Genomic DNA, 288,358 nt, shown 5'->3' on the forward strand with positions numbered 1-288,358 from the left:
AAAAACACCATACACGGAGGTCCGGTATAGTTCTTCCCACGGGGAGTAACTGCGCGCTTTATTGCAGATTACATGCTGTTTTATAACCCTTGCTGTGTCACTAGGAATGCGTGACTGTCTTATTGTCTTATTGTCCTATTGGCTCAAATCCACCGCATATCCATATATGTAATGTCCGCAGTTCCGCCTGAGGCAGGGTTAATCATTTAGGCAATTAAGTTAATCATTATCCAGGTAAGACACTTCCAGTTTCCAGTCTTTTTGCAAGGAGTTACGTAGTCAGGCATCCTGTCCTTCTTGTTAGCTTCAGATTTCATCTCTCTGTTCTTGCAAAACACTGGTGTAATATCTACTCAATTATCATTAAGGTCCATATAAAGTTTTTTTCATTATAGTATTGCATAGTATTAGCACACGTATAAAAAAGGAAGGACATATAGCAATATATATATCTTCTACCTACATACACATATATTTCCCTCTCAAACTCCCCCTAAAAACTTAATATGGAGATCAAGCACCAAGCCTCGCACTCTCTCTCGGTCACTCCTCCTTTCCGTCAGGGCTTCCCCACTGCCCGCAAGGCCCTACACCTAGGTGGGGAGTTTCCTACCTCACTCAGAAGGAGGCCATGGATTCCCTGGGCTTGTCTTCTGGGCATCCATACCCTTCATCTGTACAAGTTGACACACCGCAGAGTGCCCTTTCGCCAGAACCTATGGCCTTCTATACTGTCCCTGGGCAGATGGGAATCCGCTGACAATCCATCTAGGAGACCAAGGCAGGTGCAGTCCTAGTCCATCTCTCCATTTCTTTCGTAACGTACTGTAGTTGGCATTATCGGGACTGGCTGTTCATCTCGTTCAAATAAGGGAAACGTTGGTGTCACATTGTCCAGTCCCTTACTCATACTCTTTTTGGTCAAAGGGATAACACAAGCACAGGAAATCAGCAGAACTAACAAAACGATGCCCAGTATTATACCCACTTGGATCACGACTTTCTGCCATCCCTTCAGCCATGAAAAGTATTGGTCCCAGGGGTCTGTGATCCCTGAATTCCTCTAGTTCTTCAGACAGGCTGGTCAATTTTTTTTTTATGGCGATAGTCACTTTACCTGTCGGTCCGGTGTTGTCAGGAATGTAGATGCAGCAAGTTTCACCAATCATCTTACATACTCCACCTTATTCTGCTAAAATCATATCCAGGGCCATTCTATTCTGGAATGTCATAGATGCGGTGGGCCCTAACTGGTCAGCTAACCCTTGTAAAGCATCCCTGATGTAATTTACTAACCTCTGCTGATTGTAATAGATATAATTTATCCAGTCTACATTCTTGTTAACAGAGACAATAGCAAATAGGGATTCAAAACCCGCCTTAACCTGATTTCTGGCCTTGAATTCATCTGGCACCCCCTCTTGACCCTGTGTTACAGCTACTTGCGTTCCTGAGCCCCTTATAGTGTTTTGTGAGGAGGGTTCTCCTTTCTTCAGCAACCCCCCTAAAAAGAAAAGGATACGCAGGATCATTGGTCCTTGGTGTTGGCTGTGGAGGCCTGTTTGCAGTGCGAGGCGTGGATCCACGTGGGCTTTCCTTCAAGCTTGACTGCAGTTGGGGTGGTGAGCAACACATGGTAGGGACCTTCAAATCGAGGCTCCAATCCTTCTTCTCTCGAACATTTTCACGTAAACAAAAGGCCTGGGATATACCCAAAGCAGACATGATGTGTTGCATTATTTCACCTGTGAAGTGTGTACCTTTGTTTGACTCAATCACTTCCGGTGCCCTGTATCTGCAAATTACCTAGTTTATGAGCTTCTGTGTGGTTACCTGCTCCTTTACTTTGGTAACAGGGTAGGCTTACAACCCCTGAAAAGACATCAACAACAACAAGCACATATTCATATTTCTCAACAAGTGGGAGCTGAATGTAGTCAATTTGCAATCCCTGAAATGGGTAGAGTGGCCCGGCAAGTGTTATGTGGCAAATTTACTTCTGCCCTGTTGCTTAGGACACAGATCATGCCAGATTGGACAAATGATGCAGCAGCTGAAGAGAACCCAGGAGCCACCCATCCTCGTTCAAGCACCAACATCATTACTGCTTTGATAGGTGCGTCTTTACGTGCATCTGCTGGGCCATCATGGGGCACAGGGACCGTGGTAGGCAAGTTCTGTTGACTGTTTGCCATACACCGTCCTGTTCTGCTGCTCCCATTTTAGTCCATTTTTTTCGTTTTCTTCCTTGCTAGCTTGTAACTGTAAAGTCCTTAGCATATCAATGTCCAAGTTTTTATCAATGTTCAAAGTTTTGTCAATGTTCAAAATTTAGTCAATGTCCAAAGTTTTTGTCAATGTCTTCTTTTCTTCCACGGCTTGAGGGCTGCTGCCTTTGCTGTGCTTTCTACGATGGTGTTGCCTCTTACTTCTCCAGTGTAGGAATTAATGTGAGCTCTCAACTTTGTCAGGTAGAAGTAGGGCCTCCATGAGACTCTGCACCACTGCACCATTCTTAATTGGCTGTCCTGCTGAGGTAAGAAACTGTCTGGCCTTCCATATTGGGCCCTAATCATAAGCTATGCCAAATGCATACAGTGTAAATGTTTGCCGTCTTACTTTCTGCCACTCTACACACCTCAGTGAGGGCCTTCAGTTCCGCTTCTTGTGCTGAGACATGCGAAGGTAGAGCTTCTGCTTTTAGGACATCTTGTTGTGTGACCACTGCATATCCGGTGTGGAGCTGTCAATCCTCACCCTGGTACTATCTACAAAAAGCTCAAAATATGCATTGTCAACAGGGGTTCCAGTAACTGTTTTTAAAACTTAAATTTTCTTATTGCATCAATGCTAGACAATCATACTGATATTCTATATCAAATAGATCAGAATCTTGTTGCAAAAAATTTAAAAATAGCTGATCTGCAATACCTAGATCACCTATGCCTTCTCCTTCCCCCTTTGAACCAGGATACTTAATTGGAAGAAGAGTAGCCAGGGTCAAAGTAGTACAACATTGGAAAAAGATGCTTTGAGGCATGAAGAGGGCTGGATCTGACAGGCCAGAGATTAAGTGCTTGGGTTGCACTTGTGTACATATGCTCTGGATGTCATGAGGGGTGAGGAGCACTAGTGGGTAGTCCAGAACAGTAACCTTGTTCCCCTCACAGAGGTCATGGGCCATGCGGTAGGTGTCCACATGGACACCTCTTTGTGTCTTTTCTTGACTGAAAAAGAGGGGTGTTTGCTGGAGGACGTATCTCGCGCTAAACCCCATTGGAACCAAGTCTTCCACAAATCTCCAACACTTCTTGAGGGAAACTAAAGGGATACTGTTCGACCCAAGGGTGCGTACCCTGGTTTTTAAACACATCATCATAGGGGGTACATTCAATTTCCCTATGTCTGTCTTGGAGGTGGCCAACAATTTGTCAAGACCTGCAGAAAAACTGAGTTTCTGCAGCGGGTGACAGGACAAACACATGAGCCGGATCCACCAAGAGAACAATTAGTTTACAAAATTCTTCTGAAATGGCACCTGAGGGCTCAACCCATATCGATCCATCGGTGAGAATTTGATGGATTTGTGGATAAGGCTTGTAAGATGTCAGTGCCAATAACAGAGACATGAGTTACAGCAAGGCAGAATAATCTACAAACATCTATCTATATTTGAAATGTGATATCCTTTAAGCAAATTCACTATTAATCTGATCCTGCCTGCAATGTCTCATCAAATTAGAAAAAAAACTGTTCCTGACGGCTGAAGATTCGCAACCCCCCCCCCCTTTCCTTCTCTATCTGTGATCCTGAGCAAAGAGTGAAATCCGAGAATGACAGCCCACACCTTTGCAAAATAACTGCCTGCTATCTCTCTGTGAATATGAAACACAGACTGAACAAAGTTGTTTTAGTTTAACTATTCCCTGCATTTAAACGAATAAAGAATACATATGCTGGGAGCTTCTGACAACGCAGCAGGTTCTGCATTTTCAACCCCTGTATTCTTAAAAGCCCCTACAGGATGTGAGTGGGGTATAACTTTCTTATACTTGTATGAAAAAGACCAAGACGTGTCCATTTGTGACCTCAGACCACAGCAAGAATGCACCTTAAAATACCTATCTTTTCTGCCTTCTAAGACAGTATAATTTATTAGATTCATTACAAGCTTCTATTCCATTAAAGCAAACAAAGCTACTTTCCAAGGTTGGTATCACATTCTCTCTCTGTTCTTATCTCATGGCCTTGAGAAGTTAGACAAAGGCAAAAGCCTCTACAGCTTCAAGTAAACAATCTTTCACTAAAAGCAAGCTCAGTTAACCATTTGTGTGTGTGTGTGTATGTATATATATGTGTATATATATATATATATATATATATATATATACATCCATATCTATCTATCTAGTATTACACACCTTTTCCTATATATCTATAGGTGACACAATCACATATTGATCCTCTCTCTCTGCCAACAAATCACATGTCTTTTAACCATTCTCAGGGCTATGCTTGTTTCCCATATTTCTTCATTACCTGACCGTCAATCTAACGTTCAGTAGACACTCTCCCGATGCTGGGCACAATATATCACATACTGTACTTTTCACATTTCACCTATAGATACTTTCTTAGGCAAAATAATACATGTATATACTTGACTTTTCTTGTCTGGGGTCGAGGAGTGAGTTGTCAGAGAGAAAGCGTGTAAGTCGGGAGTAGACCAGGCGTTCTAGTAATTTGGAGAGGAAGGGGAGGTTTGAGATGGGTCGGTAGTTGGCAGCCTCAGTTGGGTCATTAATGTTTTACGTAACAGTTTTTTTTTCTGTTTGTCGTTTTCCTGATTGCTCCTTACTTCTAGTGTCTCGTTTATGCTATTTTCAATGTGCCCCCCCAGCTTAGCTGAGGAAGGGGTTGCTTTTACACCGAAATGCATCCTTTACTGAATTATTCATAATAAAAGAGGAGTTTGGACTAATCACGTTTTAGCCTATCATCTGTTTGGGAGTTTGTGCCACTACCAGAACTGCTTTTTTCCTTTTTGGTATGTTCACAAGCCTCCCTGAAGAAAAAGGCACTTCGTCTGGACTCAACATTTTGAGGAACACTTTGTTTTTCTACACCAAGCCAAGATTGGAAAGGCTCATAGGTGTCAGAATGATAGATACCCTCACAAATGACCCCATTTTAAAAACTACACCCCGTAATTTATTCACTGAGGAGGGGTCATGAGTATTTTAAATGCACATTTTTTTTTCAGCATTTACTGCAATTTAGAAGAGAAAAAATAAAATTTTATATTTTTGTAAATATGTCATTTTACAGACATATTTTTTTCTATAGTGCACAAGAAAATGAGTATGTGCACCCCAAAATGGATGCCCCTGTTTATCCTGTGTTCAGAAACATACCCATTGTGGCCCCAATCTTATGTCTGCATGCATAAGGGGGCCCAAAATGAAAGGAGCAGTCAGTGGCTTTCAGAACAGAAATTTTGCTTGAAGGTGTCTTAAGCCTCATAGCACACTTGTAGAGCCCGAGAGCGGCCAAAACGATGGACGATCCCCACAAATGACCCAATTTTTTTAAAAAAACAAGACCCCTTAATGAATTCATCTATGGGGTGTACTGTGTATTTTGACCCCACAGTTTTTGAATGAATCTAGTAAAGCAGAAAGAAGAAATTAAGATTTTCATTTTTTGGCAATTGTCATTTTAAAAACAGGTTTTTTTTGTACAGCACACATATAAATGAATGCATTCACCCCAAAATGGATACCTTTGTTTGTCCTGTGTTCAGAAACATACCCATTGTGGCCCTAATCTTATGTCTGCATGCACAATGGGGCCCAAAATAAAAGGAGCAGCCGGTGGTTTTCAGAACGGGAATTTTGCTTGAAGGCGTTTTAGGCCTCATAGCACACTTGTAGAGCCCTTGATGATGGAGAAACCCCACAAGTGACCCCATTTTGAAAACTAGAGCAATTACCAAATTCATCTAGGGGTGTATTGCATATTTTAACCTCACAGTTTTTGAATGAATCTATATGGCACAAGGTTTTTTTTTGCTGTTATCTCAATCCTCTCAAAAATCTCTCCAAGTGAGGGGAGAGAGATACCCAGGACTAACTGTGTGCCATATTTCTTAAACAAATGACATGGGTGGCTGTGATGGGTATATCACAGTCACCCATGTCAGCAGGGACCAATCACTTTGGTCCCTGCAGGTTACCGAGCTAAAAGCTATCTGGCACATGCTACTACTGCGCATGCGCAGATCAGCCATTATGCCCAGTACTTTTGGGGGCTTTGGGGTATTTTAGGGGAGTATTTTTATCTCCCCTCAAACTTTTACTTTTCTTAACTTTTTTTTTTAAACTTTTCACGAGGCCGGGGACCGCTCACCACGGCTCCCGGTGACATCTTCTGTCTCCTGGCTACCTTCAGTACCCGGCTACCTTCTGTCTATCGACTACCTTCAGTACCCGGCTACCTTCAGTAGCCGGGAGTCAGGAAATTTTAAATGTCCCGAGCCAATCTGGTCTTTTGCCCATGTGTCCTTTTCCTTTGATGTGCATGCACAGAAGACGGCAGAGGGTCTGTTTAGGGCATGAGGGAAGCTGAAACTCTAACTTTTAAAAACTTTTTATTTACTTTAATGCAATTACCGGTATCCAGTGGATACTGATGATCACGTTACCGGGAGGGGCTCTCTGTGACCCGGGATGATGGCTCCATGTTGTCAGCTACCTCCGGCAGCATGGAGCGGTCACATCCATAGCCTACGTGGCTTTAATCCCCAGAGGATGCATGTTTCTACGTCCTCTGGGATTAAAGCCCACTAAAGCCGGACATAAAAACACTATGGGCTTGTCACTGAGGGGTTAATGAACTTGTTGCTAGCTATGGCTAACAAGATCCTAGGAATAATGTGAAATAACAGCAGTACCTGAATAAAAATGTTGTTTTGCGAAGGACAGTTCTGTTGCACAGAAACAGAGATCACGTAACACACACTTTATATAGTGAACGTCTTCCTTGGCCTCCACATTCCCTGGACCGTATGCCTTGTGATTCTTTTCTCTGAAGGAGTGTTAAAGGTGGAGTCTACATGACACCCTTACCGGCCACCATATATGATCTGCAAGGACGCATCCCAGAAGCCATTGCATTAGTCAATCGTGATACTCTACAACGTGTATGGCAGTAACTTGACTACAGGCTGCATGTGTGTCGAGTGACAACGGAGGCTCATACTGAACACCTCTGATGTGGAAAACATTATTGATGCTGTGCTACAACGTTTTGAGTTTCTTTCCATTGGTATCAAATTATGTATCTGAGTGTCCTTAAATGTGAGTTATGAGGATGTCTAAGTGAGAAGATCATTTGTAATATCGTAGATCATAAAATGTTACTAAAGACAATAATGAAGTGCAACCAAACAAACTTGTAATTCCTGTAGTCCTGCAGAATAGTGGAAAGTCCACTTTCAAGTGAAACTTAGTAAGGCGGGGTTTAAACAAAGCATTTTGATGTCTTCAGGCATTTTTTTTAAGGGGAATAAATGTACAACAGGTCAAACCTGGTAAATGTGAGTCTGGCCTAATTCCTTGATTAGATCTGATTCAAGCTCTGGCATATAATACATGCTACATGCTTCCCATGTTCTCTCATTAGTGTCACTGTGGCATTTATATGTGGATCATCAGCATTTAAATTGAGGATCCTGACACTTTCTGATCAGCACTTTAACAGGGGTTTCACAGGATAGGGGAAAACTTGCCAACCATGAGGTCCAACAGCTGGGACCCCTAAAAGCCATAGAAATCACCGCCAGCAGGTCGTGAAATTTTGACAGTGGTGGTTGTGCATGCGTGCCACTGCGCCATTTGTAACTGCCGGAGATAACCGAGTTCAAGTGCTTCGCAATCTCCAGCAGTCCCTATTGAAGTGAAAGCTGAGCTTGAGCTTAGGCAGCTGTCAGCTCCCACTGTAGTGAATGGCGCATTGGTGCTCATGTGCAACCACCACTGTCAATTTCGAGACCTGCTGGCGGTGATTTCTGTGGATAAGTGGGGCTCCCAGTGATCGGACCCCACCGATCAGCAAGGTTGCTCAGATAGGCATCTGGAAGACCAGGCGCCAGCACCCGGCAAACCAGAACAGGTGCTGTGGCCCACCATGCCTGGAGGCCCCTTGCTACAGGTTGGAGAGCAGACAGGAGGAATGATGGACAGGTGGAGCTGTGAAGAAAATCTGGACCTTGGATGATGTCACAAGGGGTGCAGCTCAGCAATGGAGAGTAGACTAAATTCTAGTTCTGAAGGACCTGCAATGATGTCAGGAGTAGTGTGGATCAGTGAAGGTCCTGTAATTATGGATTTTTGGGTGAGATATTCTATCTAGAAGGAAACCTTTTTCCTTTTAACAGAGGAAATAAAAGGGGGAGAATAGAAGAGGTGGAACCACAAGACCCAGTATGCTGTAATATGTTATTAAAAAACATTACATGGAGGGAATATTGGGTCATATATATCAGATGAAGGAATAATTGGGTATGCCTTTGGTGGTCTTGCTCAGGGAAATCTGGCTTAGCCCAGCGTCCATGTCTCAGTCTTTCTTTCATTCTCTCTCTTTCATTATAAATGAGAGTAATGCAGCATTGCAGCCACTGGAGGTCACTAGCGACCTACATTATGAATAGATCAATACAATGGTAATAATAAAAAGCAGCAAACTCAACAAGCTTTCAACAATGGAGGGTCAGCAACAAGGTGTCAGTTTAACAGCCCTGCACTCTATTGTACTGTGTTGCATTAGTAGTTTGATCGCATATATAAGGTCCACAGTAGAGATGAGCGAGCGTACTCGGCCACGCCCCTTTTTCGCCCTAGCACCGCGATTTTCGAGTACTTCCGTACTCGGCCGAAAAGATTCGGGGGGGGGGGGGGCGCCGTGGGTGAGTGGGGGGTTGCAGCAGGGAGTTGGGGGGAGAGGGAGAGAGAGGACTCCCCCCTGTTCCCCGCTGCTACCCCCCTCTCGGCCATGCCTTCCCCCGCCCCCCGAATCTTTTCACCCGAGTACGGAAGTACTCGAAAATCGCGGTGCTCGATCGAGTAATTACTCAATAGGTTCGCTCATCTCTAGTCCACAGTATTCTGGCTTGTGAAATTACAACTCTCAGCACATCAGTACCATTGTTCAGGTCATACTGGAAGTTGCAGATTCACATAATAGGAACCTCTATAGCACACAGTGGGTTGCCAATAATGCTTTGTTATATCAAGTATACCAGTGATCCCCAGGTACAGTGCACCAAGTTATCACAATCATAGTAATTGATTTAAAGGGGTTGTCTCGCGGCAGCAAGTGGGGTTATACACTTCTGTATGGCCATATCAATGCACTTTGTAATGTACATCGTGCATTAAATATGAGCCATACAGAAGTTATTCACTTACCTGCTCCGTTGCTAGCGTCCACGTCTCCATGGTTCCGTCTAATTTCGCTGGCGGCTTGCTTTTTAAGACGCGCTTGCGCAGTCCGGTCTTCTGCTCTGAGCACGAGCCGCTTCAGCGTGCTCGCCGCTACAGCTCTTCTGCGCATGCGCAGACGAGCTGTAGCTTCTCGGGAGCGCGCTGGAGCGGCCATTCTGCTACCATCCTCTCTTAGAGAGGGGTGCAGAAACTTCAGCAGCCCAGCCCAGCAGCCCTGCCGTGAAGCCGCCCAGCAGCCCTGCCATGAAGCCGCCCAGCCGCCCATGTAAGTGAGGAGTCGGGGGTGATGTGTGCGCAGGGGGGACTGTACCGCTGTGGCCCCGGAGCCTACCGCTGTGGCCCTGGAGCCTACTGCTGTGGCCCCGGGGCCTACCGCTGGGGAGCCGGGGCCTAGCGCGGGGGAGCCGGGGCCTAGCACGGGGGAGCCGGGGCCTAGCACCGGTTACCTGCTGCCTGGCGGTGGGTGACTGTGGCCCAAGAGCGTGTGCTGTGGTCGACCGCGTTCAATCCCAAGGCCCGGTCGGTGACTGTGGGGTCCGGTCGGCGGCTGCGGGGCGTCTGGTTGTCAGGGAGACACAGCTGGTAGCATCTCGGGAGCGCGCACGTCGGGCTACAGCAAGCGCGGTGCACCATGGGAAAAGAACCGGCGGCCATCTTTGGGAACCGTTTTATAAGTTGATGAAACACCAGAACTGTGAGTAGAAACCGGCCTTAACCCTTTCCAATCCACTGTCTGATGTCTAAAGACATTATGATTTAAAGCTGTACAGCTCTGATGTTGGAAGACGTCTGTTGGGGTTCTCTTAATGAATATTGCCAGCCTGTCTGCTGTCAGAGTCTATCCAATGTGTCACCTCATGCAGTACTGGCTTTAGCCAGCATATAGCGCCATTGTATAACAGCAGAAAAAGAGTAAGTCCCCTAGGAAAACTAGAATACAAATTGGATTGAAAAGGGTTAAAAGCCGTTTACACTGCTACATAGTAATGTATGCTTAAGAAGGGGGACTGGGCAATAAAAAAATTACTGTTGCCTCGAGACAACTCCTTTAAGAAAAGAAAAAATGGAGCCCACATAGACCTGGTGCCTGACTTGGTCTCCGGCAGTAGCTTATACAGTAGTGAATGGCTTTAGCAAGGTGTTAATGACATGGTTGTTGTACTCTCTAAACTGCTCTCCCTATCTGTTTGGTGCAACAATCACAAATCCTCATTAAGCTAAGTGAATAATTGGCACCGTCCCTGCATATGAATCGGATAGTAGAGAGTACTGTAATCTCTTTAAATATGGTGGACTCACTTTTATGGTGCCCCTGTGTAGCTTTACAGGCTACACATATGATGTCTGCTTCTAATTTTTGTTATTGATATAGTGTGTAAATACTTGGACATAAAAGGTTTCTCTCTCCCTCTCCTTGTGGTTTTTGTTTGCTATTCCCCTGTCTATAAGTGCTTAGTCTTATTTTATACTTCAGCTCTGCTCAGTTTGGCTCTTTTGTCTCTGGGTCTTAGTGCCCTCTCATTGTTAGTCAGGATCAGTGTTTCAGATAGTTTCCAATAGAGAGATGTTTAGAGGTACTCAGCGACATTGGTGTCTAATGTTAGGGTCAACTTTGGCGATTGATTAGGGAATGCTAAAGGTGGGTTATTGTCAGTTTGTTATAATCTGTTCACCATCACCTATCTGCCTGTCATCATTCTCATCCGATCACCATACTGTTCTTGTCCTCTGTTGCTGAGTTCCTAATCTTGCATTTGTGCTATCTATTGTTATTGATTCATGCTACATATGTTTTTTCATTCAACTGTGCAGCTGTTGCATAATGAATACTGGGAAAGGCAACTGCTATAGGTGAAGCCAGGTTCTGTCATGCAGTGTCCAGCATTGTTACAATACCAAGTTTGATTTAGTATTTTTAGAAGCCACACCTGCAAATATGCAGGGAACATAAAGGGGGAAGGCTAGCATATCCCAAGTTAGATTGGCTGTACCAACTTTACATTTATGGTTCATTGCCCCAACATTAAAAATCATTATTCTTTGCAATTACACTTGTTTTTCAACAGTGAGGCACTCACAAGTTCTCACCCCTGTAGAAACCCTGTCCACCAAGACCATTTTCTACTTGGTGCCCATGAACAGTTCCTGCTGCGGTTTCCTATCAAAGCAGTTGAGCATGCATGAATAATCCGCCTTCAAAATGCAAGGGTTTGACAACCCTGACTATTACTATAAAAATAACTAGGGGTTCTTGCTTGGGAGCTAAGCACTGGCATGTTCAGTTATTGTCCATAGAAGTGAATGGGGACCTGCATCAGTGTTCTTGGCACTGGTGGAGATTACATCTGTGTTGTGACTTCACTGTGTATCTAAATTATTCTTCTTATGATGCTGTGTATACAGCGGCCCAGCGCAGGCCTTTCTGGGGAGACAGTGGGGAATAAGCTGGTTATGTCACAGGTGGCTCTGCTGCTCCTTATAACTCGTGACGCCAGTGCCCCAGGATAAGTGACTTATCCCCTACCCAGAATAAAGAGTAGACTACTACAGAAAGACTTTTCCAAACCGGGGGCACACGGTTTCTCTTTACTCACATTCAACGTTGAAAATATAACAGCACAAACAGTTCCAGATTACAGCACTCAGTGCTTCAGAATACACTCTCTAGACATTACATTTTCTTGTTTCAGTTCTTTACACTTATATAGTTCCAGTTTTTCCCAAGGCACATATATCCTCAGTCTCAGTTATCTGATGGATTTCCTTCTTGGGTCGGTCACTCACTCAACTGCATGGCTTCTCTTAACACATTCACACTTGTGTCTGGTGTTAGGCAGTTGTTTAGTAGTCTCGCTGTAGCTGCGAGGCGTGCCGAGCACATTCTCCGGGCCGAACAAAAGAAGATCCGGCCACGACTGAGGGGAGACCCGCACCGTCCAGGACAGGTGAGTTTATTTTTATTTTCAGCCTCATGTCCGCAGGGCAGGAGGGACCCACTGCGGATTCTCCATGTAGAATCCGCAGCGGGCCTAATTTTCCCCGTGGACATGAGGCCCAAGAGCTGGGAAGTGTGCAGGGGGGGGGGGGGGGACAAGGGAATATGGATTGGAAAGGGTTAAGGGAAACCTTCTTGGGATACCTTATATTCACATACAGGAGACTGAAGTCCCTGCCAAGTAAAAACTGTTCTGTACACTGCAGCTTGTGAACCATCTCTTAATCTACCTGCCACAAACCACTTGTATCTATACAACTAGTATTGAGGTGAAAGGAAACTGTATAAATGTGTATGCATAGATGAATGACAGCCTGTTTACATGGTAAGATGCAGCAGCAGACCATCAATGACATTTTTAGGTCTGCGTGATGGATCCGATTAGCAATTTATCGCTGATCATTGTTTTACTGCATGTGTTCACAATTATCCTGCAACCCACACCAGCAATTTGTATGATAATCTTCCAGTGTAAGGGTGCATTCACATGGGCGTGTGCATACATAGGTGCACACCCACTTACGTGCACAAAAGCATGAATGTAGGTCCATGCAGCATTGCTTTCAATGGGGCTGTGGCTGCTGAGTAAAGAATGCCGGCACCCCAGCAGTGATTTTCCGGGAAGGGCTTTAAATATAAGCCCTTCCCTGAAAATCATTCCTATCTGGCGTTAAAAATAAATAAATACTCACCTTTCCGCTGCTGCCGGGTCTCCGGCGCGTCTAATGGCCATGACCTATGTTTTCCAGGTACGTGCGTTTGCATGCCTGTAAAATGCGAACATGTGAACACACCATAGGAAACCAATAGTTTTAATAGACGTGTGGTTTTGTGTGCACCTATATACGTACATGCCCGTCTGAAAGCACCTTAAAAGGGGCTTTATATATCAAACTAAGACAAGAACTTTCTATGTTATTATGGGTCCCCCTAACCTCTTCAAACAGGAACTTGGTGTTCGTTTTCCTTGCCTTAAGCGCCATCTGTATCCAGGCAGATTTGTGCATTAATTTGACATTTATTTCTGGCTACAAGTCATGCTTGATAAAGGGCATTAGCTTGAAACGTTAACGTTGCATTTAGTTGCGGCTGCCTGGTGTATCCTTATAAGGGTTCATTCAGATGACCGTATATCGTCTGGGTTTTCACGCCCAGCCGACATACGGCGTCTCTCTCTGCAGTGGGAGGAGGCTGGAAGAGCCGGGAGCAGTGCTCTGAGCTCCCGCCCGCTCTCTGCCTCTTCTCCTGCCCCCGGCACGATTTTCAATGAGGAGAGGCGGGATGGGGCGAAGCTAATTCCAGGAACTTAGCCCCGCCCCCCATTCCGCCTCCTCTCATTGCAAATAGTGCAGAGGGATGGAGAGGGGGCGGGAGCTCAGAGCACTGCTCCCGGCTCTTCCAGCCTCCTCCCCCTGCAGAGAGAGACGCCGTATATCTGCTCGGTGTGAAAACCCGGCCGATATATGGTCATGTAAATGCACCCTAAAGCTTATGAGCGTCATTAAATAGGATCCTTCGTGTATGCTATCCATTGGTTGTAGTATTGACACGCATACAAGACACAGGATAGTGGGATGAAGGGAGGGGTGGATGATCTTCTAGGAAGCACATAGAAAACTTGATTGCAATATGAGATATTAGTGTTTCTTTAAGTCTCTAGATACAAACTATAATGTAACATTTCCTTGACAACAAAAAGAGCTTGAAAATAATGAGGAAGTGAAACACATTAAAGTTGCATATTTTTATTATACAATTATTTGACTTACGTTGCATAAAACTGGTAAAACCCTGAAGTGTGTCATTTACTATAATTGGTGGTATAAGGCTTATGGCTTTCTAACAACCAGATCTTTCAGACTGTTTAAAAGACTTGATATCTTCTGGTCCGCACAAAGACAAGGTGTACTGTAGCTATTACAGCCACATGAGCGATTTATAACTTTTGCGCGTTTGAATGATTTTCGAACGATAATCGCAGCATTTACTTTGTGATATCTGCTGAGAATCTGATGTACGTGGTGTATACACAAATACAATTAACAGCAGGAATCTGCTAATGATCTGCAGAGAAATATGGCCAGCTTTAAAGGGAAGCTGTCAGGTCTGTACGGGATCCAGCCTGCGGGATCACTTTACTATAGTGGCCATAGCCTGAAAACAATTAGCGACCCTACAGGTTCCTTTTAGTTTCTGTAGATATTTTTACACAAAAGTAATAGTTTTCTGATTATGTTTAGAACATGTGTTAAGGCCCTTTTACACGCAAAGATAATCTTTTAAATGGCTGAAAGATTGAAAGATTTTGCTATGTATTTACATAAACTATTGATGGCTTTAATGGCCATTACTACTTTATCGTCTTCATTTGCATGTAAAGGACCTCTAGGGGTTGTTTGCAGAGCCCAGCTTGTGTTTAAACACACTCCCAGCTGTGCAAACAGCTGCCAAAACATTCCATTGTTCTCCTTCCAGCTAGTGTAAACATACCCTGGGGAGAACATCCTGCAGTCATTTGAAAGATGAGCAAAATAAGTTCAAATTAAATGTATTTGCTGTCTTTCAGCGGCTGAACGATGGATTTATGTGAAGTAAAATCCATTGTTCAAAGTAAAACTGCACGATACCCATGTGACATTGTGGCTTGTCGCTGAGTCATGTAAGCTGCATTAGCTTCATGGCAGCGTTGAACCCTCTGTGGTGACATGTTTGCAAAGCAGCGACAGTTTGTTTCAACACTGGACAACGGTTGACTATTAGATGAAGGCTGGACTGGTGTTGGCGGCATCAGCACTTGAGATGACATAATATCATGTCCAGGAGATGTGAAGATAGTGGGGAAGGACTATGCTTCAATGTTGTTGGTTAATATACACTGACGGCTATGTATGTGGGCGTTTGTGAGGTGTCATTTATTGGAGTCTCCACACAGGTGTCCAGCTGTCTCGCAACATACAAACTGCCAGACTGAGCACTGCTGTGTCCATAGCAGCTGAGGCAGCAGGGGTTTGTGGGGGATGTAGTCTGCACATAATCCCTTATTCAGTACACAAAGACGATGTGATCAGGGGGCGGAGCTAAGGGATGGTAACTGACATTCACAGGTGCTGTCAGACTCTGCATTCAACTCACACACACACAGACTGACAAGTGGTCATTAGTACTTTGATGGTAAGCACCATATAGTGTACGCCTTCACACTGCTCCTTTTCTCCAATGGGACATGGAATCTTGTTTCTATTTTTTAGTGGCAAAAATACCCTCTCATGATATCAGAAAAAGTTAGAGCCTCGGTTTCTTAAAGCAGATCTATCATTATACGGTAGAATGCAAAGGCAACGTGGATCTGATTTAATACCCTTATTATCTATCCCCTATCTCTTATTTATCCTCATTCCCCTTTTTTTCCCTCCCCTCACACTCTGATCTCTACCGTTAAGTCCCATTTACATGCAAAGATAATCATTCAAAAGATTTTGAGTGATTGTTTTGCATAAACTGCTAATGGACACTAATGCCCGTTAGCAGCTTAACACCTTTCTTTGCATGTAAATGAGCCTCCAGGAGTTGTATGCAGAGAACAGCAGGTGGTCTTTTCCCTGCATTCACCTCCTTAGTTCTGCTGTGGGGCTGCAAGCTGAATACAATGTAATCAGCACTCCCGTGCAGAATTCAGTACCATGGACAGCAAACATAGAATGCTGTCTGTCATCTTCTTTCCGGCTGAACAATGGATTTTATGCTCACCTAAAAATCATTGTGCAGCTGAAGAGTGAAAGATGGGAGCATTTACACAGAATGATTATCGCTCAAACGATGGCTTTTAAGCGATAATCATTGCGTGTAAATGCGCCTTTACTCATATATGCATTTTATTCACGTATGATCTGGCAAAAGATCCTGAGTCCTCCCAAATCTTCTCAATGACCTCTTTTCCCATATCAAGGAGAGTCATCAGACGCCCCCATCCAGTTTTCGCGGTTATCATAAGATATTCCTCATTTTCTGGGCAATGTAGGACAGTGTATCTTGCCATTACCAGAGACTGGGCAAACCTGCAGCACACTAGAGCGAACAGGGCCTCCTTTTCCTCTTTTGTCAGTGGAATCACACTCTCATATCCTGCTAGAACATATCCACCTATAGGGAGAGGGTCAGTACTTTCAATCATCATGTACATTATTATGATTGCAACCTCAAAAACATAATAACCAGAGCTCATATCGCCAAAATCCAGAATTCCTGAGACTCTGTACTGGTCTGGGTTATTTCCATTGGATATGCTGATCTTTTCCAATAAAATATTGTGATCATTCAAGTCTCCATGATTTATGCCTACAAGAGGGAGCAGAAACAACATGGATTTTAATTTAGAAAGGTGCATCTTATCATTTCATCTGCTCTGACCTTACAAAAACAAAATCCTTATTCCTCAGTACAATGTACACACTTAGGGTGAATGCAGACAGCCGGGTCGGATTCCAACTGCGAGATTCTCACAGCGGGATGTGACCCGTGCCCCTGCATTGACCTCTCGCTTACACGGCCGGCGTCTTCCCTCTCTGCTCTGCGACGTGCCGGCTGGCGTACAGCCGCACATGTGCAGTGCAGAGACGGAGCGTCAGCAACTATGCGGTAGTGCGAGTGAAATAGGAGATGCCACAATTCTGTTACCGCGCGAGCTTTCATGCGGTCAAATCGCGGCTGTCTGGATAGGATTGCATAAACTAATGCAATCCTATGGCGGCATGCAACGGCGGAAATTCTGTGTGAATCCTCGTCATGAAATTCCCGCTCCTGGAATTCAGGCTCTTTCATGCGACCGTAAAAATGCGTGAACGGGCGCACAAATCTAACATTTGTGCACCCGTTCAGCTGGCACGGGCCCCGGCGCATACACTCTGAGACCGCAATGCCATTGGGCCTCCCCTCCCTCCCCCTTGCCGGCTCACCTCCTCTCTCCTCCCGTCCAGCTGTTTGCAATGTGAGGGGTCGGAGCTGAACTCCAGCCCCCTCCCCATCCCTTTTCCACAGCCAGCAATGGGAGGGGCGGGGCGGAGCTAATCTCCGTCACGTCCCCTCCCATTGCAAACAGCCAGAGGGGAGGAAAGAAGAGGCAGGGAGTTTAGCAGTCATGCTGCTAAACTCCCTCCCTCCTCCTTCCACTGTTATTGACTCCCATAGAAGCTCATGCAGCGGCCGACGTATTCTGGCTCGAAAGATAGTTATAGGACCATCTTTTTGGGCCGGCATGAAAGAGTTCAGCGCTATATTGGCCCAGTCGGGTGCTTTCATGACGCAGAAATATGGAATCCAATGTATCAGATCGTGGCCTATATCGGCAGGCCATGAAAACAGCGGCTGATATACGCTTGTGTGAAAGAGGTCTTAGGAAAAAGGAAAGAACCGAATAACTACAATCACTATACAGCTATGAACATATAACTTGCATCCTACTAAATGTACCGGCCCTGCTGAACGGCAGCTCTGTTTTGCAATCGTCAATATATTTTATATTTGTAAATAATGACATCCATAATAGCAGATTTTAACTTTGTATTTTAAAACATGCTAATCTTTTCTGCAGACTGCCCACTGCAATTGCTACAACGTTTTATCAACACTTTCTGATCTAACTGTATTAGGGCTCCTGTCCACGGGCGATTCCGACCTCGCATGTGGATTCCCACAGCGGAGTTCATCCTGGTGCCCGGCCGGTGACCCAGGTTACCTGTCCGGCATCTCTTCTCTGTGCTGTGGATGTGCCGGCCTGCACTCCGGCACGCATGCGCAGTACAGAGGATGCCGCGCCATTGCTATGGTGATGACGTGGCTCGTGCAACAATTCTGCAATGATGATTGCTAATGGCCGTGGGGCGGATGGCTTCCACTGACTTCAATGGAAGCTGTTAGTGCGTAGCCTGCACAATACCGTGGCATGCTGCGATTTCTTCTCCGCCAGTGGAAAATCTCTATCGATTTACGTTCATGGGCAGGAAACCACGATTTTACATTGCATGCTGGGACGGAATCCCACTCCGTACTCCACAATGCAAATCTGTCCGTGGACAGGAGCCCTTAGACCACTTTCGCACAGGCTTTTTTTAACAGCATTTTAGCAAGCGTTTGAAATGCCAGCTAAATATGCTTTACTGAGCCTCCATTGATTTCAATGGGGCTTCTCAGATGAGCGTTTTAGCGCAGTGCTAATGGAATGCTGTATGCTCTATTTTAGTGCATTGCAGCACTTATTAATGCACTGCATCACACATTGCAATGATGGGGTGCGTTAAAATCGCATTCAAACTCCTCTGAAGATGCTGTAAAACCTTTTAGTAACGCCTGTGTGAGACTGGCCTTAGTCTATTGGCTACTTTGTTGAAACTTTTCATTTTTTCTACATATTTATTTTCATACTATTAACTTGTAATAAATGACCTAATTAAATTAGTTGGAGTGGTTTTCCACTGCACATAGACCTTTACCTGCTTCATATTACATCACTACTCAGTATTCCAGAGCGTGGAACTAAGCTCTATAGCATGAGGCTACTGCCACCTAGTGGTTATAGCTGTTTAGCATGAGAATGGAAATTCTAAGACCAGAGTGCTATGGACAGAGGTCTGGCAATTAAATTTGCCATTAAAACAGCAATTACCGAGTTTCCACTTATATTTTTTTCTTAGGCAGTATTTACATGGCTGATTATCTTCTGCAAGTTCTGTCAGAAAATTAACCCATTCATTTACAAGAGTGATTTTTTTTTTTACTTTGACCTGTGGTCCAAGCTCCCGCCCCTTGTCCGCAGCCAGCAATGGGAGGGCTCTGCCCTCCACCCCCTCCCATTGCAAACAGCTGGAGGGGAGGAGAGGGGCAGAGAGCCGGTGAGGGGATGGAAGTTCAAATGGTAGCGTATATCGACCGGCTGTGAAAATGGCGGCCAATATACGCTCCCGTGAATAAGCCCTCAAAATGTGATTTTTCATACTTGCTCTCGACTTTGTCCCCTCACTGTGCACTTGCAAAGCCATCGTTCTTTGCATGCTCACAATGAGGGGACTAGTTCTTATGTGCATATGCTAGTACTTGTCATTATGTGAGCATGCTCAAGGAGTCCGCTGCATTTAACGAGCAGCAGCTTTGCAGGCACACAATGTGCCAACAGGAGGAAAATAATTAAAACGCACTCCTGACTTTCTGCTATGTGCACATAATTTTAGTTAATGGGTCTCCGAGAAAAAGATTCTCTTTAAACATTTCTGCCAGGTTCCTCTACAGATCACAGCTGATTGCTGGGGATCCCAAGTTTTGGGAGCCTTCCACCAAAAAAGCAGTACCCAAAGCAGAGAATTCCTTTACAGGAATCCCAGAGTCCCCCTTCTCATGTCATGGCGCATGAGCAGTATAGAATCCCTGTAAAAAAGCGAACATGGATAACATCTTTTATAATAGATTGAAATGGCTTACATTGGCGAAACCGTCTTAGATTTTGCTTCACAGAGTTCTCATATTCAGCGATGACTCTCTCTATCGTCTGATGTAAATTCTCATCTTTAATAGCATACATATACTTTCTCAACAATGGAGTGTTTGACAAGTTCCAGATAAACTCGCCACGATCAAAACTTTTCTTATATGAATGCTGGAATTTCTGTAATATAAAAACATAGTTAAAGTAGAAACAACAATTATTCTGATCATGAGATTACATTGCAGAAGTAACGGCATAGTTATCTGATGTCCCTAGTCTACAGAGAACTGTCTCTTGAAATATTCTGGCAGATTTATGAATGTACAGTAGTTATACTCATTTTCTGGCATAAATACACTAATAATATGGCATTCAAGCTGAGCATCATGTTTATGAAGCCCCTATGTCAGGTTTTCCAAAAGTAGGTGGAGCTGTTCTCTGTTCCTTCTATTCCAGCAATGATATGTTGCCACAACATATGATCTGTGCAGCTAATCGCTGGCCACAGCTGGTGATTGATGTATACACATCACCGTTGGGCTGCAACCGTCACATGTTGGCATGTGATTAATGGAGCAAGAAGAACATAGACAGGTGGGGGACCAAGCAAAAGAGTAAAAAGAGCAGTAAAAAGATTTTGTCTGCTAGGGCTTATTCAGATGGGTGTATATTGGTTGGGTTATCACACCCAGCCAATATACGCTGCCCCTCTCTGCAAGGGGAGGAGGCTGGACGGGAGCTGGTGCACTGATTTCCCGGCCCCTCTCTGCCCCTTGCCACTGTTTGCAATGGGAGGGGGGCTGGATGGGGCGATCCCGCCTCCTCCCCTTGCAGAGAGGGGCAGCGTATATCGGTCAGGCGTGAAAACCCCACCGATATATGCCTGTCTGAATAAGACCTTATTTTGTACTTCTGTAAGCAGTCTTTAAAAAAAATGTAATAGGGTTGGACAGCGCCTTTAACACTTTACATTTAGGCACTGGAATAAAAATTATCTTTTTTTTCCCTATGTCATATATGGTTAAAAAGCACTAGACACATCACACATCAGTGAGACATTTTTTTTATTCTTTGGGCTAAATAGTGAGAATAGTTCAGTAGAATTTGATTTTTTTTTTCAAGGTCACAATATTTCATATATAAAATACCTTTGTTAAGGTTTCATCAAGAGTAGCTGCCATTTTTCCTATTTCAAAGGCAATTTCAGGAGTTGTTTCAATTTCAGCTGCTGGCTTCCCAGGAAGGTAGGTTAGAAGCCTCACCATATGCTTTGTTATGACACCTCCACAGTCTATAAACCAAGTGTAAATTATAGCATGTTACTATATTACAATGTGTTATCTTTCAAGGAAGCAATGAAGACAACATGAATTATGATTTCATATTTTGTTTCCTCTTGAAGGTACAACCACATCCGCTTGACATGCCAATTTGGTGCCTTAGTTTTCCTGTCATTTGAAACCTACACTATCCAACCAAAAGTAATTGTACGCCTAAGCAAGAATCAGATGTAGAATTTATCTCCATGTGTGTTAATACTTATTGGGGCTTCATTTGACCCTAATGGCATTGGATACTCTCCGTGTCATACCGTACTTTCCACTAACTTCTTATATAATTAAGCTAGTATTTCGCTCCATTCCTCCTGCAAACATCTGGCCAGTTCTTTTATAGAAGATGGACACTGTTCATATTTCCTAACCTCATGTTCCAGTTTGTCTAAAAGGTAGTCCTTAGAATTCAGGTTGGAACTGTGTAGGACAGTCCACCTGTGGAACATCCATATCTTCAAAGCAACATAAAACAGAATTGCATTTGTGACAAGGCCTGTTGTCTTGTTGGAAGTATTGCTGACCATTCCCAGAGTGCTGCCACACTGGTGGCAGCACATTGTCTAGAATGTCAAGGTAAACCTCTGTGTTCATGCGTCTTGCCACTACAATCAATTGACCAAGATCATGCAATGTAACGCATCACCTGACTATAAGAAACATCCACTGTACTTAACTGTTGGCACACCATACTCAGGCAAAAGGTGTTCCCCAGGCTCCTCCACACCCAGGTATCTGATTTAAAGATGGGGTAGAGTGATTCTTCACTCCACAGAACGTTCTTCTATTGCTTAGCTGTCTAAGCAATGGTAGTGATTGATCCCTTAGGGGTGTTGCTACAGTGGGTGTAGAGGACGCAGTTGTAGTCAGGCTCTGGTGGCTGAGAGGACCCAGGTGTTATGCCCTATATTTACTCCTTTTTAATATACAGTAAAATTATTTACACCCAAGTGATCATCTCATTGTATCTTAGTGGGTGTTCACGCAATGTCTGGGTGCATATCCCCAGGTTCTGTATAAATTCATGATTAGGTGAATCGGACAGAAACCTGGGTGGTATCATAGGCTACCATTGTTCAAACAAAGACCCATAAGGTCTCCATTCGAGCATTGTAACATTGATATAAGTAAATGATTACAATATCAGAGCAAAAGAATAATTTATTGCGAAAAACTGAACACTAGAAGGGAGGCTCTAGTACCCTGTTGTACCACCTCTAGCTTGGATACAAGATGTGATATGGGCGGCATGGAGGCTCTAGTACCCTGTTGTACCGCCTCTAGCTTGGATACAAGATGTGATATGGGTGGGTATGGAGGCTCCAGTACCCTGTTGGGCCGCCTCTGGCTTGGATACAAGATGTGATACGGGCAGGCATGGAGACATACTGGTTGTGTGGTATTCCATGGCATATCGGTTTATATTTGCTGTAAATGAGCTTCTAGATCATGCAAACTCATAGAATGTCGAAATTGGCATCACAGATGGTCCCAAACATGTTCCACTGGCAATAAATCTGCCAACTAGGCAGACCACGGACGTGTGACAATGTTGTGGAGGCATTCCTGTGACCCCTTTGTGTGTGCAGCTTAGCATTATCCTGGTGGAAGATGCCTCTTGGAAGCCACCATGAGAGGAACACATGTGTCTGCAGTATGTCCTGAAGATATTGCTGGGCTGTCAATTTCCCTCATACCACTATTAGGGGTGACCGACTGTCATATGCGATGACCCCCTAGACCATCACACCAACAGTGGGGGCAGTGTGTTGCTCCACAGCAAAAGCAGGATTGACGCGCTCACTCTTAGGTCTCCAGACATGAACAAAGCCATCGTCGGTGCCCAAACTAAACCTACATTTGTCGCTGAAGACAACCTGGTTCCACTTCGTAGCAGTCCAGTTTTGTCATTAATGAGACACCTGCAAATGGAGGTGATGGTAGGTGGATGTCAAAGTCAGTACACGTTATTGGCGCTGTGATACAAAATGTCCTTCAGCCAAGCACCTGGAAATGGTTCTGACAGACACAGGGGCCTGTAATGATGGTGCCACCCATCTCTGGATGGCGAACAAGGAAACAGTTGGAACTGCTTGTGCTCGTCAGACAATACACTCTACTGGTGGTCTGTCAAGGATGTCCTAAGCACAGTCACCTTGTGTGCATACCCTCACAAATCCACTGACCTAACACCTCCTAATAGTCTGGCTGGGATGGACCAGGTGGCAAGCAAATCGTCAATACGACCATACAAGCTTCTCACATTCCAATAATGCGCTCCGTCTCAAATTCTGTTAATTGGGTGAAAGCTTTTCATTTTGCATCGTAGAGACATATCTAGTGGTCAAAAAGCTCTACACAAGCGGAAAAAGTGGTCCACTACACATAAGTAGCCTCAGAGATTTTTTCTAGGCCAGAGTGGAACCACTTTTAGGGCCTCAGGTGGCAAGACCGTTCATCTAATCATGCCACAACTTGAACCATTTGCATAACTGCATGCTGAATTTTGCTGCAAAATGACAACTCCTCCTAGGTGCTCATCTTTTTTGACAGTGTATTATACTGTGATTTGCATCTGTTTAAATAAAATTATCTGAACTTTGTTTGCACAGTTTTGGAACACTCATTACTTTTACGTTCTTACCAATAGGCTCCAGAGACATGATTGCTCCAGTTTTTGTGAGCTGAGGATTTGGTGTAGGAAGACCTTCATCATACAGGAACTTCATAGCGCACGTCTGCACTTCAATTAACTCGGTGTTCTTACTGTCTTCACCATTCATGATCTTCAGAACATACTCTTTTTGTGTATTATTCCCATCATCCCTCGTCTGAATGTAGAAATTCTGATCATCATAACTTGGTAGAGGCTTTACTTTGGATACTAGTAAGCCAAAAAGTTTCTCTGCCAACTCAATGACCCGTGCTTCATTGACCGCTGGTTTGCTGGTGATTTGTGAATTTTCAGTCTCCTTTTCAGAAGTCATCTTCTAGAAAAATAAATTGTATACTGTGTTGTTATGGTTTAACAGAATGGCTGTGATTTAGCTAATTCTGATGTATATATTACATGATCAGGAAATGTATGATTAAGGTAAGCCACTTTTACTAGTAATATTCTATATGTAAGATATTGCATCAAAACCTGTTTAACCAATCTCACATTGATAGTAATCTGCAGTTCATGAGTATCTTTGTTGGGCTGGCTATTAATGTCATATTACTTTTGGTATGTCATGACATTATTCCCTTTAGAGATTTTGATGTATTTTGAGTGTTACCGATTAAATGTTATACTTTGCTTAATGAAAGGTTGTACCCATGACTAGCACAGGTTTTTATTGCCTAGAAGTAAACAATGAAGGTTCCTATTGAGTAACCGACTGCAGAGATCTTGAAAAATGTGATGAATACATGTATACTGGAAAATTGCCTAAAGCAACCCCCTGGTTTCAGGACAAAATTCTGACTCTGGACCAGAGGGGGCAGGTGATACATTGCCTACATTTGTTCTTCTGTGTCGTCCATCTGATCTCCTGACTTCAGATCTCCATTTTTGGCCATCCAAGATGACTAATGCAATCCTCAGACTAACCAATACCCCAAAATAGATTGCAAATGGACTACACCTGCTCTGATTGGTCAGCATTGTTCATGTGATCAGCACTGGGCAATCAGAGCAGTGCAAACTGAGCATTAGCTAGATAGAAAATTGTAGCAGTGTTTTTGGATGGCAAGAAAACTAAAAGAGACCTCTCCAGTTCCCACAAAATGCTGTTGGTTCACTTCTTATGACAGTCCAGGGCCTGACACTGGCAGCAAAAAGCAGTGATGTCATTGCACCACCTGACATTCTCTGTGTGCTCAGAATTATGGCAGGCCACAGGTTTAAAGCAGTATGCAGCCTTCCAGTGTGAGTGGCGGACAGGAAGCCAATGACTGTGTCCTGCCATAGTTGTCTACTCTACCCCCTTATCAGAGAACATACTCTGTCATATTTGGGTGGTCTTTTTGCCAGGAAAAAAGTGATTACATGAGCCTTTGCTCTCTTCATCCTCTGAGCCTCATTCTTATTGGCTCTATGACCCCGTTGTTTAAATCCTCAGATGCCATGATCAATGCTGACTACTGCACTTGAGTGGTTTTACAGAGAAAAAATAACTAAAACTTTTTTCCTGTATTTTTGTAATATTTTATTGGTGAAGAAAAAAAAATTACACGAATTATCTCTGTATTCATAATGACCTGTACTATGAAATTAACAGAAAGCACCATTGAAAAAAACAGAATCGCTGTTTTCCGTTTATCCTGCCTCCCAAACACGTAATCATGGTCTTAATCCAAAATGCTAGCAAAAAAAAAAGGCCTTATTTAGCCATATGAGCGGAGAAGTAAAAATGCTATATGTGTGGGTTTTGGAAAGTGGCAACACAGAAACAAATGCTATGGTAAAATTAAGTGTTCTCATATTGCACTAGTTGTAAAACTTAAACTGTTTAAACTTGGTATCCGCGTAATTGTAACAACGTAACCTTATTTCTGTTAGACACTGAGCACTATAAAAATAAATTCCAAGACAAAATTGCAGGGTTTTTTTCTGCATCCCACCCTCCCTTCCCCAATGAAGAGAGAAAAAATATTCAGTATATTATATGTACCCCAAAATGGTTCCTCTAAAATCTACAGCGTGTAATACAGTTGCATCAAATTAAAGATAATTATGAGCACTGGAACACAGAAGGTGGAAATTTTTTTAATGGTCCAGAAGACTAAAATTAGTCACTAAGGTGTTAAAATGCATTTAGGGTAGCTGAGTTATGTGCTAATTGCATTTACTTGAGACGTAAATTAAAAATGTACACTGCAGTAGGGTTTTTCCACTTTTATTATGACTAGAGATGAGCGAGCACCAAAATGCTCGGGTGCAGTTGCAACTCCGTGTGGACCGACAGCATGGGTGGCTCCCTGGAACCCACCGGCGGTAAATAAACAAATCCCATTGCAGTGCCCAGCACAGCTGAGGTAACGTCAGGTTTAATGCAGGTGGGCTTCGGCCCACACTGCATGCCCCAGTCAGACTGGGGTTCTTTATAAGTAGACACATGCAGTTACAACTCCGTGTGGACCGACAGCATGGGTGGCTCCCTGGAACCCACTGGCGGTAAATAAACAAATCCCATTGCAGTGCCCAGCACAGCTGAGGTAACGTCAGGTTTAATGCAGGTGGGCTTCGGCCCACACTGCATGCCCCAGTCAGACTGGGGTTCTTTATAAGTAGACACATGCAGTTACAACTCCGTGTGGACCGACAGCATGGGTGGCTCCCTGGAACCCACTGGCGGTAAATAAACAAATCCCATTGCAGTGCCCAGCACAGCTGAGGTAACGTCAGGTTTAATGCAGGTGGGCTTCGGCCCACACTGCATGCTCCAGTCAGACTGGGTTTCTTTATAAGTAGACACATGCAGTTACAACTCCGTGTGGACCGACAGCATAGGTGGGTCTCAGGAAGCCACTGGCGGTACATAAATATATCCCATTGCAGTGCCCTGGACAGCAAAGCTAACGTCAGATTAAATGCAGGTGGGCTTCGGCCCACACTGCATGCCCCAGTCAGACCGGGGTTTTTTATAAATAGTCACAGGCAGGTACAACTCCGCAATGGGAATTCCGTGTGCACCGACAGCATGGGTGGCTCCCTGGAACCCACCGGCGGTACATAAACAAATCTCATTGCAGTGCCCAGCACAGCTGAGGTAGCGTCAGGTTTAATGCAGGTGGGCTTCGGTCCACACTGCATGCCCCAGTCAGACTGGGTCTCTTTATAAGCAGACACATGCAGTTACAACTCCGTGTGGACCGACAGCATAGGTGGGTCCCAGGAAGCCACCGGCGGTACATAAATATATCCCATTGCAGTGCCCTGGACAGCAAAGCTAACGTCTGATTAAATGCAGGTGGGCTTCGGCCCACACTGCATGCCCCAGTCAGACTGGGCTTTTTTATAAGTAGACACAGGCAGGTACAACTCCCTATTGTGAAGTCCGTGTGGACCGACAGCATGGGCGGCTCCCTGAAACCCACCGGCGGTACATATATAAATCCTATTGCAGTGCCAGGCACAGCTGAGGTAGCGTCAGGTTTAATGCAGGTGGGCTTCGGCCCACACTGCTTGCCCCAGTCAGACTGGGATTCTTTATAAGTAAACACATGCAGTTACAACTCCGTGTGGACCGACAGCATGGGTGGCTCCCTGGAACCCACCGGCGGTACATAAACAAATCCCATTGCAGTGCCCAGCACAGCTGAGGTAACGTCAGATTAAATGCAGGTGGGCTTCAGCCCACACTGCATGCCCCAGTCTGACCGGGGTTTTTTATAAATAGTCACAGGCAGGTACAAGTCCGCAATGGGAATTCCGTGTGGACCGACAGCATGGGTGGCTCCCTGGAACCCACCGGCGGTACATATATAAATCCCATTGCAGTGCCCAGCACAGCTGAGGTAATGTCAGGTTTAATGCAGGTGGGCTTCGGCCCACACTGCATGCCCCAGTCAGACTGGGGTTCTTTATAAGTAGACACATGCAGTTACAACTCCGTGTGGACCGACAGCATGGGTGGCTCCCTGGAACCCACCGGCGGTACATAAACAAATCCCATTGCAGTGCCCAGCACAGCTGAGGTAATGTCAGGTTTAATGCAGGTGGGCTTCGGCCCACACTGCATGCCCCAGTCAGACTGGGGTTCTTTATAAGTAGACACATGCAGTTACAACTCCGTGTGGACCAACAGCATAGGTGGGTCCCAGGAAGCCACTGGCGGTACATAAATATATCCCATTGCAGTGCCCTGGACAGCAAAGCTAACGTCAGATTAAATGCAGGTGGGCTTCGGCCCACACTGCATACCCCGGTCAGACTGGGGTTTTTTATAAGTAGACACAGGCAGGTACAACTCCCTATTGTGAAGTCCGTGTGGACTGACAGCATGGGTGGCTCCCTGGAACCCACCGGCGGTACATAAATAAATCCCATTGCAGTGCCCAGCACAGCTGAGGTAACGTCCGATTAAACGCAGGTGGTCTTCGGCCCACACTGCATGCCCCAGTCTGACCGGGGTTTTTAATACATAGAAATTGGCAGGTACAAATCCCTAATGTGAAGTCCCTGTGGACCCACAGCATGGGTGGCTCCCTGGAACCCATCGGCGGTACATAAATATATTCCATTGCAGTGCCCTGCTCAGCAGAGCTAACGTCACATACAATACAGGTGTGCTTCGGCCCACAGTGCATGCCCCAGTCAGAGTGGTAATATGTACCTTAACAGTAACCGTGTTGGTGGGAATGTGGTGGCGACTGCGGACCTAGTAGCGCGCTTTATTTAGTTGGTTTTCGGAATGTGGCCAGGATTAAGTGGGCCGTGGCAGGGAGATGGTGGGGGGGCTCTCTTGTTGTGTCGGTAAAGGTGAAATTCTTGGACTGCCACCAGATGGACCAATGCAAAGGTATTTGGCAAGAATGTTTTCATTGTTGGAGGAGGAGGGGGATGTTTTTGAGGCACTACGTGTCCTCTCCACGTGTCCGTGGTTATATGCACCTTAACAGTAACCGCGTTGGTGGGAAATGGCCTCGCCACCATCATGTCTTTGGGAAGCCTCCGTTTCCACACCCCAGTGACATAGCATTAGCAGCGGTATAGGCAGAGCCCAGAATTAGTAACATTTCAGCGGTAGCATTAGGGACAGGCCCCAGTAACATATCACTAGCAGCATTATAGGGGGAGCACAGTATTAGTTCCATTTCAGTAGTAGTAGCAGTCCAGACAGGCCCCAGTAACAATTCCGAAGCAGCAGTATAGGGGGAGCACAGTATTAGTTCCATTTCAGTAGTAGTAGCAGTCAAGACAGGCCACAGTAACAATTCCGAAGCAGCAGTATAGGGGGAGCACAGTATTAGTTCCATTTCAGTAGTAGTAGCAGTCAAGACAGGCCACAGTAACATTACCGTTGCAGCAGTTTAGGGAGATAACAGTCTCTTTCACATTTCAGTAGTTGCAGTATAGACAAGGCCCCAGTTACCTTTATGTAGCAAAAGTGTGGGCCAACCCCACACACCTTGCTGTAGCATGAGTGCAGGCGAAGCCCATAAAGATTACTAGGATTACACTGTAGGCGAGGGCCCAAAAAAATTGGTGTACCAACAGTACTAATGTACCTCAGAAAAACTGCCCATGCCCAACCAAGAGGGCACGTGAAACCCATTAATCGCTTTGGTTAATGTGGCTTAATTTGTAACTAGGCCTGTAGGCAGCCCAGTTAAAATAAAAATTGGTTCAGGTGCAAGTTTCAACGCTTTAATGAGAATTGAAACGTATAAACATTGTTTACAAAAGTAATATGACTGAGCCTTGTGGGCCTAAGAAAAATTGCCCGTTCGGCGTGATTACGTGAGGTTTCAGGAGGAGGAGCAGAAGGAGGAGGATGAATATAATACACAGATTGATGAAGCTAAAAGGTCCCCGTTTTTTATGGTGATAGAGAACGATGCTTCCATCCGCGGGTGCAGCCTACGTATTGTTTAGGTACCGCTGCTGTCCGCTGGTGGAGAAGAGAAGTCTGGGGAAATCCAGGCTTTGTTCATCTTTATGAGTGTAAGCCTGTCGGCACTGTCAGTTGACAGGCAGGTATGCTTATCCGTGATGATTCCCCCAGCTGCACTAAACACCCTCTCTGACAAGTCGCTAGCCGCAGGACAAGCAAGAACCTCCAGGGCATACAGTGCGAGTTCAGGCCACGTGTCCAGCTTCGACACCCAGTAGTTGTAGGGAGCAGAGGTGTCACGGAGGACGGTCGTGTGATCGGCTACGTACACCCTCATCATCCTTTTACAGTGCTCCCACCGACTCAGCCTTGACTGGGGACCGCTGACACAGTCTTGCTGGGGAGCCATAAAGCTGGCAAAGGCCTTGGAGAGTGTTCCCCTGCCTGCGCTGTACATGCTGCCTGATCTCCGCGCCTCACCTGCTACCTGGCCCTCGGAACTGCGCCTTCTGCCACTAGCGCTGTCGGATGGCAATTTTACCACCAGTTTGTCCGCCAGGGTCCTGTGGTATAGCACCTTTCCGTTTCGGGTATGAGAGTGGAAAGGTTCTCCTTGTACCGTGGGTCGAGCAGTGTGTACACCCAGTAATCCGTAGTGGCCAGAATGTGTGTAACGCGAGGGTCACGAGAAAGGCATCCTAACATGAAGTCCGCCATGTGTGCCAGGGTACCTGTACGCAACACATGGCTGTCCTCACTAGGAAGATCACTTTCAGGATCCTCCTCCTCCTCAGGCCATACACGCTGAAAGGATGACAGGCAAGCAGCATGGGTACCCTCAGCAGTGGGCCAAGCTGTCTCTTCCCCCTCCTCCTCATGCTCCTCCCCCTTCTCCTCCTCCGCCTCAACGCGCTGAGATATAGACAGGAGGGTGCTCTCACTATCCAGCGACATACTGTCTTCCCCCGCCTCCGTTTCCGAGCGCAAAGCGTCTGCCTTTATGCTTTGCAGAGAACTTCTCAAGAGGCATAGCAGAGGAACGGTGATGCTAATGATTGCAGCATCGCCACTCACCATCTGGGTAGACTCCTCAAAGTTTCCAAGGACCTGGCAGATGTCTGCCAACCAGGCCCACTCTTCCGTAAAGAATTGAGGAGGCTGACTCCCACTACGCCGCCCATGTTGGAGTTGGTATTCCACTATAGCTCTACGCTGCTCATAGAGCCTGGCCAACATGTGGAGCGTAGAGTTCCACCGTGTGGGCACGTCGCACAGCAGTCGGTGCATTGGCAGATTAAACCGATGTTGCAGGGTCCGCAGGGTGGCAGCGTCCGTGTTGGACTTGCGGAAATGTGCGCTGAGCCGGCGCACCTTTCCGAGCAGGTCTGACAAGCGTGGGTAGCTTTTCAGAAACCGCTGAACCACCAAATTAAAGACGTGGGCCAGGCATGGCACGTGCGTGAGGCTGCCGAGCTGCAGAGCCACCACCAGGTTACGGCCGTTGTCACACACGACCATGCCCGGTTGGAGGCTCAGCGGCGAAAGCCAGCGGTTGGTCTGCTCTGTCAGACCCTGCAGCAGTTCGTGGGCTGTGTGCCTCTTCTCTCCTAAGCTGAGTAGTTTCAGCACAGCCTGCTGACACTTGCCCACCTCTGTGCTGCCACCCCGCACGACACCGACTGCTGGCGACGTGCTGCTGCTGACACATCTTGATTGCGAGACAGAGGTTGCGTAGGAGGAGGAGGAGGGTGGTTTAGTGGAGGAAGCATACACCGCCGCAGATACCACCACCGAGCTGGGGCCCGCAATTCTGGGGGTGGGTAGGACGTGAGCGGTCCCAGCCTCCATTAAATTCACCCAATGTGCCGTCAGGGAGATATAGTGGCCCTTCCCGCCTGTGCTTGTCCACGTGTCCGTTGTTAAGTGGACCTTGGCAGTAACTGCGTTGGTGAGGGCGCGTACAATGTTGCGGGAGACGTGGTCATGCAGGGCTGGGACGGCACATCGGGAAAAGTAGTGGCGACTGGGAACCGAGTAGCGCCGGGCCGCCGCCGCCATCATGTTTTTGAAAGCCTCCGTTTCCACAAGCCTATACGGCAGCATCTCCAGGCTGATCAATTTGGCTATGTGCACGTTTAACGCTTGAGCGTGCGGGTGCGTGGCGGCGTACTTGCGCTTGCGCTCAAACAGTTGCGCTAGTGACGGCTGGATGCTGCACTGAGAGACATTGCTGAATGGGGCCGAGCACAGCGGAGGTGAGCGTGTGGGTGCAGGCCGGGAGACGGTTGTGCCTGTGTCCTGTGAGGGGGGTTGGATCTCAGTGGCAGGTTGGGGCACAGGGGGAGAGGCAGTGGTGCAAACCGGAGGCGGTGAATGGCCTTCGTTCCACCTTGTGGGGTGCTTGGCCATCATATGCCTGCGCATGCTGGTGTTGGTGAGGCTGGTGGTGGTGGCTCCCCGGCTGATCTTGGCGCGACAAACCTTGCACACCACAGTTCGTCGGTCGTCTGCACTCTCAGTGAAAAACTGCCACACCTTTGAGCACCTCGGCCTCTGCAGGGTGGCATGGCACGAGGGGGCGCTTTGGGAAACAGTTGGTAGATTATTCGGTCTGGCCCTGCCTCTACCCCTGGCCACCGCACTGCCTCTTCCAACCTGCCCTGCTGCTGCACTTGCCTCCCCCTCTGAAGACCTGTCCTCAGTAGGCGTAGCAAACCAGGTGGGGTCAGTCACCTCATCGTCCTGCTGCTCTTCCTCCGAATCCTCTGTGCGCTCCTCCCTCGGACTTACTCCAATTGCTACTACCTGAGTGATAGACAACTGTGTCTCATTGTCATCGTCCTCCTCACCCACTGAAAGCTCTTGAGACAGTTGCCGGAAGTCCCCAGCCTCATCCCCCGGACCCCGGGAACTTTCCAAAGGTTGGGCATCGGTCACGATAAACTCCTCTGGTGGGAGAGGAACCATTGCTGCCCATTCTGGGCAGGGGCCCGAGAACAGTTCCTGGGAGTCTGCCTGCTCCTCAGAATGTGTCATTTTCATGGAGTGAGGAGGCTGGGAGGAAGGAGGAGCAGCAGCCAGAGGATTAAGAGTTGCAGCTGTGGACGGCGTAGAATATTGGGTGGTCGATCGTTTGCTGGATGCACTTTCTGCCATCCACGACAGGACCTGCTTACACTGCTCATTTTCTAATAAAGGTCTACCGCGTGGACCCATTAATTGTGAGATGAATCTGGGGACCCCAGAAACTTGCCTCTCTCCTAATCCTGCAGCAGTCGACTGCGATACACCGGGACCAGGAGCTCGGCCTGTGCCCACACCCTGACTTGGGCCTCCGTGTCCTCGCCCCCGTCCACGTCCTCTAGGCCTACCCCTACCCCTCAGCATGGTGTATTACGAGATTAGCAGAAACAGAACGCTGTAATTAAATGTGCCGCTTATTGGCCTGTGGTTGGAGGCTGACTTCGCGTACGTAACGCACTGCAGAGGCAGGAAACAATTATGCGCAAGGCTGGGTATTAATTCACCAACTACTACCCCCAGCAGAGACGCTGTAAACGGAAGGCACTGACAGGCAGGCCAGATCTTGTATATTTTTAAACTTTGTGGGAACAACCACACTGCCTGTGATATGCACTGTATTTCGATTGCCCTGTTGGAGGCTGACTTCGCGTACGTAACGCACTGCAGAGGCAGGCAAAAATTATGCGCAAGGCTGGGTATTAATTCAACAACTACTACCCCCAGCAGAGACGCTGTAAACGGAAGGCACTGAAAGGCAGGCCAAATCTTGTATATTTTTTAACTTGGTGGGAACAACCACACTGCCTGTGTTATACACTGTATTTCGATTGCCCTGTTGGAGGCTTACTTCGCGTACGTAACGCACTACAGAGGCAGGCAACAATTATGCGCAAGGCTGGGTATTAATTCACCAACTACTACCCCCAGCAGAGACGCTGTAAACTGAAGGCAGTGACAGGCAGGCCAAATCTTGTACATTTTTAAACTTTGTGGGAACAACCACACTGCCTGTGATATGCACTGTATTTCGATTGCCCTGTTGGAGGCTGACTTCGCGTATGTAACGCACTACAGAGGCAGACAACAATTATGCGCAAGGCTGGGTATTAATTCAACAACTACTACCCCCAGCAGAGACACAGTAAACTGAAGGCAGTGACAGGCAGGCCTAATATTGTATTTTTTGGAAGTTTTTGGGAAAAAGCCCACTGCCTATATAGCCAGTATACCTCTTTCCCTGCCTCACCAGTACTGCCCCTATACTGAGTAAAATGACTGCAGACTAAGGACGCTATGGTCTGCACGCCCGATATACAAAAAAATAAAATTAATTGTGCAACACTGCTAAAAGCAGCCTCAACAGTACTGCACACGGTCAGATGTGGCCCAAAGAAGGACCGTTGGGGTTCTTGAAGACTAAAATAACACCTAACACTCTACCTATAGCAGCAGCAGCATCAGCAGCACTGTCCCTGATCTATGTCACCATGCATCTGTGGCGAGCCGCGGGCGGGGCAGATTTAAATACTCGGGTGTCATCTGATCTCCCCAGCCACTCACTGCAGAGGGGTGGTATAGGGCTGGAACGTCACAGGAGGAAGTTATAATGCCTTCCATGTCTTTCTATTGGCCAGAAAAGCGCTCAAATTTCTCAGAGATGAAAGTGAAGGTAACTCGAACATCGCATGGTGCTCGTCTAGAGTAACGAGCATCTCGAACACCCTAATACTTGAACGAGTATCAAGCTCGGACGAGTATGCTTGCTCATCCCAAATTATGACCCATGGAGGTTAATGGGGTATTTCGGGGTTTTACAACTGATTGCCTATCCTCTGGATAGGTCCTCACTAGTTGATTAGCATGGATCTGCTCTTCAGGATTCCCACCGATCAGCTGATCATATGGCCCACTGTCAGTGCAGTGGGGCCAGACGTCCTCATCTCTGGTCAGGTCTGGAAGTGTCATAGTGGCTTCATTCCCATGGACATGTCTGATCCTGACCATAATTAGGAGCAGGACGTTTAATAGAAGCACAGCACTCCCTTGATTTCAGTTGTACTGAAGCCCCTATGACGCTTCCAGCCCTCACCAGCAATATCTAGTGCCGATGCAGCAGGGCCAGATGATCAACTGATTTGCTTTGGATCCAACTGGCGGATCCAAGCTGATCAAACTAGTGATGACCTATCCAGAGGATAGGTCATCACAGTTGTGAAAGCTCAGAAAAACCAACTCAAGGCTCAAAATAGGCTGGCCTTTATGGGGTTAAACTACCACAATGCAATAGCAATGCCAATTTGCTTTACTGACCTGTGCTTATTGACAAATAATGTATACATCAACGCCAACATTGCTGATCTCTCACCACTACCATATGAGGGTTGCAAAGCCACGATTCCGTATAGTGCCAGTGATATGTTGCAGATTTCAAACTGCGATACCAGGAAATTCAGCATCTTTTATGCAGTTTCTACAATACCTAAGGATATTGTAAGATGTGTGGGATATTGACCCTATAAAGCCGAGTCCCACAGAACCTTTGGAGGGACCCTAATTTATATATGACAGACACATTGCAGTAGAATTCTGTAAGTTAACAGATTCAAAAAGTAGTGCAAAAAATGCTGCACTGACTAAAATACCAGTATAGTAGAAACACATCCCAGGTGTTGACTAGAGGACATGTCTATTTCATACAGTAAAATGTATCTTTTAATGGGACTTTTTTTCTCAGTGATTCTTTGTTTTATTATTGTTCTATGCTAGACCAATTGTATTGGAATTTTTTGTAGTATAATGGGCACATTTGTGTTCAGAGACACAGACCTAAGGGTGCCTACCCACTTGCGATTTTTTTTCCTGTGATGTTTTGCGTTTTTTCTCAAGAGCAATTAGTATAGAATGTGTTCTTGTCCATCTGGGTTTTTTTTCCGTTTCGTGGGGTTTTTTCACATAGGAACTGTCAGTTGCATATGTCTCCTTATTTTTCTCTTAATGCACCCATGATTGTCAATGGAGAGCTGCAAAAAACGCCACGAAAAACTCGCATAAAACGCCGCGTTTTTCACACGCAAAAATCGGCAACGCAAGTGGGTAGGCGCCCTAATACTTCTCACGTCTCAAATTTTGCAATCATCTTTTTATCAGGACAGGTGGGAAATTTGTGCTGCCATTGTATTTATCTTAAAGTATCAGTGAGGGTAAAATGTATAAATTCAGTGAGTATTGCTCACACTACATACACTGTAACAGGCATGCAGCAGGCCAGCTCTGTGGCCAGGTTTGGGTTTCCTATCACTAATGATTGACAATAAGCACTGGAATTAGTTATTGAATTTTCTGACCAAAAGACACATTTTTTGATCAAAATAAAACTTGCTAAAGTGTCCCTGCGCCAAATAGTGTAGTCTCCCCCCTTCCCTGTGTGTTCCATGTCCAGCCAAGCGCAGAGCAGCGGTAACATGGCTCCTCCGCCTTGGACCCCGCAGAGCAGCGGTAACATGGCTCCTCCGCCTTGGACCCCGCAGAGCAGCGGTAACCTAGCTCCTCCTGCCCTAGAGTAGCAGAAACATGGCTTCTCCCTCCTATACCATGGCAGCCCAACCGAACTGCCCCTTTTATCCTAGTCTACCAAGCTGCAAGTATTGCCTAAGCTTCTCTCCAGTTCACTGAATGGTGTCTCCATGCCCCAGCACACAGGCAATCTGCCACAGTGAGATGAGGCTGAACTTATAGACAGAGTATTTAAGTCATGGGAAGAAGGCATGCTGTCTAATAATGTTCAGTTATTGGAGCTGAAGTATTACTGAGGAGGGGGTTAAGCACTGAGAGGATGTGCAAGTCCACCGAGAGGAAGTGGGCATCACTGCTACAATATGTCAGGAATGCAGGTTTCCAGTTTCACAGTATGTTTTCCTTGAGCATCCTTGAAGGAGCATCGTAACATCCCACCTCTGTTGTGCCCCTCACAACCCCTTTATTATTGCAGATTATAATACTGTGATCATAAAATATTAACCACTTCTCTACCATACAACACCAAAAAAACTGACATGTCTCAGAAAAAAATGATTTTATACTAATATCACTAACTTATCCAATTTTCTGTTGTCTAAAGCCTGGATGCGTGCTATAGTCCGGAAAATATGTAACTACATGCTACCAGTATTGAGCACATAAACCTATCTAACCACTAAGAAAGCTAATTGTTATTACACTCTATTAGTCAGTGTGCTCCTTATTCTGTAAATAACGCAATAAATGCCTTGGCATAAGTCTGTTTTACTGAAGGACAAGGCAATGAAGACCGGTTTATGTATTATATCTGTCTTAATGAGTTCAAAGATAAGCATATACTATAAACTATATTATAAAGTCCTCAAGTTACTTTACCTTAAGAGCCTTGCTTGTGAATACTTTCTGGCTCCTGGACTGCTTCTGCCAGCACTTTGTATGTGTGATGAATATTTATATCCGTGTCCGCTGCCATAAATTTCTCCCTGTAATTACTGATTATGAATAAGGGCAGGCTCACATGAGCGCTATTTAATAGCACATTACGCTGTAAAGGGAGTCATTGAAAGTACATTGATTTTCATTGATCCATTCACACTTATGTATATATATTGCATATAATGCGCACGAAATAAAGAACGCAGCATGTTCTATTTCCTGTATTATGTGCAATAGAGCCCTATTTTCTATTGGCATGTAATAAACGCTATATATACATAATTACATTACGTATATGCGCCGCAAATATGTAATGTCGCTAAGCAACAGAGTGGAAAATTTAAAAGAAAAAGAAGGAAGACTGCGCATGACATTGTGCGTCAGATACGCTATCATGCGCAGTCCAAAATTGCGACAATAGGCTGGGCTCACACTGTGGTAGAATGCCGCATTATGCACGCAGCATTTTACCACACGCTTATTTTCTGCTTCCAGTGAAGCCTTACGGCTCTCACACAAGCGCATTTTACCGCATTTTGCTGGTTTTGTGCGAGGCACATTGCTTTCAATTGTGCCTCTCACACACAGCACAAAATAAATTGCAGCATGCACTATTTTGGAGCGTATTACGCATGCATACAAGTCAAGATAGTGTATGGGGATTGTCGGTACATAATGCATTGTGTACTGCAGCATGTTCCATGCAGTAGATACGCACCTGGTGCGCTGTGGTAAAACGCTCGTGAGAGAGCCCTTAAGATGTGCATATATCAGTAAATAGGCCCCAAACAGGTCTGACCCACGCTCCACTATATTAATGTTTCAATTCCAAATAAATTACAGTATATTACCTTCAAGGGGTTTTGCAGTGAAATATTATTGATGACCTATCACCAGTATAGGCCATCAATAGTTGGTCGGCCAGGGTCCAACGCTCTGAACCCTGACCGATCAGCTGGGCGCGTGCATGCTGTCAGCGCCGCAAATACACAGAGGTCAGAGTGGAAGCGACCGCACCGACCTCCGTGTAGTGGCCGGCGCTTTTATCTACAGGCACAGTTCTCATTGAAATTAACGCGAGTTGTGCGTGCAGTTACAAGTGCCAGCCATTACACGGGAGGTCGGCGTGAAGGTTTCCACTCCGACCTCTGTGTATTTGGAGCGAAAGTCTCCCATATAGTGGCCGGAAATTGTAACTGCTTCCACTCTAACTTCTGTGTTATTGCAGTGCTGAGCAGTTGGTATTTCACTGAAAAACCCCTTTAAAGTATTAACTAGCCTAAGAAGGTTTAGTCTATTACATCATCACTATCCCTTTCTATTGCTCAAGCAGAAGTGCTTAATCCAGCATATGCTAAGGCGACCAGACGTCCAGATTTAGACAGGACAGTCCCGCCCCACTTTGAGACCCTGTGTCCCGCCTTCCGCCGGGCCCCCGGCAGGACAGCCATTTGTCCCGTTTTCTGATGACGTCTGGTCACCATTATAGTGATTACTGGCCAAGGTGCTGCAGCTTCCCGGCCAGTAATCACTGTGCAGCGCCGCGGCTGGATGCACACACTGCCGACTGTGTGCATCCGGGACCTTTTTCCACTCCTCCCCTCACCTCTCCCCTTTGGTTCCGCAGGACAGGAAATGGGAGGAGACGCTGCTGCGGGTGCACACAGTTAGCAGCTGAGAGAAGCATTGGCACTGTGAAGACTAGGAGGAGGGTAAGTATATGGGTCACTGTGGGGGGGGGGGTCACTATTATTGCAGGGCTGGTAGAGGGGAGCACTAATACTATGCGGCTACTGTCGGGAGCACTATTATTGCTGGGGCTAATATAGGGGAGGGCTAATACTATGGGGTTACTGTGGAGGGCACTATTGCTGGGGCTGATATAGGGGAGCACTAATACTGTGGGGGGCACTATTATTGTTGGGCTGGTATAGGGGAGCATTAATACTATGGGGCTACTGTGGGGGGCACTATTATTGCTGGGCTGGTGTAGGGGAGTATTAATACTATGGGGCTACTGTGGGGGTCACTATTATTGATGGGCTGGTATAGAGGAGCACTATTACTACTGGGGCCACTGTGGGGGTCACTATTACTACTGGGGCCAATATAGGGAGCACTATTACTACTGAGGCCGCTCTGCACATGGCAGCATACCTCAAGCTGACTTAGGAGATGTTTACATGTGGTGGAAATGATGTGGAATATCCACAGCAAATTCCGCATCTAAAAAGATAGTCAAAATCTGTTCCATTGGTGTGTATTTTGACTGGAAATCAGCTGCATATCTGCAGCTGATATCATACTATGCGGCGCTCCCCCTCACCTCCTCAGTAGAGTTGCTTCAGTCAGCGCTCCCTGGCTTCTGGTTCCCAGCAGCCTGGTCAGGTGCGGTGCCTCAGGTCAGGTGATGCTGGTCAGGTGATGCCACTACAGGTTGCTGGGAGCCGGAAGCTGGGGAGTGCAGACCATGGGAAGCCTTTGGAGGAGGTGTGGGGGAGCGCCACATTGTATGCAATCAGCTGCGGATATGCGGCTGATTTTCAGTCAAAATCCGCACTAATGGTATGTATTTTGACTGTTTTTTTGGATGCAGAAATGCTGCGGAATTCGCTCCCTGTCTTTTTTGAACCGGCCCTTTTACTTTTTATAACGACTGAGGTAAAATTACAATGTTGTGATAAGCGCTGCCGCTGACCACACCCCTTTGTCTCGCTTTGACCCTGGGAAAATCCGGCCACCTTACGTATGCCGATGTAGGAGAAGGGGAGTATGGTTTTCTGTTGAGTATATGTTGCTGCTGTGTTTTTCTGCAGAAAAGAATGCATCTGATACTGTGGCTTTAAAGGGGCAGGAAGGGACCGGAAGTGGGTCAGTCTGTGCAGCTATGCTGCTGCGTGAGGAGCTGTAGATGCACCCCAGTGTGTGAAGTTGCAGTGTGCAGCACCAGCCCTCCGGCCATTGACTCCTCAGAGAGAAAGACTGCTACAGACAGAGTTTGAACCGGGTCCATGCTTCAAGACAGAGATTGCTAAACTGAGTTTCAGCTGCAGTAAGCCTGTTTCCTCCTTGTTCTCCCCTCCCAGCTGCCAACAACATTAGAACCTACGGATCCTGGTACCCAGGTAAGACTACGCATTTGATCTGGTTGACTGAACCCTGGACTTATAACATCTGACAAACCTCTAGAGACAATTTGGACCAAATACCCAGTAATTGGGTGAAACCTTTTTTTTTCCAATCAAGTATTTTTTATTAGAAATTATTTTAATAACAATTACCCCTTGATTCATATATACAGTAATTATATGTGTAGACATAAATATGCCGTATTTCCTCGAAAATAAGACACTGTCTTATATTAATTTATTGCCCCAAAAGAGGCACAGTGTCTTATTTTCAGAGGGATCTTATACTCACAGGACCCGCGGCATCTGGGTCCCTCGCACTGGCCACCGTCATTGTAGCTGGCTGCAGTGTAATCTTCAGCATTGACACAGCACTCTCTTTTTGGTGACGCGGCTTTAAATACCCCTCCTCCGACAAGCGAGTGCGGTGATTGGATCACAAGCACTGCTGGCTCAGCCAATCACAGCCATTCAGTGATGTCATTCATGTGAATGGCTGTGAATGATCGAGCCACATAACTTCCCATCCCCAGCAATACCTTAATTTTTTTTTTTTTTTAAAAAAGGAAAACCGTTAACCATTTCCCCTTTCTCTGGACAGGTAAGAAAATGTATTTTCCTGTCCATGTCTGCGGGCACGGCTGGATTCCCCTGCGGGATTCAGCGGTGTAATCCATGTGTGCCCGTGGATATGCAGCCTACGAAAGGTCCAGTTGTGTAGCTGAAATCGGCCTGAGGGTGCATTTACACGAACGTATATCGGCTCGGTTTTCACGCGGAGCCGATATACGTTGTCCTCGTGTGCAAGGGGGGAGGATGAAAGAGCCAGAAGCAGGAACTGAGGCTCCCGCCCCCTCTCTGCCTCCTCTCCGCCCCTCTGCACTATTTGCAATGAGAGGAGGCAGGACGGGGGCATGGCTAAGGTCCGGGAATTAGCCACACCCCTGTCCCGCCTCTCCCCATTGCAAATAGTGCAGAGAGGCGGAGAGGAGGCAGAGAGGGGGCGGGAGCACAGTTCCTGGCCCTGGCTCTTCCATCCTCCCCCCTCTGCACACGAGGACAACGTATATCGGCTCAGCGTGAGAACCGAGCCGATATACGTTCGTGTGAATGCACCCTGAAACAGTAATGAAAATCACAGAAAGGGAAATATACCAGACAAAAAAAAATCACAGAAAGTGGGCATATACTTACTGATATACTGATACAAGAGGGCAGGTATATACACCCCTTATCTCTCAATACAGGGTGTATTTAATATATAAACCAATACCTCATATTTATCAGTAATATGCAGTGCGGCTTTGAGCACTGCGGGAGCCCAGGGTGTCGGGTGCCGGTGTGGTTCACCTGTGTGGTGCAGGTCAACCTGCTAGATTCAAATATGGCGTCATTAATAGCTTGTAAGCCTGCATGATGCACTACATGTAATATATGGCCTGACACCCTGTATTTACTTTTTTGTGCAGCAATAATCACTAAGCAGCCATCTCCCTCAATATAAGGATGGTTTGTGAGTGGCTGCATTGATTTCAATGAGAGCAGTGCTTGCACTTACAACCCACTACATGGGAGGTCGACGCGCAGACTTCTGATCCGACCCCCTGTTATTGCGGCACGGACAACATGCGCCCGCTCAGTTGATCAGTCAGGGTCCCGAGCGATGGACCCCAGCTGATCAACTATTGATGACCTATCCTGAGGATAGGTCATCAAAAGTAGTTCCACGATAAACCCCTATAACAATGTGTCTCTACGCCTAGTATGACATCGACATAACATTTAACACTGAATTTAACATCCATACTTGTGCCTAGACAATCCAAAATGTAGCAAGCCAGCCATAGCATCATGTTCATTTTTCTCTAAAGTTGCGCACTCCTTTGCTTAAAGTCTCTAAAACCTAATAGTAATGCAAGGGCCTCACCAGAACACGTGTAAAGCAGGCATTGAATGGGAACAGTCTGGGAACAGTCCTACAGAACTAATTCTTAAGGCATACTTTAAAATCCTAGAATAGTAATAAAACCCGATACCTGGAATTTCCTGTGCTTAATGTAAATCACTTAAAGTGACGAAGCTTTTCATTCAAAACAGTTTTCCAAGCGCTTATAAAGGGAACATTCAGAGGGTCTGCAGCAGCTCAGTCTGTAGCTGGGTGGGGAGGCTGGGGCCCTCCGTGCATCCAATAACAAGAGAGTGTTCCTGGCCAGAAAAGGCTGCAACTAGAGCAGCTGCAGATTTCCTTACAAGCAACAGGGTGGAATTGAACTTTTGTATTCTGGTTACAGAATGGGGCACTACTATGCTTTCACCTTACGTAACCTGCTGTGAGAGCATTAGATATGCAGCCGTTCTGCACATTCCTCTGCCTGCCATAAACACACTAAGCTGCCAGGCATTCTGCCTATGCATTCTACATAGCCATTTTTCTATGAAACAAATGAAAAATGTTTCCAAAAATATCAGTGAGGGGAATTTGCACTCCATTTTTTACCAGTATTCTGGCATTTTAAAAAGTCACAAATGTTTGCACAAGCCCTACTTGCACGAACATTTGCAACTTTTGTGCATTTTTGACTTTGCTTGACGCTTTACTAAGGCGGACAGGACTTAACAAAAAAAAGTGACCTCACAGGCTATCACATTTACTATAATTTATGGCAGAAACTGGTGTAAATTATAGCTGAAATCTATACCAGCTCGTAGCTGATATAGATTCCAATCCGGTCCATGGACTGACCAGACATGCTCCAAGTCTTATTAAGAGGTGTGCAATGCTTCACTTTAGATCCATCTTTACTTAGGCTGCAGTATAAAATGCCTATCTAAGAAAATTCCCTTTTCAGTGTATTTTGCTGTTTTTCCAAAAGATATATAGATGGGATTAGATATGGAACATTTCCAAAAGATCACCTCTTTGAGAGGACCACCCCCATGACTGATTTTTCAGGAGTAATGATCTTTTCTAAAATGCATGGATGAGAACTCTATTTATTTGCATTTTATTTTATATTACTATGGAGTGTGTATAGGCAGAGAATGTAGTAGTTATAAGTCCATGGCATCCTGTACCCCTGAAGTAATAGCGATGAAGCAAGTTAGGACGGCTCACACAAGTAAACGCTGCATAAAAATCGCTTGTGTGAGCCCGGCCTTAGGTGGAACATGTCATGTTTTAATATCAATACTACTAAGCCCATTATAAGTTCCTTAAAGATCATATTGGTACATATTGGTTACTATATTTTATTATTTAGTGTTGGCATTTTAAAATGTTTTTCTAAACCTTTTTAAAGAATTCTGAAAATTGCCATATACTTACTGATACAGCAGGGCAAATATGTGCACCACCTCATTTGGTAGTTTGGCAGCCTGCATGCTGAGGTTGGTGCACATGTTTGCCCCCCTGTGTCCGTAAGTATATGGCTGTTTTCAGTATTTGTTTTTTATATTTCACTTCCTGTGATACATTTAGATTAGTGTAGGGACTCACAAAACGTGAGGAGCCTTGACGATTGGCTTGTGAGCTCAAGTATTTTGGTCAAAATCCAACTAACACCTACGCATTTATTATGTATTATTCACATGCAGTGCAGGTTTTAAATGCCAGGGAAACCCAGGGGGACAGTACTAATGTGGTTCCTTTCTTGGGGTGCATGACAGCCCGCCGAACTATTATGGCATCATTAATAGGTTGCTAGTCTGCATGGTGCACTATAAGTATCAGAAGGTCTGGCACTTTGTATCTACTCTGTGCAGGAGTATACACCAAGCAGCCACCCCCTCTATATTAGGAGGTTGTGTGAGTGGCTGTCTCATCGGTGTCCTCCACAGGTGTAATTGGCTCCCTCATTTGGTAGCTTGGCAGCCTGCATGTTGAGATGGTGCACATAGTTGCCTTCCTGTATCAGTAAGTATATGTACGTTTTCAGTGATTGTTTGTTTTTATATTTCACTTTCTGTGATACATTTTTAAAGAATTATTAGTAAACTTACGTCCTGCCGTTGCAGGATGTGTATGGAGGGAAATGGCGCTGCCATCTCCCTCCATACATCACGTAGATCAGCTGTTTTTTACAGTTGACACCCGCAGGTAACAGCTCCGATGAGCTGCGCGGCCAATTGGCCCTGTTAACCCTTTAAATCCCCTGACCAATGCTCGGGGGTCCTATATGGCTCCCCGCTATGAGATCTATCTTAGAAGTGTCGGGTACTTTTCTATATCTTGTTATTGATTGCACACAGGACAGAACAACATTATATTATCAGTTTTGAAGAAGCTACTTAAAAAGTGTCTTTGCAGTTGTCACTTTTGCAACAATGAGTGCCACAACAAGAAAAAGGCTAAAAGATAATTACTGAACACAGACTACTGCTGTAAAGGCCCTTTTACACTGAATGATTATCGTTTGAAAAATTGTTTAAACAAGCAAAAATGAACAATAACAGTGTGCAACACAATTTTTGTAATCGATAAGCAGATAGGCGGCTTCTAGTCACTTTAGTGTGCTGAATTCAAACATGATATCCGTTTTTTTCAGCCATGTAAGGTTTTCCAGTTTTGGGGCAAAATGTAATCCAATTGCCATCGTATTATATTTTTTTAAAATATGCCTGTACAATTAATCTCGTAGGCTTGCCATTAACCTTGCTTAATAAAAAGAATAACAAAAGTGATTGCACAACTATTTCACATCACTGTTACACACCGCGCACTGACTGAACACTATAAGGGTAGGTTTATGTAACATATAGGGCAGTGAGGGCAAACCTTTTAGAGACTGAGTGCCCAAACTGCAACCCAAAACCCACATATTTATTGCAAAGTGCCAACAAATGATTTTTACTTCCATTGTTTTAAAAAGGACAGGGCCACTTCAAAATAGGAAGGGTGCAGATTTTAACTGCTTTTTGGATGCAGAAATGCTGCAGAATTTGCCACAGAAATTTCCGCTTAGGACAATTCTGCAGTATTTCCGCCACATACCCTAGCGGTAAAAGTGACATCTCACAGAGGCCGCAGTGGTAATAGTGACATCCCACAGCAGCCACAGTGGTAATAGTGACGTCCTACAGCGGCTCCAGTAGTAACAGTGACATCCCACAGCGGCTCCCTGTAGTAATAGTGACATCCCACAGCGGCTCCCAGTAGCAATAGTGATATCCGACAGCGGCTCCAGTAGTGATAGTGACATCCCGCAGTGGCCCCAGTAGTGATAGTGACATCCCGCAGTGGCCCCAGTAGTAATAGTGACATCCCGCAGCAGCCCCAGTAGTAATAGTGACATCCCGTAGCGGCCACAGTGGTGATAGTGACATCCCGTAGCGGCCACAGTGGTGATAGTGACATCCCGCAGCGGCCCCAGTGGTGATAGTGACATCCCGCAGTGGCCCCAGTGGTGATAGTGACATCCCGCAGCGGCCCCAGTGGTGATAGTGACATCCCGCAGCGGCCCCAGTGGTGATAGTAACATCCCGCAGCGACCCCAGTGGTGATAGTGAGACCCTGCAGCGGCCCCAGTGGTGATAGTGACACCCCACAGCGGCCCCAGAGGTAATAGTGACACCCAGCAGTGGCCCCAGTGGTAATAGTGACACCCTGCAGCGGCCCCAGTGGTAATAGTGACACCCCGCAGCGGCCCTAGTAGTAATAGTGACACCCCACAGTGGCCCCAGAAGTAATAGTGACCCCCCACAGTGGCCCCAGTAGTTATAGTGACCCCTTTAAACCCATATATTTACCCCCTTCTCCTCATGGAACCGCCGCTGCTCCTCTGCTTGGCACTGCTGCTAGCGCTGATCCCAGGTGCACACTAACGTCAATGTGCTGCCGGACGCCTCTTCTCCCTGCTCTCGTGGAATCTAAGAGGAGACGTCAAGGGAGGGGGGAGAAGGATCCCAGCTGCACACTGACATCACACTGTTCACTGGGATCAGCGCAGCTGAGTGAATACTGGCAGGCGAACTGCGCCCCCTGATGGTATTCACTAACATGGTGAGCCGCCAACATGGTGGCACATGCCATAGGTTCGCTACCACTGATATAGGGTATGTTTCAGCGTGGCGTAAACACTGCGGATCATCCACCAGTAAGTTGTAATTAATGAACTGTGTTTTTACAGGTCATTGGTTAGACTAAATAAAAGAATCAAAATCATAAAACAAAAATACATGTTTAGTATCACTGCATCCATAAAGGTCTGATCTATCAAAGTAATGCATTATTTACTCCACACGGTGAACGCCGTCCAAAAACAAAAAGATTAAGAACACCAGAAATGAGCTTCTTGAGTCATTCTGTTTCCAAGAAAAAAATGCAATTAAAAGCAATCAATAAGTCGCATGTACTGTATATACCGGCGTATAAGGCGACAGGGCGTATAAGACGACCCCCCAACTTTCACCTTATACACCGGGAATACAGCGGAGCAAAAAAAAAAAATCATTACTCACCTCCCCCAGCGTTCTGCGGCGCTGCTGCAGGATGTCGCTCCCTCCTGGTCCCCGGCAGAGCATTGCTTTCTGGACGCAGGGCTTGAAATCCACGCCTCCAGAAAACACACGTGCCTTCAGCCAATCACATCCATTCAATGATGTCATTGAATGGCTGTGATTGGCTGACGGCGTGTGTTAGCTAATCACAGTATTAGCTTTCTGGAGGCGGGGATTTCAAGCCCTGCGTCCAGAAAGCAATGCTCTGCCAGGGACCAGGAGGGAGTGACAGCCTGCAGCAGCGCCGCAGAACGCCGGGGGAGGTGAGTAATGATTTTTTTTTTTTGACACTTTCTTTTTTTTGTATTACCGGCGTATAAGACGACCCCTGACTTCAGAGCAGATTTTTTGGGATTCAAAAGTCGTCTTATACGCCAGTATATACGGTATTCCAAAATGGTACTATCACAAACTACAGGATGTCCCATAAGAAATGAGCCCTTGAACAACTTTGTGGATGGAAAAATAAAAAAAGTTATTGTGTGCAAAAGATGGCAGCAGAAAATAATTTTAAACAAATTAAATGCTTTTGAAAAAAAATAAAAGTAGTACAGCAATAAAAAAAACGACATAAGTTTGGTATCGCAGTAATCGTACTGACCCATAGAATAAGGTTATTATGTCATTTTTGTTGCAGTTTGTGCGCCGTTGAAACAAAACGCACCAAAAGATGGCGGAATTTCGTTTTTAATTTTTTTTTTATTTTTCTCCACTTAGAACTTTTTAAAAGTTTTTCAGTACATTATATGATACATTAAATGGCACCACTAAAAAATATAACTTGTCCAATATGTCCAACAAAAAACAAGCTCTTATACAGCTACATTGATGCATAAATAAAGGAGTTACGATTTTTCTAAATAATAAAAAGCCACTAAGGGGTTAATAACTTGAAAATGAGACGTGCTGCTATTATTCACTTTTACCAGTGAAATCAGCAGGTTTTAATTTTACATAAATATATCAATTACTTTCGTTTTATGAAAATTAAAAAAAAATTAGTTGCACAGTGTAATCCTTCAGTGTGAACACGGCCAACAATGAACAATAATTTGCTCACTTATCATTCATTTCTTGTAGGCATAAAAATCATTGTTGGCTCGTTTGTTAATTGTTCAGTTTAAGAACTAAACAATTTATCTTTGTGTCTGTGGTGTCGTTTGCTTGTTCACTCGGGCAAACGACGATCCTTCCTTGTAAATGCACTCTAACTTCCAACTTGATACAACTTGCTGATTTTTATGTTTTGGTGGATATCCCCTTCAAACTTGATTGCTTCTATGGGATCAAAATCTGACACCCTCATGAGTTAAATCTGACACCCCATGAGTTAAATCTGACACCCCATGAGTTAAATCTGACACCCCATGAGTTGGGCCATGTATGTTGGAGATGTCCATGTCCCTGTCTATGACTACTATGAGCTCCAGTGGTTTATAATTTAACTCAGCTTTTGCTTTACGTTTTTTTTGTACTTGGTTAATCAGTTGAAAAGTTATCACCGATAGTATTTTGCTGTCGTTGGTTCAACAAGAGGGCAAAGGCCTATTTGCAGTTCAAAGTACAAATTGTTAGAGATTTCAAAACACATTCCTTTTAAATTTGAATGATGAACTGTATATGAAATAAGCCTCTGCCCTCTTATTTTGCAGGATGTATTCTGTGCTGGCATTGTTATGCATACTCCCCATAGTATGGAAAATTCGGAAGATGTTCTCATTATACCTGTGGGAGGATCTCAAGTTTTTCTTTAAAATTATCCGTTGTTTCCTGAAGATTAAAAAGTCAGTTCCTCCCCGTTCTTCCTCTGGCATGTTGGATGTATTTTTGCAGCATGTGTCCACAAGACCTCACAAGACATTTATTTTATACCAGGACCAAGCCTATTCTTACAGGGAAGTGGATCTCAAAAGCAATCAAGCAGCATGGGCTTTACGCCACTATGGAAATCTGAGAAATGGCAATTGTGTTGCTGTCTTCATGGGTAATGAGCCTGCATATGTCTGGCTTTGGTTAGCACTAGCTAAACTAGGGTGTCCCATGGCTTGCTTGAACTACAACATACGTGCAAAGTCCTTTCTTCATTGCTTTCAGTGCTGTAAGGCAAAAATTCTGATTGCAGCTCCAGGTAAGAAATAATGTACTTCCATATGGGTCTAATTTGATACATATAGTTTTTTTTTTCCTATGGAATTTTGTATGAAATAGCTAATGTTATGCCCCATGGGATTCCCTATGTACAGAGGTATTCTCCCCTAGAACCATTGTTAGGCTAGATTTGCCTTTAATGTACTATTTGTGTTGATCTCCCAATCCTGTTTCAGTCCATGTAATAATTCAGCAGCTGGAGCTTCTAGATTGCTCTCACTGGCTAGAAGCCAATAGTTTCTGTGAATATGTCCTCATGTATCTATGGGATCTTTAGTTTTTTAGTTGTGTAACCACCCTACTGATGAGTGAAGTAGTTCCTAAGTTGTCCACAATAAGGATGCTAGATGTCAATACATATTGGATTAATAGTGGTAGATGGTGTGTATGTATGTTTGTGTGTGGGTGCTTCTCATCTTCCGGCCCTGGTGACATAATCGCAGCTCCTACAACATATATAAAACAGCCTGATCGACAGAAGAACAACCAAGTTAGGGCTCTTAGAAGGGGAAGACAAAAATAACAAAATGAGAATACAACTAAGCCGTTATTATCTCAGACACAACTCAGCGGTCCTGACAGAAGACCCCAACCTACCGCCACCACCGAGATCTGGTGGGCTGAATGACCTGCGGTGATGTCACTGTTGTGGGAGGAGCCATTGTGCAGTTTGGTAGAAAGTACTGTATACTAGATAAGTCGACAGCAGCTACCAGGACCTGTGTTGACGTTGCCATTATGTGATCACATGTGTGGGTGGAGTCATGGATCACATGACCAGGGGCTGATCACTGTATCCAGGAGTCTACTGAGCTGGTGATATGTTGATATTAGCATGGATGTTCCATGTAGTAGAGCTGTGTGTGTGATGTACTATGTAGAAGAGCTGTGTGGCGCATTGCGCAACCAGAAACACTGGTACTATAATTTCCTAATAATTACTAGTTTGAGTTATAAGGATTAGACATGTTTAATTTCAATACACTAAAAACAACCCTGCAGGATTACACTCTGGATCAGTACAGGATAAATAATGTAATATATCTGCTAAGATTATCTAGTAATTATGTAATTTTATAGCTGTAAAATTGTAAACAATGGACATACATTTTAAAGAAGTTGTCAAATTGTAAACTACTGATGCCTTACCTCTAAGATAGTCCATCTTTAGTATATTGCATGGGGTCTGCCTTCCAGGACCACCACTGATCAGTTGTTTGCCAGGCCAGTGTGTTAGTGGACTGAGCTGATTTCTGCAGGAAGCAGACAGCTCTGTTCTCACTGCAGTGGACAGGTTTGGTATTACAGGTCAAGTGCTCATTTAAAGAGGACTACCTTTTTAAAATCAAGTGAACATCATCACAATGTCACTTTGTAATAAGGTCGCTGTACCTTTTCTAGTTACTTTCTTCATTTTCTATCTGTCACGTGACCCTCCACTTGAAAAATATCTCAACTTCTTCTGACATCTTGTCCACATTTGCTACTTCCTCCCCTGTCCATTGCCTCCAACTTCCTATGAGCAGTGCATGATGGAAGGACAGAAGTGGAAGCAAGGATAGGCCATCAATAGTTTACAACTGAACAACCTCTTTACCCCTTTTCCACCCCAGCATGTGGGTTCAGATACTGGCTGGGAAGTACTTGAAACACAAGACGTAAGTTCACATACATTTGCATTAAGAGCCGCTGCAGTGATGATCGCAGCAACACTGTAGTGATGGCCACTAACATAATTAGCAGCCAAGCACTACTAGCTGCTGGGGAACAAATCAGAGCTGCCCTGCCCCAGCAATCGCTGTGATTGGTTAGCCAGTTTTGACTGACCAATTACAGCACAGAAGAGGAGAAACACAGTGTTCACACTGCAATCTCCCTCTCCAACTATTGCAGTGGTTAGGAGAGAAAGATTGTAAAGTAAAAAAATCCATTTTATAGCAATCATTCTAGTTAAGGTAGTCCAGTGTAGTGTTCTGTCCTGTTAGTGTAGGGTGTGATCTGTCAGTGTAGTGTAAGTTTATTTTGAAAAACCCTACAGGTGGACCCCAATGGATGCAGCAGAAATAATAACATTTTGGGGCATTGTATCGTGTATGGGACTAGTAAAGAAGCTGAGCATTAGGGCCTACAGGAGCATGGATATTTTGTACAACACCCCAATGTTCCGCATGTCTATGTCAAGGAGGCGTTTTGAAGCAATCATAAGATTCCTGCATTATAATGACAATACACACTGCCCAATCAGCAATGAACCCAATTCTGATCGCTTATATCAAATTAGACCCTGAATAGAGCATTTCAGTGCCAAGTTTGCTCAAGAGTACACTCTGGAGAAAAACATTTCTGTAGACGAGTCCCTGGAGCATTTCAAAGGAAGACTTCAATTCCAGCAGTACCTGCCCAGTAAGAGGACAAGGTATAGTGTGAAAATATACAAGCTGTGCGAGAGTACATCAGGGTACACACATAAGTTCGAGATTTATAAGGGGAAGAACACCAGAATTGAGTCTCCAAAATGCCCCATTTCCTGAGAATTACAGGAAAAACTGTATGGTTTGAAAATTGTGAATTTTTCCAAATTTTCAGTTAATTCAAATTTTACAAATTTGAATTTGAATTAACTAAAAGTACAATGGAACAAAGAACAATCTCAAAATTACATTCACAAGTTTATTATGCATTCAAATTTAATACCACATAAAATGACATATGGAAAAAAAGGCAACTGGTCACCAGCTATGAGCACCATAATTTAGTTATGGAGTTATGGTGCTCATAGGGCGAGTTCCTAAGAGCCCAGGAAGGTTTTTTTTTTTTTTAAATAAACTTGCCTGTCTCCCAGGGCCCATGCTATCATCCCCAAAAATCAGTGTGTGGACCATACAGCAGAAGCTGCAGACTCTGTTCGCACACTCCCATAGAGATCAATGTGAGTGTGTGAGCTCAGCCTGGAGCTTTGAGTCCGATGCCATGGTCTGCTTGCTGAGTGTACAGTCTGATTGCTGACTTTTGAGGGTGACAGCGGAGGCATATATAAAGTATAAGAAAAAAATACCTCACTGGACTCGTTGTAACCTGCCCTATCATAACTTAGTTGATGGTGCTCATAAGTTTAAGTGGCTAATGGTCCTCGCATCACTAGACCAAGATTATACTGAGAGTGACATTGTATTCTGGAGCAGTTCTTGCAGTAATAATTTTTAACTAATGGGCCATTAACACGGGACAATTATCGCTAAAATTCATTCAAACAAACAAATTTGAGTGATAATTGTGCAGTGTAAATGCAAAAAAATTGCTCACAGGTACTTATCGCTGACTCTCAGTCAGCATAAAAACCATTGCTGAGATTGTGGCCTGTCAGCCATTTTGAATAGATGTGCGGCTGAGGAGCTCTGCTGCCTGACTGGGGTAACCCGCACCATTGGTTGCCGTAAGGAGTCCAGAGGGCGGGCAATATATACAGCGCTGCTCCCCACATCAGGCGGGGAGGTTTAAGACCACTTGCAGCTGGAATAAAGCTACCAGAAACCCAGGACACCACGTAGTTAGTGAGGCCTGCGCGGCCTAACAAAACCTGCAAAGCTGTGGCTTTAATTGTCAGAGGAACCCATGCGGTGATCGGTGGGAGCGACCTCGGCGGCAGCTAGAGCCCATGCAGAGTGGGAGGCAGCCCCGACCACTCTCCGAGGCCTGGGGAAAGATGTGGGTGACCCCTTCTCAAGGCACTAACAGCCCAGTACCCACAAAATGGGGAGCAGCGATGCTGCCTGATAAGCCGTGGGACAGCAGTTAAGAAGGACCTGCGTGGAACCCTCAAGTAGTCCCCCTGTGGGATATTGACAACAGGGAGGCCCCCACTTTGTAGGTTGCAGAAGTCTCTGTGGGGTACAGACCCCCATCGCTAAACTACATGGCCGGGCACAGCAAGGGGAATCAAATAAACAAGCGTGGGATTGCCCACTGGAAAGGTGGTGGGACGTACATATCATACATATACCCAGCTCTCCCTTCCATCTTGTGGGAGTCAAAAGTGAGAAGAGGGGAGAGGAAGCGGAAACTCTCACTGGCCCTGCAGGGCCCAGTCTCAATGGAGCTCTCCTCATCCGACACAGCTGGAAGCCTATAATTTAACAAAGCAGTCAGAGTTTTTAACTTGCTAACTAAGGAAGCTGTAAATGACTTGAGTTCCTGCCCCTCTAGCCACTGGAATGACCACCATCCTCCCTTAAGTTCTGCTCTGACCTTGTCCTAGACAACTGACCAGAAAATTCCAACTACCTTAAGCTATTCCCTCCAGGTTACAGAAGGAGACAGAACAAATTGCTTCCAACATAATCTCAAAGCACCCTTCCAGAACTTTTCTCAGGATCTCAGTTCACTGCTCCCACTCAAATGGCTCCCACTCGCCAAAGCTCCAACTCCAATGATTCAGGGGACCAGCCCGCAAGCCAGCGAAAGACACTCGAAATACAGATCTCTCCAACGCAGACAGAACACTCTTTAACCACATCAAAAAAATGTTTTGGGATGCGCTGCAATCAGCAGAATGCGACATCTCCGACCTCGGCCAGCGCACAAACAACCTTGAACAAAAAATGGACAAGCTAATCGACACACTGGACCAAGAGTGAGCCAAATGGGATGACTACTCAGCTAGGGTTGAATCCCCTGAGCTAAAATGTGAAGACCTTGAAATTAAGAGTAGGAAGGCGAATATAAGGATTAAAGGCCTTCCGAGACCATTACTAACTTAAAAGAAGTAGCTACCAACCTTTACTCTGCTCTCCCCCACAAGCTATAAAGTAAACCCTCCATATCAATAGAATCCTCCGTGCCCTTACAAAACCTGCTAACCCTGACCTCCCAAGAGACATCATCTTAAAGCTCCACTACTCCGAGATGAGATCAAATTCTAACTGCCATTCACTACCTATCCTCTCTTCCGGGAGTCCCAATTTCTGTCCAGATGTACGCCGACATTGCTTTCTTCACCCTTGCAAAAAGACCCATCACCTTAGCATTACAACGAGCGAACATCAAATATAGGATTAACTTCCCATCTGCATTATCTGTCCGCTTCAACCAAAGATACTTTCCCATTAAATCCCTGAAAGATAGGAAACATATGCTAGAAGAGGAGAGGATCTCCTACAACCCTGGGAGCAACCCGCCTCCTAGACCCCCACGACCAATCCCAACCTAGACATCAGTTGGAAGCCCATGTCGAAATGAACCAGCTCTTATACAATGCAATCAAATCCTCTGAAACAAGATATGTATTAATAGATTAATTAATTCAATTAATAATTGAATAATTAAAGGGGTTGTCCCGCGGCAGCAAGTGGGTCTATACACTTCTGTATGGCCATATTAATGCACTTTGTAATGTACATTGTGCATTAATTATGAGCCATACAGAAGTTATAAGAAGTTTTTCACTTACCTGCTCCGTTGCTAGCGTCCTCGTTTCCATGGAGGCCGTCTAATTTTCGGCGTCTAATGGCCAAATTAGACGCGCTTGCGCAGTCCGGGTCTTCTTCTTTTCTCAATGGGGCTCCGTGTAGCTCCGTGTAGCTCCGCCCCGTCACGTGCCGATTCCAGCCAATCAGGAGGCTGGAATCGGCAATGGACCGCACAGAAGCCCTGCGGTCCACCGAGGGAGAAGATCCCGGCGGCCATCTTCAGCAGGTAAGTAAGAAGTCACCGGAGCGCGGGGATTAAGGTAAGCGCTGTGCGGTCTTCTTTTTTAACCCCTGCATCGGGGTTGTCTCGCGCCGAAAGGGGGGGGGTTGAAAAAAAAAAAAACGTTTCGGCGCGGGACAACCCCTTTAAGATGTTAAGTTTTCTAATTCCAGGTTTTAGATTCCTGACAGTTAAATGGTTTACTGACCAGCTTTTCCGGTCAGCTGGTTATTTAGTTTAAACATTACTTACCTCAATTATATGCTAGGACGCGGCAGAGAGGTTTTATGCTCTCTCCCTTTCAGACACAAGATGCGCCTCACACTTATTTGGAAGTGCACATAGTCTGGGCTACCTTGAGTCTACAGACCCAATATTATTCTTTACTAAGCTTGCTCTTACATTAAATGCTGATTCATTCATGTTTGACTTTGTTTCCACACAAGGCGACGTTGCCATCCAAGTCGCGGGTTATCCCCATATCTCCCCTATAAACACTAGGTTCACTCAGCCCCTACCTCACTGCCATAATGGTCATAATACTCTCCCATAATGTAAAAGAGTTTAATTCCCAACTCAAAAAGAGAAAGGCTCTCATTTAATGACTTAAATACAAACCAGACGTCATCTGCCTCCAGGAAACCCACTTCTCTGTCTCCTCTGCCCCTAAATACCTCCACTCTCAATACTTATTGGTATACTCATCAGTAGCCTCTAAGAAACACCAGGGTGTATCTATCATCTTACACAACTCACCCCTTCTCAATAAATAAAACCAAGAGAGATCCACATGGCAGATTTATCATTTTACAAGGCACTCTGTTGCGCAACGAAACCCTGCTAAAAGATCACATGACTCTCATAAAGATATTAGAACAACTCTCGACATACTTTGCTAAAAACAGTAATGATGACACGTAACCTGTTTGGATATGGCTAGCCCATAAAGCCTTCATGAGGGACCAGATCTCTCGAATTTCTTCCCATACAAAAGAGAGAAAAATCTTAGACCCAACTTGCACTAGAACTATTAGAACTGGCCAACCAACAAAGACCTAGTATATCGCTAATATAAGACATTAAGGACACAAAATTAAAACTTAATCTCTTGTACACCTCCATAGCAGAAAAAGCCCTCCACTGGACCCAAGCTACCTACTTTAGACTAGCCAATAAACCCGACAAATGTTTATCAGTGAGACTAAGGGCGAAAGAGAGAATCAATACAGTACATTCTAACAGATTCGAAAATGTCTCTCCCACCTCGAACCCAGATAAAAGTGGCCAAACCTTCTACAATTTTTACAGTGCTTTTTATAAATACAAACCCCAAAAAACTCCATCCGCCACTCCAGATCTCCTGAAAACTATCTCTCTCCCAAAAATCAGTACACAACAAAACACGCAACTTAACCAACTGAACACTAAAGAGGAAGTGGAGGAAACCATTAAAAACCTTAAATTGTGCAAAGCCCCTGGTCCAGATGGACAGCCCTCTACTACAAAATATTTATCACTTCCTTCTCCCGTTCATTAACACCCCTCTACAATGATATACTATCCAGGAAAGATATTCCTGAGGAATTTTTAAGCGCCCACATAAATTGGCTCTAAACCAAATAAAGATCATACCTTCCCTAAAAACTATCCCCCCTGCCCCAAATTTCACTATTAAATCTAGATGATAAAATCCTTACAACTATACTAATCACCCAACTTAACTGTTTTCTTCCCTCTTTGATACATAGAGATCAAGTCTGCTTTATCCCAGCATGACAAGCTCCAGACAATGTAAGAAAAATCCTCAATCTCATCCATGTCTCACATCTACAAAAAATCCTGCTAGTAGTCTTCGCTTTAGATATCGAAAAAGCTTTTGACAGTCGCTCCTGGGATTATCTCTTTGTGTTTTAGAGAAAGATGGTATCCATGAAGCCTATGTCACAGCTCTACACATTCTATATTCTACCCCCTCTGCACAGCTAAAACTTTCTTTCTCTAAACCTCAGACAATACTTATATGAAGAGGTAAAAGACTAGAAGCATACTGCAATTTTTTTTTCCTCTACAAGTGGAAACTGCTATTGATTTCTGCTGGTGTGCAAGAAGAATTTGTTTTCTCATAGCATGCTATGGACAGTATTTGCTGCAGATCCGGGGTGTCGACGCCTGCCGCAGATTCCGCAGCAATAATCCGCTTGTGTGCAGGTGGTCATACTGGGAAGAGATCATGAATTAACACATTTTAATTGAATCAGTTTCTAATCTGCACCACTGTTTTCTTCTGGACTCTTATCTTTATGTATCTGTTTTGTTACATCTGTGTAGATGCACTTACTATCATAGTTCATTGTAAAAAGCTGATGCTAAGGCCCATTTAGACGCGATGATTGCTCAAAATTTGCTGAAAAGCCATTTTTTGAGCAATAATCATTGTGTGTAAATGCTCCCATCTTCGGCTGAACAATGATTTTAAGATGTGCATTAAAACCATCCTTCAGCTGGAGTGAAGATAAGACAGACCGCATGCTGTGTCTGCTGTCCATGGTGCTGAATTCTCAACTGGGAGCTAGAGAGTACATTGTTTTATCTTAGCAGGCCAGTGGCTGAACAACAAAGCTAATTACAGAGCTCACATCTCCCGCTAAGTTCTTCAACAGCTCCCAAAATCTCATTTGCGTGCAAATGAAGCTGATGAAGTACTAATAGCAATTAGTGCTTATTAGTAATTTTTGCAAAACAATCGCTGATCTTTCAATCTTTTGAAAGATTATCTTTGTTTGTAAATGGGTCTTTAGTCTGGAGTCAAAATGAATAAATTATGGAATGCTAGAATTTATTTTGTTTTTTTTTTTTGGTCAAGAACTGAAGGCTGCTGTGGAGGAAGTGCTGCCGGATCTCATACAAGAAGGGGTGCTGGTGTTCTACCTGAGCAGAGACTCGCCCACCGGAGGTGTTCAAAGTTTACTTGACAAAGTAGAAGCCTCCTCTGAAGATCCCATTCCTGAATCCTATAGATCAGACACCACACCAGAATCTCCAGCCCTGTATATATACACATCTGGAACTACAGGTAAATATCAGTTTGGAGCTGGGGCATTTCTTCTACATAGGGATATATCAGCAGTTTCACTATTTTGCTTTTGCACTGGCTTTTATAAATATAAAAAATTACAGAAAGGGAAGTATAAAACCAGACAAAAGAAATCACAGAAAGTGACCATACACGCTTTTCTCACCGTGGACACACTAAAAACGCTCACTGTTGCCCTCCTCCACTATCGGCTCGATTATTGCAACTCCCTGCTGATCGGCCACCCCTGCTCCAGACTCTACTCCTTCCAATCCATCCTGAATGTGTCACCCCACTATTTGTAGTATGTAAGCTCGTTGGAGCAGGACCCTCAGCCCTACTGTTTCCATCAATGGGTTACTTCATGTAACCGTGGTCTTGTTATATTTTCCCTGTATTGTAAGTGCTGCAGAATATGTTGGTGCTATATATATAAAGATTATTATTTTTATTATTATATACATGCTGATATACTGATACAGGAGGGCAGGTATAAACACCACATCTCAAACATGCAGACAGCCAGACTGTTAAACAGAGGAGCAAATTACACCTGTGAAGGACACTGATGAGCAGCCACTCACAAACCCTCCTTATATTGAGGGGTACGGCTGCTTAGTGCTTATTTCCACACAAAAAAGTAGATACAGGGTGTCAGGCCACATGATGTGTGTAGTACACCATGCAGGCTTAAAACCTGTTAATGATGTCATTAGTTTAGTGTAGGGACTAATAATAAGAGAGGGCCCTTAACGATGGGTTGCGAGCCCACATGTTTTGGCCAAAATATCAACTAATACCTTGAATCTATCAGTATTTATCAGTAACGTGCAGTGCGGCTTTAAATACTGAGGGAGCCCAGGGTGCCAGTGTGGTTCACCTTTTGGGGTGCAGGGCATCCCGCTGGATTCAAATATGGCGTATATGTTTTTTATTATAACCAAAATACTTATTGATTAATTCTTCATTGTTTGTCATAAATATTATTCTAGTTCTACAAAGTCACTGAGAAAACAAAAAAGATAAAATACAACATCAAGTGCTCCATGATAATGTTCAAGCATTATGTCTAGGGAACCATAATAATCCAAAATGAATTGGAGAATGCTGCTTTTCTCTCTCATGGGTTTGTACAGAAATCACAGGAACATAAATACATGGGCCTATAGTCTATTATAAATGTTATTTTCACAATCCATGCTATATGCATCCTAAATGCTGATAGATGCATGAGGCATAAGGTTGACCTGTCAGTTACTTTGAGCCCCATAAACTAAACATAAAGGCTCATAAGAACTAAAATGCTGAATTTGGGGATTTAAGTATTATACTTTCATTCCCTGCCATTTCCCACACTGTGCACTGTCAAAGCCACATCTGTATGAAACCACGGGACTACATGGTGTGTGCATCGAATGCAAAGACTAGTCCTTTCATTTCATGCAAGCATAGAAGTAGTACACCAGGTGCATGCAGTAATAGGGCTAACAGGGGAAATGGCAGGGAAGGTAGTATAATTCTTACATCGCCATACTCGTCATTTCAGCTCCTATGAGTCCATATGTTTATGGCGCTCATAGGAACTCCCTTTAATTTTCTGCTATAGCATGATGGGTGGACACAGAGGTGTAACCTGAGGCTCCTGGGCCCCAATGCAAAATCTGTAACCACTATAATGGATTATTCATAGTACTGGGCTCCCTATATAGAGAAGAGAGGCCTTATGGGCCCCCTAAGGCTCCTGGACCCGGGTGCAACTGCATCCCCTATAGTTACGCCCCTGGGTGGACATCTTGTACAAGACTTGATGCTGAGTTCAAGAGGTCTTCCCATCATTCATGGCTTTTTGCTAGGATATGGCATCACTTCCTGATCATTGGGGGCTCCACCATCATGCTGTGAAAGGAACTAAAGCACACTCTGTTCATTCCATCTTTTAGTGAGTATAGAAGTATAATTGTTTTCATCATCCCATATTGTTTGTTTCTTTAAGGGCTTCCAAAGGCTGCTGCATTAACACAAGAGCATGTTTTTGCAAGCTGCATAGTGGCCATGCTATGTGAACTCACAAGTGAGGACGTATTATACATCACATTGCCTCTTTACCACAGTGCTGGACTGGTCATCGGACTCCGAGGATGTATCCAGACAGGTACACAAATTAATTTAACATCTTTTCCTTATAAATGTTTAATTATGTTTTCAATAAAATAAATAAATGGCAATTAATTGCAGACCACTTAGCAATATGTTCCTTCTGTATTTACTAATTTGAAAATGGTGATATGATGACTACATATAATTATACCAGTGACCTTTAATAACTGATTTGTAATGCAAGTATACTACTACTGTATTCTTTGTAGAGACGGAAATCAAAGGTCTTTACTAAGGACATAGTAAGCTATGAACACCATTACAGAAATGTACAACATAAGGACATAGAAGCCCAAGACATGCATTGTAGTATGTTTTCAGTATGGAGTTACCATATTCTCTGTAATCCTTCCAAAAGAGAGTACCACTGTAATACAGCATGCTCTTGGAATGCAAAGATAGATGGTCACTAACCTTTCAAACAGCTTGTGCTTATATGATAGCCAGTTTCATAACTAGCAAAAGTGCAGTTTACTTTATTTTCCTAAAATGACATTTTTGTGCTGAAAAATGACTACAAAGTGCTGGTCACCACAAGTCTCCTTTTTGCATAACTTGCTGTCCACTGGCTGCTGTCAAGTGAAGTTATTTCTGTTACTGGAGACAGCATGGTAGCAGAACAGGAAGTGAAGGAGGAGATTATGCATCCTATTCATTGAAGCCTATAAGGGCAAATGGGAGGGGGGAGGAGTAGTGAAAGCGGAGACACACACTGACATGCTTAGAGCTAATGGTGAGTTATTTGCTGCTATTTGTTCACATCTGCACTGCTCAGTACTGTTGTACACTGTCTACTATGATAATATGTCCTCTATGTACAGTCAATAGAACACAGCACAGTAGCCAGTCTCCTCCCACCAGTTCTGGGAGAAGAGGAAATCCGATCTATGTCCTGCAAAGAAAACAAATGGGAAAATAAGTCCTATAAGGACCAGAAATCATATTATTCCTTATGCACACATACACATGGCAGCTTATTCTGAAAAGTCATCTGAAAAGCTAGCTACACTTTAAAGTTGTGTATGGGTCCATAAAATTCTAAAAGTGCTATACTCAGATTCCATGTGACACAGATGAAGCCTAATTGTAATAAAGGTAATAAATAAAAGACCGCAGCACAGTCCCAATCGTTCCAATTGTTTTATTAATGCAGAGAGAGCCAGTGAATGTAAAACTGAGTGACTCTATTCAAAGGAAAGCTCCATGGATACTTATCTAGCAACCAGCCAACAATTACTGAAAACGGCCATATACTTACTGATACAGGGGAGCAAATATGCGCACCACCTGAACATGCAGGCTGCCAAGCTACCAAATGAGGGAGCCAGTTACACCTGTGAAGGACATCCATGAGACAGCCACTCACACAACCTCCTAATATAGAAGGGGGTGGCTGCTTGTTGTATACTCCTGCACAGAGTAGATACAAAGTGCCAGACCTTATGATACTTGTAGTGCACCATGCAAACTAGCAGCCAAACTAGTATGGCTGCTAGCAAACTAACAGCCATAATAGTTTGGCAGGCTGCCCTGCACCTCAAAAAGTGAACCACATTGGTACTGTCACCCTGAGCTCCCCCGGCATTTTAAAGCCGCACTGCATGTGAATAATGCATAATAAATGCGAAGTATTAGTTGGATTTTGGCCAAAATACTTGAGCTCACAAGCCAATTGTCAAGGCTCCTCACGTTTTGTGAGTCCCTACACTAATATAAAAGTATCACAGAAAGGGAAATCTAAAAACAAACAATCACTGAAAACGGCCATTACTTACTGATACAGGGGGGCAAATATCTAGCAACCAGGCCGAATATTAGTCTAATTACACATACTGCCATTAAATGCACTTATTATTGAAGGAAAGTTGTTTTTTGTTTTTTTTTTATTAGGTCACCTTCAAAGTTATAGTTTACACATATATAAGTATTAATATAACCCATACAATAGTTGATGATATACATTGATGCTTTTTCTTTACCTAGGAGCTACATGTGTCCTAAGAAAGAAATTTTCAGCCAGTCAGTTCTGGGATGACTGCAGAAAATACAATGTAACAGCGTTCCAATATATTGGGGAGATACTTCGCTATCTATGTAACTCTAGTAAGGTGGGTAATCATATACTTGCAGAATATTCATTATTGCTTTGATAGCAATTTATGTATAAATCATCACTTATTACCTTATAACTCATCCGTATCTGAACTTGTGTTTCATTGAATCAAATGTTATTGATTAGTAAACGTATGACATCGGGTAGGAACATTTATGATTTCAACTATACACAATTTTCCTGTTTTTAGAAAGGAAATGACATGGATCACTGTGTGCGTCTTGCTATGGGCAATGGTGTGAGACCTGAGATCTGGAAAGAGTTCATTGAACGTTTTGGAAAAATCAGAATATTTGAATACTATGGAGCAACGGAAGGAAATGTGTTCTTCTTAAACTACACGCACAAAGAAGGTGCAATAGGCAGATGCAACAACTTCCAAAAGGTAAGACTTAATGAATAATATACCATTTGAGATTTCAAACGTCAAAACTAGAGATGAGCGAGCACCAAAATGCTCGGGTGCTCGTTACTCGAGACGAAATTTTCGCGATGCTCGAGGGTTTGTTTCCAGTAACGAACCCCATTGAAGTCAATGGGCGACTCGAGCATTTTTGTATATCGCCGATGCTCGCTAAAGTTTCCATTTGTGAAAATCTGGGCAATTCAAGAAAGTGATGGGAACGACACAGCAACGGATAGGGCAGGCGAGGGGCTACATGTTGGGCTGCATCTCAAGTTCCCAGGTCCCACTATTAAGCCACAATAGCGGCAAGAGTGGGCCCCCCCCACCTCCCAACAATTTTTACTTCTGAAAAACCCTCATTAGCAATGTATACCTTAGCTAAGCACCACACTACCTCCAACAAAGCACAATCACTGCCTGCATGACACTCCGCTGCCACTTCTCCTGGGTATTACATGCTGCCCCCCCCCCCCAAACGACCCAGTGTCCACAGCGCACACCAAAGTGTCCCTGCGCAGCCTTCAGCTGCCCTCATGCCACGCCACCCTCATGTCTATTTATAAGCGCGTCTGCCATGAGGAGGAACCGCAGGCACACACTGCAGAGGGTTGGCACGGCCAGGCAGCGACCCTCTTTAAAAGGGGCGGGGCGATAGCCCATAATGCTGTACAGAAGCAATGAGAAATCCAATTCTGTGCCACCTCCATCAGGAGCTGCACACGTGGGCATAGCAATGGGGAACCCATGTGCCACACACTATTCATTCTGTCAAGGTGTCTGCATGCCCCAGTCAGACCGGGGTTTTTTATAAATAGTCACAGGCAGGTACAACTCCGCAATGGGAATTCCATGTGCACCCACAGCATGGGTGGCTCCCTCGAACCCACCGGCTGTACATAAATAAATCCCATTGCATTGCCCATCAGAGCTGATGTAACGTCAGGTTTAATGCAGGTGGGCTTCGGCCCACACTGCATACCCCAGTCAGACTGGGGTTCTTTAGAAGTGGACACATGCAGTTACAACTCCGTGTGGACCGACAGCATGGGTGGGTCCCAGGAAGCCACCGGCGGTACATAAATATATCCCATTGCAGTGCCCAGCACAGCTGAGGTAACGTCAGGTTTAATGCAGGTGGTCTTCGGCCCACAGTGCATGCCCCAGTCAGACCGGGGTTTTTAATACATAGACACTGGCAGGTACAAATCCCTAATGTGAAGTCCCTGTGGACCCACAGCATGGGTGGCTCCCTGGAACCCACCGGCGGTACATAAATAAATCCCATTGCAGTGCCCATCACAGCTGAGGTAACGTCAGGTTTAATGCAGGTGGTCTTCGGCCCACACTGCATGCCCCAGTCAGACTGGGGTTCTTTAGAAGTAGACACATGCAGTTACAACTCCGTGTGGACCGACAGCATGGGTGGGTCCCAGGAAGCCACCGGCGGTACATAAATAAATCCCATTGCAGTGCCCAGCACAGCTGAGGTAACGTCAGGTTTAATGCAGGTGGTCTTCGGCCCACAATGCATGCCCCAGTCAGACTGGGGTTCTTTAGAAGTGGACACATGCAGTTACAACTCTGTGTGGACCGACAGCATGGGTGGCTCCCTGGAACCCACCAGCTGTGCAAAAATATATATCCCATTGCAGTGCCCAGCACAGCTGAGGTAACGTCAGCTTTAATGCAGGTGGGTTAAAAATTACTAGAATTACAATGTAGGCGAGGGCCCAAAAAATTGGTGTACCAACAGTACAAATGTACTTCAGAAAAATTGCCCATGCCCAACCAAGAGGGCAGGTGAAACCCATTAATCGCTTTGGTTAATGTGGCTTAATTTGTAACTAGGCCTGTAGGCGGCCCAGTTAAAATAAAAATTAGTTCAGGTGGAAGTTTCAACGCTTTATTGAATTGAGAATTGAAACGTATAAACATTGTTTACAAAAGTTATATGACTGAGCCTTGTGGTCCTCAGAAAAATTGCCCGTTCGGCGTGATTACGTGAGGTTTCAGGAGGAGGTGCAGGAGAAGGAGGATGAATATAATACACAGATTGATCAAGCTAAAAGGTCCCTGTTTTTTATGGTGATAGAGAACGATGCTTCCATCCGCAGGTGCAGCCTATGTATTGTTTAGGTATCGCTGCTGTCCGCTGGTGGAGAAGAGAAGTCTGGGGAAATCCAGGCTTTGTCCATCTTTATGATTGCAAGCCTGTCGGCACTGTCGGTTGACAGGCGGGTACGCTTATCCGTGATGATTCCCCCAGCCGCACTAAACACTCTCTCTGACAAGACGCAAGCCGCAGGACAAGCAAGCACCTCCAGGGCATACAGCGCGAGTTCAGGCCACGTGTCCAGCTTCGACACCCAGTAGTTGTAGGGGGCAGAGGCGTCACGGAGGACAGTCGTGCGATCGGCTACGTACTCCCTCACCATCCTTTTACAGTGCTCCTGCCGACTCAGCCTTGACTGGGGAGCGGTGACACAGTCTTGCTGGGGAGCCATAAAGCTGTCAAAGTCCTTGGAGAGTGTTCCCCTGCCTGTGCTGTACATGCTGCCTGATCTCTGCGCCTCCCCTGCTACCTGGCCCTTGGAACTGCGCCTTCTGCCACTAGCACTGTCGGATGGGAATTTTACCATCAGTTTGTCCGCCAGGGTCCTGTGGTATAGCATCACTCTCGAACCCCTTTCCTCTTTGGGTATGAGAGTGGAAAGGTTCTCCTTATACCGTGGGTCGAGCAGTGTGTACACCCAGTAATCCGTAGCGGCCAGAATGCGTGTAACGCGAGGGTCACGAGAAAGGCATCCTAACATGAAGTCCGCCATGTGTGCCAGGGTACCTGTACGCAACACATGGCTGTCCTCACTAGGAAGATCAGCAGTGGGCCAAGCTGTCTCTTCAACGCTCCTCCTCATGCTCCTCCCCCTCCTTCTCCTCCTCTTCAATGCGCTGAGATATAGACAGGAGGGTGCTCTGACTATCCAGCGACATACTGTCTTCCCCCGCCTCCGTTTTCGAGCGCAAAGCGTCTGCCTTTATGCTTTGCAGGGAACTTCTCAAGAGGCATAGCAGAGGAATGGTGACGCTAATGATTGCAGCATCCCCGCTCACCATCTGGGTAGACTCCTCAAAGTTTCCAAGGACCTGGCAGATGTCTGCCAACCAGGCCCACTCTTCTGTAAAGAATTGAGGAGGCTGACTCCCACTATGCCGCCCATGTTGGAGTTGGTATTCCACTATAGCTCTACGCTGCTCATAGAGCCTGGCCAACATGTGGAGCGTAGAGTTCCACCGTGTGGGCACGTCGCACAGCAGTCGGTGCACTGGCAGATTAAACCGATGTTGCAGGGTGCGCAGCGTGGCAGCGTCCGTGTTGGACTTGCGGAAATGTGTGGTGACCCGGCGCACCTTTCCGAGCAGGTCTGACAAGCGTGGGTAGCTTTTCAGAAATCGCTGAACCACGAAATTAAAGGCACGTGCGTGAGGCTGCCGAGCTGCAGAGCCGCCACCAGGTTACGGCCGTTGTCACACATGACCATGCCCGGTTGGAGGCTCAGCGGCGAAAGCCAGCGGTCGGTCTGCTCTGTCAGACCCTGCAGCAGTTCGTGGGCCGTGTGCCTCTTCTCTCCTAAGCTGAGTAGTTTCAGCACGGCCTGCTGACGCTTGGCCACCGCTGTGCTGCCACGCCGCGCGACACCGACTGCTGGCGATGTGCTGCTGCTGACACATCTTGATTGCGAGACAGAGGTTGCGCAGGAGGAGGAGGAGGGTGGTTTAGTGGAGGAAGCATACACCGCCGCAGATACCAGCACCAAGCTGGGGCCCGCAATTCTGGGGGTGGGTAGGACGTGAGCGGTCCCAGGCTCTGACTCGGTTCCAGCCTCCACTAAATTCACCTAATGTGCCGTCAGGGAGATATAGTGGCCCTACCCGCCTGTGCTTGTCCACGTGTCCGTTGCTAAGTGGACCTTGCCAGTAACCACGTTGGTGAGGGCGCGTACAATGTTGCGGGAGACGTGGTCGTGCAGGGCTGAGACGGCACATCGGGAAAAGTAGTGGCGACTGGGAACCGAATAGCGCGGGGCCGCCGCTGCCATCATGTTTTTGAAAGCCTCCGTTTCCACAAGCCTATACGGCAGCATCTCCAGGCTGATCAATTTGGCTATGTGCACGTTTAACGCTTGAGCGTGCGGGTGCGTGGCAGCGTACTTGCGCTTGCGCTCAAACACTTGCGCCAGCGACGGCTGGACGGTGCGCTGAGAGACATTGGTGGATGGGGCCGAGGACAGCGGAGGTGAGAGTGTGGGTGCAGGCCGGAAGACGGTCGTGCCTGTGTCCTGAGAGGGGGGTTGGATCTCATTGGCAGGTTGGGGCACAGGGGGAGAGGCAGTGGTGCAAACTGGAGGTGGTGAACGGCCTCCGTCCCACCTTGTGGGGTGCTTGGCCATCATATGCCTGCGCATGCTGGTGGTGGTGAGGCTGGTGGTGGTGGCTCCCCGAGTGATCTTGGCACGACAAAGGTTGCACACCACTGTTTGTCGGTCGTCTGCACTCTCAGTGAAAAACTGCCAGACCTTTGAGCACCTCGGCCTCTGCAGGGTGGCATGGCGTGAGGGGGCGCTTTGGGAAACAGTTGGTGGATTATTCGGTCTGGCCCTGCCTCTACCCCTGGCCACCGCACTGCCTCTTCCAACCTGCCCTGCTGCTGCACTTGCCTCCCCTTCTGAAGACCTGTCCTCAGTAGGCTTAGCAAACCAGGTGGGGTCAGTCACCTCATCGTCCTGCTGCTCTTCCTCCGAATCCTCTGTGCGCTCCTCCCTTGGACTTACTGCCCTTAGTACTACCTGAGTGATAGACAACTGTGTCTCATCGTCGTCGTCCTCCTCACCCACTGAAAGCTCTTGAGACAGTTGCCGGAAGTCCCCAGCCTCATCCCCCGGACCCCGGGAACTTTCCAAAGATTGGGCATCGGTCACGACAAACTCCTCTGGTGGGATAGGAACCATTGCTGCCCATTCTGGGCAGGGGCCCGAGAACAGTTCCTGGGAGTCTGCCTGCTCCTCAGAATCTGTCATTGTAATAGAGTGAGGAGGCTGGGAGGAAGGAGGAGCAGCAGCCAGAGGATTCAGAGTTGCAGCAGTGGGGCCCGAGAACAGTTCCTGGGAGTCTGCCTGCTCCTCAGAATGTGTCATTGTAATAGAGTGAGGAGGCTGGGAGGAAGGAGGAGCAGCAGCCAGAGGATTCAGAGTTGCAGCAGTGGACCTGCTCACACTGCTCATTTTCTAATAAAGGTCTACCGCGTGGACCCATTAATTGTGAGATTAATCTGGGGACGCCAGAAACGAGCCTCTCTCCTAATCCCGCAGCAGTCGGCTGCGATACACCTGGATCAGGAGCTCGGCCTGTGCCCACACCCTGTCTTGGGCCTCCGCGTCCTCGCCCGCGTCCACGTCCTCTAGGCCTACCCCTACCCCTCAGCATGGTGTATTACCAGTAGTGCACAAACAGAACGCTGTAATTAAATGTGCCGCTTATTGGCCTGTGGTTGGAGGCTGACTTCGCTTACGGAACGCACAGCAGAGTCAGGAAAGAATTTTGCGCAAGCCTGTAGTGAGACGTAGGTGCCTATGACTGAGCTATTGGAATTCACAGCGCTCAAGCAGTCAAGTGGCCAAACGCCACTAGTAGGCCTTAAGTGTTTTGCTTCTATTTTTTGAAAGTCTGAGTTGAGACAGCAGACAGATACTGTAGGCAGCGTATATATGTATACTGTTTCTCTGTGGACGGGATGACGGCGGTGATGTCACAGGCAATGCAGAGTCAGGAAACAATTTAGCGCACGCCTGTAGTGAGACGTAGGTGCGTATGACTGAGCTAGTGGAATTCACAGCGCTCAAGCAGTCAAGTGGCCAAACGCCACTAGTAGGCCTTAAGTGTTTTGCTTCTATTTTTTGAAAGGCTGAGTTGAGACAGCAGACAGATACTGTAGGCAGCGTATATATGTATACTGTTTCCCTGTGGACGGGATGACGGCGGTAATGTAACGGGCAACGCAGAGCCAGGAAACGATTTAGTGCACACCTGTAGTGAGACATAGGTGCGTATGTCTCAGCTAGTGGAATTCACAGCGCTGAAGCAGTCAAGTGGCCAAACGCCACTAGTAGGCCTTAAGTGTTTTGCTTCTATTTTTTGAAAGGCTGAGTTGAGATAGCAGACAGATACTGTAGGCAGCGCATATATGTATACTGTTTCCCTGTGGACGGGATGACGGCGGTGATGTCACGGGCAACGCAGATCCAGGAAACAGTTTAGCGCACGCCTGTAGTGAGACGTAGGTGCGTATGTCTCAGCTAGTGGAATTCACAGCGCTGAAGCAGTCAAGTGGCCAAATGCCACTAGTAGGCCTTAAGTGTTTTGCTTCTATTTTTTGAAAGGCTAAGTTGAGACAGCAGACAGATACTGTAGGCAGCGTATATATGTATACTGTTTCCCTGTGGACGGGATGATGGCGGTGATGTCACGGGCAACGCAGAGCCAGGAAACAGTTTTGCGCAAACCTGCTGTAACACTTAGCTGCGTATTAATTAGGACTACTACCCCCAGCAGACACGCAGTACACTGAGGACGGTCACAGGCAGCCCAAATATATTTTTTTTCCCAAATTTATTTGAAAAAGCCCACTGCCTATATAGACAGTATATCTCTTTCACCTTTCCCACTGTCCCTGCCTCACCAGTACTGGCCCTATACTATGTACAATGACTGCAGACTGAGGACGCAACGGTCTGCACGGCCGATATACAAAAAAAAAAAAAATGTGCAACACTGCAAAAAGCAGCCTCAACAGTACTGCACACGGTCAGATGTGGCCCTAAGAAGGACCGTTGGGGTTCTTCAAGCCTAAGATAACTCCTAACGCTCTCCCTATAGCAGCAGCAGCATCAGTAGCACTTTCCCTGATCTCTGTCAGAATGCATCTGTGGCGAGCCGTGGGCGGAGCAGATTTAAATACTCGGGTGACACCTGATCTCCCCAGCCACTCACTGCAGGGGGGTGGTATAGGGCTGGAACGTCGCAGGGGGAAGTTGTAATGCCTTCCCTGTCTTTCTATTGACCAGAAAAGCGCGCTAATGTCTCAGAGATGAAAGTGAAAGTAACTCGAACATCGCGTGGTCCTCGCCTCGAGTAACGAGCATCTCGAACACGCTAATACTCGAACGAGTATCAAGCTCGGACGAGTACGTTCGCTCATCTCTAGTCAAAACCTAAAGGCAATACAACGAATTGTATCATAGGATGAAATGTGGATTACATTCATGGTGGCCTCTCTCCCATTACCTCACCATTGTTCTAAAGAAACAGCATTTTGTATATTCCTGTTTTACTGTAAGACTCTATCAGTGAATATTGTGAGACCCTAATGTACTGTATCCGAGGGCACCCTGTAAGCCAATATCATGGTGAAACGCAATATATTACAATAGGAAAACATTTGTCCAATTGTTTCACACTAAATTATGTCGCCAAAATGAAAAGCTACTAAACCCCCGAATAAGCATTTTTCTTCTAGGCATTTGCTTTATCTAAAGCGACCCTCCAGGCCGGGACAAAGATGGCCGTGCCACGTCTCTGACTACCGGATGCACATTGTGCATAGTATGCATCGGTAATCTAGACCAGTGTTCCCCAACTCCAGTCCTCAGGGACCGCCAACAGGTCATGTTTTCAGGATTTCCTCAGTGTTACACAGGTGATGTAATTATTGTCAGGGCCTCAGACATTGCCGCAGGTGTTCTTACTATAGGATATCCTGAAAACATGACCTGTTGGTGGTCCCTGAGGACTGGAGTTGGGGACCTCAGATCTAGACACTACATGCTGTCTGACTGGCAGCACGGCTCATGTGGGCAGCACTGGTTAATCAATGCAGGTCTAGTGTCTTAGACTAATGATGCATAGAGATATACAGTGTGCATCGGGTAGTCAGAGATGCTGATGTGGCCCAGGTTTCTCCAGGTCTGGGGGGATTGCTTAATCAGGTATAGCTATTTTTAAGCCCTTTCATCCTGTACCTTCTTAAGAAATTATGCCTGCACTGAGAGAAGGACATCATTTCAAGATCAGCTTCCTTATATCCACATGATTAAGGCAGCAATGTTGAACATTTTACACGTTTCCATGACTCTGCTGATTATATGAGAGGTTTATCACAGGAATGTTCATTTTTATTGGCTTGTGAGCAATTTATTCCGTATTGGAATGAAGGGAATGTCCATTCAGAAACCAGAAGGCCACTTGGTGAATGGGAATTTTTATAAAAATTGGAGACTATAACAGTGTCTGCAGTAATGTTCCCCAATCTCCAACCATCTCAAATCTCCAAGCAGTGACTTAGAGGCCACATCAGACTTTTAGGCTCCCTACATGTGGCTCCGTAGCTAGATGGCAGCCCTAAGTACTGTTCTTCTCTAGTAGAACAAGGAATGTCTTAGTACTGAGACTTAGCACTATAGCCAAAACCATATTACTAGCATTTAGGGAACCTATTGCCAAGTTCATGCTGCCCAAACCAAGGGCAACATGATCCCAGAGCAGGTATGCACAGTGTCCCTTATTTTTCAACTTTCTAAAAGTTTAGCTTCCACCCTCCTATCTTGTTCCAATGAACCAAAAAATGATCTGTGCAAAATTTTAGCTTGATCGGACAACTGCGTGGTAACCTTGAAGTTTTGAAATTTTCGCCCTGAAAATCATTTTTTCCGATTTAAATTTTTTTTTTGTTATTTTATTTATTATTTACCTATAAGCCCTAGAAATGGAAAATAATACGAGTTAATTTAATTAGCAAATTAATTTAATTAGCATTGTAAAAACTTAAGCTGGCGCTACAATGCGATTTGCACATTGCACAATAACGTTGCATGCAGTACTTTTCCTGCGTTAAAAGTCAAACTTCAAAGTATGTTTTATTCAGAAACACGACAGTGTTTCAGAATAAACACTCTTGGGGTAACAGGCAGACCTGGCCCAGGTTCATGCTGGTTTGGACAGCATGAACCTGGTGATGGGTTCCCTTTTAAGACTAGGGTAAGCTATAAAAGGTTGGAGGCCTTTTGATTAACTGAATAGTGACTATTAGGCATCATAATATATGCAATATAATAACCCTCATAATTACATTTTATTGTTGAGCTCAGTTTTAAAAAAATCATTTCCATATCTATTGTTCTTTATATTCATGGTACCCCATTTTGTATTGATATCATGAGTAGATAGGATCAATGGATAAGACTAGTCAATACAAACAACACAAGTGAATACAAATAACATATCCTGCAGCAGGATTAAATTTTTTAAAAGGCAATAATAGGCCATACTAGGGTGACATGCTGGAAGTGACAACTCTTCTATAGGTTTACTGCTAGCAATTATTAGGAAATTATATAATACCAGTGTTTCTGGTGGCGCGATGCGCCACACAGCTCTGCTACATGCAGTTCACACACACACAGCTCTTCTACATGCATGTCACACACACACAGCACTGCTACATGTACAACACATACAGCTCTGCTACAAACATTCTTCATACAACAGGGATGAAAAGCAGCACAGCAGAGTCCTGCACACACTGATCACCCCCTGATCATGTGTCCCCAGACTGCTCCCACACACGTGACTGATCACATGACAGTGACATCATGACAGGGCCTGTAAGCGCATGGCTGCTGTAATTGTTTGTTAGCATTCCATCCCCTACAAACCCCCTGCAGCCTCAGTTGCTATGGAATACTAATGAACACCTAGCTGGAAAGTAGCAGTGTGCTTACAGCACCTTTTAATGATGTCACTGTCATGTGATGAGGGGTGGAGCATGTAAATCACTCTTGCTCCTCCCCTGATCATCCAGAGTGAGTTACATGCTCCGCCCCTAATTGCATAACAGTGACGCCATCACAGGTCCATCATCCGGAGGTCATCCCGAGTGAGTTATGCATCCCCTACAAAGCCCTGCGGCCTCAGTTGCTATGGAATATGACTTGTGATGACATCAGTCATGTGATCAGGGGTGAAGCATGTAATTCATGTGATCAGGAGCAGAGCATGTAATTCACTCACGGACGGACAAGTAATCGTTAGTAGTTTGAGTTACACATAACCATATGATAAAATAGATAAATTACTAGACTATTTGACATGAATACATCAAGTTGTTCGCATTGTTCGGCTAGTTAATTATTTTGCTGATACCAGCCACCAAGTATGGGAGCATTAATGCAGGCCAACAATTTGCCTGCAGTATCGAGTGTTGATTAAAAAAAAATGTTGATAGGCGTAGGCACCCATTCACTGCTGTTTAAACATGGCAGATCGACTTTATGGGGATTGCCAATATGTTTGTCTCAATACATCTAGCATTGGTCGGCTGCAAATCTCTTGCATTACATAGGGTGATGTGCAGCCAACCAGCAAGCATTTTTATGCCCACATACACGAGCAAATCAGCCAATGAATGGGCCTTTGTACATTTGTTGACTGATCTCTTGCACATTTAAACAAGTCAATTATCGGAGAAACAAACATTCAGGTGAATGGTACACAATTTGCAACAATATTAGTGACACTAATAGTACGGGATATATGAGATATATTAAAACTATAAAAAAGCAGCATGGGAAGGTCTAACTCTTGCCATACTTTACAATCTTTCAGCTTTTCCATCCTTTTGAAGTTATTAAATTTGATGTGGAAAAAAATGAACCAGTTCGAGATCTCACAGGACACTGTATCAGAGTGGCAAGAGGTATGGACATTTGTACTACTTAAAGGGTCTCTAGGAGACATGTCAGGAGATCTGCTATACTGTACGATAGACTGACCAAATTTTCAATATAATTCACTTTATTGTAGTAGGACTTACTCCTGAGTTAAGACCCATTTACACGGAGAGATTATTGTTCTGGTCGTTCAAAGCCTTGCGCTCTCACAGGGTTTTGAACGATAATCATCCAGTGTAAAAGCATGCAGAAACTGAATGACCGGACAAGAATTGTTCAGTTGTTCAGGATTTTAAGCATGCTTAAAACTGAACAGGAGAGGGGCAGGGGGAGCGGGAAGAGAACTCTCCTCCAGCTGCCCTGCCTCCCTGCTGGCCGCACTGTGAGTGATTCAGTGATACTAGCTCCTAAGTAAAAGCACGGGAGCGAGTATACACGGTGACGATTGTCAGGCATCGTTTGCTTGACACTTGTCCCATGTAAAAGGGCCTTTAGACTAGTGACATTTAATAGAGAATTTACTTTATCACTGTGAATTTCACCTAACATCTCATTTTCCTTTAGCGAAAAATACTATTTAACAGATTTGCATTTTCCTCATCCCCTTCTACAATTATTCCCTGCTTACTTTTTAAAGGGCCAACACTTTCTGTTTTAATCTAATCTTTTTTTAAGCTAGTAGTATAATTTGGACACTCCATGCAGAACTATACAATTGCAAAAAAAAGTAAGTGAACCATTGAGAAATACCTGGATTTCTGTATTGATTACAAATGAAATGTGGTCTGTTTTGTTACCAAGTCTCAATTATAGACAAAAAGAATCTAACTAAACTAATAACACACAAACCGTTGTACCAGTCATGTCTTTTATGGGGCACATTAAATAAATACCAACAGTGCTAAAAGAAAAACTGAACTCTTGAATTTAACACCTGTAGATCCCACAGAGTGGATGTCGATTCATTGTGCCACACATTGGTTTGGTCTAAACAGTGCGCTTTGACAGCGAAGCATGTTCTATCTTTGTCCGTTTTCAACCCTGCTTCCATTGAGACAAATGGGCAACGGTTTCAGCACTGCCGAAAATGCTGTTAAACTTGGTACTGTGTTTTTGGCAGTGCTAAACGCCCTAGCTATACTACTTGAGGGAACAAAAAAAATCAATATTTACCTTGCAGGTGCCATCGGTGGCCCCGCCAGTGTTTTCAGAGCGTCGGGTCAGCTACTGGGCACTCGTCAAGCCGGCAAAGCATCTATTGCTAGTGACGGGGATTGAATTCGCCGCCTCCCAACAAGAGAGTGTTCTGATTGGCTGAATCGGCTGATTGACAGCCCTCTCGGTCAATCACAGCCAGCACTGGATGCACCAGTCACTCAGCCGATTTAGCCAATGAGAGCAATCTCTTGCTGGGAAGTGGCAAATTCAATCCACGTCACTAGGAATAGATGCTTTGCCGGCTTGACAAGTGCCCAGCAGCTGGTATGAAGCTCCGAAAATACCTGTGGGGACACCTGCAAGGTGAGGATTGATTTTTTTCTTCAGCATCCTTGGCTGCCATGCAGCCAAAACGCCTGCATAACACATGCCAGCGCTGCTGAAACTGGGCTGAATCTGCAGTAAATGCAGCATTGAAAAACGCTGCGTTTTATGCAAACGCCTGTGTGAGGGAGGCCTTATTCCAAAAGGTTTGCCTGCTTTTTCTTGAAACGGTATATAGTGTAAAGCCTCATGTCCATGGGCAGGTCTGATTCCGCATGTGGGGAGCCTGCAGCAGAATGCGACCCTGTGCCTGGCCGGCATCCGCTTGTGTACCTCCTTTTATTTATTTTCTGTCCTGTGGATGGTCCACGCAACTCGCCGTCAATCACGCACAGTACAGATTTTATTTTTAACTCCTGCTTTTCCCGCGGAATCCGCGGGCCGTTCGGGCAGGAACTGCAGTAAAATGTAGCATGCTGTGATTTTTTAATTTATTTTTTTCTGCGAGCGGAAACAGCAATTGGTTTTCGCTCGTGTGCATGAAAAATCATTTTACCATAGCATGCTATGGAGGGTTATTCCTGTGGAATCCTGAGGCAGACACCGGCTCCGGATTCTGCAGCAAAGATCTGCCCGTGTGCATGAGGCCTTATGCCTAGTATATGGCCTGAAAGTATTGTGCATGACAGAGTGATGCAAAGAGGGCAAATCTCTGTGACATACTTCGTTATGCCTAGTCCACTTAGGCCGCCTGTCCATGGGCATTGCGGAATATCGCTAGCGATATTTCGCCGCACGGGAGCAGGGGAGAGAACTGTCAGTTCTCCAGGGTGAGACTATCCGATGGATAGGCTCACCTCAGAGAATTGCGGGAAGTTGTGGCATGCCATGATTTGCTGCCTGTGATTGGAGAATGGCTATGATTCTCCACTCATGGACAGGGGGACTGCGCTTTCCATAGCAATGTTATGGAAATCGTTCAGTGTGTTCCCCGCAGCCGGTATATCGCTGTGCTGAACGCAGTGCATAATCGCCTGTGGACAGGAGCTCTAACCACGTATCAGTTTTGCCTGGAGTTTTTCTTTAAATAAACTGGTCACCCCCAATATGCATCATAAACTGTTGTTATGGTGCTGTTCGGTGAGTTGATGGGAAGTCGTGAGATGTAACTTTAAAGCTTGCACAAAACTAACACAAAAATAAAACCCATTAATTGTAATGGCGACTTTTCACTTTGAAGCCATGCTGCGAAATGGAATAATTGTAGAATGTTCTATTTTTGTGCGAGTCTCGCATGAGAATAGAACATGCAGATCTGCGGTCTCCCACACAGCACATGGACAGAGTGTCCGTGTGCTGTGCAATGTGTTTTGCACTCAAGAAGGACGAGCATTACTAGCTGTCGCCCCTGTGAATGTATCCTTAGTTTATGGTGCTGCTCAGAGGTAACAAGTTTCCTTTAATGACTATTTTATTAATAGTTAATACATTATGATTTAAATGGTTAATATTTTCACTGTAACTTAGGTGAGACTGGGCTGCTGATTGGAAAACATGTTGCCAGCAATCCATTTCATGGTTATGCAGGAAATGAAAGCCAAACAGAAAAGAAGAGACTTCACAATGTACTTAAAAAAGGAGATGTGTATTTTAACACTGGAGATTTGGTTGTGATTGACAAAGAAGGCTTCATTTTCTTTCAGGATCGTGTAGGAGACACATTTCGGTAAATACTTTTAGAAATTGGTTCAATCCAATTATGTAGTCCTCATTTAGGGCTCCTCCTTCCGCGCGTTGTGAGAAGCACAAATCTTGCACGAATATGAACCCCATTCTTTTGAAAGAGGTCCTATACATACATGAGCAACTTTTCTCCCCACATTGCATCGCAGTGCGGAAAAAAATCGCATCAAGTCCTATCTTTGAGCATTCCCTTGGAACACACTGCCCATTGTTTTCAGTAAGGCCAGAAAACACATCATGCAGCGTGCAATTTGCATGCGAGTGTGATGAAAAGTTTCCCATTGAGAACAATGGGAAACACTTGCCGATCCTCTGACGTGGCTGAAAGCTGTACCAGGGGATTAGCAACTGTACTGAAGTGATGGAGGGCTATTTTGACACAAACTCTTCACATTCGTGGGTACATCGCACATTCCCAAGCGTGATATCTGCCCGACTTTCATGGCCTGATATCCCACTTGGCCGTGTGAAACTAGACTTACACTACACTTTTTTCCCGCATTTTAAAGCACAAGTAAAAAGTGACATGCTTTTCAATCCTTTTTAATAGTATATTTTACTTTGTGCTGAATTGTAACTTTTATTTTTTTCTTGCGTTTTTAGAAATCCTCAAACAAAGCCTATGTGAAACTGTTTTGCCAAGTTGAAAGGCAACAAGTTCGGATACGGCTTTAAAGAATGACTGATGGGTTGATGCAACTCAATTTTAGTAATAAGATGATAATTGAACAAAATTATAAAATAGGTGCAAGTTAAACTATGTTACATGAAAATATGTGATGCTATGTACACTTTTACAATATTTCATAGGCAAAGGTTAAGTACTGATATCACCAAGGGATACATGAACACATTCACATTACACATGAATATACTCCCATCACAAACACATCATCTGTCTTGGAACATCAACTGCAGGAAGAGGCAGCGAAAGACAGAACCAATCCTATTTGTAGGAGCGTTCCTTAACATCATCTGTCTGGTCATCAGCTGGAGAAGTGGGCAGCAGAAAATAGAGAACCCCTGGGAAACTACACGATGAGAGAGCGTCCTTTACTTATGGGTCCATGGCTTCTGTCTTCCATGCATGGTCTCCAATCTTTTATACACTATATAATAGCTTATATACTATGCCCTAACCTGGCAGGTTTGTTTCCCTGAAGTTATCACAAATCCAAAGTGGCCACATTTAGGCCTTAGTCAGACGGGCGTTTTTTCGCGCGATATGCGCATGCGCATGCGTCCGGCGATTTTTTAAAACCATTGCTTTGCAATGGTATCGGACACATGAGCGCTTTTTATGCGCTCGTCCGATAAATTATAGAACAGAAATCGCAGATCGCACCTATCTGCGATTCCTGTTCTCTTCTCTATATGCGCTCAATGGGGCCGGCGGCAGCAGCGCCGACCCCATTGAGAACATATAGAAGACAAATCATTCTTCTCTGCCACAGCTGTAACAACTGTGGCAGAGAAGAACGATGTTTGCCCATTGAATTCAATGGAGCCGGCAATACAGCCAGCTCCATTGAAAGCAATGGGCTGCCGGCGAGCGCAGGATGAATTGTCGGGAAGGGCTTAAAGGGGTTGTCCCGCGAAACAAAGTTGGGGTATACACTTCTGTATGGCCATATTAATGCACTTTGTAATGTACATTGTGCATTAATTATGAGCCATACAGAAGTTATTCACTTACCTGTTCCGTTGCTAGCGTCCTCGTCTCCATGGTGCCATCTAATTTTCAGCGTCTAATCACCCGATTAGACGCGCTTGCGCAGTCCGGTCTTCTCCCTTCTGAATGGGGCCGCTCGTGCCAGAGAGCTGCTCCTCGTAGCTCCGCCCCGTCACGTGTGCCGATTCCAGCCAATCAGGAGGCTGGAATCGGCAATGGACCGCACAGAAGACCTGCGGTCCACCGAGGGTGAAGATCTCGGCGGCCATCTTCGCAAGGTAAGTAAGAAGTCACCGGAGCGCGGGGATTCGGGTAAGTACTATCCGTTTTTTTTTTTTAAACCCCTGCATCGGGTTTGTCTCGCGCCGAACGGGGGGGGCTATTGAAAAAAAAACAAAACGTTTCGGCGCGGGACAACCCCTTTAAATATATAAGCCCTTCCCTACAATTCATCCAGAAAAGTGTAAAAATAAAAAAAATCTATATACTCACCTTGTCCCGGCAGACGGAGTTCAGAGTGGCCGGCCTGCAGTGGGTGTGAAGGGGGTGCGAGTCAGACTTGCCCCCGATTGGCTCAGCGAGACAACCCCTTTAAATGTCTTGATCTGTGTTTCACAACTCTGGTCCTCGGGGCACCCCAACGGGTCATGTTTTAAGGAGATCCTATAGTAATATCCTACCTGCGGCAATGTCTGAGGCACTGACCATAATTACATCACCAGTGTAATAGTGAGGAAATCCAGAAAACATGACCTTTTGGGGTGCCCGGAGAAGTGAAGTTGTAAAACACTGCCCTAGATAATTCTAGGTAATTATTTACCCTCTTAAATCTTCAAGATGACAGTAGGAGTTATGGTCACAGGGTAAGGCTGAATTTTTAGCTTTGTTTGGTGTAATATGTTTTTCAGGTGGAAAGGTGAAAATGTTGCAACAACAGAAGTAGAAAACTTGGTGTTGATGTTGGATTTCATTGAAGAAGCCAATGTTTTTGGCGTTCTAGTGCCTCGTGAGTAGGAAATTTTGTTTTTTATCTACGTTTATTTTTAGGCATTAGGGTGCATTCAGACGACCGTATATCGGCCGGGTATTCATGCCGGCCGATATACGGCGTCTCTCTCTGCAGGGGGACGAGGCTGGAAGAGCCAGGAGCAGTGCTCTGATCTCCCACCCCCTCTCTGCCTCCTCTCCCCTGCCTCTCCGCCCCTCTGCACTATTTTCAATGAGGAGAGGCGGGACGGGGCAGAGCTAATTCCCGGGATCTTAGCCCCGCCCCCGTCCTGCCTCCTCTCATTGCAAATAGTGCAGAGGGGCATGGAGGGGGTGGAGAAGAGGCAGAGAGGGGGCGGGAGCTCAGAGCACTGCTCCTGGCTCTTCCAGCCTTCTCCCTCTGCAGAGAGAGACGCCGTATATCGGCCAGCGTGAATACCCGGCCGATATACGGTCGTCTGAATGCGCCCTTAATCTGGGCAGCAAAATGCTCAGTGTGTTTAAGCTGTATTTACTAGAAATATATACCAAACAGCACTTAACCGAGAGAATGATTGCTTTCTCAAACCACTAACAAATGTAAGAATATCACAACACATTTTATTTTATTATAGTTTGCAACATCAATAATCATTTGTGGATCCATGAAATGACACATGCATTTTTTCACAAGAAGCACTAGTTCTAGCACAGTGTATTAGTTTTGTTCAGTGTTCCTTTAAAATTGGCAGATAAAGGATCAATAGTCCCTATTCACTCAATTTACATTCTGTATAAATTTGCTTTTATTACCTAGAATATACAAATAAATAGACACTGTTATATATTTTACAAATGTACATTTTGTTCCCAGATTTTAAGTCCTATTCCTGTGCTTCATGGCTACAGCTTACAGATGGCAGCAATTATCGCCATTTAGCAGGCCACTAGTGTATTAAGCAATGATGAACCATTTGACTGGTTAAACCTTTGTTCACATCCTTAAAAGGCTCCGATTCCTCATGGAAATAAATATTAAGGTTAACATTTTAGGTAATATTCGCTGTTTTAGATAATGAAGGCAGAATTGGAATGGTGTCCATCAAGCTTAAAGAAGGAAGATACTTTGATGGGGAAAAAATGTTTGCACACGTCAATGAATATTTACCAAATTATGCCAGACCTCGGTTTGTTAGAATACAGGTAAGTCCATCTTAAAATTAAACCACTCTTAATGAGGACAACCTGATAGCCTTCCTGACACATCCTAGTAAATAATTGCATTCCCCTTAACCCCATAAGGACTAAGCGCCAGTAATATATGCTGCTTGGTCCTGAGTTTTAATCCTGCACTGTAGTAAAAATATGACACGGTATTAAAACTCCTGCAAGCAATCAGAACCCGAAGGAGAAGGCAGAAGTGGGTCTTATCTGCTTTTACCTTCTCTTTTGTAGGCTATATAAGCGCTCATTAAGCGCTATGTAGTGAATAGAGAAAGCGGAAGTTCCACTTCTGCTTTTCAACCCAGCAACCACGTGACTGCCAGGTGCCCCCTGGCATTGAGTAGAAAAAAGAGGTTCCCAGCAGCACAGCATATATCCTCACATAGAGCCAGGCAAAACAGTGTGCAAAAGCCAGTCAGGAAGCCTAAACCAGAGAGGCTCCAAGGGTGCAGTCAGGAATAAGGAAATAGTGACTGGCAGCATTCAGCAATGTAGAAAAATACAAGATTTATTTCCCCATTACAAAAATTACGGCAACGTTTCGGTCGTAATAGACCTTCCTCAAGCCAATGGCAGAGCTGATTTGGGTCTGCTAAGACCCTACAGGGGGATAATTTTTCCTATAACTGGGGCTCCAATGGATGCGCCAGTTAAGTGTAAAATAGAAAAAATGATATCAAGGGGACATGGATGTTTAATGAAATGCTTACAAAAAGAAATCTAAAAATTACAGAATAAAATAAAAACATATATAAAAAAGATGACCTACCGCTGATACCAACTTAAACCATTCACCATTCAATTGTATATCAAAATGATAATGATAGAAACAAAATGGGGAACCATTCTTGTAGTTTATAGTTGCAGTGCTAATATACTAATTTTAAAAATTAATGTAAAAAATATAATTGGCTTTTTATGCATAATAAAACAAAAAAGGGAAAAAATCTGAAAAGATTCTAAATAGCCCTACAATGTCATGGAAAAAAAACACAGCAAAAATAATTTTGGTAGCTAAAGGAAAAAAATGGGGCCTTTGATTCATTGAATGGCTGTGATTGGTTCATCGAGCATTGGCTCTGATTGGCTGAGCCATGGCACTCAAGAACCAATCATAGCCAGCTCTTTATGGAGGCAAGGATTTTGATACTCCAATCCAGGAAAGGTTGGCAGAAGACTAAAGACGAGTGTCGGAGGTCAAGAGGAAATCCGCGCCTCTTAGGTATTATATTTTATTTTGGTTTTTTTACTGCAGCTAGGGCTTTTACAGTATGATTTCCTACTGTAAAATTTGCATTGCACTACACAAAAACTGTGTTTTTATGCGATGCAAGAGAAAGGAAAGCTCCATAGGGAAACATGAGCTACAAAAAATTCGCAAATCGCAGCTGTATAGAGCATGCCCTATTTTGTAGTCTCACAATGTTGCAAACTACAAAACATTATTCATGTGGAAGAACCCATAGGAAAGCATGGGTTATACATACATGCGATTTTGTAGCACTGTTGTATTGCGACAATTGCGCGATAAAGTCGCCCGTGTGGAAGTGGCCTTATTGACAACTGGGCTCCCACTGAAATGGCTGGGATTGGAGAAAACCAATCCCTGCCATTTAAGGCCTTTAAATGCAATGGTCAATACAAAGGGAGGGAGTCACCTCATTGTTTCCCCATTATTCAACTGCGGGTGTTTATGGTTGCTATGGTACATGTACACTACCAATCGAAAGTTTTAGAAAGTTTTTCAGTTATTTTGACATTAACACGGTTATAGTTCAGCAAATGTGAAATTGTTCAAAAGTCAGTTAAAAACATAAAAAATACTATGAAATTTTATTCTGAAATGCAACAAAAATCTGAATTTCTGATTTTGACCAAAAAGCTTTTTTTCAAGGAACACATCAAGGACAGCTGCTTTGCAGTACAGAAAGCCATTTATGGTTTGAAATTGGATGCAAACTATTCTTATAGGTGTCTCAACTTTTGTAGACTACTTTCAAACCCTCTGATTCTAAATAATCAGTGTTGGTACAGACTGCATTATAAAACCCTCTAGGGCAGGATTTGGACAGTTTTGCTTTTCAGGACAGAGCACATTGCTATAATCAAAAGAAAATGGCAATTAATAGGAGAACACAGACAGATTACTCTTAGAGTTATAGGTCAATCCTACAGAGAAATTGCCAAGAAAGCCAAGGTGGCAGTCAATATAGTTTCCTAAACCATCAAAAAGCACTTGGAACTGGAGGAAACTCTGACAGGAAAAGAAAGTGGATGACAAGTTTTTGAGAGTCAACAGATTGCGTGATTGGCGCTTGACAACACAAAATCTGCAAGCACAGCTTAATGCTGAAAAAAACAAACAAGTTTCCATTTAAATTGTGAAGAGAAGATTTCTATCTACAGGTTTGACAGGTATCAATAAGAAAGCCACTGCAAGAATCACAAAATAATAAAAATTCTAGTCATTTCATCCTCCCCCCCCCCCCCCCCCCAAATAACTCTAGTATGCATGAGCTGTCAAGGAAGTACTGAGGTTGCATACTGTAACTAACTATCTTTAATTGTTTAACTCTACAGGAGTCGATAGAAGTTACCGGCACGTACAAGAAATTTAAAATGAATCTGGTCAAAGATGGCTTCAATCCATTCTGTATCAAAGACGACCTATATTTCTTGGACGATAGTTACAGAACTTACAGGCCACTTGATCAACAGATTTACAAAGATATTTTGGAAAAGAAAATTAAACTTTAGAATAGAAGGTTGATACAAATTGCTCTTCTGCATTGTGGTGAAGGGTGTTTTTTATCTTGATATTAAGATATTACAAACTAGCATATCATAAGTATTTAAGAAAGTAAAGCAAAAAGTGGAGGCCTGTAGAAATCAGTCAGAATTAAGCACAAAAAATGAATGTCCATGATGTTCAAGTAAATTAATGAACTAATTTAATGTCTGGACACAAACAATAAACTTTATAGAAAACTAAGTCTCCATCTACATCCATTGGCTCTTGTCTTAATCAAATATATTATTGTTTCAATATATCTGCATTCTGTATGTACTTTTAACACAAGGATAAGTCATAGAACAAAGTTTCTTCGTTTATTCCCATGGATTGTTGCTATTGTTGTGTGCTTTGTCTCTTAAGCTCTTTCCACACTGCATCTGCAACGTTTCTCCGAGGTTTCTGTCAAGAGGACTTCTGATTTAACAGATGCCACTTAGTGGCATACCAGCCCCTCATAGACTGCTATTATAAAAAAGTATACTTTTTAAAAATTTACTGTATATCTCTGTATGTAACAGTGCAGTGTGCTGTGCTATTCCATGTAGTAATAGAAAGGCAATTGGCCACCATCACTTTACCTTGAATGTACACTGGAGACAGAATTTTAAAGAGACTACGTAAATGGCAGGAATATAACTTTTAGGCCACAGTTTAGCAATGGTAACCATACTGTGAGGGGTTCATGGTTTTCCGTCACCAGAATATACGGCATTATTGGGACTCAAGTGACAGAGTCAACCTTTCTAATCACATGCATGATAGCAACCTGTAGATAAGCCATTGTGTTTTTGAAATCAGCCAAAAAACTTTTGGAAGCACAAATGTGCTGCACTACGAGAACATATTGTCCCACATGTATTATTAATAGAGAATTTTAGGGAGCGTAATAAGTTACAGTTGCACTTAATTTATTAACAGACACATGACAATAAATCTTGTACATTTTGTAGTAATGTCTGAATTTTTTTTTCCTGCCTGCTATAAGTCCACTGGAACAACTCATTTGTATTTTTTTTTAACTTTTGCATTTGGTAAATGAGTCTAAAAGGTCATTTACAACTTGACAATCCCAACCTTGATTATTAAGGTGCAAAAGGGTTAAAGTATATCCACAGGGTAAGTAATTTGAAGCATTTAACATCTGCCGTAGATTTGCTGTAGAATTTGTGGTGCAATCCATAGCAGATTCTCAGCAGAATCCACGTGTATTAAGGCCCATTTAGACACAACGATTATTGCTCAAAAGCCGTCTTTTGAGCGATAATCGTTGTGTGTAATTGCTCTGACATCTTGCAGTTTTCGTTAAGCCATCACTCATCATTGTCTTTCTACATGCTGAAAGACAACGATGAGCCTTATCAGGGATTCACAGCGGGATACAGCTGATACTATTGTTTCAGCTGTATCCTGCTCCCTGATGACAAACTGGCTATGAAGAACAGAGCGGTCCAGCTCTGTTCTCCATACCCCGCACGGAGCGCTCGGCTGTATAACAGCCGGGTGCATCATGCACAGAACAGCTGGATGCAGAAGACAAGCTGGACACCCCACTTGTCTTCTGCATCCTCCGCTGGGAGCGCTCGGCTGTATGACAGCTGGGTGCTCCCAGCGGGGAACAGCTGGATGCAGAGAACAAGCGGCCCCTCGCTTGTTCTCTGCATCCTCTGCTTGGAGCGCTTGGCTGTATAACAGCTGGGCGCTCTATGCAGAGAACAGCTGGATGCAGAAGACAAGTGAGGATACCCTGCTTGTCTTCTGCATCCTCCGCTGGGAGCGCTCGGCTGCATGACAGCCGGCCAATCCCAGTGGGGAACAGCTGGATGCAGAGAACAAGCGCACCCCCGCTTGTCTTCTGCATCCTCCGGAGCGCAAGGTGATCTCTCAACGTTTGAGCGATCATCATGCGATGTAAATGACACAACGATTATCGCTCAAAAGACATATTTTGAGCGATAATCGTTGTCTCTAAATGGGCCTTTACATGCAGATTTTGCTACAGATTCGGCTGTGGATTTCACCCCACTCATTACAAGGGATGAAATCTGCAAAGTGGGGAAACCGATGGTATCATTTTATGTAGATGGGAGGGCACCCTAAATTGCTCTATTATGTTATGGGGACACAGAAGCATTATTAATTTGTAGGGGTACAAAGGGGAAACTAGTGCTTTGGAGGCACAGGAGGTACTATTACTTGTAGGGGTATGGAAGGAGCACTATTTGGGATATATCACAATATAAACCCCATTCTTTTGAATGGGGTCATACATATGAGCGATTTTTCCTATCTATCCAGGTGGCAGTATTGTACAGTGTGCTAGTTGCACGTGTGTGCGATGCGATGTCTCCACAAAGTGATGTAAGGTGGAAGAGGGGTGTAGTGTAACATTGGTCTTTGGGCTTGTGTCCATAATAGGCTTGGCCGATCGGGGAATCCAACAAGCACACACCCATCAAGAAAATCCTACATACACCCCTGCGAAGTGATAGCGGAAACAGTAGTAGCTCAGTCATGCTGCAACTCCAGGAAACGGCTGATCAATGCAGGTTCCAGGTATCGAACCTCTACCCATATTTTGTTGACCTATTCCGAGGATACAAGAAATGAACAATATATAAATAGGACTGCTCCTCAGAAGTGGAGAGCTGTGCAAGTAGATGTTTAAGAAAGAAATATATAGGTAGGGACCCGCGTGGTGTAGACAGCTGGACCCAAGGGGAACTAGCTGGCACACCTCCAGTCCCTGTACGGCAAATTGAGGAAACATTTTGGAGACCTCAAATATCCACAAACTGGGGAAAGCGTCTGGGAAGATCCGAAATTAAAGCAAATGGTTCGGTGTAACAAGAAATAAAATGGAATAAATAAAAATCTTCTGCACTTCGGTCCGTGCTATGTATGCAATGTGCTAATCCATCAATAAAAAAAATAAAATTGACACTGAATGGAGGGGTCTGATAGAACTACAGACCTCCACCCCCATTGTGGAAGCCATAGGTAGAAGGACCCTGAAACATGTTGCATTCCATTGCAGTCCACCATATCTGTCCATCCGTATGTTTCCAGTCATCATTACAGTATATCCTGATGAAAATCAATAGCAGTATCCAAGTCCTTCTACCTATTCTGTAGTTCCATCAGATCCCTCTGTTCAATAAGTGCCAATTTTATTCTTTGTTGATGGTTTGCATATTGCATACAAAGCACGGACCTAAGTGTAGGAGTTTTTTTTATTTCTTCCATTTAATTTCAAGTCTGAGGATAGGTAATCAATTTAAAAAAAATAAGCCTAGAAATCCCCTTTAAGACAACTGAGAATAAAGGATCTAAATAATCTTATATATTGCTTAAAAAATGAATAGCGGGCAGAATATGTGCTGTAGACATTCTGTATGTCTCGAGGGTTGATAAAATTAACTCCTTCACCGAGCCCTAGGTCTGCTATCATGCAAATGTGGGAGAGGTAAGGCACAGCTCTGCTCATGAATACACGGACCTATTAGATTAGTCTCAAATGTCTTTCATCGTAAAAACCCGTTTTAAGGGTTAACCCATGCAGGTACTATGCGGTCATGATGCAATAACCAGAGGGTCATGTCACTGTTCTTTTCTACAAGTCATGGCGGGGTGGAGGGGACAACAAGCTCTGGCTTATGCGGTCTTGGATTGGTGGTGTAGAATGACATGTGTATATATAGGATTTGGTTATAGTTTATAGAGAATAATACTTTGACACGGATTATTTCTCTGCAGGGAATGCATAACCTTTATTTAGTCGCGTAATGAGTTACCACATTAGTTAAGAGGTGAAAGGTATGAAATGTGATCTTTTCAGAGTTCATAGTACTGTGTGCTGCTTCATCATTTTATTGCACACACCTACCCAGCTTCATTATTCGCAATCAGGCTGTGACATAGAGTAATTGCCAGTTCTGCAGGATGCCTTTCACACGGAAAGCCTTGATTGGGATACCGCTATTATGGATGCTGAAACGTATATTTTTCCCCTATCTGTGGCAAGACCTCAGGTTCTTCTTCAGAGTAGCTGGCTATGTCCGGATGATAGAAAGAGAAGTTAAACGCTGCGCTTCCTTTTGCATGTTGGATATGTTCTTGAAACAGGTATCCATAAGACCAAACCACACATTTATCCTCTATCAAGACCAGTCGTATACTTACAAGGAGATAGATCTGAAAAGCAACCAAGCAGCATGGGCTTTAAGTCATTATGCAAAAGTGAAAAAAGGGGATTGTGTTGCCCTCTTCTTGGGCAATGAGCCTGCATATATCTGGATTTGGCTGGGACTAGCCAAGTTAGGATGCCCAATGGCTTGTATGAACTACAACATACGTTCTAAATCCTTTCTTCACTGCTTCAAGTGCTGTAAGGCAAAAGTTCTAATAGCTGCTCCAGGTAAGAGGAATCTAATATCGCATGACACCCCTAATAAGTAATAATGTATTGGTAGTAGCTGCATACAGATGGTTAGCATAGTCCAATTCATTCGACTTCTAGATATTAAGTCCAGTATTTACCAAAGTGTGCAGATATTTGGCAGCCCATGAATTCTTCTAAAGAACTGCAGATGAGATTATACAGTAAACCATCCTAAATTTAAGGGCTTAATTATTAATACGCCGCATGGCAGCAATTCTTCTTGTGCTCCTACTTTCTGCGCTGATCCTGTCCCCAGATGACCGGAGCTGCATAGGGTGACTCCTCTCAGCTTGTTCATGGCCAAAGTCTAATGTATAAAACTATTTTGTAATGTACGGGCACTTTTTGCACTTATCGTGAAGTTAGAAATAAAGTCCTACGGACTGTGGCCACATGGATTGCGAGGCAAACTTTTTGAATTAAATGATCTTGTATTAATATTCCTGTAAGAATATATTTTTTGTTACCTTGTGGTAGAAAATATTGACTGTTTCACTTAATGCTCAGTGTGTGACTTGAAGACTTGACCTGATACATTGTTGTGAATTATGCATGTCTTGCCAATGAGATTTGAAATTTCCTTTTCATAGTGGATAATTGAACCAGCTTTCCCCATTGTAATTACGAATAAATAATCTCTACTCTTATGTAGACGCGAGTGGTTACCTTGTATGTTACAGATGTATTGTGAACATGCCAACAGTACGTTCTCCTTTTCATTTTGTCCTAAAAGAATACGGAGACTCATTTATCAAAGCTATCTAAAAAATAAAAAAAATAAAAAAATGTTACCCACAGCAACCAATCAGAGCTCAGCTTTCATTTTAGCGGAACAGTTTCAGAAATGAAAGCTATGCTGCGATTGGCTGCTATGGGCAAGAAAGAGCTTTTGTTTTAGACAGTTTTGATAAATGAGACCCACTGTCTACAAAAAGATGCACAACTTATTGCTACTATTCTATGCCAGCAACGAAAGATCTTGTTGGAGAATTGAAACATTAATAATGAAAAGTTCAGCAATTTTCTGATATACTTTAATGACCAAGTTGTATTTAGAAAAAAAAATTGATTTCCTCCCTAAAGGGCTTATTCAGACAATATATGCATAAAAACGCTTGCCGCAGCGCAATGTATTTGCGCATGAAGGAGTTTGATTTTTCACGCGTGTTTGCACATATTACTGAACTTTTTGAACATGCAAGGCATGATACACCCTTTCCCTGGATTGAAAGGCTAATTAGCCTAATGAGGTCCGGATGTGTTCTTTTCTGCACATTTTGCGCAGTGTTTCATGCTTCCCCTTGCGTATTTGCGCACCTCCGGTAGGCGTCTATGGGGGCCTTTGCTGCGTAAAATACAGAGAGAGAGAGCAGGTCCTACTTTTTTTTTTTGCGCGCAAAACATAATCATGAGAGCAAACCCATTGAAATCCATGGGTTCTATTCTCTGTGTTGCATGCAGATTTTGTGCATGCAAATACCTGAGCAAACACATTCGTGTGAAGAAACCCTAAGGCTGGATTCACACGCTGTTTTTGGTGTATTTTTTAAGTCACAGGCAGGAATGGCTATAATAAATAGTGTAAATAGCTCTACTTTTATATCCATTCTTGCCTTTGTTTTTAGAAACTGTATTAAAACTTAAAGAAGTTGGATATCTGTAGAGTTATTTATTGTAATGTAGCTCCTTGTGTCAGTGGAAAAGAACTTGCATATAGGTCATTCAAAGCATGAACGTAACCTAATCACATGACACCCTAATCCACTGCATGACTTCTTTAGCCATATGTGTTGCGGTATACACTCATTGTCAATTCCTCCCCTAGAAGGAATTGAATAAAACTTTCTGTGTGATTTGTAACATTGTTATATGTAAGTGGTTACAATATCAGAGCAAAAGGATAATTTATAGCAGAAAACTGAACACTTAGGCCGCCTGCAGACGAGCGGGTCGGATCCGGCAGCGAGAATTCTCGCCGCGCGATCCGACCCGAGCGCCTGCAGGGACGAGCGCGTACTCACCCGCGCCTGGCGGCCCCGGCTCTTTCATGTGCCGGCTGCCGCGCAGCCGGCGCATGCGCAGACCGGAGCCGGCGGCCGGGTGAGTGCGTGCCCCGCAGAAAATTAGAACATGCCGCGGTTTGTTTGCCGCGCGAGATTTCGCGCGGCCAAACCGCGGCCGTCTGCATAGGAGTGCGTATTTTAATGCACTCCTATGCAAACTTTCAGCAGCGGAAATCCCGCGGGAAATCCCGCGGCGGGATTTCTGCTCGTGTGCAGGCGGCCTAAAATGGAGGCTCTAGTACCCTGTTGAGCCACCTCTAGCTTGGATACAAGATGTGATATGGGTGGGCATGAAGGCATGCAGATTCTGTATCGTATTCTGCAGCATATCGGTCCACATTTGCTGTAACTGAGCCTCTAGATCGTGCAAACTCATAGGCTGTTGAAATTGGCAACCAAGATGGTCCCATACATGTTCTATTGCTGATAAATCTGGCGACCAGCAGTCCACAGAAAAGTAACAGTGTTGTGGAGACATTCCTGTGACCCCCTGCTGTGCGCGGCCGAACATTATCCTGCTGGGAAATGCCTCTTGGACGCCGCCATGAGAGGAACACATGTGGCTGCAGGATGTCCTGAACATATCACTGAGCTGTCATTGTCCGTCATACGACTGCTAGGGGTAACTGACTGTTGTATGCAATGTACCCCCAAACCATCACACCAGCAGTAGTGTGGTGCACTGGTGGTTAATACAACAGGCTAGCAAGGGCTATGGCTCTCATGTCACGTGGCAGGGTGGCTTCACTAACCTGATAGTCCCGGGTTCCACACCATACCCTTTTGTCAAGGGAGCTGCTTCAGTTATATGGAGTGCAGGATGGATTTCTGACGCTAGGATTTCGTGAAACGGCTTTAACTTTACTACAATTGCTTATGTACATTCCAGGTTACGAGTCAATCAAAGTGTAACATGCGATATTACAAATAAGCAATAGATGGATGATCATTTGGTTATCGCGACTTTAAAGGTGACCGCTTCAGCAGAGATATTGACGATACAGACTATGATGCTCTTGGGAATGTCTCTTACTTCGCTTGTAGCAGGAATATCTTTGCTAACAGTTAGATTCAATTCTGGATATACACAGTCCAGTTTAGATTAACCTCTGCTGTGGGGCTCCATTCACATTACATTACAATTCTCACTTGGTACTCACAATTCGGTTCCGTCACACAGTACCTGGAAGGACGCATGCGGGGACAATTTCATCAGCGTGCTAGCTGACCAATACTGCTCTCCACCAAAAGTTACAAACAGCATATGCAGGGAGGTCCTTGGACAACTTATCCTGTCTGTCTTTAGCTCCAGCTCTGTCTCGCTTCCTCAGAGCTCATCAAACAATAATCCCCTTCACAGCGTGGACTGGCACAAAAATGGCAGAGTGGGTTAAGATCCCAGGAGCTCTCTCTGTCTGCCCTTTGTTCTTGGCTCACATGTTACTCTACCCCCTTCCCTCTCCAAGAGACCACTGACTCCCTTTGCTGTCGGGTCCCTCCCACCTTCTTGGGGGATGTAGCACTCTGCAGCATCTGCTGAGGGTCTGCTTGATAACCAAAATCACATCTCATCTGTACAATTTAACCCTTGTATCTCTGCATAGCCTGAGCTATGCAAGGTTCTGCAACTATAACACAGCGCAGTGCAAAATACAAACAATATATATTATAATGCATTGTGAAAAATATGCTTTATGAAACCACACAACAACTTTGCACTGGGGTGTAACACAGACTCTGGTTCTGGGACACTACAGTAGGGGCAGTGTGCCACTCCACAGCAAAGACAGGATTGAAGATGGCCGCTGTCGTTGCTCAAGCTAAACCTGTATTTATTGCTGAAAACAACCTTTTTCCACTGTGCAGCAATCCAGCTTAGTCGTTCACAACACCACTGCAAACAGAGGCAACAGTGGGTGTCAAGGCAGTACATGTTATGGGCATCGGGAAATCAAATGTCCATTAGCTAAGCGTCTGGAAATGGTTCAGACAGCCACAGGCCTGTAACGATGATGCTACCTGTCTCTGGACAGTGGACAAAAAAATTGTTGGAGCTGCACATGCTTATGGGATGATCAGACAATCCTCTCTACTGCTGGTCTCTTCAGGGCATCCCGAGCTGGGTCATCTTATGTGCTTTCCAGCACACATACACAGGTCCCAACATCGCCTAACAGTCTGATCAGAAAGACCCTTGTGGTAGTAAATTCAATGTGGCGGTAAATACAACTATCCAGCTTCTCGCATTTCACTAATACGCCCCTCTCAAACTCTAACTGGATGAAATCTCTTTGATTGTGTCGTAGAGGCATCTAGTGGTCAACAAGCTCTAAAGAGGTCCACTACACAGAAGTGGTTTATGAGAGCCCTTTTATAGGCCAAGGGTGGAACCACTTTTAGGGCCTCAGGTTGCAAGACCGTTCATCTAATCACACCACAACTCCTAATCACATGCATATTTACCTGACATGTAACTGTATGCTGAGTTTTGCAGCAAAATGACAACTTCTTCTAGGTGCTTGATTTTTTTGACAATGAGTGTATATCATTTACGTCTTTTTATGACTAATATCAGCAAACCAAGTATTGCAGTCTAATATAAAGATGTAAATATTGTTTATAGACATTGTGTCAGTGAATTAATTACCAGTCATTTTGGGTGGAGTATTGCTTGTCATTTACATTGTTATACAGTGTTTTCAGCATTATCAACAGCTGGCAGTGCTGATGGCCATTGTGGGTACCCAGGAGGGCCTTGGAGTATCTCAGCAACTGTTGCCCGGACTGAGCATGCTAAGTACACAAGGGAGGTTTGAAAGGAAATAAAGATGAGATAGTTTACAAAAACAGTTCCTGGTAATGTTAGTAGAAATCAACCTGTGCCCATCTATACACATATCACCCATATGGAAGCTGTGAAGAGGACACCACATTTTGCAGCTACAAAGAAACCCATGCGGCTTTTCTAGTTTACATATTGCATTACAGTAACATTGGCTACTGGACCTTCATTGCATGTTTTACTGGAAATAGGTTGAACATAGATAATGCTTGGACAGGCCAAGTTGTAACATGAGACAAGTAAGACAAATATCTTACAGCTAGATGGGTGTATATGCAGCTTGCAAGTCAATTTATAAGCAAAGCTTTGCTTAAAGGGGTTGTGTCGCGGCAGCAAGTGGGGTTATACACTTCTGTATGGCCGTATTAATGCACTTTGTAATATACATCGTGCATTAAATATGAGCCATACAGAAGTTATTCACTTACCTGCTCCGTTGCTAGCGTCCCCGTCTCCATGGCTCCATCTAATTTCGCTTTCTTCTAGCGTTTTTAGACGCGCTTGCGCTGTGCGGTCTTCTTCCTGGTGAATGGGGCCGCTCGTGCCGGAGAGCTGGTCATCGTAGCTCCGCCCCATCACGTGTGCCGATTCCAGGCAATCAGGAGGCTGGAATCGGCAATGGACCGCACAAAGCCCACGGTGCACCATGGGAGAAGACCCGCGGTGCATCATGGGTGAAGATCCCGGCGGCCATCTTGGTGAAGGAAGAAGTAGGAAGAAGGAAGACGTCGCAGAGTGGGGATTCGGGTAAGTAATATATATATTTTTTTAACACATCCCTTGGGTTTGTCCGGCGCCGAACGGGGGGCCTATGGAAAAAAAAAACCGTTTCGGCGCGAGACAACCCCTTTAAGATAAACCTCTAAGCTGTACTGTGCTATAAAATGACATCTGCAGAAGTGTATGAAGGCTTATTGTCCCTCCATATATATCTGATTATATACGTCAGGTGAAGGGAAAAAAACAGTGGCAGACTTCAGTGGATGCCATATTACTGAACTATTCTCCCTTGGCCAATCAATGCTGCAGCTAAGCCAATTCATAAATCCCGCCTCCACAACGCGCTGGCTGCTGTTTGTTTCTTCGGCTACTGCTCAGCCAATCAATGCAGCGCTGGATGAAGCAATCACAGCCATCGCATTGGTTCATCGAGTGCTGCATTGATTGGCTGATCAGCTCTGGATGAACCATTTAGAGCCATTGCTTCCTGGAGGCGGGATTTATGAATCCCTCAACCAGGAAGTGATCTTTTGTGGGCAAACGAGGACTGCAGGATGCCCGTCGGAGCTCCAGAGAACAGCAGGAGCAACCCTGACCGAGCCTATTAGGTAAGTATTCCCTTTTTCTTCTTCCGCGCTGCGGAATAAGTTGGCGCTATGCAAATAAAGATTATTATTATTATTATTTTTATTTTAAAGGAAGTGCAGTTAAGGCTTAATTTTAGGGTAGGGCTTAACGTTCTCGCGATAAAATCGCGCGGGTCTCTTGCAGCAGCAGCGATGTGCGATTCTCCACAAAAGAACTCATTGCTGTCACTACAAAGTCGCGGGAACAAGGGTGCCATATCGCAGTGGCAATAGCACTATCGCCCGTATGAATGAGGCCTTATTCTCTGAGGGCAGTATGTAGCTGGAAAGACATATGTATGTTGAAAATAATAGATTTTGAAACCATAGCTGTAAGGGAAACTGGTAATTGGTTCAGAAGCTCCTAAAATGTCAACTGAAAGTAATGCAAAATGAAGATAAAAAAAAATAAATTACATAAAACAGATAAAACCGGTCCGTACATATAAAAGTCAGAAAGAGCTGCTGGAATATGTAGATAATGTTCCATGTTGTGGACAGCAGATTTTTCAGGGTCCTGTATAGCAGACAGCGTACCGGAAATATAGAATGGAGCCGCCCTCATCTGGTAAAGATCCTGGCCCAGATAAAGAGCGGTACAGAACACTGTACTATAGAGAGGTGTAGTAGGCAGCCAATCCCTGCAGGCACTTCAGTAATGTGTTTTACCAGTGAAATTGCTAGGTTGATAGGCTGGATTTTCCAGCAATGCACAAGTGTTGCAGATCTGAACAACCTGAGACATTGTAAAGTTGAATATAATATAGTTTCAATTCACAGTAACCTGGGAAAGTCCATTGTATGTTGGAAATATTGTATCCTGAGGCCATTGTAACTTGAGGGACCACTGTATAGTTTATAGTTATATATTTGTTTTTAAGCCTGCATGATATTCTTTCATTATTTTCACAAGAACTGAAGGCTGCTGTGGAGGAAGTGCTGGCGGATCTTATACAAGAAGGGGTGCTGGTGTTCTACCTGAGCAGAGACTCGCCCACCAGAGGTGTTCAAAGTTTACTTGACAAAGTAGAATTCGCCTCTGAAGATCCCATTCCTGAGTCCTATAGATCAGGTTCTACGGTGAAAACACCAGCTCTGTATATTTACACATCTGGAACTACAGGTAAGTCCTCTTTAAAGGCTAATGTAAAATTAATAGAACATATCATAAACCGTTTCTAACAAATGCCTGGATTATTAGACCAATTGGTAGAGACATATATACTGTATAAATTAGTTTTACGGGTAAAGTATAGTTTGCATTCAAAAATAACTAGATTAAAAAGTTTCTAAACCATTCCACTGCACTCCTGCAATGCCAGGCACAAGCACAAGATACAGTACTGTGTAAATGTTTTAGGCAGTTATGAAAAAAATGCTACAAAGTAAGAATGCTTTCAAAAATAGAAGTGTTAAAGTTTTTTGGTCAATTAACAAAATGCAAAGTGAATAAACAAAAGAGAAGTGTAAAGCAAATCAATATTCAGTGTGACCACCCTTTGCCTTCAAAACGGCATCAGTTCTTCTAGGTACACTTGCACACAGTTTTTGACAGAACTTGTCTTGGATAAGTAACCGCAGATCTTCTGTGGATGTAGGCTTGCTCAATTCCTTCTGTCTCTTCATATAATCCCAGACTGACTGGATGATGATAAGATCAGGGCTCTATGGGTCCATCCCATCACTTCCAGGACCCCCTATTCTTCTTTATGCTAAAGATAGTTGTTAATGATATTGGCTGTATATTTGGGGTCGTTGTCTTGTTGCAGAATAATTTTTGCCTCAATCAGGCGCCTTCTATTTTTGAAAAAAATTCTTATTTTGCAGCATTATTGCACAACTGCCTGTAGTGTGGGACTGGGGTGTCTGGGGCCCAACAGTAAAATTAATTCTGGGGGCCCACTGTACAGCTACATGCAAATATTACCAGACCAACATTAGCCAATTCGCAGACGCTATATGAAGTATATGGAGAATGCAGCGAATAAGGAGCTAGAACCCAACTTCTCACAATAGATGAGAATCCCAGAGGTAGCATTTATGGAATATCCTGTGGAGGGTAAGTTCACATGTAGCGGCCATAGCACAGCTAAAAACTGTTATGTGGCCTTGGGGCAGTAAATGCTGAGGAATTTCAAAAATGGATTTTGCTGTGGAAATTCTGCAGAGTTCACAGTACAAGCCATGTGGAGGATATTTTAGAAATCTGTTTCACGCGGTGCAAAAATGTTCTGCAATGAATCCACAGCATGTCTATTTATGTGGCAGAATTAAGCCCCTGAAATACTAGGGTTAAATACTGCAGCAGAACCACAATTAAAAACATGGATGTAGGCGTGTGCCCAAAATGACAGGGAAAGTACTCTCATACTATGAGAGCATGTCTAGGAAGTCTGCGAGATGCATGCAGCAGCAATCTTCATAGCAGCTATCAGGTGAACGCCAAGGAGGGCACATATGAGGCCTACATAGCTAGATTCAGCGCTTCAGCAACTATGGTCTAATGGGTGGTCCTATCTGTGCATACAAAGAAGGCTGTCAATTACTGATAGGACCGCCCATTGGACTGTTCAGCTCAGAATGAGCAGAGATAAAAATGAATATACGTTATACTGAATCTTTCCCCATAAAACTATATATCATCTGCTCAGCTCCTCCTGCTCCATAACATGATGCCTGTAGTTTGGACAGTGTGTTCCAGCTGACAGATGCCCTTTAACCCCTTCTCCCCCCATGACGTAAGGGTACGTCATGAGAGCGGGGTACTTCCCACAAATTACCACTATGTCATAGGGATAGCGCGAGAACACATATGATCTCGTGCTATCCCGCAGCGGGAGCCAGCTGTCAGTCACAGCCAGCCTCCTGCTGCAACAGCAGGGGTGCATTGGAGATGCGCCCACCGCTGTTCACCCCTTCCCTGCCGCGATCTATGTAGGGTTCAGTCTGTGAAGTTGCCGGGCTCTCGCGATATAATTGCAGAGAGCCCGGCCTGTTGCCATGGCAACAGGACGCCAGACACTGGCGTCCTGTGTTGCCAGTGCCTGAGATCGCTGTATAAGCGATAAGGCATGGCATGCCTTATCACAGCGATCATCAGGTCAGTGTTGTACGTCCCTCAAAGGGACACAAGTTGTGTAAAAAAAAAGTAAAAAAACACTTTTCTTATGCTTTTTCTCATATTAGCATAAAAAAGGTTTAAAAAAAATTAAAACCCCACATATTTGGTATTGTCGCGTCCGTAACGATGCGTACAATAAGCTGCACATGCTTTTGACTATGCATGGAAAAAAGCGTAAAAAAAACACTAAAAAACTGAGGCAAAATGCTAATTTTTAGCATTTTGCCTCCCTAAAAACGCAATAAAAGTGAAATGGTACCAATAAAAAATACAGCTCGTCTCACAAAAAATAAGCCCTCATAGAGCTCCGTAAATCGAAAAATAAAAAAGTTACAGGACTTTGAATGCAGCAATTTAGAAAAAAAAAAAAAAGATTTCCAAAAAAATGGTTTTTATTGCAGAAAAGTGGAAAAACCTAAAAAAATGTAAGAATTTTGCTATCGTTGTAACCGTACCGACCCGCAGAAAAAATGGATTGTTGTTTATGCTGCATGATTAACGCTGTAAAAAAAAAAAAATCTATGGCAGAATTGATGCGTTTTCTCTCCCTGTGATCATAAAAAAAATAATAAAAGTTTTACAATATAATCTATGTACCCAAAAGTGGCACCAATAAAAACTACAGTTCACCACGCAAAAAAACAAGCCCTTATACGGCTGCGTCGACGGAAAAATAAAAAAGTTATGACTTTTGATAAATGGAGAAGAAAATCCGCCAAAAATCGTTGCGTCCTTAAGCCCAAAATAGGCCATGTCATTAAGGGGTTAAACAATATATTGTAAAAATGCTAATTTTTCTTGATAGGTCTTCCTAAGGCAGCAGTTATAACTCAAGGACGCCTTTTGATAAGTTCATCGATAAGTACGCTGTCTGGAATTTCATCTAATGATGTTTTGTACATTCCACTGCCTTTATACCACAGTGCTGGCCTTATGATTGGGGTTCGTGGATGCATACAGCAAGGTATAGCTATCTTATATTGTCTCATATTATGTTATCAATTATTGCTCTTAGAATCATAAGCTTCTTATCTTAGCAAGCAAAAGCCTTAAACCCTTATTATACTTGTACTATTAGTATTGCATGTTATTACTTTTTGTCTATGAAAAACCAAATAAATGAGTTAAAATGTATGAGAATATGTGCAATTAGCGCATTAGATCTCACACTATAGTAAGAAAAAGATCCCAGAATGAAGTTTTCGTGAAAGGTTTTAGCCAATTTTCCTGTACAGTAAGTCATTTGTAGCACCTCTCCAAACTCTACACATGAAAACCTTGTCAGATATGCAAAGCACGACTCTACAAGTTCAGATTTATATCTAGCCTATCTTCATTTTTTTCCCTTTAATGGAAATTACTTCATTTCTATAACTACTTATTTCTCAGGTCTTGTCTTCTGTGGCCCTAGTAAGTAACAGACGTAAGGGGTTTTCCGTGCAAAATATTATTGATGACCTATCCTCCGGTCATCAATAATTAATTGGCTGGGGTCCGTCGCTCGGGATCCCGACCAACCAGCTGAGCCGGCTCTGTGTAGTGGCGACGCTTGTAACTGCAGGAACAGCTTGCATTGATTTCAATGAAAGACGCGCTTGCAGTTACAAGCGCCGTCCACTACAAAGAGGTCGGAGCAGAGACTTTCGCTCCAACTTTTGTGTATTTGCAGTGCTGACAGCATGCTCCCGCTCAGCTGATTGGTCGGGGTCCCGAGCGGCAGACCCTGGCTGATCAATTACTGCTGAGGATTAGAGATGATCGAACATGTTCGGCCCCGCCCCTTTTCGCCCGAACACCGAACTTTGCGAGTACTTCCGTGTTCGGGCGAAAAATGTTCGGCGGTCGCCCTGGCAGCGCGGGGGGGGGGTGCGGCGGGGAGTGGGGGGGAGAGGGAGAGAGAGAGGGCTCCCCCCTGTTCCCCGCTGCTGCCGCCCGCGCTGCCACGGCGACCCCCGCCCCCCGGCGGCCCCCGAACATTTACGCCCGAACACTGAAGTGTTCGGGAAAGCCGGTGTCCGGGTGCGTAAGTGTCCGTAACGGACACGTTCGATCATCTCTACTGAGGATAGGTCATCAATAGTATTCTCCCTGGAAAACCCCTTTAAAAGTCCTTTTTACACAGTACAATTGTTGTGCAAACAACTCATTTGAGCAGTTAGTATGGCAATTGTTAGGTGAAAGAATGATCAGTGAAGAATCGTCAATCAGGTTTTTCGATTGAGTCCTTCAAATTATATATAGGGGTCACTGAAAAGGACTAAAGCTTAAAGGGGTTGTCCCGCGCCGAAACGTTTTTTTTTTTTTTTTCAACAGCCCCCCCGTTCGGCGCGAGACAAACCCGATGCAGGGACCTAAAAAAAAATCCGCACAGTGCTTACCTGAATCCCCGCGCTCCGGTGACTTCTTACTTACCTGCTGAAGATGGCCGCCGGGATCTTCTCCCTCGGTGGACCGCAGGGCTTCTGTGCGGTCCATTGCCGATTCCAGCCTCCTGATTGGCTGGAATCGGCACGTGACGGGGCGGAGCTACACGGAGCCGCTCTCCGGCACGAGCGGCCCCATTCAGAAAAGAAGAAGACTCGGACTGCGCAAGCGCGTCTAATCCGGCGATTAGACGCTGAAAATTAGACGGCACCATGGAGACGAGAACGCCAGCAACGGAACAGGTAAGTGAATAACTTCTGATAACTTCTGTATGGCTCATAATTAATGCACAATGTACATTACAAAGTGCATTAATATGGCCATACAGAAGTGTATAGACCCACTTGCTGCCGCGGGACAACCCCTTTAACTTTTATTAAGGAATAATAATTAATATCTAAAAAATGGCGTAGATACACAAATACAGACAAATAGAATTAAATTATGCCTAAGAGAGGCATTGATAGTGAAGTCTATATATTATTCAATTGATTATTCAGAGGGATCTACGATGAAGCGAATCCGTGTTTTTACCAGCTTACCTCGTTTTTACTTATTTATTTACATGCAGACAAACCTATCCGTATAAAAGTAGTGTACAGATGATAGCCAAATGGCTTAAGGTGATCTTCGCTATTATTGTATCAGTGACATAGAGGTAACAATACACCGACTCCCTAGCATTAGTTTTTCAACTTCTTCGGACCAGACATATTATGCCCTGATGTTATTGTTTAGGAATGGGCCAATTTATATCTCTTTTATTAGTCCAAGCGACAACAATCCCTCATCCCAATCCTTGATGATGCCTGCTTAAAGCTACACATCTATTAATTGACAAAGGAATGCCTGTTGTTAATAATTCATAATTCAATGATGAATGAAAGCTTGAGTGGATGTGATTTTTACACCGTTTTGTGATGCAGAACGGATCTTGAATATGGGTATTTTATGATTCAGAATGGCATATCTCATATAAGACGCTATCTTAACCCTTTCCAATCCAATTTGTATCCTGGTTTTCCTAGGGGACTTACTCTTTTTCTGCTGTTATACAACGGCGCTATCTGCTGGCTAAAGCCAGTACTGCATGAGGTGACACGTTGGATAGGCTCCGACAGCAGAGAGACTGGCAATATACAGTAAGAGAACCCCAATGGATGTCTTCCAACATCGGAGCTGTACAGCCTTCAACCATAATGTCTTCAGAGGTCAGACAGTGGATTGGAAAGGGTTAATATTCCAGTCCCATAGTGATCATGCCAAGGATAGAGGATCTGGATACAATCATTTTGCTGTCAGATCGATCAAAAAAACCCAGTTTTTTTGATCCAAAAAGAAGCTGTGGTATCATATGTATGACACTCGCACGTCTTTATTTTCTATGCTCTCAAAAAACGGGGTTTGTGATCGATCTGACAACAAAATGATTGTCCGAATTCTATTTGTCTGTATTTGTGTCATGTTGAAGAAAGCACTCAACGACTTAGGCTATGTTAAGAGAATGACATCTCTTTCAATATTGTGCTGTACATCTAGGACTTCATAATGCCATCGATGAAGTACAATTCCCCCATACCTTTAGCACTGATGAACCAAATGACCAGTTCTACCATAGTAACATTCCAGGACTGTGTCCCCGCAAAGTTGGGATGTGCATACAAAGTAATTCTTTTCAGCTGGCTCTGTGCGCAATCTCTCCCATAGAGGTGAACGGGGGAGCATGTGCACAGAGCTAGCTGAATCAAGCTGAGTGCATGCACCATCTCCGCGAGGACACCGTTCTAGAACGGGCCACCTAGTGAGTATGGGACACAGCTCCTTGGACTCCCTGTTCCATCATGTTTGAGACCCATAATGTACTTTATGGGGTCAAAAGTGATAAATGGTCCCCTTTAAGGTGTATTAACATGCTAGGGTATACTAGGCATAATTTGTCATCCCTCTTTGTTATGATTTTGCACTTCTTTACAACTTCCCTGGCTTCAAATTAATAAGCCAAATACCTTAATTTACCAGAGCTGGTAAATCCATTAAAATTATTTATTTCCTACCATTGAGGTTGGTTCATTCTGTTATGTAGGTGTGAACTAAGATATACCACTCTGGAGCCAATTGGTTTTATTGTGGCAGTAATTGTCAGTCATTATATGGTGTTTGTCATCTATATTTTAAATTAATAATATTAAGTATTATGTTTTCCATATAGACCATATTCACCCTTGTATCACTTGTCCCATTCCCTGCTTTTAGCATCTCTTTTAAAATCTTGGGGAAAAAAACTTAAGTATGTGATATAAAACAAGTCTTGTATGTCACACAAGACCCAAATAAACTCACAAAAGATATATACTTGGAACTAATACACCTTGTTTTACCCAGGAGCCACCTGTGTTTTAAGGAACAAATTCTCAACTAGTCAATTCTGGAATGACTGCCGGAAATATAATGTAACAGCCTTCCAGTATATTGGGGAGATCCTCCGATATTTATGTAACACTCCTAAGGTATAGAAAATTTTATAAATCCTATTTTTTATTATGTGCAAGAAATAAGCATAAGACCCACAGGACCCACACAGGAGTGAAAAACATGTTAACAGCTGGGTGGCTTTAGTCATTTACATCCATAGAGCTACAGTTATTTAAAAACTTACAGATGCACCAGGCGATATACCAACTCAAGAGATTTGTTTCCCGGACAATATCATTTACTGTATATCAGTCATTCATTCAGTTGGAGATAGATTATGTCTCAGAAAAAATATGAAAGCCAGGAAGATGTCTGCACTTTAATAGTACATTATTTCTCCTTCTCCAAATTTGTATTGGCGATGTCCAGCCTCTGTTTGAAGACCTCCATTGAAGAAGAACTCACCACCTCCCGTGGTAACCTGTTTTACTCATTGATCACTCTCACTGTCAGAAAGTGTTTACCTAGCAGTTGCCTTGCCAATCCCATATTTGGTCATTTTTTTAATAAGTATGGAATGAGATACTTTGGCAAATGCTTTACTAAAGTCAAGATATACTATATCCACTGCATTTCCCTGATCAACGCAGTCAGTGATTCTGTCATAGAAGGAAATTAGATTGGTCTGGCATGAGTTGTTTGTTAAAAACCCATGCTGGCTCTGGTTAATTACTCCATTTTTAGCCAAGTACTTGCATACATGCTGTTTAATAATTTGTTCAAAGATCTTTCCCGGTATAGAAGTCAGGCTCACAGGCCTGTAGTTTCCTGGATCTATCTTCTTCCCTTTTTTTGAAGATAGGGATATTTGCCCTTTTCCAATCTTCTGGGACTTTTCTTGTTCTCCAGGAATTTTCAAAGATTATGGCAATTGCCCCCGCTGCTTCCTTTAGTATCCTAGGGTGTAATTCATCTGGACCTTGAGACTTGAATTCATTCAAGTTAGCTAAGTGTTCCCTCACTATCTCTCTGCTTATAGATAGCCTGCATTCTTTTATTCCCCAAATAGCACAGGGAATGTCAGTTGATGTTCCATCTACTTTCTGAGAGAAAATAAATACAAAATAGGAATTTAAAAGTTCGGCCTTCTCAACATCATTCTTAACCAATTCACCATTTTCATCTTGTAAGCATCGAATAGCATCTTTGTCTTTTTTTTTTGCTTTTAACATACCCCAAAATCCTTTTTTATTGCTTTTGGCCTCTGCTGCAAGCCTCAATTCATTATTAGCTTTAAACTATCCCAGGTTTACGTTTCACCGACCACCGACTACCAACAAGAGGCGCTGTTCAGCTTTCCTATTTCTGTTTATTATTAGCTTTAGCTTTTCTGACACTTTCCCTACAGTTTCTTCAGACGGCATTATATTCTTCTTTAGATATTCCCCCCTCTTTCCATTTCATAAACATATTTTTAACATGTGTGTAAGTTCTGTGTTCATCTATTGTGGTCTCTTTAAATGCTTCCCATTCTTCCTTCTTTTAGGGATTGTTAAGAATTGTGCTTTGAGAATCTCAATTCACAATATTTCGCAACCTTCTTGGACATTTCTGTCCTTAAGGACATCCAGCCATTTCTGAGTTCATTAAAATCTGCCTTTCTGAAATCCAACCTTGAGGTCTGAGTCTTCTCAGGTCTTCCTCCCCTTTTTATCCACAATTCAAGGATAGCATAATCACTGCCTCCTAAGGTCCCAGCCACCCTTACTTCCTCAACCATTTCCTCCCTGTTGGTAAGAATTAGGTCCAAGATAGCAGATCCCCTTGTTTTCTCTTCTACCTTTTGGAAGATAAAGTTGTCAGTAAGAGCGGATAAGAATTTGTTGGATCCATTACTTTTACCTGAAAGAGATTCCCAACAAATGTCTGGATAGTTAAAATCTCCCATAATCACTGTGTCATGCTTTTTGGAAACCTACTCTCAACAGACTTACCTCTCTTGGGCCTTAGCCTCCAAACACATTCAGAGAAAGTAGGATCCAGCTATATACTCTAATTAACTGGCTTGGGACTGATGGGGAAATATGGCGCATGAGGGATATGGAGGAGGCTACTCCTCCACCAATGCAACAAAAAACTAATTCAGTCAGCACTTTCTACAAAAAAATTAAAAGTATCTGTCACCATATTTTTGCAGCCCTCACTAAGAGCACCATAAGATGAGCACTATCACTGTAATCAGTGTGACAGACACTATGTCTGCTGTGTGCATTTGTGCAGTAGTTTTGGAGAAACTTGCATTTTATTAGTAGCAGCCAGACACAGAACTAGTCCTGCAAAGTCATGAGCTGCCAGCTAACAACACCCACCCCGCCCTCCAGCAAAGATTGGTAGTTCTCTCACTATGCACAGTAATAGGCAGACAGTGGTCAATCAGTGGCTGGAGGGTGGGCTGAGTCTAGCTATCGTGCAGATCATGAATATCCAGGACTACTTTAAGTGCTGCTACTTATAAAAGGCACAGGCCCACACAGCAGACATATCACTGTAATGAGTGTGACATGCACTACCTTGTGCTACCCTCAGAGAGGGGTGCAAAAAAATGGTCATGGAGCCCCTTTAAATGCATGCCATTTTTGTTACAATACAGTACAAGCAAAAACACACGTCATAAGCACTAGTACTCTTACACATTTGTGTCTTAGACTACCAATGCACCAAGAGTGCTGAGTGTGCATCGGGTAGTCTAAGAAGTGACAGGATCATCTTGGAAGATCACAGAGCGGCTCAATTAATAGGTGGATCTGCAGCAGTATGGCCATAAGGCCTTGTTCACACAAGCACTGTTTTCGCGCATGAAAGGCGCATTGTTATCGGACCACACCGGTACCAATATGATGACCTCATTGTCAGGTGCCAAATTGGTAGATATAGAAGCCTGTGATGAGAAGATTTGCTAGCAATTATCTATCAATAGCATAAAATCACTCCGTGTTATGCCAAGACACTTCTACAGTGAGAGCTCAAAGAATTCTGCTTTATTATCAACATTGCCAAGTCTTATACACAGAGGAATCCTTAAACAAAGGATAGTGTTACATAGGTTACAAAGCTTATTGATCATAAGGCTTATTGACCTCTACCAAATAGTCTCAAAGCTCTTAAAGGGGTTCTGTCAGCAAAATGAAAAAAATCTATACTCACCTGTGCCTTACTGGGCCTTTCACCAGTAAGCTGCTGCTCTTCTCTTGTCCCCCCTGCAGCCTTTCTATTGCACTGCAGAAGCTGGCAAAGTTCCAGTTTCCACCACTGACTGATGGCAAGTACTGCCGCCTAGGTCAGTGGTCGACGCGTCGCCCACTGGCTGGCCTGGCAGCATCTAACCTGTAACGTCCTCGGAGAGTCGATGACTAGTGCGAATTTGTCCCCCTTCCCGGCGCGCTTGCGCACTTGCCGTTGACTCTGCTTCAAAGTACAGGGCATTCCCGGCCAGGTCGACGATGAAAGAAGAGTCAGCGTGCAGGTGCCAATGGGAGATGACCCCTTACACCTCACAGGTAAACAAGAGGGGGAAGAAATACAATGGGATTAGGTAAATTTACTTAGTTTTTTTTTTAACTGTTTTCTATGCACAGGTTAGACTGTACAGGGATGCAGGGCACAGGTAAAAAAAAAGAGGGTTTTGCTGACAGAACCCCTTTAAGGTCCATCTAGACATCAAAATCACTGTAGTCAAGGTATTGATATCGCATTATACACTACGTCTTCTAGTGTTGTGTATCTTCTAAGTTAACACATCTCAACCTTATCTAACTTTTCTGCTGACTTCTTATCTTAGAATCCTAGTTACTGGCACTACAAAGCATAGGCTTTATTCTTCTATTTAAGGGCCAATAGTCCAGTACAAGATAAGAAACATACACCTATTGCATTCTGAAACTTATCAGTTTATATTCCTTAACAGCATGAAAACAACACTTCAATGGTTTCCTATAGGAGCGTTCACAAGAAGGAATTTTAGAAGCGTTAAATCCTTGCACCAATCAAAGATTGGACATGCGTGGCTACAATGCCCGCATCTAAGATCTTTGGTGTGAGCTGCGCAGGAGTTTCTATGGACTTCTATGGAAGCTGGAGTTTATGGAAACTCCTGTGCAGAAAACGATTTTCAGCCGACCAAGGGAATACCCCGCGGCTTACAGCAGGACATTTAAAACGTGCTGCCCAGAAGCACATTTTAAATGTCCTGCTGTAAACTGTGGTTAGTCTCCGCGGGGCTGAGGGGACACCCCGAGGGTTCCCTTTATCCCCACGGGGACCAAGAGAAATTTACAACTTCTGGACAGCATGTTTTAAATGTCCTGCTATAAGCCGCGGGTTATTCCTTTAGCCAAGCTACTGGGCAATTCCCCATTAGCAGGGGGGCAGTAGGGGACTTCCTCCACCTCTTTCCCCAGGGGATTTCCTTATTGCTGGGAGGGGGGAGCTGGGTTACAGGGCTTCCCCGAGAGCATGGAAGGAGGGGTCAGGGCTAGAGGGATCCACTGTCTAGCCCTGCCCTCTCTATTTTTGCCATGAAAATCCCTATAGCCCTGCCCCCTCACTCTAGCCCCACCCACTCTCTCTCTGCTCTATGGGGATATCTCTTGGGGACCCCAAGAGCAGGGAGAGACAGAGCGGGGCTATGGGTTAATCCCCCATAGCTGGGAGAGCGGCCTATGGGGGATTAACCTATGGCAGGGAGAGCAGAGCGGGGCTATGGGTTAATCCTCATAGTCCCGCTCTCCCTCCCTGCTATGGGGAAATCCCAAAGCCCTAGGGGGATTCTTCTCTATCTCTCTCCTGCTGGAGCAGCTGCCTGCTCATGTGATCTTAAGTGCTTTTATAGCGGGTTTTTTTCTGCGCACCTATACTCTAAGGGTGCACACCCACTAGCGTTTTTTTTACTGCGAAATTCGCAGCGTTTTTTTTTTTCTGCAGGGGTCTTTGGGCTATGGGACATGCAAAGCTATCGCGGTAAATCGCGATTTTGCGCGATCGCGATTTTTACATTACAAGTCCCATAGACCCCCTGCAGAAAAAAAAAACCTGCGAATTTCGCAGTGAAAAAAAACGCTAGTGGGTGGGCACCCTCAAACAGCATTTATGTGAACGAGGCCGAAAGGGCAGCAGCAAGTGATATAACTCTTCCCTTCTAGTCCTTGCACAAATTTTGTCCTGGGACTGGAGGGTAGTTTTAAGCATAAAGTAATAAAATGTTCTATATCCTAAAGCTCCATAAATTCCGCAGTGCATCTTTGCTGCCCATTAATGCATAATATACTTTTTTGGGTTGCATGCTTATTAAAATTGATTACCAATGCCTCCATTGTATCCATGCTGTCTTTGCTCACAGACCCACATATAGTTAAATTGTTGCAGTGTTCACAATTTGTTTTGTTCCTTCTAGCAAGACAATGATAAAGACCACCATGTGCGGCTTGCGGTGGGAAATGGACTAAGGCCAGATATCTGGAGAGAATTTATTAATCGTTTTGGTGATATACATATTTGTGAATTTTATGCTGCTACAGAAGGAAATTCCTTTTTTCTTAACTACACCAGAAAAATCGGCGCAGTAGGCCGATCCAACAGCTTATTAAGGGTAAGTTGTATAGCAATGTAGTTAACATAATGATTACACCTATTGGCTTTAGGTGTGTCTTTCAAAGAAAAAAGTAAAATTAGGCAGAACTTTTAATGGTGCAATTCTCAATAGTATATGTTGTAAGCAGATCTCTTGATCCTTCTGCTGCATGGTCTTTGAGGTCTATAAAAATAAACTTGAGACACAAAATCACCCTGTTTGGTCTATGGTATGGATTGTCCTCTGCAACAGTATTCCTATGAAGTCTGTGCCTCCCCCTCTAACAGGTTGGCTATATGATCTGGAGCGCCTCCTCCAACAATATTCTTTGTAGACTGGAGCGCCCCCTAAATCTACAGTCACAATCATGGTATATTCTATTCATTTATCTAATAGTCAAGTTATTAAATAGATATCATATTTACAATATATTTAGACTTGATTGAAAGTTATGTAGAATTTGCCAAGACTATTGAATGGATTCTGGAACTTTGTATTTTAGCGTTTGAGACCATTTGAGCTGATCAGATACGATATAGAAAAAGATGAACCAGCCCGTGATGCTGCAGGACACTGCATTCGTGTTGCAAGGGGTAAATCTTTTTTTTTTCTTATATTCGGCCCTAAAATAATTTCAGTAAATAAAATGGGACAAACGTTCTACCTCTTCTGTTGGATTTTCCAGGGTATTTTCAAGGTTCTGTTCAGCAACCTTCATTATTACTGACTTCCAAGTTACCACATACAGCAATAACGCATCATAAGCGCGTGTAAACTATGGAAGGTTGTTATGATGACACTGGCCACCATAAATGCATGGAAGGACAGGACAACCTTTATATCTGTAATGGCTGTGTATTGAGCGAGTGTCATTTTCCCCCTATTGCATTGCCAGTAAAAGAAAAAAAAAAAAAAATTGTGCTGGACTCCATATATCCAGGTTCAGGACCAACATAGTTAGAGACTAGGGATGAGCGAGCGTACTTGGAAAAGCACTACTCGCTCGAGTAATTTGCTTTATCCGAGTATCGCTGTGCTCGTCCCTGAAGATTCGGGTGCCGGCACGGAGCGGGGAGCTGCAGGGGAGAGCGGGGAGGAACGGAGGGGAGATCTTTCTCTCCCTCTCTCCCGCCCGCTCTCCCCTGCTCCCCGCTGCGACTCACCTGTCAGCCGCAGCGGCACCCGAATCTTCAGGGACGAGCACAGCTATACTCGGATAAAGCAAATTACTCGAGCGAGTAGTGCTTTTCCGAGTACGCTCGCTCATCTCTATTAGAGACACCTTTAAAAGTTAATTGATAATAGATTTAAATAGACTTGGGCTGACTCAAACAAACCAACAAAAAAACACTACAAAACATGGAATCTCTTGTGCTTACTGGGTCGTCACAAAGAATGCACGCCACAGCAAGTAGAGGTTAGTCCCGGTAGCTGGATCTCAGTGAAAAAGTCTCTACAACAGCCTAATAGGGCCTGTCATGAGAGAGGATTTCAATTAGGATATCATTAGCAGGATTGTGCTTAATGTGTGAGAAAACCGTGTAGATTGCGACACGTAAATTCATCAAACACCTGCCAGAAGAAGGCAAACTAATAATAATAATCTTTATTTGTATAGTGCCAACTTATTCCGCAGCGCTCTCAAGCATGGGAGAAATACAGACAATACAACAATTACAATGTGAGATACAAGCAGTTTGAAACAATTGGGGTGGGGGTGGTACAGGAGGTACGGGGGGGGGGGGGGGAAGCGAGGCATGGGGGAACACAGGCAGTAGGGGATTTCATGTGAAAATCAGTTATTAGAAAGCAAACTGGGTGAGGCGGTAAGGAGGTGCAGGGGTAGAGGTCGTATGTAATAGGCAGGGTGGAAGGTGTGGGGAGCCATAGGGAGGCGCAGAGGACTAGGTCAGGGGGTTAAGTATGCTTCCCTGAAGAGATGCGTTTTTAAGGCATGTCTGAAATTTTGTGCGGGAATTGTCCGGATGCCTTGCAGTAGAGTGTTCCAGAGGATGGGTGCTGCTCTGGTGAAGTCGTGGAGACGAGCATGTGAGGTTCGCATTTGAGGGGTGTTTACTTTAAGTGTGTTAGTGGATCAGTGTGAGTGGGCTGGGTGTTGTACACAAACTATCATTTCATGTATTTCTCTCTAATTGATATAAGTTCAAACTAGTATTCCTCGCCTGGATCATTCAAGTAATTTAACTAGGTACTAATACAGGTTCTGGTTGAGGATTAACTTCTAAAAAGGTTTGACGCGTTTCTACATCAAATTTTGACGCTTTATCGGGAACCATATAATGTGCATCTAAGAATACCAAGATGCTATTAAAATGAGAATCTTGTTGGAGGATCAAAAATAGGGCTGACTGAGAGCAAAAACTGACTACAATCAGTGAGTGTATAACCCTTATGTGCTGGCTATCTGTTTATAGTGTTTTTTGTTGGTTTGTTTGTGTCAGCCCAAGTCTATTTTAATCCATTATCAATAAACTTAGAAATGTTAAAAGGTGTCTATAACTGTGAAGGTTTTTTAGAAACTACGATACAGACAAGTACTGCCCCAGTGAACAGGCTCAGGACCTAGAATTCCCTGTATTAATAGGGTTGAGGGTCTATTACTTATTATTTATTCATTTGTTTATAAAATGTTTTTAAGATGAATAAAGTGTATTTATTTTGGAAACCCCGCCACTCTGGTCTCTGTCATTGGCAATGCAACTCAAACCAATTCGTTTGCATCTTGCAAACCCAAAGCCAGTAGGCAAAAGGAGAACTGCAGATTCAGGCTAAGGCCACTTTCTCCCAATCATAGTTTGCATGAGTATTTGTAAACCACTATCAGGATTAGCTCTAAAACATATAGATATTTGCTGTGGGATCTGTGGTGGGCGTCCGCTCCGCGGATGTACAGCAAATAGCACCCATAACATGTTATAGGAAATCAATTCTTCCTCCACACTTATGAAAAAGCAATTGCGTAAGCGTAGGGAAAAAAATCGAAGCATCCTCCATTTTTTTTCCTGCAGATTCCACGCGGAGGCCTTCCATTGAAGTCAATGGAAGCCATCTGATCCACGGCCCTTCCGCAGTAGTGGTTAAAAAAAATCTGTACCGCGTATGCGGAATCTGTCTCTGCAGTGTGCAGGAGCCTTAAGAGATATGAATCTTTCCATTATACTTTACTCTGTTTATGATGCGCTTTAGTTATGGCTTACAAATGCTCATGAAAAATACAACATTGACCAAAACCCCTCTATGTGAAAGTGGCTGAAGGCTCTGGGCACATACCGTAATACAGCTCAGTGGAGGAGCCACATATCTAGTGCCAAGGACAGGATCAAGTCTTTACGAAAGCCCTCCCCAAGGTAATCTTTAAGAATCTCACAGAAAGGGATCTGATCTTGCTCTTGCCACTACATCTCCAGCTCCTGCAGAGAGCATTATGACAGCGGTATGTACAGAGCCTACAGGCTAGTTATGTAGCCTGTGATTACCACAACACCTAGGCCTGCATAGCTGATTTGGACACAAAACAGGATGGATGTACTTGATCAAAACTCTTATTAAAATACAGATTTACTCTGCTTCTTCCCACTTATTTACAGGAGAGACTGGCTTGCTAATATCTAAAATTACAATGACCAATCCTTTTGCGGGATACGCAGGAGATGAGTCGCAGACGGAGAAGAAGAGACTTCGAAATGTGTTTGAAAAGGGAGATTTGTATTTTAACACAGGAGATTTGTTAATGATAGACCAGCAAGGCTTTATCTTCTTCCAGGATCGTATTGGAGATACATTTCGGTAAGATGGAAACACCCTTCTTGCAGTAGTGAAAGCGCCATCTGTCTTCAGAATAATTTGGGTCACTGATACAGTCCATGTTTTATGCTCTACTGGCAGATGTTGATCAAGTGTGTTGCTGCATATGAAAGTAAATATTGCCGACTGTGGTCAGCTATGGCTAAAAATCTGCCACACAAACCAATCAGAATTGTTTTTTTTTTAGTTAGCAGCTATATTGACATTGTTCTGTTCAGAGGCGTAACTTGAAGCTCCTGGGCCCAATGCAAAACCTGTAACAGGGCCCCCAACTATAATGCTTTATTCATAGTACTGGGCTTCCTATATGGAGAGGAAAGGCCTTATGGGCCCCCCAAGGCTCCTGGGCCCGGGTGCAACCGCATCCCCTGCATCTTCTATAGTTACATCCCTGGTTCTGTTCAGTAGTGGCTGGCATATCACTTCTGCAATAACTCCTTAGCAACTGCGGGTAAACTATTAGGCCACATTCAAATGACCGAGTGCAAGTTGTTCCTGACACAAATCGCATTGGGCAACACACAGACACCCCATCCATGTGCTGTTCAATATGCAGGAGAGTGGAAAGTGCATGTCCTACTTTCACCCATGAACCAGACCAGCGTAGACTTGCTGTGTTTTTTTTTTTTTTTATTACATGGACCACCAGTCTATGAAAAAGAAGCATTGCTGGTGTGAAAAGTCCCATTAAATTGTATTGATTCTGGATCTAAAACTCACTTGTGTGAATGAAGCCTTAAACTATTTCTTTCTACGTATGTACCATCACTATTCACTAACAAAGTAGTAATGTGCTATTAGTCGCTGCATAGCTAAAGTGACCATTTTACAAAGACAGCAGCTACAATAGAACTATAATCATAATTTTTTAAGAAGTGAACCCCTTTCTCTCTTTCAGTAGAAGAAAAAATAAACATTTTCTTTGTTCTAATTTCCAATTTAATAATAAGGGGGGATTCTTAAATTGTAGTGGAAATGCTAAATAATGGAATATTACTGCTTCTACTAAACTATTTGATAATTGCTTGCAGTTGTACATATAAATTTCAGCCTCATATAATCAAACTGTCTCATATGAAAAATGGCCTTGTTGCCCATACAAATCGATTAAGCTATATTGTTGCAGAAATCTCCGTGACAATCCTGTTAATCTGTATAGGGCTTGTGGGATTACGCAATACATGCTTTACTTCACGTGTAGAGTTTTAAGGCCTCGCTCTCATCAGTGTTGGATGTCCCATTGGGAGACTCAGTCCTTGAATTCCATTAAAGTACAGGATGAACTGACGCCTGCTTGCAGTGCTATTTGTCCTGTAAAATGCCAGATGGAATTTGATCCGCTTCCATTATATTCAATGGGGTCCATATGGCAGATCCGTTCAGCCAAGGGGTTCCGTTTTCCTGCTTTCATAACGGAGCAGGAAAACAAAACTAAAAATAATGTGAATGAAGCCTAAATATCTTGCATGATATCGAACTAATCAGAGTTTTACATTTTATTTCAAAACCTAATATAATCTCCACCGGTTAGCGGTTTGCAAACTCTCTGTGGTGGATTAAATAGATTGGGGCGTTTTTAAGATTGTATTTTCAGCCAACTGACCCCATTATTAGTGGAAATTGTAGAATACACAACTGCACCTGTGCTATACAGCTGCTTGGCAATCATATTAAACACATAGGACAGGTGCACTATACCGCTGCAGGACACATTACATTAGATGTATGATAATTAGAGATGAGCGAACGTACTCGGATAGGCACTACTCGTCCGAGTAATGTGCCTTATCCGAGTACCGCTGTGTTCGTGCTGAAAGATTCGGGGCGCTCCGCTGCTGACAGGTGAGTCGCAGCGGGGAGCGGGGCAGAGCGGCCGGGAGAGAAGGAGAGAAAGATCTCCCCTCCGTTCCTCCCCGCTCTCCCCTGCAGCTCCCCGCTCCGCAGCGCGTCCCGAATCTTTGAGCACGAGCACAGCGGTACTCGGATAAGGCACATTACTAGGACGAGTAGTGCCTATCCGAGTACGTTCGCTCATCTCTAATGATAATCAAACTTCTAATTGAGTCTGACTGCTTATCACAGGGATCTGATCCCCGAAGAAATAATAGTCTACCTATATGCAGATCATCTACATAACCTGTCCAATGTGAATATGTGGGATCATCTGTAGACAGCAATAAATGCATGCATGTATGAAGTGTCACTTATATAAAGAAACCTGTAGGAGGGACAAAAATTAAACTCTATTTTAGGGCAGACAATCCGAAAGAAAAGCTGTGATTTTTAGGCAGTTTCATAAATCTCTCGTGTATTTTAAGCCCCTGTTGTTGTTTTTTTTACTTACACCCTAATCTTCTCAAGAGATAATTTTCTACAAGTCGCTGTCATGATCCCATTTGTATAATCTTCCACATGGGTGAAAAACTGATGGGATTCTTATAGGAAAATAAACAATGTAACGTTATTGTAACGACTATACATCTAGGTTCTACATAGCATTTCCTTCTATTGCAGATGGAAAGGTGAAAATGTAGCAACTACAGAAGTAGCTGATATTGTAGGGATGACCGACTTCATTGAAGAAGCCAATGTGTATGGAGTCCCAGTGCCTAGTAAGTAAAGAATCTGCATTAAATTATATGGCTTTAGGATAATTACCAATTACCCATTAAGATAGAAGAAAACTGATGCAATATATAACTAAACTGGTTTTCTCTGGGACAAAGGGAGGTGTGCTCCGATCCTCTAATATACTGACTAGTCTTATTAGTACTACAGATCAGTGTTCTCAAGAAGCCCCAGAGGGTCCTGTTTTTAGGATGGTGATGTAATTATGACCAATTCATCAGAAAAAGCCACTGGTGTTGTCTTTCTATGATATTCTTAGATCGTTACCTGCTAGAGGAACTTGAAGACGGGAGGTGATAATCACTGATCTATAGCATTAAGCATTTGAGGGAAGATTCAGTGGTCGAATACATCCATCCGTCCCTCATTCTTGGATAAGATAATATGCATAGAGATGTATTTGCAAAATTAGAAACTAGTCCTAAAAATTTAACTGTTTGGGGGTATATCGCCGCTCCTTTACGGGGCCAGTCCTTTAACTGGCTATGAGATGTCCATATGCGGAATGTTCATTTAACCAACAGCCATTTCTCCTAATTCTACGATAAACAAAAACTCTGCTCAGCTGAATATATATGTTAATTTCAGTGGGAAGAGGGGGATAAGCTACGACCAGACTCTTCTGGCAGGCACGTACTGTATCTCCCAGGAAAACAAGGCGTTAGAGATGGTGAAATTCAACATACTTGGATCTCTCTTTCCCTAAATCTGCCATTAGAAGCAACATTAGATCATTGGCCAGTCATCAATTCTTCTTACAGCATAAGCTAGTCACCAGCAGCCAATGGCTGTAAAATGCAGGCCAGCAGTGGTGACCCATTCCTTCAGTTGAAACATTTTTCCAAGGTGCTATTAGTTTTTCATTCCTTTTTTGTTACTCATTCCCCGATAATCAGCTGATCGGAAACTGCCCTTCTGTTGGGTCCCTCAGCAATCAGCTGCAATTTATGGAGGGACACCAGCAGCAATTGCTTAATTTCCCTGCAGTGCCACCAGTGGCGTAATGAAATAGTCTCTCTAAAAAGCAGCGTTATGATGGCTCCTCTAGAGTAAGAGATGCCCGTTGTAGTTGTTCTCCACTCTAATAGATGAGGATTCTGAATTGAAGATGGGATTTCTAAACCAGACTCGTCCTAACAGCATTTGTTACATTAAGAATTTTGTCCTTTTTAGATCACGAAGGAAGAATTGGAATGGTATCCATTAAACTTAAAGAAGGTGAATCATTTGATGGGGACAAACTCTACAAGCAAGTGACAGACTATTTACCTAATTATGCGAGACCTCGCTTCGTAAGAATACAGGTATTTTATGTTTATTCTTTTCATTTACTGGTTGGAACAAATCAGTGAGAGATCCTGTCAATGTAATATTTATTGTATCTGTTCAGATATTTTGGCTAATACAGTTATTACTAAAGCTGGCCACAGACATCAGGTAGGTGGTTTCCTACTATTGAAGATGGATAGGGATTTCATGACTACCATCGATTTGCAGAGAGAGAAGAATGAGTGATGTGCAGAATGTCTATCAAGTAATCAGTAACATTGACATACGTCATAGAGGCATTCTGAGCCGCAGCAATTGTGTATCCACCGATACACCCAATAATCATGAGAAGACGCTGCAAGATCGCAAATTAAAGGGGTTGTCTCGCGGCAGCAAGTGGGGTTATACACTTCTGTATGGCCATATTAATGCACTTTGTAATGTACATCGTGCATTAAATATGAGCCATACAGAAGTTATTCACTTACCTGCTCCGTTGCTAGCGTCCCCGTCTCCATGGATCCGTCTAATTCTGATGTGTTCTTGCTTTTCCAGACGCGCTTGCGCTGTGCGGTCTTCTCCCCTTCTGCTCGGTCCGGCACGAGCGGTGTTCTGGCTCCGCCCCCTTCTACGCATCATCGCGTAGCTCCGCCCCATCACGTTTGCCGATTCCAGCCAATCGGGAGGCTGGAATCGGCAATGGACCGCACAGAGCCCACGGTGCACCATGGGAAAGGACCCGTGGTGCATCGTGGGTGAAGATTCCGGCGGCCATCTTGGTGAAGGAAGAAGAAGGAAGACGTCGCAGATCGGGGATTCGGGTAAGTAATATGTATTTTTTTTTTTAACACATCCCTTGGGGTTGTCCTGCGCCAAACGGGGGGCCTATGGAAAAAAAAACAAAAAACGTTTCGGCGCGAGACAACCCCTTTAAGCATATAAATTTGGTGCATTTTACATGAAAAAATTAACCCTTTACAATCCAGCGTCAAACGTAGTCTGACACTGAGAGTTCCCTGCATAGCTCCCATGACAGGTGAGGTCTGACACATTTCTAACACTATGTAGAAGAGAGCTGGGACATCAGAGTTCTCTTCTGTATATGTATATTACAGTATGCGGGAGAAAAGTCCAATATCAGACCTATTTTCTGCCTGTGTATAATATTACAGTATGCGGAGGAGAGATCATACTGTAATATACATGGGCAGAGGAGAACTCAGATGACGGACCTCTTCTCTGCATAGTGTAATATAATATATATTACACCTATGTGTAATATACATACTAACACACATTACATTTTCAAAAAATTGCTCAAGAAATCACCATGAGGCCTCATATGTCCACTTGCACGCACGGATTCCACTGCTGAATTTCACTGCGTGCCCGCGGACATGGAGAGGAGAAGACAGTTTATTACCTCTCCGGATCCAGACAGATCTTCCTTCAGCACGGCGGATCCGTCTGGGGTGTCGGCTGATGCGCCCAGCGCATCCTTTTTGAACCCCCTGCTTTCCTGTGGATCCGCGGCACAGCCACAGTGACAGCTGCGGGCGTGCCGTGCATCAAACTGCTTCCATTGACTTCAGGATCCTCAGGAAAATGGAGCATGCTGCAATTTATTCCCGCTTGTGCGGTCCGCATGCCGGGGTGGGGGGGGGGACCATCTGCATGCTTTTACTGGCCGTGCCCGTGCGGATGCTAATGCATCCCTATGGGCGGAAAGAGGTGCAGATCTCCCGCGCAAGAGACATTTATAATTAAAATCCACCGGTGGACATTAGACCCGACACTTAGTTTTTATGTGTGTCTGTTGTGCAATCCCAAGGAATCCACAAAGCGCTTTCTCACCCAAATTAAATAAGAGATGGGGAGTGTGCGGGCGGCAGGGAAACTAGATCAGAAATGGTTAGATTTATAGCATGTAAGAGCTGAAAGGGACCGCCAGGGTCATCTGGTCCAACCCCCTGCTCAATGCAGGATTCACTAAATCATTCCAGCAGCCTCTGTTTGAAGACTTCCATTGAAGGAGAACTCGCCACCTCCTGTGGTAACCTGTTCCACTCATTGATCACCCTCATTGTCAGAAAGTTTCTTTTTCTAATATCTAATTTGTGTCTCTCCCTGTACAAATGAGAATAGGGCTGATCCCTCTGCAGCGTGACAGCCCTTCAGATATTTGTAGACAGCTATAAAGCTCCAAGATCCTTCAACCATTCCTCATAGGATATGAGTTGCAGACCACTCACCATCGTGGTGGCTCTTTGCTGAACTTGCTCCAGTTTGTCTTTTTTAAAGTGGGGTGCCCAGAACTGGACCCAGTATTCCAGATGAGGTCTGACTAAGGAAGAGTAGAGGGGGATAATTGCCTCACATGATCAAAACTCTATGCTTCTCTTAATACATCCCAGAATTGTCTGTCTTTTTGGCTGCTGGATCACAATGTTGACTCATGTTCAGTCTATGATCTATTAATATTCCCAAGTTTGTTTTTTTTACCACCTTTGCTGCTGCTTAGCCCAATTCCTCCCATTCTGTATGTTCTTTTTTCATTTTTCTTGCCCAGATGTAGGACTTTGCATTTCTCCTTGTTAAATACCATTCTGTTAGTCGCTGCCCACTGTGCAAGCTTTTCTAGATGTTTTTGAATACTCTTTCTTCCCTAGTGGTAGCTATCCCTCCTAGCTTTGTGTCGTCAGCAAATTTGATCAGTTTCCCATCAATTCCCTTTTCCAGATCATTTATAAAAATGTTGAACAACACTGGGCCCAGGACAGAGCCTTGTGGTACCCCACTTAATACATTCTTCCATTTGGATATGCAGCCATTTATGACCACTCTGAGTACGATCACTCAGCCAGTTGTGAATCCACCTAGCAGTTGCCTTGTCAATCCCATATTTGGTCATTTTTTCAATAAGTATGGTATGAGATACTATGTTAAATGCTTTACTAAAGTCAAGCTATACTGTATCTGCCGCATTTTCCTGATCAACGCAGTCGGTGATTCTATCATAGAAGGAAATTATATTTGTCTGGCATGACTTGTTTGTTACAAACCCATGCTGGCTCTGGTTAATTACTCCATTCTCATCCAAGTACTTGCATACATGCTGTTTAATAATTGTTTTAAAGATCTCTCCTGGTAGAGCAGTCAGTTAATACTGGCTTTAGTCTGTAATGCATAGTGCACAGCCCTTTCTCTGGTTTCATCCACCATCTCCTTGCACTACAAATAAGACAATGTACACATACTGCTCATGTATATTTGCACTAATAAAACCATATGATGTAGTTGGAGTGTTTGAAAATTCCTTTGAATCCTGCCAAGGTCTCAATGACAACAGTGTATCTGTCTAGGAGCACCCAAATAGGAGTTAATATCGGAAAACAATTCTGTACAATCTGACCACCTACTTAAAGGTTACAGACAGCTTTGCAGATATTTTTTAAATGCACCGCATTTCATTCAAAAAAACACACATTGAAATTGGCTTTGAGCCCAAAATCTTGACCCATATGTCTTCTGCAGCCTACAATACAAGTTCCTCGATTCCATTCAGTTGTCATTGTGAGCAAACACTAGTTGTCAACCTCGACCTAGTGGTTGACTTCAGACAAACATTTTCTTCATCTGTCATGTAATGAAAGCACCTATTTAAACTATAATGTCTAATTTAGTATTGCTTACATCTACAGGACTTTATTGAAGTCACTGGAACCTACAAACAGCGTAAAGTGGAACTGGTTAAAGAGGGGTTTAATCCGCTCACTATAAATGATCCATTGTACTTCTTGGAGGAGACTGAAAAGCGATACAAACCAATGGATCCTCACATTTACAACAGTATTCTGGAAAAGAAACTGAAACTGTAGTTGAATATATGATCCTACACCAATATTTATTTTGTCGCCATTGGTTTCCTTACATAGAAAAATGCTTGACATAATACTTTATTGATTACCGTTTTAGGGCACGCTCACACTTGCGCCGGTGGCTTCTGCTCCCTTTCTGTTGTTCGGCTCCATGCTCAGAACTGAACAATGAAAATACTAGAACCACCAGATCCAATACATGCCGGATCTGAATGGGGTCTGTACGGCTTCCAGCATGCTGTACTATGTCAGCTATTTTGTGCTGGGTCTACACCAAAGACTCTGAATGCAGTCTGACACAGATATAGAAATGGTTTTAGATTTCCCCAGCTCAGATTGACTGACTTGAGTATTTGTATCAAAATCACGCAGGTTTCTGGGAAAAATTTGGTATGGATAATGACTGGACATAATGGACCCCCTCGCATGTCTGATGCAAAGAAATATAGCATCACATTAATAAATGATAATTACATTATTGATTGTTGTGCATCTAGTATGCAATGTGTTTCATGTGAAATATACTGTTTGTTCTCGATCACCTTATACATACTGTAGTTTAGAGGGCCAGAGCAGTGCTACAATAATTAAATTATTTGCACTAACCCTCCCTTATATTATACGTACTCTGCAGGATTTAGCTAAAAGTGTTGCTTTTAACATTTCTCAAGGAACTGTGCATATTATATAATTTTTCACACAGTCTTCTCCATTAATATACAATTCTGCAGGTTTTTGTTTCCCTCAGAGACATGTATCACAAGGCCTAGTGAACTGTATAACTGCTGGCCACATCGCTATAAACTAATTACTTTGGATTAGTTACTCCCATGTGAGCCCTCCTGTTTCGGTATAGGCATATTCTTGCTACCTATTCGTCTATGAAATGGAAAGCTCTTAACTTGTGTACGGACTTGTACTTACTACTAGGTTATTCAGAAAATGAAGCCTACATTACAAAGTCATTCTATATCATTTCTGTGTAACATATGAACTCAATAAAACAGATTTTAGTAAAATAACATTACAATTTCAAAATTACTTTGCTATTTCACCTGTTTACCCATGCAGTTGTTTTAAAGGGGTTGTCCCGTTGTTAACCATTGCTGGTCTATCCTTAGGATATGCCATCAATAGTACAACAGTGGGGGTCCACTGACTGGGAACCTTGCTGATCAGCTACTCACTAGGGCCTTTGTGCTCATGCAGTGGGCTGATTTCTACAGGAAGCAGACAGCTCTGTTCCAAGTGCAATGGACAGGCCTGGTATTACAAACAAATCTTCCACTGAAGCAACTGGGAACATGGCATGAAAGCAAAGTCTGGCCATGAGCGCAAAAGCCCTGTGAACAGCTGATCAGCAAGGATCCCGGTCAGTGGACCCCTTATGATTTATTGATAGCCTGAACATAGGTCATCAATAGTTCAGTCCCAGACAGCCCCATAAACTTGCAGTCACAAATTCATTAACCCTACATTGGAAATGTCATAATGACATATCAAAAGTTTTGATCAGTGGGAGTCCAGGTGCTGAGTCTAAATCCAACCTGAGGCTGGGTGCTGTGCCCTTCTTATACTCTAGGCATGTATTTCCACAGGTGAGTACAATATTGGTCCAGGCAACACATACAGACATCATACTTGTAAACTTGCAATTTCTTATGGGAGTGCGATGCATTGAATCTCTGCACTTCGATTTTCAGGTGCGTAAAAGACGCGCATGAAAAAAAGTAGAATAGTAGAAAAAAATATATATAATTTGCATTGCAGTTGCTTGAAACTTCTATTTACATGCAAATGTGATGCGATATATATATTTTGCTTGCATAGGAAATAGACAATTCTTAAACAGATTCACCCAAAAATAACAGAAATTTATATATTCTATAACAGAAACTTTGAACTTGAACACCGATAAATATAATTTCTCCTAGATTTCCTGTTTGGGATGGCTTTGGGAACAGGAGTAAATAAAAAAAAAAAAAAAAAAAAAAGATAGATATCGAAGTAATATACGTCAGATTCAGTTAATTTTTGCTGCTTTCCTGTTGCAATTGTGTGCAATATGTTCCTATTTTCATTCCCTTCCTCTTGATAGGTGCTGCTCCAACGCTACAAAATCTGAGACTGTCGGGTTGGGAGCTGTGATGCTTTAAAATTGAATGGCCCAGGAGTAATTGCTTCTCGCCGCAGAGCTTGGCTTAATTTAAATCTCTCAGTAGTTGAGGAAAAATACCCTTTAAAAATGGTGGAGTCTAGAACGGTCAGCAGTAAACTGGAATATGCTATAGGTTTCATCAATAACCCCAAAATCACCCTGGCCGACCCAAATGGCCAAGCAGCAGAGTGAAGTAAATTGTAATTTGACTATACTCACCTATTAAGTTTCCGTTTTCCAGAGTTGGACAGAAGTATCTTTTAGATATCATTAACACTAAAGTAATAAATTGTTTTAGCAAGAGAATCCTGATATGGATTCATGGATCTGGGGCTCGGATGCTCCAAAAGGGAAAAGGTAAACAGTCCTTTCTATATAAAAATGACAATTAAATGAAAAACACAACATGAAAATCTGAGCAGTCGGTCTGTGTTCTGTATAAATTTGCTTTATTGAATATCTGATAATTGCAGTGTACAAAAATAATATGCAGTTGACCGATTGTGTTACGAACTGCAACACTTCCAGTCACAGGATAATCCCATAATTGTTTTATAGACTTTACTATACTGTCAGAATCCGGAGAAGAGATTTCATGAATTTTAATGGAAGCCCTTGACATATAATACCAGATCTAAGAAGACATGAATCACTTGGAATATTCTAGTGTTTAGTAAGAAGCTATATCTGCAGAACCAAGAGAAGCGATAGCACCTTGAATGGGGTAAAGGAAAGTTTCAGGCCTTGGTCCTCGAACACAAGTGGCTGGTCGCACTGTGGATGTTCCAGGAGGTCACACCTGAGACAAGAACAATAGCTTTAAACAATACTGATACTCTGGCAGGTTACATTGTGGCCCATTTGGACAAGTAGGCACCAAAATAATGCAGAGAAGTGAACTTTATTGTAGTTTAATGTATCTATGCAACAGGTACCTTAGTTTATATTAGGTATTGCAGGGCTGTAAAGTTATTATCACAAACATAAGAAAAACTATCAATGTAACAGTTTTGTTAGGTTTATTCTTATATAACAGTACATATTTCAGGGTTTTTCCAGTTGTAAGCTACTGATGACTTATCCTTAAGATGGGTCACAATAGGAGATCGGCGGGGCTCTACAAAATGGGACCCCAACTAATCAATAGTTTGTCAGGCCAGTGCTCTTTATGCACTAAGCCGATTCCTTAGGAAGCTGACAGCTCCGTTCTCACCACAATGGCTAGGCCTGGGGTTTCAGGCAAAGTTCACAATCACGTAAATTAACCTTTTATGAGTCAAACTAGACGCTTGCTGTTGGTACACATGGGGTTTAATGGTCTTGTAATTTTTTCAGGTGGACGTACTGCAGACTAAGGGTGCATTCACACGAACGTATATCGGCTTGGTTTTCACGCTGAGCCGATATACGACCTCCTCGTGTGCAGGGGGGGGGGGGGGGGGAGGATGGAAGAGCCAGGGGCAGGAACTGAGGCTCCCGCTCCCTCTCTGCCTCCTCTCCGCCCCTCTGCACTAGTTGCAATGAGAGGAGGCGGGATGGGGGCGGGGCTAAAGGGCGCAAATTAGCCCCGCCCCATCCCGCCTCTCCCCATTGCAAATAGTGCAGAGGGGCGGAGAGGAGGCAGAGAGGGGGCGGGAGCTCAGTTCCTGCTCCTGGCTCTTCCATCCTCCCCCCCCCCCCCCCCTGCACACGAGGAGGACGTATATTGGCTCGGCGTGAAAACCGAGCCGATATACGTTCGTGTGAATGCACCCTTAAAGTGTGGATCAACAACACAGGAGGGTAACAGGCTGAACTAGATTGACATAGTAACATAGTATGTAAGGCCGAATGAAGACAATGTCCTAGTCAGGAAAGGTTAATGTGGAAGTCTTGTCAGATGGAGGTGAAGACATTACTCTAAAGTAATTGGAATTACCTGTATTGTATCCACTTATCTAGTCTGCAGAGTGCCTGGGCAGAACTGGTATCGACCACTAAGTAGTCACTGTATGGTGGCTTTATGCAACACACTATCACAGACCCCATTTTGTATAATTTTTCCTTTTTTCAGAACTACGCACACCAATACGTCAATAGCTAAATATCTTCAACTATGTTGCCTCAGACCTTAGAATCCTAACACAGTTTTGGGGGTGGACTACACCCCTACTTATCAGGTCTAAGAGAGCTATTCAATAATGTATGCAGTTTGGATTGTGTAACCTGGGGAGAGATTCTCTTTAAACATACATATTGTATTGTTCAGAAGAGCGGGTCCTCCTAGGACTCAAGTTCTCCCATTGAAACTAATGGAGTGGTGGTGCGCATGTATGAGTACTGCACCATTCATTTGGGAATGCTCTGGTTTTCAGGTAGGCTTTTGTGTAGACAGACCTTCAGTATGACTCATTTACTAAAGATAGATTTCTAACAAGAAGTGTATCAGAAAAAAAAATGTCAGGTTTGACCAGACAAATTTATGAATAGGGCTTGTAATGAATATAGTGCACAATTCCAAGAAGACACTGGCCCATTGTCTGTAGGATGCTGCAATAATAATAAACTCAAATTAGTCACAGCTGAGTACCCGAAGGAGAAGGGAGAAGCAGTTTTTATCCGCTCCTGCCCTCCCCCTTTCCCAGGTACATAGCGCTCAATGAAATAGACATAAAAAAGAAAATTACCAAAAGCAGATGCCAACCAAAACAGTTGCTGTATGTGCCCTGTAATCCGAAACTACACATATACTGTATCAAAATATCCAAAACAAAATGATGAAGCCATTCCCATACTTTATTTCATAATATACTCATTAAAAGAAAGAAAAAAGAAAAGAAAAAAACACACAACATTTTTTTTACCTTTTACCCCCAATAAAACTAAACACCGAAAAAAAGGGTCAGAGAAAAAAAAAAAATATATGAAAAAAAATTAGCCCTTTATGTCACGGGAAAAAAAGGCAGCAAAAATAATTTGGGTAGCTGAAGGAAAAAAAATAAGGTAGTAAAACCACCACATGGGTAAAATCCCTAAAAAGTGTCTGGTCCTTAAAGGATTAAAAGATAAGCAAGCAGCAATCACTTCAGAAGTGCCCAGGAACCCAACCAAAGGACAGATTTACTTTATCCAGAGCAGGTCTGAAAGCGAAAGCGGGGATGGGATTTCTTCTGCTAGAATGGCTTTTATACATAAGGCATCGACTCCTTTCCACTGCAGTGGTGAAAATGGCCGACAACATTTAAAAACAGGAATACTTTGGTCTACTATGCAATGATTGTGAATATACTAAATACATAAAGGCAGCACTGAGTTATTTCACATTAATATTCAGCAAGTTATACACCTATTAGTTTGTAATAAGCTTTGCATATACTCACAAGAAAACGTCTTTAACCGGGAGTGAGGTCTGCAGCCAGGTATCCACGGTGCTGCCATGACACTCATACAGCCGCAGGACCAGAGCATCCGGCCGCCTCTCTGCCTGCGAGAATATAAGAAGTGTTCAGATAATTAAAACTAAATGGAATCCCAGCTGTTAAAGGGGTTGTCCCGCAAATTAAAGTAAAGCTAAACACTTCTGTATGGTCATATACATGCACTTTGTAATATACATCGTGCATGAAATATGTGCCATACAGAAGTTATATACTTACCTACAGGGGGTCCCCCCCCCTGTGTTGGCGTCCCCGTTGCCATGGCGCTGACCAAAGTCCTCTTCTCCTCGCTGGAACCGTCGCGCTTGCGCAGAGACGAATCTTCTCCAGGATGGTCCGTGCACACAAGCTGCGTCCTGACTCCTCCCTCGGCCGTCCTCTTCTCCGCGTCATCGCGTTGCTCCGCCTCCGCCACGTGGTGCCGATCAGCCAATGTGGTGGCTGGAATCGGCAGTGGAGCGCACACTGCAGAAGAACACCCACGGTGCACCATGGGAGAAGACCCGCGGTGCACCGTGGGAGAAGACCCGCGGCGCCATCTTCAAAAAGAAGATTCTGCCACTGGAGAACAGCTGTCCGAGGTAAGTATCCTGGATGCCAGAAAAGGATTTACTGTGCATTTTCTGCCCTTTGGTTGCTAGGTCAAAGGGCAGAAATTTTTTTTTTTCATTTTGCCGCGGGACAACCCCTTTAATATTACTGCTATTCTGTTAACAGTACTATATATTAGTAATCACGTGAACTTTAAACCTAAGTGACCACATATAGAGGGGCATCCTGTATTCTTGCGCCATGTTCACAATTCTTATTTTCCTTTTAACATTTCCATCATTCTGGTGCTTATAGTCACTGTAATGTATAGCCAAGTACTGAAATGAATGTTGTATAGGATCCATTTTTTTTCCATAAATTTGATGTTCCTTTTTCAGTTCAAAGTAAATCTTATTTGTTGCAATTCACATAATATGTGCAATTATTAGAGCTTTATCCAAAAGGCATTCACATTTTTCTATTCTCCTTTATTGTCCAACTTTTACAGAGAGTTTAAAGAATATACCACATAGTATGGAAACCGTCCAAAGTTTACCCCATTTTCTTGTATATAAATCAATCTGGTTGTACTATGTGTATAATGGTGCGAGATAACCTGCTGACCTAGACATGGCTCAGCACCCAGGCAACTCCAAATAAAGCCAGGAGAAGGAAAAGTAAACCAGCACTGCATGTGAAGTAAGATACTTTATCCCATCCATTGGAATCAGCAGCACATGCAAAGAAGCAATAGCAAGAGAATAAGCAATATACACAGAGGACTGGTAGTTAACGCGTTTCAGGCTTGGTGGTCAAGGATAAGGACTTCCAAGGCAGAAACATGCTGACCGTAGTTCTCTACATGCCAATCCCCGTGTATATGCTGATCCCGGAGCTTCTTCACACATGCTGCTGATTTTAATGGATAGAATAGAGAATTTGAAATGTTACTTCATGCCCGATGCTCGGATTCCTCCTTTTCGTTGTCTTATTGTATTATTGATTATTAAGCTTTCCAGGTATTTCCTTTCAAGGTTTCATTGCACTACGGATATAAGAACTCCTGCAAGATCTACAAAGCTCATTGAGCAGTTAACATAGGTGCATTATTCTTGTACAGTTGCTAACAAGTGACATTACAAGCAACCTCTGAAAAACACACCTGTAACCATTTCCCCATGAAAACTCTTCCTGTAATGTGCTTTAGTGATAGTGTTATCATAGGATCCATTCACATCATTGTTCACATCCTAAAACAACTGGAATCGCAACAACTGGGAGATGGACCATAAACGGTTATCCTTTCTTGAGAAACAGGTACGACAAGCCACCACACCAACCTGTTATCTAGGACGATGCTGCCAGATGATCTACTTGATCATCACCCCTGTGAATCCCTTATCATCCTGGCTGACAGGTTAGAAAAAAAAGTGGGTGCCTAATGTCTCACAACTCGTTCCCATTAACCCTTTCCAGTCTGGGCCGTCGTCTCACATTAAGATTTCTCTTTATAGCTCTGACGTCGGAGCGTTGTCCTGTATACTGTAACATACATATGCAGAACAGTCTCTGATGTCGGAGCGTTGTCCTGCATACTGTTAGAAACATGTGTCGGCCCTCGTCAGACATCGGAGCTATTCAGGGAAATCTTGGACGAGGGCCAACAATGGCTTGGAAATTGTTAATTTTCCAAAATTTGCTAATAAAATCATAACACCCGTCAATTTTTATGTGTTTCAGTTGACTAATTACACAGAAACAGGGCTTGGATCTATATAACGTCCATTTGAATTTGCTGATACCACGCGAAGAGGAGGAAGTGTTGGCGTAAGCACACAGAAATGCGCTTCTTTAGGCCCATTTACTGAGTGACCGTTTCGAGCGGCCACTTTGTATAACCTCTTAAGTAGCTAATTAGCTACTTAAAGAGGTTATTACCGTGTAAATGAAGGCGAAGCGGGACACAGCTGATAACTCAGAGAACAGCAGGAGCGCTGACAGCTGCTTTGTTATCGGAGCTATCAGCTGGTATCCCGCTCAAAACTTTCCCGCTGATAAGGCTCATCTCTGACTCTTAGCTTGCTAAAAGTTAGCGATGAATAAAGAGTGCACAATGGCCGTGCGTTTAGACACAGTGATTATTGCTCAATAGATGGCTTTTGAGAGATAATCGGTGTCTCTAAATGGGCCGTTACGTGTAACTTTAATTGCTTATAAATTGACACAGGAATAAATAAACTACCATTTTTTCCACATGCATAAAACATGTTAAAAGGAGATTTATACAGAACTTTGGAAATTGCATTATTTCAGCAATTTGCCCCACTGGGGTATAGGAAATGAAGTTATGCTAAAAAGAAAAAAAAGGCAACAAATTCACTAGCTATTAAAAAAATATCTATTTCATTACGGTCCATAAAAAGAGCCCCTATATTCTGCAGCGCTTCTTACACCGAAGATCATTTTACAAATTCCGTAAGATAGCATTAGAAAAAGGTGAAAGCAGACCTGACCAGGCAAGTTTATGTGCCAACAATTTATAGCACTAATGGGATGAAAAGACAAAGTGTACTTACTAGTTTGACAGCCTCCAACACTACAGCTGGAGAAAGCACAGTAAAAGCACTCCAGGACTTCTGCTGTGTAGGTAGCATTGAGGTAGTAAGAAGGGGCATGCAGAAGTTATATGCACTCTGAATTACACCAGCTTCTTGAAATGATCCTGACAGGAAGATACAATGTGATAAATATATATTATATCCAGAGAGAAAAGAAGAACAAAACAATATAGCATGGTAAAATCCAAAGCGATACAGATACTGCCCTGTTAGAGTCCATAGCCTCATAGTCACAAGACCGTGGATCTCGGCACTGAGTCAGTGTGACACCCTAAATTATCCATTACTACAAATACAATGCTCGAAGTTAAAAGGCTTTGACCATCTCATTAATTTCAATGGAAAGGAAGGCACTAATTATCATTAATAAATGGAATATCTGTAACTATGACATAGCAATTTAGGTCAGCTATCAATAATAAAATACTTATGTTATAACGAGATACATACTCTCATGAGGCATAAATGCATAGGAAAACTCGTGATGTCCAATATCAGCAGTGGCATCAGGAGATTTTGGAGCTCTAAGTCTAATAAAACATACAAAACACAGATTATAAAATAGTGAATTAGACTCCTCGAATATCAGTTTCTTATCGTATGGGTTATTAAGTCAGAAATGTTGTGTGCTTAGGACTCGTTTACATAGTTCCAAGATGTTATGGGCCGTGGTTGCAGCACAGAGATGCCCTATGCCTTCCTTGTACCTCGTATTTCAAAATGGATTGCAGCATACAAGGGGGTGAAATCTGTGATCTCTGCTTTTAGATCACAAGTTTGGCTGTGTGTTACAGCCCTTGTAATGCTCCTAAAGGCTAAAGCACAGCCATGTCTGCAAGATCACAATGATGAAAGAGTAGCGACTTCTGGAGTAATGGGTCATTTACATGGGATGAGCTGTCGAGCAAACGATGCCACACAGGTCGTTCCAGGGATACTTGCTCCTGTGCTGTTACTGGCACTGATTACAGCGCTGTGGGAATGGAAGGGGGAGCGTTCAGTTTTTTGCATGCAGAAAGTTGACAACTGAACAGTTCTTGTTCAGTCACTGCATGCATTTACATGGGGCAATTATCGTTCAAATTCCATGCAGCATGCAAATGTGAACGATAATTGTCCCGTGTAAAAGGGCCATCAGGGTCCAGCAGCTGTGCTAACCAGGGAGGGAACATTTCCATTTACCTGAAACACAAATTTTACATTTCAAGAGACAAAGAGATTAGAAAAATACCGACAATGACTCACAAGGAAAGGCTGAGAACATTCCCAAGTACTGAACAACCATATTTGCAGTCATTTAGAACTGCTACTCCAAAGCCGTGTTCTGACAGATCCATCCATCGATGTGCCCAAACCTGCAAAGCAAACACAAAAAGCTCACAATAAGGGCTTTCTCAAACGAATGTGTTGGTATAGTCTATTCCGGGTTTTGCACGCGGAATGTGCTGTACCAATCGTCCATAAGTGGCTAACATGCCGAGTACTAGAAGCAAAAAAAAGAACCAACCTCATATCGGGCCCAGTCCCAAGAAGTATTGCGATGAGTAGGTCTCTGTAAATGTCCAAACTGGATCTCATATGTTGCATTTGTACTGTGAACTGTAGTAGGCAATTCAACTTTCAAAAACTTATGATCTTCCCTCCAGGTCACCTGCAGCAAAACATGAAAATATCTATGATATACTGTATCTATATATATGAACTAAACGAAACAGGAAAGAGGAATCTATACCATAAAATGTCCCTGATCTACAATAATGTGTGGATGGCCAAGGATACAGATTCCAACAATGTAATTCCTATTTGTGAACTCCCGTTCACTCCCCTATAGTAAGCCAGTCAATGCTCTATTGTAATGGATTTCTATAACTCCCAAGTTATACACAACTCTGTATAAAAAAAATCAAAGATAACATGAGATATCAAATACAGATGATTGTGTTATAATATGGGGTACCACATGGGCCTAGCGTTGTTTATATATTTTTAAATGATCTAGAGGAGGGGAAACTGATCAAATTTGTTGATGACAAAGCTAGGAGAGACAGCTAACAATGGAGAAGAGAGGATTCAAAAATAGCTGGACAAGCTTAAACATTGGGCAGTGGGCAGTGACTAACAGAATGGTATTTAACTGGGGAAAATGCAAAGCCCTACATCTGGGCAAGAAAAATGAAAAAAGCACATACAGAATGGGAGGAATTGGGCTAAGCAGCAGCACATGTGAAAAAGACTTGGGTATACTAATAGATCACAGACTGAGCATGAGTCAAAAATGTGATGCAGCAGCAAAAAGGCAAACGCAGTTCTGGGATGTATTAAGAGAAGCATAGAGTTTAGATCACATGAAATAATTATCAAATGCATTGCATTTGGTGCATCTGGAACACTATGATATAACCCATAGAGGGATATTAAATATAGTTGAAGGGGTTTTCCCACCTAAAACAAGACGACACATTGTGGAGTCCAAATACTGGAAAATAACTGATGATCCCTAGAACACTAGGGCGCTTTACTACCCCACACACTGATACATCCACCTCAGTGCTGAGGAGCAAGTGCAAAACAGCCCCTTTATCTTTAAGGGTATGTACACACATTGTGAAAATGATGCAGATTCTTTGCAGTGGCATTGACTTATGAAAACCCCCACTATATTACAGTAGCAGAAAAGTAAATGGAATGTAGAGAAATCCCACTACTATGTGGCTGAAAACAGCCACATGGCAAATTGACCTGCGATTCAGATTATAAATCCAGAGCATGACAATTTATGCTGTGGATATTGAGTGTGGATTTCACCTCTTCAATAACGGGGCGAAATCCACACCAAAATCTGATTTAAAATCCACTATGTGTGCAGCACTCTACTTGATAAAAGCAGAGGATATATGGCCCCTTTGCTCTCCAGGGTTAGGTGGTCCAAGCAGTTAAACGCCGAGTATCAGAGATTGATGACACATCCTAGCATATGGCACAAACAGGAACCCCTAACTGTTTAAAGATGAACTAGTAATTATTAGGAAATTATAGTGTTTCTGGTGACACAATGCGCCACACAGCTCTACTAAATGGTACGTGCATTATGATCCCCACACATCACACACACAGCAGCTTGATTACCACACAAGACAACCACAGCTTGGCTCCTCCCACAGCAGTGACATCACCACAGGTCCTTCAGCCCACCAGATCTCTGTGGTGGAGGTAGGTCAGTGTGTTTTGTCAGGACTGCTGAGTTGTGTCTCACATAATAGCGGTTTAGTTGTATTCTCATTTTGTTATTTTTGTCTTCTCCTTTTAAAGAGCCCCAACTGTGTTGTTCTTCTGTCAGTCAGACAGTGTTTTATATATGCTGTTGGACCTTCAATGACGTTCTCAGGGGGCGGAATGATGACATCACCAGGGGTGAAGCATAAGAATCAGACAGACAGACACACATATAGACAAGTTGTCGTTAGTAGTTTGATTGTTGCGCAGTTCAGTTAAAGGGGTTGTCTGAATTATGAGAGGGCATCTCACCCCACAGTGTAAGACAAAAAAGTAACTTATACTTTCCCCAACCCGTTCGTCTCATGCCACAGCAGCTCCGGTCTCTGCTGTGCTGTTTATCAGACTGGAGCCGGCGACAGGGGTTGAGCGAGGATTATCAGCAGTTATATTGTATACCACAGGGGACCTGGTGATAAAATGCTCTTTCATAACTCTGACAACCCATTTAATGTACATCAGCCATCTATCGTTCTTTTCAGCATACCATTTTTTCCTCCATTTTAACCATACTGCCCTATTCTTAACAATCAATAAAAACTGGTGGCAATAAAGAAGTTAAAGCTGGGGGGGGGGGGGGGAAATAAAAAAAAATTAAAATCGATGCAATTCTTATATTAATTTTTTACTATCCCCTCATATTGCAATATAAGTAGATCCCCTGTGCTTTTCTGTGATGTTCAAGTACATTAATATTATGTGTGCAAATTTGTTAAATCCTAGCATTAGGTCAACACTTTGAGAAGAAAAATGTTGTAGGGTTAATTTCTACAACATATAACAACCCTGAGAATGAGGTGGACACAAGGCTGTAGCCTTTTCACTGTTTTTCTATGTACAAAGGAGCTGCCACCCAGCTGTACAAAATACTGCAGCCGGTCCCAATCAGCAGAATGGAGCTGTTCATTGTAGCTCCCGAGCATAGCGAGTGGCTGAAGTGCTGCAGTGCTGAATCAGTGCTGTGGCCCCTCCATTCTCAGACTTTGTAGGGTATCAGAACATGGCAAATCTTAGCTATATGCTATCATTTTATAAATACAATGTGATTGTTCCCAGCAAGACAAACCACGTAATCTTGTAGATATAATAGATTAGGGGAATAGATTGTGGGAACAATCACATTTTGCTCTACTGCCTAACACGGTACTAAACCTTTGTTTATAAATATACTAATACTCCTTTAACTGTACAGATGTATTTTTCTCCAATACTTTCTCTTCAGTGTTGTATTTTGCTAGCTACATTACCTTAGTATTAAACCTGATGTATGGACTGGAAGCCTCGAGGATTATCTCTTGCACAATGGTACTATTATCACTGATTTTCAAACTAAACATCACAACTCCTCTCAGCCCTCCATTATTACGGATCTCTAGTTTTGTCAAGACACTTGTTACAGGTTTCCTGCAATGAGAACATTACAGAATAAATGTCAGAATAGAGTAACAAGGGGTGTAAGTGACCCAAACAAGACTAAATCAAAGTTACCTAGTCTCAAGGTGATAGTCCATCACATCCCAGGCGTCCCAGTATAAGGGAATGTCCTGAAACATCACAAACTGGTTCCCATAACAAGTTTTGGGGATGCACTCCCTGGAACAAGAGTCATAAAGTTAAATTAAATGCACGGATAGAAAATATTTGAAGTAATCTGTAAGTCAAAATGCAGACTAGATCAATAGACTAAAAAAAGCACTACAGCACTACTACAAACAAATATCTGAATAAAATTACATAACTAGTGCAAGGTTCTTAGCTCGCATTTTGATCAAAATATGTGAGCCCATATGCCATGTCAAGGTATCCTTACTTAGATGGGACCCTACACTGACGGACTCGCCTCTATTTAGGCCTACACCTCCAAATGCATTCAGGGAAAGTAGGATCCAGTTATAAACTCTAATTAAAAGTCTAGGGACAGACGGAGAAATTTCCTACAAATTACTTAAAATGTGCGAGTGTTTTTGCTTGTACTATATTGTCATAGCCATCGCATATGTGCATCTGCCTATTTCATTCATTTGTAGGAATTTTCCCCATCAGTTCCAAGACGGCTAGTGAGGATCAATAAAGTACCCTTAATGTTTGTTCTTTATTATTTTTATGCCTGCTCAGTCTCATATGGAATATCCGTTTCTTGTTAACTAACAAAATGCTAAATACAGTAATTAGTGGCACTAAACTGCTAAGTGAGGAACATTAAGTCCTGATGTGGCAGTTACCAGAAACATTATTGCTATAGGTACCAGCCCATACCCAACTTATGAACTATTGCCAATAACCATGCAGTTTACCTGCCCATTGATATGGTGTTTGGGCTATACAACCTTTAATCAAGGAATTACTGTAAACTGCCTTACCTGTTACAAGATAATAGCTTTAGAGATGTCAAACGACCCATTACATCAATGTTGACCTGAAGAATTCCATTCTCCATGGTTACAGAACCATCATCCTGAAAAGACAGTAAATTAAAAAGATTGAATATTAAATATAAAACATAAAATTGTAACTCATGGAAGTAGCTGATAACATCAGTCATATACATGTTACACAAACCTTCCTGAAGGTTCAACAGAACTGCAGCTCTGCAAGTATCATGGGGTAAACATTTTTCTGAATCTACTGTCAGTAACCACAATGAAGAACACCGGACCTTGTGCTGAGAACTGGGGACAATGAATTGTATTGAACCACAGAATAAAGTTGGCATGGATTTTGAAATTAAACTTTGACACCAATTTTAGTCCCTGAGGGGAACTTGAGCATGTGATTGTTTAATCGCTAGGCTAGTACACTGCATTGCTTATGTAGTGCATTCTACTAAGCCTATGACAGCAGCCTAATAGACTTCGCAGGAGACCGAGTTACATGGCAGACATGGAGGCCTTTGTCAGGCTTTCAGCTGCAGTGGGAACCCATTGTTACCTTGCGATCACATTGCAGAATGCTGATGGGTGACAGAAAAAGCCCCCTCCCCGTGTCATCATTTTACATGCTGCAGTTGCCATTGATTGAAGCATGTAAGGAGTTAAACTGCCAGCATCTGAGGTTTCTCCATTCCTGACTGTTAGAACAGGAGCCTGATTGTTAGTAGTCAATCAAGCCACCCCCTTAAAAATATGTACGTGCAATTTTAAAGCCTGTTACTGAGGTCAGTAAATAGGCATATTGCGGTCATGAAGGGGTTACAGAGCAGACTGTGATGCTACTAAGTGGTTTTGATTTACCGCATATTTTTTGGTTTATGATGTGGGCACACGCCACAGTTTCATTCTGTACTGTATAAAGGCTTGGTTAATAACCCCTGTGCACATTTAATAATAATAATAATAATAAATCTTTATTTATATAGCGCCAACATATTCCACAGCGCTTACAAGACAGGGAAAATAAAAATAAAACCATGGTTACATGAAGTAATCAATTGATAGAAACAGCAGGGGTGAGGGGTCCTGCTCCAATGAGCTTACATACTACAGATAATGGGGTGATACAGAAGGTAAAGGGTCTGGAGATGTGCACGGTATGGCGAGGTGGAGAGTGAGGGATGCTATACACATAGACAATGGTCAGACAGAAGCCGTGTGGGTGGTTGAATCGGTATGACTGTAGGGGCGGTTGATTACCGCTAGCAGGGATTGCAGTCAGTAGCACAGGGAGTATGTTATCAGGCAGAGTAAAGAGGGGTTTGGTTTAGGAGATATGGTATGCCTCCCTGAAGAGGTGTGCCTAAAGTTTTGTGTGTCAGGGATTGCCCTGATAGTTTAGGGTAGCGTGTTCTAGAGAAGTCTTGGAGGCAGGAATGAGAGGTTCGTATTAAAGCAGCACTTATCTGATTTCATTAGCTGAGCAGACGGAGTGGACTACCTTAGTACTAATCTGTGGAGTCTCATTATTGTGTAACTGTACCTTCTTATCACCAGGAAAAAAAATTGCGGCATGTCCTATGTTTTGGTGTTCCCTTGCTACTTCCCTGAAGTGATGCGAGCCAGTTTTAACACAAAAATGCTTCGCATAAGTGGGGAAAATCACATGTTGATGAGCGCAATTTTGGGCCGAGTTTCATGGCACGATATTGCAATCGCCAATGTGAAATTAACCGGTGATTAAAAATAGCATATTAGAGTCTCTCAGAAGCAAAGATGGTCAGAGGTTCACCAATCTGAAAAACTTTGTCTAAAAATTTAGGAACAATTTCAAAAAAAATTGTTCAACACAAGATTGCGACGTTTTTGAATATCCCACCATCCACAGTACATCCCCTTCACAGTTTAGACGTAAATTAAAATCAATTCCTTTTATTAGATAGCTTTAAAAAAACACAATAGAACAAAACGGGGCACTACAAATAACCCTCTAGATTGCCAGAGGTATATTGACCTTGATCAAAGGTGAGCGACTATAGCTACTTTATTAGTTTTATCGTACCCTTCTAATATTCAGAGAGGGCCGTGTATGTATACGATAATACAGTAGCTGTCGCTGTATCATAAAACTCAGGTCCGGGTAGAATCAAATTTATTTCTTACGCATCTCTTCCCATATTTTTAGTCTTATAATAAAGGTTGATCAAGCATTAGACTGGATACAGATGTCACAGCACCTAATCTTGCATCTTTTCCAATATCATAAGAGGGAAGGTTTGCGAATACAAAGGGTGTGTGCCTTTAATCTTGGCAGTACAAATCTATGATTCTTACTCCAAGTAAGGTTCAGATATATAGGGGCTCATCACCTCTTTGTATCAAAAAGTGTAGTGTCATACAGTTTCATTGGTGTTGAGAAAAACCCAGATTCTTTCCAATGGCTATTGATTAACCGTATGACCACGCATTAACTCAATAGATAGTGTTTACTATTTGTTTTATAGTTTCAATTGTAACATCCATAGTCTCCAATTTTAGTATTTTTTAATTTTGACGCGTTTCGCCGCTAGTTTAAGTGGGTCATCAGGAGATTGAGTATTGTTGTAACTTTAATTGCAATTTGATGCCCGTTCCAGAGTTTTATTAGCTCAATTTGGAGGAAATACTTTTACGTTACTCTGTCAGAGGCAATATAGGCAGTACAGATAGTTCTTTCCTAGTATAGGATTTATATATTCTTACAAGAGGACACCCTTTGATGTTTAGGTGGTTTCTATATATAGAGTCGGTATGAGATCTATATATTTTTCTGAGAGAGCAGTATTATGATGATCAGACTGCTGCTCTGTATAATATAGATCTACTACGGTCGGATGTTCTTTAGCATATCCAAGATTTGTATATTTGCAAGAGAGGACAACCTTTGATATATAGGCGATCTCTCTATGTGATACAAATCTAAGATCTATATATTTTATATTATTTTTATATGTAGATAACAGGTATCGGCTAGGAGTTCCCCAGCAAAAGCTAATGCAAGGCTGATTGGGGAACTCCTAGCCGATACCTGTTATCTACATATAAATTTGCAGCTGACTGCATATTGCTCAAAATATCAAGATCTGAACTTTATGGAGAGGCTGCCTGTTCACCACAGACCGCTCTCTCTCTAAAAAATAATATAAAATATATAGATCTTAGATTTGTATCACATAGAGAGATCGCCTATATATCAAAGGTTGTCCTCTCTTGCAAATATACAAATCTTGGATATGCTAAAGAACATCCGACCGTAGTAGATCTATATTATACAGAGCAGCAGTCTGATCATCATAATACTGCTCTCTCAGAAAAATATATAGATCTCATACCGACTCTATATATAGAGACCACCTAAACATCAAAGGGTGTCCTCTCGTAAGAATATATAAATCCTATACTAGGAAAGAACTATCTGTACTGCCTATATTGCCTCTGACAGAGTAACGTAAAAGTATTTCCTCCAAATTGAGCTAATAAAACTCTGGAACAGGCATCAAATTGCAATTAAAGTTACAACAATACTCAATTAATCTCCTGATGACCCGCTTAAACTAGCGGCGAAACGCGGCGAGGTTAAAAAAATACTAAAATTGGAGACTATGGATGTTACAATTGAAACTATAAAACAAATAGTAAACACTATCTATGGAGTAAATGCGTGGTCATACGGTTAATCAATAGCCATTGGAAAGAATCTGGGTTTTTCTCAACACCAATGAAACTGTATGACACTACACTTTTTGATACAAAGAGGTGATGAGCCCCTATATATCTGAACCTTACTTGGAGTAAGAATCATAGATTTGTACTGCCAAGATTAAAGGCACACACCCTTTGTATTCGCAAACCTTCCCTCTTATGATATTGGAAAAGATGCAAGATTAGGTGCTGTGACATCTGTATCCAGTCTAATGCTTGATCAATCTTTATTATAAGACTAAAAATATGGGAAGAGATGCGTAAGAAATAAATTTGATTCTACCCGGACCTGAGTTTTATGATACAGCGACAGCTACTGTATTATCGTATACATACACGGCCCTCTCTGAATATTAGAAGGGTACGATAAAACTAATAAAGTAGCTATAGTCGCTCACCTTTGATCAAGGTCAATATACCTCTGGCAATCTAGAGGGTTATTTGTAATGCCCCGTTTTGTTCTATTGTGGTTTTTTTTTAAGCTATCTAATAAAAGGAATTGATTTTAATTTATGTCTAAACTGTGAAGGGCTTTGACAAAGAAATTAGACTTTTTTTTGCCTCTGTGACTATACATCCACAGTACATCCTATCAAAAGATTCATAGAACCTGGAGAAACTCATGTGCACAAGGGAAGAGGCAAACTGTCAATACTGGATTCTTGAGATCTACAGGCCCTCAGGTGTCACTGCATTAAAAACAGGCATAATTCTATAATGCAAATAACTCTATGGACTAATGAATTCTTCCAATTCTTCTTACAGCTGTATCATGCAACAAAAAATGCATAAATCAACCCAATCCAGAAAGACAGACTTCTCAGTTTTTTTTCCATGAACTAGAAAAAGGTCTTGTTTTCAACTTCTGATATGTGTTCTGTGTTCCACTGTTTTATAAGGTTTTCAAAACATTGCATTCTTTTTCTCTTGACATCTACATTTTACACAGCAGACGAACTTTTTTGGAATTCGAGTTGTACATTCATTAATGTCAGAGCATGTTTTATCACTGAATCTGCACACACCTGCATGACAACCGTGACGGGGGAGGCTGGACTCACTTCTTCAGGTGTCACAGCATAGCCCATACTGGGCACTCTTACTAGTCCTTAAAAGACAAGAAAAACCAACATAGGATGGCAAAGTCAGTATGACCTGGGCAATATAACATGGTTACCACTGGAAGCTAGTGAAAGTTATGTGCTTCATAAAGTGCAACATGGATTGCTGCAATCTTGGAGTCTGGACCTTAAATGTGATACATAAATTGATTTTTTTTTGCATATATGCTACAAGTTAAGATGCGCTGTCATTTAGAATCCAAGCATATAGTATATTTGGCTTTATAACAGGGATGCACCACCTTATTGGGTCTCAGGGCCACATTGTGAGACTGATCCAATCCCTAAGGCCACAATAAAACTTATAGGGGTATTACCATCGGAGACACTTATAGCATATCAAAAGTACATGACGTAAATGTCTGGTAGTTGTAGGTTCTATTTCCAGGACTCCCACCTATTAGGCAAGGGTGGGAAAGGATCCTATTTTCCTGATATACGCACACACACGCGCGCGCACGCACACACACGCACAGATGATCTTTGCTACTGGTGGTCTGTCGAGGGCGTCCTGAGCTCAGTCGCCTTGTGTGTATGCCCTCACATACATTGGTCACACCTCCTAACAGTCTGGCCAGATCGGCCAAGGTTGCGGGCAGTAAATCAATACGACCACCCAGCTTCTCGCATACCAATAATGTGCCCCTCTCAAACTCTGTCACCTGGGCGTAGAGACGTCTAGTGGTCAATAAGCTCTACTCAATTGAGAAAAGAGGTCACTACACACAAGTAGCCTCTGAGCCTTTTTATAGGCCAAGGATGGAACATCTTTAAGGGCCTCAGGTGGCAAGATCGTTCATCTAATCACACCACAACTCTAATGATTTCTATATCTGCCTGAGATGTAACTGCATGCAGAGTTTTGCAGCAAAACAGCAACTCCTTATAGGTGGTTTGATTTTTTTTTTTTTCTTTACAAAGAGTGTATATGTCAGATTTGCCAACATAGACCTCTGATGGAGTGCTCCAAACATATGCCATGTATACTATAGGACACGTTTGGCCTCCCTCACGTGAATAGAGCTTTAAAGAAACATCTTGATATTCTGTGTATGCTAAAAATAGAGATCAAACGCAATGCGCATGGCTAATTAAACAGACAGTTAAATTTGTATTGCAAATGAGCAACTATGCATGCATGTATCAAAAATCAGCAGCCCTTCTCTATTTATGGCATACATGGAAACCATACTAAATATGACAAATTTACCCAAATGCTGCTCCTCGGATCCTGGTATGGAAATAATCTCTGTGCGCTCCCAAGGCAAAGTGTTTATTACGGTGAATGACTGGCTGGTTGTAGGCTTCAATAGTGACTGCATTGCTTCACTGAGAAGTTTGGCGGCTCCTGATCTGATTTCTGACAAAAAAAAAAAAAAAAGATAAAAGGATGTTAAATTTTAAAAAAGTGTGTTTTCACCATATGGGTTTATCTAAAAAGGTTATTTATTTACTAAGATAACCACTGTCATGAAAAACAGAGTCCCATCACTGTAACATGCAACAATCATTAGTAGTAGGATCCTGGTATTAGGGGTATAATGAGAAAACAGTAACACAGAAAACCGAGAGGCTGAAATACATTGTCTTACCTTCATAGTATTTCAGAGCATCTTCAACCACCAGCTGGATGCAGCTACCAGGTAGCACATCATGGAATTGATTCAAAAGCAGTAACCTTGACCATAAGTGAAGATGAAGAGTCACATCAACGTTACAGTATAACAATATCAATAAATTACATTCCCACTATACAATTAACATACAAATTAGGATAGATTGTTTGGGACAGAAATAAGCTCAGCTCATGAGAATATTGGGGTCGTGCTGGAAAATAATATATGTGAAAAGGACTAACACTTGTGTTTAGAAAAGTTAAGTTACACGTTCCTACTGAACTGGAAAAAACAGGCTATACGCCCCCCTCCCCTCCCAAAAAAGACTATTACAAAGAAAGGCTCTGGTTCATAAATCACTGTTCAGCCTCCGTTTGGAGGAAGCCTAGGAGGAATGGACTAGAAAAACCTTTTTTGGTGGAAGGGCAGAAAACCTGATGTGGTAGCCAGAAGTGACTAAATGCAGAGGAGGAGTTATGGCCTAGTCAAAACAGAAGTTGTGGGCTACATTTTTAGCTAAACATTCTGGAAAATAGTTGCTGCTTCAGTGGAGGAAGTCAAAAGGCTAGCAATCCTCCAGGGGTAAGCAGATATAAGGAAAGAAGGCAAAGCGGGGCAGAAGTCGCCCCAACCAAGAGCAGTGCGAAAAAGGAAGTGTATCACAAAGGGGGAACAGGGGCCCATGGGCTAATGTTTGCTAGCTGACGCACCCTGGTGTATCCCCAGATAGTAAAATGGAATCTGGCAACAGACCCTTGGGCTGGTGGGTGACAGAGGAGCTCTGGTGCTCATTCTGCTTAGCTCTGCTAAGCTGGGGTCTCAATGGTGCAGTAATCTCAACACCATTCACTCTGTTCCTGGGAGGATAACAGAGACAGCGTTGTTCCAGTTTCCTACTTTTAAAGGGAAAAAATAAATAAAACTAAAAGAAAAGGCAAAGCCCTGCTGTAATAGGTAGGAAGGTCTGCCTCCTATGGACACCAAGCTAAAAGGGATTTAGCTTAGTATCTGCCGGAGTATTATATTCTGGTAGGAGGAGCTGACATTCTTGTACTTTGTGTCAGCCTCGTAGTTATAACAGCTTACGCCTATGGTATCTGTGCCCCTCTAAAACACTAGTGAAAAATGGGAATGGATTATTACTTGACAGATTATCAGAAACTTGCAGCTGCCTTTAGGACGAAGCTTAGTGTTTGGTGGTGCCAAAAAAGTAAAAGATAAGCTGTGTTGTATGGGTTAGTATAAAAATTGATTGTAATTATACTGGAAGGTGCCTTGTAGAAAGAAATGCTGTATCAAATGACTGCAGCAATTATTTAATGTCAAGAATGAATGAAAAATAAAGGTTGACTGTACCTCCATATATGTTGAAGCTTAACAGTTGGGTAAATGAAATCCTTGTTCTGCACCAGGGCGACACAGCTGAGAAATTCCACATCATGCAGTAACTGCTCACATTGTCTGTTCCCTTTTTTGATCTAAAGAGCAAGTCAGTGGAAACCAATAAATGAATACCAAGAATGGTGTAATCAAGGAAAATTACCTAGTGAAAAGGGATCCTGTGGGTGTAAACAAAGTTATCGAAAGGGTTCCAAGGAGGAGGTCAAGAATCATTCTGACAAACGAGTGGCAAGGTCAAGAAAAATTGCAGCTGAATACAATGTTAGTGCTCCAAGGCCCCCTGTCCACGGCTGTTGCGAAATATCACTAGTGATATTCTGCAGTGGGGGATGAGAGAGGGGAGACCTGTCAGTTCTCTGTGGTGAGCCTATCTGACAGATAAGCTCACCACGGAGAATCGCGGCATGATGCGATTTGAATCCCGGACAGGGGGCTGCACTTTCCATAGCAACGCTATGGAAAGCGTGCACTGCGTTACCTGCGGCCGGATTATGGCCACGGATAACTTAATGCAAGAACGCCTGTGGACAGGCAGCCTAACACGTCTGAATGTACAACTCATCATTATTTGCATGGATGGCTTATAATGGCAAACAACCAGTTCGAGGCACGTTGCAGTTTTAGAAAAACAGAAAGACAAGACTCTAATGGGCAAAGTGTGCAAAAATTGGATCACCAAGCCATGGAAAAACATCACTTGGTCAGATGAATCTAAATTTTTCTTGCATCATGCTGATGGGAGGGTCAAAATTTGGCATAAGTGCCATGACCCTTTCTGTCAGTTGCTGAGAGCATGTCACCATCTTCATCTAATTTGCAGTAAATGCAAGAAATTAGCCTGTTCTCATGGACCAATATTTTTGCTGAATAAATTGAACACCTAGTCGAATCTATAGCACAATGAATTGCTGCAGTTCTGAACACAAGAGGAAATCCAACGCACTACTAAATGGGTGTTTGTAATAAAGTTGACTGTTAGTTCATGTCACAAATCTGTTGCTACTGGACGCGGTTCTTGAGAAGGACAAACGATCCTCATCCATGGCTTTGCATATGCCCTATTTTAGGGTTTTTCAAACCTTTTCTACTGGAGCCTCACCAAAAACTAAAATAATGGGTGGGCCTCACCGTCAGTGGTGGAAGTCCATGCAAAATTTAAACTACCTCCCCAGCTATGCTGCACCAGCATTCATTGGGTGCCCCACAGTTTGAGAAGTACTGCCCTATACACATACCACAAAGAACATGATGTCATAAGGATAATATGTTATGACATGGCCGCAACTTTTGGATAGAAGTGGATATGAGATACACATGCAAGTATCAAGAAACTGTTTTACATGGAGTATTTCCCCGTGTGCTTATCTTCACAAACTACAAAGCATCATTGAAACTATACATGGCATTCAGCTATACTGATCTAGTATATCCAACCCGAAGAGCAGATTAAAATATAGTCTTACCACTGGCCTGCACTTGCAAACTAAAGCATGAATAACACGGTTGTTTTAAGTTTAATCCAATGATTTGAATGTAGTGAATAAAAACAGATCAAACAAACGATTTATGCGCCAACAATTCCCATGAAGAATGCAGTCACCTGAGCTTGTGTTGTGTAGGTCCCATTGTGCAGCTCCAGAAAGAGTTCTCCAACCCAGGTGCAGAGCTGAGAAGTATCCCTCTCCAAAGTAGAAAAGAACCGATCGGGGGTTGAGAGCTGAACTCTATTGTATGAAAACAAGAGATGGTAACTTGGGACAGGTAAGATTAAAGAAAATGAACTACGATAATGAGAGATCCCTAATATTTCTGGAGAATCCTAATACATTTAGCGAGGTTGTGAGTTACCACATTAACTAGTTTATGGTGTTTTTATTGCTTAAACTTTTTTTTTTCTTAAAGGGGTTGTCCCGCGCCGAAACAGGTTTTTTTTTTTTTTTAACCCCCCCCCCGTTCGGCGCGAGACAACCCCGATGCAGGGGTTAAAAAAACAACCCGCACAGCGCTTACCTGAATCCCGGCGGTCCGGCGTCTTCATACTTACCTGCTGAAGATGGCCGCCGGGATCCTCTGTCTCCGTGGACCGCAGGGCTTCTGTGCGGTCCATTGCCGATTCCAGCCTCCTGATTGGCTGGAATCGGCACGTGACGGGGCGGAGCTACACGGAGCCGGCATTCTACACCAGCGGCCCCATAGAAGACTGCAGAAGACCCGGACTGCGCAAGCGCGGCTAATTTGGCCATCGGAGGGCGAAAATTAGTCGGCTCCATGGGAACGAGGACGCCAGCAACGGAGCAGGCAAGTATAAAACTTTTTATAACTTCTGTATGGCTCATAATTAATGCACAATGTACATTACAAAGTGCATTAATATGGCCATACAGAAGTGTATAGACCCACTTACTGCCGCGGGACAACCCCTTTAAGACAAGTCAAAAGGAAAGTGTAATACAACTAATAGGACATACAATAAGTAGGTATAGTTAGCATAATTAGGAAGTTTTGAGTTTCTTATATTACAGGTCTCCCAACAATGAGCTGATGGTGAGGGGTCCCAAAACCATAAAACCCTACAATCACATGCTATCACCAAGGGAAAGGGCTAAGTGCTCATGTCTCTACAGCCATATAAAGTTTTACATGAAGTCTATTAAATCAGTCTGTGTAAAGCAAACATAAGCTGGGTTTTCCATAGATGGAGCCATCCTTTGCAGCAGCACTACACTCTGGCTAATGGAGGGGCTCCTGATTGGGGAACCCCTCTATAGCATCTGCATGTCCCAACACAATATATGGATAGGTGTTGCCTTAGGCCGGTCTCACATGATCAGATTTCAATTGCGGAATCCGTGATCGTCACCTGCGTAAACGATCCGCGGTATTCTGCACATATTGAAAAAATAGAACATTCCCATATCAGCTCAGATGAGTGGCTAGTGATTGCGATTTCCACGAGCGGATTTAAAATCGCAGTAAGTTATATTTTTGTGCGGACTCCACCCAAATGGCTTCTGTTGAAGTCAATGGAAACCATCCGACCTGCGTCCCATCCGCAAATGACATTGACAATAAGCTGACAGTACCTGCATAATCTCCTAGCGACGGCACAGTAAATACAAGTTTTTTTTGTTTTTCTAAATCTCTACTGCACATGACCAACGGCAAGCGTCCACAGTCAACCGCAGTGTTGAAGAAATGACAGGTATTTGGGGGTCGTCGGCAGAGCCGGATTCTGCTGTGGGCTTCCGCACAGGGAATCCGTATCGCCCCTATAAGAGCGGCCTAAGGCCTCCTGTCCACGGGGAAAATCAGGCCCGCCGCGGATTCTGCATGTAGAATCTGCAGCGGGTCCCGCCTGCCCCGCGGACATGAGGCCTAAAAATCAGAATAAACTCACCTGCTCCAGACGATGCGGATCTTCCTTCCTTCGCGGCCGGATCTTCTCTGTTCGGCCCGGCGGATGTGCTCGGCACGCTGGCAGCGTGCCGCGCTCATGTGCCGGGCCGAAGAAAGAAGTTCCGGCCGCGAAGGAAGGAAGATCTGCATCGTCTGGAGCAGGTGAGTTTAATTCTGGTACGGGTCTCCCGCGGATCCGGACGACTTCCACAGGCTTCAATAGAAGCCTGCGGGAGCCGTCCCCACGGGAGACCCGCACGAAAATGGGCACGCGGAACTGCGCCTGATGGGAAAAATGACATACACAGGTATTTAACTACCTGCGGGTGTCTAATGCATCCCTATGGGGCGCGGATCCGCGTGCGGGAAAAAACGCTGCGGATTTAAAATTAAAATTATCCCGTGGACATGAGGCCTAAAGCAGGCAACTCCATTACCATCATGTGATTTTATGGTGCGTTTTACTAGTGTTTATACTAAGGATATTATTTTAAGTTATCATTCACTGTTTGTGTAACTGCAGTAAATGTCAATTGCTCCTACACAACCAGAGTTTTCTCTTGCTTTTTTTTTTTTTTAAACGGGACTGCAAAAATTTGAAAATCTAACAGTGCTAGAGAGCTAAAAAGAAAAAAAAAGTTACATTTTGATCGTTGGTGGAATGATTTAGTTATATTACCTTTTTTGAAAATTTTAGGAGTAGAAAAAAAAAAAGATAAAGCCCATAACACAGCAACAATTTTACTGACGTGTACCTGGGCAAACCGTCTGTATCTTTCATCCGTTTAAGTCCTTCCAACATCTTCTCAGTTGGACCTCCGCCACCATCACCATGCCCATAGAGGACAATGCCACAGTTGACACGACCCTTGTCCCTGTTGTTCCTCACTGTTTTAAGCATCTAAATTACACAGCAAATGAGCACAAATTTAAAGCACAAGTAGACAAAGGTAAAATATACATCAGGAGTACACATAACATAAGTTTCTCTAATTTCTGATTTGTCAAACGTATTAACTTGGTGTCCAAGACATAGTTGAATGGACCAAGAAGCAGGAACTGGGCGCCCCTCCCTCATAGCAAATAGGCTACAATTCCAGCTTATTGTTGATAAGGAGCCGTGTGGTCACCATGAAGCTCACAGGAGTCTGCATGCTCAAAGATGCAAATGGCAGCAAGATTCATAAGAACAATGCAACTACACAATACTACCAATGCAGTTGTGTTGAGTTTCATAATTAGGTTCTGTTAAACTGCATTTTAAAATGAAGATGCTGTTTTTTAATAAAGTTTTAAAACTTTTAGGGTAAGACCACACACAGCATAAATGCTGCAGATTGTCTGCAGCAGAATTGTATGTGGAAAATCCAGAGCTTTACAGCACAACCAATGAGGATGAGATTTTAGGAGAAAAATGTACCGTGGAAATTAACATAATGTGGATTTAAAATCAATTTATGCTGCGGATTCTCAGAATGGAGCTCACCTTTTGCAATAAAAAAGGGTGAAACTTATAGGAAATCTGCAGCATTTCTGAACCAGAATCCATGGCAAAATCTGGAGCATTTGGTGTAGTTTTTCCACTGCAGATTTTTCTTTAACCTTAAGGCGTATAATTATCCTAAATTGATTTAACAAATATAGATTGACCTACATACAGACGTCAAAGTGGTGTCAAAACTAAATACAAAAGTAAGCAGGTCATCTCTGGCACTTAACCTGCATCTGTATGTATGGTTGAAAAAGAAGCTGAGTACAAAACCGAAAGATACTGGTGTAAGGCCTCACCTCTTCCACTGTACCCTTCATCCCGTAAGAGTCCCCAGGAGGGAAATGAGCAAGTACCTTGGAGCCATCGATGCCTTCCCAGTGAAAGGTATGATGCTGTATAAAACAGAATGAAAACGACATTGAAAAACTAAAAGGTCCACAAATATAGAACACATATCGTATATGCAATACTGCAGTTTTTATCATACCTATGCCCACTTACTGTAAAAGCCGCAAGGCTTCCAAAGTTGGGGACTTCTGTCAATCTAATAAGGACGAGTGCCAGGGCACCTAAAATTGACTAATCTGCATGTGCATCACAGTCCTTTATATGCATGATAGCACCATAAGATAGCTCAGAAGGTCTTGTATCAGAGTAAAACGTTTACGAACCATGTGGCCGCTTAAAGTAGTAATGACTGTGAACAATTCCTCAATAATATGCCAGAAAATAGGAGAACTTAAAAAGGGCCACTTCAGCGAAACTGCACCACTGCACCCCTGTTGGTTTGTCACACTCTGGATGTCTCCTATGACTTTTGCACTCACTTCCATGCACTGCAGCCTCCTGTCTGATACTTGGAAAAGTAACGCAATTGATACAGCAGCACACACTAGTTAATGTCCAAGAAATGGATGAGGGGGTTTCCAATGCACTGCCACTCCACAGGAACCGTGAACCTACAGTCCCGAGATACTTGTCAGACATCTTGAGCTTTAGATCCCACCTTGCTTTTTCTTCCTCTGTGCTGTGATAGCAATCCCATGATGCATCAGTACAGCATCACATGACCAGTTAGCACAAAGTAGCATCTCTGTATACTAGGAGGATGCTGTGATTATCATTTCGTTGTATATTCACCTAGATAAGCTAAAGGCCATAAGTACCAAATGAGAGAAGGAGTGTGACCTGCTTCATTATAACTGTGTGACATCAACCTCTGATCAGCAGCCGTAATTGTAATAAGACTTTCTCACAGAGCGCAGTCCATGGAAAAATAAAAAAAGTTATGGGACTTTTGAATGCAGCGATGTAAAAAGAATTATAAATTTCCAAAATAAAAAGAAAGCGTTTTATTGTGCAAAAGTGGAAAAACCTAAAAAATGATTATATTTTTGGTATCGTAATCATACCGACCCGCAGAAAATATATATTGTGTTATTTATGCTGCATTATTTACGCTGTTTAAAAAAAAAGGCATAATTGATGTTTTCTCTCCCTGCTCTCAAAATAAATAAATAAAAGTTTTACAAAACATTCTATGCACAAATGGTACCATTTAAAGCTATACTTTGTCACACAAAAAACAAGCCCTCATACGGACATGTCGACGGAAAACTAAAAAAGTTATGGCTTTTGAAAAGTGGAGAGGAAAATCCCCCAAAAATCATTGCGCCGTTAAGCCTAAAATAGGCCGTGTCCTTAAGGGGTTATATCCACTTGTACAACCCACTCTATATATTCTATTATATAAAAGAGAGGGGTTTAGCTACCATCGACTGCCATCTATTAGCTAGGAGAAGCAGAATGAGCCAACTGCCCTGAATTCTTTGCTATGGTAAACAGGCAAGACCCAGAGTAATAATGCACTATAAAATTAGGCTATACGGTTCACTTTGAATAAGTTTAAAAAAAGGCTTAAATTACAGAGACATGAAAATGAATGTTTAGATCTCCACCACCTTTACCTTCATGTGGCATACTAATACACTAATGATAAAGTATATCTTCTCAATGGATGTACAGTTATGGTGGACTTACAGGAAAAGCATTAACCAGACTCCAACTTAATTTTTGAGTGAGAAAGCGATGGATCCCGAAACCATTCATCAACTGTGGCAGCTGAGCAGAGTACCCAAACGTATCTGGTAGCCAGAACTAGGAAGGGGAGGAGAAAAGGTAGCATTAGTATATAAGAGAAGAACAAAAGAAGAAACCAAAAAACTAAAACAATGTCACTCGCTTTAAAATATAACACGAGGGGTATGTTCACAAGGTGGAATACGGGCTGGATTAGTCACGCAGATTCCACCTCTAAAAACTGTGGCAGAAATCTGTGGCTAAGACAAGGTTTTTTGATGTGGCTGTGCCAATACATACCCATGCATCCACATGTGGATTTAGCCTTTTTTAATGGGTATATCCACATGTGCAACTACTGGCATGCAATCCCTGTGGAGAAGTCACATTTCCCCTATTTATTTTCCACGCAGATTTCAAATCCACGTGTGGAAAAAAATCCTCACTGTATAGATTATGGCATGGATTCCCATTGAACATACTGGGGCTGGATTTGCTGAAGATTCTGCAGCACATTTTCTACCATGTGCATATACCATAAAAGGAAAAAAAATGGAGTGGCAGTGGCATATGGGTATGGCTTTCAAACTGATATAGTTAATGGCCGCACAATTTTGCAGGCAATACCAGTTTCATCTGCAAAACCATGCGTCCATTGACAAATGTTATAGCGATTAGCCTCAAAGATGATGGAATTATCAAGCAGTTTGACTTTAAGTACTTTGTTACTTATCTGTTCACCTCAGAACAATAGCTGCCAAATTCTTTCTGGAAGAAGAGCTGACCGTGCAGGAACTGGCGCACCATGGACTCTCCACTGGGAAGGTTTCCATCCTTAAAGAAGAAAGGACACAGACATGTAACCCAAGGGAATATGCATTTCCTGCCTCAGTCCAAGCACAGTCAAAGGAATGAGCTAGGAGATCTTCCCAGTGTTTCCAGCTGAATATTCTCCATAACCGTGATGTGAGCCGAGCCCACCAAGGACCCTCCACAGACTGAAGAGGCTATTAAAAATATCAGTTCAATTACAGAAAGTCTGTCACCTATTATTTTGGCCTATAAACCGAATGTACTATACAATCTGCGATGTTAAGTAGGATCCATACATACCCTTTTTTTTCGCAGTGTGGCTCTACTGTCTTCAGGTTTATCCTGTGTCATATGCAAATTAGCAGTTGAGGGGGACTGTTACAGCTGCCTGCAATCCAGGTTCTCTCCTCCCCAGTGTTAGGGCGCCTTCACACTTGAGATATTGCTGCTTTTTTTTTTATCGCGAATGTCAATATGACTTTTTAATGTTAAAAACGAATTGCACAAAAAAAATTTTAAAAAAAATCACAAGTTCTGTGCTTTGCGATTTTTGCGTGATACATTTTTAACATTAGAAAGTCCTATCGGCATTAGTGTTTAAAAAAAACGCAGTGATATCGCAATCGCAAGTGTGAAGGCACCCTTAGAAAAAGGTATGATACAATGTATAGTACATTTATAGCCCAAAAATAGTTGGCACTTCCTATAAAACATAAGAATGCTGCATTTAAATTAGGGGAGAAAATGCAGAAGTGACATTATTGCATTCTTCTACTAGAAAATCCATCTTTCACAAACAAACACTATATTTCTTAGGCCGGATTTATCCAGCTGTATTTTGTGTTGCGGCTGACAAACTCGCATCATACACCCATCTGTGTGCTGTCAGACCTGCATAGGCCCTGCAAACTGCATGTCCTATTCTCATCCATAACAACAGACCATTGATTAGAGTGAGGAAAAATAAATAAATAAAAAAATAATAATAAAATCGCTCATGTGTATAGCTTCATAAGCTATGATGGGGCATCCCAAAAATACAGCTGTGTAAACTGACCAATCACATATACATAACATAGCTGTGGCCAATTAATCCCTTCCCGCTCCTTGACGTACCGGTACGTCATTGTAGGCGAGTACTTCGTGCAAAATGACGTACCGGTACGTCATCGGGATAGCGCGAGATCATGACTGACCTCGCGCTATACCGCAGCGGGAGTCGGCTGTCAGTCACAGCTGGCGTCCCGCTGCAACAGCGGGGGGGGGGGCATCGGAGATGTGCCCCCCGCTGTTAAGCCCTTAGATCACGTCAGGGAAAGTTCAAAGAGGGAGCGCGCTCCCTCTGTGTCTCCGGCCGACTCTCGCGAGAGCCCGGCCTGTCGCCATGGCAACAGGACGCCAGACACTGGCGTCCTGTATTGCCTGTGCCTATTATCGCTGTATAAGCGATAAGGCATGGCAGAGCAGTAGCTCTATCATGCCTTATCACAGCGATCATAGGCATAGTGCTGCAAGTCCCTCAGAGGGACACAAATAGTGTAAAAAAAAAGAAAATAAAAATGTTAAAAAAAAACCCCTTTTTTATGCTTTTTCTATTAGCATAAAAAAGGTAAAAAAAATTAAAAACCCACATATTGGGTATTGACGTGTCCGTAACGACGTGTACAAATAGGTGAACACGCTTTTTATTTTGTACAACAAAAAGCGTTTTAAAAAAAATGCTAAAAAACAGAGGCAAAATGCTAATTTTTAGCATTTTGCCTCACAAAAAATGCAATAAAAGTGATCAAAAAAGACGTACATTCCCCAAAATGGTACCAATAAAAACTACAGCTTGTCTCGCAAAAAATAAGCCCTCATAGAGCTCCGTACATAAAAAAATTAAAAAGTTACAGGACTTTGAATGCAGCTATAGAGAAAAAAAAAAAAGATTTCCAAAAAAGGCTTTTTATTGCAAAAAAGTGTAAAAACCTAAAAAAAATAAATAAATAAGAATTTTGGTATTGTTGTAACCGTACCGACCCACAGAAAAAATTTAGTGTGTCATTTATGCTGCATGATTAACGTTGTAAAAAAAAAAAAAAAAAACACAATCTGTCAGAATTGATGCATTTTCTCTCCCTGTTATCATAAAAAAAAATAATAAAAGTTTTACGATATAGTCTATGTACCCAAAAGTGGCACCGATAAAAACTACAGCTCGCCACATAAAAATATAAGCCCTTATAAGGCCGCGTTGACGGAAAAATAAAAAAGTTAGGGCTTTTGAAAAATGGAGATGAAAAAATACCAAAAAAATACCAAAAAAAATAAAAAATACCAAATCGCTTGGTCCTCAACGCCAAAATAGGACATGTCATTAAGGGGTTAATCATTCGTCTGTTGACAGCCGTCTGCAGAGACTAGGAAATATCACCCTGAACACTGATACAATATCACCCTGGACATACATGTGCCTCACTAGGGTAAGAGAGATAAGAAGCTGACAAACAAAGGGATAAATGAGTTAAAATGTATTTGGCCCAATAAGAGACATAAAGAGATATCTGGGTTATTACCATATACTGAACTAGCGGATATACCTGTCTTTGCTTAAGTTAATTTAGTACCGGTGTTTACCTGTTGTTCACACAGAAAATTTTATGGAGTCACGATTACTTCAGAGGAATCGAGGCATAAAATACGTATACACATAGATTGGATTCTCCTCAGACGGCATGTACCGATATACACTACCGTTCAAAAGTTTGGGGTCACATTGAAATGTCCTTATTTTTGAAGGAAAAGCACTGTACTTTTCAATGAAGATAACTTTAAACTAGTCCTAACTTTAAACAAATGCACTCTATACATTGCTAATGTGGTAAATGACTATTCTAGCTGCAAATGCCTGGTTTTTTGTGCAATATCTACAAAGGTGTATAGAGGCCCATTTCCAGCAACTATCACTCCAGTGTTCTAATGGTACAATGTGTTTGCTCATTGGCTCAGAAGGCTAATTGATGATTAGAAAACCCTTGTGCAATCATGTTCACACATCTGAAAACAGTCTAGCTCGTTACAGAAGCTACAAAACTGACCTTCCTGTGAGCAGATTGAGTTTCTGGAGCATCACATTTGTGGGGTCAATTAAACGCTCAAAATGGCCAGAAAAAGAGAACTTTCATCTGAAACTCGACAGTCTATTCTTGTTCTTAGAAATGAAGGCTATTCCATGCGCGAAATTGCTAAGAAATTGAAGATTTCCTACAACGGTGTGTACTACTCCCTTCAGAGGACAGCACAAACAGGCTCTAACCAGAGTAGAAAAAGAAGTGGGAGGCCGCGTTGCACAACTAAGCAAGAAGATAAGCACATTAGAGTCTCTAGTTTGAGAAACAGACGCCTCACAGGTACCCAACTGGCATCTTCATTAAATAGTACCCGCAAAACACCAGTGTCAACATCTACAGTGAAGAGGCGGCTGCGGGATTTTGGGCTTCAGGGCAGAGTGGCAAAGAAAAAGCCATATCGGAGACTGGCCAATAAAAGAAAAAGATTAAGATGGGCAAAAGAACACAGACATTGGACAGAGGAAGACTGGAAAAAAGTGTTGTGGACGGATGAATCCAAGTTTGAGGTGTTTGGATCACAAAGAAGAACGTTTGTGAGACGCAGAACAAATGAAAAGATGCTGGAAGAATGCCTGACGCCATCTGTTAAGCATGGTGGAGGTAATGTGATGGTCTGGGGTTGCTTTGGTGCTGGTAAGGTGGGAGATTTGTACAGGGTAAAAGGGATTCTGAATAAGGAAGGCTATCACTCCATTTTGCAACGCCATGCCATACCCAGTGGACAGTGCTTGATTGGAACCAATTTCATCCTACAACAGGACAATGACCCTAAACACACCTCCAAATTGTGCAAGAACTATTTACAGCAGAAGCAGGCAGCTGGTATTCTATCGGTAATGGAGTGGCCAGCGCAGTCACCAGATCTGAACCCCATTGAACTGTTGTGGGAGCAGCTTGACCGTATGGTACGCCAGAAGTGCCCATCCAACCAATCCAACTTGTGGGAGATGCTTCTAGAAGCGTGGGGTGCAATTTCACAAGCTTACCTCAACAAATTAACAGCTAGAATGTCAAAGGTGTGCAATGCTGTAATTGCTGCAAAAGGAGGATTCTTTGACGAAAGCAAAGTTTGATGTAAAAACAATGTTATTTCAAATACAAATCATTATTTCTAACCTTGTCAATGTCTTGACTTTATTTTCTATTCATTTCACAACGCATGGTGGTGAATAAGTGTGACTTTTCATGGAAAACACAAAATTGTTTGGGTGACCCCAAACTTTTGAACGGTAGTGTAGATTGGATTCTCCTCAGACGGCGTGTACCGATGTCCCTCCTCAGAATGTGTCATCTCTCCCACACTTTTTATGCTTAAAAGGTAACACCCCTTTTTATTCACATTTACCCCCAGACTGGAGGTTGCAGCCTCTTCTTAGCCTTAAAGGGATGCTCCATCCCTGCAGTCCATGGCAGCTTCCTTATGTACTTTACAGCCTTTCAGTATATACACAGAGATGCGAGGTAGATTCGCCTCAGTCTAGACACACAGAGATGCGAGGTAGATTCGCCTCAGTATATACACAGAAGAACATTAAATTCTCCTCAGTATATATACACACATACACGCGAGGTAGATTCTCCTCAGTATATATACACACATACACGCGAGGTAGATTCTCCTCAGTATATATACACACATACACGCGAGGTAGATTCTCCTCAGTATATACACACACACACGCGAGGTAGATTCTCCTCAGTATATACACACACACACGCGAGGTAGATTCTCCTCAGTATATACACACACACATACACGCGAGGTAGATTCTCCCCAGTATATACACACACACACACACATACACGCGAGGTAGATTCTCCCCAGTATATACACACACACATACACGCGAGGTAGATTCTCCCCAGTATATACACACACACATACACGCGAGGTAGATTCTCCCCAGTATATACACACACACACACACACACACACACACACACACACGCGAGGTAGATTCTCCTCAGTATATATACACACACACACACACACACACACACACGCGAGGTAGATTCTCCTCAGTATATATACACACACACACATACACGCGAGGTAGATTCTCCTCAGTATATATACACACACACATACACGCGAGGTAGATTCTCCTCAGTATATATACACACACACATACACGCGAGGTAGATTCTCCTCAGTATATATACACACACACACACACACACACACACACATACACGCGAGGTAGATTCTCCTCAGTATATATACACACACACATACACGCGAGGTAGATTCTCCTCAGTATATATACACACACACATACACGCGAGGTAGATTCTCCTCAGTATATACACACACACACACATACACGCGAGGTAGATTCTCCTCAGTATATACACACACACATACACGCGAGGTAGATTCTCCTCAGTATATATACACACACACACGTGAGGTAGATTCTCCTCAGTGTACAAATCCTTTCCCTAGGCTCTATGGCTTCTGAGAAAAGAATTCTCTCAAGTATTACGGATTTTTACAGTTTATCGCGCTTAGAATTGAATTTTGAAATTGCAGCCCCTTTACTTCTCCTATTAGCATGTAAAGAATGATCGTAGCAAATTTCATGTTTGTGCGATACAAATGTGTGTTATTAGTTACATAGGGGGTCACTTACGTTGGCACTTTGCATTGAATAATAAGGTTGCTTTAAAAATGTCTTTTTAAGATGGTATAAATGTTCCTCTCCGCCTTTTGGGTTGGAGCAGATCCGGTTGTATCTGATGGCCTGGCTGTGGACAATGGACGTTTTGATGTGTTTAGGATAGGAAATGTCCCATCTAAGGTGTGTGGATCAAGCAATCAGTTTTCGGTATAGGGATGTCTGTTGTGAGTTGCTTGCAATTTTTATGGTGGTGTCCAAAAAGTGGATTTCTATATAGGAGTAGCTTAAAGGGGTTGTCTCGCGGCAAACTTCAAAATTTTACCTTACTCCATTCCCCCTGTCACCCCCCTGGCATAAAATAGCAAAGTAAAGCGGTTTTTAAGCCGCTTGCTACTTACTGATCTGACAAAATAAGGACTTTAAAAAAATCTTCTCCCAAGATGGCCACCGGTCCTTTCCCAGGGATGCACTGCGGTTTTCTCCCATGGTGCACCGCGGGTCTTCTCCCATGGTGCACCATGGGCTCTGTGCGTTCCATTGCCGATTCCAGCCTCCTGATCGGCTGGAATCGGCACGTGACGGGGCGGAGCTACACGGAGCCCCATTGAGGAAAGAAGAAGACCCGGACTGCGCAAGCGCGGCTAATTTGGCCATTAGACGGCGAAAATTAGTCGGCTCCATGGAAACGAGGACGCTAGAAACGGAGCAGGTAAGTGACAAACTTCTTATAACTTCTGTATGGCTCATAATTAATGCACAATGTACATTACAAAGTGCATTAATATGGCCATACAGAAGTGTATAGACCCACTTGCTGCCGCGGGACAACCCCTTTAAGGCAGCCCTGGGGCCATTCATTAGGCCCCCGGCTGCCATGACACCTGCACGGCTCCCCCGATCTCAACGCGGGGGGGGGGGGGGGCCGTGCGGGACCCCCCCCCCCCCAACATCGTTTGGGGGATTTAAATGCCGCTGTCAGAATTGACAGCAGCATTTAAAGGGTTCATTTAAAGGGTTGCCCGCGGGTGTCAGCTGTAATAAAAAGCTGACGCCTGCGCTGTATGGAGGGAGATAGCGCCGCTACCTCCCTCCATACATGTCCTGCAACAGCAGGACGTAGAAAGTCGATAGCACCGTCACTAAGGGTCTAAAAGGTATCATATCTGCAAGATTACGTGGGTTCTGTAACTGAGAACAATCACACAGGAATTACTGAAAAACATGGGGGAGTAATACTCCCAACTCCGAATTGGCTTTGGTTGCCAAAGTCAGTACTCCTGCGCAACAGATGTGAGTGAGGCCAGGCCTAAATTCACTGTAGGTGTGCACACTGTTAGAGTCTTAGGCATGTATTAAATTAACTGTAGGATTCGAGCTTCTGTTTATGTACCACTGGTAAAAGTTGACATTGTTGCCAGTACTACTATTGAGACATATAGGGCAGGCTCACACAAGCGTGTTGTAAAACGCTGTGTATATAACGCACTGTTTTACTGCGGTGTAGACCCGTGTATTGCCACAAATAGCAGTTATTTTTGCCTGCGCATGACAGCGTATCTCACGCACAGGCTTCATGGTTTCATTTTTTTTTTTTTTTTTACATTTTTCCCTCGGTTAGCGACGTATTTGTAATTGTGTATGCACAGGATTTTGTATGCACTCAGAAAATAATAGGGCTTTATTGCGCGTAATACACAGCAAAAATAGAACATGTTGCGTTCTATTTTTACTTACATATTATATGCAATGAAAAACCGCTGGTGTGAGTGTAACAGCGAAAATCTATGTATGTGAATATTATATACACGTATATCGCACTCAAACACACTCACGTTAGCCTGGCCATAGTATGCAAGGATTTACTGTTTTCATACACTGTGTAAAGTATTACTGATCTCAGGATTTAGCTCGCGGTAGTCAGCCTCAGGTAAACATATAGTAAAACTAAATTGCCTTTTCGTATTAACCATTTTTGTTTTCTTTGTTCACAAATAAATATTGTACATTTTTGTAACTGTCTGCTATACTATACTCTGAACCTGCGTCACAACACCATCAGCCGGGACAGCAACAAGAATTAATAACATTTCTTAGCCCACTGAATACATGTCCTTTCACCAGAACATACAGCCTTACCATTTCCACCCATGTTCCACCAACAGGTATGAATTGGCCAAGTTTTACAAACTCTTTAATCTGGGAATATAATCCAGGATACCGTGTTTTCACCCAATCCAGCTGCTGAGCCTGTAAAGGTCAATATGAATAGTGTCAGCTATTAACGGCATACATTTGTATTTGTCACAGGATAAGAGTCCGATGGGTGGAGGATGAACACCTGGGACCCCCACTAATGTGCTGGGGTCCACTGTTTGAATGGAACAGTAGCCGAGCATGGATCTCTCTGCTGGAGATAGCAGAGCGCTGTACTCATGTATCTGTGGTACAACAGGAGTTTGAATGAACAGGTGATACGTTACAATTCAGGCTATACTCCCTTACATACACAAAGTGTACAATTTATACAATTGCAGCATGGACAAATAATTTTGTTAAAGTTCACAGCTCTGTATAAACAAGTGAATCGTTAAAAAGGTGACATAAAAGAATGCACCGCAGATGACCGGGGATAATGAGGCCAAGTATTAAAATGTAGACAAAACACCATGAAAGTTATTGGCATGTGAATGCATAAAGGTGATTTGAGCTAGATGATGAGCACTGTTCAACAAGATCTTTCGCTTATTTAAATGCATTTTGCACAGCATGCACGTTCATCACTGCTGGCAGCTCATCTCCCTATCACACAAGATGATCTGCTGCTGACAATGATTTTTTCAGGGGTACAAAAGATCTGATCAGCTGACAAATAAGGGTTTGCACTTCGCTGCCCTGTTAAGGCCGCCAGCACACACACAGGATTTGCATTGTAAAATCTGCGGTCGGCATTCGCACCGCGGATCCGCAGCAAATACCATTTGTTACATGCTATGTAAAAGCGCTTTTACCTGCACTCGCAAAGTGGAATTGCAGTTTCCACAAATGTAGCATGCTCTATTTCCGTGCGGGTTCCGCACAGACGGCTTCTATTGAAGTCAATGGAAGCTGTGCGACCTGCGGCCCTTCCACAATTGACATTGCGGAAAGGTTGTGGATTCCGTGTCATCGCCAAGCGACGGTGTGGGGGAAAAAAATCTGTACTGCACATATCCAACGGTAAGCCGTCCGAACCTTATGTTGTACAGAAAATACAGGTACGCCGAGATGCCGGCTGGGCACAGGGTCAGATTCCCTTGTGGGCTCCCGCATGTGGAAACCAACCCGTTTGTGTGCAGGCGGCCTAACATGGGGCAAAGTTTGGATTAACAGCTTTAAGCTAAAGGTTTTACAATACCCTCCAATAAAAAGTGATTTGTGATCTTTTTAAATTCTATTTATTTCCTTCAGTCTCACTCCAAGTTTTACTATCAACATGTCTCCTAAACGTGGCATACACCAAACATGACATTTCTCAAAGGTGAGGATTTCCGTTTTATCCCTCCCATATGAAGAAGTAGTGTCATTAGTAATACAGGTTGTCTATTATACAGCTAAAGGAAACCTCTGACCTGCCTAACACCCATAGACTTGTACAGGAGAGCGCACACAGAAAGCTGAGGAGTCAGACTTCACAGGAACAAGCAAGCAGGAGAGTAGAAAATAATGCAGCACATGGCTCCCCATCACCTGCCATAGCAGCATCATAAGGTAGTTTACGGGGCCTTAGGCAGGTGACAAGTTCTCTTAAAAAGGGTTATTCCTATGACCACTGGGGATATAGCTGGGATATGCCATCACCTACTGGTTATGTGGTCCATGTTGCAGTACCCTAAACCTCGGGTGTCCAGAGGGCCACTGTGTAGGGACCTTAGTTCCTTCATTATGTTACAGCATAACCTAGTGATGTGGAAATAATGTGGTCAGCATTTTTTTATGTATTTTAGATTAAAATTCCGACAAATGTACCTGAGAACATGTAAAAGTGAAATCAGGATTTGTCGTCATCAGTTGTACAGCAGTAACCCAACTGCGGGCACACTTTCTTATAGTTTCTTCATATGGCCACAACCAAGCTGGAATAAGATGGGAAAATCCATGTTATGCTACCCATATAGAAACACACATAGAAAATAGTTGGTAGAAACCACAACTGCTGGAGGTTTGTTCCAGGCATCTACTACTCTTTTAGTAAAAGAATATTTCCTGACATTGCTTCCGATCTTCCCCACAGCTAATCTCAGATTGTGCCCTCTTGCTCTTGGGTTTAGCTTCCTAATAAAATCACATCCTTCCGGTACCTCATTTATTCCTTTACCATATTTAAATGTTTCAATCAGGTGTCATTTCCCCTCTTTCCTCCAGGCTATACAAAGTAAGTTCCTAGATCTACTGTAGGTATTATATACAGCTCATAAATGAACGACTGCCGATTTACACGGGCTGATCGGCGTTCAGTTTTCTGCCTGCATGAACTGAAACAACAAAGGAGAAGCAAACGAATTCTCATTAGTCGATCAGTCGGGGCATTTACACTGAATGATAATCGCTCCCATTCCCGCTGGATGCAGGAATCTGAAGGATTTATCGCATGTGTAGAAGGGCGCTTAACAAAAGGAATCAATAAGATGAATTCCGTAAATGTAATCCACTTGTGGATTTTTAGAAACATAGCTCCTTACCTAATGCTAAAATGAAGACAATTATTTAGAGGGATGCATGAATGGTACCAGGGTATAATGGAAGAATTACCTGTATCTATGTGGCAGTGCCCCATTGCATGGAGCGTGTGCTGGCTGTCACCGTTCTTTTGGCTAAAGAATTCGGAAGACAACTTTCGGACAACAGCAAATGTGCCGGGGTCGTTAACATCACACAAATTAACCATTTGATTAGCCACATAGAGAGCCTGGAAGCTTCTTTGGTTATCTTCACCAAGCAACTACAAGAAGTAATACAGAACAAAAGTATTACATGTTGCAAAATGTGATGTCAGTGAAAGTAAGGATGAAACACTGTAGATCTTCTGTCATTTAAAAAAAAAAATCAGACAATTTGTGATATAAATACTAGGTAAAAATATTCTACTCTAAAATGTGAAAGGAAAAGTGGTCGCTGAAGATAAAGAAAAAAAAAGCTATTATTTATGCATAGAATTAACCCCTTAACGACTGCCCATGTGTCAAAAGACAGCACTGCATTAGAAGCCCAGCACAACAGCTGGACACTTGCTCTAATATCGAGGACCAGAGAACTTTGGATCTCCGTTGTCTTACCCTTTACAAGCCGCTCAAAATCACGGTAAAATGCAGCAATATCGAAAGTAGCATTTTGTGAACGCGTGTCTGAGAGTGGCCTAAAGAAGACTTTAGCAAAACAAAATAAAAAGAACATAAATATAGCTAAACCACATAAGGGAGAAAAAAAACAAACAAAAAAAAATTCTTGCACCTGCAAGAGGCTCCACATCTAAGCTCATTTGGACATGGTCAGGAGGGCCCCAGAGGTCAGGATCTCTTTACATTAGTGATATGGCTTTAGTCACCATTATCAGAACTCACCGACTTAAAAATAGTCTTTATAACAACAAAATGAACAGTCCCAGTTTTACTGAAGGAATTGCAAACAGATTCTAACCAGTTCGTAGATGTATAGCATGGGGCAGGAAACTAAATAGAAATGGGACCTACCTAGGCGCCAGACCGGGGGGACTTTTAGGCAACTATAAAAAAAATTCTTTATTCCAATGATTAAAAACAGAAGCAGGGTAATGCGATTCACCACCGAGTCTGGCGGCTTCCTCAGACCAGAGCAGCACATTACGGAGCACACTCTTATACACAGCCAGTAGGTAATGTTGGGAGCGGGTCAGAGAACATCGCACCAAAACTGCAGGGTTTTCTTTAATAGGCTAAATATGTTCCTTACACATTCTGAACAAATTACAAATCTCTCTGCTTTCATCTCTGGGTTTTTAATTTAATAAAAATAAAAGCAGGGATTTGTTTCCATTAGCTTCTATGGGGCTGCATTCTTGAATTGTGTCAACAGGTGTCACTATTTCACAAGATTCCACACAAATACTTTGTTACAGCCTCAATCATTAGGGGGATGTTTTCAATTAACCCCGTTGCTTGCATTTATTATGTCTCGGTCATCTGGAATTCAGTGATTAATGGACTTTTCTGTGTGACAGTTCATAGCGCCTTAGTATTTATTGAAAAAAAAGTAAATGTGTTTGCCGCTGTTCTGCACATGCTGATATTTTTTTGCCATGATTAAATTTATTAATCGTTAAATCTGTGGATAGATTTGTAATTCTGAACACCCATCATTTTTCATTGATATCAAAGTTTGTGTAATAAAAACGTAGGCTAAACATAGAAATTATTCATAAGAGAAGGACAATGTAGTAGATAATGCATATGGATTGTCAGTATGTTACCAGCGAGCTTCCTGGTGCAATTATTATAAAATTATATGTATATATCAGATGAAGGAAAGGGGTATTCAAGTAGAACACTCGCACTAATGACTGATTGCTGCTAGTAATTGTTGGCTCTATTTGTTATTATATTAGGCAATGCTCAGAGGTATTTCATAATTCAAGGCTACCTCTCAAAAAGGTTGTTATAGCTCTATGCGGAAAAGGAGAAACAATTCTAAGTGATCAATTCTGACCATAAGGGCTTATTCAGACAACCGTATATCAGCTGCGTTTTCATGCCGAGCCGATATGCGGTGTCCTTGTCTGCGGGGAGGGGGGGAGGGATGGAAGAGCCAGGAGCAGGAACTGAGCTCCCGCCCCCTGCTACTATTTGCAATAGGAGGGGGTGGGATGGGGGTGGAGCTAAGTCTTGGAGCTTAGCTCCACCCCTGTCCTGCCCCTCGTATTGCAAATAGTGACAAGGGGCGGGAGCTCAGTTCCTGCTCCTGGCTCTTCCATCCTCCCCCCACTGCAAACAATGACACCGTATATCAGCTCGGCGTGAAAATCCAGCCGACATACAGTCATCTGAATAAGCCCTAAATTATAGGATCAGTAAAATTTGAGATGATGCTGACCAGATTTTTCTGATCTTTATAGAATTCATAAAGGTCACAAAAACATTCAGTCACTATCATCGCTATTGATCATATACCTAGCAAATGTAACAACCAATTTGAGGCCTTACACAAAAGAGAAACCTACTGGATTTATTGCATTCAAACACTGCAACCTGATGGGTTCAACAAAATGACACTGATATCTTAGAAACAGTATCTTGTCCATAAGATTAACCTATAATAATACCTATGACAAATATATACATTAATGGCTTTAAATTATTTCACTGATCCTATAGTAATTTTATAGTCAGAAGATACTATAGAAATTCGTTTAGTAGTTAATAAAGATGAGCGAACGTGTTCGGCTCCGCCCCTTTTTGCCCGAACACCGAACTTTGCGAGCAATTCCGTGCTCGGGCGAAAAAAGTTCGGGGGTCGCCGTGGCAGCGCGGGGGGGTGCGGCGGGGAGTGGGGGGGAGAGGGAGAGAGAGAGGGCTCCCCCCTGTTCCCCGCTGCTGCCGCCCGCGCCGCCGCGCCTCTCCCCGCCCCCCGAAGCTTTACGCGCGGACACTAAAGTCCTCGGCAAAGCCGGTGTCCGGGTGCGTAAGTGTTCGTTAAGAACACGTTCGCTCATCTCTAGTAGTTAATTTAAAAAATCCCTCAATGATTGTGCCTGTAACAAAGTATCCAAGTGGAGAATCTTATAAAAGAGTGACACCTGTTGACACTATTTGAGAATGCAGCCTCATAGAAGCTAATGAAAGCAAAGATTGCAAATTCCTGCTTTATATTTTTATAGATGGATGCAGAGAGATTTGTAATTTGCTCAGAATGCACAAGGAACATATTTTGCATATTAAAATAAATGCTGCAGTTTCGGTGGTATGTTCTCTGACCCACTCCCAACATTACCTACTGGCTGTGTATAAGAGTATGTGCTCTGTAGTGTATTGCTCTGGTCTGAGGAAGCCGCCAGTCTCGGTGGTGAAACGCATTACCCTGCTTCTGTTTTTAATCATTGGAATAAAGAATTTTTCATACTTACCTTGGATTTCCCCTGATGTGGCGCCTAGGAAGGACCCATTTCTATTTAGCATCTGGAGAACAAGGCAGCCACCAGCATAATGGCTTATTGAATGTTGCGTGATACCACCAGCAGATCAGGTGAGCAGCAGTCACTATTCAATTACCCTTTTAATACAACGGAGATATACATGAGACGCTCGTCTTCCCCTTTTCATTAATGGGACAGGAAGAGCAGTCAGCAAATCTCTGACAGAACACAACACTGGTTGAAACTTAAGACTCTGTCCAACCCACAAAACACTATTTTAAGATGTTGGATGTTGCGTTTACAGGAAGGCAACATGTCTTTAAGTGCTCCCCACTGCTAAAAAAAAGCTCAGAAAAAAAGAGATGTACTACCTAGATTTAGATTGATTTGTGACTTTAAAAAGCGTCTTACCCTGGCCATATCATACAAAATCTCAAGATCCAGAAGAAGCTCTTGTACAGCACGGTTAAAAATGGCAAGCTCAGCTCTTTGTAGGGTAAATGTTTTTTTGGGATCAACGGGAGCAATCATACCTCCTTGGCCAGCTCCAAAAAGACCATTACAAGCCATCTCAATGTACAGGGTCATGCTGAAATACAAAGGGAAATGACAAAACAATGTGTAGAGAAAGTTAGTTCATGTAACATCTGAAATGAAGCACAATAAGATTTTAGTAACTTGACAGAAAAGAATGACTCCGATTTAGATTTACATCTGTTTTTATTGTATACATACATCTTTTATAAAAGGACTAGTACTTATTAGGAAATTATAGTACCAGTGTTTTTGGTGGCACAATGCACCACACAGCTCTGCTACATGCATGTCTCACACAAAGCACTGCTACATACATTGTTCATCCCATACAACAGGGATCAGAGGCAGTACAGCACTGGAGATGAAGGACCTGTGATGATGTCACCATCATGCTCCGCCCCTAATCACATGTCAGTGATGTCATCAAAGGTCCTGCATCCTTGTGCAGATTACAGGTAGACTACAAACCCCCTGCGGCCTCAGTTGCTATGGAATACTAACGAACACCTAGCCGGACAGCAGCTGTGTGCGTACAGAACCTGTGATGAAATCACAGTCATGTGATTCAGGGGGGCGCACGAAACTCCCTCACTGGCGATGAAGGACCTTTGATGACATCACCGTTATCTGATTAGGCGCAGAGCATGCAAGTCACTCACAAACCCATTCACTCATGCACGGACGAACAGGTCGTCGTTAATAGTTTGATTGACTGATACAACATAAAATATAGTACAGCACTGGATGACTCAGGATTCAATCTGACATCAAATCCAGCGGTGAAGTGACCACTAGCGCTGTATATGTACATTGTATACCCACTGGGTGATACAGTGAAATGACCCATAGCTACAAAGTCATCACTTGCAGCCACATTCTTTGAATGAATCTTACCTTCTTGGATCCTCTGCTTTCATATGGCGAGATAAAATAAAGCTGGTCTTCTCGCCCTCCTTTGTCAAACCCTGAAGACAGAACAATTCACTGTTATCAAGTAAAATAGCATTGGACTGTCCACGAACGTATATTATAATACATGGTGTCTATTCATTCACAGTGCAGAAATGTACCAAACAAAATAAAGAGGACAGCTATACAGTAAAATCTCCCATCCCAGAGCCCGCTTGGTATTTACAATGTCCACTAACTTTCCACTTCCCCGCTATGATGAACTGTGGTAACATATGAATGAATGCCTGAGAGCTACTGTAGAAACTGGAGTACCTAGCAATGTATCTCTGTGTCATATGTCCCATAACATGGTGCATGTATGCCAACACAAACTGACCTGATTTTTCAACACGTCACCTTTTTTTTTTTATGCTCAAAAGAGATAGATGTAGGTAGGTTTCATGAATAAATAGCATTAGCTAAGCAAGAACAGGCCAGCGCTATGTTGGCTGATTCACACATAAGATAACATTTTGCGCACTGTATTTTGCGCGGCTGGGTTCCCATATACATAGCCATCTGATTTTCCCTCTATAATTTTGTATTGAAACACCAGAGGGAATCTAATGCCAGGACTGATCCCATAGTCTTCTGTGGGACACTTCAGGGCATCTGCAGCATCATCTTTAATGCTGTATGCCTCCCTGAGCTGGACCGCAAAAACGCTGCATGCAGCATTATTCTGTAAGACTATGAATGCCAGACCAGTGCAAAAAGTACCAAAATGACATCAGTTGTGTCCAGTTCCAGTGTGAAAACGCTAGCCGGGCATAACTGATATATGGGGACCCAGCCCAAGTGTCAGACATAAAAGTATCACAGGTGTCGGTCCAGAGACAACAAGCCCCCAGATTACTACTTTGTAATCTGCAGATCTATTAATGCGGAATTCCATTACATTTTTATATATCTACAGACTTCAGGCCAGGCTACAACTCTACAACCGTTTCCCACCTGCACTGGCATGTCATCCTTCCACACCAATCCCTCGCCATCGCTCTCCCATAAGAGGTGAACTTCCTGTCCTGACCATTCCTTGGGGATAGTGATCTGGACTTTAAACCAGCACGTCCACCACCTTAAAGACAAGAAAACACATGGTAAATTGATTGCACAGTGATATATTTTTTTTCTTTTTTACTTGCAATACATACATTTGTAGGCCACCTTGATTTTAACATTAATGTGTCAAACTAGTACAGATGCCCCTGCTCTCACGTGACAATTGTGTCTTCATAAATCCCCTAATACAAGGATCCCTCAAGTTAAAATGGCCTCAGGATGAATCCCCATTCACTGCCAGGTGTGAACGTGCAGCAATCAGTGATAATTTGCCTGTCACTGATCCCATGCTGGCTTCTAGCTGCTGGTGCAGTAGCGGCATTCTTGCATCTTCCCACTTGTAGTGCTAAATCTATGAAGCAACAGATGGCTATGGGCTGAACCAATGGTTCCTGTACCAGTTGTAACACATGACCCTGATGGTGTGGTAGACATTAAATGTTTTTGCAAAATCCAAATAATCAGACAGAAAAATCCCCATATGTAAATCTTTCAGCAAGTGCTTAAAAATGCGCAGTACCACCAAGAATCATTTTCCTAATGTAGCCAAGCAAAAATGTTCTAGTCAGTGGAAAAAGCATCAAGTTACTTGGAGCGTACTATCTGAAATGATGCATCTTACAACGAGCGACAGTTTCTACGAGTGATTAGTTGTCTTTGGATGACAACAGATCCCGAATCTAAAATAACACTACACGAGCTTTGAGCATCACATTCATGGCAGCACACAAGAAAACTGCAAGAAAAACATATAAGACGTGTCAAACCTTCTATCCAGATTGGGTGCCACCTCCGATACACATCTAGAGGCATAAGCTCCTCCTCAAGCATTTACAAGTATACTTTCTTGCAACTTTTTCCATAGAGATGAAGACATAAGTTTACAATGCTCATAATATATTCATTTAGCGGTTTACTATAATGCAGGGAAAGTTGATTTAATGATGATGCAGAAGTAAATCAGGAAAAAGAGCCAAGGGTGTGAATATTTTTTTATAGGTAATGGATATCAACTTTAAAGGAAAAGTCGGCACATTATAGACATGGTCTTAGGATAATAAACCCAGAAAACCTTTGACCACAGTTTTATTACACTTACGTAGGGCCAAAGGTTTGTCCTACATGAGCCGTCTGAAAGTCCCTTTTCACAGCGTCGGCGTATGAAATCCTCTTCTCTGATAGAAAGTAGGAGAGCGAATCCACCGGACACGTTGCCCCATATAGTCTGTAAAACACATGCAATTAAACTCCATTGTAATTTGGCATTATATATACATATATTCCCCACATGTATCACATCAGTCCTTCTTCATACTGGTGTAAATGAAGCCACCTACAGTATAGCTGGGCGCACAGACACGGCAATCCCCCCAACGGGCTGTGGGCTAGTGTGGAGTACATGCACCAACGCACAGCATGTGTCTGAGCAAGTGCGGATGGTGCTGTTAACGGCACGTTACAAGCATATAGAATATTGTACACCTTTGGATAGGCTCTTTATCGGTCACACGAGGAGGGATGCTTTGTTAATATTTATAAGGCTAGAAAGCTTCCAGCGTTTTCTACCCTAAAAATATAAAAAGTTCTGAAAGTTGGAGCTCAGCATCTGACAATAATCTGTCGCTCACCACCCAACACACCACGCTGTCAGGTGCTATAGGGCAGCAGTTAGTGTACACCAATATTGTAGAAGGCGCTATCCCATCTGGACCCCCCTTCCTCTATAATCCAAGTAATGGCCTGTTCAGATCCTGTTACTGGCTCCATCTAGGGGTTCCATATAAAATCCTGAAAACAGCACCCCTAGAGGCAACCTATCGCCTATTTAAGTACAACACCTATTTTGGCAGAACCGGCCCATCTATGTACTATATTTCTTGAGTATGGGCGAACAAACTTTCTCCGGTGATAACAGCTGGTTAGCTGGGTTGCAGAAGCCAGACTGCTGGGAGGACAGCATTTTATGAAGAGGTTGTCTTAATGTCTTCACCAACAAAGATGGCCACACCAGCTTCAGTATTCGAAGACACTACATGCTGCTTTGACTGGCCAGTACCGCTCACAAGGGCAGTGCCAAGCAATAACAGCAGGTGTGGTGTCCTAGACCAATGACGCATACTAGTGCACATCAGGGAGTCAGAGAAGGCAACTTTGTTTGTCCAAGCCCGTTATGGGCAATCAGACCCATCAGTCTCTATGGAGCTGACAGATTGCATTTGAAAAGCTCAGAACCCAAAGAGAAAGCCAAATGCAGGGGGGTGGGGGGTGGGGACGGGGGGGGGGGTCTCTTTTTATAGTGAAGCACGTGGGAATCTTCATAGAGTATACATGATTGATTGTAGTGATGAAGTTGTCTTAGACCCCATTCAGACGGGTGTATATTTGGGCCATGTACCGTTCGTGCATTCCATGGACAGCACACAAGCCCACTGTAGCCAATTAGGCTATGCACATGAACGCTCTTTCACATGGAAATCGCTTCAGGTCCCATTTTGCCAGGACAAGAATAAGATATACAATGTGCAGTCCCATGAGTTGTGAAGAGTTTTGTGGGCACAACTCACATACAGACATCCAAATACGGGCTAAAGCCCCATTCAGACGGTGGTATCAGGTTGGTAATTTGCATCAGTGTTTGGAAGCGAACACCAGGAATTAGTCTAAAATATGGAAGAGAGGCAAATCTGTCCATCACAGTTTTCTCTGTAGGTTCCACTCCTGACTTCCAGATACAGATAGTCCCCGACTTGCGAACATTCGAGTTACGAATTTCGCAAGATACGAACTATCTGTCCTGCACAGTATGATGTAATGCTATGGCATTACATCATGCTGTGCAGGGACCGGGCAGGCTTCTATCAAGCCTGATAGAGGCCTGTCTGGTCAGATCGCGGTTGCTAGGCAGCCGAGCGCCTTCTGAAAGGCCCTAGGGCTGTCTATGCAGAGCGTCTATCAAGCCTGATGGAAGCCTGTCCGGTCAGATCGCATGAAGATGCAGAACGTTGCCTCCAGGTGGGTGCTACGAATGTTGACCGAAGCTCACAAGGCAGCCGCGTGGCGATGCGTCAGGTGATCTTGGCACATGGCGATGGCAGGAATGGCGCCTTCAGTCCTCCAACTCTCACTGTGGATAACCGTTGCTCTCCACTGTCGCACGTTTTCCGGTTGTGCCGCTCTTGCATCAGCGATTTTAGTAGACAAAACAGACCCCTAAAGAAGCGCTTGCTGTGGTTGCACAATCATGGCGTCAACATTGTGAAGAACCTGTATGCCAAGATGGAGATTATATTCAGAAGAGACGTTACTATCAGCTTTCTGAGGGAAGTAGTTTTTATTTTTTATTTTTTTAGGAAAAAAATTAGGAGACCCTAAAACACGTGTGTCAGACACAAAGCCTGCGGGCCGAATCCGGTGGCAGCAGTGCAGTCAGACCGCTGACTTCTTCCCCCTGGCATCTGTGACCGCTGACCTGCACGCAGCACAGACACAGAAGGGAGAGGTCGGAGGTCACAGACTGCACTACTGCCGCCGGATCGAACCTGCAGGAGTGGCGAGTGGAATGCCTGTAGGGATGTAGCCTGGCCCAAGGCCAATAGGGGGCTCACTATTACAGGGGTCACTTATTACTAGTGGAGACAATATATGGGTCACTATTGGGGGGCATTCACACGGGCGTAAGCACGATTTGCACAAATATGTGCAACCTGGGTTTTTCAGCTGCTCTGGCGTGTTTTTGTGTATCGAAATGCATTGCATATTTATGAGCGCAGACGGACCCAGTGACACGGTGCCCAAATATATATTAAATATTCAGGTTTCCTCCGTATCCGCAGCTGTTCATTCGCTGCAATAGCCTGTTGCGGTACGTAATATGCCCTAAAAGAGGTCTTTTCATGTATTTTTCCACATGATCGTACATTGCGTGAAAATAAATGCTCATGTGAACGAGCCCACTGAAATCAACACGTTATTCCCTGCGTGTGACATGTCCATTAATACACCCGTGTGATACGCCCTTACTATACAGTCTGAGGCTGGGTGAACACCGGGACGAAGGGCCGCACGGTTTCCACGCAGACTTTCTGCACAGAATTTCCACCTGCAATCTTAGGCCTGAGACTAAGCAGCAAAGTGGAGGAGACTTGCAAAAAAATCTTTGACACGCTGCGGCCAGGCCGTGCTGAAACAGACATGCCAAGCAAAATTCAAAGCTGCGGCATGTCAATTGTATCGCCGTTTCCGTTGCAGGCTCTCCTCTATGGGGAGGTAGAGCCGCAGCGGAATAAGCTGCCCTCAGAACCTGCGCCAAATGTGTTAGGACTTCAATGGTGGAAACCTCACAAATTTCTTTGTGGTTCTGCAGTGAACGTTCCATGAGACTTCCGCCCTGTGTGAACCCAGCCTAACAATTACAATGGGCCATCTGAAGGCAGCTACAAGGCTGATGTGGCCCTCGGTGACAGCGGGCCCCCTGCCTTAACTTGCCTCACATTGACCATGTGGTCACCAACTATGGCGCGTACAACAGTCAGGCTATCAGGCCGTTGTCACCCTGGGGACTAAGCAGGACATGAGCGGCTTCCCTCCTGTATGTGACTAATAGGGGGTCTGTCCGCCAGCCCCCATGGTGTCCCCCTACACTGAGCTCCTAGCACGATGGAAGCTGCTCGGCATTACAGCAGTTCTAGGAGCCCCTGATGATATCATTATCTGCCTCCTGACATCAGCCAGCTACACGGGAGGACCAGGGGCACAGCGCCGCTCACCGGCCCCACAGGTTGCAGTCAGTGAAGTACAGCTCGGAGATAAACTTCTCCACCCGCTCCAGGGTCGTCCTTCTGTTCTTCAGCACCAGCTTGCGGGACGGCGGCTCCTCCATGTCTCCGCTCTGCAGAGCTCACTGTGTACACCGGAAGCGGAAGTGCCGCTGGGCTGATGCCGGCATCATATATCTATATTCCGCAACACCTCTGCTCGATTCACAACCCGATTGGTTGTTTGTGGTGGCTGATTCATAGTGATTGGTTGTTTATGTTGGCTGATTCACAGTGATTGGTTCTTTTGGTTGTCTGATTCACAGTGATCGGTTATTTGGGTTGTCTGATTCACAGTGATTGGTTGGGTTGTCTGATTCACAGTGATTGGTTGTTTGTGTTGGCTGATTCACAGTGATTGGTTGTTTTGGTTGTCTGATTCACAGTAATTGGTTATTTGGGTTGTCTGATTCACAGTGATTGGTTGTTTGGGTTGTCTGATTCACAGTGATTGGTTGCGGTAGTGAGGAGGCGCCGAGTGTTTTCATGGTTACCGGCGTGTGAGGAGCAGCAGGTCCCTGTAACATAACTAGTCACAATATGCGACCTGTTGTCCCTAGCAACCACTGCAGGCTAGAGACAGAAGGAACAGCGCCACCCGTCTGCTGGAGGTGTCATGCAGGACCCGTACGGTTACCTGCAGCCCTGAGACCTCCTCTACCTCCTGCCCAATGCCAGTTAGATGGTAGCAGATGGCAGTGAGCGGGCAGAGGCCATGTGTGTGCAGCACTAAGAATGTTGCTAAGAACATAAAGACGTGTGTTTGATCTGATCGATCCTAAGGATACTGCTGCAGGAAATTATTTTTTTAATGATTTTTATTAAGTTTTGAAGTTTAAAAAGAGAGAGAAGGGAGGTGGGCGTACATATGACAAGCTGAGAAAGACAATGGGTGCAGTGATACACATGTTCTAAAGCATAGGATACAAATTGTATGTAACTGTGAAGTTAGTCTGTAACCGTGTCTATTAACCCTTTCCAATCCACTGTCTGACCTCTGAAGACATTATGATTTAAGGCTGTACAGCTCCGATGTTGGAAGACGTCCGTCGGGGTTCTCTTACTGTATATTGCCAGCCTCTCTGCTGTCAGAGCCTATCCAACCTGTCACCTCATGCAGTACTGGCTTTAGCCAGCATATAGCGCTGTTGTATAACAGCAGAAAAAGAGTAAGCCCCCTAAGAAAACCAGAATACAAATTGGATTGGAAAGGGTTAAATCAAGTTTATCAAATATAACAATTGAATACAGAACAGCAACAAAAAAGTAACCTCCCTGTACTGTTATTGTATGTAATCACAGTAGGGAGCCCTTGGGCCTAATGTCCATGGCCCGCACAGATTCTGAGTTCGAAATCCCGCAGTCATGGACATAAAGAAGACAGTTTCTCACCTCTTTGGATCCAGTGCGGGTCTCCTCTGTGCCGGCCGGATCTTCTTTCTTCAGCAAGGCGCAAGCACAGTGCGGTTTGTGTTTTTAAATCTCCTGCTTTCCCGCAGTTCGTCCACAGTGACAGCTGCAGGCGGGCCGCAGATCAGATGGCTTCCATTGACTTAAATGGAAACCATCCCTGTGGGATCTGCAGGGAAATGGAGCATGCTGCTATTTCTTCTTGCGCATGCGATCCACATAACAGCAGAAAAAAAAATCACATCCGCATGCTTTTAGCTGCTTTGCAAATGCTAATGCATCCCTATGGGCGGGCTTAATTTGTGGATCTGCCACGCGGGTTACACAAATCAAATCCATCTGTGGACATTGAGCCTTAGGGATGTGGGAAAAGTTAATTAAACCGAGTAGTGGAATGTGTGCAAGACATGGGTTCCATTTTAAAATTAAAGAGATAGAGTTTTCCCACGTGAATTGCGCGCAATTTTTCATATAAGCAGTTGTTTGATACTATAGAAAGAATATCTTCTATGGTAGAAATCTTTTTACTATTCCAGTTTAACTGCTTTGTGTGCAGGGGTGAGGCGGGACGCATGTAGAATATGGCCAATGATAGTTCTAGATTCCAATGGGAAGTTATCAATTCCCAACAGTAGAAGGGTAAGGCCTGGGTTCATTTTGTTATGAGAGGGGAGATAGAACACGGAACTCACAAGGTAGAGATGAATGGACAGCTCCGAAAAAATGTGGAAGAGAGTCCTCTGAGACCACAATGGTGAGGTATTGGTGAAGATATGTGAGAGTCTGTCGGGAGTGTGGTACCATCTTACTAATAGTTTGAAGTGGGATGCACATGCAGATTTTACAGCCCCTTTTAAGGTTGGTATTTGGCATGATAGGTCTGACTCCCATTTTAAGAATGGTTTAGTTTTGTTCATATGCAATGAAAAATGCTGCAGATTCTAAATCTGATTTTAAATATCTATTACATAAGGCTCATTTCGGAGACCTGTCAGTGCTCCCCCTCCTCCCCTCGCTAACAATATTCCACCTCGGCCGTAGACAGGGGGCCTAATGCAAGTTTACTAATACTGTCTAATAATTAGACAGTACAAACACTAGACAGTCTTAACAATGTACCAGATTTATCTCAGCGACTATGGATTATAAATCTGGTGCATCTTTTAAGGCTCATTCACACAACCTTGATTTCAGTGCGTATTCCGTGCGCAATGCACGGCTGGTGACACAGGGTGAATAGAGTTAGGCCTCCCTCACACAGGGCGTTTTATACAGCGTTTAGCGCTGCCTTTTCAGCCCAGCACTAAACGCTGTACAACACTCCCATTCATTTCAATGGGGCTGCTCACACAGGGCTGAAAACGCAGCCCCTTCCAACGCTGCGCTTTGACAGCGATGCATGTTCTATTTTGGGGCGGTTTCAGCCCTGCGTCGCCCATTGAAATGAATGGGCAGCGGTTTTAGCACTGCTGAAAACGCGGCAACACTTGGTGCCGCATTTTTGGCAGCGTTAACCGCTCGCCGATTTTCGGGGTGAGGGCTTGCAATAGAAGCCCTCCCCCGAAAATCTGCCCCAGCTAGGTAGACAGAAAAAAAGAAAGTTAATATTCACCTAGCCGCTGCAGTCCGGGTCGCGGCCGCTGGTCTCTGCCGCTGATCCGGGCTTCTCCAACACTCCCAAGTCTATTGCTGGAGGGCAGGTTTGAGAACCCCGCCTCCGGCTATAGAGTGCTGTGATTGGTTATCGGCACGCTCGATGCCCAATCACAGCCCTTCATTGACTGTTTCAGCCAATCAGCGCCGGCAAGCCCTGATTGGCTGAGACAGTCAATGAAGGGCTGTGATTGGGCATCGAGCCAGCACCGATAACCAATCACAGCACTCTATTGCCGGAGGCCGGGTTCTCAAACCTGGCCTCCGTCAATAGACTTGGGAGTGCCGAGGAAGCCCGGATCAGCGGCAGAGACCAGCGGCCGCGACCTGGACTGCAGCGGCTAGGTGAGTATTACTTTATAAAGTATGCCAGCACTGCTGAAACGGGGTGGAATCTGCAGTAACGCAGCGTTGAAAAACGCTGCGTTTCTGCAAACGCCCTGTGTGAGGGAGACCTTAGTGAAAGTACACAGACTTTCATTGATCCATTCACATTAGTATGTAGTAGCTTCATGTACATACGCACGAGAAAAAGATCGCAGCATGCTCTATTTCTCCACGTATCACGCAGCGCAAGCCCTATTCTTTTTTTATGGGCAGCATATGCACCGTAGTCGATACACAATACATTTCGTATGGGCGGCGATTCATACAAAAAAAAGGACAGTCACACTGCGCATGACCGCATGCGTAATATACGCTGTCATGCGCAGTGCACTCGCTCCCATACATGGCCTCTGCTGACACACAGACCGGTAAAACACTGCAGGACCCTCACAGCGGTTTACACATACGGGCGTGTGAATGAGCCCTTAGACGGTCTACTCTAATTTTATATCACCTATTCGTTGGCTTAGCTTACACAAGGTTTTGCGCCAAAATGTTGTTGCAAAGTCACATACCCTTTCCGTGAAATCATGATCCTTTCTCTGAAGCCATTGCCTTTTTATGTGAAGTTACTGTAATGGGTATGGATTGTAGTTACATCTGGAAAACGCTGTTCAAGGTGGCTCAATGCTTCTGCCCTATAAGTGGCTACCATTGCTATAAAGTGCATATAAAGTTACTAGCCCGGGTACCCGATACAGAACGCGTGCAATACAAGATGATATCAGAACGTACGCATTAATACGTGAAAGCAGATTAATGCTAGGTTCATGTATTAACTTAAGATAGACAAATTCAATGATTTCTCAAACTTGAGAGTCTCTCTCAGTCTGAAGAATGTTGGGCATGCTTCGCCAGTTTCTACAATTCAAGTGGCCACTTGTCGAGCGAGTTGATTCTCGAGTCGGGCGTTAGTTTGCTCTGGCGCTGTAGCTACTCGAGCGGCTGCTTCTTTAAGTGCGGCTGTTGTCCTTCTGCCCGAAGAGGTCCTTCGCTGCTTGGCATCTTAAATCTAAAATACAAAATCTGTTTGTGTCGCCTACAAATCCCCAGTTCTGGTTCGATTCGGAATTTTTTGTTGCCAATAGCAACCAATCATAGCTCAGCTCTCATTTGTTATTCTGCTGAGGTAAAATGAAAGCTGCGCCGTGATTGGTTGCTATAGGCAACAGCCTTTAATCCTCTTAGTGCGGTGGTAAAATGAAAGCTGTGCTGTGATTGGTTGCTTTGGGCAACAGTATTTAATCCTTAGTGTTGAGGTAAAACAAAAGCTGCTCTGTGATGGGTTGCTATGGGCACCAAAAACAGTTTTTTACGGTTTGTTGATTTCCTGTTAGACTTTGCTGTTTTGATAAATGAGGGCCAGTGTTCATAAATTTGCTCCATGTACTCCTCTCTGGGGACAGATCATTTTTCCAAACAGTTTTCCACACAGAAACCAGAAAAGGACAAAATGGGCAAATGATTGGTGGCTCCACCGGGGTTAGTCTGGGGCTAAAAAGGAGTCCTGAAATACAAATTTTCTACGCTCAGTCTGACTCTTCTAGCGGGAATTACTTGTTAGAAATCACCAAGAACACTAAATAGAGTACATAGAATCCGTTGGTGAAGCAAATTTGGGGTTGCTGCATTAAAATTCAAGCAAAGGCAAAAAAACCAAAAACGCGAATAAGGTTGCCAAGTAGGGATGAGCGAGTATACTCACTAAGGCACTACTCGCTCGAGTAATGTGCTTTAGCTGAGTATCTCCCTGCTCGTCCCTGAAGATTCAGGGGCCGGCGCGGGGCGGGGAGCTGCGGGGGGAGAGCGGGGAGATCTCTCTCTTTCCCCCGCTCCCCGCCGCGACTCACCTGTCAGCTGCAGCGGCTCACGAATCTTCAGGGACGAGCAGGGAGATACTCGGCTAAAGCACATTACTCGAGCGAGTAGTGCCTTACCGAGTATACTCGCTCTTCCCTATTGCCAAGACAACAAAATTTCAGATTTTTTTTTTAGCCTATAGCCTTCTCCGGGTCGAGATTATACTGTGTGCCAAATTCCATTGACAAATATATAGAAGACGTGGTGCTGTTACAGATTTTGTATCCGTACCTACAAACTTCCAGCTACACAGTCTTTTAGTGTTCATCATTCGCAGCTCTATGTAAAGAGTGTTCGCGTAGTCCGCTACGCACAATAAAAGTGTAGAGGCTTATAGAAAATCAGTCCCGCCTTCTATTGAGAAACTACATATAAAAGTTGGACCTAAACTTCTTCTAACTCCAGGACAAATATTCAGTTGGTTTATTGTTGGGACCCCCCCCCCATCCTCGTAGTCCGTGCATGTGACCAGCCAGTAACATCCGACTACAACCCCGGCTACATAACCCTGTACGAATTATATATAAGATGTCCTAACCATCTATGTAAGAGAAATCTACTTACATACTGACTAAGATATATTTTCCTGACAGTAGGTGTACACAAACAAAGCTGCAGAATTGAAACAAAACCATTTTAAGTGAAAAAATGATTTTATTTTATATCAAAATTTTAAGATTTAAACATTTTGTGGTTATAAAATATATTTCAATATAAAAATTCAACATTTTAACCATTGTGGTTCTAAATATGACTTCTGTCAAGAACAGCAGCGAGCCCCTCTGATAGAGACATAAAACAGATGAGCAGCGGAGTTCTCCCTCAAACTGGCTTGTAGTAGGTCTGGTTCAGGACTTCTTCTTTGAAGTACGTACAGCTGGGAATGTAAAGAATACATAGAAAATTCAGTATATGGTATATCTAAAGACCCATCCCCCTTGTACCCCGTTCCTCCTGTTGCTAGCTGGAACCATTCTGGTAATGCTTTAGAAATGACAGATTGGCGGTTTGACAACTAACAGATTAGCTTCTAGGCAGCTGGTGCCAAGTGCACCCTTCTACCAGAATTACATCACGCACAATCCTTATATTACCAGAACACTTCAAGGAAAAAAATAAAATAAAAAATCTTTGGCTTCAGTGGACACCCCCCATACATTTAAAGGGGGATTCTGGTGATGCAAACATACAGCTATGATGCAACAAGTGATTAGAAGTTATTTTGCACTGTGATGTTACTACTGTTTTTGCATTGATAACGATATGGCGTTACCCAGTATAGTCTGGCATGCAGTAGTTACAACCTGTATGTTTCACTGCTTTACTGGCTGCACATGTGCAGAGCATATCAATTCTGTAGTATAGTCATGAACCCGCATCGCTTCACGCTTGGGCATTCAACTTTACAGCTCTCTTCGCCCTCTGCTTCTTCACCTGCACAATGCTCTTCAGTGACCCCAAAAGAAGAAAATGCGGTCCAGAGCATGAGCCAAAAGAAGGTCTCACGTCACAGCCGTGATTAGCGCGTGCGCAGAAACCTGCCCAAAGATTGTGTGCCTTCATCTTGGTGCCACAGAGAAGCCGGGCCAGCAGCATTACCACACGACGCCTCTTAAGTAAAAGTCTTTCCAGTAAGTTTCCTTTGTTATAATAACTTTCACGGATACCGTCTCTGTTACAAGGTCACTGGATGCCCGGTGGCGCTTACTACCCGTGAAACATTCTAGGTTATTTCTTCCCACTGGTAAAAAAAAATAAAATTCACCATTAGAGATGAGCGAGTATACTCGCTAAGGTACATTACTCGAACGAGTAGTGCCTTAGCCGAGTATCTTCCCGCTCGTCTTTAAAGATTCGGGGCCGGCGGGGAGATCTCTCCCCCGCAACTCACCTGTCACCTGTGCCGGTCCCCGAATCTTTAGAGACGAGCGGGGAGATACTCGGCTAAGGCACTACTCGCTCGAATAATGTGCCTTAGCGAGTATACTCGCTCATCTCTATTCACCATCAATACTAATATAGCAGAAACTCTCTATAATCTTGCTAGCCTGCAGTTCATCTTAGTTTATGGTCGAGAGATACTAGGAAATACTAATTTGCCAATTGGACAAGTGGTAAACTAATCACAGCTCTTCCTTTCATGTGAATGCACACTGGGCAGGAAATGAGAAAAGGGCATTGTGGGGATAGTAGTTATTACACTACATAACGGCTGTTTTAATAGAAAATGGGGAAAAATGAAACTACCAGCAATGCTGCAACTTTACAGGTGGAAGATAGCAAAAAGGATATTAAAGTCCTCTTTAACCACATCATGGATGATTGGAATCATTGTGCCAACTGTAAAGATTAGGGAAAATTTTGGCCTGTCTACCCCTTTAAGTTATCCCCAACTTTTAGTAAAACAAAACCTATATAAATGTCAATCTTAGTCAGATTAACACTCACCAGATCTTCTAGTTTTCAGCTTTGGAGAGTTAAGTGGCTGGTTGCCCACATCAGCCTTCAGCCTCCTTGGCCTGGACTTAGGCGTAGGGGCCTCTGCCGACTGCTGTTTTGTAGATTTTCCCCTTTTTGCTGGAGTCTTCGGCATTGGGCTTTGTTGGGACGACCGTCTACAGATTTTCACTTGAGGTTCATCTACGGTTTTCTTTCCTCTCTGTGGCCTCTTTCCTCTAGCTCCCTTATTTGTCACTTTATCGTCTTCACTTGATATATCAGCCATCTTTGCCCTTTTCCTTTTTACAGCAGTTTCCACTCCGGCTTCAGCCTTTACTTCTTCCTTGCACTCTTTCTTCACTGCAGTCGATTTACCGCTTGTAGCTTTTCTTTTAGTTGCTTTAGTTTCAACCTAGAAGAGCAAATGATTATTGCCAATTAGAATTTTATGACTTTTTATTATTTTTTAGGCAAGGGCCTGTACAAACATCTCTTTAATTATGTCTTTCCTGGTTATTGTCAAAGCAAAGATTGACAGTAAGGCTGTATTCAGACAGCCATATGCAAGTTGCACCTCAATTTCCCCAGCGTAACTTCAATCGGACACAACATGGACACCCATCCGTGTGCGGCCCGATAGACTCAATAGGACAAAATTAGTACATGCAACTTTTTTTTTTAAACACACTCACGGATCAGTTCTGTGCGTGTGTGTGGAGGAAGGGGGGGATGGAAATCGGCCATCTGAATAGCCCTTTAGGCCATTATGAGGCCATGTGCTGTCTGAGGAATACATGGACAACACACAGCCTGAATATACAGTCGTGTGAATGGCAACTTACAGAGCCAAAATTTAAAGGAACAACATTTTTACTTTCAATTCACAACAGTTAAAGGGGTTGTCCCGCGGCAGCAAGTGGGGTTAAGCACTTCTGTATGGCCATATTAATGCACTTTGTAATATACATCGTGCATTAAATATGAGCCATACAGAAGTTATTCACTTACCTGCTCCGTTGCTGGCGTCCCCGTCTCCATGGCTCCGTCTAATTTCAGCGTCTAATCGCCCGATTAGACGCGCTTGCGCAGAAGGGTCTTCTCCCTTCTGGTCGGTCCGGGCACGAGCGGCGTTCTGGCTCCGCCCCCTTCTACGCGTCATCGCGTAGCTCCACCCCGTCACGTGTGCCGATTCCAGCCAATCAGGAGGCTGGAATCGGCAATGGACCGCACAGAGCCCACGGTGCACCATGGGAGAAAACCGCGGTGCATCCCTGGAAAAGGACCGGCGGCCATCTTTGGAAGAAGTTTTAGAAGTTGATGAAACGCTGGAATGGTGAGTAGAAACCTTCTTTACATGTGTACATTGTAATGTTTGATTTAGAAGGGGGACTGGGCAGAAAAAAAAAAAATGTCACTTTTGCCTCGGGACAACCCCTTTAACTATAAAACAGCAACAACTAACACACAGACTCAATGTAAAGCTATCTCTAGAATAGGGAGCCTTAGGACTTGCTCAAAGGGGACAACCATACAGTATATCATAGGTGTGCAGTAAAGAAAGTGGGCCCATTAGTGGAGGTCATCATCTCATGAAGAGCAATTTCAAGAACAAAGCAGCCAAGATGCTTTATAAGACCGTTTAAACAGCTCTATTAGAAATCTACATGATACATGTTAAGATAAGCATCACTGATTTGAATGTCTCCAGTAAGAGATCTGCCAAAATTATTTGAGTAGTCTTTAGTTTTATGAATTAGTGGAGCTCTGGGGTTACTTTGGGGTACATTTACCCTTTAATTGCTATGGTCCGTACCATTGTTTTTCATATAGCTTCAAAGTGTGCACACCAGTTTTTGTCAACAGACAACATAGCATCACATAATGGGACTATAAATAAAGTTTTTATTTAACTGGCCACTCCAGTGATATTTTTTTTCAGTTTGTAGCTAGCCCCCAGAAAACGTAAGTCAGCTAGTGGTAACTTGGTTAGTTATGCATTTCTATCTGAAACTCCTGGCCTGTTTTTCCTCAGATGGTCATGTGATCTGGGCTCTGTCCAGCTCAGATTTACTTGGGGATAGGTGTTCAGTTTCTAGTCAATTTGTGTGATATAGATGTACCCTACCACAGAAAATGCTTAGAAGGAGACATATACACTCCTATAACAGTTACTGATGATGAGGATGATTAGAGGTTCCTGTCAAACAGTTATATTCAAGAAGATCACAGCTCATCCATCTGACTGTATATCGTAAGGTCTGTAGCTTATTTAGGGGAATACAGAAAGTAATAGAAGCTTTTCCCTGCAGCACAGATGGCACAGTCTCTAGCTGCTCATGTAATGCTGTGCCGATGCTTCATGGGATTGATGTGAAAGCAAAAATATTAGCTTCAAGATGGTACCTGATAAGTATCAGATAGGAGGGAGCACTGCATGAGACTGCAGTATATTTTATAGAAGACCTTCAGAGTGTGACAGGCATTCTGTTTTTTGCTGGAGGGGTCCTTTAACGACAGTAAGGGTTGCTGAAAGAAGTCCACCCACTCATGATATGCCATATTAGCAGCTTGCATGAGAGGCAAAAGAGACCAGGACTACTTCTAGTACATATGCCAAGTTGTTTTTTTCCTAATGTTATTACTAATACCATTAACAACCTTGCATCTTAATCACTGTTTCGCCAATCAGTGTCAAGACAACAAGATCAGAGGGAGAACACGGAGGAGAAAAAACAAGGAGATTGTACAGCTATATCAGCATATAACATGTCAACATTTTATTATTTTGGGCATTATCTGAAAGTTCCCCATCTTCACAAGTGCATTTTATATACTCTATGACTTGATTTCAGAATATCTAATGCCTAATCCAGTCTCACTGACACTGGATTAAAATGAATTTCACTACAAAATATACATATATAGAAATATTTTCAAATAATGGTCATATTTTATAAAATGGTACCTTGACTGGCTTGATAACCACAGACTTGCGTTTCTTTTGCCCTTTCCTGCCTAAAACAAATTTGTTGTTTTTTTAATAAATTCAAGAAAATGCACAAAGAAAATACAGAGACTCCAAACAGAGTTTTGTTACATTTGATAGGAAGAATAGCAGTGCTTGCAGCACCATTATTCATGTCAAAATGATGCACACCGCAATATAATGCAAACAGCCTTAACTAATATGGAGAGATAAGAAACGGAAAATGCTAAAGCCAAGAAACAGATTAAATAGGCAGTTTCAACACATTTGCCTTTTGCACAAACACATACTGTATGAGGGTTGGTCTTGTAATCTTGTCTGTTCTACACTTATCTGCCCCCTCTTCTCACTAAGCTACACCATGTAAAAAAGACAAATGAAAAGAGTAAAGATGCCCATGCACATAAGATAAGTCAACCAAAATAGACTATTTTAACCAACCACTTGAAAATTATAATTGAACCAATGGCAACTTTTGTCTTCCAAAGTTGGCCGTCATTACTCATGTATGACAAGATCGGTTGAATACTTTGCCCAAGCGCGTCCATTCCCCCTTCTTTTGTAAACTGTCTTTCTGATCAACCAGTTTGGTCAATCGCATTGTTGCTGATCATATCATCACCTGACCGACTTAAAGGACTGTCTCACCAGAGCCATCCCACTTCAGTGTGGTGCCTAAGGCAAACAGTTGATCGCCCCAGATCCTGCTCTGAGCCCCCATTAAAATCAGTTTTGCTGGGGTATTTTCCCGCAGCACCCACTTCAGAGGAAACATACTATTACATAATGGCTATTCATCTGAACGGCCTTCATTGTAAAGCAAGATTGCTCAAAGTCTACCGGAATAAGAGCCGCTCTCACAGACCAGCTGAGGGGGGATCCACAGTTGGTACCCCACTCTATATCTTCTTAAGATAACCCCTTTAAACACGACGGCAGGATCAGACTTGACAAGGTTTATTTATCATCTGTAATCATTGAGAATCTGAGGCCTGGATAGAAGTTGTATATGGGATGGTAGAATATTACACCAAGTCTATTTGTAAAGATGCTCTTCTATTGGGAATTGCACACGCGAGTATAGCCTTTGAAAATGAACTTAGAGTCAATCCTACCAGTTATGCAGGTTTTTAAAGTAAAGTTAACAGCTGGTGCAATGAGCATAAATAAACAACAGGGAAATAAGATGTGACCGTCGGTGCAGAAAAAGTTACCTTTTGGAACAAGGGGACCTGGTTCTCCCTGCAAAAAAGCAACAGAAAGCCAAAGTTCAGAACTCAAACTTAGCAGCCTTAACTCATACATTGCCCCTACTACAAAGCAGGCACCATTGCCCACAGCACACATTTCATATCCCACCTCGAACCAGACTGTTCTCCCGTTGCTGTCTCTCAGATTGTTCATTCCTGGAGCATAATAACATTGCATCCATTGCATAAGGACAGTATAGTCCTCCCTCTTAGAGCCAGGAGTGTAGCCCCCTAAGGGATACAAAAGCAATATAGAGAGTGCTGTACAAGAGCTGTCCAGGGTTAGACAAATGTGACTTGTTCATGTGGTATTAAGAGGCTCAAAGGTGATGAGAAACCCTTTAATTTATGCTATGGAACTTAAGGTGAAGGGGCGGGGGTCTGAGGAGCTGATTTTTAGGCCGCTTCCACATGGGTGACTATTGTGCGATTTTTGTCACAATGCGACAATACTACAAATCGCATGTATAGGAAGCTCATGCTTTCCTATGGGTTTTTCCACACAAGTGATGTTTTGTAGCCGGCTACATTCAGAGACTACAAAATTGCGGCATGCTCTATACAGCTGCGATTTCATTTTTTTTATTTTTTTTTTTGTAGCCCACGTTTCCCTATTGAGCCTTCCTTTCTGTTGCATCGCACGAAAACTGTTTTTGTGCGATGCAATTTTTACAGTAGAAATCCTACTGTAAAAGCCCTAAACTTTTGAAAAGTGATGCGAGTCTCCCATTAAAATCAATGGAAGATGGCTTTCATGTGGATTTCAGCATTAAATCTACACAGAGTTCCGCATGTAAATTTATATGTGTGAACATGCCCTTACAACATAATACAATCCACATAAAAAAAAAAATAGCAATTCACTCCTACCTAACTGAATAACTTCCAAAGGCACCAACGAACAAAGCTGCAGAAAGTCTGGATTTTCTTTCTTGATCTTGACTTTCTTACTAAGAGAGAGGCCTTCACTCTGTAACGATAGCGTATGGTAGTTAACGTTATTCCATAGCAAAAAAAACAAACATTCACATGACTTCCAACAAAGGATTCTTGGATTGAACAAAAGAGTTCAGTGTGTAGTAAAATATCAATGTTTAACTCTACAAAGCCATCAAGATAGAGATAAGTGCACCACACACACAGAAAATCTCAGGAACTGAACTAAAGCCCCTTTTAGATGAGCAGATTCTTGTCTGAACGTGTGAGGTCAGTGCTAAAGCTCCATTTACAGGGGATGACTGTCGTGCAAACGATGCCCGACACTCGTCCCTGTGTGTACTCGCTCCCGTGCTGCTGCACAGAAGCAAGTATCACTGGCTCGCTCAGCAGGAAGATTTCACTCCTCTCCAGTTACTTAACATAGCAGCCATTCAATACTGAACGGCTGCCATTTACACTGAACGATCAGCGTTCAGCTCATCGGCCATCATTTATGCTGCATGAAATCCTGAACAATAATCGTTGAGTGTAAACAGCAGCTGTTCAGTAGTGAGCGGCCGCTGTGTTAAGTGAATGGAGAGGGGCGAATGGTGAGCGGGGAGAGAAATCTGCCACCCTAATGCGAGCCAATGATACTCACTGCTGTGCAACAGCACGGGAGCAAGTACATGCGGAGACGAGTATTGGGCATCATTTGCCCGACATTTGTCCCATGTAAATGGGGCTTAACTCATTCGCACTTGTTCAAACTCTTTAGACAACAAGATCATCGTTGAAAATCGTCCGCTTCTCATTCAGTGTTCCACATGTAGGTCGGGAGGGGTATCATAACTCCTTAAAGGGGTTGTCCCGCGCCGAAACGGGGTTTTTTTTTTTTTCAACCCCCCCCCCCCCCCGTTCGGCGCGAGACAACCCCGATGCAGGGGTTAAAAAAGAACACCGGACAGCGCTTACCTGAATCCCCGCGCTCCGGTGACTTCTTACTTACCGGTTGAAGATGGCCGCCGGGATCTTCTTCCTCGGTGGACCGCAGGGCTTCTGTGCGGTCCATTGCCGATTCCAGCCTCCTGATTGGCTGGAATCGGCACGTGACGGGGCGGAGCTACACGGAGCCCCATTGAGAAAAGAAGAAGACCCGGACTGCGCAAGCGCGTCTAATTTGGCCATTAGACGCCGAAAATTAGACGGCCTCCATGGAAACGAGGACGCTAGCAACGGAGCAGGTAAGTGAAAAACTTCTTATAACTTCTGTATGGCTCATAATTAATGCACAATGTACATTACAAAGTGCATTAATATGGCCATACAGAAGTGTATAGACCCACTTGCTGCCGCGGGACAACCCCTTTAAGGAGAGCACCTAGGTGGTGTGTGAGGAGACTTATAAGGCCATGCTTGCTCCTCTGGGACATATGCAAATAATAACTCTGCAGCACCACCTATTGGAAGGCAGCATTCCTGCAAAGCAATGTTAGACCCTTTATACAAGTCTTTATAATAATGATTGGGAATTGAAAACTGTTTCGGGGTGTTTGCCCCTCATCAGTGTGCAGTAGAATTCTGGCTTGGTTAGCGAGAGGCCTGTGATGTGGGTCAGGAAGGGTATCATCTCTGCATGCTAATTCTCAGTGTTATGTTCATATAATCTACAGTACTGATCCTATATTATCAGTAAGATCAGGAACACAGAGGTAACGGCAAAACATCCAAGCCAACTGCTACATCCCATTTGTAGTGTCTTTTTCTGACCTGGCTCCCATTCTTCACACCTTCCAAGACCGTACGAGCTGGCATAAAAGGAGGAATCTTCAACCTTGCCATAAAGGATAAGGAATGTTTAATTTTAGGAACACACAACACCATTGAAGAATCATAAACATGTAAGACAATTAATATTAAACTCCAATATACAGACCGAAACAGGATCTCTGATCGTAAGTAGTTGCCAATGCCATTGAAGTACTTCTGATTCAGCATTACTTCACAGATGGGCTTGTCAAATGGTTTATCAGACAAGTGCTTTAAAACATTCTCCCTATGTAGAAAAAAGGGAATATCAGATAAAACACAATTATACTAAATAACAGGTAACTTAAAGAGACCCTGTCAGCAGGCTCACATTGACTGAACCACGTGAGCTCAGACAGGGACGTACGCTGTATTCTCAAGTGCTGACGAGTTTCAGGCAAAGAAAAAAAAAACTCTAAAATTGCTGGGAGCAAAGTTCAGTGTCATGGAGAGGCGATGAGTGGGGTGTGTAGGGTAGGGATAGTCGAGGCCTCGCAGATTCTCCCTACCCGGATTTCCAAATTTTCCAGCTCTCTCCTTGTTTCTCTATAGGGGGTCCTTGGTCTAGGACATTTAGGCTGCCTGTCCACAGGCGAGTTTTCATTGCGTTCCCCGCGGATTATCGCCACGGGGAACGCAGTGAAAGCTCTCCATAGCATTGCTATGGAGAGTGCTTCGTCCTGTCCACGAGCGGAGAATTATTGCAATTCTCCGCTCGTCGCAGGCAAATCGCAGCATGCCAGCTCCTGCAACCGGGCGGCGGCTCCCGCGGCGGAGCTCCGCCGCAGGATACAGCAACGCCCGTGGACAGGCAGCCTTAGGCACGGAGAGGCCAGCAAGACAAACCTCCCCCACCCCTGACTAGAGATGGCTGGGAGCATCGGTGCTTTCTTTTTTGGTCTGTGCAAATTAACATGCCTTGCGCACATAAAAGTACAGTAAGGGCTCTCACACAGTAGCCCGACAGAGTGCCGCAATTGAAATTGCGGTGCTCTGCAGCGCTTTTACTTTCGGAGGTAGCGCTCCTGCCTCCAAAAGCGGCTTTAGCATACCCCATCAATAAGGAGGTGCACTAAACACACAAAATGGAATAGACAGCGCTCGAAAATCGTGACGCTGGAAAGTGCCGCGATCGAGTGCATGTCGGAGAGGCTCCATTGAAAGCAATAGGAGCCTCTGACAGCGTTAAATGCTGAAAAAAAAAAACGGCTGTATGAGGGGGGCCTAGCATATGCCGATGCACACGCAAAAAAAGCAACGTTCCGCAAAAATGCAGTACTCATGGACGTGCAAATCTGTAGACGCTCTTGCAAAGCCGGCCTTACACTGCAGAATATCCCGGTCAGGTAAATAGCGCCCAGGGGCGGCTTCCATATCAGCTGGACAATGGTGAATGCGGTGAAGAAGCAAACCATTATATTCCACCGACAGTGATCACGCACCTGAACTTGTCACATTCCGTCATCACACACGGCCCGCGTTCCCGCTGCCAGGCCCCATTATATTCCCAGCTTCCAAAGCGTCGTGCGTCCACGAAACACAGAACTTGTCGGGGGACGTCCAGGGAGTAGAAGCGCAGGTGAGCGTGCTTCGGCATCTCATCCTCCGGGGTGAGCTTGAAGTTTCCCGACATCCCAAACCTGAAGACAACGCAGGCTGCCTCAGCCGCACCTCGCACCGGTGTGAGGATCAGCTTCACCTCCTTCCCCCTAGATGCCGCGCTGATGGTGTACTCAGCACAGCTGAACGGCACTTCCGGATTCTTACTTACTGACGATTTCTCCACTTTACCACCAAAACGCAATCCATCACATACTCTGTTAACATAAAGCGCGGCGAGGTGAAGCTCCGGACCTTCCGGCATGTCTGCAATGTAAGACGCAGGGTTAGAAATGTGTCATCCGGCACTACCTGACTGATAAACCCACACAGCTGAAGACCACCCTCCGGCCTGGACAAACAAAGATGGCCGCACCGCTTCTCCGACTACCTGCTGCACATTATGTATTAGCATGTACTGGTAGTCTAAGACACCACATGCTGTCTGGCTGGCTGCACGGCTCATGGGGGCAGCACTGGGTAACCAAAGCAGGTGTAGAGTCTTAGACTAATGATGCACAGTGTGTATCAGGTAGGCAGAGAAGATGGCGCGGCCATCTTTGTTGGTCCAGGGTCGCTTGACTATACATGTGCAAGTAATGCATTATCCCGACTAGTGTTTTACATTTAAGTATTTGATACGTGAGGTAACAAAGAAGCTAAATCTTCAACACAGGGGGTCTCAGCTGGTTTTACCACCTCCAAAACTACTGACAGCGCTACATAGGTGACATGGAAACCAGTATAGACACACCTATGTGGACGTCCACAGCAGTAACAGATCACCACGATATCGGCCCCAGAAAGCTCTGCTTTTGATGATGATTATCCATTCAGTCACATCCGACCTTCGGTCACTCTATGGATCAATGTTCTCCACGCGTTTCTGTCTTTCATCCCTTCTTTCATTTCCGTGATTGACATGTTTGTGGTGGCCTTGATCCGGCCATCTTGTTTTTTGTCGTCCTGATCTTCTCTTTCCACTGACTTTGCCAAGCATCAGTACTGTTTCCAGTGAGTTAGCACGCATCACGTGGCCAAAAAGAGAGCCGCTGTTTGAGGATCTTGGCCTCTAGTGATATTTTCGGTTTGACGTGATCTAACACTACCATGTTCGTTGTCATGGCGGTCCAAGGTATCCGTAGTATTCTCCTCCAGCACCACAGTTCAAACGCATCAATTTCCTTCTGGCCGTTTTCTTGAGCGTGGAACTTTCACATGCGTCGTTATGGGAAAGACTATTGCGTTGACCATTCTGGCTGTTGCAATGCTAATATCCTTGCGTTTCCAGATCTTTTCTATGCCTTGCATTGCATTCCTTCCAAGTGTAATCCGTTTATTGATCTCAGGTCCAGATTGCCTGTTGCATTGATTTTGGATCCAAGGAAGATGAAATCTTGGACCGACTCAGCGACTTTCTTGTTAATTTTTAGGTCTTGCTTTTAAAACACATCACATGGACCCCGGCATTGGTTCATGCTGCCTGAACCAGACAGCACAACCTGGGCCAGGTACGCACACCCACGTATATCTAATGGAACCTTTTACACGGGACGATTAGCATTCAGAATCGTTCAGAACACTGAACGCCACGCTGTTCCGTGTAAAGAGCAGTCGGTCACTTCTGAACGGCTGTCTGCTTACAGTGAATAGAGGGAGAACGCTCCCCGGCCCGCTCTGACTTCATGCTGGCAGCACTGTGAGTGATATGACTTTGCACTGGAGCGCCTCCTCCTGACCACTGTAGGCAGCACATGTAGCTAGAGGACACTCCGCAGACTTACAGATTTCTGCGACGGTCCCATTTCTGACTAGGACTTGCAGAGATTCACATACATGCTGCAGAACCCACACGTATAAGACGCATAGACTCTGCAACAAATCTTCCCCCCGGAGAATATCTCCTCATTTTTAGGGCCTGTTCACACCAGCATATGTTTATCCGTGAAAAAAAAAAACAAAAAAAAAACAACTTTTTTTGTCCAAAAATCCGAATGAAAGCTTACAGTTCCATGGGTCCATAAGCTAGAAAGGGTTAAATGTAGTCAAACTAAGCATACGTTTGTCTAGATTTAGCCCGACATACGCTTTCATGAGGTTTTTGTGTGATCGAGAAGCGCTGCCTGCTGCAAAAACGTATGGAAAAGTTTTTTACTGTCCCCATTAAAAACCCAATGGGGCCTCGCAGACATGCGTTCAATCGTGGTGCTGAACAAACTCTTTCCAGCGCTGTCTGCCCTATCTTTGGTCTTTAGCGCACCTCATCACCCATCATAATGATGTGGAGTGTTAAAAACATGCAGTCGGACGAAGGGAGCTGAGGACAAAAGCAAAATTGTGGCAAAGTGCCGCGATTAAATTTGCAGCACTTTGACGCATTCATGTATGCGAGGGCGCTAACAGGCTCAAACACAGCCCAGGCAGCGGGCAATTCATCAATACCACCATCCAGCTTCTCGCCTTCCAATATTGCGCCCCTCTCAGACTCTGCTAACTGGGTGAAAACTCCTGGATTGTGTCATAGAGACATGTCTCTACAAGCTCAACAAGCGGAAGAGCTGCACAACTCTAACAATCTGCAGGTCTGCCCGAGATGTAACTGCATGCCGAGCTCTGCAGCAAAACTACTTCGTCTAGGGGCTGTTTTTAATATACAGAGTGTGTAGTTCCTACAGAAGGCAGCAGTCACTATCTGCGCAGGAGCCGCTCGTGCAGCGGCAGAACCGCAGTCACTATCTGCGCAGGAGCCGCGCGTGCAGCGGCAGGACGGCAGTCACTATCTGCGCAGGAGCCGCGCGCGCAGCGGCAGGACGGCAGTCACTATCTGCGCAGGAGCCGCACGCGCAGCGGCAGGACGCAGGTCGGCAGTAACACCTCCCAGTTATGTAACCCGCACTCATCGTCCATTATTACCCGGCTATATTACCAACCTGTTATCTATTGCTCCGCTTTCCTTCCACTGTCAATGTTCTACCTGGTGCCGCCCTACTCAGCTCCTATCGGTTTATTAGTTTGAGGAGGCGTGTCCAGAGGGCGCAGTGCATGCTGGGACTTGTAGTTTATTGCTGTGTGCTATAGGAGACTGGTTGTGTAAGGGCGCTGACCAGCAGCATTGGGCGCAGCAGACTGCTCCTTATGTAGAATTCTTGCACAGTGAATTCTAAACCCACTACGATTATACATATATTGGAGTGGGGGAACATAGTGATACATGAGGACTGTAGCTACACTAAACTGTATATGGCAGCTCCTCGTTAGTATAGTGGTAAGTATCCCCGCCTGTCACGCGGGAGACCGGGGTTCGATTCCCCGACGGGGAGGCTTAGTATTTTTTTTTTACTTGCTTTATGGTTTTTGATAATGGAAAATGAGTTTATTTGTACAGCATGTGATTCATTTATTGACTGTCGCATATTACAAGAGCAGCATAAGCAGGAATATAGGTGAAAATGTCAGATTCAACCTCACTACGATACCTTGATGAATAAGAACATAAATCTGTATGTCTCAACTTGTCTTCCTGCCCCACAGGAGATTATTTACTACTACTGTGAAGTTGCTGAAGGTCTCTCAATCCTCATTAGTATCAATTGCTGAAACGCCAATCCTCGTTAGTATAGTGGTAAGTATCCCCGCCTGTCACGCGGGAGACCGGGGTTCGATTCCCCGACGGGGAGGCTTAATTTTAGTATTTTCTTTGCAGAATGCTTTTCATTATAACAGTGCGGTGCTGCTTCATGGTACATATTACCTCCTATGACACAGAAGCTGCATTTTACTGACATTATTGAGGATCCGTACATTGTTGCTGTGTCTAATGCTGTAGTTTACTTTTAGAAATTGCCCGCTTTTTAGTGGTAACCACAGATCCTCAACGCCTCTGTGTAAGATATAGGCTGACACTACGTTCTGTTATATGCAGACAGATTACAATTCAGTTTCCACTTAGAACGTTCGTTTCTGTAATGTCCTAGTTCTGCATATGTTAGTGGCTTCAGCGGGCAACTTTATAGAAAAACTTCACAAAACTTTCAGAATGATCTGCTGCAAAAAAATAAAGTGGTTTTTAACTTCTCATATGGCCGGTTAGCTCAGTTGGTTAGAGCGTGGTGCTAATAACGCCAAGGTCGCGGGTTCGATCCCCGTACGGGCCAGTATGATTTTTGCCTTCTTTATGTATCATGACTCGTACAGAAAATATTTACAGAACCTTATATATCCCCTACCCTCTTCTGCCTTTTTTATTTTATTTTTTCCCCCTCCCTACTCTTAAAAAACATAGCTCTTTTATTTTTCCAGTTACATAGGTACATGAGGGCTTGCTTTTTTAGGTTATATTTTTCAATGGACTATTTAGCATGCTAGATAATATGCTGGAAAACGTTTAAGAGTTTCTTAGTGGGGAGGTATGTAAAAAAATGCAATTGCACCATTTTGGGGTAGGCTGTGCAGTAAAAATGACATTATCTTTATTATGTAGGTCAGTACAATTACAGCAAGAACAGATTTATTGAGTTTTTTATGTAGTTCATAGAGATGAGCGAACGTACTCGTCCGAGCTTGATATTCGTGCGAATATTAGGGTGTTCGGGATGCTCGTTACTCGTAACGAGTACCACGCGGCGTTCCGGTTACTTTCAGTTTCCTCTCTGAGACGTTAGCGCGCTTTTCTGGCCAATTGAAAGACAGGGAAGGCATTACAACTTCCCCCTGTGACGTTCAAGCCCTATACCACCCCCCTGCTGTGAGTGGCTGGGGCGATCAGATGTCACCCGAGTATAAAAGTCGGCCCCTCCCGCGGCTCGCCACACATGCCTTGTGAGTTAGCTGAGGGAAAGTGCTGTTCTATTGGAGTTGCTGTAGGGAGAGCGTTAGGAGTTAGTGTAGGCTTCAAGAACCCCAACGGTCCTTCTTAGGGCCACATCTACGTGTGTGCAGGCTGCTGTTAGCAGTGGAGAAATTTTTTTTTCTTCTCAAAATCGGCAGTGCAGAGCATTGCACCCGGCATTAGGGACAGAAGTGGTGCTTAGGCAGGGAGAGTGTTAGGAGTGAGTGTAGCCTTCAAGAACCTCAACGGTCCTTTCTAGGGCCACATTTAACTGTGTGGAGTACTGTGCAGGCTGCTGTTAGCTGTGTTGCTTTTTTTTTTTTCCCTCAAAATCGGCGGTGCAGAGCATTGCACCCTGCATTGATACTACAGGCACAGAATTGTGTAGGCAGGGCCACAACACAGTTATTAGTCATTGAATAGGCACAGTGGGCCTTTCCTTTTAAACAAAAGGGAAAAAATTATATTTGCCCTGCCTCTGTCAGTCCTAAGGGCTCTGGGTACGTGTGTGCTGCGTGGAGAACGTAAAAAAATCAGACGCAACCAGCTACGGTTGAGTGCAGCCTTGCGCCAATTTCTTTCCTGCCTGGGAAATACCTGCTCTGCCACAGTTAATAACTCTGCAACAGTAAAGTTCTGTGACACTTTTGCAGGGCCGCAACACAGTTATTAAACTTATTATTCATTCACTAGAGGCAGTGGGCCTTTCCTTTTAAACAAAAGGGAAAAAAGTATATTTGCCCTGCCTCTGTCAGTCCTAAGGGCTCTGGGTACGTGTGTGCTGCGTGGAGAACGTAAAAAAATCAGACTCAACCAGCTACGGTTGAGTGCAGCCTTGCGCCAATTTCTTTCCTGCCTGGGAAATACCTGCTCTGCCACAGTTAATAACTCTGCAACAGTAAAGTTCTGTGACACTTTTGCAGGGCCGCAACACAGTTATTAAACTTATTATTCATTCACTAGAGGCAGTGGGCCTTTCCTTTTAAACAAAAGGGAAAAAAGTATATTTGCCCTGCCTCTGTCAGTCCTAAGGGCTCTGGGTACGTGTGTGCTGCGTGGAGAACGTAAAAAAATCAGACGCAACCAGCTACGGTTGAGTGCAGCCTTGCGCCAATTTCTTTCCTGCCTGGGAAATACCTGCTCTGCCACAGTTAATAACTCTGCAACAGTAAAGTTCTGTGACACTTTTGCAGGGCCGCAACACAGTTATTAAACTTAGTAGTATTCATTGAATACACGCAGTGTGGCTTGTCCTTTGAAAAACAAGGGAAAAAATTGTATTTTGGCTGCAGGCTTGCGCCACTTTCTTTCCTGCCTGGGAAATCAAATCACTGGTAATACACCATGCTGAGGGGTAGGGGTAGGCCTATAGGACGTGGACGCGGGCGAGGACGCGGAGGCCCAAGTCAGGGTGTGGGCACAGGCCGAGCCAGTGTGGTGGCCAGGGGTAGAGGCAGGGCCAGACCGAATAATCCACCAACTGTTTCCCAAAGCGGCCCCTCGCGCCATGCCACCCTGCAGAGGTCAAGGTGCTCTACGGTGTGGCAGTTTTTCACAGAGACGCCTGACGACCGACGAACAGTGGTGTGCAACCTTTGTCGCGCCAAGATCAGCTGGGGAGGCACCACCAACAGCATGCGCAGGCATATGATGGCCAAGCACCCCACAAGGTGGGACGATGCCCGTTCACCGCCTCCGGTTTGCACCACTGCCTCTCCCCCTGTGCCCCAACCTGCCACTGAGATCCAACCCCCCTCTGAGGACACAGGCACTACCGTCTCCTGGCCTGCACCCACACCCTCACCTCCGCTGTCCTCGGCCCCATCCAGCAATGTCTCTCAGCGTAGCGTCCAGACGTCGCTAGCGCCACAGTTTGAGCGCAAGCGCAAGTACGACGCCACGCACCCGCACGCTCAAGCGTTAAACGTGCACATTGCAAAATTGATCAGCCTAGAGATGCTGCCGTATAGGCTTGTGGAAACGGAGGCTTTCAAAAGCATGATGGCGGCGGCGGCCCCGCGCTACTCAGTTTCCAGTCGCCACTACTTTTCCCGATGTGCCGTCCCAGGCCTGCACGACCACGTCTCCCGCAACATTGTACGCGCCCTCACCAACGCGGCTACTGCCAAGGTCCACTTAACAACAGACACGTGGACAAGCACAGGCGGGCAGGGCCACTATATCTCCCTGACGGCACATTGGGTGAATTTAGTGGAGGCTGGGACAGAGTCAGAGCCTGGGACCGCTCACGTCCTACCCACCCCCAGAATTGCGGGCCACAGCTCGGTGGTGGTATCTGCGGCGGTGTATGCTTCCTCCACTAAAGCACCTTCCTCCTCCTCCTCCTCCTCCAACGCAACCTCTGTCTCGCAATCAAGATGTGTCAGCAGCACGTCGCCAGCAGTCGGTGTAACGCGGCGTGGCAGCACAGCGGTGGGCAAGCGTCAGCAGGCCGTGCTGAAACTACTCAGCTTAGGAGAGAAGAGGCACACGGCCCACGAACTGCTGCAGGGTCTGACAGAGCAGACCGACCGCTGGCTTGCGCCGCTGAGCCTCCAACCGGGCATGGTCGTGTGTGACAACGGTCGTAAGCTGGTGGCGGCTCTGCAGCTCGGCAGCCTCACGCACGTGCCATGCCTGGCCCATGTGTTTAATTTGGTGGTTCAGCGCTTTCTGAAAAGCTACCCCCACTTGTCATACCTGCTCGGAAAGGTGCGCCAGCTCTGCGCACATTTCCGCAAATCCCACACGCACGCTGCCACCCTGCGGACACTGCAACATCGGTTTAATCTGCCAGTGCACCGACTGCTGTGCGACGTGCCCACACAGTGGAACTCTACGCTCCACATGTTGGCCAGGCTCTATGAGCAGCGTAGAGCTATAGTGGAATACCAACTCCAACTTGCGCGGCGCAGTGTGAGTCAGCCTCCTCAATTATTTACAGAAGAGTGGCCCTGGTTGGCAGCCATCTGCCAGGTCCTTGGAAAATTTGAGGAGTCTACCCAGGTGGTGAGCGGCGATGCTGCAATCATTAGCGTCACCATTCCTCTGCTATGCATCTTGAGAAGTTCCCTGCAAAGCATAAAGGCAGACGCTTTGCGCTCGGAAACAGAGCCGGGGGAAGACAGTATGTCGCTGGATAGTCAGAGCACCCTCCTGTCTATATCTCATCGCGTTCAGGAGGAGGAGGAGGAGCATGAGGAGGATGAGGAGGAGGGGGAAGAGACAGCTTGGCCCACTGCTGACGGTACCCATGCTGCTTGCCTGTCATCCTTTCAGCGTGTATGGGCTGAGGAGGAGGAGGATCCTGAAAGTGATCTTCCTAGTGAAGACAGCCATGTGTTGCGTACAGGTACCCTGGCACACATGGCTGACTTCATGTTAGGATGCCTTTCTCGTGACCCTCGCGTTACACGCATTCTGGCCACTACGGATTACTGGGTGTACACACTGCTCGACCCATGGTATAAGGAGAGCCTTTGCACTCTCATTCCCGAAGAGGAAAGGGGTTCGAGAATGATGCAATACCACAGGGCGCTGGTGGACAAACTGATGGTAAACTTCCCATCCGACAGCGCTAGTGGCAGAAGGCGCAGTTCCGAGGGCCAGGTAGCAGGGGAGGCGCAGAGATCATGCAGCATGTACAGCGCAGGCAGGGGAACATTCTCCAAGGCCTTTGCCAGCTTTATGGCTCCCCAGCAAGACTGTGTCACCGCTCCCCAGTCACGGCTGAGTCGGCGGGAGCACTGTAAAAGGATGGTGAGGGAGTACGTAGCCAATCGCACGACCGTCCTCCGTGATGCCTCTGCCCCCTACAACTACTGGGTGTCGAAGCTGGACACGTGGCCTGAACTCGCGCTGTATGCCCTGGAGGTGCTTGCTTGTCCTGCGGCTAGCGTCTTGTCAGAGAGTGTGTTTAGTGTGGCTGGGGGAATCATCACGGATAAACGTACCCACCTGTCAACCGACAGTGCCGACAGGCTTACACTCATCAAGATGAACAAAGCCTGGATTTCCCCAGACTTCTCTTCTGCACCAGCGGACAGCAGCGATACCTAAGTAATACGTATTATGCACCCGCGGATGGAAGCATCGTTCTCTCTCACCATCCAAAACGGGGACATTTCTGCTTCATCAATCTGTGTCTAATATTCCTCCTCCTCCTCCTGCTCCTCCTCCTGAAACCTCACGTAATCACGCTGAACGGGCAATTTTTCTTAGGGCCACAAGGCTCACTCATATAATTTTTCTAAACAATTTTTATAAGTTTCAATGCTCTTAAAAGCGTTGAAACTTTAACTTGAACCAATTTTTCGTTAAACTGGGCTGCCTCCAGGCCTAGTTACCACTTAAGCCACATTAACCAAAGCGATTAATAGGTTTCACCTGCCCTCTTGGTTGGGCATGGGCAATTTTTCTGAGGTACATTAGTGCTGTTGGTACACCAATTTTTGTGGGCCCTCGCCTACAGTGTAATCCAATTAATTTTTTGCCCACCTGCATTACAGCTGACGTTACATCAGCTGTGTTGGGCACTGCAATGGGATATATTTATGTACCGCCGGTGGGTTCCAGGGAGCCACCCATGCCGTGGGTCCACACGGAGTTGTAACTACATGTGTCCACTTCTAAAGAGCCCCAGTCTGACTGGGGCATGCAGTGTGGGCCGAAGCCCACTTGCATTAAACATGACATTACCTCAGCTGTGATGGGCAATGCAATGGGATATATTTATGTACCGCCGGTGGCTTCCTGGCACCCACCCATGCTGTGGGTCCACACAGAGTTGTAACTGCATGTGTCCACTTGTAAAGAACCCCAGTCTGACTGGGGCATGCAGTGTGGGCCGAAGCCCACCTGCATTAAGCACGACATTACTACCTCAGCTGTGTTGGGCAATGCAATGGGATATTTCTATGTACCGCCGGTGGCTTCCTGGCACCCACCCATGCTGTGGGTCCACAGGGAATTATAAATGCATCTGTTTCCACTTGTAAAGAACCCCAGTCTGACTGGGGCATGCAGTGTGGGCCGAAGCCCACCTGTATTACGCACGACATTACTACCTCAGCTGTGTTGGGCAATGCAATGGGATATTTTTGTGTATCGCTGGTGGGTTCCAGGGAGCCACCCATGCTGTCGGTCGACAGGGACTTCACAATAGGGAGTTGTACCTGCCTGTGTCTATGAATTAAAAAGCCCGGTCTGACTGGGGCATGCAGAGACACCTTGACAGAATGAATAGTGTGTGGCACATAGGTTCCCCATTGCTATGCCCACGTGTGCAGCTCCTGATGGCGGTGGCACAGGATTCTATTTCTCATTGCTTCTGTACAGCATTGTGGGCTATCGCCCCGCCCCTTTTAAAGAGGGTCGCTGCCTAGCCGTGCCAACCCTCTGCAGTGTGTGCCTGCGGTTCCTCGTCATGGCAGACGCACTTCTAAATAGACATGAGGGCGGTGTGGCATGAGGGCAGCTGAAGGCTGCGCAGGGACACTTTGGTGTGCGCTGTGGGGGGGAGGGGGGGGCGGTTGGGCAGCATGTAACCCAGGAGAAGTGGCAGTGGAGTGTCATGCAGGCAGTGATTGTGCTTTGTTGGAGGTAGTGTGGTGCTTAGCAAAGGTATGCATTGCTAATGAGGGTTTTTCAGAAGTAAAAGTTGTTGGGGGGGGCCCCACTCTTGCCGCTATTGTGGCTTAATAGTGGGACCTGTGAACTTGAGATGCAGCCCAACATGTAGCCCCTCGCCTGCCCTATCCGTTGCTGTGTCGTTCCCATCACTTTCTTGAATTGCACAGATTTTCACACAAGGAAACCTCAGCGAGCATCGGCGAAATACAAAAATGCTCGGGTCGCCCATTGACTTCAATGGGGTTCGTTACTCGAAACGAACCCTCGAGCATCGCGAAAAGTTCATCCCGAGTAACGAGCACCCGAGCATTTTGGTGCTCGCTCATCTCTACTAGTTCAGCTTAAAAAATAAAAAACCTTTTTAAAAAAAAAAAAAAAATTTGCTTTCTGTTGCCATCCTGACTCCCATAATTTTATTAATTTTTCATAAATTATTGCGTTTTTCAACGCTGCGTTTTCAGCTGCCTTTTCAGCACAGCTGAAAATGCTGCCCATTCATTTCAATGGGAGACACACAGCTGAAAACGCTCAAGAATAGAACATGCAGCGTTTTTCAATGCAGCGTTTTCAGCCTTGTGTGAGCAGCCCCATTGAAATGAATGGGAGCCTTGTACAGAGTTTAGCACAGCACTGAAAACGCAACGCTAAACGCTGTACAAAAACGCCTGTGTGAGAGAGGCCTTACAGATTTTTCTTTAATCCCCACAGGGGAATTAAACTTGGAATAGTTTGATCTCTCATACAGTATAATACAGTACTGTATTCTGATAGCCAGTCTATGTAGGCCTCGTGTCCACGGGTACGTGCGGATTTCACCTCTGCCTGCGGCCGGCGACCCTGCGTACCTGTCCGGGTCTTCTTTCTTCTGTACTGCGGATGTGTGCTGAAGTGCCGGCCGGGGGCCGGGCCACGGATCAGAAGGCTCCCATTGACTTCAGCGGGAACCGCAGTAAAATGGAGCATACTGCGATTTGTTTTCCACACGCAGAATCCGAAAAACAAATCGGCATTATGTTGAGGTGTGTTCGCCTATGCTTCCCTATGGCCCAATGCCCATAGACGAATTATCGCTGCGGAAATCGCGGTCAGACACCTGACGCAAATTCTGCACAATGTCCGTCTATATACATGCTTGGTTAAATAATTCTCGCCTGCCCACAAGCAGAAATTGACTGCACTTTTCCTCTCGCGGGGGAGAATCACAGCATGTTCTATTTTGTGCGGAGAAACGCACAGACGGCTTCTATTGCAGTCAATGGAAGCAGTCCATGCCGCGATATTTCTGCTGTGAGCACAGCGGAAGTATCACGGGAATCTGTGTCATACCCCAGCGCATCATGCTTGCGGTGGATCCGGAGAGACGAGTATGGGGTCTCTGGGAGGCGCTTGGTCTGATTCCGCTGCAATATTTCTCTGGTGGAATCGGACTCGGCTGTGGGCATGATGCCAATGGGTGGCTTGAACTGCGGATCTTTCACGCGGGTGCTCTGCACGGATTCTGCAAATCAGGTCTGCCTGTGGACATTGGGCCTAAGGGCTTTTACCCACTAGCGTTTTTTTTTTATCGTTATTTTTTCCAATGGGACTTTCTAATGTTAAAATCGCATCGCACAAAAATCGCAAAAGCACAAACTTGCGATTTTCGCGCAATGCGATTTTAACATTAGAAAGTCCCATTGAAAAAAAACGCAGCGATATCAAAAAACACTGGTGGGTAAAAGCCCTAAGACATACCACAAGCTCACCTCAGTATAACTAGCAGGTTTCTGAGCAATTCCGGATAAATACCAAGGACTAACCTCAGAGGGAAGAGCTTGGGTGAGCTGTATGCATTCTTTCCATGTATTAGCGTTATGGCTGTTCTGTGTCGAGCATACAAGGTCATTGGACATTTCATTGTAAAAGTTACTGAGCCTCATATACTTTTACTCTGGTAAAATACTTCTTGTTAAATAAAATGAGAAGTTTTAGCATCAACATATCCGAGATGCCGATGTCTCCCAGGACTTTCTTTAGACTCTCTGCCTTCCTATCCATTGCATCTGCGAGTTTAGACAAATCTTCAAATGGCAATGTCATCTTTTTCAACTACCTTTGAACCTGGATGTCAAGCTTGGGGATTTCTGTCCAGGATTCATTTTGAAACAGAAACCTATTCACCCCTTCAGAAGAGACGGACATGCGTCTCTCCGGAAACTCTCATCCCTCCTGAATTATGGTACGTATAATCCCCTGAATAGTGAATAGAAGCTTCTTACGGGTCCAAGGTCCTCCACACATCTCATCTTGGACTATTCTTGCCTCCTTTTTCCTCAACGCCTATTGTACTTCTGACTCCATGTCTTCTGAGAAAAAATATTTTCTCTTTTCAGATGATGAGGCTGGGTTCGATTCACCTCCCTTTTAGAAATCATCTGACATGGAGGGTATAATAGCGGTCAGAAGCAGAGAATCCTTTGGTACATTCTTTCTTTACTACTCGTAGTTTGTTCTTTAAAGAGGGCTGCTTATCTTGAACTATTTTTTCCGTGCATCCCTGCCAGTGGAGTTTCTTGGAATTAACCATTTAGTTTCAAATGGCACGTCGGGTCTTGGTGCTTTCCTTTAACTTTTGGGGTTGGCTCCTTGTCAGCCCAAGCGGGGAAACAAAATAAACATTCTAGTCTAAGCAATAGGATATCCGACCTCTTACCAGATCTACCCACTGGGCTCTGTAGATGCAGGACAGGAGGAAGAGCCTTCCATCTTACGTATGGGTAATTAACACACACACACACACATACCTTAAAGGGGGTTTCCAAGTTTATAAATGCATTGGTGGCAGCAGAGGATGAATCCTATATCAAAAATACTCACTTTCCCCGCTGCCGCTCTGGACCACTGATCTTCTGTTCTGTTTACTTTAGCTACAGGGGTCACCTGGTTTATTTACCCAATAGAAGTCCCCCTACATGGGACATCTTTCAAACCAGCAGGAGCTTCTACATTAAAAGCCCACGTGACCGGTATTTAGGGCATCACTGGGCCAGAAGACCCAGTGAGGTCACCTTTCAGATGCCATGGCGCTAAAATGCTGAAATAGTGCTGTGGTGGCACAGTGTGTATATTGTTTTTTAGTTTTAGACACGGGAGACCCAAAACTATATAAAACAATTTAAATCAGACAACCCCTTTAATAGCAGATTCCATCGGTCAGGGCTGTCTTTATAGTGGATGCCAAAACTAGTGCAGTTTTCTCCACCAGGCTGTCCCACCTAGAAGCTGGAACAAGCAGAGATGCTCAACAAGTGCACATTACTGTATACACATTGCATGTAATACAATTGTGGAAATAATTGACTGCCGCGGTAATCGCAGTACAACGCTCCCATTGATTTCATTGGGGCCTCCCAGACCTGCACTCAAACACAGCGTTTTCGAACGCCACCATTTTTGAGCGCTGTCTGCTCTATTTTGGTGCGTTTTTGCGCTTCTTAACGCACCTCATCACCCATCACAATGATGGAGTGCATTAAAAAGCGTTGTTGAATGCAGTCACTTGCATTGGAAAACCGCGGCAAAACGACTAAGAAGAGATGGCATAGTAAGTAACACAATCTTCCAAATCATTTATAGTAAATATTTTGTTCAATTTTCAACAAACCATTTTGAAAACGGAATTGTACATTTGGAGAAAAATGGAAAAAACAAACAAACATTGTGAATCTGGCAATGTATAAACCGGATAACAAAATGTAACATATAAGAACATGTACATATTGACCATGAAGAACACATGAAGCAGGACACGCTGCTTGTTTCCCCACTTTGAATCTATTCTGTAATTCTGTTCTGGGTTTACATTGATCACTGAAAGTAGTAGGAAGTGCAGCGTCCAGTCTGGAAAGGGTTTGTAGGTTGCAGACACTAAACAAGAAGTTGTCTTCTCCTCTTCAGGAGTATTCTGAGATCAGCATCTTTCCAGCAGAAGAGTATGAAATGTCTGCCTGAAAATGTATACAATGACCATCTGTATGGTCCAGAAGTAGCCATCTTCCTCAAATCCAACAAGGCTGTGTTTTGGATCATGATCTCCTATATATCTGCTATTTTTCAGCTGCACAGCAGGGTCAATGACCAAGATGTAGCTCAGTTCAGGGAGTTCATCATCTCAAGAGCCTGTTTCAGTTCTAGGAATACAAAAGAAGATTAGAATTAAATTGTGCAATCAAAACTTTTACTGATCCAGAAAGCAGCCACCGGGATACAATGGGGGTCGTAGCGGTCGGCACTTGTAATTGGAGGCGCAGCTTTCATTGCAATCAATGGTAGCTGCACTTGTAATTGCAGTTGGAGTGCCCATTGATTTCAATGAGAGCTGGCCTTGTAATTACAAGTGCAGGCTATTACACAGGAGTCAGAACAGTGCGGCCGCTTCCTAGATAACCCCTTTAAACATGAAATCATCCAAGCATAGCGAGATCTGTTCTACCAGGTTCCCCCCACTACTCAGCTGAGATCCAACCCTGTTTTTTGTTTTTGGAAAGGATGGAATTGAGCTGCTGAACGACAATCTGTATAAAGCATTAGGCACCTGCTAAATACCATCTACAATGAGATAACTTTAACCTCTTAATGACGCGGCCCTTTCTTTTCCCATTGTCGTCTTTTCCTCCCCCTTTTAAAAAAATCGTAACTCCTTTATTTATCGATCGACGTATCTGTATGAGGGCTTGTTTTTTGTGGGGTGAGTTGTATTTTGCAATGGTGCTATTTATTGTACCATATAAATGTACTGGAAAAAAAAAAAAAAAAAGTAAAAAAAATTCTGAGGGGAAAAAAAAAAAATACACAAACGAACTTCCGCCATCTTTCAGTACGTCTTGTTTCTACGGCACACAAATTGCAACAAAAATGACATGATAACTTCATTCTACGGGTCAGTACGATTACAATACCAAACATATAGGTTTTTTTCGTTGTTGCCGCTGGGTGTCGGCTGTAATAAACACCCACGGTGTATGAAAAGAGAGAACCTCGCGATCTCTCTTCATACATACTTCGACACTGCAAGACGTAATCCAGAAATTCTGATAATTGCAATTTGTTTCAAAGTTTGGACTGTCCCAAGATCAGAAGAAATAGACTGAGTAAATATAACAGAGAGATTCAGTAGCATATTGTGTGTTAATATTCCATTATGGGATGCACTCATTGAGCCTATTCACCTTTCTGAGTTATAGATTTTGTCGATGACTCTCAAATAATCCAGAATACTTGATAATCCGATACCCATCAGTCTCCCTAATGTCAGATTAAAGTAACTTTACTGCATTATTAAAGGACCAATCCGGCGAAAACACATTTTTCCATCCCTGCCTCCCTCACCTGATTGCCTGTCACAATCTGGAGGTCCCCTGTGTATTCCAGCCACTTCCCTGCAGTGCAGCCTCCTGCCTGATGCTTATATGCTGACGCATATTAAGGGCCACTCTCACACACAGCGTCGGCAAAACGCTGCAATTTTACAGCCGTTTTGGGATGCAGATTACTGCACTCCTCAGCGGTTATTAACACACCCCATCATTGTGATGGGTGATGAGGTACGTTAAAACATATGACAAAATAGAGCAGGCAGCGCTCAAATACTGCAGTGTTTGAAAACGCTGCATTCAAGCGCAGGTGTGCGAGGCGCCATTGTAATCAATGGGAGCGTTCTAACAAAACATTTAAAACGCCACAGTAATCGCGGTAAAAAGCGCGTGTAAGAGCGGCCTGGGGCTGAGATTTTTTTTATTTTCAGTTTCACGTCTATCCCATGATGCATCCACACTGCATCAGCTTAGGCGATACCATTTTTACCTGCTGGGGGATAGTTTAATTGTGATTACCTTCTAGATTAACCTGAATAAGCTACAGACCCTAAGTATAGAGTCAGGAGAATGAACAGTGACCTCCTCTCTTATAACCGTATGAAAAGAGCCATGTGATCATCAGTAACTGCTATAAGACAGTCTGTATCCCCCTGTAAGCAGTTTCTGTGGTAGCTACATGTAACAGCATCACACACAGACTGTGAAACTGACTTAATTTGAGAATACATAACCCCAAGTAGATCTAAGCTGGTCAGAATTGAGATGACATGAGCATCTAAAGGAAAAACAGGCTAGAAATTTCAGACAGAAATAACTAAGCAAGGTAACACTAACCGACTTATATATACTGAGGGGGCAGCTACATGATGAACGAATAAAAATAAAATCACTGGCGTGGCCCTTTAAATTGGCAGGAAGAATATTGGCAAGGATCTCCATGCCTCCACAAGTCTATGAAAGAACACAAGTAAACAAATATCTTAGGCACTCCATCCATATCAGTAGTGGTGAGGGCCCGGGGCTAAGATCTCAGGAAATATTTCAATAATGTGTATATGATGTGTACTACATTACAGATTTTAACCAATATAAGAGCTTCGCACGTACTGAATACGATATTTCCTTAGTTGGTTCCACATCTGATATTGTAATTACTAGCGATGAGCGAGCATACTCGATAAGGCAAACTACTCGAGCGAGTAGTGCCTTATTTGAGTACCTGCCCGCTCGTCTCTAAAGATTCGTCTGCCAGCGCGGGTGACAGGTGAGTTGCGGCGGTGAGCAGGGGGGAGTGGGGGGAAGAGAGGGAGAGAGAGATCTCCCCTTCGTTCCTCCCCGCTCTCCCCCACCGCTCCCCGCCCCCCGAATCTTTAGAGACGAGCGGGCAGGTACTCGAATAAGGCACTACTCGATCAAGTAGTTTGCCTTAGCGAGTACGCTCGCTCATCTCTAGTAATTACTCATCATTAGGTGGGTAAGGTTACCACCATGGTATTGCTATCTTACCTGTTAACAAAACTCTTAATTTACTAGCAGACATAGTTAGACTGACAGGTCTGGAGACTGCAGACTCTTTCACACACAGGTTTAGTTGGACTATCGGCTCATTGACTTCCTGTAGAATGCTGGAGCGGAGAGTCTGGTCCACCCGCCAGCTCAGGGAGGAGAAGCGTGATACTGCAGAGGCAAGAGGACAGCGGAAACACATTTACAACAGAGCAACCAAAACCAGCAATCTCAATTCCATTTCACAATGGACACAGTTTTCAGACTATAACCCCTCAGGGTATGTCCACGCAGGGCAGATTTGCCTTCCACATGGAAAATCTGCAACATTTAGTGTAAAATCAAAGGGAATGAGATTAAAAAAAAAAAAATCTATTTCTGACACTGCAAAAATATCTACTGCGGAAATGGACCTGGAGGTGCAGAATTTAAATCCATGAAATGTCAATTTTAGCAGCGGATTTTCTCTCTTCCAAACAGGGGGTGAATTTCACAAATATCCGTTGAAAACCCAAGTCAAGATCCACATCTAATGGTGCGTTTTTTTGCTGCAGGTTTTGTAGTGCAGAATGTTCGCTGCGGACATTCTGCAGCAAATTCTGCCCTTTCTGAACAAACCCCTAGGCTCAATTCACATGGGTGTATTTGCACTGCAGGATCTGGAGCAAATGATCACCTCCAGATCCCGCAGCAAATATAGCCCATAGGACGTGCTAAGCAAAATGCTTTTCCATGCCCACGAGCAGAAATCAATTGCGATTTTACACTCGCGGGGAAAAAAATAAAAATCACAGCACGTCCTATTCTAGTGCGAGCCTCGCACAGGCTAGCGCAGACTGCTTCCATTGCAGTCAATGAAGTTGTCCATCCTGCAGCAGATCCGCATCATTGCCAGCGGGACTCTGCACTGTGCATCTGTGGCAGCGTGCCAACCAGGACATCCGCAGAGCAGAGAGAAGACTACAATGCCAGGGCACAAGGTCTTATAGAGATCTCGCACTCGGAATCCGACCTGGCCGTGTGCATTCGGCCTTAAAGGGGTTGTCCCGCGGCAGCAAGTGGGTCTATACACTTCTGTATGGCCATATTAATGCACTTTGTAATGTACATTGTGCATTAATTATGAGCCATACAGAAGTTATAAAAAGTTTTATACTTACCTGCTCCGTTGCTAGCGTCCTCGTTCCCATGGAGCCGACTAATTTTCGCCCTCCGATGGCCAAATTAGCCGCGCTTGCGCAGTCCGGGTCTTCTGCAGTCTTCTATGGGGCCGCTCGTGTAGAATGCCGGCTCCGTGTAGCTCCGCCCCGTCACGTGCCGATTCCAGCCAATCAGGAGGCTGGAATCGGCAATGGACCGCACAGAAGCCCTGCGGTCCACGGAGACAGAGGATCCCGGCGGCCATCTTCAGCAGGTAAGTATGAAGACGCCGGACCGCCGGGATTCAGGTAAGCGCTGTGCGGGTTGTTTTTTTAACCCCTGCATCGGGGTTGTCTCGCGCCGAACGGGGGGGGGGGTTAAAAAAAAAAAAACCCGTTTCGGCGCGGGACAACCCCTTTAAGGATGTAGCCTAGTTTAGTACGTAAAAAGCCAAAATGGGAAAACCCAAGCCTCTGTTAACAACCACCTGTCAGAAGCAGCCGAGAATCCTCAGCGCAGCACTATTTGTGCAGCTCTAATTGATGTGGATGAGAGCTGCAGAAAGAGTGTAGTGCAGCGCTCAGCCGTTTTCAAGTGGCCGGTAACTATAGCAGCAGTCTACCGTCTCGGCTATAAAAAGCTGAGATGGGAATACCCCTTCAAGAATACAACAATGTTTTGTGATTTTCATCTTTACTTTTTAAAAGCCATAACATTTCTATTTCTCTGTTGAGATTTTTTTTAGCATCTTTGCATTCACAGACCCATAACTTTTTTTTTTTTACATGGATGGAGCTGTGTGAGAGGTTGAAGAGTGGGTTCATATTTTATTGCCTAGTGGCCTAGGTTAGGATAGGGGTTATTACCTGGCATTCTAGCGTACAATTGGTGGTTAATAGCTAGTGGTTTACTGACCTTGCCAGGCTTCAGCCATGTGCCCTGCCCGACAGGAAGAAGAACACAATGTGCTGATCTGGCTTCCCTTCATGCCCTGCACTGAACATCAATGCTGGGCAGGGAGAGAGAAGAAAATGAGTCTATAAAAAGCCGCACTTTTCTCGCAATGATTGGTCAGAATGCATTAGAAGCACTCAGACCAATAATTCAGGAAGCAGTCTATCAAACAAACACTTTTAGCAAGATTTCTTCTTGCTAAAAAGTGCATCTTTTGTCCGAAAAGTCAGATCTATACGGTTTCCACTTTGCTGGCATAGGAAAGCACTCTCTAGACACCATTCCAGGTCCACCAGTGGTTATACACACTGCGTTAGTTCACGGGTTCAGCAGCATACAACGAAGTACTCACAGCGGAGACTGTTTTCTTTTAGCGTTTCCTGCAAGGCAGTCTGCTTCTCTTCATAAGAGCGGCAAAGAGAGACAGCATGTTCTGTGGAAAACATAATACACAGCTTGTATTACCCAAGTCATTTTAGTAACATCACACGGAATACATAATGGTAAAATGCAAGAACCATTCTCAGTGCAGTAAGGCCTCATGCTCACGGCATAAATGGATTTACAAAATTTGCATGGGTCTCCCGCGCGTGCGATCACTGCCCATAGGGAATCATTGGGCACCCACAGGTAATGAAATACCTGCGGATGTCATTTTCCTCCTGCGTGGGAACAAACCGCAGCATGCTCCATTTTTATGCGGTTTTTCCGCAAGGACAGCTCCTGCGCTTCCATTGAAGCCAGGAGTTTAAAAAAAAAAAAAGACAGCAAGGCGCATGGCGTAACACGCCGCTGGCGTCCCAAACGCATCCGCAGTGCAGAAGAAAGAAGATCCGGCCTGCACGGAGGGGAGCCCCGCAGCTTTCGGACAGGTGAGTATATTTTCTGGCCTCATGTCTGCGGGCAGGGTAGAATCAGCTGTGGAATTCTGCCCATGGACATGAGGCCTAAGGCCCAATATCCACAGGCGGATTTGATTGGCAGAATCTGCGCGTGACACCAGCACGTGAGATCTGCACATCAGTTGAAAAGAGTCGAAACATCGTTTATTCTAAGTTGGGAGGAATAAACCTTCACTATTTTTGCACCATGACTGCTGCCTCCATTGTTGCTTCTTCATTGAAAATTATCGTTGGATGGTCTGCTCTGGATCCAGACCACGATGGCGTTTTGCAGGATCCTTGTCCGGCCCTATTAGGGCATAATTCATGCTGCTGATAAAAAGACTTTACCAGGTAATAAATTGCAGCATGCTCCATTTTACCGCGGATCACGCGTGAATGTGCTCCATTCACCTGTATGGGAGCTTACGATCTGCAAATACATTTGAGGATTAAAAGATTAAAATCTATTAGCGAGGTGGGGAAAAGGCTGGGAGGTGGGGTTTCAGATTTATTCAGCGTGGAAAAAGAACGCAATCCCCGCAAGCAATTAAAAAAAAACAAAACTATTTAATGATGAATCGCAGTGCATCCGCTGCGGGTGACGTGGACATGAGGCCTAACAGACAATTTGTTCCTTACCTCTGGGAAGACCCAGTTGCTGGAGTTCACTAGACAAATTGTCTCCGCTCACATTGTGCTTGGCAGCACTAGAGAGAATAAAACAGAGGACAGCAACTGTAGCTTTAATGTCACCTGACTCTGCAAAAAAAGGAAATGGAAACCTGTTGACTAATACAGTATTTTACTAAACATGTGCTAATATAAGAACTAGACCAGATGTGTTAATATAACTTTTAGGTTAGGTTCAAATACAGCAGAAATTTTCCCCCATATACACGGCAAACCCATGATCCGCTTGTGTTACATGAGGATTTCGTTGCTCATTTTACTCTATGTATTTCAAAGGGGTGAAAATCCACTGCTTCACCACACAGGAAGGAGAATGCTGCAGGTCTAAAAAGGCTTAGCATGCTCTGCTGCATGAAAATGGAGTTTAGAAAACTTCATCCACTTATACTGTAAACTGATGTGATCTGTGGTGCGGAATCCACGGCAAATCCTCCACGTCTGGACTTAGCCTTAAATCAAGTTCAGACATAATGGAATTACATTGTGGATACTGTACAAAAATACACAGTAATTTACAGTACAAGACATTTAGGTTGTGTTGTCAAAACTCCATCCGCACGTACTGTAGCAAAAAAATAAAAATACAAGTCATAATATGAGCAAGCCATGGATTTTCATATCCACAATATGCCCATTTTGTAGGAAAATCTGTGGATTTTCACAGCAAATTTCAGCTTTTGCAGTGCATGGGGTAAAATCCTCATGCAACACATGCAGATTTTGCCATAGTTTCATTATGAAGTCTGGGGCGGAGATTATCAGCCAACAGCCTTTGTTCTGCTTTTGTTCACTTAGAGGCAGTAATACTATTATTGGGATATAACATGAGCAAAGAAAGTGCAGGATATGAAAAATATGGGACTTCATTATCATTCCATTTTATCAAACGGTGGGGTGAAAATTATCCTGCAAAACATTTTCTTCAATGGCTGCATATAATTAGTCACCGCTTACAAAACGCTACTCGCTTCTTACTTTGCTTACTCTACTGATCTTTTCAACAAATCTCTTTTTAATTCTTTCCATGCAAATCTATTAAATGCCATACAGAGTTCACAGTCTACAGTACTGCGCAAACGTTTTAGGCAGATGTGGAAAAAATGTTGCAAAGTAAAAATGCGTTCAAAACTAGAAGTGTTAATAGTTTATATTTGTCAATTAATAAAATGCAAACTCAGAACACGGCAGAGAGGTGGTTTCAAACATCTTGAAGAACTAACCACAGCTCTTCTGCGGATCTAGACTAGCTCACATCCTTCTGTCTCTTCATGTAATCCCCAGACAGACTCGATGATGTTGACATCAGGGCTCGATGGAGCCATATCATTACTTCCAGGACTCCTTGTTCTTCTTCATGCTAAAGATGGTGGTTAATGACAGCAGCTTTATGTTTGGTGTCTTTGTCCCGTTTCAGAATACATTTAGTGCCAGAAGACACTTCCTTGATGGTATTCCATGATGGATAAGTAGGTATCATTGTATCTTGTCCCCACCAGGAAGTCCTGGTGGAGACAAGAGTGACTGCCCGGCCATGCCCCCTGAACCTCAATGGCTGGAAAAGAAGGCTCAGTTGCAGGTCCTGGCAGGCCAGTATAACTATTCTGTCCCAGCTCCCCGCCCATTAACTGTGCTCCCCGCTGCTGCTGTAGCGTCCCTGGCCCTCTGCTCCTGTTCTTTCATCCCCGTCGCTGTGTTCCCTGCTCATGGTGTATTATCACCGGCACTGTGATCCCTGCTGCTGCGGTTTACTCCCCATCCCTGTTCTCCCAATCAGGAGCTAGGGGTGTGACAGGGGCGTTCCTGCATCTAAGCCCTGTCAAATCCATAGCCTCCTGGTGGTGTCAAGGCACAATAACACCCATCTACAGTCCTCAACATTGCCAGTTTCTTTGAGCTTCTTCAAAAGAGCTTGAACAGCACATTTTGAAACCCTAGCCGGCCGTAAGATCTTTGCCAATCCCAAGACTAAAGTGGCCATAAAACTCAAGTTAATGGGGCTGGCTGCATAGCTCTGCAGCTTCTATCCCTGCTGTTTTTTTCTCCTATACTCACTTCAGTTTGCTTGGACAGGTTCTTCAGAGGTCTGGCTCCCTCTGTTTATATGTCAGGTAGATGATTTCCACCCCTCACTGGCAATAGGTAACATCAGACTGATCGTGAAGTCCAACAGAACGGCGAAGAGCCTGTCCATACGAATGGAGGAGAGTATGAGAAAAATTAAAGGGGAAAGATTCAGTTGATGCTATGCAGCCAGCCGCATTGACTTACACAATGACAGATCAGCACTGCAGTTTTATCCCACATAGTGGTGCTCCCCAGCTACAGTCTGAACAAGGAGATGTATAGCAACTGGTGCTGTGAAAAACCTGCAAAAGGAACTTCTGCCCCTGTATTCTCCAGATCATCAGGGTCTCCAGATGTTGGACCCCCACCAATTATGAAGTGATGGTATGTCCAAGCAATATGCCTTCCCTCATTAACTTGGAAAATCTTTTCAAAATATAAATAGCTGATTTTATGCAAAGCCCTATTCCGTAATAAACTGCCAGCGGGAGGTTTCCCATATTCTGGGTTGTGAAGACACTGGAAGAAGTAATGTTCACCACACGGAGACGTATCTCACCAAAGCGGGCATCTGCAGTCAGCTTCAGTATCTTTTCATACTGTGAAATAAACAGAGAGAAGTAAGTCAGTCCCCAATATCATCAGCATGAAACCCATCCTCCTCTTACGTCACTACTTACATCAATCGTTTCTCCCAGCTGTTCCTTCAACACTTGAGCGCAGATCAATTTCAGTTTAACAGAAGACTAAGAAAGGAAATAAAAGACACTGAGAAAATGGCTGTGAGGCGGATGGAGACAGGAGCACCCACTGCTAGAACACTGACAACTATAAAGCAATTGGCCTGGGGGCTGCACACAAAAAAAATGCACAAAATCTGACATATATAGAGTAACTGCAATACAAAATACTACACCCTATTTATATGAACTGTAGTATGTTAAGGCCGAAGTTATTTTGTAGAATAATTCCTTTGCCCACAAGATAGGGAACAGGAATCTAATCAGTGGGGTCTGACTGCTGGGATCCCCACTGATCAGAACGGGAAGGAGGATCCCAGGTGTCACCAACTGAGGAAGTGTGCTCCCCTACCACTCTATTCACTTCAATGGAAGCACTAAGCACTTGTACTCCCCTTTCATAAGGGGCTGTAAAGAGAGCCTCTATCAAACTGCAGAGGAACAAAGGAGAATTATCAGCGGAGACTTGTCCGTCAGCAGCTCTCAGACAATCAACATCACTTACCTCCCATCATTTCAATGGTGAGTGACTACTCACCTGCCCTCTGCTCTTTCAGAGAAAAATTGGACCAGACTCCCCTTATTTCCAAGAGGTAGATACCAACTGATCAAACTATGTATATGTTACCCGTCATTCTTCCCCTGTGCTGTAGTCTCCCAGTCAGGTCCTGGGCCCATGTTTGGCCTTCCAAGATGGACACAACACTTTTCACACTACTTGATGCACATTGAGTACTAGCAGTGCATCGGTAATCTAGCCAGTCCAAGAGCGTGAAATGCCTCAGATACCCAGTGTATGCTGGGTAGTGACAGGTTCTTGGAACACGGACAAGGGCCACAAGAACTGGCAGATCCAGGGGCACCAGCTAATATTGGGGCCCTTTTATATGGGACGAATTGTTCAGGTCCTAGCTGGATGGTGGGAACCAGAATGATTATTGTTCGGTGTAAATGTATGCAGTGACCGGACAATGAACGATAATTTGTTCGCTTATAGTTCAGTTTATGCACTCATAAAAACCAAAATATGATCAGCCCCTATAAACAGGCATGTGTTTATCTATGAATGACTACCAGTTTACTGTGAATGGAGCTGGGGGAGACGGAACGATTCCTGACCCACTCCGCCTGCATTCACTGAGCAATCAGCGCTCCTGTGTAAAAGCATGGGAGTATCGCAATTATTTTTTGCTTTACTGCTTTAATGTATGAAACACCCAATGAACTGAATGCAATTACTTACAAATCATGTGCGACCAGAGGCTACATTCCCCACTATACTACGGAAATAGGAGCCTGCATCTTGAACTGCAAAATAAGGGGGGGGGGACAGGTCCCTATTCTCAGTCAGTGGGGGTCCCAGCGATTGGAATCCCACCAATTTGTTTTCACACATCCAGTGGATTGCTGAAAACTTGAAAAAAAATTATCTACAACCAGAATACCCTTTTACATGGGCGACAGAGATATCGCCGCAAGAAAATCGCAGTGATATCGCATCTGCGTGATATCGCTGCGTTTTCTTGCGGCAATATCACGATTTTGTGTTGCCTCACAGTCGCGCAACTTTATAGCACGATTTTGACTGAAAATAAGCCATGGCTGCATTAAAAAAAAAAAAATACAATACATCACCAAACAGGCGCTGTCTGCTTAGCCGCACTTCTCCATGCAGGTCACACGTGCTTGTAGTATTCCCCCAGTGCATCCTGATCAGGGGTTCAAAAACACCACCTCCAGGAAGCGCTGGCTCTGAGCTGCAGCCATCGAGGACCAATCACTGCAGCGCTTGATGAACCAATCACAGGCATTACAGTGAACAGCTGTGATTAGTTCATCGAGCGTTGCAGTGATTGGCTAAGCTGCAGCGCTCGAGAACTGGTTAGGTGATGTATTGTTTTTTTTTAGTGAGCTAGGGGTAATTTTAGGGGAAGCAGTAGGATTTCCTACTGTAAAAGTTGCATCGCACCGCACGAAAACCGCGTTTTCATGCGATGCAACACATAGTAAGGCTCCATAGGAAAACATGAGCTACAAAACATCGCAAATCACGGCTGAATACAGCATGCTGCGATTTTGTATTCTTGCAATGTATCATACAAAATAGCGCTCATGCGAAGGAACCCATAGGGAAGCATGGGCTTCACATACATGTGATTTGTAGCGCTATCACATCGCAAGAACATTGTGTGATTTTGTCGCCCGTGTGAAACTTGCCTAAATCTCTGATGTTTTTTTATCTAGAAATATGAAGTAAGAAACGTATACTCAACTATTTTAGCCAAAGTGCTAATCTCTGCCAAGACCCAGTCCGGGCAATCCAGATCACCGCAGAACCGGAACCTCTGGAAAGAAATATACACATTACATATATTTAGAAGGGGGACAAGTCATAATAAGCCCAATACAAAAACACATGAAAGTAGAATCGTAGAGATTTCTAGTGTTTATAAAAATAAGGGCCCACATTTAGTGGCTTAGGACAGTTTGGGCATAAACTGTAAAATTGGTAAATGGTGATGGGGCAAACCTGTGCAGTGTGACCTTTCTCTGCATTTGAAAAGTGGCCAAGTTCTTCTAGGAGGGGACTCCAAGTTCAAGAGAGACTTAGGCCACATTCACACAATCGTGAATCTCGTGCGAGTATTGTGCGTTGCGAGACATGCAAGTGTGAACTCCCTTCTTTTGAATGGAGTCATACACATGAGCGTTACTTTCCTCACAGCAGTGCCGCAAGGTAAAAAATAATCGCAGCATGTCCTATTTTTTCGTGTCCCTCGGAACGCCTTGCCCATTGTTTTCAAGGGGACAGTCAAACACATCCCATGCCGTGCGATCACGGCATGATCAATGGGAAACACTTGCTGATCCTTTGACACGTGTGAAACAAACACCGGAGGACCAGAACTTCAGAGAAGCGATGAGGCCTTTTTGAAAAACGCATGCTGACAGGCGCGATATTAGGCCATGTTTCTCGGCCCGATATCATGCTAGCCCGTGTGAAAGTAGCCCAAGGCTGGTTTTATAAGGCCGAGAGAGTCGTGCGACATTTGTACATTGCGAGACGCACAAATATGAACTCCGTTTTTATGAATGGTGTCATATACTTGAGTGAGGTCTTCCAGCATGGCACCGCGATGCCATGCAGGAAACAAATTGCGGCATGTTTTATCGTGCTGCGTGCTCTTGCTTCGCACTGCCCATTGCTTTTTTAATGGAACCGGCGGCAGCATTGCACCACAAGCTAGGTGCACGTGATGCGAGGGAGAATCTCCGCGATCCTCCACCACCGTGGCTGTCAGGATCAGTACATCCTTAAAGAGATGCGATGCTGTTTTGACATGAAAACGCCTCGCATAGATGGGAAATTCTCATGGTGGGAAGCACGATCTGGGACCGTGACTTACTGCCCCGTATCGCGCTCACCCGCTTGGGTGACTTATCACACAGTCTTTTTTGGAAAAACGCATACTGTTAGAGACTTTTTCCAGGCCAAAATCGAGCGTGTTTTTGTGGCCAATGGCAGCTTTTTGCCATCACAATAGACTGTAGGGTTTTTTTTCTTACTTTTTGCGTAGGCTTTTCTATAGGAAAAAAACTGCAGAAAAAGTGTGTCTTTATGGGTGGCCTTTTTTTCCCCCCACTTTTCACATGTCTAAAATCACACGAAGCAGTTAAAAAATGCTGGCCCTCTTACATGCAGCTTGTAAGGGCAAAAAAAAAAAAAGTTACCAAAAAGTGTTTGTGAAGAAAGTGTAATACTACCTTCACACACAGCAAATCTGTGGAAAACCTGCAGATGGAAATCCGCGGATATCGCTGGAGATCTGCTGCAGGTTTTAACTCTTGCATCTCAGGGATCGAAAACCGCAACATAAATAAGTAAGCTGCCGATTTGTTGAGGACATTTCCCACCCCGTGTGAAGTAGATGTGTGAGATCTCCTCCACGTGGCTGTAAATGCTGCATGTGAAGCCGGCCAAGTAAAAAACAGGGAATGGGCAAAACGTGATGCAAACGCGCAGCTTCTCCTATTGATTGTAGGTCGCATTTTCCGATTTAAATGGTCCCAAACACGCTGACTATGAAGAAGCGACAGCTTCCAGTATACAGAATATATATTCAGTAGACTTGCTGCAAGGTACTCGAATTATAAGAACACCGGCCTTAGGGATCCTTCACAATGGCGATGAAAATCACGTGATTTTCGGACGATGTGAAAGTGAGTGAACACGCAGAATTATGAAACCAATGATTTTCAGTGGTTTCATTCCCATTTGCGATGTTTTTACTCCTGCGATGCTGCGGGAAAAAAATATAAATAAATTAAAAAAAAGAAAATCGCAGCATGTTCTATCTTTCTGTGATATCGCCCATTGCTTGCAACGGAGCTGGCGGCAGCAGCAGCGTCGGCCCCATTGAAAGCAATGGGAGACCTCCGCGATCCTCTGCCGCAGCTGACAGCCGTGGCGGGCATTCCCGGGCATTGCCTTCACATGGATGGCGAGAGTGGTATTGCCCTCACCCGTGTGAAGGAGCCCTTAGTACATGTGCGCCATATTGTACATACTGTATAAAAAGATTAAAGGGAACCCGTCACCCCCATAAAATAAGTTGTGCTGCTGTTTGGGAGGTGATGGATGCCTTATAGTCACCTGCTCCCTGCGCTGTCACCCGCTGAAGAACGCATGCCATACGCAAATCTGACTCTTCGCAGACTGCCGTGCGCTCGCTCTCCCACACACGTCTACAACCCCGTCACGTCCTCCAACACCCCATAACTGATGTTCCTTTTAGAGCAGCCGATCCTTATTTGAACGAACCAGTGACGTCACCGCTGACCCGTTCGCACTCGTGCTGCCTGTTTATTCGCTGTAAGTGATGAGAAGGACTGAACGAGCGCTGGTAGAATCGAACGATAAGCGAACGCGCCAAACATGATCTTTATACCTGCTGAAACTGAACGATAAACGAACGATTCTGATTCGCCGTTCAGTCGTCGGCTGCGTTTAGACCGAACGATTATCATTCACTTCCGCTTGTTTGAGCGATAATCGTTCCGTCTGGATGCGGTTTCTGGCGCTGCGGGAAGCGACCGTTTTCCGTTGAGCAGCTTCCTCATATTCATGCCTTTCAATTCTTCACCATGTTAATTGCTCTGCTTGCTGTCAGTTAATTGCAACACAGCTGTGTCTATCTGGAAGAGGCGCGGCTGCCTGATATCCGGAGGAAGCAGAGGCCTGGAAAATGGGGAGAAGCTAAAGCACAATGCAGATTTAGTAAGTCCGAACCTTCAAATATCCGTGGTACCTCGCCGTCCGCGGCACACAACGCGTCTAATATACGCGGAGGCCTGCGCCTCTCCCACATTAGGCAGCCCGCAGCCCGCAGCCTCTCCGTGTGTCTGCACAGGGAGCTACGCCCGCTGGGTAAACTATACATGTATGGCACGGTCCAGAGGCTGGCACAGCTGTGTGGGTGATAACCAGCTAGTGAGCGGGCAGCGCTATCTGCAATGAGGGCTCTGGGACGGATGTAGCTGCTGCCAGCCCTCACACACAGGGCTGACATGCCATGGACATGTACATTACACAATACTGAAGGTTGCCCGCCTCCAGGGCAGTGCAGGGTAGAGGGAGACTCGTCACCATGCAGGACCACCGCCACCCCATAACTGGCACAGAATGGGACATTGAAGCGGAACCGCTGCGGTTACCGCACAGCCGTCACGTGACCACATCGCGCACCCGGCATTATCAATGACCACAAGGCGCCCTCCTCACCATGTCGCTAGAGCCTGAAGCCTCCCCAGTCAGCTGACCAGGCGGCGGTCACGTGATCTGCAACAACTCTCTTTTCAATAAACTTTATTCAAACGCGCAACATTAACATTCTTTTAGACTAGAGGTGGAGGGAGGGAGAGACCCGATGGCCGGGGGTGGGAAGCGCAATGTGTAAAGAGCATGCATGCAATAATGCAAGATTTGTGTCCTGAGAAAGCTGTCGTCGCCCAGTAGTTGTACTGATTCCCCATTACACACCCTCCAATAGTCAGAGAGGATGAGGTGCAGCATATGAGATATCCGTACACGATGAAAATAGCAGCCAGACATGGCGCAAGACAAGAGTCGTATAGTGAATTACAGAGCTAATGGCGCAGCATTACCAGGCCTCACAATGGGCAAATAATAAAGTTTGCACAGTTAGGTGGCTTCGAGAAAATCTGGCAAAAATATGAACCTCATTCTTTTGATGCGATGTGGTAAAAAAAATAATGGCATGTCCAATCTTTTGGCGTTCCCTCAGAACACCTCGCCTATTGTTTGCAATGGGGCTGGCAAAAACATTGCACGGCGTGCGAAGCGATACGGAGGAAAGTTTTCCACTGAGAACAATGGGAAACACTTGCCGATCCTCCGATGCAGCTTTTAGCCGTGCTGGAGGATCGCTACTTCTCTAAAGTGATGCAGGGGGGTTGTAACACAAAAACGCCTCACATCCACGGGGAAATTGCACGTTCACAGCCCTATATCGCGCTCGCCAGTGTGGAAATTAGCCTCAGAGTTGCCACCTTTTGGTATGTTTACATGTTGCAGAAATGCTGTGAAATTTCCACATCTACAACTGAACGGATCCGCAGCTGATTTCAGGAGATCCGGCATTCCCCTCACCGTTGAAGTCTTCGCACTGGCAGCGCTCCCCGGAGGCCTATAGTGAGCACAGCACCGCTAGTCAGATGATGCCGCTTCACCTGGTCACAGCACCTAGGGTATTTTTCCCGCCAGGCCGGGGCCAGTATTTTTTTTTAATTGGTATTTTGGCTGGGTTGCCATGTCCCCCGCGGGGATGAAGAACACATCTGCCACATGTGGTAGATGCTTTCTTCATCCCCGCGGGAAATAAAGAATTCCCTAGTGCAGCTGTCACAGATGACAGCTGCGGTAGAGGATCCAGCTGCCAGCACCCCTTAATTGTTTCTCAGGGAAGGGCTTTAAATATAAACCCATCTCTGAAAAACAACCCAAACTGGTGTAAAAAAAAAAAAAATCATACTCACCTTTCTTCCGTTTCCCGGGGCTCAGCCACATCCTCTCTGCGCTGTCCCCAGCTCTGCACTTAAGTTCTTTCAGCAGCGGGAAATTAAAATCCTGCCTGCTGAAAGAGCTGCTTCTGATTGGCTGAGAAGCTCAGCCAATCACAGGCAGCTCTCACCTGTCATTCATTGAATGGCCAAGAGCTGCCTGTGATTGGCTGAGCTTCTCAGCTAATCAGAAGCAACTCTTTCAGCAGGCGGAGATTTTAATTCCCCGTCTGCTGAAAGAACTTAAGTGCAGAGTCGGGGATAGCGGAGACAGTATATGGCTTAGCCTAGGCAACTGAAGAAAGGTGAGTGATTTTTTTTTGATTTTTTTACACCAGTTTGGGTTGTTTTTCAGGGAAGGGTTCATATTTAAAGCCCTTTCCTGACAAACAGTTAAGGGGTGTCGGCAGCTTGATCATCTAGCTCAGCTGTCATCTGTGACTGCTGCGGTAGGAAATTCTTTATTCCCTGCAGAGATGAAGAAAACATCTGCTGCATGTGGCAGATGTGTTCTTCATCTCTGCGGGGGACACTGTTACTACAGGGGTAACTGTGACATGTCACCATTACTACAGGGGACCACTGTGAGGCATCACTATTACTACAGGGGGCCACTGTGGGATGTCACTATTACTACAGGGGGTCGCTGTGGGATGTCACCATTACTACAGGGGTCACTGTGGGATGACACCATTACTACAGGGGGCCACTGTGGGATGTCAGTATTACTACTGGGGCAGCTGTGGGATGTCCCTATTACTACAGGGGGCCGCTGTGGGATGTCACTATTACTACAGGGGGCCACTGTGGGATTTCACTATTACTACAGGGGCCGCTGTGGGGTGTCACTACTAACACTGGGGCCGCTCTGTGGGAGGTCACCATTAACACTGGGGCCGCTCTGTGGGAGGTCACCATTAACACTGGGGCCGCTCTGTGGGATGTTACTATGAATGCTGGGCCGCTCCGGGGGGGTGTCACATGCGCCTGCGTGTAGATTGTATGTGATGTGAGCATCTGCAGACTGCAGCGCGTACTCGCGAGTAGATGACGTTTAGTGTGAATCACACTAAACGTCATCTACTCGCGAGAACACACTGGCCTGGATCCCGTGCATGCGCACAGCCGCTGGATGGCATCCAGGAGATAAAGGAGAAAAAAAATGCCACAATAAGCCATGCCCCCTTTTAATTATGGCCGGTATTTTTTTCATTACAAAGGTTGCAAGCCTAACGGCGCCGTGTGTACTATAGGCCACAAGCATTTCCACTACATGAAAACAACGCATAGTCACCAAAAATAAGTAAAATGGGGCGTGGCTTATCATGACATGATAATGTCCAGATAATGGGAACACGGACCTTTAGTGAGTAAAATCTTCTCTTTATTGAAATAGGTGTTTTACATAATCAGAATAGCGTGGAGAACGCGTTTTAGCTCAGCAGAGCCTTGTCCACCTCGTATACAAAGCGTACAAAGCAGGGTGAACAAGGCTCTGCTGAGCTGAAACGCGTTCTCCACGCTATTCTGATTATGTAAAACACTTATTTCAATAAAGAGAAGATTTTACTCACTAAAGGACCGTGTTCCCATTATCTGGACATTATCAATTTATACAACCACCCGATCGAGTGGATTTCGGACATGATTATTCATCATTCTCTATAAATGCAAATATAAATGAGCGGACATGGATGAAGCAAGGTGAGAAAACCTTTTCTTATCATGACATGGTTTTTCCTCTGCTATTTCACCCGGAAATGTATGAATAAACTGATACCTGGTTGCCACCATTCTTATATTGCGGCACTATGCAGTACTGCCTCTTGTACTAAAGCGCTATTCTCCAATGCCACCTGTATAGCAAGCCAGCTGACGATGGCCCTGTAATGGTGCACCTTTAGCAACCCCCTGCAACAATGGTACATTTGGTAAATTTGGCGCATTTTGCACTGCAGAGGGGAGAAAATGTATGCCAGAAAAGTGGCATCAAAAATTCCTCTAATGATAAATTTACCCCAATGGGGTCAGAAAGTCCTTGTAAACAAAAAAATATATTGTGGAGAGAGTGAGGCCAATACAAGTATAACAGCAGATGGTAGAACTCTGAGTGGCATTGAATGTGGAATGTTTAAAAATCTGGTCTCCATCACCCAGATGGCAATCCATGGAAATGTGAACCCAAAGACAATCAGTCAATGGAAGTCAGGAGGCATTATTTTGTGCACAGACAGCACAAGATGAGTCTTTTACCTCATTAGACAACTTGGCTATTTAAGAATTAGGTTCCAGAGACTTGCAAATGCCAACACAATTTGCCCCTTTGGAACTACAGTATGTTCCTATTGAAGAATTCTTAATCTTTGCAGTTTGGTGCAGAGATTTTACCTGGAGGTACCTGGAGGTTCGTCACCAGATGAGTTGCACAACTTGGATCCTGCATCAATAATTTACTGTGGTTTAACACCAACATCAACAGGTCTAGACAAAGCATCAGCCTTTAAAGGAAACCTGTCAGATTGCACACACTGCCCAAACCGCAGGCAGCATCTTGTACAGCCGGAGGAGCTCAGCAGAGTAATGTATAGTTTTGTGGGAAAATTTCAGTATAACTTGTATTTTGTACATTTACAATAATTTGTAAAAGTTTTAGACAGGGGTAGAAAAGTTCTGCAAAGTATGAAGTTTTTTCAAAAATAGAAGGCAGGAGAATGATCCCAAACATAAAGCCAATGTCAGTAACATCTTCAGCGTAAAGAAGAACAGGGGGTTCTGGAAGTGATGATATGGTTCCCACAGAGCCCTGAACTCAACATCATCGAGCCTGTCTGGAATTAAATGAAGAGAGAGAATGATCTGAATAAGCCTACATCCACACAAGATCTGAGCTTATTTCCCCAAGATGTTTGGAACAATTTCCCATCCAAGTTCCTTCAAAAACTGTGTGCAAGTGTACCAAAAAGGCCTGATGCTGTTTAGAAGATGGTGGTCACACCAAATATTGATCGGATTTAGATTTCTCTCTTGTTCATTGACTTTGCATTTTGTTAATTGACCAAAAAAGTATTAACAGTTTTATTTGTGAAAGCATGCTTATCCTGCTGGATAAGAGACCCGCACAGAAATAGAACATGCCGCGATTTGTTTCCCGCGTGTTTTCCCGCAGACAAATCGTGGCTGTGTGCATAGAATTGCGTTTTGCAATGCAATCCTATGCAGGCGGGCACGGGCGGAAATTCTGCGGGAAATCCCGCTGCAGAATTTCCGCCTGTGTGCTGGGGGCCGAAGACAATTGCCAAAACACCCATTCCTTGTAGTAGATGTTGCTGCACTTTTAATAGCGATTTAATGCTGAGCAACTCCTGATCACAGGTGAAGTCATTTCTGTTGGCAGAACTAAACATTTTTGAGAAGAAGAAGCAACTCCAGAAATATTTGCAAAAGGACAGCACCAATTCCCGTAGATGAAGTATTGACTTCCTGATAACTGACCGCTGGGGTTAGAACACAGAAGAACTGGAACACAAGTAAATCCCTTCTTTAACTTTTGAAAGACTTTCACAACTGTGGTTTTTACTATTTGCTCTCTTGCAAGTCAGGGCCGAAAAGAAAACCACAAGGATGGAAAATATCAACTGGCTCTAATAGACTTGTATCAGGAAACAGAGGGCACAGCAATAAGTGACCGAGCATTACTGGTAGCAAACAAAACTCTAACATAGGGTATCTGCACATGACCAGTTCATACTTACATATGGACATTCCATTGGAAGGCACATGTACAGTACTTGAACATTAATGGCAACGGTCTCAGTCATCCATTATGGCTACATCAGGTGACAGTCTCTAATAGAACTTATTCACAGTCTCTTATGGCTTCAATGGCAGATTACAATTGGAATGTTTTGGACAGCTGCCCCAGGCCTGAGGTTCCAGGGGAGCCAAATGGCTAACTAAACTGCCCCTATTAATAATCCACCTCAATTGTTTAGGAAAGTACTGTTAATTAACAAAATGCAAAGTGAATGAACAAAAGAGAAATCTAAATGAAATTAATATTTGGTGTAACCACTCTTTGTCTTCAAAACAGCATCAATTCTTTTAGGTACACTTGCACAGAGTTTTTTTTTGGTTCAAAAATATTTTATTGAGTATTTTTAATAAACAGATATACATTAGCAGAATGAAAAGTGGTTAACAGGGTGGGGATGGGGGGGGGGGGTAGGGAGGGAGCGGGGGGAGGAAGGTAGTCGTGGACTATAATCAGTACTTTGGGTTCAATGGCAATGTATGAGTGGAACATTAAGAACATCAAGAACATCTCCTGGATCAGCCTCTATAGTCTAGTAATTCACCATTTTAACTGCTTCCCACATGACAGGAGCCCTCCATCTTCAGGTTTCGCTTCTCAGGGGAAAGCCTTAATTTACCATTCTCACACTGAACACACTTGAGTAATCCCTCTGTACTGAGGTGGGCTATATCTTTTTGATCTTCCCCCTATTGGTCTGGAATATCCTGGTCTCTCTCAGATATCCTGTAGAATTTCTTCATGTGTTTCCTTCTCACATTACTTCTCATTCATCCAAGATGAAATTTAAGGTTGGGGCCAAAGCAAACAAACATATAAACATATAGCTGGCCCACCAGACACTTTGAACACCAAGTGGGAGTCACACCCGGGCTTCGACACAAGAGGGATGTAAGGGTGGGAAGAGTCAGTGGCCCATGAATATGTCGTCGCTCACAGGGTCTATTTTCTGGAGCCCTCTTTTCTCATTAGAGGGTACCTGTTTCCAGCCACTTTCCAAGTGCGTCCGAGGACCTGAAAGTTATCCAGGTCTGCCATGTATGGTAGTACTCCTCCCAGGCTTCTGGCCCATCTGCTCCCAGTTCTTCAAAATGCATTAGGGTGTGAATCTCCTCGACCCACATTATTCGGGTTGGGGCGACGCTGGAGGCCCACAGGCTTGGGATAATCCTCCTAACTGCAATGATAAAGAATCTGAGGAGGCCCCTCTTGGTTTTGCTTATCGGTCCTGGTAGCATAGAAAGAAGAGCTAGTTCCGGGGTAGGAGACACCTCACCATGGCAGATATGGTTGTATAATTCTATCACCTCCTTCCATAGGTTTGACACCTGAGGACACCCCCACCAGATATGTAGCATTGTGCCTCTACTGTCATTACATCTCCAACATGCGGAAGAGGTCTGGGGGAACATCCTCTGGAGCCTGTCTGGTGTTCTGTACCACCTTGACATTATTCTAAAGTTTAGGTCCTGGACTCTACCCGCCGTGGATAGCTCATGTGTCAAGATCCAGGCTCTTCTCCAGCTCTCAGGTGAGAGGCTTCTATCCAATTCCGTTTCCCAAGCCCCCACGTACTCAGGGTCTTTGTCCTCCGTCTCCCGAGACAGCAGCATCCCGTAGAGTCTGGAAATCATATGTTTAGGGGGTGTGGGGGCAAGAAATAGTCGTTCAAACTCTGTTAGGGGTTTTAACTCGCTCACTCGTGGTATCAATATGTTTACAAAACTCCCCAGCTCAAAATATTGCAGCCACATCCCTGGCTTGGTCTCGCTGTCTCCCAGGATCTCCTGCATCCGCCTCAAACCCGATTCCGACACCACCACTTGCACAGAGTTTTTAAAGGAACTCAGCAGGGAGGTTGTTCCAAACATCTAGGAAAACCACAGAGTTTCTGAGAATATAGGCTTGCTCAAATCTAAATGTTTGCACAGTACTGTAAATGATATCCAGGGATCCCATCCTGTTCCTGTTTTCAGAACTAAGCCGGGAGCGGACTCATGGACATAAAGAGTAAATGCAGTGTAAATGAGGCCTGCATGTCTACAGAAAAAATATATTTGGACACGTGTACAACAGCTTTAGATGTAGTATTGTTTCTATATAGTAATCTTGATTCTGTTGCTATATCTATGCACTAAGCTTGGTTCTGGTACTGTATGTACTAAGCTTCGTTCTGTTAGAGTATCTATACAGTAAGCTTGGTTCAGGTATTGTACATTTGACATAGTAAGCTCAAATTTGTTAATGTTCCATGTAGTAAGTATGGTTCTGAAGCCATGTCTATGCAGTAAGCTCAGTTCTGGTATTGTATCTATCTATCTAGTAAGCTTGGTTCTGATACCTTGTTTAGCTAGCAGATCATTTAAAAACTTTAGACTTTAGAATCTTCATACAGTCCAGGGCCCATTGTAGACTTAAATATATGACTTATGCTAGGTCGCATGTAGCTTCTATCACTGGTGACATCACTTGTAAAAAGGCTGGTCTCTCGCTGGAACACCATGTAGTGTCCCAGAACAACATCCTGGTCCTCTCCATAATTGTCATACATGTCTGTCTTATGTAGATGCACTATGCAAAGCTGTCATGTCTTTTTTTCGTATGTGTGCTGCACAGCTGCAGCATCTGAAGGGTTAAACTAAGTAAAGTTTTACCGGGCCTCAACTGTTCCTGAGGATCCAAGGTACAATACACTTGTCCAGTGTTTGTTAATCCGTCGTGTATGAATGCCGGTGTGTGGAACAGTGGCGTCACAAACTGACAACTACTGCCCCCCTCATCCTGAGGACTACTGGCCCTCTCTTTTGCTGCAGTAACTCCCCCCAGGACGACCAGGAGTTGGTAAGTGCCACCGTGACAGGTCCATGCACTACACCCTCCCAACTCCAGCTGTATGTTTGAGTAGCGAGTCATCATCTGCAGTATCCTGGGTGTTGCATGAGTTAGGGTCTCTAACGGGATATATATATATGTGTGTATATATATATATATATATATATATATATATATGTGTATGTATGTATATATATATATATATATATATATATATATATACCATCGTTACAACCACTCCAGTATGCGGCTGCTCACTTTACTAGACTGCCTGTGGCCAAGTCTCTAATTCTGAGGAGGACCTTCCTAATACAAGGATGCAGGTACATAGGCCTCTGTAGACCTCCAGTGCCTTTAGCTTGAAGTCTTCTGCAAGCTATTTACTTTCTTCCCCCTGCGTGTTACTTCCAGGGCTGATGCAGGGGCCTGAGCATTGACTCCTCTTCATTCAGGCAGCACTAACTCTGCTCTCTTCCACCTCTGCCCCCGACTCTCACCTGGTACCTGGGTTTGCTCCTAGGTATCTGGTCAGCAGAAAGAGCCTTTCCTGTGGAGGTACTTGCTCACTAGGCCAAACACACATCTTCTGCCATCTGCAGCTCACTGCAACTGTGGTGATGCTCTGCTCCTGGCCCCAAAGCACATACTCAGCAGGGAAAGGGCTTCCTCTCCTCTTGCACACTCTGACTTAGGTCTTCGGTCCTAAACCCATTGCTGTCTACTGCGTCTGTGCTAGTCACTGGGCCCTCCTGGGGGTTCTTTAGGCCGCTCACACTTTGTAAGGGAACTCTGCCATTCCCTTACACTGATACTGGAGGTGCAGGAACTAGTTGAACAGTTGGTTGTGGTGAAGAACCTGGTTACATGGCATCCACTTGCACAGAAATTGCACACAGGGCTTGGATGATTTCTAGTTGTCATTTTAAAGGGAATCTACAACCAGTTTTATGTGGCCCTATAGGGCAGCATGAAGTAGTGACAGAGGCCCTGATACCAGCACTGGGTCACTTACTTTTGAAGATGCTGTAGTAAAATCATTGATTAGCAGCTACAGTTAGTGCCAAGCATGGAGTCCTTGTATTCATGAGTGGCGGGCTACTCAGCCCTCTTGCTTTTGATTGACAGGTTTCTCCCTATACTACGCTTAAGCAGGGACGTTCGTCAATGAGTGACCAGTGTATCATTAAAGGGTTTAGCAACAATGTATTTACAAAATGTATGATCATAAATAATAATGCATAAGATAAAAATAAATTAACCTTGTTTTCTTTATCTGATTAATTTGGGTGACATCATTGAACAACTGAGTCCAATTTATTTGTCCATCTCCCTAGACAGTGAGAATAAGATAGGGAATAGCGTTCTTTCAAAGGAGGACGTTGGAAAGCTTTATAAATTCTACACAAGGCTTCTAATGTCATTCATCGAGGTATACAGAGGTTTGTTGTCTCTACTGTGTATATGTAAGTGGTATAGACGCATTATTACTATATACACCTGTTCTAGTTTTTACTAATTACCATTCCCATAGAGCAACTTTGTGCATATTTCAGAATGTGAATACACCAACAAGTAATTGGAGCAGCCTGCAAACATTTGAATGTGATTTCTGTAGTCTATGTAAAGCTGGGTTTTCATTTCAAGTGTTTTCCACATTTATACTGTTTTTAGTGCAGCTTTACAGTGTTTCTAAGCTTTTTAATCTGCATGTGGTTCTGGGACATATAGCTTTTACAGGTGAAGCACATTGAAACCATGTATTCCACCTGTAAGACAAAAAGAAAGAGCAAGAAGGATCATTATTCATGGTTTGGCAGGTAAAAACCATAGCTGGTGAATGGAAAGGTCAACATCCTACTGAATTCAGAATGGTTGAAGAAGATTAGTCACGCCAAGAGTTCCTTTAGAGTATAAAAGATCATTAGGGGAACGCACAATAAGACTAAAATAGTATGTACATCCGTTACCTGCTTGCTATGTGTGTAAGGTCTCATGCATGTACATGTACTGTTATATGGTGCTTTCATTCAGCATCAGATTGAGCTTGTGGAGGTACATTAGGGCTCTACGGAAGTCTATGGGTGCTGTATTTTGGCTCTTTACAACTCAGGTTTACACCTATATGAAGAATAGCCAAAATGTCAGTCTACAGTCTGTATGTCATGATATATAATACCATTGAGGTTATTTGTTTTCCAACTAACAGTATTTTCATTTCACCTTTTTATTCAGTTACTGCAAGAGCTTTCGATATTAAATCATGTAACTCACTGCCAAGATTGCAGCTTTAAGTCTGAAACAGAAGTCTTTCATTTCATTCCCTGTTGTCATACACATAGGAAAGGTAATGCAATGTTACATTATATCACACATCTATTACATAGAGGGTATGATTTTTGGTGAAAAAAAATATATATAAATAAAATAAAAAAAATAAAATAAATAAATAAAAAAAAAATATATATATATATATATATATATATATACATAAATGTATCCTAGACATTTATGTATACATTTATGTATACATGTAGTATATTGCAACTAATTGATGTGGTAATATTCTCTGTCCCTCATTTTTAAATCATTAACTCATTTCTTTGAGAACTGAAAGGTTACTGGGAGGCATAGAGTAAGTGAGTGTTCACAACAGCAGCACTTATGTGAAAAACATTCTCATGTCTTTGACTATAATATAGTATTGATGTGTTAGGGCTCAGATGTAAGCCATACTGCTGTATTACTCTAAAGATGGCACACAAACCAGTTGTTATCTCCAAGGTTGAAGAAGGAGGAACAGTCATTTTCCAGACACCATGCCTAGTTAGTCCCTTGCTTGCTTTTAAAGGGACTTTTCCATTTTCCCGGATATATGTGTATATTGGCCTTCCATCCCCTATATGAATAGGAGGGCTTTTAAATTACTGTCTTTAACCGAATCCCCTAGTCTCTGTGTTAGCCATTTTCTCCATTCATACTTACGATGATTTTCACACAGTGCCTAAACTCCATCCACAAAAACTGTATGAGCTTCACAACTGAAAGCTAAGGACCAATTAATCTGCGAAACACCTCTGGAAGAACGGTAGAAGCAATTATCACTATATGTACTGTATTACATTTTTTTTTTGTACACAGGAAAACTCTGAACACAACAGGTATATTCACGCAGACTGATAGTCTATTCTACCTAATGGCCATAAGCAATTGATTGTCAGTTCTGTAAAGTTTGTGATTTTACATGAAAATTGATCAGTTTCTCCCCTGTAAAGCAAAAGCCTAACAATAACACATCGTGCTGCTACCATGAATGAAAGCTTTTCTGGCTTTCTTATTTTGGGATTTTCCAGCTTGGGGTCCTTCCGCCATCATATCTTTATCATTTTGCTTCTGTTTTATTTTCTAATCATTACTGGGAATGTAACCATAGCTCTTATTGTCTGGGTTGAGCCACGTCTGCATACCCCAATGTATATGTTTGCAGGAATGTTGTCCTTTCTAGACATATGTTACACTGCGGTCACAATTCCACAAATGCTAGTCATTTTTTGGATTGGCAGCGTCTATATTGCCTTCAGTGGCTGCCTACTTCAGATGTATTTCTTCCATTCTCTGGGAATAACCGAAAATTACCTTTTGACTGTAATGGCCTATGACCGCTACATCGCCATTTGTAACCCTCTGAGATACTCTACTATCATGACTTCTAAGTGCTGCAAGCGTCTTATATTTGTCTGTTGCTTATGTGGCTTTATGAGTCCCGTGCCCAAATTGATTTTATTAACTTTTTTACCATTTTGTGGATCTAATGAAATACACCATCTTTTCTGTGACTTGTCTCCTCTTCTACACCTTGCTTGTGCAGACACGTTTCTCAATGTCATTACTGATTTTGCCATCAACTCTTGCATCTTTTTTTTAACTACTACATTTATTGCTTTGACCTACTTAAAAATCGTGATTACGATAATAATGATGAAAAGCGCAGAAGGGCGCAGAAAGGCATTCTCAACATGTGCAGCTCATATCACTGTTGTGCTGATATTTTTTGGAAGTGTAGCCTTCATGTATGTAAGACCACAGAGAGTATATGCACCCGAATTTGACCAACTGGTAACGATCAACTATACTATTTTGACTCCATTGTTAAATCCCGCTGTGTATAGTCTGAGGAATAAAGAGATAAAGAAGGCAATTAAAAAATATGTTCAGCTTACAGGTACTCGTCGTAGATAATAGATTGGTTACACTTAAATTCTCTTGGTTTTATCCAAGGATGATCCATGTTTAGATTCAGAGATCTGATTGCTTTCTTTTTTAGTCATACTTATACATTTTTATGCTTTTTTACTGCACCACAAAAGTAAATGATGATGGGGTATATCTGTGCATTGTGACTTTTTCAGCACTTGCCAAAATTAAAAAGTGTTGAGAAAAGTGGCCATATTCTTCCAAAAGTGGGCAGTGTCACCAAAGGTTTAGATAAATTAGGAGCACTTTCACATATGACATAATTACTGAGGGTTTTTTGTAGCAGAAAAACCACAGCAAATACACCGCAAATCCATAGTGGCAAAGTCCATACCTAAACGGCGTGAATTTGGTCCGGGTTTTTGTTGCAGATTTGCTGTGGATTTTAATGCTTGTATATCAAGGGTTGAAATCTGCAGCATAAATAGGCATGCTGGGGATTTAGAATTCGCAATGTTTTTCAAAAACTTATATACACGGATTCATGGCATAAATTTTCTGCTCTTTCTGCAGGAGATTTTAGAAGTCTCCTCCATATGGCTTATACTAGAAATGCTGCAGAAGTTTTGCAGTAAAATCCACTGTAGAAATTCCTCAGCATTTACACTGTGCATGAAGGTATCCCAAGGGTGGCTTAACACGCAGCATTTTTGGGAAGAATGCTATATATGGTATACTGCAACGTATGGTATTTTTGTCAGAGTTCTATTGGGCTAACTTCACACGGGTGAATGCGATATCGGGCCGTGAATGATGGCCTGATATTGCACTCAACAACATGTGAATTTCCCACGGATGCGAAATGTTTTCATATCAAAACTGCATGGCATCACTTCAGGGTTGTAGCGATCCTCCGCTGGAGCTGAAACCTCGCATCGCACTGCATGCAGCTAGCATGTGGTACAATGCTGCTGCTGGCCCCATTGAAAACAATAGGAGATGCGATGAGGGAACACGCACAAGATAGAACATGCCACAATTTGTCTCCTGCACCGCATCTACTTTTTTGATCTGCAGCAAAAACCGCATGCGGTTTTTAAAAAAACACCAAGTTTGAATGGAGCCTAGAAAGAGATTTTGAAAATGAAGACGAACTAAAACACAAAGGAAGATATTTATTATGACGGGCCTTTCAAATGACAGTCTTAGGGTTTCTTCACACTAGCGAGGAAATTGCATGATTTTCTCGTAATGCGACAGTGAGTGAAAACGCATGATTATGAAACCGATGATTTTCAATGGTTTCATTCTCATTTGCGATGTTTTTAATCTTGCGATTCTACGTGAAAAAAAATCGCAGCATCTCCTTTCTTTTTGCGATATTGCCCATGGTTTTCTATAGGTTCTTTAAGATGAAAAAATTGCGTGTCAAAAGATAATGCAGTAGGCACGTTCTCTCAGTCAAAGATAGGACATGTCCTATCTTTTGACGGCACAGTGCCGGTGGCTTTCATAGACTCCTATGGGAGTCAGCCAGCATAGATAGTGATGGGGGGGGGGGGGAGGGGGGTGAACAGCATACTCACTTATAGAGACTGTGATGTGCTCAGGGCTGCTATTCGTTCACCCGATTTAATGCTCAGATTTAATATGTCTGTGAATGGGAGGTGGAAGCAGAGATAGAGGCACCCGATAGCCGGAGATGGCAGGATAAGTGCAATAGGTAAAAAACATGAGTGCAATAATGTGAGGTTGCTGACATAAATGCGGTGATTTATGCTCAAAACCTGAATAGTTGAACACTGCAAATTAAATATCCTTGCACGTTGAAAAGATCAGCCAGACGCAAGAGAAGAGTTGTATAGCTACTTAATTACAAAGCTATATGGTGCAACATCACATGTCCTCACAATGTGCAAATAATAAAGGTTGCGCATTGCACCAATATTACAGAGTATGTCATGGTAATATACATGAGGTTTCTGCCATTTCCCTCGCTCTCTTTCTCAGGGTTACGTCTCAAACGGCAATGAGACAGAACAATGGAACATCTTTAATGTGGAACCTGGAGACAACTTTTGTCTCTATTTCACAAGCGTTACACGTTTTTCTGTCGTAGGAGGATAGAAAAGTACAGTCAAGTATAGTAGGCTATATTCCATCCAGATTTTTGTCACAATGCCAATTTTGGAAGTTTCACTTATTAGGGGCACAATACGGGCTGGGAAACCATGAGACTGAAGCCCAAAAAACAGGTTTGTTCTACAGGGCAGTTATAGTAAGTGACAGACTCAGCTATTGTCCAGGGCCTCCCGTTTCTTAGAGGCCTAGAAAAAGACAAAGTCCTCTCTGTGGTAAAATGCCTATAAGTAATGGTGCATTTACACCACAGAGATGATCACTCAAAAGATGGCTTTTGAGCGATCATTTTGCATAAACTACTACTTGGTACTAATGCCTATTAGTACCAATTAGTAGTGTGTGAGCCGCTGGGAGCTATAATCAGGGAACACACCACATGCTGTTCCCTGACTACTTTCGCTTTGTTCTGCTGGTGGGGCTGACCCCTGAGAACAACTGAGACAAAGCAATCAGCAGTTATCAGTGCTCCCCGAGCAAAACACAGTGTGCGGTCTTGCTTCTCAGCTGTTCTGCTGAACCATAGTTTTCAGGTAGAACTGAAATTCATTGTTCGTCCGAACAGTAAAATATGGGCACATTTACACACAAGGATTATCGCTCAAAAGATAGCTCTTGAGCGAATTTTGAGTGATAATTGTTGTGTCTAAATGGGCCTTTACACTTGGCCATACAACAGCTGCCTAATAGGTGTCTATGCCAGGAAAATGCCTGACACCCACTATTGCAGTACGTGGTATTTTTGTCAGAGTTCCATTAGGACGCGCCGGAGGCCCATATTAATAGACAGGAGTACATGGCAGCCATGAGGGTTTTCAAAAGTCCCTGGGCTGCCATGAGAAACGAACGGCGCATCAAGATCACATTGCAAGGGGGACGGTCGGGACATCTGAACACCGATTGAGGCACTTAAATATCGCGGCTGCTGCAGGCTTGGATTGGCTGCCATAAACAGCCAACAGCCCGCCGTGTATGGAGAGATATATGCTTCGCATTTATACTCTGTCCCAGTAAGTGAAGCTGTAGAATTTAGGCTTTTGTAGAGTGTACAGATGTAGATGGATTTCTACTATCACAGAAAAGATCTAGTATTTCAATCCTTAAAGAGGTTGTGTGTTTTCAACTTGAAGGCATGATTTAAAGTAAAAAAAACAATGCATATTCACTTGCCTTTGGTCCCCAAGGGCACCACTAACTAGCTCCCACTACTCTGTGCCCATCTACCACCACCAGAAGTCAGGTGACCTCCTGGTATCATGGCCCCAGGATGTGAGCAATGATGCCAGGAGTTCGGAAGATTACATGCTCTATGGCTCACACCGTTATATATCTATGGTTAAAATAACTGGGGTGCAGGAAATAAACTCACACTATGATACCTGATGTAAACCAACAAATAAACAAATGTGTGAGAAAACATATAGCACTCCACAACAAAATGTCAAAAAAATCAGGAGTTTGGAAGGTGACACTGCGGCCAATGAATGGCCACAGTGTCACCTGACTTCTGGCAGCAAAGGGTGTAAACAGAGCAGCGGGAGACGGTTAGCAGTGCCATGGGGGACCGAAGACAGGTGAGTATGCTTTATTATTTTCTTTAACGCATGCCCAGCTTTTATATATCTTTAATTTGAAACCACAGAATCTTTTTAATCTAGAAATCCCCTTTTCAGAATGTGATGCTTCTTGCACCTTCTAACATTTCTTTGGCAAATAAGTTTTCAAAGTCTATTTTATTAGTTTAAAGAAAACCTTCCTACAAAATAATTAAATGTAAAAAGTAAAATTATTGAACATTACATTACTCTAATAATTTGAAGTTAAGAAATTGTCTATGGTGTATGTGTGTTTGAAATAGGGCAATAAGATTGTGAGCCCCACTGGGACATGGACTGGTGACATGTGATGTACATGATGACAACCTACAGCACTGTGGAATACATTGGCAGAGGAAATAAATACTGTAATTGGTCCTTTTATATCCATTATCAGAATCATTCTTTTGGTGTGAATTAGTAGGAGACAGGGGAAACAGTGGGAGGAAGAGTTGAAGCCACAGAAAAGGCAACTCTGGATCATGGGCTTGTCGTTCAGTGTAAATGTATACTGCTTGGCGCTTTGCGTTGAATGTGAAGTGCTGAGCAAGAAGCTCGTGATCCAGTGGTGAAGTCTGCCAGTCTACAGGCTCTGCACGAGCGCTAACGACCTAATTGATGACATCACTGCTCTGCAGTCATTTCGCCGACAGTCATCCCATTTGAAAGGGACATCAGATGCTATTTTACAAGTAGACTCCCCCTGAAATGGAATTGCTCTCAGTAGAAGAAGCAACATAATCTTGTAGATGTGATACCTCTTAATGGCTAGCAAAAATATATAATGTGCAAGCTTTTGAGGCTACTTAAGGTAATTTTGCACAGGCCAATAATCGTTTGGATTCCTACGATCCAGTGAGAATCTGAACCATTATCTTCAGTTTAAATGCATGCCCCGACTGAGCGACGAATGAGCAATTATTCACTTCTCATTTATCATTCAGTTTCTGCATGTAAAAAACTGAACGATGGATCAGCCCGTATAAACAGGCAGTCATTCACTTATGAAGGATTGCCTGCTTTCTGTGAATGCAGGTGGGCCAGAGCGATCTCCAGCCCACTCCGTCTCCATTCACCATTTCTACCAAGCAGATGATAATGATCATTAGTGTCATATGTAGATTGAAACAAAGCCACCAAAAGGGAACTTCAATGATTTTTTAAATTCATTCATTATGCAGCTATGCCCCCTAGTATGTATAAGTAGGGGTGGTTTACATCTGTGTAGGAACCTCTGGTCGGAGGTTCTGTCGCAGATCTGGCACAAAATATCGGAAGAAAAAGAGCTGCATACAGTGCTTTTTCCTTCTGCAAAAAGCCAGGCAGCTGAGCAGAAAGGGAATGGACCCCATTATAGTCAATAGGGTGCTCTTGAGACTGTTCGGTTCCGTCATAAGACAGAGCTGTTCAGTCAGCGGATTCCCCTTTCCTGCTCCCCAAATGAAGAAGTAAACCGGAATCCTTGAGACAGATGTGAAACCACCCTGAGCTAGAGTTATCTTTATTAGTTATTTTTTTTCTGTCTGAAACTCCTGGCCTCTTTTTCCTTAGATGGTCATGTGATCTCAATTCTGACAAGCTCAGATTTACTTAGTGTTATTGATTAATTTTCTTGTCAAATGCTCAGTCTGTGTGATGCTGTTACATAATCAGTACCGCAGAAACTGCCTGGAGGAGGATGCAGACTCTTCTGTCACAGTTACTGATGATGATCATACAGCTCCTGACACAGGTATAATAGAGGAGATCCTCCACAGCTCATCTTCCTGACTTATGGACTGCAGCATGTTTAGGTGAACATAGAAGGTAATGATAATTAAATTGTCCTCACAGCAGGCAAAAATGGTATAGCCTCAGCTAATGCTATGCTGATGTATCATAGATAGATGTGAGACTGCGAGTAAAAAATCTCAGCCTCAAGATTGTGGCTGATAAGCCTCAGACAGGGGGCTGCACTGAAATACACAGAGGAGACCTCCAAAGTGTGACAAATAATCAGGTAAGGTGGGAGGCATGGAAAAATGCATTTTCCCTGAAGTGGCCCTTTAACCGAAGCTGTTTTGAAGAAGCACGGAGAAACAGCCAACATTAAGGACCGTAGATGCAGTGGTTGGCCAAAAAAGCTTAGTGCATGCTTATTTATGTTTGAAATTGGAAACTGTCTAGCAGTGCCATCAGCTCAGAACTGACAGAAACCAGTGTGACCCAGGTACACCCATCTACTGTTTGGAGAAGTCTGGATAGAAGTGGTCTTTATGGAAGAATTATGGCCAAAAAGTAATTCCTTTGATGTATAAACAAAGCCAAGTGACTTAACTTCGTAGAAAAACACAGGAACTGGGGTGCAGAAAAATGGCAGTAGGTGCTCTTGATTGATGATTCAAAATTTGAACTATACGGCTGTAACAGAAAGCAGTTTGCTGAAGGGCTGGAGAGCGGTATAATAATGAGTGTCTGCAGGCAATAGTGTTCATGTGATCATCCACTATCAATCAGGAAGCATAATTGCTATCTAATTGTCACATCTAAGGGTCTTTTTTCCCAGAAGAGGAGTGTAAAGATGAGGTATTACCAATAAAATCTAAAAGTTTTCCTGTAAAAGAACAAGTCCTCAAATAACTATGTTAACGGAAAAATAAAAATGCTCTGGTCCTGGACTGTGCCACCTAACAAAAAGTCTTGTAAAAAATGCAAAACTAGGAAGACATAATAAAATCTACATGAATGTGTTGTTGTAATAATCTTACTGACCTGAAGAATAAAGTTGCTTTTTTCCATTGCTTAGCAGCAAAAACAAAAATAATAAATAATTTCCAGTGGTGCCTTGACATATGAGTTTAATCCGTTCTAGGACGGAGCTCGTAAGGCAAAAAACTCGTATGTCAAAGAACTTTTCCCCATTGAAATGCAATGAAACACCATTAATGCGTTCCATTGCATTTTCAATAGGGAAACTAACTACCTGTAGAAAAAAAAATCAATACTCACCTCGCACGGCGTTCTGCAATGATCTGTGGTGCTGCTGCAGGCTGTCGCTCCCTCCTCCTTGCTGACAGAGCATTGCTTTCTAGATGCAGGGCTTGAATGCCCCACCTCCAGCAAGCTAATGCTCTGATTGCATAACTCAGCGTGGTGTCAGCCAATGAAAGACAGTGCTGGGTTAACTAATCACAGCCATTCAATGGCATCATTGGCTTTCATTGGCTGACGCCGCGCTGAGTTAGCCAATCAGAGCATTAGCTTGCTGGAGGCGGGGCATTCAAGCCCCGCATCCAGAAAGCAATGCTCTGTCGGCAAGGAGGAGGGAGCGACAGCCTTCAGCAGCGCCGCAGACCATCGGGAGGACAACACGCCAGCGACTGGTGAGAATAGTTCCCCCTACCCGAGCCTCAGCTTGTGAGTTTTTTGACTTGCAAGCTGGCTCGTACCCTGAATTTTTGCTCGTAAATCAGAGCAAAGATTCGGAAGAGAGCCTGCCCGTAAGTCAACTTGCAAGGCACGGCACTCGTAACCCGAGGTACCACTGTAATAGATTATAATTTGGTTCCTATACAAGCTAGATTTTGTCTTGCAGAATACAAGGTGTTATACTGCTACATTGATTAAAAAATTATGACCGCTAGTACACAAAAAGAGATACGATTTACTGGCTTTTAAGATTAAAATTAGTTATGACATTGAGGGCTTAAAAATGCATTAAAAACAACTAAGTTCTACTTGATACATAAACTCAGAATCTGCAATTTAAAAAAGTAACATTTACGGGAGGGTTTTTTTCATATTTAATTTGATTGTTAAGAGGTTAAAAGGTATCATTCTATAAAATTATTTTGTTCCATTGGCCAAGGCTCAGTTCACATCCCTGTTAGCACTTCAGTCATAATTACATTTATCTGCTCCATTTTTGTAGCAGAGAAACAGAATTATAATGGGAATTAACTGAACTGTTTTTTTTCCCCATTGATTTTAATCTTTTGTTTTTTTAAATAGAAAGCAAAGGGAATATTTTTTCGTTTGCTTCCGTTCTGTTAGGTTTTTGTTTTTTAAGCAAAACAAATAGCGCTGCAGGCGGTGTTATTTGTTCCAAAGAAAGACAGAAGTCTAATGGAATGAAAGCAAACAAAAAGCTTTTTGTTTTTTAAAAACTGTATTGAAATCAATGGGAAAAAAACTGATCAGTTTATTTCCATTTAAATTCTATTTCTCTGCTCCAAAAATGAAGCAGATGAAATTATGACTAACCCTATACCAAACTTTAGTGTTTTTGCCCCATTATAGTTACAGTCAGAATGCTATATGATAATGCTTCCATAAAAATTATAGCAGATAGCTTTCATAACGGCATTTTCAGTTTTCCGGCCAACCACAAGCTTCTTTACATCAGTTAGGATCCTGGGCAGTGGACCCCACCAACCTGCTATTGATGCCCAATTCAAATTATATCTATATGTAATTCATTTTTTGTATCTAAGGGGTTATTCCCACAAGTGTATATCGGCCGCCGTTTTAACGTCCGGCCGATATACGCTACCATCTGATTCATTGGATTCCAATGCATCAGATCACACAGGTGTATTCCTGCGGTGTAACAGTGCCCGGACGGCCAGTATAGCGCTGGGCTTTTTTATGACGGACAGGAGAGACAGTCCTGGAACTATCTTTCCCGGCCAGAATGCGGCCGTTGCCATAGACTCCTATGGGAGCCAATGACAGTTGCCGGAGAAGGAAGGTGGGAGGGAGTTTAGCTGCGTGTCTGCAAAACTCCCTCTCTTTTCTCTCCTCCTCTCTGCCCCTTGCCAGCTGTTCACAATGAGAGGAGGCAGGGGTGGAGCTAAGCCCCACCCCTCCCAACCCCTCCCATTGCTGGCTGCTGACAAGGGGCAGAGGGGGTGGAGCTTAGCACACTAGTTCCCGCTCCGTCCCGCCTCCTCTCCTTGCAGAGAGTTGGTGAGGGGGAGGGAAGGGGGTGAACAGCTTAGCAGAGCTAAACTATGTACCCCCGCCCAACGGCATTGCGGCCTCGGCATATATGCGCAGGGCCCATGCTGTCTGAATGGGCGCCCAAACGTTACATTTGTGCGCCTGTTCACAAGGTTTTACGCCTGCATGTAAAAACGCTAATGGCCGTGTGAAAGAGTCCTTAGGATTATGAAACCTTGCAGTGCGGCCATTTTTTTGTCCAGAAACACGGGTGGATCGGCGCCCATGTGACTGAGCCCTAATACATTTGTTGCTCATAGCCGAGTACTGCTTTTTCTTAGTCCAGCATATTAAACACTGGTGTAGGTAAATATTCTCCTATTATTTGGCTTACTGCTTGGCCAGATTTTAGAGACATTTATGACAAATAACTTTATAAAAAGTCACAAAATTTGTCACAATTTCACACCATTAGCTAGATGGCGTACCAAGCAAATCCACATCTCTATATATTGAAAGATTCAGCAGATTCATCAACATCTTGCGACCAATTATACATTTGTTGCAATTGAAAGTGGTGTCAGGTATTGCTCTGCTGGTAAATTTCCTCCAGTTTTTTTGTGCAGTTTGCACCAGAAAACTTATGAATTTGCATTAGTAAATCTGCCCTAAAATTCTTCTTAGTACATTCAAGTGTCTGGTTGATATGCTCAGTTAAGCTAATTTAAGAATTCTAGTGCCCAAAAGTTGCAATTTTGGCACACGTACTAAAAACTGCAACCTTTTGGGCCTTATGCCATGCCACACCACTTTCCGAACATGAGTTCCATGCCCTGACACTTTCAAAAAGTGGGTGGGCTCAGCTTTAAGTGCTGTAGTCGCAAAGACCCATCTCATTTACTATCTATGACAAAAACTAGCTTAGAATATAGCAGAAACCTACTCTAGCTCCTAGCTGGTGTAGATTTTTATGTGACGTCCAGGAGGCATATTTTGTATTTCAGCCGCACTTCAGTAGCGGTGAGCGATTCCAGCGACCTGATTGGTTGTTGGGTACACCCCCCCCTTTGGAGATGTGCAAGAGTGCTGCTTCACGAGACCAGAGAGGGGTTGGGGTTTAGGGTTAGGTTTAGGGTTAGGATAAGGGTTAGGGTTTAGGGTTAGGTTTAGGGTTAGGGTATAGGTTTATGGTTAGGGTTTGGGTTTATGGTTTAGGGTTAGGGTTTAGGGTTTGGGTTTAGGGTTAGGGTTGGCCTTAGTTGCCTACCCTCCTACGGCCCTGCTGCTGCTTATTTAATGGGCCGGCCACTCGTGCACATCTCCAAAGCGGGATGTGTACCCAACAACCAATCAGGTCGCTGGAATCGCTCACCGCTACTGAAGTGCAGCTGAAATACCAAATATGCGTCCAGGAGTGTTGCCAGATGAGACAATTGTATTAAATCCCTACTCTCTGAGTTCAGAGATCAGATCTGTGTATTACTGTGTAAATGGAAATAGCTGGAAATCACTAACAAAACCATCCACTGGAACTTTATGCACAGAATGTGCACTGATGTAAATAAATATTGTGCAAATTATACTGAATCTTTTCCCACAAAACTACGAATATCAATCTGATCAGCATCTCCCTCTCTATAATATATGCCTGTAGGATGGATAGCATTTTGTATTTGACAGGTTCCATTTAGGTTTTTTTCTACAGGACAAAAAGTGGAGCCTAAAGTTAAAGGGGTTGTCCGGGTTCCGGACAACATTCACCCTGTAGTGCCCACTGTGCTAAAATAACAAAAGGCGCACTACTTGCCTGCCCTCTGTCACTGCAATCCAGTGTTGCTGCCCTACTGTAGTCCCGGGGTTTGTTGTGAAAGATGATGTAATCAGAAGTCACCTGACTGACTGCTGTAGCATCACTGCCCATTCTCTTGGCATCAGCTCTCACATCCTGTATCTCCTGATGCGGGAGCATGAGACAGTGATGTTGCAGCCTCTGATTGGCTGTAGTGGTCAGGTGAGTTCTGGTGACCTAATCTGCCACAACAACATTGGGACCATGGTGGCACTGAATCATGGTGGCAGAGGAAGGATAAGTACTGCTCCTTTTGTTATTTTAGCACAGTGGGCGCTATAAGGGGAATGTTGTCCGGTAACTGAACAACTTTAAAATGAAGGAAAAACATTGACCATTTCATGTGTTTATAATTCAGGCTATCAAACATTTGCAGGAAAAATAAGTGTTTGTGACTCATAATTGCCAGATCACAAGATCCTCCAATGTTGCTACACTTTTAGGACTTAAACAGAAGGGCGCATGCGCTAATACGCTCACTGCTATGGAGCATATTAGAGCATGAACCAGTGGGTTTTTTTGACTATGCAAACTCTGCACTATTGCGCACAAGTTTTTTTTAAAAGTGAGAAGATGGGTCCTGCCACAAAGAAAAACTATGTGTGAGAAAGATAAGGCACGTTTTATCTTTTCTGGTGCATAGTATTAACGAGCAAGAATCCCGATGGTGAAAACGAAACCATTGAAATCAATGGTTTAGTTTCATACCGATTTGGGCCCATGATTTTGTGTGCTCCCGCTTGTCTGAAGGAGCCCCTAATGTCATTGTAATGCTGCACAACCGCTGATCACAGATGAGTAATTTTGTTTGGCAGAATTTAAGGTTTTTGGAAAGAAAAAGTAAATCCAGAAATATTTGCAAGAGGACTGCACCAATTCCCGTAGATGAAGTATTGACTTTCTGACAACTGATGGCTGAAGTTAGAACACAGAAGAACTGGGGACAAGCAAATCCCTTCTTTAAAGGTGTTGTCCAAATATTTTTTTATTTTCAATTAAAAACGAATGGGCCCCCCTGTCCCAAAGTAGATGCCATACATGTACTTAATGTAAAAAAAAAGGTTTGGTACCGTGTTAGCCAGTAGAGTAGAGAGTGATTGTTCCCAGTGAGAGATACCTTTTAATGGCTAACAAAAATACATGATGTTACAGCAAGCTTTCGGGGATATCTCACCCTATTCGTTAGGCTAATGAATGAAACTAGTTTGGATGGCACCTAATTATAACATACAGATGCAGAGGGGAGGGGGTACACTCCTCTTGATCTAAATAAATGTTCACACACAGAAATTTGAGACTTGAAAAAACACAAGACAGTCTGAGCAAAAAGACAAGCACTAAATCAGTTCACTAAGCTGAAGAATATGACAGTTTTATGATGTCTCTTATCACTAATACACACATAAGAAGATAGAAATACTACCTCAACAGCACCACCTATTGGATGGAAACATTCTTACAATCAATTTCTGAATTCTTATGAGAAAAACGAAAAATAATTGGGAAGAGGACTGAATGATTGAAACCACATCCCCTGCATCCCCTATAGGTACGCCAGTTGCGAAGAGGATACCCCATTGTTACAGTGACAGTCATTGGTATAAGCAAATCATGAGAGGGATCTCTATATTGTCCCCTGATATATATATACATATTTATCTGGTTGCCCATCAGCCGTCTTTTTTCTAAACTAAATAATTCGAATTTTGATAACCTCTCTGGGTATTGTAGTCCTTCCATTCCATTTATTACTTTAGTTGGCTGCCTTTGCTCTGATATATCCTTCTTGATAGCAGTGCCCAAAACTGTACACAATATTCCATGTGTGGTCTAACCAGTGACTTGTAGAGATGAGCGAGCACACTTGTCCAAGCTTGATGCTCGTTCGAGCATTAGGGTGTTCGAGATGCTCGTTACTCGAGACGAGCACCACGCAGTACTCGAGTCAATTCCATTTCCTTCCCTGCATGTTTAGCGCCTTTTTCTAGCCAATAGACATGCAGGGAAGGCATTACCACTTCCTCCTGTGACGTTCCAGCCCTATCCCACCCCCCTGCAGTGATTGATTGGTGAGATCAAGTGACCGCCCAGTACTTAAAACGGTCCCGCCCGCGGCTCGCCTCAGACATCCCTCATTCAGGGATAGTGTTAGCGTCTTCAAGAACCCCAACGGTCCTTCTTAGGGCCACATCTGACTGTGTGCATTACTGTTGTGGCTGCTGGGAGCAGTTTTGCACCCCAAATTTTTTTTTTTCGTCTTCGGCTGTGCAGGCTATTACAGCTATAGCGTTCTCAGTCTGCAGTCAATTATACAGAGTATAGGGACAGTGGTGCTGAGACAGGGACAGTGGTAGTGTAGGATCCTGTCTACAAGAACCCCAATGGTCCTTCTTAAGGCTACCTGTGACCGTGTGCATTTTACTGCCTGGCTGCTGGGATTTGTAGTGCATCACTATTGCAGAGCAGACGTTTTTGCAACCTTGCGTATAATTTTTTTCTGGCTGTAGTTTGCGCTACATAACCGCTGTCAGCCTCCAACTGTACGCCAATAATTCCATAATTTTTTATACCGCTCTGTGTCTGCCGTCAACTTCATGCACAGCGTACGGCGACAGCCCTGATAGAGGGAAAATCATATACACGATATATAGCCTGTATTCTTTTTCTAAATTTTTTTTAAAAAAGCTCCTTGTTACGGCTACCTGTGACCGTGTGCATTTTACTGCCTGGCTGCTGGGAGTTGTAGTGCATCACAATTGCAGAGCCAGACCTTTTTCCAGCCCTCCGTATAATTTTTTTCTGGCTGCAGTTTACGTTACATAACCGCTGTCAGCCTCCAACTGTCCGCCAATAATTCCATAATTTTTTACACCACTCTGTGTTTGCCGTCAACTTCACGCACAGCGTACGGCGACAGCCCCTGATAGAGGGAAAGTCATATACACGCTATATAGGCTGTATTGTTTTTCAAAAAAATGTAAATAAAAACTCCTTTGTTGGGCTACCCCTGTCCATCTGAAATTTACTGGGTGTCTGGTGGGAGCTGTAGTGAATCACTATTGCACAGCTAGGCCTGTTTGCAGCCTTCTGTATTCTTTGTTTCTGCCTGGAGTTAGCGTTACATAACCGCTGTCAGCCTCTAACTGTATGCCAATAATTCCATAATTATTTACACCGCTCTGTGTCTGCCGTCAACTTCACGCACAGCGTACGGCGACAGCCACTCATAGAGGGAAAGTCATATACACGCTATATAGCCTGTATTCTTTTTCAAAAACATTTTTTTTAAAACTCCTTCGTTGGGCTACCTGTGACCGTGTGCATTTTACTGCCTGGCTGCTTGGAGTTGTAGTGAATCACTATTGCACGGCTAGGCCTGTTTGCAGCCTTCTGTATTCTTTGTTTTTGCCTGGAGTTAGTGTTACATAACCACCGTCAGCCTCCAACTGAACACCAATAATTCCATAATTATTTACACCGCTCTGTGTCTGCCGTCAACTTCACGCACAGCATACAGTGACAGCCACTGATAGAGGGAAAGCCATATACACGCTATATAGCCTGTATTCTTTTTCAAAAAAATTTAAATAAAAGCTCCTTCGTTGGGCTACCCCTGACCGTCTGAAATTTACTGGGTGTCTGGTGGGAGTTGCAGTGCATCAGTATTACACAGCTAGGCCTCTTTGCAGCTTTCCGTATTGCCTGGAGTTAGCGTTACAATACCGCTGTCAGCCTCCAACTGAACACCAATAATTCCATAATTATTTACACCGCTCTGTGTCTGCCATCAACTTCATGCACAGCGTACAGCCACAGGCACTGGTAGAGGGAAAGTCATATACACGCTATATAGCTTGTATTCTTTTTCCCCAAAAAATTTTAAGTAAAAGCTCCTTCTTACGGCTACCTCTGACCGTCTGAAAATTACTGGGTGGTTGCTGGGTGTTGCAGTGCATCAGTATTGCACAGCTAGGCCTCTTTGCAGCTTTCCTTATTCGCTGTTTCTGCCTGGAGTTAGCATTACATAATCGCTGTCAGCCTTCAACTGTACACCAATAATTCCATAATTATTTACACCGCTCTGTGTCTGCCGTCAACTTCACGCACAGTATACGGTCACAGGCACTGGTAGAGGGAAAGTCATATACACGCTATATAGCCTGTATTCTTTTTCAAAAAAATTTAAATAAAAGCTCCTTCGTTGGTCTACCCCTGACCGTCTGAAATTTACTGGGTGTCTGGTGGGAGTTGCAGTGCATCAGTATTGCACAGCTAGGCCTCTTTGCAGCTTTCCTTATTCGTTGTTTCTGCCTGGAGTTAGCATTACATAATCGCTGTCAGCGGCCAACTGTATGCCAATAATTCCAAAATTATTCACACCGCTCTGTCTCTGCTCGATTCGTAATCCACCATGCTGAGGGGTAGGGGTATGGCTAGAGGACGTGGACGCGGGCGAGGACGCGGAGGTCCAAGTGAGGGTGTGGGCACAGGCCGAGTTCCTGGTCCAGGTGAATCGCAGCCGGCTGCTGCGGGATTAGGAGAGAGGCAAGTTTCTGGGGTCCCCAGCTTCATATCACAATTTTTGGGTCAACGTGGTAGACCTTTATTACAAGCAGAGCAGTGTGAGCAGGTCCTGTCGTGGATGGCAGAAAATGCATCCAGCAATGTATCGACCACCCAGTCTTCTACGCCGTCCACTGCTGCAACTCTGAATCCTCTCGCTGCTGCTCCTCCTTCCTCCCAGCCTCCTCACTCCATGAAAATGACACATTCTGATGAGCAGACAGACTCCCAGGAACTGTTCTCGGGCCCCTGCCTTGATTGGGAAAAAATGGTTCCTCTCTCACCTGAGGAGTTTGTCGTGACCGATGCCCAACCTTTGGAAACTTCCCGGGGTCCAGGTGATGAGGCTGGGGACTTACGGCAACTGTCTCAAGAGCTTTCAGTGGGTGAGGAGGACGATGATGATGAGACACAGTTGTCTATCAGTGAGATAGTAATAGGGGCAGTAAGTCCGAGGGAGGAGCGCACAGAGGTGCCCCAACCTGCCACTCAGATGCAACCCCCCTCACAGGACACAGGCACAAGCACCTCCTGGCCTGCACCCACACCCTCACCTCCGCTGTCCTCGACCCCATCCAGCAATGCCTCTCAGCGCAGCGTCCAGCTGTCGCTAGCGCAAGTGCTGGAGCGAAACGTGCACATTGCCAAATTGATCTGCCTGGAGATGCTGCCGTACAGGCTTGTGGAAACGGAGGCTTTCAGAAACATGATGGCGGCGGTTCCACGCTACTCGGTCCCCATTCGCCACTATTTTACCCGGTGTGCCGTCCCAGCCCTACACCAGCACGTCTCCCGCAACATCATTCGTGCCCTCACCAACGCGGTTACTGGGAAGGTCCACTTAACCACGGACACGTGGACAAGTACTGGTGGGCAGGGGCCACTATATCTCCCTGACGGCACACTGGGTGAATTTGGTGGAGGCTGAGAACCGAGTCAGAGCCTGGGACCGCACACGTCCAACCCACACCCAGAATAGCGGGTCCTTCCTCGGTTCTGGTATCTGCGGCGGTCTATGCTACCTCCTTTAAACCCTCCCCCCCCCCTCCTCCTCCTACGCAACCTCTACCTTTCAATTAAGAAATGTGAGCAGCACGTTGCCAGCAGTCGGTGTGGCGCGGCGTGGCAGCACAGCGGTGGGCAAGCGTCAGCAGGCCGTGCTGAAACTCCTCAGCCTAGGTGACAAGAAGCACACGGCCCCCGAACTGTTGCAGGGTCTGACAGAGCAGACCGACCTCTGGCTTTCGCCGCTGAGCCTCCAACCGGGCATGGTTGAGTGTGACAACCGCCGTAACCTGGTGGCAGCTCTGCAGCTCGGCAGCCTCACACACGTGCCAAGCCTGGCCGACGTCTTCAATTTGGTGGTTCAGCGGTTTCTGAAAAACTATCCGCACTTGTCTGACCTGCTCCGCAAGGTGCACCGTGTCTGCGTACATTTCTGCAAGTCCACCACGGATGCTGCCACCCTGAGGACCCTGCAACATGGGTTTAATCTGCCAGAGCACCGACTGCTGTGCGACGTGCCCACACGGTGGAATTCTACGCTGCACATGTTGGCCAGGCTGTATGAGCAATACAGAAATAATGGAATACAAACTTCAACATAGGCGGCATAGTGGGAGTCAGCCTCCTCAATTATTTACTGAGGAGTGGGCCTGGATGCCAGATATCTGCCAGGTCCTTGGCAGATATCTGCCATCCTGGGTAGACTTCGAGGAGTCTACCCAGATGGTGAGCGGCGATGCTGCAATCATTAGCGTCACCATTCTTCTGCTATGCCTGCTGAGAAGTTCGCTGCAAAGCATAAAGGCTGACGCTTTGCGGTCGGAACAGGAGACTGGGGAAGAGAGTATGTCGCTTGATAGTCAGAGCACCCTCATGTCTATATCTCAGCGCGTTTTGGAGGAGGAGGAGGAGAAGGAGGAGGAGGAGGGGGAGGAGCAGGAGGAGGAGGGGGAAGAGACAGCTGGGCCTACTGCAGACGGTATCCATGCTACTTGCCTCCCATCTGTTCAGCGTGTATGGCCTGTGGACGAAGAGGAGGATCCTGAAAGTGATCTTTCTAGCGAGGACAGCGATGTGTTGCATACTTGTACCCTGGCACACATGGCTGACTTCATGTTAGGCTGCCTTTCTCGTGACCCCCGCGTTAGACGCATTCTGGCCACTATGGATTACTGGGTGTACACCCTTTTCGACTCATGGTATAAGGAGAGCCTTTCCACTGTCATTCTTGAAGAGGAAAGGGATTTGAGAGTGATGCAATATCACAGGGCCCTGGTGGACAAAGTGATGCTAAATTTCCCATCTGACAGCACTAGCGGCAGAAGGCGCAGTTCCGAGGGCCAAGTAGCAGGGGAGGCGCGGAGATCAGGCAGCATGTTCAGCGCAGGCAGGGAAACACTCTCCAAGGCCTTTGCCAGCTTTATTGCTCCCCAGCAAAACTGTGTCACCACTCTCCAGCCAAGGCTAAGTCGGAGGGAGCACTGTAAAAAGATGGTGAGAGAGTACATAGCCGATCATACCACCGTCCTCCATGATGACTCAGCTCCATACAACTATTGGGTGTCAAAGCTGGACACGTGGCAAGAACTTGTGCTGTATGCCCTGGAGGTGCTGGCTTGCCCTGCTGCTAGCGTCTTGTCAGAGAGGGTGCTTGATGCAGCTGGGGGAATCATCATGGATAAGCGTACCCGCCTGTCAACTGACAGTGCCGACATGCTTACACTCATAAAGATGAACAAAGCCTGGATTTCCCCAGACTTCTCTTCTCCACCGGCGGAGAGCAGCGGAACCTAAAGATTCTTTTCGCTGCAACCGCAGATAAAAGCACTCTTCTCTATCACCAGAAAAACGGGGCATTTAGCTTTGTCAATCTGTCTCTGATATTAGTCCTCCTCCTGCTACTCCTCCTCCAGAAACAACATGTCATCGCACTGAGCGGCCAATTTCTCTGTGGCCCAAAAGGCTCATCTACATCTACCAATATTTTTACAATTTTTCAAAGTTTCAAAAGTATTGATACTTTAACATGAACATGAACATGAACACTTGTACTCTTGGTACACTTATTTTTCAGACGGACGCCTACACTCTTATGCAACTAATTTTTCCGGCCTTTGCCTACGCTCATGGTACCCCAATGTTTCAGAGGTTGGCCTATACTATTACTACCGTACAGAAATTTTACTGGGGTCTGCCTGCCTATAATTCTGCTACAAGAAAGTTATGGGGGTCTGCCTATACTGCTGCCACCCTTTTCGATCCATGGTATAAGGAGAACCTTTCCACTGTCATTCTTGAAGAGGAAAGGGGTTTGAGAGTGATGCAATACCACTGGGCCCTGGTGGACAAAGTGATGCTAAATTTCCCATCTGACAGCGCTAGCGGCAGAAGGCGCAGTTCCGAGGGCCAAGTAGCAGGGGAGGCGCGGAGATCAGGCAGCATGTTCAGCGCAGGCAGGGAAACACTCTCCAAGGCCTTTGCCAGCTTTATGGCTCCCCAGCAAGACTGCGTCACCACTCCCCAGTCAAGGCTGAGTCGGAGGGAGCACTTTAAAAAGATGGTGAGAGACTACATAGCCGATCGTACCACCGTCCTCCGTGATGACTCAGCTCCATACAACTATTGGGTGTCAAAGCTGGACACGTGGCAAGAACTTGCGCTGTATGCCTTGGAGGTGCTGGCTTGCCTTGCCGCTAGCGTCTTGTCAGAGAGGGTGTTTAGTGCAGCTGGGGGAATCATCACGGATAAGCGTACCCGCCTGTCAACTGACAGTGCCGACATGCTTACACTCATAAAGATGAACAAAGCCTGGATTTCCCCAGACTTCTCTTCTCCACCGGCGGAGAGCAGCGGAACCTAAAGATTCTTTTCGCTGCAACCGCAGATAAAAGCACTCTTCTCTATCACCAGAAAAACGGGGCATTTAGCTTTGTCAATCTGTCTCTGATATTAGTCCTCCTCCTGCTACTCCTCCTCCAGAAACAACATGTCATCGCGCTGAACGACCAATTTCTCTGTGGCCCAAAAGGCTCATCTACATCTACCAATATTTTTACAATTTTTCAAAGTTTCAAAAGTATTGATACTTTAACATGAACATGAACACTTGTACTCTTGGTACACTTATTTTTCAGACGCACGCCTACACTCTTGTCCAACTAATTTTTCTGGCCTTTGCCTACGCTCATGGTACCCCAATGTTTCAGAGGTTGGCCTATACTATTACTACAGAAATTTTACTGGGGTCTGCCTGCCTATACTTCTGCTACAAGAAAGTTATGGGGGTCTGCCTATACTGCTGCCACTGAAATGTTACAGGGGTCTGCCTATACTGCTGCTACAAAAATGTAACAGGGGTCTGCCAATACTTCTGCCACGTAAATGTTACAGGGGTCTGCCTATACTGCTGCCACAAGGATGTTACTAGGGTCTGCCTATACTGCTGCCACAAGGATGTTATAAGGGTCTGCCTATACTGCTGCCACTTAAATGTTAGAGAGGTCTGCCTATACTACTGCCACATAAATGTTACAGGGGTCTTCCTATACTGCTGCCACAAGGATGTTACTAGGGTCTGCCTATACTGCTGCCACGTAAATTTTGCAGGGGTTTGCCTATACTGCTACCACAAGGATGTTACAGGGGTCTGCCTATAATGCTGCCGCTTAAATGTTAGAGGGGTCTGCCTATACTTCTGCTACAGAAATGTTACTGGGATCTGTCTATACTGTTACTACAGAAATGTTACAGGGGTCTTCGTATACTTCTACTACAAAAATGTTTTGGGGGTCTGCCTATACTGCTGCCACTTAAATGTTACAGGGGTCTGCGTATACTTCTGCTACAAAAATGTTTTGGGGGTCTGCCTATACTGCTGCCACTTAAATGTTACAGGGGTCTGCGTATACTTCTGCTACAAAAATGTTACTGGGGTCTGCCTATACTACTGCCACGTAAATTTTATAGGGGTTTGCCTATACTGCTGACACCAGGATGTTACTGCGGTCTGCCTATACTGCTGCCTCTTAAATTTTATAGGGGTTTGCCTATACTGCTGCCACAAGGATGTTACTGGGGTCTGCCTATACTGCTGCCACTTAAATGTTACAGGGGTCTGCGTATACTTCTGCTACAAAAATGTTACTGGGGTCTGCCTATAGTGCTGCCACTTAAATTTTACAGGGGTTTGCCTATCCTGCTGCCACAAGGATGTTACTGGGGTCTGCCTATACTGCTGCCGCTTAAATGTTACAGGGGTCTGCCTATACTTCTGCTACAGAAATGTTACTGGGATCTGTCTATACTGTTGCTACAGAAATGTTACAGGGGTCTGCGTATACTTCTACTACAAAAATGTTTTGGGGGTCTGCCTATACTGCTGCCACTTAAATGTTACAGGGGTCTGCGTATACTTCTGCTACAAAAATGTTACTGGGGTCTGCCTATACTACTGCCATGTAAATTTTACAGGGGTTTGCCTATACTGCTGACACAAGGATGTTACTGCGGTCTGCCTATACTGCTGCCTCTTAAATTTTATAGGGGTTTGCCTATACTGCTGCCACAAGGATGTTACTGGGGTCTGCCTATACTGCTGCCACTTAAATGTTACAGGGGTCTGCGTATACTTCTGCTACAAAAATGTTACTGGGGTCTGCCTATACTGCTGCCACGTAAATTTTACAGGGATTTGCCTATACTGCTGACACAAGGATGTTACTGGGGTCTGCCTATACTGCTGCCACTTAAATGTAACAGGGGTCTGCCTATACTTCTGCTACAGAAATGTTACTGGGATCTGTCTATACTGTTACTACAAAAATGTTACAGGGGTCTGCGTATACTTCTGCTAGAAAAATGTTACTGGGGTCTGCCTATAGTGCTGCCACTTACATTTTACAGGGGTTTGCCTATACTGCTGCCACAAGGATGTTACTGGGGTCTGCCTATACTTCTGCTACAGAAATGTTACTGGGATCTGTCTATACTGTTACTACAGAAATGTTACAGGGGTCTGCGTATGCTTCTGCTACAAAAATGTTACTGGGGTCTGCCTATACTGCTGCCATGTAAATTTTACAGGGATTTGCCTATACTGCTGACACAAGGATGTTACTGGGGTCTGCCTATACTGCTGCCACTTAAATGTAACAGGGGTCTGCCTATACTTCTGCTACAGAAATGTTACTGGGATCTGTCTATACTGTTACTACAAAAATGTTACAGGGGTCTGCGTATACTTCTACTACAAAAATGTTACTGGGGTCTGCCTATAGTGCTGCCACTTAAATTTTACAGGGGTTTGCCTATCCTGCTGCCACAAGGATGTTACTGGGGTCTGCCTATACTGCTGCCGCTTAAATGTTACAGGGGTCTGCCTATACTTCTGCTACAGAAATGTTACTGGGATCTGTCTATACTGTTGCTACAGAAATGTTACAGGGGTCTGCGTATACTTCTACTACAAAAATGTTTTGGGGGTCTGCCTATACTGCTGCCACTTAAATGTTACAGGGGTCTGCGTATACTTCTGCTACAAAAATGTTACTGGGGTCTGCCTATACTGCTGCCACGTAAATTTTACAGGGATTTGCCTATACTGCTGACACAAGGATGTTACTGGGGTCTGCCTATACTGCTGCCACTTAAATGTAACAGGGGTCTGCCTATACTTCTGCTACAGAAATGTTACTGGGATCTGTCTATACTGTTACTACAAAAATGTTACAGGGGTCTGCGTATACTTCTGCTAGAAAAATGTTACTGGGGTCTGCCTATAGTGCTGCCACTTACATTTTACAGGGGTTTGCCTATACTGCTGCCACAAGGATGTTACTGGGGTCTGCCTATACTTCTGCTACAGAAATGTTACTGGGATCTGTCTATACTGTTACTACAGAAATGTTACAGGGGTCTGCGTATGCTTCTGCTACAAAAATGTTACTGGGGTCTGCCTATACTGCTGCCATGTAAATTTTACAGGGATTTGCCTATACTGCTGACACAAGGATGTTACTGGGGTCTGCCTATACTGCTGCCACTTAAATGTAACAGGGGTCTGCCTATACTTCTGCTACAGAAATGTTACTGGGATCTGTCTATACTGTTACTACAAAAATGTTACAGGGGTCTGCGTATACTTCTACTACAAAAATGTTACTGGGGTCTGCCTATAGTGCTGCCACTTAAATTTTACAGGGGTTTGCCTATCCTGCTGCCACAAGGATGTTACTGGGGTCTGCCTATACTGCTGCCGCTTAAATGTTACAGGGGTCTGCCTATACTTCTGCTACAGAAATGTTACTGGGATCTGTCTATACTGTTGCTACAGAAATGTTACAGGGGTCTGCGTATACTTCTACTACAAAAATGTTTTGGGGGTCTGCCTATACTGCTGCCACTTAAATGTTACAGGGGTCTGCGTATACTTCTGCTACAAAAATGTTACTGGGGTCTGCCTATACTACTGCCATGTAAATTTTACAGGGGTTTGCCTATACTGCTGACACAAGGATGTTACTGCGGTCTGCCTATACTGCTGCCTCTTAAATTTTATAGGGGTTTGCCTATACTGCTGCCACAAGGATGTTACTGGGGTCTGCCTATACTGCTGCCACTTAAATGTTACAGGGGTCTGCGTATACTTCTGCTACAAAAATGTTACTGGGGTCTGCCTATACTGCTGCCACGTAAATTTTACAGGGATTTGCCTATACTGCTGACACAAGGATGTTACTGGGGTCTGCCTATACTGCTGCCACTTAAATGTAACAGGGGTCTGCCTATACTTCTGCTACAGAAATGTTACTGGGATCTGTCTATACTGTTACTACAAAAATGTTACAGGGGTCTGCGTATACTTCTGCTAGAAAAATGTTACTGGGGTCTGCCTATAGTGCTGCCACTTACATTTTACAGGGGTTTGCCTATACTGCTGCCACAAGGATGTTACTGGGGTCTGCCTATACTTCTGCTACAGAAATGTTACTGGGATCTGTCTATACTGTTACTACAGAAATGTTACAGGGGTCTGCGTATGCTTCTGCTACAAAAATGTTACTGGGGTCTGCCTATACTGCTGCCAGTTAAATTTTACAGGGGTTTGCCTATACTGCTGCCACAAGGATGTTACTGGGGTCTGCCTATACTTCTGCTACAGAAATGTTACTGGGATCTGTCTATAGTGTTTCTACAGAAATGTTACAGGGGTCTGCGTATACTTCTGCTACAAAAACGGTACTGGGGTCTGCCTATGCTTCTGCTACATAAATGTTACAGGGGTCTGCGTATACTGCTGCGACAGAAATGTTACTGGGGTCTGCCTAAACTGCTGCTACAAAAATGGTACTGGGGTCTGCCCATGCTTCTGCTACATAAATGTTACAGGAGTCTGCTTATACTGCTGCTACAGAAATGTTACAGGGGTCTGCCCTTACTGCTGCTACAAAAATGTTACAGGAGTCTGCCTATATTGCAGCTACAGAAATGTTACAGGGGTCTGCCTATACTGCTGCCGCTTAAATGTTACAGGGGTCTGCCTATACTTCTGCTACAGAAATGTTACTGGGATCTGTCTATACTGTTACTACAGAAATGTTACAGGGGTCTTCGTATACTTCTACTACAAAAATGTTACTGGGGTCTGTCTATACTGTTACTACTGAAATGTTACTAATACTGGGCTCTGCCATACTGCTGCTACTGAAATATTACAGGGGTCTGCATATACTGCTGCTACACAAATGTTACAGGGGTCTGCCTTTACTGCTGCTACAGAAATAGTACTGGGGTCTGCCTATACTTCTGCTAATGAAATGTTACTGGGGTCTGTCTATACTTTTACTACAGAAATGTTACTGGGGTCTCTCTAGACTTCTGCAACAAAACTGTTACTGGGGTCAGCTTATGCCTTTGCTACAGGAATATTACAAGGGTCTGTGTATACTATAGGTGCACTAAGTCATCCCATCGCGGTGTTCTACCTATCTGGCCTAAAAAAAAACCAGACTGACTAGGACATAGATTGTGGGCCGAGGCCAACATGTAGTTTCTCTCACGTTACCACAGCTATCCGGGGCACTGCAATGGGATTTCTTTATGAACCGTCTGTGGGTTCCTGGGAGCCACCCATGCTGTAGGTGCACACAGACTTCCCATAGCGGAGTTGTACCTGCCTGGCACTTTTAAAAAACCCAGACTGACTAGGGCATGGAGTGTGGGCCAAAGCCAACATGTATTTTCTCTCACATTACTTCAACTATTCGGGGCACTGCAATGGGATTTCTTTATGTACCGTCTGTGGGTTCCTGGGAGCCACCCATGGTGTGGGTGCACACAGACTTCCCATCGCGGAGTTGTACCTGCCTGGCACTTTAAAAAAAAAACCCTGACTGACTAGGGCATGGAGTGTGGGCCGAATCCAACATGTATTTTCTCTCACGTTACTTCAGCTATCCAGGGCACTGCAATGGGATTTCTTTATGTACTGTCTGTGGGTTCCTGGGAGCCACCAATGCTGTGGGTGCACACAGACTTCCCATAGCGGAGTTGTACCTGCCTGGTACTTTAAAAAAAAACAGACTTACTAGGGCATGGAGTGTGGGCCGAAGCCAACATGTATTTCCTCTCACGTAACCTCAGCTATCCGGGGCACTGCAATGGGATTTCTTTATGTACTGTCTGTGGGTTCCTGGGAGCCACCCATGCTGTGGGTGCACACAGACTTCCCATTGAGGTGTTTTACCTGTCTGTCCCCAAAACACTGACAGACTTGAGTAGGGTGCAGAGTGTAGATGGTTTACCCCTTGCGTTGTCGATGAGGTATCCGACACCCAAACAGAATGAGTAGTGTGTGGACACATGGACTCCCCATTTCTATGTCACTCGCAGCACCTTGGGCCACACAAGGTGTCTGTTGGGACAGAGGCTGACCCAGGGCCCGCTCACATACTTCCCACACAGAGTATTGCTGCATTGTGGAGATGTGTAGAAGTGCTGGGCTGGCAGCTGAGTCCCCTTTATGCCCACATTTGCAGCTCCTGACGGAGGTGGCACAGGATTGGAATTAAGATTGAACGTCAACTTCTCATCGATTCTCTACAGCATTGTGGGCTATCGCCCCCCCTTTTAAAGAGGGTCGCTGCCTGGCCCTGCCAACCCTCTGCAGTGTGTGCCTCCGGTTCCTCCTCATCACAGACGCACTTATAAATAGACATGAGGGTGGTGTGGCTATGAAGCCAGCGTGTGGCATGAGGGCAGCTGAAGGCTGCGCAGGGACACTTTTGTCTGCGCTGCGGACGCAGGGTCGTGCGCGCGCGGGAGGGGGGGGGAATTGCATGTCACCCAGGAGAAGAGGCAGGCAGTGATTGTGCTTGGTTGGAGGTAGTGTGGTGCTTAGCTAAGGTGTGCCTTGCTAATGAGGGTTTGTCCGAAGTAAAAATTGTTAGGGGGGGGGAGGGTGACACTCTTGCCGCTATTGTGTCTTAATAGTGAGACCTGGGAACCTGAGATGCAGCCCTGCATGTTGCCCCTCGCCTGCCCTATCCGTTTCTGTGTTGTTTCCATCACTTTGGTAGGTTTTCCAGATTTTCGCAAATGAAAACCTTAGCGGAGCATGAGTCATATACAAAAATGCTCGAGTCGCCCATTGACTTCAATGGGGTTCGTTACTCGAAACAAAGTCTCGAACATCGCGGAAAGTTCGACTTGAGCAACGAGCACCCGAGCATTTTGGTGCTTGCTCATCTCCAGTGACTTGTAAAGAGGAAGAGTAATGTTCTTATTATGTGCCCTTAGACCTCTTTTGATGCACTCCATGATCTTATTTGCGTTGGCAGCAGCTGCCAGACACTGGTTGCACAGTTAAAGGGGTTCTGACATAAAAAAAAAAAAAATTGTACTCACCTTGCCTGGCCTGGCCCGATCGCCAGGCATGTCCCCTCCAGCTGGCATCTTCTTCTGTGCCTTTAAAGCAGAGCAGGAGCGGTCAAAAAGACCGCTTCCTGCTCTGGTCCGTCCGTCAGGCACTTCCGAGGTGAACGGACCCACAGCAAGCACGTCACAAGCAGTGCTTGCTGTGGGCGGCCCGTCCGTCCTGCTGAACTCCGGAGTGCTGCGCATGCGCAGTGGAGACGCAGCCCGTCCTGACTCCTGTCAGAGGGCACCTCTCCACTGCGCATGCGTGCGATCCCGGAGCGGCGCGGCTCGTGCAGACAGAAGAGGAGGAACAGCGCCTGCTGGGAGATGACCCCCCGATGTCAACAACAACAGAAGAACAGGTAAGTATTATCTTTTTATGCTTTAGCAGCCATTAAACCATGGGTTCCCTGGGTTCATTAGGCACACCAGGGAACAATGGCTGCTAAAGCATAAAAACATTATTTGTGTCAGAACCCCTTTAACTAAAACCCTTAAGTCCTTTTCCATGTCAGTGTTTCCCAGTGGTTTCTCATTTAGTGTGTGCTGGTGACATGTATTTCCTCTGCCCATGTGCATATATTTACATTTATGGGTGTTAAATCTCATTTGGCCATTTTCTGCCCAAGTTCTCAACTTATCCAGATCCTCTTAAAATCTCCTTGCGTCCTCTCTTGTGTTAATTTCTTTACATAGTTTTGTGTCATCTGCAAATATTGATATTTTACTGCACAATCCTTCTACTAGGTCATCAATAAATATATTAAAAAAGAATAGAGCCCAAAACTGACCCCCATGATACCCCATTAGTAACAGTGACCCAATCGGAGTATGTACCATTTATAACCACCCTCTGCTTTCTATCAGTGAGCCAATTAGGTATCTACTTACACACATTCTTGCCCAGACCAGGCATTCTCATTTTATATACCAACCTTTCATGTAGCACAGTTCAAATGTTTTGGAAAAGTCCAGATAAACAAGATCCAATTACTTTTCCTGGTCCAGTCTAGAACTTACCTCCTCGTAGAAGCTGATCAGGTTGGTTTGACAGTAGCGATCTCTCATGAACCCATGCTGATACAGCGTTAGACAGCTATTTTCCTTGAGGTACTCCAGGATAGTATCTCTTACAAACCCTTCAAACATTTTACACACAATAGAAGTAAGACTTACCAGCCTGTAGTTTCCAGGTTTGCTTTTTGACCCCTTTTGAATATCGGCACCACATTAGCTAAGCGCCAATCCAGTGCAACAGACCCTTTCACTATAGTCCTTAAATATAAGAAACAAGGGTCTATGCACCACATTACTTAATTTGCTTAAAACCTGGGGGTGTATGCCATCGGGACCCAGTGTTTTGTCTATTTTTATCTTTTTAAGGCAGCTTTGCACTTCTTCTTGGGTTAGACTGGTGACATTTAGTGGAGAGTTTACTTTATCACTCTGCATCTCATCTGACATTTCACTTTCCTCTGCGAATACAGTGGAGAAAAGACTATTTAATAGATTTGTTTTCTCCTCATCACCCTCTACTATTTTTCCTACATTATTTATTTATATTGTATTCAAGAGTGGTGGGCTACCCAGCCCTCCTGCTCTTGATTGACGGGTTTCTGCCTATACTGCACTTAGGCAGCAGAGTTTGCCAATGAATGACCACTGGTCATACAATTAAAGATTTAGCAAAAATGTATGTACAAAATATATTTCATAATAGTAAATAAGATAAAAATAAATTAATCTTGTTTTATTGAATGGCCTCTTAGGATGTTTAATTTATTTGTCCATCTCCCTAGGGGTTGAGAATAAGATAGGGAATAGCTTTCTTTCAAATGAAGATGTTGGAAATCTTTATAAATTCTACACACAGCTTGCATGCAATTAATTGAGATGTACAGAGGTTTGTTGTCTCTACAATATACATGTAAGTGGTATAGACGCATTACTGCTATATACATAAGCTGTGGGTTTTTATACATTACTTTTCCCTGACATCAACTGTATGTATATTTCAGAATGTGAAAACACCAACAAGTACTTGGAGCAGACTGCAGAATATTTTAATGTGATTAGTGTTGTCTATGTAAAGCTAGGTTTCCATGTCAAGTTTTTTCCACATTTTGTTCTGTGTTTTTATTGTAGTTTTGCAGTGTTTTTGATGAGCTTTTTAATTGCTGTCAAGAACATATTACGATATAAAAACCACATGCATTATATCACATATCACCATGGGTTTACAATGCAGTTTTAAAATGTGCAGCTTTTAGGGACCTTTTACACGGGACGGAATGCTTAAAACCTGCCTACAATTCCACATCAAAACCACAGTTAGATCTGCAGATTTTGGTGTGGCTGCTTGATGTGGTGTAATTCTGTGCCATGTGAAAGTTTCTTTAAAAATGAAGCACATTGAAACCATGTGCTTCATCTGTAAAATCCACACATCCAAAAGCCAATAAGAAAGTAACAAGGATCATTATTCATGGCTTTATAAGTAAAAATCAGAGCTGGTGAATGGAAAGATCAACCTGCAACTGCACTCAGGATGGTTGAAGAAGATTAGTCATCCCCTTTAGAGTAAAAAGGATCAATAGTGGAAAGCACAATTACCCTCAAAATAGTGTGTACAGTTGAGTGGTCACTACATCCTTTCATTACCTGCTTGTTATATGTGTAAGGTCTAGTGCAGAAGCGTAACTTGAAGCTTCTGGGCCCCAGTACAAAATCTGTAATGGGGCCCCCAACTATAATACTTTATTCATAGTACTAAGCTCCATATATGGAAAAGAGAAGCCTAATGGGCCCCCTAAGGCTTCTGGTCTCGGGTGCAACCGCATCCTCTGCACCCTCTATAGTTACACCTCTGGCTCTCATGCATATATAATCAGAAGGACTCCATGCACTGCTGTATGGTACTTTTTACACTGCTATATTAAAGGCTACCTCCTAGGGAAGAGCGGTTCCATAATTCGGCATCAGCTTCAGGGCAGAAATATATGGGTTCTATATTTTGGTTCTTTACATCTCAGGCGCTGTATAAAACCATAAACTCATGCTTATAAGGCCTCCTGTGATAGGAAACTTCAAGTCCCTCTAATCATATAGATGTGACTCAGAGATACAAGAAGTTTGCATATAGTAGAAGTTTGCTTCACCTGATGCAACTTGTCATCCCAAAAGATGAAGAATAGCTAAATATGTCAGTCTACAGTCTATATTTCATGATGTACAATAGCATTGGCTTCACTTGTCTTGTCATTTAATCTTTTTTTATTCAGTTACTGTCAGAGATTTCGCTCTTAAATCTTGTAACTCCCTGCCAAGATTGGAGCTTTAGTCTGACAGAAAATTCTTTAATTTCAATTCCCGTTGTCATACACATAGGAAAGGTAATGCAATACTATATCACATGTCTGTTAAAGGAAGGGTATGATTTTAGGGATAACTATTTATATACCAAATGTATCCTAGACCTGATGTAGTATATTGCATCTAATTTATGGGGTGATATTCTCTGCCCTTCCTTTTTTAATCATTAGCTCTTTTCTTTAAAAACTGGAAGGTTAGTTGGAGATGTAGAATATCTGAGTGCTGACAACAGCAGCACTAATGTGAATAACACATGCCTGTGTGCTTTATTATAAAAGTAGCGGGTCTTGAAGTTTACAGATCCAACAGCAGACCCGCTATTTTTTGTTTTTATCACTATGATATTTTATTTAACTACTATATTAAAAAAAAAAAAATATATATATATATATATATTTTTTTTAAATTTATATATATCTTATTTCTTTTATTGATAGCATTTTGTATATTTATTGTATCTAGTAGAATTTTTTGAGGGCTAAAATCTATTTAGTTTATTATTACTTAATTCATTATTGTTTTTATTTTTTTGACTCATTTTTAATATTGTTGTTCTTCCTACCTTTTACTTTCCATTTGTTTTATCAGTATACTCTCTAGTGCTTTCTGAAGAAGGGGCTGCATCCCCAAAACACATTATTTGTGCTTGCTTTTGTTTAATTAATAAAGAAGAAATTGGGTTAATTTCCTTGCTTTTATGCACTTTACATCACAAGGGTTGCACCCACAGTCCATCATTTTTCCTTTTTACAATTAAGCATTTCTATGGTGACGGTAATTGGATTGGTCACACCCAACTAACTATTCTACAAAAAACGTTTCTGAATATTAGGATCACATCCTTAACCCTTTCCAATCCAATTTGTATCCTGATTTTCCTAGGGGGCTTACACTTTATCTGCCGTTATACAATGGCGCTATATGCTGGCTAAAGCCAGTACTGCATGAGGTGACACGTTGGATAGGCTCCAACAGCAGAGAGGCTGGCAATATACAGTAAGAGAACACCGACGGACGTCTTCCAACATCGGAGCTGTACAGCCTTAAATCATAATGTCTTAAGACGTCAGACAGTGGATTGGAAAGGTTTATAGAAGTCGCTCCACCCTTCTCTACTCTTGGATAAAGGTGTTAGAGCTCAGATGTAAGCATACAGCATTAGTAATCTAAAGATGGTACACAAACTGGCTCTTATCTCAAAGATCAATGGATCTGCAAAACACCTCTGGAAGAATGGCAGCAGCAATTTTCACTATGTATTTACGGTATGAAATGCTTTTGTACAGAGGAAAACTCTGAACACTAGCAGTATATACACACAGATTGATATTTATTTTACCTAACGGCCATAAGCAATTGATTGTCAGTTCTGTAAAGTTTGTGATTTTACATGAAAATTGATCAGTTTCTCCCCTGTAAAGCAAAAGCCTAACAATAACACATCCCGCTGCTACCATGAATGAGAGCATTTCTGGCTTTGTTATTTTGGGATTTTCAAGCTTGGGGTCCTTCCGCCATCATATCTTTATCATTTTGCTTCTGCTTTATTTTCTAATCATTACTGGGAATGTAACCATAGCTCTTATTGTCTGGGTTGAGCCACATCTGCATACACCCATGTATATGTTTGCAGGAACGTTGTCCTTTCTAGATATATGTTACACTGCGGTCACAATTCCACAAATGCTAGTCATTTTTTGGATTGGAAGCGTCTATATTGCCTTCAGTGGCTGCCTACTTCAGATGTATTTCTTCCATTCTCTGGGAATAACCGAAAATTACCTTTTGACTGTAATGGCCTATGACCGCTACATCGCCATTTGTAACCCTCTGAGATACTCTACTATCATGACTTCTAAGTGCTGCAAGCGTCTTATATTTGTCTGTTGCTTATGTGGCTTTATGAGTCCTGTGACTAAATTGATCTTAATAACATTTCTACCGTTTTGTGGATCTAATGAAATACACCATCTTTTCTGTGACTTGTCTCCTCTTCTACACCTCGCTTGTGCAGACACGTTTCTCAATGTCATTACTGACTTTGTCATCAACTCTTGCATCATTTTTTTAACTACTGCATTCATTGCCTTGACCTACGTAAAAATTGTGTTCACAATAATAATGATGAAGAGCGCGGAAGGACGTAGAAAGGCATTCTCAACATGTGCAGCTCATATCACTGTTGTGCTGATATTTTTTGGAAGTGTAGCCTTCATGTATGTAAGACCACAGAGAGTATATGCACCCGAATTTGACCAACTGGTAACGATCAACTATACCATTTTGACTCCATTGTTAAATCCCGCTGTGTATAGTCTGAGGAATAAAGAGATAAAGAAAGCAATTAAAAAATATCTTCAGCTCAAAGATACTAGTTGTAGCTGTAGAGCCATGATTGGAAATTGAAAACCAAGCCAGAATCCATACACAGACAGCTGTTTCATGTTTTTTCCGCTCATCACTGTGCAGTAAGACCCTGGCTTAGCTAATCTTGGATACTTTCAACACAGGCCTGAATAACTCTCAGGGTTTTATGGCATGGTCTACTATCTGAGAAATCTCTAAAGCCCCATTTACACTGGATGAATGTCGGGCAAGTGGGGCTTAACATTTGTTTAGAGACCATGCAACTCTCAGATCATAATCAGTAAACTAATTAAGTATTTACTCCTCTACACATCCTGTCCTGTTATTGTGCAAATCAATCCCACCATGTCTGTGCTCTTTTATGTGTATGTGTATATACATGCTTCTTCATAAATGTCTTATTATTAGCCTGATGAAGACATCAAAATAGTTTAGAAAGCTCGCTGTAACATCATCTCTTTTTGTTAGCCACTACCATATCTATAAGATTACTTTATTTCTCTTACTGAAAACAATCACATCACCTTCCAGTCACAAACAGTTTGACTAGAAATATTATATTAATCACTTGTGTGTCTTGTATTAATTTTTAGGGGAATCAATCACATGGCTCCACACTTTTCACAGTCCTACAAATCCACTGTCTTGGGTTAACCTTTGGTTGTGCCCTGTCCTTTAAACTTGTGTATACAAGCCCTCACCATCTCCTGCTACCTTCAGTTTAAAAATATTTCTTCGATATGATCTTTACCCAACCTTGAGCTAAGAAAAATGCCCATGCATTCCCTCATAATCTCTCACCTAGATTACTGAAGCATCCTTCTCTGTGCCTTCTGTCTAACACTCTTGCACCCCTCCAATCTAGACCGAACTCTGCTGGCCTGGTATTCCACCTCTTCCCTCATATTTGTCAGGCCCTTCACTGGCTACCCATTGCAGAGAAAATTCATTATTAGCAAATACATACAAAGCTGTCCACAACCTTCTTCCTCCGAACAACTCTGACCTAATCTCCACAGACCTCACCGCAAATAGTATATGACTAACAAAACCTCCTTCTTTGCTCTTCTGTTGTCTGATCCTCACACAACCTTCTCCAAGATTTCTTCTGTGTATCCCCCATACTCTGAACCTCACTGTCCCAAACGATCAGACTCTCTCCTACCTATTGTTTTTTTTTTTTTTGAAAATCAAATTTTATTGAGGTTTTTAGGTAATAACAGGACAACAATTGCAATTACAATTACACGGTGCAGAGTACATAAAACATCGACGATCATGGGGAGTCCAACGAATTTGGGACGCGACATAATATAGAGTAACTGCAGAAATACGTCATTGAGTACCAATAATAAATGGGTTAAGCAGCATCTCTATCTCACACAAAAAACATCTTTCGTTGGACCTGGATGGAATGAGAAACTAGTGCAAAGAAGATAACTCATATTGCCTCTATCTCGTATAGGTGTAAAATATAGTATCATTCCCCGCGAGCATCCGCATGGGGCTGCCTTCTGCACCTAAAATCACGACAACTGTGGGTGGGGGAGGGGTGTGGGGAAAGTAAGGGTGGGGTAGAGGGGGGGGAGGGTAGGGGGGGGGAGGTGTCCGGAGCCGTAGCCATCTCTTCACTCGTTCCATATTGGTGAGTCTCTCACTGTCCACCACATGTACCATACCTGACTGAATTTGTCATGTGAGTTTTTGGACCAGCTGTACAATTCCTCTACATTGTAGAGGTTGTCCACTCTCTCCCTCCACTGTCTCAATGTAGGGGCCGTTTGTTGTTTCCAAAGGGACGGTATAAGGGATTTGGCTGTGTCAAGTATCAGGGCTATCATCTTATTTCTCTGTGGGTGGAAGAATTTGGAAGGCTTCCAAAGGAGTACCAATTCAGGTGTTATTTTTATATTTGGTGAGATCAAGTGTATTATCTTCTCCACTCCTCTCCAGAAGGGAGACAATGTCGGGCAAGTCCACCAGAGATGTAGGTAGGTGCCAAGGTGATTTCCGCATCTCCAGCAGGAACCATCCGCGGAAAGCTTGTGATCAAGTAGCCACTGTGGTGTCCGGTACCAACGGGAGAGCAACTTATAATGTGCTTCTTGTGCGAGAACACAGGGGGATAGGCCGAAAGAGGTTTTTAAAATTGCTTTTACTTCGTTTGAAGATAGTGTGATTCCTAAGTCTCTCTCCCAGGAGCTCAAGAAAGCGGGTTTGTAAGGGAGACTAGGGACGATAAAGTTCTTTTTTAGGTAAGAGATTTTACTTACAGGGGGTTTGTTATTCTGAAGTGCTTTCTCAAATGGGGATAATGGTCTAGTGGATTTAAATCTTGTGAGGAAGGTCTTTAAAGTCCCTTCCAGTTGTGCTTGATGTAGGAAAGAAAATCTACTCTCGGGAAGGAGCTTCCGCAGTATTGAAGTCGGGGGCAAGTGTGCTAGTGGATATAGATCCAGTAATTTCAAGGGCGAGAGCCTTTTCCACATCGAGGACGAGCTTGGGTCTGTAGGTAGGCCGAGTGTCTTAGTGATAATGCACAATGGTAGCAAGGGAGAGGGGGGCGGAGCTAATTCTTTGTTTAGTTCATCCCAGACTGTGCAGGGGCCTTTAAGTAAAGGGTTGAAACCTTTAGCTTTGTATCTGCTTCTGGTGGGGAGCCAGAGGTCCTCTAGCAGTTGGTCTCTATTGTAGCCCTCTACTAATGTGGTCAGCAAGCTATCTCTATGCGGCTGGGTTAGGTCCACCCAGTAGCGAAGATGTGCAGCGCGGTAGAAGTCCAGCAGGTTTGGAAGGTCAATCCCTCCTTCAGATCTCCTCCTAGTCATCAGACAGTAGGCCAGTCTTGGCCTCCTCCGCCTCCAAATGAATCCAGTGAACGCAGTGCGTAGTGTTTTGAAGAAGCTGGCCGGCAAATGAATCGGGAGCATTCTGATTTTGTATAGAATAGAGGGTAATATGTATGATTTAATAATGTTTTTTCTGCCGAACCATGACACAAATGGAATGTCATATTTCTTCAGGAGACATTTGACCTGGTTTAGCAGTGGTATAAAATTTTCCCTATACAGGTCTTCGGCTTTCCGCGATAGTATGATGCCCAAGTAGTCAATCGAGGAGTCCGACCATATGAATGGAGATTTGGCTCTCAATGCGTCAGCCTGCACCCTTGGTATAGAGACATTTAAAATAGTTGATTTTGTGTAGTTGATTTTGAAATTGGAAGCAAGGCCGAATCCCTCGATTACTTCCGTTAGCCTGGGCAGGCTCCTTTGGGGATCAGTTATTAAAAAGACTATGTCGTCAGCGAATGCTGCTGACGAAAACACCCGTTCACTGAGATGTAGACCTCCGATTCCTAGGTCTTGTCTAACCCTGAGAAGCAGCGGCTCCAAGGCCAGCACAAACAGGGAGGGGGAGAGGGGGCACCCCTGCCGAGTGCCATTTTTAATGTCGAAGGGAGGAGAGAGCGTACCATTGATCCTAAGTCTTGCATGAGGGCATTTGTAAAGAGAGAGGATAGCCTGTATGAACTCCAATGGAAAACCAAAGGAGTGCAAGACCTCTTCTATATAACGCCAGTCTACCCTATCAAATGCCTTTTCTGCATCTGTACTTACTAAGGCTAAGGGTATTCTATGGCGTTGTGCGTAGCGGGCAGCATGTAGCAATCTTATGCAGTTGTCTCTCCCCTCCCTTCCACACACAAAGCCCGACTGCTCCCTGTCTATCAAAGAAGCCATGAAGGGCTCCATCCTTTTTGCGAGTAGCTTAGCCCACAATTTCATGTCCTGATTTATGAGGGAGATCGGGCGATAGCTACCACATGACTCCGGGTCTTTGCCATCCTTATGGATCAAAGTAATATGGGCCTCTTGGGACTGTCTCGGCAGGGGGTCCCCCTTCATCAAGCTGTTGAACAGCTCTGTTAGTTTGGGTTTTAAGATGGGGAGGAAGTATTTGTAATACAGAATTGGTAATCCATCAGGACCCGGGCTTTTGTTGGGTGGGCATGACGCAATTAATTCCTCAACCTCCGACTCAGTAACCGGAGCCAACAGGGTCGAGGCGTCTGTAGGGTTAATTCTAGGGATGTCCAGTTGGTTAAGGAAATTATTTATCGCGACCGATGGGTCCAGGGGTAGGTCGGAGGTGAGGGGGTCTCTCAAATTATAGAGTTTGGAGTAGTACCTCTGGAACTCCTTTGCTATCTCTGGAGTCGAAGTACAAGTTTCGTTGGTAGAGGTTTTTATGGCGTTAATATGATTTTTTGTCTGGGCTTTTTTGATTTATGCGGACAGAAAATCTACTTCCTCTGTTACCTTGGGCGTAGACCAGATGTTTTAAATGAAGTTGTTTTTTGTTAAATTTAGATTCCAACATGTGTTTCAGGTCTGCCCTTAAAGAGATGAGGTTGTCTAGGTTTTGTTTCGACTGGGAAAATTTCGCAGCTAGCTCCACCTTTGCTATCTGCGAGAGCTTCTCGTCTATTTCTTTTTGTGCGCGTTTTTTGACGCGGGTGCCCTAGGCTATTAAAAGACCCCGGATGAACGCCTTATGCGCCTCCCACACAATTGGGATTTTTGGGTCACCAGAGGAGTTGATATTAAAGTATTCCTCCAAATCTTTGGAGAGTTGATCTCTCTCTTCAATGGGATCTAGTAGTGACGCATTGAGAGTCCACCTCCACTCCCTTGCAACTGGGTGTGGATCTCTTAAAATCAAATGAACGGGGGCATGGTCAGAAATTGTCACGGAGTCAATTTCGGCATGGATCATAGAGGTGAGGAGGTCGGAGGAGACCAAGACATAGTCAAGTCTCTGGTATGACTTGTGGATTGACGAGAAATGCGAGTAGTCCCTGGTAGAGGGGTTCAAAGTACGCCAGGAGTCTATCACTCCTAGCTCCTGTAAGCATTTGCTTAGTTTTCTCAGTCTCTTTTGGGAGATCTGAGATCTACCAGAGGAGGAGTCCAAGGACGGATTGAACGTAACATTAAAGTCCCCTGCCAGGACTATCTGCCCCCCTGCGAATTGTTTTAAAATGTTTAATTGCTGTAGTAGCCAGGACACTTGGTCTACATTAGGGGCATATATGTTGGCGAAAGTCATTTTGACATTGTTTAATGTACCCCTTATGTACAGGACTCTTCCCTCGCCGTCTCTGTATTGGGCCTCTTCAACAAAATTGATTGTCTTATGAAAAAGGGTCGAGACCCCCTTTGAAGCCGAGGAGGGATGAGTGCTGTGGAATGCTTGTGGAAAATGTTTGCCTGGGAGGGAGAAGCATTTGGGACCCTTGTAGTGTGTTTCCTGTAGGAAAAGTATTTTACTGTCGTACCTTTTGATGAGGAGAGCGAGGTTATGTCTCTTGAAGGGGGAATTGAGGCCTCTGATATTGAAGGAGGTAATGCGGAGTCCTACCATGACTATGGTTTCAGGCTATAGCGGGAGAAAGAGGACAAATGAGAAACAAATAGACAGATGGGGGACCTGAGCAGGCACCAAGAGGCGGAGAGGATGGCGACGGTTCGGCCCTTTGAGAGAGTCCAATGGGGTGGATGTCCAGATGTCCGAGGCCCCGGGCTGGGAGGGGGGAGACAGGAAAGATATACGAGGAATGAGGGGGGTGGATAGGCAGGAAGGTCAAAGGGGGACGGGATGGGAGAACAACACACAACAATAGAGTGTTGTGAATATAGCACAAAATACAATAAATCCTTATGTAATTGACTTAAAGCTTTAAAGTAGGCGGAGAGGGGGGGTAACCAAGGTCACCCAATCCTCTGGCCCACAATTGGGCGGCTACTGAAGTCTCGTAGGGTCGAAAACCACAACGAGAGTTCAGAGAATTAAGTACAGCCTGGACGGACCAGCAACCCATGGCCCCTAAAGAGGCAGGCTGATAGGATTAGTCACTAGGTCAACAGACCAGTACATTATAATTAAAGATATCATATTCGACGGAATTTTACAACTAAGAACAGAAACATTTCTGTAAACACAGTTACAAACAGCCGATGGTTATCAGAAAAACAGTGGGAATACTCAGTCTGATAATGAATGACGTCTCATTTCTCTCGTGGAACACCATCCGATATATTGCTCCTGAGTCGAGAGTCAAAACGATAACACGCCAGTTCTTTCGCTGCGGTGTTCCTAGCCGAGACAAGAGGAGGAATAAAGAAGAACAAGAAACAAAGAACGAGGCACTGGTAACCTTAATCGACCGATTGTTAGATGAGTTCGTAAATCTATAGGAGATTCAAGATGCTCTTCAGTGGGCAATCAGGTCGCATCATCTTTTGGCTTCTTTTTCTTTCCCCCTCTTGGGGATTTAGAGGTACCTGCGACCAGCCATGCCTCAGGGACCTCCAGCTGGTGGAATTGGGGAGGGTCCGGTAGGGGCTGCCAGTTAGGCAACTCAATTGGATCAATCTCCAGGGTTTTCCACAGATTTTGCAAGTCCTCGTTAGTGCGGACGTTAATTCTCCTGCCCTTGTGGGAGCAACTCAACCCAAACGGGAAGAGCCACGAGTATTTTATGTCCATGGATTTGAGCGTTTCCAGGAGCGGGCGGAGAGCACGGCGCTTCGCCAAGGTTGAGGGGGCAAGGTCCTGATAAATTTGTATTGAGGATTCGGCGAAGTGTACCTCTCTGTTGGATCTTGCGGCTCTCAAAATGGCGGCCGCGTCGGGAAAGGAGAGCACCTTGCAGATGACATCGCGGGGCGGCTCAGCCTCACTCGGCGGAGGTTTAAGTGCTCTGTGGATCCTTTCGACACAGATAGAGCTGGCTCTGTCAGTCACCAAAAGTGAGGCGAAGATTTCTTTAGCGACCTTCTGTAGATTCTCAGCGGTGTGGGATTCAGGCAGCCCCTTGATGCGCACATTATTGCGGCGGTTCCTATTTTCAAGATCCTCCTGCATTAGGAGGGTCCTGTTAAGATAGGTGTGCTGCTCCTTTAACCCCTTGAGTGGCACGCCCGGAAAAGTTCCGGGACGAGCTCCACTGCTCATAGCGATACTGCCCGGAAGATTTCCGGGCTATGTATCACTATGGGAGCCGCAGAGCACAATGCCACAAGCTGTGACAGTGTGCTCTGCCTGCACAGACCCACAGAGAACAAAGCAAGGGCTTTGAAAAACCAGCAGAAGATATTGCCGACATGTCGGCAATGTCCTGCTTTGTTTACAGGTTGCCATAGAGACCATCGGCTTGTCAGAAGCAAGCCGATGGTCTCTGTGGCAGGGAGAGCTGGTTGTTAGCTGTCAGAGGACACCTAGGTACCTGCTCTTACAGCAGAGATCAGAGAAAACCTCCGATCTCTGCTGTGTTAACCCTTTACATGCTGCAATCTATGTGACTGCAGCATGTAAAGGGCTGTCACTGCAGCATGTAAAGGGCTGTCACCATCGGACCCCTGGAATGTGATCAGGGGTCCTGATGGGTCCCTGTGGAAGTCCCCTAAAGGGACAAAAAAAAATAAAAAATTTAAAAAAAATTAAAAAAAAAAAAAAAAGGAAAAAAATTAAAAAAACACTTGTCTCCCTTTACTTTGTAAAAAAATCAATACAATCACACATGTGGTATCCATGCGTCGTAATGACCCAGAGAAGGAAGTTAATACATTATTTAACCCCTTAATGACATGGCCCCTTTTTTTCTTTTTTCCCTATTTCTTTTTTTCCTCCCCCCTGTTTAAAAAATCACAACTTGCCCCGCAAAAAACAAGCCCTCATATGGCCATGTCAATGGAAAAATGAAAAAGTTATGGCTCTTGAGACGCAACTGCAAAACTAGTTGAAATTCAATGATTAGACCATTTTAAAAAACCTGCCCTGGTGGGCACGACAGGGTGGTAGGAAACCCGCCACTCAAGGGGTTAAGGCCCGCTCTAGCTGTAGGGAGTGGGAAGTAGTGGCCGACACTGCAGTCTCCAGCTCTTCTACCCTGTGTCCCATTTGTCTCAGGTCACTCTTAATCTCAGCAAGATCAGCGCTTATGGGACGCAGGGCATGTGTAATTAAATCCCTCATGAAGGATTTGGAGATAATCTCTTCACCTTCATCCTCGGAACATGTCTCCTCCTCTTCCCCCTTGCTGGGAGCAGCAATGAGTTCCCTTGCCGGCGCCATCTTAGAGGGGGGGCGCGGGGACCGGGCCGGTCTTTCTCTAAAGAAGCGCTGCATATCCACTTGCCTTTTAACCGCCCGAGGTGTTCCCTGCAGGTCAGCGTTCTTCTCTCTTGTCAGCTTGCCCATTATTCCGTCTGATAGAAGCTGTTTGGGGCCAGCGTGGGTGCTTGATCAGAGGCGCGCTTCTCTCAAGCAGCCATCACGCTCGGCGTCCAGGCTCCGCCCCTGCGGTATTAAATTAGAACTCCATTGGGAGTTTGCAGCGTGGATGATTGGAGTGAGGAGGGAAGGGGGAGGGGGGGAGTGAATGCCCTCTTATGCAGCTGTGCAGGTTTGTAATGCACACTATGTTAGTGCTTGGGGCTCCCCTTTATTGCTAGAGGGTCTTTGGGGGGGCTTCTGCCTGTGTACTAGGGTCCCACAGTGTCAGCAGGGCTCTGTTTCTTTAGAAGCGCAGGCCCCCCCTCTCCCTTTCCCTCTGGTGGCTCTCACCTCCCTCCTCCGGTTTTTGTGCCTCTCCTCTGCGTCTCTGGACTCCTGCAGGTGTGCCTCTATTGCCTCTGTCTCCCGGCTGGTGGTAGCCACAGGTTGGTGGGCAATCCGGCTACTGAATCCCGCCGCGTTCGGGCCGCTGCCGCCACTTCCGGTCGGCCGGGGCCGGCACTTTAGCCTGGGGATCCGCCTGGTGAAGTAGGCCGCAACGGATTTATTGCAGCTACGAGGCCCGGGGAGGTCTCGTTTCGAAGCTTAGCCTCTCGTGGTGCCAGTGGTGCTGGTTTCGGGTCCGGCTGTGGGCTCTATCGGACGGGATTGCTCTCGGCGTGCGGCACGCTCTGGAGCCTCCAAAATGGTGCCCGCTCCCGCCCCTGGCTAGGCCACGCCCCCCTCTCCTACCTATTGTGCTGATATTTTTTGGAAGTGTAGCCTTCATGTATGTAAGACCACAGAGAGTATATGCACCTGAATTTGACCAACTGGTAACGATTAGAGATGAGCGAGCACCAAAATGCTCGGGTGCTCGTTACTCGAGTCGAACTTTCCGCGATGCTCGAGGGTTCGTTTCGAGTAACGAACCCCATTGAAGTCAATGGGCGACTCGAGCATTTTTGTATATCGCCGATGCTCGCTAAGGTTTTCATTTGTGAAAATCTGGGAAATTCAAAAAAGTGATGGGAACGACACAGAAACGGATAGGGCAGGCGAGGGGCTACATGTTGGGCTGCATCTCAAGTTCCCAGGTCCCACTATTAAGCCACAATAGCGGCAAGAGTGGGCCCCTCCCCCCCAACAATTTTTACTTCTGAAAAACCCTCATTAGCAAGGCATACCTTAGCTAAGCACCACACTACCTCCAACAAAGCACAATCACTGCCTGCATGACACTCCGCTGCCACTTCTCCTGGGTTACATGCTGCCCAACACCCCCCCCCCCCCCCGCGCGCGCACACGACCCAGTGTCCACAGCGCACACCAAAGTGTCCCTGCGCAGCCTTCAGCTGCCCTCATGCCACACGCTGGCCTCATAGCCACACCACCCTCATGTCTATTTATAAGTGCGTCTGCCATGAGGAGGAACCGGAGGCACACACTGAAGAGGGTTGGCAGGGCCAGGCAGCGACCCTCTTTAAAAGGGGCTGGGCGATAGCCCACAATGCTGTACAGAAGCAATGAGAACTCCAATCCTGTGCCACCTCCGTCAGGAGCTGCAAACGTGGGCATAGCAATGGGGAATCCATGTGCCACACAGTATTCATTCTGTCAAGGTGTCGCATAGCTAAATCCACACTGCAAGGGGAAAGCCGTCAGCGCTCTGCCCCCTACCCAAGTCAGTCAGTGCCTTTGTGCCAGACAGGTCAAACACCGCAATGGGAACTAAGTTTGCACCAACAGCATAGGTGGGTCCTAGGAAACCCAAGACATGAACCAAAAATTGATCTGAGCGGCCAAACATGGCAGACTTGCCCCGCGCCCACGGCATAGGCCTCGGCCCACAGATTCAGCAATCCTAGGCTGGAAGCGGACTTTCACTGCACCCAGGACATAGGCCTCTGCACAAACCCTCAGCAATCGCGGGCCTACAGCGGACTCCAATGCTAGCATAGCTGTGCACGTCTCATTAGCGCTGTATTGATCCTGTAGTTTGTCCCAATGCAGTGCCCCGGATAGTAGAGCTAATGTCAGATTAAATACAGCTGGGCTTTGGCCCACACTGCATGCCCCAGTCAGACTGGGGTTCTTTATAAGTAGACACAGGCAGGTACAACTCCGTGTGGACCGATAGCATGGGTGGGTCCCAGGAAGCATATTTGTACTTTACGCTTAGGTTAAGCAGCGCTGCTGATTAGAGCCACCTGATTGGCTCTTCGGCACCACGTGACTACACAGCGTGCACGCGGACTGCCTTCAGCAGCCGTGCACCATGAGAGCTGTGCCCGCGCCTCACGTGACCGGTGACGTCACCGACACTTGAATTTGCCCGCGGATTCCGATCTACAGAGGAAGCTGATGGTTGGAGCCTTTTATACAACTTACAACGTGGGAGAGGAAGATCTGTGCGCTACGTGTGGTGAGTACCCACCTGATATTTGTGCGCTGCTACATGTGGAGACGCGGTTACCTGAGATTTGTGCGCTACGCTGTGCGCTACGTGTGGAGACGCGGTCACCTGAGATTTGTGCTCTCTGCGCTACGCTGTGCGCTACGTGTGGAGACGCGGTCACCTGAGATTTGTGCGCTGCTACGTGTGGAGACGCGGTTACCTGAGATTTGTGCGCTGTGCGCTACGCTGTGCGCTACGTGTGGAGACGCGGTCACCTGAGATTTGTGCGCTCTGCGCTACGCTGTGCGCTACGTGTGGAGACGCGGTCACCTGAGATTTGTGCGCTCTGCGCTACGCTGTGCGCTACGTGTGGAGACGCGGTCACCTGAGATTTGTGCGCTGTGCGCTACGCTGTGCGCTACGTGTGGAGACGCGGTCACCTGAGATTTGTGCGCTACGCTGTGCGCTACGTGTGGAGACGCGGTCACCTGAGATTTGTGCGCTGTGCGCTGCTACGTGTGGAGACGCGGTTACCTGAGATTTGTGCGCTGTGCGCTACGCTGTGCGCTACCTGTGGAGACACGGTCACCTGAGATTTGTGCGCTCTGCGCTACGTGTGGAGACGCGGTTACCTGAGATTTGTGCGCTGTGCGCTACGTGTGGAGACGCGGTCACCTGAGATTTGTGCGCTCTGCGCTACGCTGTGCGCTACGTGTGGAGACGCGGTCACCTGAGATTTGTGCGCTGTGCGCTACGCTGTGCGCTACGCTGTGCGCTACGTGTGGAGACGCGGTCACCTGAGATTTGTGCGCTACGCTGTGCGCTACGTGTGGAGACGCGGTCACCTGAGATTTGTGCGCTGTGCGCTGCTACGTGTGGAGACGCGTTTACCTGAGATTTGTGCGCTGTGCGCTACGCTGTGCGCTACCTGTGGAGACGCGGTCACCTGAGATTTGTGCGCTCTGCGCTACGTGTGGAGACGCGGTTACCTGAGATTTGTGCGCTGTGCGCTACGTGTGGAGACGCGGTCACCTGAGATTTGTGCGCTCTGCGCTACACTGTGCGCTATGTGTGGAGACGCGGTCACCTGAGATTTGTGCGCTGTGCGTTGCGCTGTGCGCTATGTGCGTAGACGCGGTCACCTGAGATTTGTGCGCTACGCTGTGCGCTACGTGTGGAGACACGGTCACCTGAGATTTGTGCGCTACGCGGTGCGCTACGTGTGGTGACGCGGTCACCTGAGATTTGTGCGCTACGCTGTGCGCTACGTGTGGAGACGTGGTCACCTGCGATTTGTGCGCTGTGCGCTACGCTGTGCGCTACGTGTGGAGACGTGGTCACCTGAGATTTGTGCGCTACGCTGTGCGCTACGCTGTGCGCTACGTGTGGAGACGCGGTCACCTGAGATTTGTGCGCTGTGCGCTACGCTGTGCGCTACGTGTGGAGACGCGGTCACCTGAGATTTGTGCGCTACGCTGTGCGCTACGTGTGGAGACGCGGTCACCTGAGATTTGTGCGCTGTGCGCTGCTACGTGTGGAGACGCGGTTACCTGAGATTTGTGCGCTGTGCGCTACGCTGTGCGCTACGTGTGCGCTACGTGTGGAGACGCGGTCACCTGAGATTTGTGCGCTCTGCGCTACACTGTGCGCTATGTGTGGAGACGCGGTCACCTGAGATTTGTGCGCTGTGCGCTGCGCTGTGCGCTATGTGCGGAGACGCGGTCACCTGAGATTTGTGCGCTCTGCGCTACGTGTGGAGACGCGATCACCTGAGATTTGTGCGCTGTGCGCTACGTGTGGAGACGCGGTCACCTGAGATTTGTGCGCTGTGCGCTACGTGTGGAGACACGGTCACCTGAGATTTGTGCGCTGCTACGTGTGGAGACGCGGTCACCTGAGATTTGTGCGCTACGCTGTGCGCTACGTGTGGAGACACGGTCACCTGAGATTTGTGCGCTACGCTGTGCGCTACGTGTGGTGACGCGGTCACCTGAGATTTGTGCGCTACGCTGTGCGCTACGTGTGGAGACGCGGTCACCTGAGATTTGTGCGCTCTGCGCTGCGCTGTGCTCTATGTGTGGAGACGCGGTCACCTGAGATTTGTGCGCTACGCTGTGCGCTACGTGTGGAGACGCGGGCACCTGAGATTTGTGCGCTGTGCGCTGCTACATGTGGAGACGCGGTTACCTGAGATTTGTGCGCTGTGCGCTACGCTGTGCGCTACGTGTGGAGACGTGGTCACCTGAGATTTGTGCGCTCTGCGCTACGTGTGGAGACGCGGTTACCTGAGATTTGTGCGCTATGCGCTACGCTGTGCGCTACGTGTGGAGACGTGGTCACCTGAGATTTCTGCACTCTGCGCTACGCTGTGCGCTATGTGTGGAGACGCGGTCACCTGAGATTTGTGCGCTGTGCGCTGCTACGTGCGGAGACGCGGTCACCTGAGATTTGCGCGCTACGCTGTGCGCCACGTGTGGAGACGCGGTCACCTGAGATTTGTGCGCTGTGCGCTGCGCTGTGCGCTACGTGTGGAGACGCGGTCATCTGAGATTTGTGCGCTCTGCGCTACGCTGTGCGCTATGTGTGGAGACGGGGTCACCTGAGATTTCTGCGCTGTGCGCTACTTGTGGAGACGCGGTCACCTGAGATTTGTGCGCTGCTACGTGTGGAGACGCGGTTACATGAGATTTGTGCGCTGTGCGCTACGCTGTGCGCTACGTGTGGAGACGCGGTCACCTGAGATTTGTGCGCTCTGCGCTACGCTGTGCACTACGTGTGGAGACGGAGTCACCTGAGATTTGTGCGCTACGCTGTGCGCTACGTGTGGAGACGCGATCACCTGAGATTTGTGCGCTGTGCGCTACGTGTGGAGACGCGGTCACCTGAGATTTGTGCGCTGTGCGCTACGTGTGGATACGCGGTCACCTGAGATTTGTGCGCTCTGCGCTACGCTGTGCGCTACGTGTGGTGACGCGGTCACCTGAGATTTGTGCGCTGCTACGTGTGGAGACGCGATCACCTGAGATTTGTGAGCTACGCTGTGTGCTACGTGTGGAGACGCGGTCACCTGAGATTTGTGCGCTGTGCGCTGCTACGTGTGGAGACGCGGTTACCTGAGATTTGTGCGCTGTGCGCTGCTACGTGTGGAGACACGTTTATCTGAGATTTGTGCGCTGTGCGCTGCTACGTGTGGAGACGCGGTTACCTGAGATTTGTGCGCTGTGCGCTGCTACGTGTGGAGACGCGGTTACCTGAGATTTGTGCGCTGTGCGCTACGCTGTGCACTACGTGTGGAGACGCGGTCACCTGAGATTTGTGCGCTCTGCGCTACGCTGTGCGCTACGTGTGGAGATGGGGTCACCTGAGATTTGTGCGCTGTGCGCTACGCTGTGCGCTACGTGTGGAGACGCGATCACCTGAGATTTGTGCGCTGTGCGCTACGTGTGGAGACGCGATCACCTGAGATTTGTGCGCTGTGCGCTACGTGTGGAGACGCGGTCACCTGAGATTTGTGCGCTGTGCGCTACGTGTGGAGACGCGGTCACCTGAGATTTGTGCGCTGCTACGTGTGGAGACGCGGTCACCTGAGATTTGTGCGCTACGCTGTGCGCTACGTGTGGAGACGCGGTCACCTGAGATTTGTGCGCTGTGCGCTGCTACGTGTGGAGACGCGGTTACCTGAGATTTGTGCGCTGTGCGCTGCTACGTGTGGAGATGCGGTTACCTGAGATTTGTGCGCTGTGCGCTACGTGTGGAGACGTGGCCACCCGAGATTCGTGCGCTACGTGTGGTGAGTACGTCACTTGAGATTTGCGCGACGCCACCTGACGCAACCTGACTTTTTTTTGCAGATTTATGCGCTATGTGGGGAGACGCGGCCACCCGAGATTTGTGCGCCTTTTTGCAAACTTACGTGTGGAGAGGATCCTGACGTTTGGACGCGTTTTGAGAAGAATTTCGCTTCGCTCGGACACAAGCTGACATAACTCGTCGAGGTAAGCTGCTGCATCTGCCAAAATTTTCATTGCGTGCATCTGCTCATACGTGCTTATTTTGCGCATATTTGCAGGTTTTCGCTTGCATCTGCTCATATGTGCATATTTGGCGCATATTTGCAGGTTTTCACTTGCATATTTTCACATATGTATATATATTTGTGTACGTGTGTGTACGTACGTGTATGTGTGTACGTACATGTATGTACGTATATGTATGTATGTACGTACATGTATGTATGTATGTACGTACGTACATGTATGTATGTATGTACGTACGTACATGTATGTATTTATGTATGTACGTACTTACATTTATGTATGTATGTACGTGTATATGTGTGTGTGTGTATGTATGTGTGTGTATGTACGTGTGTGTATGTATGTACGTAAATGTGTATGTATGTACGTACATGTATGTATGTATGTACGTGTGTGTATGTATGTATGTACGTGTGTGTATGTATGTATGTACGTACATGTATGTATGTATGTATGTATGTACGTGTATGTACGTACGTACGTGTATGTATGTACTTACATGTATGTATGTATGTACGTACATGTATGTATGTACGTGTGTGTATGTATGTACGTACATGTATGTATGTACGTGTATGTACGTACGTGTATGTATGTACTTATATGTATGTATGTACGTACATGTATGTATGTATGTATGTATGTGTATGTACGTACGTACGTGTATGTATGTACTTACATGTATGTATGTATGTACGTACATGTATGTATGTACGTGTGTGTATGTATGTACGTACATGTATGTATGTGTATGTATGTACGTACGTGTGTGTGTGTACGTACGTGTGTGTATGTACGTACGTGTATGTATATACGTACATGTATGTATGTACGTGTGTGTGTATGTACGTGTATGTACGCGTATGTGTGTATGTATGTGTGTATATATATAAATATATATAAATAAATAATATGATTCTTCTGACCAGGTTGGGGGAGTAGTGGTCAATGTGAGTGGGTGTAGCGGATCTAGGGATCAGTAATACTGGTGTGATGTGACTGTTAACCTGCTGATTTTTCATCATTTCCTGCAGATCTGACGTCCTTGAGAATGGGAAGGCTGTCCGACAGTAAAGAGACCCTCGACGTTCAGCAATCTTGAAACCCTTTGTTTTATGGACTGCTTTTTGCCTGTGACTCACCTTTTTTTTTTTTTTATAAGCTTTTTCATTTAAAGAATTATGATGGAGGATCCTGAAAAACTGCGCAATATTTTACACCGATTGAGTAAACAGAAAAGATACCCAAACACAGCGGCCTTTGGTTTATCAGGGAATGACACTTGGTGTAAAATCCACATTTTTAATAAATAATAAAACGTGATTTGAATTTGTTTTTTTGTTTTACCTTATTTATGTTTTCAGACTCCTGATTACCCACGCTGTAAAGCCGGCTGCACACGGCTGTGACGAACTCCGCCATGGAATTCCGGGGCGGAGCCCATCACGGCGGCCCCAAGAGACCCCAATACTTACCTCTGGTTCCGGAGTCCCGCATGACGCCTCAGCGTGCATGGGCAATAGAGCGTGTGACGCACCGCAGCGGCATGTGACGCGGCTGGCAGTAGGCGTAGAGGCGGTTTCACGCTATTTTCCGCTGTGCTACAGCGGAAGATAGCGTGAATGGACGGCTTCCACAGACTGCAATGGAAGACGTCTGTGCGTATACCCGCGGCAAATAGAGCATGCCGTGGGTGAGGACGGATGATTTTACGGTGCGGAATTCCGCTGTGAAATTCCGCACCGTAAGCATTGAACTATTAGGTTGAATAGATCCGTCTGTGGGAAGGAGCCTTAAGGCCTTATGTCCACTAGCAAAATGGAATTGCGGTTTCCGCAGCGGATTTGCCCCTAGGGAATCATTGGCCATCCGCGGTCCATTAACCCCTTGAGTGGCAGGTTTCCTACCACCCTGTCGTGCCCACCAGGGCAGGTTTTTTAAAATGGTCTAATCATTGAATTTCAACTAGTTTTGCAGTTGCGTCTCAAGAGCCATAACTTTTTCATTTTTCCATTGACATGGCCATATGAGGGCTTGTTTTTTGCGGGACAAGTTGTGATTTTTTAAACAGGGGGGAGGAAAAAAAGAAATGGGGAAAAAAGAAAAAAGGGGCCATGTCATTAAGGGGTTAAATAATGTATTAACTTCCTTCTCTGGGTCATTACGACGCACATGGATACCACATGTGTGATTGTATTTTTGATTTTTTACAAAGTAAAGGGAGACAAGTGTTTTTTTATTATTTAATAATTTTTTACCTTTTTTTTTTTTAAATTTTTTTTAATTTTTTTTTTTTTGTCCCTTTAGGGGACTTCCACAGGGACCCATCAGGACCCCTGATCACATTCCAGGGGTCGGATGGTGACAGCCCTTTACATGCTGCAGTGACAGCCCTTTACATGCTGCAGTGACAGCCCTTTACATGCTGCAGTCACATAGACTGCAGCATGTAAAGGGTTAACACAGCAGAGATCGGAGGTTTTCTCTGATCTCTGCTGTAAGAGCTAGTACCTAGCTGTCCTCTGACAGCCAAGCAGCAAGCTCTCCCTGCCACAGAGACCATCGGCTTGCTTCTGACAAGCCGATGGTCTCTATGGCAACCTGTAAACAAAGCAGGAGGTTGCCGACATGTCGGCAATATCTTCTGCTGGTTTTTCAAAGCCCTTGCTTTGTTCTCTCTGGGTCTGTGCAGGCAGAGCACAATGTCACAGCTTGTGGCATTGTGCTCTGCAGCTCCCATAGTGATACATAGCCCGGAAATCTTCCGGGCTATGTTGCTATGAGCAGTGGAGCTCGTCACGGAACTTTTCCGGGCGTGCCACTCAAGGGGTTAAACTGATTTTTGCACCCGCGGATGGAATTTTAATAGAATTGCGTTTTTCACGCGTGGGAGAAAAAAACGTGGCATGCTCGATTTTACCGCGGATCGGCCACATTGCTATCACATTGATAGCAATGTGTGCAGATATCTGCATGCAAAAATTATACAATTGAAAGCTGATTCTACGCGGATTGTATTTTTCTAGTGGACATGAGGCCTAAGGCCGCCTGCAGACGGCCGTGTCGCATCCAGCTGCTCGCAACGGGACCCGACCTGAGCGCCTGCAGAGAGCAGTGCGGAACTCGCCCGCTCCCGCAGCTCTGACTCATGTGCCAGCAGACGGCACATGCGCAGAGTCGGCAGCCAGCGAGTGACGTTTATGTCCGGGGCTCTGCGAACCCCGCACAGAATTAGAGCATGGCGCGGTTTGTTTTCTGCGCGTGATTTCGCGTAGACAAACCACGGCCTTCTGCATAGGATTGCGTATTGAAATGCAATCCTATGCAGGCGTGTACAGCCGGAAATGTATGGTGCTGCGTCTGGCATAGACTGAAGTGGCAGCGGTGCGCACTCGTCATCAGCTGATTGGCAGAGATTCCGAGCGGCAGATCACCACTTGACTGCGCATAGATCATCAGTACTGGAGTCCCAGGGAACACTTTTAACCCCTTGCCACCGCAGCACGTGAATGTATGTATATGTTAGGAAGCAGCTTTCTGGAATGGTCTTGCATTTGCATCCTACAGATCTGAGCCCACACCATCTACTGCTGAAGACTGTTGCTAATGACAGTTGGCCTCCCGCAGCCACAGAGGGGATGGGTGAGACAACAGATTCCCGCTGTTAACCCTTTCTAGTCCAATGCCGGGCCTGCCCCGACATCATAATTTCCCTCCACAGCTCCAATGTCGGGGCAGGCCCCACACTGCAGTGCAGGAGTGGATCTGCACCCGATAGTCAGACACATCGGGTGCAGATGCACTCCTGCACTGGTCCTCATCGAGGACCCCCGAGGAGAAGGCAGAAAGGGTTTTTCACCCTTTCTGCCTTCTCCTTTACACATTACATAGCGCTCAATTAGCGCTATGTAATGCATAGATTCCAGCCGGCGATCATGTGACCGCCAGGTGTCACCTGACCCCAGCAGTCACATGATCGCCGAGTCGGGAGGCAGAAGGAGAATACGGAAGACGCCGGACAGGTAAGCAGGTCCCTCCCTGCACCCTCCTGAACTCTGTCAGATCAGGAGGGTGCAGGGAAAATGTATTTTTTCTAACCCATTCTCCCCAGCACCAATTTATTTGGAGCTGGGGAAAATGGGTGAGAAAAAATAAATGGATTGGAAAGGGTTAATGCTTTGCATGCAACGATTGCTCTTATTTCATTAGGTTTTTGTATGTAATCAGATATACTTCAGTCTAAGCCGACCTGAGTATAAGCCAAGGTACCAACTTTTACCCCAAAAACCTGGGGTCAATTATTGACTTGAGTATAAGCCAAGGGGTAATATTAGGTACCTTGGCTAACACTTGGATCGGCTATACTCGAGTATGCATTGTGGCTGCTGCTACAGGCCAAGTGGGCAGTATACCCCTAGGTAAACTAATTAAGGGGTGTATTGTTAAAATTTTTTGGCTGCTCAAGAACTCTACAACTGTGCAATGGGGCTTTAAAGGCCTTCAAGCAAAATGTCTGTTACGTCTGCTGGTATATGTTGCTCAAAGCTTGTTTACTAGCAGCACAGCCCTGAGAGGGTTAATTGATTGAGCTGCCTGGGTGTGGTACTTCCTGCAAGCCAATCTCCTGGCTCTGTGCATACATATAAACCCAGCTCTTGACAGTCTGTGTTTCAGACTGAGCAGTTATAAATCCTTGTCTTGAGGAATCTGCCTTTTTTTTTCCCCACGCAGAGCTTGTAAGTAGTTATGTGTCTCTCAGCTTCCCCAAGACGGTTTGGACACCTGTAGTCCTCGTCTCCGTTATATGCATTCCCTTTACAGCTGTGGCCTCTGTACGTCTTGTTTGCTCTGTGTGTCAGTTAGTGTAACTTGACACAGTCTCCTATCTCACCTTGTGTAGCTGTCTATTCCCCTTGGTATGAGGACATATTGACTTACTGTGATTTTCACCTGTGTGCATGTGAGGTAGGGGTATTGTCTGTGTGGTTTTCACTATATTTGATAGTTGGGGGTGTGCCCCATGCTATGTCCTGCTCCACTTGCAGTTGGCGGTGTGCCCCATGCTATGTCCTGCTCCACTTGCAGTTGGCAGTGTGCCCCCTGCTCTGTCCTGTCCCAGATGCAAGCTTTCTGTGTGATCGGTGTCTTGCAGTTTCATGCCCGTTTGTACGTTTACGTTCTGTCAGTTTAGTGTAACCTCATCTCCTGTGTGAATGTTGTCCGGGTCTCCTGGACTCATGGTTAGTGTAGGGAATAGCGGTATAACCAGGAGCTTAGAAGTTCGCCCGCTAGCTTCACGTTTTGTCTACAATGTCAAGTAATACCTGTTCTTTATAATCAGCCTGTTAGTAGTGGTTGCATTTTTGGCTTCTGTATGCAGTGTTTTCTATCTCTGTGTATTCTGTTCCGTCTCCGTTATATGCCATGCGTGTATCCTGTTCTGTGGCTCCTAGGATCAGCTATGGCCCAGTTCCGAAGACCACTGGGCCGCCCTCTTATTTGGGCGATGTCTACGCTTAGGTTGGGCCACTGTCGACCCCCCCCCCCTCCCCTTTAGCACAGGGTTAGTTGCATGGATTCCATGTGAATCTCCTGTGTTTCCTGTGTGCATGTATACTACTAGACTACTACTCCTTTGGTCACGATGGTGTTGGCAGTCTGCTAAATCTGCCCACACGATCATAACAGTCTGTTCAGAAAGCCACATAGTACTGATTACATTTTTGGCCCCATTTGTGCACACTGACATAACATTATGGCCACAATGGGTACATTTCTGAAAACAATACAAACAGGGGTATCCATTTTGGGGTGTCAGTGCACATGAAAATGATGATTTTTGGTGGAAAAAAATTTAGAATAGCACATTAGCCGAAATAAAGCCTTATTATTATTTAATTTTTTTTATCATAATTGCATTAATTCCTGAAAATGTGTGATCTAAATACTCCTGACACCACTCAGTGAACACATTAAGGGGTGTACTTTGTAAAATAGGGTCATTTTGGGGGGTATGTATTCTGACACCCACGAGCCTTTGCAATCTTGGCTCGGTGGAGGAAAAAGGATTTATCAAAATGAGGAAAAATGAGGTTCAACTTGAATGTCTCCTAAATGGTTCCAAACAAAGGATGTTTTTGCAAATGTGCGTCCAGAATAAAGTGAACAGATGGAAATATATGTTGGCAAAGATTTGTAGAGTATGCTTGCACATATGAGATATAACATTTGCAAATGTTAAAAAATTACAATGTCTTCAAAACTGTCAATATTCTTAATTTTAATAAATATACCCAACTTTTAACTGCCCATTTTTACCACTTAAACGAAGTACAACAAGGCACAGAAAAAACAATGTAAGAATCACTTCGATTTGCAAACATGCCCATCTTGAAAGCGTCCTACTGAGCCAACATCTAGGACCGTCAGTCTCTCTGCTGCTTCAACAATGATTGTGAGCAAACGCAGTGTGGTAATCTTGAAATAACTTATCAGATAACCTGTAAAGAAGAAAGAAAAAAGTTTGCAAGAAAATAAATAAAAGCTTAGTGTATCCAAAAATACCAAAAAAAAAAAATTAAAATCAAAAATTTTATGTAATCTGTTATCCGGCCTATAAGATGAAAATTTAACACAGCTAATTATTGTCCAAATTCGATGTACACCGGTTAGCGTGTTATCGGGCAGGTGCTGAAGGCAGCCGCATACTTCCTGACGTGAAAACTGAGCTGATATACGGTCGTCTGAATCCACCCTCAAGGTAGTGCTGTATGCACACTTCTACTTCGTGTGTGTGTCTGTCCCCTGTAAGCACTCCACACTGCTGTCATTCCTGAAAACGGGTGCCAAGATGCGCTCCAGCGATTACAATGGAGATGCTGTTATTGCTATAGCAGCGGCACGTGGCTAAGCTAACAGAGATTGTTACAAGTGCTGTAATATTTACATTACACATACCTCAGTGCTTCTGGCCCAGCGCAATATTTTGCCTCACACGTGGCCAGTGCATGCGGGGCTTTATTGCGGCCAGATGACTTTGGTTTCCTCGAGTAATTATGATCCGTCATCTGACAGTTGCGAGGACGCCCGCTCTGCAGACACCTTCGACTTTGAATACGAGACCGACGTCTTGCAATAGCTGTTGGTTGGACTGCAATGTGTCCCGCCTTTTTGGCTCGTTTGAACAAGGGGGCACCCCCCGTGTGTAAAAAATTCAGCACTGCTGAGACAGTTTTCAATTTAAAATAACGCTTATGAAATGCAGCAACAGCTCTGTGAAAGTCTGTGTTGCAGTATCTCTTTGCTTTGCATAGCAAATCAGTATTTACAGCATTCAGCTGTCTGCAGCATTCTTGAGACTCCTCATCTAAGTTGTCCTTAGTGAACTGAAGGCTGGTGGGGAAGAGTACAAGCACTTGGACCTTCGATTGGATCCTCTTCCACGTGTTGGTCTAATTTTTTGGGACTGTTGAATTGGAATGATCCAAACCAACCGTCTGGAACATTTTTGTGACCACGTGCAACCCAGAAGAGCATTTTTTTTGTTCTCTTCGTCTGATGGAAGACAGTTATCACCTACAATCTTTTCATGATAAGTGACGGTGTGCTGGTGCTTACATGGCGCACCATTGCTGCCAATGCTGCAGTCACACAGCCCTAACTGTAAATTGACAGTATAACAGACATCAGTTGTGGACTTAACTGTATAAAAATGACTTTCAACTGCTTTTCGTACTATGAGATCCTTACACTCGTTGTTAGATATTTTATAGCGTGACTGAAGAATTGTTCTGATCTTCCACTTATTACATGAATGATTTTCCTTTCATAGTACATTTCCAAATCACACACGAGGAACTGCAGCAGCTGAACAACGCTGTATGCTCTTTGACGTAAAAGAATTTTATCTTTAAGAACACGAATAGCAGCTTCAGTAATGTTGTTCGTGTTGTTGCCACGACAGGGCAGGTCTTTTCGGAAGCATAATGCCCAATGCTCACGACGGCGGCACAGATTTTCTATATACAATTTCAGATCAGGGGAAAGCTCAGAGGTTATCAAATTCTGAAACAATTTTTCAAATTCCTCAGGTGAACTGCTGTACAGAAGTTGTCTGATTTTACAAAATATCTCCTGTCTTTCCTGTTTTAAAATGCCATGCTTTGAGTCAAGTAACCAACGCCACACGGCTTGCAAAATATGGAAGATGCATAACAGTATGGTTGCGCTGGGAAATATTTTTTTTAAAGCATTCTGCTCAGCCTTGGAATCATCAGTTAGGAAAACTGGGCCAAGTTTTCCTCGTCCACCAAAGGCACTGTCAGTTAAAAGTGACTTGTAATCTGTAAGAGCTTGAATAAGCACTTCCTCGCACTCAGAGCTTGTTAACAAAACTCCAAGGGGTAGGCCACCCACACAGCTGTCAGTCATGATTAAGAAGATTCTGCAATTGTATCGGTCTGCATTCCCGGACGAGTCCATGAAGCAAATACTCCCAGAACTCTTCAGTGTGTGAACCCTTTCCATAATAGGTGTGCACATAGCAATGCAGAAGTTGTCTGATAAAGTGCTGCAAGTAATTTGAATACCTTCTCTTTTTAACACTTCTACTTTTGAAACAATGGACTCCAAAATCTTTTCTTTGGTAAAATCACCATACTCTTCCATAAATTGCTTGGTATACAAATATTGAACCCACCCTAATGAGGGACAGTGAGCAGCATCACATGCAACCCGATAGTAGTCTTCATCGTATTCCTCCATCAGGTCGCGTTTATGTAGTTCGAGAGCATGTGATGGGCCATGACCAGCTTTGAACAACTCAATAAATTTTCTGCGTATTTCTGACCCAACATCTCTGAATGTGAGGCTCTCAGCTGATAGAACCCTGTGGTTGTGAGTACCGGAAATTTTCACCACAGTGGGGTATTCAGGCATAAACTTATCAGATGACCTGTAAAGAAGAAGAAAAATAATTTATAATTAACCATGCCATTTGCTTAATTCCGGGGAGGGGGTGCGTAGCTATTGGCTAACAGTTTTCTAAAGATCAATACGCGAAATACTGTACCTGCTTTTGTTTCCCACAACTTTAATAGTTACAGTCATCTTGTTAGGACAATCTGTATGTTTGGCCGAAGGTTTTTTAACGTTGTGATAACTGGGCATGGTGTTATGTTGGCACCTGTAAATTCTCTAGAAAAAGAAGAAAAGCCATTACTGTTTCCAAGCCTACTTAAAGCATTCAAATACTCAAAAGTTTGCTGTATTTTCTGGGCAACTACACTAATTTGTTACACACCACTATCTTCTCCAAAGTCGGCTATTGTCGGAGATTTGGCAGCGGCAAATCAGCACTGCGGGACTTCACAATGCACGTCGACAGCCAGCCTAAGATAGTTCTCAACAGTGCTATGAACAGTGTCATACAGCCATCCTATTGCTTCTACCAATTGACTTATCTTATGACCAAATTATACATTGAAACATATTTAATGTATTTATGCGTGTAAGAGCCACCCCTAATTGACCCCCCCCAACAAAAAGAAAAGCAGTTTTTTAAACATAATACAGCACTGATTTTTAAACTGCACTGTAGTATGTTTAACCCCTTCACGACCAAGGACGTACCGGTACGTCCTGTGGCCGCGGGGTATGTATGAAAAGAGGTTGCGATGCAACCTCTCTTCATACAGTGTGGGCGTCAGCTGTTTATAACAGCTGACACCCGCGGGCAATAGCCGCGAGCGGCCGCGCGGCCGATCGCGGCTATTAACCATTTAAATGCCGCTGTCAATTCTGACAGCGGCATTTAAATCCCCCGAACATCGTTTGGGGGTCCCGCACGGCCCCCCGCGGTGAGATCGGGGGAGCCGTGCAGGTGTCATGGCAGCCGGGGGCCTAATGAAAGGCCCCAGGGCTGCCTTAACAGACTGCCTATGAAGCCATCCACACAGGGTGGCTTGATAGACTGCCTGTCAAAAAGCAGTATGACGTAATGCTATAGCATTACGTCATACTGCAGGAGCGATCAAAGCATCGCATCTTAAAGTCCCCCAGGGGGACTTCAAAGTAATGTAAAAAAAACAATCAATAAAGTTTTTTTTAATTGAAAAAAAAAAAAAGTTGTAAAAGTTTAAATCGCCCCCCTTTTGTCCTATCTATTAAAAAATCTAAATAATAAATTAAAAATATGTATTTGGTATCGCCGCGTCCGTAAACGTCCGAACTATTAAAGTAGTGCATTATTTTTCCCGCACGGTGAACGTCGTCTGAAAAAAAAAATAAAGAACGCCAGAAATGCAATTTTTTAGTTACCCTGTCTCCCAGAAAAAATGCAACAAAAAGCGATCAAAAAATCGTATGTATTCCAAAATGGTACAAAGGAAACTACAGGACATCCCGCAAAAAATGAGACCTTGCTCAACTACGTCGACGCAAAAATAAAAAAGTTATTGTGTGCACAAAATGCCCGCAGGAAATAATTGAAAAAAATTTAATGTCTTTGAAAAAAAAAAAGGAGTATAGTGAAAAAAAAACTATACAAGTTTGGTATCCTAGTAATCGTACCGACCCATAGAATAAAGTTATCATGTCGTTTTTGTTGCCGTTTGTGCGCCGTAAAAACAAGACGCACTAAAAGATGGCGAAATGTCATTTTTTTCCCCATTTTACTCCACTTAGAATTTTTTAAAAGTTTTTCAGTACATTATATGGTACTTTAAATAGCACTATTGAAAAATACAACTCGTCCCGCAAAAAACAAGCCCTCATACAGCGACGTCGATGGATAAATAAAGGAGTTACGATTTTTTTAAAGGGGGGAGGAAAAAACGAAAATGGAAAAAGAAAAATGGCCGCGTCATTAAGGGGTTAAATACTGTCCCTAGTACAAGTTTACAGGTGAGGCCCCCTTGGCGCTGTGGAGGGGAGAGCCACGGCAGTATGGAAAGGGTGCCCGACCTGCATGCTCCTACTGACACAACATACACACATTACAGATAGACATAACATGCCAACATTCCATTACATGACATACCTACATAGTGTGATTGTTCTCAGCAAGAGAAACGACGTAATCTTGTAGATATGATACCTTTTAATGGCTAACAAAAATACATGATGTAATAATAGCGAGCTTTCGTTGGTACGAAAGCTCGCTATTATTACATCATGTATTTTTGTTAGCCATTAAAAAGTATCATATCTACAAGATTACGTCGTTTCTCTTGCTGAGAACAATCACATTTTGCTCTACTGGCTAACACGGTACCAGATCTTTGTTTTCATTATACCTACATAGAACATACATGAAACACTGATTATAAGCACCCGGCGAAATGCCTGGTTGATCCATCAATCAGACCTGGCCTCTGTGCGGTCCTTATTTCAACAGGGCCAGGAATTCCTCTGTAGAGCGGAAGTACCAGCCCCGTTGCTATATGGGCCTCATGAAAACCAGGTTTGATTGACAGATGAAAGTGGTCCCCGGTAGTTTATAATCTGTGTTTGATGTATGTTCTAATGTATGTGATGTAATGGAATATCTGTATGTAATGTCTGCGTGTGTCAGTAGGAAGGTGTGTCACGGTCAGGCAGGCACACTTTACATGCTGCTGCTGCTGCTGCCCGACCCGTGACACAGTGGAGTAGTCAGGAAAACCAGGCAAACACGGCACAATCTTTCTGACTAACGTGTATAAGACGCGGCAAGATTTTTGGGAGTTACATTGTTGTTAAACAGTGTCTTATGCACTGTGAAATACAGTAACCCACATACAGTAGCAAATGAATTCAAAAATTAAGTAAAAGAATCAAAAAAAGGAGCAGACACTCCAATCAGCAAGTTGTCATTCCATTATGTACCATCTCTCACCCCTCCAACAAAAATAAGCCCAAGAGACACTTAGAACCCAACAAATATTATAATTCGACTAGGTCTCTATCAGCATCCAAATCCAGAAAAGGAGAAAAGACGATGACTGCGACGTTTGCGTGACCGCATTTGTAATTTGTATTTCGCACTTGAATTAAATTTTATGAATTGTAACCAGATCGGCTGCACGCAGCGCCTATACATATAGCCTCTGCACACGGCGATCGTCAACGTCCCACTTACCTTGAATAACACTTTTTCACCCATGCAAATTATTCCTCGTAAGACTCTGTACGTTAGGTAATTTAAATTTTCATATTCTTCCTTCCATTGCTGAAATTCCTCTTGTGTTTTGCAACGTAATCTCAAATGAACTGAACTATTACTTTGGGAGACCACAATCCCGCAGTTTGTAGGAAAAATGACCTCCTTCTGTTCTGTAGCTTCCATGTTGCTTTAACTCTCTGCGTGCCGGTCTCAAAAGGCGCAGTGAGTGACAGGAGCAAGATCCCAAGCGAGAGCTGCAGAAGTGGAGAAAGCAACTTTACAATCACGTAATATGTTTGATGTAGAGATCACAACACGCAGCAGGCACGCAAAGAGGCATTGGGGGGCGGAAGATAGCGTGACGGACGGCATCCATTGACCGCAAAGGAAGCCGTCTGCGCGTACGCCCGCGGCAAATATAACATGCTGTGGGTAAGTAAGGGTGAATTCACGTGGCACAATTCCACGGTGGAATTACGCACTGTGATAATTGCGCTATTACGTTCAATGGAACCTAGTAGCTGGGGGGGCAACGAAGCGGATTGCCGACGCGTCATATGCAGCAGTAATTCGACCGTCGTAATTGGGCCTAATAGGCTCCACACACACAGGCACAACCTCGTGCTAATAACACAACACACACACGCAAAACCACACTCCAACAGGCTACACACACACACACACTCTGACACCCCCACGGGAATAGACACGCCACACTCAACGACAAGCAGACAGGTATTACACACACGCGTTAATATGCATTCCACGCGTGTACACACTGTAATATGGACCCTGCGTGTTATGCTGCGTACGCTCAAACTTATGCAAGAACACACATGCAAATTTCCACAGTAATGTATAAAGACACAAATATGTGCCATATTCACACAACACACAGCACACATACTGCATAAAGAGGACCACGCACTTGCACACCACATGCACAGGCTACACATGCTTCAACGTACTGAATACACACAAGCACATGCTAGTACACTACACATACACAGAGAACGACACGCTTACATGCTCTGGCTACACCACACAGCCTACACACTCAAGAATGTACTACATACACACGAGCATACCACATGTACTCTATAAAAACTACAGCAAAACACATACACGCTAACTACATACACCCATGACCACATGCTAGCACACCAGCATGCAGGAAACAAACACATATACCAATGCATTATATGCACCACCTGCACTGCATACACAGATATCCAGACACTAATACGCGTTAAATAACACACCACATGCTAATATGTACCGTATGAGCATACATGGGCACATGCAGGCGGAAAGATGCAAATAAGCAAAAATGAGCAAGTGGCACAATCATTGCATGTTTGTGTGCATGTATGCCAAATATGCCAAAATTAGCACATGAAACAATGACAAATCATGCAGACACGTATGCGAAACCATGCAAAA

The 288,358-nt window shown here is 44.3% G+C and overlaps 8 protein-coding genes and 3 non-coding genes across 14 annotated transcripts; 7 read left to right on the forward strand and 4 right to left on the reverse strand.

Moving 5' to 3' along the window:
* Positions 1-14,265: 14,265 nt before the first annotated feature.
* HYKK (hydroxylysine kinase) lies at positions 14,266-42,613 on the reverse strand. 3 transcript variants are annotated; one of them, XM_066592455.1, is made up of 5 exons: positions 42,484-42,613; positions 23,945-24,290; positions 21,118-21,260; positions 19,966-20,149; positions 14,266-16,833 (listed from the first exon to the last, which is right to left on the reverse strand). In XM_066592455.1, exons 2-5 carry the CDS (start codon positions 24,285-24,287, stop codon positions 16,358-16,360), a joined length of 1,146 nt encoding a protein of 381 aa, XP_066448552.1. In that variant the 5' UTR covers positions 24,288-24,290; positions 42,484-42,613; the 3' UTR covers positions 14,266-16,357. The 3 variants fall into 3 exon arrangements, with proteins under 3 accessions (XP_066448552.1, XP_066448554.1, XP_066448553.1); XM_066592457.1 differs by lacking the exon at positions 42,484-42,613 and adding an exon at positions 37,260-37,293 and having other exon boundaries at positions 23,945-24,287; XM_066592456.1 differs by lacking the exon at positions 42,484-42,613 and adding an exon at positions 37,260-37,281.
* LOC136612242 (long-chain fatty acid transport protein 2-like) lies at positions 40,400-83,372 on the forward strand. Its single transcript, XM_066592454.1, has 11 exons — positions 40,400-40,444; positions 48,595-49,070; positions 57,639-57,848; positions 59,842-60,000; positions 61,989-62,113; positions 62,309-62,503; positions 73,238-73,328; positions 76,312-76,510; positions 79,108-79,205; positions 80,238-80,368; positions 82,970-83,372. The coding sequence occupies exons 2-11, from the start codon at positions 48,596-48,598 to the stop codon at positions 83,144-83,146; spliced, it is 1,860 nt and encodes a 619-aa protein (XP_066448551.1). The 5' UTR covers positions 40,400-40,444; position 48,595; the 3' UTR covers positions 83,147-83,372.
* Positions 83,373-87,242: 3,870 nt separating this feature from the next.
* LOC136610070 (long-chain fatty acid transport protein 2-like) lies at positions 87,243-119,142 on the forward strand. The gene is made up of 10 exons (XM_066589337.1): positions 87,243-87,597; positions 94,786-94,995; positions 97,799-97,957; positions 101,800-101,924; positions 107,279-107,473; positions 107,958-108,048; positions 111,064-111,262; positions 113,795-113,892; positions 115,082-115,212; positions 118,879-119,142. The coding sequence occupies exons 1-10, from the start codon at positions 87,243-87,245 to the stop codon at positions 119,053-119,055; spliced, it is 1,740 nt and encodes a 579-aa protein (XP_066445434.1). The 3' UTR covers positions 119,056-119,142.
* Positions 119,143-121,645: 2,503 nt separating this feature from the next.
* On the reverse strand, positions 121,646-170,408 carry MAN2C1 (mannosidase alpha class 2C member 1). The gene is made up of 26 exons (XM_066592459.1): positions 170,270-170,408; positions 166,603-166,728; positions 165,396-165,519; positions 164,385-164,455; positions 163,365-163,542; positions 159,602-159,791; positions 158,819-158,925; positions 156,950-157,060; positions 149,008-149,100; positions 148,228-148,344; positions 146,484-146,579; positions 145,451-145,596; positions 142,900-143,023; positions 141,255-141,376; positions 139,875-139,960; positions 139,493-139,642; positions 138,187-138,269; positions 133,412-133,506; positions 132,540-132,644; positions 132,299-132,455; positions 129,286-129,429; positions 129,024-129,133; positions 128,229-128,308; positions 127,737-127,882; positions 124,573-124,676; positions 121,646-122,012 (listed from the first exon to the last, which is right to left on the reverse strand). Exons 1-26 carry the CDS (start codon positions 170,380-170,382, stop codon positions 121,895-121,897), a joined length of 3,096 nt encoding a protein of 1,031 aa, XP_066448556.1. The 5' UTR covers positions 170,383-170,408; the 3' UTR covers positions 121,646-121,894.
* Positions 170,409-176,261: 5,853 nt separating this feature from the next.
* NEIL1 (nei like DNA glycosylase 1) lies at positions 176,262-189,633 on the reverse strand. 2 transcript variants are annotated; one of them, XM_066592461.1, is made up of 10 exons: positions 189,559-189,633; positions 186,472-186,895; positions 185,157-185,276; positions 184,991-185,054; positions 183,173-183,272; positions 182,412-182,533; positions 182,267-182,294; positions 181,032-181,081; positions 178,076-178,478; positions 176,262-176,504 (listed from the first exon to the last, which is right to left on the reverse strand). In XM_066592461.1, the coding sequence occupies exons 2-10, from the start codon at positions 186,891-186,893 to the stop codon at positions 176,476-176,478; spliced, it is 1,338 nt and encodes a 445-aa protein (XP_066448558.1). In that variant the 5' UTR covers positions 186,894-186,895; positions 189,559-189,633; the 3' UTR covers positions 176,262-176,475. The 2 variants fall into 2 exon arrangements, with proteins under 2 accessions (XP_066448558.1, XP_066448557.1); XM_066592460.1 differs by lacking the exon at positions 176,262-176,504 and adding an exon at positions 176,541-177,368.
* A 243-nt stretch (positions 189,634-189,876) lies between these two features.
* Positions 189,877-189,948, forward strand: TRNAD-GUC (transfer RNA aspartic acid (anticodon GUC)). Its single transcript has one exon. It is a non-coding gene; the product is annotated as a tRNA-Asp (tRNA).
* A 285-nt stretch (positions 189,949-190,233) lies between these two features.
* On the forward strand, positions 190,234-190,305 carry TRNAD-GUC (transfer RNA aspartic acid (anticodon GUC)). Its single transcript has one exon. It is a non-coding gene; the product is annotated as a tRNA-Asp (tRNA).
* A 403-nt stretch (positions 190,306-190,708) lies between these two features.
* Positions 190,709-190,782, forward strand: TRNAI-AAU (transfer RNA isoleucine (anticodon AAU)). The gene has a single exon. It is a non-coding gene; the product is annotated as a tRNA-Ile (tRNA).
* A 9,893-nt stretch (positions 190,783-200,675) lies between these two features.
* On the reverse strand, positions 200,676-216,268 carry COMMD4 (COMM domain containing 4). The gene is made up of 8 exons (XM_066592462.1): positions 216,202-216,268; positions 212,693-212,764; positions 210,360-210,425; positions 210,239-210,278; positions 207,565-207,684; positions 206,394-206,474; positions 203,948-204,118; positions 200,676-201,256 (listed from the first exon to the last, which is right to left on the reverse strand). Exons 1-8 carry the CDS (start codon positions 216,202-216,204, stop codon positions 201,216-201,218), a joined length of 594 nt encoding a protein of 197 aa, XP_066448559.1. The 5' UTR covers positions 216,205-216,268; the 3' UTR covers positions 200,676-201,215.
* Positions 216,269-227,448: 11,180 nt separating this feature from the next.
* On the forward strand, positions 227,449-228,378 carry LOC136610071 (olfactory receptor 6N2-like). Its single transcript, XM_066589338.1, has one exon. It carries the CDS (start codon positions 227,449-227,451, stop codon positions 228,376-228,378), a length of 930 nt encoding a protein of 309 aa, XP_066445435.1.
* A 30,768-nt stretch (positions 228,379-259,146) lies between these two features.
* Positions 259,147-260,097, forward strand: LOC136610072 (olfactory receptor 6N1-like). Its single transcript, XM_066589339.1, has one exon. It carries the CDS (start codon positions 259,147-259,149, stop codon positions 260,095-260,097), a length of 951 nt encoding a protein of 316 aa, XP_066445436.1.
* Positions 260,098-288,358: the final 28,261 nt, after the last annotated feature.

Source organism: Eleutherodactylus coqui, chromosome 2 (genome assembly GCF_035609145.1).
Source record: "Eleutherodactylus coqui strain aEleCoq1 chromosome 2, aEleCoq1.hap1, whole genome shotgun sequence".
In the NCBI taxonomy this organism is placed as follows: domain Eukaryota; kingdom Metazoa; phylum Chordata; class Amphibia; order Anura; family Eleutherodactylidae; genus Eleutherodactylus; species Eleutherodactylus coqui.

Excerpts from the sequence above, each read along its gene's own strand:
- HYKK (XM_066592455.1), bottom strand. The coding sequence starts at position 24,287 with ATGACTTCTGAAAAGGAGACTGAAAATTCACAAATCACCAGCAAACCA. Across the intron at positions 21,261-23,944 it reads CATGTCTCTGGAGCCTATTG|ACTGTGGAGGTGTCATAACA; the intron begins GTAAGAACGTAA and ends CTTGGTTTATAG. Across the intron at positions 16,834-19,965 it reads TCTAAGACGGTTTCGCCAAT|GCATAAATCATGGAGACTTG; the intron begins GTAAGCCATTTC and ends TCCCTCTTGTAG.
- LOC136612242 (XM_066592454.1), top strand. The coding sequence starts at position 48,596 with ATGTATTCTGTGCTGGCATTGTTATGCATACTCCCCATAGTATGGAAA. Across the intron at positions 60,001-61,988 it reads CCGAGGATGTATCCAGACAG|GAGCTACATGTGTCCTAAGA; the intron begins GTACACAAATTA and ends TTCTTTACCTAG. Across the intron at positions 73,329-76,311 it reads CTGTATCAGAGTGGCAAGAG|GTGAGACTGGGCTGCTGATT; the intron begins GTATGGACATTT and ends ACTGTAACTTAG.
- LOC136610070 (XM_066589337.1), top strand. The coding sequence starts at position 87,243 with ATGATAGAAAGAGAAGTTAAACGCTGCGCTTCCTTTTGCATGTTGGAT. Across the intron at positions 94,996-97,798 it reads TTACACATCTGGAACTACAG|GTCTTCCTAAGGCAGCAGTT; the intron begins GTAAGTCCTCTT and ends TTTTCTTGATAG. Across the intron at positions 108,049-111,063 it reads CTGCATTCGTGTTGCAAGGG|GAGAGACTGGCTTGCTAATA; the intron begins GTAAATCTTTTT and ends ACTTATTTACAG.
- MAN2C1 (XM_066592459.1), bottom strand. The coding sequence starts at position 170,382 with ATGGAGGAGCCGCCGTCCCGCAAGCTGGTGCTGAAGAACAGAAGGACG. Across the intron at positions 148,345-149,007 it reads TTGGCAGCTATTGTTCTGAG|TTCTGGCTACCAGATACGTT; the intron begins GTGAACAGATAA and ends TCCCCTTCCTAG. Across the intron at positions 132,645-133,411 it reads AAGCTATTATCTTGTAACAG|GGAGTGCATCCCCAAAACTT; the intron begins GTAAGGCAGTTT and ends CTCTTGTTCCAG.
- NEIL1 (XM_066592460.1), bottom strand. The coding sequence starts at position 186,893 with ATGCCGGAAGGTCCGGAGCTTCACCTCGCCGCGCTTTATGTTAACAGA. Across the intron at positions 183,273-184,990 it reads GTGTGAAGAATGGGAGCCAG|AGTGAAGGCCTCTCTCTTAG; the intron begins GTCAGAAAAAGA and ends CTATCGTTACAG. Across the intron at positions 182,295-182,411 it reads GGAGAACAGTCTGGTTCGAG|GGAGAACCAGGTCCCCTTGT; the intron begins GTGGGATATGAA and ends GCTTTTTTGCAG.
- COMMD4 (XM_066592462.1), bottom strand. Across the intron at positions 210,426-212,692 it reads TTAGCACTTTGGCTAAAATA|TCTTCTGTTAAACTGAAATT; the intron begins GTTGAGTATACG and ends TTCCTTTCTTAG. Across the intron at positions 207,685-210,238 it reads GACTGCAGATGCCCGCTTTG|AGTCAGGTGACATTAAAGCT; the intron begins GTGAGATACGTC and ends CTTTTTTTGCAG.
- LOC136610071 (XM_066589338.1), top strand. The coding sequence starts at position 227,449 with ATGAATGAAAGCTTTTCTGGCTTTCTTATTTTGGGATTTTCCAGCTTG.
- LOC136610072 (XM_066589339.1), top strand. The coding sequence starts at position 259,147 with ATGAATGAGAGCATTTCTGGCTTTGTTATTTTGGGATTTTCAAGCTTG.